At 47.1% G+C, this 205,087-nt stretch overlaps 3 protein-coding genes across 9 annotated transcripts; 2 read left to right on the top strand and 1 right to left on the bottom strand.

Moving 5' to 3' along the window:
• Nucleotides 1–13,799: 13,799 nt before the first annotated feature.
• On the top strand, nucleotides 13,800–98,428 carry RHPN2 (rhophilin Rho GTPase binding protein 2). The gene is made up of 15 exons (XM_031003940.2): nucleotides 13,800–13,940; nucleotides 34,745–34,860; nucleotides 52,319–52,447; nucleotides 57,301–57,376; nucleotides 66,222–66,299; nucleotides 67,138–67,262; nucleotides 70,760–70,926; nucleotides 76,096–76,283; nucleotides 76,693–76,849; nucleotides 79,399–79,518; nucleotides 82,876–83,070; nucleotides 85,044–85,120; nucleotides 87,133–87,279; nucleotides 88,434–88,589; nucleotides 96,760–98,428. The coding sequence occupies exons 1-15, from the start codon at nucleotides 13,872–13,874 to the stop codon at nucleotides 97,018–97,020; spliced, it is 2,061 nt and encodes a 686-aa protein (XP_030859800.1). The 5' UTR covers nucleotides 13,800–13,871; the 3' UTR covers nucleotides 97,021–98,428.
• Nucleotides 98,429–99,537: 1,109 nt separating this feature from the next.
• Nucleotides 99,538–104,841, bottom strand: FAAP24 (FA core complex associated protein 24). 3 transcript variants are annotated; one of them, XM_031003943.2, is made up of 5 exons: nucleotides 104,684–104,841; nucleotides 103,724–103,842; nucleotides 103,464–103,542; nucleotides 102,815–102,967; nucleotides 99,538–100,596 (listed from the first exon to the last, which is right to left on the bottom strand). In XM_031003943.2, exons 2-5 carry the CDS (start codon nucleotides 103,756–103,758, stop codon nucleotides 100,345–100,347), a joined length of 519 nt encoding a protein of 172 aa, XP_030859803.1. In that variant the 5' UTR covers nucleotides 103,759–103,842; nucleotides 104,684–104,841; the 3' UTR covers nucleotides 99,538–100,344. The 3 variants fall into 3 exon arrangements, with proteins under 3 accessions (XP_030859803.1, XP_030859802.1, XP_030859804.1); XM_031003942.3 differs by having other exon boundaries at nucleotides 103,464–103,600; nucleotides 104,684–104,838; XM_031003944.3 differs by lacking the exons at nucleotides 103,464–103,542; nucleotides 103,724–103,842 and having other exon boundaries at nucleotides 104,684–104,814.
• Nucleotides 104,842–104,955: 114 nt separating this feature from the next.
• On the top strand, nucleotides 104,956–202,108 carry CEP89 (centrosomal protein 89). 5 transcript variants are annotated; one of them, XR_008673709.2, is made up of 20 exons: nucleotides 105,034–105,195; nucleotides 110,572–110,678; nucleotides 117,721–117,879; nucleotides 123,667–123,853; nucleotides 129,087–129,189; nucleotides 137,560–137,588; nucleotides 139,779–139,821; nucleotides 143,778–143,996; nucleotides 145,878–146,020; nucleotides 150,532–150,582; nucleotides 151,243–151,326; nucleotides 154,205–154,308; nucleotides 159,742–159,857; nucleotides 162,566–162,746; nucleotides 176,729–176,896; nucleotides 178,141–178,282; nucleotides 190,197–190,286; nucleotides 196,027–196,196; nucleotides 198,663–198,973; nucleotides 199,804–202,108. XR_008673709.2 is itself a non-coding variant. In XM_055368898.2 (19 exons), exons 1-19 carry the CDS (start codon nucleotides 105,157–105,159, stop codon nucleotides 198,901–198,903), a joined length of 2,376 nt encoding a protein of 791 aa, XP_055224873.1. In that variant the 5' UTR covers nucleotides 104,956–105,156; the 3' UTR covers nucleotides 198,904–202,108. The 5 variants fall into 5 exon arrangements, 4 of the variants coding, with proteins under 4 accessions (XP_055224873.1, XP_055224876.1, XP_055224874.1 ...); XM_055368898.2 differs by having other exon boundaries at nucleotides 104,956–105,195; nucleotides 198,663–202,108; XM_055368899.2 differs by lacking the exon at nucleotides 154,205–154,308 and adding an exon at nucleotides 160,271–160,302 and having other exon boundaries at nucleotides 105,032–105,195; nucleotides 198,663–202,108.
• Nucleotides 202,109–205,087: the final 2,979 nt, after the last annotated feature.

The following is a 205,087-nucleotide window of genomic DNA, read 5'->3' as shown; positions in this document are numbered from 1 at the left end:
ATTAACAGCAATAGGTAATCAGAAAAACCTATAACCTGTGACAATACTATGAGTATTTCAAACTCCCCATGAGTTATCTGCAACATATGTTGATAAATGAGTTGTGGAATTAAATAATTCAAACTTAAAGCTGTTGGAACTTTATTGTTGATATTATTATTTTTTAGAGGCAGGGTTGGTGTGCAGTGATGCAATCACAGCTCACTGCAGCCTCAAACTACTGGGCTGAGGCAATCCTCCAGCCTCAACATCCCTGGTACTGGGACTACAGGCACCAGCCACCACGCCCAGCTGCTGTTGGAATTGTAAATGATCCTGAAACTTGAGAGGAATGTGGTTATGCAGCATGAATCACATGGCAAGCAGCTGTACCTTCTGCCCCTTTTACCCTAGAAATAACTAAGACCAAACAGGGCAGAGATAAGACTTCCTCAGACGGGTACACCCCTCACAGAGTAATAAAGCAATCTTCCTTGGAATGTAGCATCCTATAGCTAGTCAAGTCACCGTAAGGATTGTATGTCTCTGCCTATATAAGTGAAACCGTAACTTCTCCACTTTGGAATGCTTTTTTTGTGTGTTTTTGCTTTCGTTTTTGAGACAATATCTCATTTTGACACCCAGGCTGGAGTGCAGTGGCAGGATCATGGCTCGCTGCAGCCTTCCTCTCACCTCAGCCTCCCAAGTAGCTGGGACTACTAGTTGACAACGCTCAACTAATTATTTTATTTTTTGTGGAGACCAGGTCTCACTATGTTGCTAAGGCTGGTCTCAAACTCCTGGGCTCAAGTGATCCTCCCACCTCAGCCTCCCACAGTGTTGGGATTATAGGCGTGAGCCATCGAGCCTGGGCTGCACTTTGGAATGTTGACCCTATACATTTGGAATTGGTGTTTGTGGGTGGCTATCCTCAAGCTTTGGAATATTTGAGGATAAATAAACATAGTAAACTATACTTAATCAGGGTGGGTGCAGTGGCGCACGCCTGTAATCCCAGCACTTTGGGAGGCCAAGGCAAGTGGATCGTCTGAGATCAGGAGTTTGAGACCAGCCTGGCCAACACGGTGAGACCCTGTCTCTACCAAATGTACAAAAATTGGCCAGGTGTGGTGCCTCATGCCTGTAGTCCCAGCTACTTGGGAGGCTGAGGCATGAGAATCAGTTGAACCTGAGAGAATTTGCAGTGAGTCAAGATTGTGCCACTGCACTCCAGTCTGGGCGACAAAGACTCTGTCTCAAAAAAAAAAAAAAAAAGAAAAGAAAAGAAAGTAAAGAAAGTTGGGCGAAGTGGCTCAAGTCCATAATCCCAGCACTTTGGGAGGCCATGTCAGGAGGATCACTTGAGCCCAGGAGTTCAAGACCAGCCTGGGCAACATGCCAAAACTACCTCTACAAAAAATACAAAGATTAGCCAGGCATAGTGGTGCATGTCTGTAGTCCCAGCTACTCCAGAGGCTGATATGGGAGAATCAATTGAGCCCCGGAGGCAGAGGTTGCAGTGAGCAGAATTTGCGCTACTGCACTGCAGCCTGGGTGACAGAATGAGACGCTGTCTCAAAGAAAAAGTAAAAGAAGCCGGGTGCAGTGGCTCACGCCTATAACCCCAGCACTCAGGCAGATAACCTGAGGTCAGGAGTTCGAGACCAGCCTGACAAACATGGAGAAACCCTGTCTCTACTAAAAATGCAAAATTAGCTGGGCATGGTGGCGCATGCCTGTAATCCCAGCTACTCGGGAGGCTGAGGCAGAAGAATCACTTGAACCCAGGAGGCAGAAGTTGCAGTGAGCCAAGGTCATGCCATTGCACTCCAGCCTGGGCAACAAGAGCGAAACTCCATCTCAAGAAAAAAAAAAAAAATAAAAGAAAAAGTAAAAGAAAGTAAAAAAGATTGGGGACAAATTCATGTATTCAGACAAAACACCAAAGTCCATGATTTTATTTCTATATTACTCGTAATTTTCTTACAGCTTGTAGCTTCAAAATAGGCAAAGAACACCCAATAACTTTTTTATTTTAGTTTAGTTTATCTTATCTTATTTTATTTTATTTTATTTTTGAGACTGAGTCTTGTTCTAGCACCCAGTCTGGAGTGGCAGCATCGTGGCTCACTGCAGCCTCCGCTGCCCGGGTTCAAGTGATTCTCCTGCCTCAGCCTCCCGAGTAGCTGAGATTACAGGTGCCACCACGCCTGGCTAATTTTTGTTTTTTCAGTGGAGACAGGGTTTCACCATGTTGTCCAGGCTGGTCTCAAACTCCTGACCTCAAGTGATCTGCCCTCCTTGGCCTCCCATAGTGCTGGGATTACAGGCATGAGCCGCCGCACCTGGCCACCACATAGCTTTGCTTTTCTTTTTTTTTGAGACAGGGTCTCATTCTGTCGCTGGAGTGCAGTGGCACGATCATGGCTCACTGCAGCCTCAACTTCTCCAGGTTCAGGAGTCCTCCCATCCCAGCCTCCCAAGTAGCTGGGACTGCAGACATGTACAACCATGCCCGGCTAATACTTGTATTTTTTGTAAAGAAGCAATTTTGCAGTGTTGCCCAGGCTGGTCTCAAACTCCTGGGTGTCAGTGATCCTCCCACCTCAGCCTCTCAAAGTGCTGGGATTACAAGCATAAGCCACCACACCCAGCCCACATACCGTTCCTTTCTTTCTGTTCTATTTATTTATTTTTTAGAGACAGGGTCTCAGTCTGTCACCCAGGCTGGAGTGCAATGCAGCCTGGAACTCCTGGGCTCAAACAATCCTACTACCCTAGCCTTCTGAATAGCTGGGAATACAGGTATGTGCCACCAAGCCTGGCTAATTTTTCTATTTTTTGTAGAGACGGGGTCTTGCTGTGTTGCCCAGGCTGGTCTTGAACACCAAGGCTCAAGTGATACTCCTGCCTTGGCCTCCCAAAGCACTGGGATTACAGGTATGAGCCATGGTGCCTGGCCTCTTATTTATGTATTTATATTTATAGCAGGGTATAATCCAATATAGGCTTGCTTTCTTTCTTATTCAGACATGCAAGAAAGTGCAAATCTCAGGACCTTATGAGGAAACTGCAGATAGGAAGATGGGCTGAATCACCTGGGCCCAGTGTCATTCCTTCCTCTGGGTCCATGCATGGGTGCTGGCAGTGTGATGGTCACTCATAACATGCACAGAAACCCACCCAATGTGCTTTGAAAACAGTTATCACTCTTTTTTTTTTGTTTTTTGTTGTTGTTGTTGTTTTTGAGACCGAGTCTTATTCTATTGCACAGGCTACAGTGCAGTGGTGCGATCTCAGCTCACTGCAACCTCTGCCTCCTGGGTTGAAGTGATTCTCCTGCCTCAGCCTCCCGAGTAGCTGGGATTACAGGCACCTGCCATCACACCTGGCTAGTTTCTTCGCATTTTTAGTAGAGACGGGGTTTCATCATGTTGGTCAGGCTGGTCTTGAACTGACCTCAAATGATCTGCCCTCCTTGGCCTCCTAAAGTGCTGGGATTACAGGCGTGAGCCACCGCACCTGGCCAGTATCACTCATTTTTATCATTGTTTTCCTTTTTTTTTAGATGGAGTCTTGCACTGTCACCCAGGCTGGAGCGTAGTGGCACGATCTTGGCTCACTGCAACCTCCGCTTCCCAGGTTCAAGCGATTCTCCTGCCTCAGCCTCCCGAGTAGCTGGGATTACAGGCGCCTGCCACCACACCCAGCTAATTTTTTGTATATTTAGTAGAGACGGTGTTTCACCATGTTGGCCAGGCTGGTCTCAAACTCCTGACCTTGTGATTCACCCCCCTCAGCCTCCCAAAGTGCTGGGATTACAGGCTTGAGCCACTGCGCCCAGCCCATTATTTTCCTTTTTAAAATATAACATGTATGTTCGGCAGGACATGGACTAAAATTTAAGAAACTAAAAAAAAAAAAATAACGTGCATAAATCATGAGCACATGGTTCTATGCATTTTTGTTGTTTATTTTATTTATTTATTTATTTTTTGAGATGGAGCCTTGCTCTGTCACCCAGGCTGGAGTGCAGTGGCACCATCTCAGCCTACTGCAACCTCCCCACCTCCCAGGTTCAAGCGATTCTCCTGCCTCAGCCTCCTGGGTTGCTGGGACTACAGGCATGTGCCACCATGCCTGGCTAATGTTTTGTATTTTTAGTAGAGATGGGGTTTCACCGTGTTAGCCAGGATGGTCTCCATCTCCTGACCTCGTGATCCGCCTGCTCAGCCTCCCAAAGTGCTGGGATTACAGGCGTGAGCCACCGTGCCTGGCCCTAAAGAGATAGGGCTACTCGGGAGGCTGAGGCAGGAGAATCGCTTGAACCTAGGAGGCAGAAGTTGCAGTGAGCTGAGATGGTGCTACTGCACTCCAGCCTGGGCGACAGAGTGAGACTCCATCTCAAAAAAAAAAAGAGATAGGGTCTTGCACTCTCGCCCAGGCTGTAGTATAGTAGCACCATTGCAGCTCACTGCAGCTTTGACCTCCTGGCCTCAAGTGATCCTCTCACTCTGCCTCACAAGTAGCTAAGACTACAGGTGGGCACCATCATGTCCAGCTAATTTGTTTATTAATTGTAGAGAAAAGATCTCTTTATGTTGCCCAGGCTGATCTTCAGCTCCTGAGCTCAAGCCAATCTCCCGTCTCAGCCTCCTGAGTAGCTGGGATTACAGGCATAAACCACCACACTGGCCTGGTTCTGCGTATTTTCACAAAGTAAACATATCTGTGTAACAAGTAGATCAAGAAATAGAAAATTTCCAGAATCCCAGAAGCAATAACCCCATAATGGGTTAGTTTTGTCTATTTTGTACTTTATATAAAATGGAGGCTGGGCGTGGTGGTGGCTCATGCTTGTAATCCTAACACTTTGGGAGACCAAAGCAGGTGGATCACCTGAGGTCAAGAGTTCAGGACCAGCCTGGCCAACATGGTGAAACCCCATCTCTACTAAAATTACAAAAAATTAGCCAGGCATGGTGGCACGCGCCTGTAATCCCAGCTACTCAGAAGGCTGAGGCAGGGGAATCACTTGAATCCGATGAGTGGAGGTTGCAGTGAGCAGAGATCTTGCCACTTCACTCCAGCCTAGGCGAAAGAGCAAAACACAGTCGCAGAAAAAAAATAAATAAATACAAATAAAATGGAATGATACAGTATTTGTGTCTAGTTTTCTTTGCTCAATAATATTTTTGTGACATTTATCCATGATGTTGCACATAATTGCAATGCGTTAATTTTCATTGTGTGCAATTTTCTATTGTGTGAATATACCACCATTTACACTCATTTGTTCTATAGTGGATTGGCATTTGGGTACTTTCTAGTTAGAGGCTTTATGTTTTTTTTTTTTGGTTTTTAGAGATGGGGTCTCACTATGTTGCACAGGCTGGTCTCAACACCTGGGCTCAAACGATCCTCCTACCTCTGCCTCCCTAAGTGTTGGGATTACTGGCGTGAGCCACCGCACTTGGCCACGCTATTTTGAATAGTGCAGCTGTGAATATTCTGATTCCTGTTTTATAGTAAATAGATGTATGCATTTCTGTTGTGTATCCACCTAGAGTTGGAATTTCTGGATCATAAGTTGCATGCATATATTCTTTTTTTTTTTGAGATGGAGTTACACTTTTGTTGCCTAGGCTGGAGTGCAATGGCATGATCTTGGTTCACTGCAATCTCTGCCTGCCGGGTTCAAGTGATTCTCCTGCCTCAGCCCCCCCAGTACCTGGGCTTACAGGTGTCCACCACCATGCTCAGCTAATTTTTGTATTTTTAGTAGAGACAGGGTTTCACCATGTTGGCCAGGCTGGTCTTAACTCCTGACCTCAAGTGATCCACCCACCTCGGCCACCCAAAGTGTTGGGATTACAGGCATGGGCCACGGCACCTGGCCCACATATATTCTTTAGTAGCAAATGTCAAACAATTTTCCAGTGTGGTCATCCCAATTTACACTCCCATAAGCAATATATGAGATTCCACAGTCTCACCAGTACTTGGTATTGTTTGCCATCCTGTAATTCATTTATTCTTTATTTTTATTTTATTTTTTATTTTTTTTGAGACAGAGTCTCACTTTGTCCCCCAGGCTAGAGTGCAGTGGCACCATCTGGGCTCACTGCAGCCTCGACCTCCCAGGTTCAAGCAATCCTCCTGCCTCAGCCTCCCAAGTAGCTGGGACTACAGGCACGTGCCACCACACCTGGCTAATTTTTGTATCATTTGTAAAGATACAGTTTCACCATGTTGCCCAGGCTTGTAATTCATTTATTTTTAATCCACAATCACTTCCTCCCTATATGTCAAAACACTTTTCCTTTTAAGTACTAGGGAATAGTGTAATACAGTATAGTGTATAGCATAGCATCAGACAGCCCTGACTCTGTCACTTAGGAGGCTGGTGACCTCTGAGGCTCAGCTTCCTTCTCTGTAAAAAGGGGATGATAAAGTACCTACCTCATAGGGTTGTGGGAGAACTGAGCTAATGTATGCAGTGTACTTAGGACAGCACCTGGCATGGAATAAGTATGCAGGAAATGACAGCTATGTGTAAGAATTTATTGTAGACTGGGCGCGGTGGCTCACGCCTGTAATCCCAGCATGTTGGGAGGCTGAGACGGGCGGATCACTTGAGATCAGGAGTTCAAGGCTAGCCTGATCAATATAATTTAGCCTGACTAAAAATACAAAAATTAGCCAGGCATGGTGGTACACGCCTAAGATCTCAGCTACTCGGGAGGCTGAGGCAGGAGAATAGCTTGAACTCAGGAGGCAGAGGTTGCAGTGAGCTGAGATCACACCACTGCACTGCACTCCAGCCTGGGGGACAGACCAAGACTCCATCTCGAAAAAAAAAAAAAAAAAAAATATATATATATATATATATATATATATATATATATATATATATATGTAGTAAAGTGGGGAAAACTGAGACTGTGAGGGCCAAAAGGGTGTGGCTAAGGGGACTTTGAGCCTGCTGAACTTGATGTGGTCCTCTCTAGTTGGTGTTCCTCCATGGCACCAAATGGCTTCAATTTCTGAGAATTTTAATTTTTTTTTTTTTTTTTTTTTTTGAGACGAAGTCTCACTCTGTCGCTCAGGCTGGCGTGCAGTGGCGCCATCTCAGCTCACTGCAACCTCCACCTCCCGGGTTCACGCCATCCTCCTGCCTCAGCATCCTGGGTAGCTGGGACCTTACAGGCGCATGCCACCACGCCCGGCTAATTTTTTGTATTTTTAGTAGAGACGGGGTTTCACCGTATTAGCCAGGATGGTCTCGATCTCCTGACCTCGTGATCCACCCACCTCAGGCTCCCAAAGTGCCGGGATTACAGGTGTGAGCCATCGCGCCTGGCCAATTTTTTTTTTTCTTTTTTTTTTTTCTTTTTTTTTTTTTTTTTTTGAGACGGAGTCTCGCTCTGTCGCCCAGGCTGGAGTACGGTGGTGTAATCTTGGCTCACTGCAGTCTTGAACTCTTCTGCTCAAGAAATCCCCCTGCCTCGACTTCCTGAGTATCTGGAACTGCAGGCATGTGCTACCACTCCTGCTTTTTGTGTGTGTGTGTGTGATGGAGTCTCACTCTATTGCCCAGGCTGGAGTGCAGTAGCGTGATCTTGGCTCACTGCAACCTTCATTTCCTGAGTTTAAGAGATTCTCTTGCCTCAGCCTCCTGAATAGCTGGGATCACAGGTGCCCACCACTACATCCAGCTAATTTTTTGCATTTTTAGTAGAGACAGGGTTTCACCATGTTGGCCAGGCAGGTCTCGAACTTCTGACCACAAGTGATCCCTCCGCCTCAGCCTCCCAAAGTGCTGGGATTACAGGCATGAACCACTGCGCCCGGCCACTCCTGGCTAATTAATTAAATTTTTTTGTAGAGATGGATGTTTCAGTATGTTGCCCAGGATGGTCTTGAACTCTGGGCTCAAGTGATCCTCCTGCCTTGGCCTCCTAATGTGCTGGGATTACAGGTGAGAGCCACTGGGCCTGGTAATTTCTAAGAATTATTTTTACAAAAATTGCAAAATGGGCCAAGCACGGTGGCTCATGCATGTAATCCCAGCACTTTGGGAGGCCGAGGCAGGTGGATCACCTGAGATCACGAGTTCAAGACCACCCTGGCCAACATGCTGAAACCCCGTCTCTACTAAAAATACAAAAAATTAGCAGGGCATGGTGGTGCGCACCTGTAATCCCAGCTATTAGGGAGGCTGAGGCAGGAGAATCACTTGAACCTGGGAGGCGGAGGTTGCGGTAAGCTGAGATCGTGCCACTGCCCTCCAGCCTAGGCAACAGAGGGAGACTCTGTCTCAAAAAAAAAAAAAAAAAAATTGCAAAGTTGAGTTTACTATTTGCAGTGAATTTTATTCATTCAAGGATTATTTTATAATTTCTGCATTTAATTTGGCAAACTTCATCAGATTCCCCAAGAGAGGATGTTATGTCAGGCTGCCCTCAAAAACCAACATTCCTTTGTCAACAAGAAGGTCTTAGGACGTGACACTTGAATTTTACTTGGAGGAACTGGGTCCCTGGACAGGCACCCAACTGGGTCCCTGGACAGGCACCTGCTGACCTAAACCAGATGGTAAAATGAGATTTAACAAAACAGTTGTTTGCAGTTGAGATTTTAATCTTTTGCATAGCTCAGAAGTTCCCACCCAGCTCTTTTGTTAGTAGCACAGGGGCTCATGGGTGGTTCTTGTTGCACAGACCACCAATGGGGTTGACAAATAGGAGGTGAGATGCTGCTGTCCTGTTGGGTCAGCGGCGGCAGTTCTAATTTCCTGGTCAAAGTGGGATCAGAGATAAAAGAACAGACCTGTGGGTACCAGTGCAATGAGTCATGAGAATGTCTAAAGATGTCTGGTTCTGCGCAGCTGTAGCCCCAAGCACTGACACTCAGATGGCTCACATGGCCAGGAAATGCCCCGCTGGGACTTACACAGAGAGGAGCCCGTTTTCCTCTGAAGATGCTCAGGAGGTAGTCTTTGGGTGGGCTGGTGTGTGTTTAACACCACGCGTCCTTTTCTTACTCTTCATCCTTTTTATTTTTTTACATTATTTATTTATTTATTTACTTACTTATTTGAGACAGAGTCTTGCTCTGTTGCCCAGGCTGGAGTGCAGTGGCGCGTTCTGGGCTCACTGCAACCTCTGCCTCCCGGGTTCAAGTGATTCTCCTGCCTCAGCCTCCTGAACAGCTGGGATTACAGGCACATGCCACCATGCCCGGCTAATTTTTGTATTTTTAGTAGAGACAGGGTTTCACCATGTTGGTTAGGCTGGTCTCAAACTCCTGAGCTCCTGATCCTCCTGCCTCGGCCTCCCAAAGTGCTGGGATTATAGGCGTGAGCTACCACACCTGGCCTATTTATTTATTTATTTTATTATTATTATTTTCTTGAGACGGAGTTTCGCTCTTGTTGCCCAGGCTGGAGTGCAATGGCGCGATGTTGGCTCACTGCAACCTCCGCCTCCCAGGTTAAAGCAATTCTCCTGTCTCAGCCTCCTGAGTAGCTGGGATCACAGGCCTGTGCCATCAGGCCCAGCTAATGTTTTGATTTTTTTAGTAGAGACGGCGTTTCACCATGTTGGTCAGGCTGGTCTCATACCCCTGACTTCAGATTATTCATCTGCCTCGGCCTCCCAAAGTGCTGGGATTACAGGCGTGAGCCACCGTGCCCGGCATATTTATTTATTTTTAAACAGAGTCTTGGTCTGTTGCCCAGGCTGGAGTGCAGTGGCAACGATCATAGCTCACTGCAGCCTCCACCTCCTGGGCTCAAGGAATCCTCCTGCCTCAGTCTCCTGAGTAGCTGAGACTACAGGCATGCGCCACCATGCCTGGCTGTTATTTTTATTTACTTATTTATTTGAAACAGGGTCTCACTCCTGTCACCCAGGCTGGAGTGCAGTGGTGTGATCTCGGCACTCCAGCCTGTGCCTGGTCTCTTCTTCCTTTTTAACAAAAGGAACAACTCAAAAAGGCAATGATATCTGGCTAGATTTAATAATATACTTTGCCCTTTATTGTATTCACTTTTATGTTTCTCCTCTAACAGGGAAAGTATCACTGGTTTTCCCCTTATGGTTGTGATATAGTTGCCTTTTAAAATAAAATTCGGGCCAGGCACAGTGACTCATGCCTGTAATCTCAGCACTTTAGGAGGCCAAGGCAGGAGGATCACTTGAGCCCAGGAGTTTGAGACCAGCCTGGGCAATAGAGTGAGACCCCATCTCTACAAAAATTTAAAAATTAGCCAAGTTAGTGGTGCACACCTGTTGTCCCAACTACTTGGGAGGCTGAGGCAGAAGAATCCTTCAAGTCCAGGAATTGGAGGCTGCAGTGAGCTTTAATCATACCAAGGCACTCCAGCCTGGGCAACACGGCGAGACACTGTCTCAAAAACTAACTAAATAAATTTAATTAATTTGTTTAAATAAAGTAATTTAAAAAAAAGATTATTGGCCAGGTGTGGTGGCTCATGCCTGTAATCCCACCACTTTGGGAGGCTGAGGTGGGAGGATCACTTGAACTCAGGAGTTCCAGACCAGCTTGGGCAACATGGAGAAACCCCGTCTCTACAAAAAATAAAAAAAAAATTATTTGAGTGTGGTGGGGCATGCCTGTGGTTCCAGCTACTTGGGAAGCTGAGGTGGGAGGATCATCTGAGCCCGGGAAGCAGAGGTTGCAGTGAGCCAAGATTGCACCACTGCACTCCAGCCTGGATGACAGAACAAGACTCTGTCTTAAAAAAAAAAAAAAAAAAGATTATTAAGTTAACAGTAGTACAGATGGCATTATGTGCGACAAATTGTAAAGGCAATTTGAGCTTTAAGTTGGCAGAAAAAGATGGCAAAAATCCAAAGGTGGTAGGGAATGACCTCAGCCAGCAAGGGGAGTGCTGGTGGCCACTTCATTGCTCTGAGCCTTGCTCTTCTCATCTGTGAAATGAAGGTTATTGCTTTTATTTGCAGAAGGGTCTCAAGAACGAAACATAGTATCTGTAAACTCCCTGGCTAGAGTAGAGGCTCTATTATTGATACGTTTATTAGTATTATGAAGGTAAGAGAGTGGCCCACAACTTCCTGATCCTTGAAACAGTAGTAGCTGTTTACAAGTAATAATGTGACCTGTGAGTGCTGAAATTAGATTGATAGTTGCTTCTTCTTCTTCTTCTTTTTTTTTTAATGTAGTTTTTTTTTCCCCGGAGGAGTTTTTCTTCAATCCTCAAGGACTTAGATCCTAAGGGGCTTTGGTGGAGGTCCTGGGGCAGCACCTGCCCCAGGATGGGGGTGTTCTGTCCTTTCAGGCTACAGGAGCTGAATTCCTGATTACATTTCTGTGACTGGCACAACTCACCCAGTAATTGCAATTACCTTTGGACCAACCCAGTAGCTTCACATGCAGTTTAGGAAGCACATAGGCTCGAAGACACTGGCTTCAGAAACGTCCCTGACAGCTGCAACCTCTACTATGTTTCCAATGACTAACTTTTTTTGTTGTTTTGAAACAAGGTCCCACTCTGTCGCCCAGGCTGGAGTGCAGTGGGCAGTCTCAAGGTCTCGGTTTGGCTCACTGCAACCTCCGCCTCCCGAGTTTGAGTGATTTTCCTGCCTCAGCCTCCCCAGTAGCTGAGATTACAGGTGCCCACCACCACGCCTGGCTAATTTTTGTATTTTTAGTAGAGACGGGGTTTCACCATGTTGGCCAGGCCGCCCTCAAACTCCTGACCTCAGGTGATCCACCAGCTTCAGCCTCAGCCTCAGCCTTAGCCTCAGCCTCAGCCTCAGCCTCAGCCTCAGCCTCGACCTGCCAAAGTGCTGGGATTACAGGTGTGAGCCTCCGCGCCCGGACTTTTTTTTTTTTTTTTTTTTAAGATATGTTAACGCTGGGCTGGTTTTACAGCACATTGCATTCTGTTCCACCTGTGGCATCTATCGCGACCGCTGAGGGCGGTCCCTTTGCTGGGGGAGAAGCAGTTGTAACAGTAAGCAGCGGCCGAGAGGAGCATGGCCCGCGGGCTGGGTGTCCCTGCTTAGGTGGCAAGGTCCTGGCTTCACGTGCTGCCAGGCGTCTGCCCACAGAGTCTAGCAGCCAGCAGGAGGTTGGTGGCAGACTGATACAAACCCTGTCCCCATGGGTCACCCTTTCCCTCCTAAACTAAGTTCATCCCTACTTTCCAACACTCACTTTTGTCCTACTACCCTCCATCAGCCCGAGAAAAAAAGAATCCAAGAATAATAAAAGAGCCCCATTTTGCAGCCTAGAAAACGGAGGTCTGTACTGGTGGTTAAGAACCGTGCTCCACGGCCGGGTGCGGTGGCTCACGCCTGTAATCCCAGCACTTTGGGAGGCTGAGGCGGGCAGATCACGAGGTCAGGAGATGGAGACCATCCTGGAAAACACTGTGAAACCCCGTCTCTACTAAAAATACAAAAAAATTAGCCGGGCGTGGTAGCGGGCGCCTGTAGTCCCAGCTGCTGGGGAGGCTGAGGCAGGAGAATGGCATGAACCCGGGGGGCGGAGCTTGCAGTAAGCCGAGATCGCGCCATTGCACTCCAGCCTGGGCGACAGAGCGAGACGAGTGAGGATCACTTAAGGTCGGGAGTTCGAGGCCAGCCTTGATATCATGGTGAGACCCCGCATCTATTTAAAAACAAAACAAAACAAAACAAAAGCCGGGCGCGGTGGCTCACGCCTGTAATCCCAGCACTTTGGGAGGCAGGCCGAGGTGGGCAGATCACAAGGTCAGGAGTTCAAGACAAGCCTAGCCAACAAGGTGAAACTGTCTCTACTGAAGATTAGCTGGGTGTGGTGGTGGACGCCTGTAGTCTCAGCTACTCGGGAGGCTGAGGCAGGAGAATCGCTTCAACCCGGGAGGCAGAGGTTGCAGTGAGCCGAGATCGCGCCATTGCACTCCAGCCTGGGCGACAGGGCGAGACTCCGTCTCAAATTAAAAAAAAAAAAAAAAAAAAAAAAAAGGCCGGGCGCGTTGGCCCGCGCCTGCAGCCCCTGCTACTTGGGAGGCTGAGGCTGGAGCATCGCTTGATCCTGGGAGGTCGAGGCTGCAAAGAGTCGAGATCGCAACACTGCTCTTCAGCCTGGGCGACAGAGCGAGGTCCCATCTCTTAAAAAAAAGAACTGTGCTCAAGGACATCTGCCGTGTCTGGGGCACAAAACCCCTCCTGGTCCCCTCTCTCAGGGCAGTCCGCGAGCCCAGCGGATCCCACTCGTCTTTGCAGCGGGGACAGGGGATCGGCTGAGTTGATCCCATGCCAACAAGCCCGAGTAGTCCGGGCAAGGCGCTCGGCGGCGCAGTCAACGCTCCCTCCGCCATGGGCTCCCCTCTTGGGAAAAGCTTTTCCAAACCGCCGGGCCCAGGGCCCAGAGCTCCCGCCGCGCCCTCGACGTGGCGTCGAGTCTGGCCCCTTCCCCCGCGGCGCGGGGGCTTCACCCAGGAGGGACGCGCCTGGATCCACGCCCTCCTCACTGACTCCCCGGGCTCCAGGGCAGGGTGCAGGTCCACAGCCAGGGCTTCGCTGCGGCCCCTGAGACCCCAGTGCCTTCCCTGCGCTCTCGCGGCACTCGCAAAGTTGAGCCAGCCACGACGCCCAGAGACAACCCCGAGGGGCCGCGCCCAGGGCGCAGCTCTCCGGGTGACGAGCGCCTCAAGGGGCGCGGGTTCGGGGCCCGCGACGGGGCGGGGCGCGTCTCCAGGGCTCCAGTGCTCGGCCCCAGGCGGGGCTAGAAGGGCCGCGGGACGGGGTGGGAGTGGAGGAGCGGGGAAGGGCGGGGACAGGGGCGGGGCCGCACGTCCTCTCTGGCCAGCCTCAGCCGCCGCGCCTCAGTCCGCCCTCCGCGCCCGCTCCGCTAGCATGACCGACGCGCTGTTGCCCGCGGCCCCCCAGCCGCTGGAGAAGGAGAACGACGGCTACTTTCGGAAGGTGGGCGGCTTCGGGCGGGCGGGGACCTGCGGGCTCCAGACCTCTTTTCCCCCGGGCCCTGCAGGGGCCGTGGGAGCGCGCAGTCGGGGTCCACTAGGCCGGGAGGGGGAGGGGGCGCACTGGGCCGGCGCTGGCCGGACGGAGGCCAGCGGGGAGGAGGGGGGGCGGCGATGTCCCGGGCGTCTCGGGCAGGTGGCATCCGGGACTGGGCGGGGAGTAGGGGAGGCGCATGTGGCCGCTCCGCGCAGGTGCGGGCGGAGGACCTGGAGGGGTGCTTGGGTCTCCCCCCTCCCACCCCCCGCCACCCCTCGCTTGCGATCCCTGGTGCCTGGGGAAAGGACCCGTTCCTGGCTGCGCTGGCGCCCTTGGCCTCTGGGCGCGTTGCAGGAGCGCTTGGCGGGAGCGCGGGTGGAGACAGACCATCCCAGGCGGGTTGGCGGTCTCATATTTATTTTAGGCGCTCTGTCGTCCAGGCTGGACTAGAGTGGCGCGATTATAGCTCACTGCAGCGTCGACTTCCTGGCCTCCAGCGATCCTCCCGTCCCAGCCTCCCGAGTAACTGGGACTGTAGGCGCGCCACCTCGCCACGCTAATTTTTTGTAGAACTTGGGTATCGCTGTGTTGCCCAGACTGGTCGCGAACTCTTGGGCTCAAGGGATCCTCCTGCCCCGGTCTCTCAAAGTGCTGGGATTACAGGCGTGAGCCACTGCGCCCGGCCGGCGGTCTCTTTTTGCCTCCAAAATGCTTCCAAAGTCTGCCTGTGGGACTTTTCAGGGAGCAGGGGAGAGCTGCTGGTGGGAGGGAGCCTCCGGCGTTGCACCCTCCTCCGCTCCGGGTCGTCCAGGAGGGCGTGAGCACCGCAGGTGAGGCCCACGGTCTTGTGCGTCTCACTGTGTGCCAAAGCGGATTTGTCTTGTTGTCCGGGAGACTTGGCGGGGGCTGGCGGCGGGCGGCGGGCGGCGGGCGGCGGGCGGCGGGCGGCGGGCGGCGGGCGGCGGGCGGCGGGCGGCGGGTGCGGGCCTCGCGGGCTCTTGGCATGTCCAGGAGCTCTTGGGCTCACACTACGGACTTCTGCCCAGAAGATAACAGTCAGGGAGCTCAGTCCCTCAAAAGCGACCCCAGCCTGTTGAGCAGGGGCCCTGGGATACCCGAAGGCGGCAGGGCCTGGGCTACAAAGATGCTTTGGAGCCGGGAGTCATGGTGATGCCTTCCACGCCTTCCTCCCTCTAGGTCTTGAGCAAGTCTAAAAATAGCTTTTGGCCCTTGGCCAGGGATCACTGAGAGGGTGGAGAGATTGTTGTTGATTTTCGTTTTTATAATAGATACGACAGTGCATAATTATAAATAGGGAAGTGAAACTTTCCCATAAACGAGTCAATTCTTAATTGTTCAAAGCCTTAGGATCCAGTTCTTAAAATGGTCTTGGCATCTTCCTCCTTCTCCCAGGTGACACAGAGAGACTGTGGGCTTTGCTCACTGGTGAGGAGCCCTGGGCAGGACAGTGTGGGGCAGAGTGGGAAAACTTCTTTTTTGTGAAGTTGCTTTTAGCATTAAAAAAAAAAAGTAGTTTTGAGGTATATTTAAGTTCAAAGATGTCATCATGGAATTACAGGATTATAACTTCTAATTATGTGTGGCGTTTGGGACAGAGGATCACAGGCCATGGAATTGCAGGAGGAGGCCTGGCCTGGGAATTCCTATGTCTGTACTCGGGCCCCGGGGCCTGACTGCCACTCCCACGAAATTGCTGTGTGGCCTCCCGCAAGTTGCTGCCACTTTCTGGGACATTTCCTCCCCAGATTGTTCTCTGAGCAGGTGTAGCTCTGGAACTCCAGCAGCACCTGGGGGAAAATGGCAGCAAGAGGAGCACACCTGTGAGGGGTGGTCCCAAGCCTCCCAGAACACATTTCCCTGTGGGAGCCCTCCGTGTCTGTGAGCCCAGGGGAGGATTTCTTGCTCCACACTGGGAAAGAGTGGATGGCAAGAGAGCTAGGAAAGGTGCACAGTTGGGTGTTTTTCATTTATTAATTATTATTATCATTATTATTATGAAACAGAGTCTCACTCTGTCGCTCAGGCTGGAGTGCAGTGGTGTGATCTCGGCTCACTGCAACCTCTACCTCCGGGGTTCAAGCAGTTCTGCCTCAGCCTCCGAAGTAGCTGGGATTACAGGCGCCTGCCACCACACCTGGCTAATTTTTTGTATTTTTAGTAGAAACGGGGTTTCACTGTGTTGGCCAGGCTAGTCTTGAACTCCTGACCTTAAGTGATCCACCTGCCATGGCTTTCCAAAGTGCTGGGATTACAGGTGTGAGCCACTGCGCCCGGCTACAGGTGTTTTGTTTTGTTTTTTCCCCTGAGATGGAGCCTCGCTCTGTCGCCCAGGCTGGAGTGCAGTGGCACGATCTCGGCTCACTGCAACCTCCATCTACCAGTTTCAAGTGATTCTCCCGCCTCAGCCTTCCCAGTAGCTGAGACTACAGGCGCATATCAACTATGCCTGGCTAACTTTTGTATTTTTAGTAGAGGCAAGGTTTTGCCATGTTGGCCAGGCTGGTCTTGAACTCCTGACCTCAGGTGATCCACCCACCTCAGCCTCCTAAAGTGGGGTGTTTTTTAGATGCAGTTTCTCTGGTGTTGGATGAGAGAATCAGGGGTGCAAAATAAGAGGAATCATTGCTTTACAATTAAAATCATCAATTTTGAAAATGAGACCTTGTAACAATTGTTATGCTACTCCATGTTAAGTCATACCAGTTCGAAGAGTCTATTTATCCTAGGAAAATAAAAGGTGTTGATGCTGAATCTTTCCTGATCTATGACCTGAGCCAGTTTGACCTAAAGCAAATGAGGGTCGGGTGTGGTGGCTCATACCTGTAATCCCAGTAGTTTGGGAGGCCGAGGCAGGCGGATCTCTTGAAGCCAGGAGTTCCAGACCAGCCTGGGCAACATAGCAAGACCTTGGCTCTATAAAAAATTTTAAAAATAAAAATGAAAACAAAACAAAACCAAATGGCCGAATGAAAGGCAGGTGCTGACCAGGCGTGGTGGCTCACACCTGTAATCCCAGTATTTTGAGATGCTGAGGCAGGTGGATCACTTGAGATCAGGAGTTCGAGACCAGCCTGACCTACATGGTGAAACCCTGTCTCTACGAAAAATTTAAAAATTAGCCGGGTGTAGCGGCAGGCGCCTGTAATCCCAGCTACTCGGGAGACTGAGGCAGGAGACTCGCTTGAACCCAGGAGGCGGAGGTTGCAGTGAGCTGAGATTGTGCCACTGCACTCCAGCCTGGGCAACAGAGTGAGACTCCGTACCCCCGCAACCCAAAAAAAAAAAACATCCCAGCACTTTGGGAGGCCGAGTCTAGTGGATCACGAGGTCAGGAGATCCAGACCTTCCTGGCTAACACGGTGAAACCCCGTCTCTACTAAAAATACAAAAAATTAGCCGGGCGTGGTGGCGGGCGCCTGTAGTCTCAGCTACTCGGGAGGCTGAGGCAGGAGAATGGCGGAGCTTGCAGTGAGCCGAGATTGCGCCACTGCCTGGGTGACAGAGCGAGACTCTGTCTCAAAAAAAAGAAAAGAAAGGCAGGTGCTGTCCAGGTGAAAGGAGAGAAAGAGCCCTTCAGGAAGAGGGAACAGCTTGGACAGAGCTGTGGACTTGTGAGTGCTTTGTAGGACTCCCCAGGGTGTGGAGGTGTTTGTGGGAGCCAGGCAGTTCAGGGTCATGCATCTTGCTTGACCTGGGAACTGTGGAATCCATCAAAGTATTTAAAGCAGGACCAGACCTGTGAGATTTGTGTAAGAAAAAGACCACTTTGACACGTGAATGGTGAATGGGTGGCGGATGGGAAAGAAGCTATGGTGGAGCCAGGCAGGGAGGCATTGGGAGGATTTAGCCCCTTGTAATACCTATCATCTTTGCCCTTCCTTCTCTTTTACGGACTACTGATGATGCAGTCAGTGACAGTGCTGTGAGTGGGGTGCAGTGCCTCACACCTGTAATCTCAGCATTTTGGGAGGCCAAGGTGGGAGGATTGCTTGAGGCCAGGAATTCAAGCCCACTCTGGGCAATAAGCAAGACCCCATCTCTATAAGAAGTTTAAAAATCAGCCTGGCATAGTGTTGTGTTCCTGTAATCCCATATACTCAGGAGGCCTACGTGGGAGGATATCCGGAGCCCACGAGGTTGAGGCTGCAGTGAGCTGTTATCATGTCACTGCACTCCAGCCTGGATGACAGAGTGAGACCTTGTCTCACAAAAAAACAAACAAACAAAAAAAATGGCCGTGTAAACACAGCCTCAATCACCCATTCTTTCCACCAGCTTGCACCCTTAGCTCAGACCAGCGGTCCACACAGAAGGCAGGGATTCTAGTGATGAGGAGGTTGGAATGATAGAGCTGGAGAAAGGGCAATATCTGGCAGAGAGGGAAAGAACTGATGTGACAGGTTATGGCAGGGAAGGAGCTGCCAATGAGAATCCAAAATGCTTGCTTATTAGCCAGGTGTGGTGGCACCCAGCTATGGTCCCACCTACTCAGGAGGCTGAGGCAGCAGGATCACTGAGCCTTGGAGGTGGAGGCTGCAGTGAGCCGAGATCACGCCACTGCATTCCAACCTGGACAGCAGAATGAGACCCTGTCTCAAAAAAAAAGTCACAATGCCTGCCTGAGGCGTCTGGTCATGCGCCTCCTCGAGATCCATGAATGCGGGTGAACGCGGAGGCTAGTGTGTAGACTTGATGGCCCTCATGGGATATCCATGTAGCGGTCCCAGCAGAGAGCCCACTCCATGGGCCCAGCAGCCATGCAGGTGCCCTGGCTGGAGATGCAGTTTTGGGTGGCACCAATTGGGAGGCAGTTGGGGTATTGAGTGAAAGGATCTGGGCTAGAAAGGATCCTCCGCTTAAGAGGTGGGTAGAGAGGTGGGAGGAAAGCCAGAAGGGTGGCCAGGTCTAGGAAGCTGAGAGGTCAGTCTTATTAGTGGAGCAAGGCTTGGCAAGTCAGAAGAATGCTGGAAGGTCCTAGATTTAGTTCTTTAGGAGTCGTTAGGAAATGCATGGTTGGAGAATTGGGGACAAAAGTCAGTGTGACAGGGTACAGGGGGAGAAGGGCAGGGAAGATATTGCTGGAGAAAGAGGGGAGTTGAGAAGAGAGAAGGCAGCTTTGTTTTAGAATGTAGAAGTCCAGAGCCGGTTAAAGACAAAGGTGTGGCAGGGCACAGTGGCTCACACTGTAATCCCAGCACTTTGGGAGGCCGAGGCAGGTGGATCACCTGAGGTCAGAAGTTTGAGAGCAGCCTGGCCAACACGGTGAAACCCTGTCTCTACTAAAAATACAAAAAATGAGCAAGGCGTGGTGGTGGGCACCTGTGATCCCAGTTACTCGGGAGGCTGAGGCAGGAGAATCGCCTGAACCTGTGAGGTGGAGGTTGCAGTGAGCCGAGATTGTGCCACTGCACTCTAGCCTGAGCAGCAGAGCGAGACTCCGTCTCAAAAAAAAAAAAAAAAAATGATAAAAGAAAAAAACAAAAGTGAAGAAGTTGGGTGGGGAATGGCTGGAGATTCAGGGAGAAGGTGAGCTGGGGATGGGGCCCAGGAGTCGAGGAGGGGGGTGAAGATTGCCAACAGCTGCTGCATTGATTGGGTGGCTGAGCCATCCGGGGGCAGTGAGTGAGAACCCATGAGGCTTCCCATCTTGTATTATTATTATTTTTTTTTCGAGACAGAGTCTTGCTCTGTCCCCCAGGCTGGAGTGCAGTGGCACAATCTCAGCTCCCCGCAACCTTCACCTCCTGGGTTCAAGCGATTCTCATGCCTCAGCCACCTGAGTGGCTGAGACTACAGATGTGCGCCACCATGCCCGGCTAATTGTATTTTTTAGTAGAGACAGGGTTTCACCATGTTGGTCAGGCTGGTCTTGAACTCCTGACCTCAAGTGATCCACCCACCTTGGCCTCCCAAAGTGCTGGGATTATAGGTGTGAGTCCCTGCACCTGGACCTGTATTTTGACTATTGGGATTTCTTTGTTGTTGTTGAGACTGAGTCTCTCTCTGTCGCCAGGCTGGAATGGAATGGCGCGATCTTGGCTCACTGCAACCTCCGCCTCCCGAGTTCAAGTGATTCTCCTGTCTCAGCTTCCTGAGTAGCTGGGACTACAGGCGCGTGCCACCACGCCCAGCTAATTTTTGTATTTTTAGTAGAGTTGGGGTTTCACCATGTTGTCCAGGATGGTCTCAACCTCTTGACTGCGTGATCTGCCTGCCTCAGCCTCCCAAAGTGCTGGGATTACAGGCATGAGCCACTGCGCCTGGTGACTATTGGGATTTTGTGCACACTTAAGGATCAAATGAATTTCCACTGAAGTCAGGCTTCTCTTTCATCCTGTCATGCCTTCCCTCCCCTTTTCTTTAAAATGACATTATGCTCCATTCATCCAAAAAGGATTTATGGAGCGACAGCTCAGTGCCTGACCCCTCCTCAGGTTCTGGGGCATTCCAGACTCTGACTTGATACGGTTTCTTTGGCAGCAGTTCCCAGCAGGTCTCGTTTCCTGGAGTGCTGAGCAGTGCTGGGAATTGGTGCTTTGTTGGGATGGCTGCGGCCATGCTTAAAAAGGAATCAGCGTCTTGGCTTTTTTTGTTTCTGAAATGGAGTCTCGCTCTGTTGCCCAGGCTGGAGTGCAGTGGTGCACTCTCGGCTCACTGCATCCTCCGCTTCCGGGGTTCAAGCAATACTCCTGCCTCAGCCTCCCAAGTAGCTGGGATTATAGGCACCCGCCACCATGCCCAGCTAATTTTTGTATTTTTAGTAGAGATGGTGTTTCACTATGTTGTCCAGGCTGGTCCTGAACTCCTGACCTCAAGTGATTTGCCCGCCTTGGCCTCCCAAAGTTCTGGGATTACAGGTGTGAGCCACGGTGCCTGGCCTGGAATCAGCCTCTTGGCTTTAGTTTAGAGAGCAAAAAGTGGGGTGGTCCACGGGCCTTAATCAGAGCTTCAACTGTGTTTTGTGCACCTAATTGCTCAAAAGTCCCTTATGTGGGCTGGGTGTGGATCCTGAATGGTAAGACAGTCACTGGTGGGAGATGGAGGGAGTCCCCTTGTTTTTTTTTTTTTTTTGAGACAGAGTTTCCCTCTCGTTGCCCAGGCTGGAGTGCAATAGCGCAGTGTTGGCTCACCACAACCTCCACCTCCCGGGTTCAAGCAATTCTCCTGCCTCAGCCTCCCCAGTAGCCGGGATTACAGGCGTGCACCGCCACGCCCAGCTAATTTTTGTATTTTTAGTATAGATGGGGTTTCTCCATGTTGGTCAGGCTAGTCTCAAACTCCCGACCTCAGGTGATCCACCCTCCTTGGCCTCCCAAAGTGCTGGGATTACAGGGGTGAGCCACTGCGCCGAGCCCAGGAGTCCCCTTGTTAATTGGTCTTTTTGGAATCAGGTAGGATGACTTGGCTGTACAGAGCCTCAAGACATAACTTAGCCTTAGGTTGGAAATGGACACCCGCAGTACAGATCTCCTGGTCTGGGCTGGTACCTTGGGAGGTCTCTGAAAAAAGAAACCTTTCAGGTCTATCTTTTTTTTTTCTATCTTTTTTTTGAGACGGAGTTTCGCTCTGTCACCTAGGCAGGAGTGCAGTGGCACGGTCTTGGCTCACCACAGCCTCTGCCTCCTGGGTTCAAGTGATGTGCCTCAGGCTCCTGAGTAGCTGGGATTACAGGCATGTGCCACCATGCCTGGCTAATTTTGTATTTTTAGTAGAGACAAGGTTTCTCCATGTTGGTCTCGAACTCCAGACCTCAGGTGATCTGCCTGCCTTGACCTCCCAAAGTGCTGGGATTACAGGCGTGAGCCATCATGCCCAGCCTCAGGTCTATTATAAAATCATGTCTCTCACTTTTTTCTTTTCTTTTCTTTTCTTTCTTTTTTGACAGGGTGTTGCTGTGTCATCCAGGCTGGAGTGCAGTGGCATGATCATAGCTCACTGCAGCCTCAACCTCCCTGGCTCCAGTGATCCTCCTGTCTCAGCCTCCTGAGTAGCTGGGACAACAGGCATGAGCCACAAAGCCTGGCTAATTTTTAAATTTTTTGTAGAGACGGGGTCTCACTGTGTTGCCTGGGCTGGCCTCGAACTCTCTTTTTTTTTTTTTTTTTTAAGACAGAGTCTGGCTCTGTCGCCCAGGCTGGAGTGCAGTGGCACCATCTCGGCTCACTGCAAGCTCCACCTCCCGGGTCCTACCATTCTCCTACCTCAGCCTCCTGAGTAGCTGGGAGTACAGGTGACTGCCACCATGTCTGGCTAATTTTTTTTTTTTTTTTGTATTTTTAGTAAAGACGGGGTTTCACCATGTTAGCCAGGATGGTCTCAATCTCCTGACCTTGTGATCTGCCCGCCTCGGCCTCCCAAAGTGCTGGGATTACAGGCGTGAGCCACCGCGCCCAGCTTTCCCTGGCTTCTCACTATATTTTTTCTTTCTCATTATGTTACTGTGTTTAAACAGAGGTACAGCTCTATAAGATTATTATAAATTACTTTCTCAACTTATATTACTATAATTTCTCAAGAAGTGGAAATGCAACTTCTTTTCCCCAGATTTTTATGCTCTTCCTACTGAAAATCTTGGAAGAATTATTGTTCTCTGGCCTGTAGTTAAATGCAGAGTAATGTAATTTTCTAGAATGCTGCATCCTGATAGAGATTCCTTTTCTGCAACTGCCCCTGTACCCCACAGTACTAAAACTCACAAGAAAATCTGTTGTGGCCATGAAGAAAAGCAGCTGGAAGGCCGGAGGTGGTGGCTCATGCCTGTAATCCCAGCACTTTGGGAAGCTGAGGTGGGTGGATCACCTGAGGTTGGGAGTTCGAGACCAGCCTGACCAACATGGAGAAACCCCGTCTCTACTAAAAATACAAAATTAGCTGGGTGTGGTGGTGCATGCCTGTAATCCCAGCTACTCGGGAGGCTGAGGCAAGAGAATGGCTTGAACCTGAGAGGCAGAGGTTGCAGTGAGCTGAGATCACTCCATTGCACTCCAGCCAGGGCAACAAGAGCAAAAAACTCTGTCTCAAGAAAAAAAAAAGAAAAGCAGATGGAAACAAACTAGAGAAAGCCTTTCCCCAGGGCCATTGAAAGGCCTGAAATGAAAGGTCTTGGCACTATGTGGAAGAGGAGAGTGAGTACACAGTGAGGCATTGTCACTTCTTATCTCTGCCTCTTCATCCTTTGGGAATGCTAATGCCCCAAAATGAATTTAGCTCCATTGTTTTTACTCAAGAGCTGTAGGAGAAGTTGTTTCTTGTTCACAGAAACCTCCAGCCTGGACAGGGCCTCCGGGTTCATTGTGTCCTGGTTTATGGTCCCTGTTGACTCTGGGCTTCCTGGAGGCTCCGGCAGAGAAGGAAGGAGAATTTTTGTTTGTTGTTGTTTTTTCTTAACCCAGAAGCTCCTTGCAGTCTTCTCTCTGCAAGGAGCAGGGATCTACTCTTTGATGAATGAGCAGCATTCATCTTAGTGAGGGCTAATTTCGTGTTAGACACTGGTGTGCATCTTTTATGAGCGCATGTGTGGATGAGGAAGCCTTCTGATGGGCTGAGTCCACCAGGCACAGAGTGGGTCATGTGGGATCAGCAGCTCCAGCTGTATTGGTACTGATACTACCCCTCCGGCTGTTTAGATCCATCCCCTTGGACCCTTGAGTCAATTCCCAGGTGGAGAGGGAGGGAGGCAGAGGAGAGTAAAGGTTGGTGATGCTGACCCCACTCCTGATTCCCCATGATGGTCTAAAACAGTTTTTTTTTTTTTTTTTTTTTTTTTTTAAAGATAACAGAATCTGGCTGTGTCACCCAGGCTGGATGCAGTGGCACCATTACAGCTCACTGTAGCCTTGACCTCCTGGGCTCAAGTGATCCTCCTGCCTCAGCCTCCCAACTAGCTGGGACTAGAGACGTGATTAAAAATTGCCACACCTGGCTGATTTTTATTTTTATTTTTTGTAGAGATGGGGTCTTACTGTGTTGCCTAGGCTGGTCTTCAACTCCTGGCCTCAAGCAATCCTCCCATCTCAGTGGTGGGCTATTACAGGTGTGAATCACTGCATCGAGCCCTAAGCCAGATCTTAAAGGCCAGGCTGGATCCAGGCTGACTGTGGCCTTGGAGAGGGGAGGGTCTGCCCAGCTGCATGGTATCCGCCATCAGCCCCGAGGGTCTGCCTGACCAACAGTCTTCAACTGTGGGATCCTGGCTGGGAGGTATCCCCTGGCAGAAACAGAATTTTCAGGGTGACTCAGAGGAGAGACAACGTGATGACCTGTAACACTGTAAATGTCCCTTGTTTCCTGGGGCCATTTGGATGGTTGCCACGACACCACCTGATGCTACTGGGCATTGGCTTTAGCCTGATCAACACTTCCTCCTTTGGCTCAGGTACCAGCGTCCCGTGACACAAAGGCTGCATTGGAGGTAGCCATACGTCACAGTCGAACTGCAGGTACCGCTCAGCCAGAGGCTGGGTGTCTGGCAGAGCAGCAGTAATGGGTGCCAAGTGAGGACAAGGTTCCCCACTTGGGGCACCAGGGACGGAGACACCGCGGTGAATGATGTGAGTCCCTCAGGGCTGCCCATTCAGACCCTCGGAGTTCCCTATGGCCAGGTTTCCATTTGATTGTAACAAGAGAAAAGGGGACCAGCACAGTGGCTCACACCTGTGATCCCAGCACTTTGGGAGTCCGAGGCAGGAGGATCATTTGAGGTCAGGAGTTCGAGACCAGCCTGGACAACATGGTGAAACCCTGTTTCTACTAAAAATGCAAAATTAGTCGGGCGTGGTGCTGCATGCCTGTAATCCCAGCTACTCGGGAGGCTGAGGCAGGAGAATCGCTTGAACCTTGGAGGTGGGGGTTGCAGTCAGCTGAGATTGTGCCACTGCACTCCGGCCTGCTGGGTGACAGAGCAAGATTCTGTCTCAAAAAAAAAAAAAAAAGAAGAAAAAAGGGCAGGTGGTAAAAAACAAGGCTGGATGTAGGGCTCACACCTATAATCCCAGCACTTTAGGAGGCCACGGTGGACAGATCACATGAGCTCAGGAGTTCAAGACCAGCCTGGGCTGCATCGAGAAAACTCTGTCTCTACAAAAAATACAATAAAATTAGCCAAGTGTGGTGGTGTGGACCCGTAGTCCCAGCTTCTTGGGAGGCTGAGGTGGGAGAATTGCTTGAGCCCCAGGATGTTGAGGCTGCAGTGAATGGAGATTGTGCCACTGCAGTCCAGCCTGGGCAAGAGAGTGAGATCCTGTCTCAAAAACAAGAGGCTGGGCACGGTGGCTCACACCTGTAATCCCAGCACTTTGGGAGGCTGAGGCAGGTGGATCACCTGAGGTCTTAGGAGTTCAAGACCAGCCTGGCCAACATGGTGAAACCACGTCTCTAGTAAAAAATACAAAAATTAGCTGGGTGTCTGGGTGCAGTGGCTCACACCTGTAATCCCAGCACTTTGGAGGCCAAGGCAGGTGGATTACGAGGTCAGGAGTTCAAGACTAGCCTGACCAACATGGTGGAACCCCATCTCTACTAAAAATACAAAAATTAGCCAGGCATGGTGGCGTGCGCCTGTAATCCCAGCTACTCTGGAGGCTGAGGCAGGAGAATCGCTTGAACCTAAGAGGCAGAGGTTGTAGTGAGCCAAGATCGCACCACTGCACTCCAGCCTGGGCAACAGAGCGAGACTCCATCTCAAAAAAAAAAAAAAAAAAGCAAAACTGTTAAAACTGTTGTTGAGTGTGTCCTACCAGTTGAAATAAGCAGATCATTGGTCTGGAAATACAGTTGATTCATGGAAATGTTCACGATTTGATGTGGTGGGAGGCACAGTAAAAGCCTAGTTATTCAAGGCTGGGCGCAGTGGCTCACACCTGTAATCCTAACACTTTGGGAGGCTGAGGTGGGTGGATCACTTGAGGCCAGGAGTTCGAGAGCAGCCTGGCCAACATGGTGAAACCTCGTCTCTACTAAAAAAAAAAACAAAAACAAAAATTAGCCAGGTGTGTTGGCACATTCCTGTAATCCCAGCTACTCAGGAGGCTGAAACAGGAGAATCGCTTGAACCTGGGAGGTGGAGGTTGCAGTGAGCCGAGATCACACCACTGCACTCCAGCCTGGGCGACAGAGCAAGACTTCGTCTCAAAAAAAAAAAAAGTTATTCAGCATATTGAAAAATAACTGTGATTGGCACACAGTAGGGGTTTATAGAGATTTCTGGAAGAGACTGAAGGGAGCTCGTAACTAAAGATTATGGCTGTGTTGATTCATATCGAGCCCCCCGCCACCCCTGTGTGAATGGATTGGGATTCCCGGGGGAGGCGGCTGGGCCCTAACCTCCAGCCCTGACACCTGGCAGCGATCCTGGAAGGGCAGGAGGGCTGTTGACAAGTACTGAATTCATGTTTTTATTTTTATGGACATGGACAAGCTTGATTCTTTCCACCCAGCCTGCCCTGAATCTCCAGTGTGGTGAAAAGTTAAATTAGATGTATGTGTGTATTGCAGGGTACTGCATGCTATTTTCTGTGCTTTCTCATTGATTGCTCTGGCTGACTTATAAACAAGCAATTCTGTTTTCCAGAGTTTAGTGGTTGAGTGAGGGATTGCGTAACCAGGAAGGAGTGAGAAAGGCAGAGAAAATAATCTTTGCTGGAGAAGCAGCTAAAAACACCTGCCTTCCTGTATCCCGTGGGAAGGTCTCTCTGGCTGGGAGCTGGCCCAGCCCTACCGTGTCATCTCTCAGTTTTACGCCTGAACCTTTAGATCCCAAGCTTGCACATTGCCCTAAATTTGCTGGAAACACCTCTGCATGTGTGAGCTTTATCTTTGGCTGTGCAGAAGAAGGGCCCATACTGTTGCCTGTAGTGGAGGGGAAGCAGGTGCCAGGCACTGCCCAGAATGGAGCAGGGCCCCCATAGGGGAAGAAAAACTGCCCTGTTCTAGGAGTAGCTTGACCACCCTGTCCTTTCTTCCTAATTAAGTGCCTGCCTCCAGTTTTATATATATATTTTTAACTTAACATAAATTTATTTTTCACAGTTCTAGAGGCTAGAAATCCAAGATCAAGGTGCCAGCATGGTCAGTTTTTGGTAAGGGCTCTCTTTCTGACTTTAATTCTTTTTTTTTTTTTTTTTTTGAGACAGGGTCTCACTCTGTCACCCAGGCAGGAGGGCAGTGGCAAGTTCTCGGCTCACTGCAACCTCCGACTCCCGAGTAGCTGGGACTATAGACACACGCCACCACGCCTGGGCTAAGTTTTGTATTTTTTGCTTGAGACAGGGTTGCACCATGTTGGCCAGTCTGGTCTCAAACTACTGACCTCAAGTGATCCACCCACCTCAGCCTCCCAAAGTGCCATGATTATACACGTGAGCCGCCACGCCAGGCCTTTGTCTGATTTTAGACAGCCACTTTCTCACTTTGTAAGAAACTTGTAACAGTGGCAGAAATGTCACTGTAGCTGTGATCTGTCTGTTCACTGAACAGATTTCACCTAGGATAACATTCTGAGGCTTTTCTCTGGGCACACATTTAGTTGTTACACCACATTATTTAGCTGTTTTATGAGCTCAAGAACAGTAGTTACAAGCAAGGTGAATCTGCATTTCTGCACTCAAAGCTTTCAGATAGGTGTGTGCCACACTAATATAAACGGTTGCTGTACACGTACAGAGAAACTTCTCTAGTAACGAACTGTAGAAATGATCCCTGGAGGTACAGTCTTCCTGCCTGTGGGCTTTGTCTAGGTGCTGCTCTTAAATACTTGTCTTACAGGTGAACAATCTGACTGTACATTAAGGGCATGTAAGTGACCTGTAAAGAGAGTTTTCACTCTAGGCCAGTGCGATGGCTCGCACCTGTAGTCCCAGCACTTTGGGAGGGCGAGGTGGGCAGATCACTTAAGTCCAGGAGTTGGAGACCAGCTTGGCCAACATGGCAAAACCCTGTGTCTACTAAAAATACAAAAATTAGCTGGGCATGGTGGTGCGCACCTGTAATCCCAGCTACTCAGGAGGCTGAGACAGGAGAATCGCTTGAGTCCAGGAGGCGGAGGTTGCAGTGAGTTGAGATCATGCCACTGCACTCCAGCTTGGGTGACAGAGTGAGACTCTGTCTCAAAGGAAAGAAAAGAGTTTTCACTCTAGGTAAACTTATTTGAGTTAGTACTTTTTTAGTTGCAGGTGCTAGAAAATTTAATCCAAAATAGCTTTGGAAGATAAACACACCTTAGTATGTTCCTCCAATAGAATTCTATCCCACAATAAAAAAGGAACACACAAATTAGCCGGGTGTGGTGGCGGGTGCCTGCAATTCTAGCTACTCAGGAGGCTGAGGCAGGAGAATCGCTTGAGCCCGGGAGGCAGAGTTTGCAGTGAGCCGAGATCACACCACTGTGCTCCAGCCTGGGCGACAAGAGCGAAACTCTGTCTAAAAAAAAAAAAAAAGGAACAAACTACTGGTAAATGAAACAGCATGGGTGAATCTGAAAACATGGTATTGAGCAAAATAAACCAGACACAAAAGTCTACATCCTATCTGATTACATTTACATAGTTCAAAAGCAGACAAAAATATGTGGTGATAGAAATCAGAGTATTGGTTGCCTGGGAATGATGGAAATATTCTGTGTTCTGTATTTTGATAGGAGTGATGGTTACGCAGGTTTATGTTTGTTCAAACTCACTGAACTATATACCTAAAATATGTGTATTTTATTATATGTAAATTGTACCTCAATTCAGAAAATGGCTAAGGCAAAGAAGGGAATGAATTGGTTGCTGTAAATGAAAAGTACAGAGGGATGGCTTCAGGCCTAGCTTGATCCAGGGCTCAGATGACATCGCCAAATCTGTTTCTCAGCTCACCCCACCTGGGGTTGGTTCCCTGTCTAGGGAGACACTCTTCTGCTGGTGGTAAGGTGGCTGCAACTGCTCAGTGTCACAGCCTCCCAGGTTCAAGGCCAATGAGGGCCTCTTCCTGATGGGTTTCAATTGACTCTGATCTTCAGGCTTTGGTTTTCCAATGGGCCAGGCAGAAGTCAGATGTTCTTCCCTTTGGAAAGGATGTTGGGGGAGCATGGATTTACCCACACACCCCTGGCCCCCACCAGGCCATCATGGGCTATGAGGCGGGAGAGTGGGCTGGCATCACTGTTCCCCCAAAAGATGTGGGGTGATGGTGGGCAGCCATCACCCGTGAAGGGGTGTCTGGGGGTTGCATGCATTCCTACCGCTCATACCGCCTCACCGCTCATCCTGGAGCAGCAGGAAGGACAGGGTCTTAAATCCCACCCCAACTTTTACTGCCTGCCTCTAGGATCTCAAGTTGCTCATATAACCTCCTTGCTGCAGAACCATGGGATCCGAGATGCTGTACCAGGGTCCACATAAGCGGGCCGACCCCAGGAGTTGCCTGTAAAGCTGGTGATGACACGGGGGTTCACTCAGTACTTGCTTTTCTTGGGTGTCGGCTGTCTGCCCACTCTTCAAGTTTCGGGACTGACGGAAATGTCTGAACCTTAGTGTGGGAAGGGGATAGACTCTGTGGAGGAGAAAGTCTCACTTCACTGTAGAACTTGTCAACAGCAGACCCCGAGGTCAGAACAGCTCAGTTGGCCCCACAGGTGTGACAGGTTTAGCCCCAGTCCCTGGTGCAAACCCTCACTCCAGTTTCAAAGCGGCTTTGTGTTATGTTGAGAACCAATCCCTGTCTCTGAGTTGCAGAGGCTATTCTGGAAGCTGTTTGTTCAGGGCTAAGGTCTCGTTATTACACAAGATAGGGGGTGGGGTGAGAAATGTATGGGTGCGGATGGTGGACCCGCCACCTTGTCCCCTACAGAGCAGCCCCTGGCAGGGGCTAGTAGATGGCCAATAGTTTCTGGTGATGCCAGGGAGTCTTTCTGACAGTCTTGTCCAGATTTATCTCTCAGGGAAGTTTCCACACACAGCCCCGTGGGTGTTTCTTGTGTTCCCCAGCAAAGCCCAACATTCCTACCTGTCAGGAATAAGTAATGTGGTTTCGGGCCCAATTACTCAGTCAAATCTAACCCTAAGTGTTCCTATGCCTTATCTAGAAACCTGACCACATATCTATGGGCTGGTTAGGGCGTACTGATTCCAGGCCAGCAGAAGTTGGGGAAAGTATACGAACAGAAAAAAAAACATTCTTATCCGTAGGTTGGAATGGCTGCTTATCTGAGCTCTGGGAATGTACGTAAAGGAATTAGTTATTCAAGCTTCCCTGTAAAATGAAACACAGCAGTGGTGATCCAGGTAATTCAGAGTCAAACTGAATCGTCGTCATTTTTGGAAGTGGAAAGGAAAGAGATGAACAGTTATTTTAGTTATTTAATATTTAATTATAATAGCTTAACATTAAAGTTTTTTTTTTTTTTTTTTTTTTTTTTTGAGACTGAGTCTCGCTGTGTCACCCAGGCTGGAGTGCAGTGGTGTTATCTTGGCTCACTGCAACCTCTGCCTCCCGGGTTCAAGTGATTCTCCTGCCTCAGCCTCCAGAGTAGCTGGGATTATAGGCGCATGCCACTATGCCCAGCTAATTTTTATATTTTTAGTAGAGACGGGGTTTCACCATGTTGGCCAGGCTGTTCTTGAACTCCTGTCCTCAGGTGATCTACCCGCCTCGGCCTCCCAAAGTGCTGGGATTACAGGCATGAACTACCACGCCCGGCCAAAGATATTTTAATCTTAAATCTGAAGAAAGACAAAATTGGAAACTGTTTAATGCTTTAAACGATATTAATTTTAAAATCCATTCCAGGGCTGGATGCCATGGCTCATGCCTGTAATCCCAGCACTTTGGGAGGCCGAGGCGGTGGATCACCTGAGGTCAGGAGTTCGAGACCAGCCTGGCCAACACGGTGAAACCCCATCTCTACTAAAAATAGAAAGATTAGCTGGGTGTGGTGGCGGGTGCCTGTAATTCCAGCTACTCAGCAGGCTGCGGCAGGATAATCACTTGAACCCAGTAGGCAGAGGCTGTACTGAGCTGAGATCGTACCACTGCACTCCAGCCTGTCTACAGAAGCCAACTCGAATTCCGAATATCTGTGCAATTTGAACTTGGGGGAAAGTGTCCTTGCGAGACAGGGAAAATTAGGTTGTGGGGCTATGTGGGGGACAGGTGGTGACCTGATGGGAAATGAGAATGAGAAGTCTTTTATTTTTATTATTATTTTAAAATTTTTATTGTTATTTGTAGAGACAGAGTCTCACTCTATTATCCAGGCTGGAGTGCAGTGGCGCAATTGTAGCTCACCGCAGCCTCAAACTCCCGGCCTCAAGCGATCCTCTGGCCTCAGCCTCTCAAAGTGCTTGGGATTACAGTTGTGAGCTACCATGACCATTCTGGCCAAGAATGAGAAATCTCTGTGGAAGGAGAATACTGGGATTCCTGAGGAGGTTTCCACTATAGATAACTCACATCTCCCTCCCTGGGGTCCAGTCCATGGGTGTGGCTTGGGCAGAGGTCGGAGAGGCCAGGTGTGTGCAGGCCTGAGATGTGACTCAGGGAGAGAGAAAGGGCAGTCTCTTCACCACGTAATACTACCCGCCAGACCGCTCCCAGGGAGTAACCGCAGTGGGCAGGACCTAGAGATAAGCGTCAAAGAGGAATGTGGGCCTAACCCAGGTCCTGAGGCTTCTACCTGTCTGGGGTGGGAAGAACACCATTCAGTTAAAATGCAGCTTTTATTCTGATCTTAAACTTTTAGCGTGAAGCATTGTAATCCAAATACCCCAGGGCACAATGGTCAGAGAACACAGACAATTTGTTGAAAAAGAAATTAAAGTGTCAAGATTATATGGAAAAACCTTTACCTTCACTGTTATAATAAACATACAAATTAGAAGAATGAGCTATCTATTTTTGCATGTCAACTTGACAGAAATTAAAAATAATTTTCAACTAGACAGATAAAAAGACAATCCAGTTTAAAACTGGGCAAAGGAGAGCTGGGTGTGGTGGCTCATACCTGTAAGACTAGCACTTTGGGAGGCCAAGGTGGGCAGATCACTTGAGGTCAGGAATTCAAGACCAGCCTGGCAAAAAAATGGTGAAACCTTGTCTCTACCAAAAAATAAAACAATTAGCCGGACGTGGTGGCATGCACCTGTAGTCTCAGCTGCTCAGGAGGCTGAGGCAGGAGAATCACTTGAACCCAGGAGGTGAAGGTTGCAGTGAGCCAAGATCACACCACTGCAGCAGTCCAGTCTGGGTGACAGACTGAGACCCTGTTTCAAAAAAAAAAAAAAATGGGCAAAGGATCTGAATTGATATTTCTTCGAAGAAGATATGCAGTTGGCCAATAAGTTCATGAAAAGATATTCAACATCATTAACTGTCAGGGAGACACAATTCAAAACCACAGTGTGAGACAGCACACACATAAGATAGCTGTAATAAAAAAGATAGACCAGCATCTGTATTGGTGAGATGTAGATGAATTGGAACTCTCATCCTGTTAGTTGGATTGTAAAATTGTATAACCACTTTGAAGAGCCTGATAGTTCCTCAAATCATTAAACATAGAATAAATCATATGATCTAGACTGGGCTCAGTGGCTCACGCCTGTAATCCCAGCACATTGGGAAGCCAAGCCAAGCGGATCACTTGAGGTCAGGAGTTCGAGATCACCCTGGCCAACATCATGAAACCCGCCTCTCTACTAAAAATACAAAAATTATCTGGTCATGGTGGTGCACGCCTGTAATCCCAGCTACCCGGGAGGCTGAAGCAGGAGAATCGCTCGAACCTGGGAGACAGAGGTTGCAATGAGCCGAGATCGAGCCACTGCACTCAAGCCTGGATGACAGAGCAAGCCTCTGTCTCAAAAAAACAGAATCAAAAATAAAAACAAAACAAACCACCTGATCTAGAAATTTTATTTCTATATTTATAGCCAAGAGAAACAAAAGCATATATCCATATAAAACCTTGTACGCACATAAACAGCCTTATTCGTGATAGTCAAAAAGTGAAAACACTCCCCATGCCCATTGTGTGATGAATGATGAATGGATAAGGTACACAAGTGTGGTGTATCTATATAATGAAATCTTATTCAGGGACAAAAACGGACAAAGTTCTGATACATGCTACAACCTGGATAAACCTTGAGAACATCATGGCAAATGAAAGAAGCCAGATGCAAAGGCCACATATTATATGATTCCATTTATATGAAATAATCTTGAATAAGCAAACCTGTAAATACAGAAAGTAGATTTGTGGTTGCCTAGGGCTGGGGTTAAGGGGAAAAGGAAATGGGGAGTGATGCTAATGGCTACTTGCTTTTTTTTTAGGGTGATGAAAATGTTCTAAAATCAGATAGTGGTTGATGGGCGTGGTGGCTCGCGCCTGTAATCCCAGCACTTTGGGAGGCTGAGGTAGGCAGATCACTTGAGGTTAGGAGTTCAGGACCAGCCTGGCCAACATGGCGAAACCCTGTCTCTACTAAAAATACAAAAATTAGCCAGGCGTGGTGGTGGGCACCTGTAATTCCAGCTACTCGGGAGGCTGAGGCAGGAGAATCACTTGAACCTGGGAGGCAGAGGTTGCAGTGAGCTGAGATTGTGCCACTGCACTGCAGCCTGGATGACACAGCAAGACTCCATCTAAAAAAAAAAATCAGATAGCATTGATGGTTCTGTAACTCCTGAATATACTAAAAACCAATGAATTGTTTATTTTAAAAGGGCAAAATGTATGGTATATGGATTATATCTCCATAAAGCTGTTACTAAATAAAAAAGTAGGCCAGGCGCAGTGGCTCACACCTGCCATCCCAGCCCTTTGGGGAGGCCGAGGCAGGTGGATCACTTGAAGTCAAGAGTTGAAGACGAGCCTGGGCAACATGGCGAAACCCTGTGTCTACTAAAAATACAAAAATTACCTGGACATGGTGACATGCACCTGTAGTCCCAGCTACTTGGAAAGCTGAGGCATGAGAATCACTTGAACCCAGGAGTCGGAGATTGCAGTGAGCCGAGATCACGCCACTGCACTGCATCCTAGGCACGCAGCGAGACTCCGTCTCCAAAAAAAAAAAAGAAAAAAAAGTAGATACTCAGTAACAGTGAGGGGGAAAGCGGTCACAAGAGTGTGGGTGCCTTTCTGTCCTGGAGGATGATTGGGCTGGCCCATGGGTAGCCCTAAAAGGTTTGATCTTATAACTCTGCCCTAGAGATATGTCTTTAATTAATTAACTTATTTTTGAGACAGCGTCTCACTTTGGTTGCCGAGGCTGGAGTGCAGTGGCATAATCTCGGCTCACTGCAACCTTCACCACCCAGGTTCAAGCGATTCTCGTGCCTCAGCCTCCTGAGTAGCTGGGATTATAGGCGCCCACCACCACACCTGGTTAATTTTTTGTATTTTTAGTAGAAACAGGGTTTCACCATGTTGGCCAGGCTGGTCTTGAACTCCTGACTTCAGGTGATCCACCCAACTTGGTATTCCAAAGTTCTGGGATTACAGGCATGAACCACAGTGCCTAGCTCAGACCTTGTCTCTAAAATAAATTACATAAATAAAATAGATGAGAAGGAAAGACCAATTCACAGTGGCTGTTTTGCAATTGTGTTGTTATGAGCGACTTTTCTTTATACTTTTCAATATTTTCTATGTAGATGCTTTGTTTTCAGAAAAGATTATTTTTAAAGTTAAACATTTTCCATTATATTAAACCCTGTCATCATTTTTAGAGTGGCCGACCTCTGAAGGGGCATCTCTTATTTTTCCTCAGGGCTGTAATCCCCTTGCACAAACCGGCCGGAGTAAATTGCAGAATCAAAGAGCTGCTTTGAATCAGCAGATCCTGAAAGCCGTGCGGATGAGGACCGGAGCGGAAAACCTTCTGAAGTAGGTGTCTTCTGGCTTCCCTGCCTCTCCCGAGTCCTAGTCATCTGTTCCCTAAACTCCCAGGCCAGGCTCTTGGTCTCAGCTTTGGGTTTCCTCCTCATTTCTGGCATGTGGAGTCGTCCCTTTCTTGCCTATAGCTTGGTTATGTTGAAAACAGATATTTTACCCTGCCTGTTTGTGTGTTTGGGGATTGGGTGGGTGGGAGATAGATGCAGACGGTGTGGCGTTTGGCTTCAATTCAGTCAGCCATCTTGATGGGAAGCCCAATTTTTGTCTCGAGGTTTGTTTTCTAGCTTTCTCTGGGACTTGTCTATTTTCTCCACTGCCTGACACTATGCCTGGTGCAGAATTTGCTTGGTAAATGTTTATTGAATATATAAAGGAAAGAAAAGCAGAAAGGAAGGAGAGGGGATATTTCTATTGCCAGTGTCCACCTTGCTAATGAGAGGGCTCAGTACACCCCCGTGATCTAGGGCACTCATTAGTATGCTCTGGTGGTAAAACAGTTACTTATCCAGCATAGAACTCAGAGAAGCCTTACCTGTGTCTACACCTCTATAAACCCTCTCCAGGCAACGAAATGCAACAAAAGACAATGTGCCAGCTTCCTTCTGTTTACAAAGAGTGCAGAGTTTCTTCTTCCTTCAGAGTTCTACCGGAGACCATGGTTAGCCCCGTGCCGTCTTGTTTTTTGTTTGTTTGGAGACAGTCTTGCTCTGTCGCCCAGGCTAGAGTACAGTGGCGTGATCTCGGCTCACTGCAACCTGTGCCTCCTGGGTTCAAGCGATTCTCCTGCCTCAGCCTCCCCAGTAGCTGGGACCACAGGCATGCACCACCATGCCTGGCTAATTTTTTGTCTTTTTAGTAGAGACGGGGTTTCACCATGTTGGCCAGCCTGGTCTTGAACTCCTGGCCTCAAGTGATCCATCTGCCTCCACCTCGCAAAGTGCTGGAATTACAGGCGCGAGCTACCACGTCTGGTGCCATGCCACCTTTTTTCTTTTTTTTCAGATGGAGTTTCGCTCTTGTTGCCCAGGCTGGAGTGCAATGTGCAATCACAGATCACTGTAGCCCCCAACCTCCTGGGCTCTTCAAGCAATCCTCCTAACAGCCTACTGAGTAGCTGGGACCACAGGCATGCACCACCATGCCCGACTACTTTTTTTTTTTTTTTTGAGACGGAGTCTTGCTGTGTCACCCAGGCTAGAGTGCAGTGGCATGATCTTGGCTCACTGCAACTTCCGCTTCCCAGGTTCAAGTGATTCTCCTGCCTCAGCCTCCTCAGTAGCTGGGATCACAGGTGCCCGCCACCGTGCCCGGCTCATTTTTGTATTTTTAGTAGAGACGAGGTTTCACCATCTTGGCCAGGCTGATCTCGAACTCCTGACCTCGTGATCCACCCGCCTCAGCCCCCCAAAGTGCTGGGATTACAGGCGTGAGCCACTGTGCCTGGCCAATGCCCGACTGATTTTTAAAAAATTATTTGTAGAGACAGGGTCTTGCTGTGTTGCCCAGGTTGTTCTCGAACTGTTATCCTCAAGTGATCCTCCTGCCTTGGTCTCCCAGAGTGCTGGGATTACAAACATGAGCCACTGTGCCTGGCCTGTGTTGCTTTTGTTACTCATGGAATACGTGATGACTTGAGGTCCTGGGTGGGAAGTTTGTCTGGGAATCTCTTCTCCAGCTCCTTTTGCAACTGGGTGCAAAGCACGTTGTTACTGGAGGAGGCTGGGAAAAATACTGTAGCGTTTTGGCTTTTAAAAAGTCAAGCAGTGTCCCTGTCCCAAGACAAGTCTGGACATGGGAATTGTCCACTCCCATAGCAGAGAGCAACTCATGTCGTCTGTGTAACGTGAGAGAGGCCCCCGATTTTGGGACTCCCTGTCATGTGCTGGGAAGGCTGTGGATGTTTTGTGGCCTAGGGTTCTGGTTGATCCTTGGACAGGCCTGCTGTGTGGCCAAGGGGGCAGGTGGGCAGCCTTGATGCTGTATGGCTTTCCTAGGAGTGGACAACAATTGATTTACCTTTTCATGGATTCATTGAGCACCTTTTTTTTTTTTTTGAGACGGAGTTTCACTCTTGTTGCCCAGGCTGGAATGCAATGGCGCAATCTTGGCTCACTGCAACCTCTGCCTTCCATGTTCAAGTGGTTCTCCTGCCTCAGCCTCCCAAATAGCTGGGACTACAGGCATGTGCCAGCACACCCGGCTAATTGAATTTTTTAAAGTTTTAGTAGAGACAGGGTTTCACCGTGTTGCACAGGCTGGTCTCAAACTCTTGGCCTCAAGTGTGATCCTCCTGCCTCAGCCTCCCAGAGTGCTGGGATTTCAGGAGTGAGCCCCTGTGCCTGGCTATTGAGCACCTGTTAAGTGGCAGGCACAGTTGAGGTGCCTGAAGATCAGGCGAGGCTCTGCTTTTGTGATTTCTCTTGTTGGGGGATGGGAGGAGACTTTTACAGACAAGTAAACAAATCAGATCACCTAGGGAAGTGATGTTTTCTAGGGAATAACGAACTCTGAATATCACAGAGGTTGGCCCAGGGTGGCCAGCCTTAGAGACAGAGGGTGGTCAGAGGGGCCCCTGTGAGCAGGGAACTTGGAGTTTCTCAGGCAGGAACTAGGGCAGTTTTGTGTGCCTTGTTCTCTTAACGACACCAGCAGTCACCCTTTCTGAGGCCCGAGCCTGACTCAAGCTCACTGTTAAACTGGCAGTGGTTGGGTTGGCAGGGGCAGGAGTGGGGGGTTGTTAATGATTCTCACAGTGGCCTAAAGGTTCAAAGTACCCCTTGTTGGAGAATGTTGTCAGAGGAAACCCTGAAGGTATTTATTAATCTGACTCAACAAGCACCAACGGTTTCCCGAAAACAAATAGGGCATTTTGCCAAGCTCCGCTCTGGCCCCTCAGTGTCCCTGGGCGACCCATTATGTGGCTGTCTCTGCAGGCCATGGGTGGTTTCAGTTGTAAATTAGGCCCTGCTTTCCTTCTGTTTGTCTTCTGGTTCCCAGGTTTCCTACCGCAGCCCCCAAAGGAAGGTAGATCTGTTGGAATAGGGGTGGGGGATGTTTGGAGGTGTCCCCAGAAATGCAGGAGTGGAAATAGGGGTGCTAAGCCCTTATCTGAGGACTGTCAGAGGGTATCGTGGCTAGGCAGGCACTTGAAAAACCAGATTTTATGATCCTTCAAAGTCTTCCCCTTCTCTGATCCATTCCAGCTGGGAGTCCATGTGCTTCCTGGAGTTTTTTTAGGAAGGCATCAAATATTTCAAATGCACTTTTTTCAGGTTTTTTTGTTTTTTTTGAGACAGAGTCTCATTCTGTCTCCCAGGATGGAGTGCAGTGTCGAGATACCAGCTCACCTGCGCAACCTCCACCTCCTGGATTCAAGTGATTCTTGTGCCTCAGCCTCCCGAGTAGCTGGGATTATAGGCATGTGCCACCATGCCTGGCTAAATTTTATACTTTTAGTAAGATGGGGTTTCACGGTGTTGGCCAGGCTGGTCTGGAACTCCTGACTTCAGGTGATCTGCCTGCCTCAGCCTCCCAAAGTGCTGGAATTACAGGCGTAAGCCACCATGCCTGACCGTACTTTTTCATTTAGGCCAACCAGAGACAATATTCTGTCTTCTCCCAGCTTCCCTCCCTTGAGAAAAGCTAGGGTAGAAATGTGATGAAGTTTATCTGAAATTGAGGCAGTCCTTGTGAAATTTAAAGCAGGGCCGGTGAGCACGGTGGCTCACTTCTGTAATTCCAGCATTTTGGGAGGCCGAGGCGGGCGGATCACAAGGTCAAGAGATCGAGACCATCCTGGCCAACATGGTGAAACCCCATCTCTAAAACTAAAAATAAAAAAATTAGCCGGGTGTGGTGGCACGTGCCCGTAATCCCAGCTACTCGGGAGGCTGAGGCAGGAGAATGGCGTGAACCCGGGAGGCGGTGCTTGCAGTGAGCTGAGATTGCGCTACTGCACTCCAGCCAGGGCCACAGAGCAAGACTCTGTCTCAAAAAAAAAAAAAAAAAAGGCAGGTTGCCTAGTTTTAACTAGTTTTAGCTAACTAGTTCTTTGATTCTTTGAACAAGAGCAGGTCATTTAACCTCTCTGGGCTTCAGGTTCCCCTGTTGTGCTGAGAGTTGTTGGGCTAGATCAGAAGTGACCTGCTCCGAGGTTTACAGGGATCAGGTGGGCTTTAAATGAGTGAATGGGGCTGGATTCTGTGCTGTGAGACAATAGGGAGTGGTGGGGACTGCGGTGAAGTGCACAGCATATGCCCTCTCTGGATGAGGCAACTGCAGTTTGCCTCATGGAGGGTAGGGCCAGAGTTGCTGTATCTTCTAATTTTTTTTTTTCCAGAAGTTAGGAATTTTTTTTTGTTTTTAATTTGATTGATGGATTTTTTTTTTTTTTCTTTTTGAGACAGAGTCTTGCTCTGTCACCCAGGCTGGAGTGCAGTGGCGTGATCTTGGCTCACTGCAACCTCTGCCTCCCGGGTTCATGTGATTCTCCTGCCTCAGCCTCCCGAGTAGCTGGGACTACAAGCATGCGCCATCATGTCCCGCTAATTTTTGTATTTTTAGTAGAGATGAGGTTTCGCCATGTTGGCCAGGCTGATCTCAAACTCCTGACCTCAAGTGATCTGCCTGCCTCAGCCTCCCAAAGTGCTGGGATTACAGGCATGACCCACTGTGCCTGGCTGATTGTGGAATTTTTAAGTTTTGGGGACTCATTTCAGAGGGGGGATAGTAACATCCTGAGAGCCAGGTGAACAAGTCCCTCAGGCCTTCAGTTTAGTTTGTGACCTCTGGACGAGGGTGATGAAATTCTGGGTCAGGAGTGACGTGAGGTGGCCTTGGCTGTCATGAGAGTGACTTGAGGCTGATGACAGCTCACACCGTCAGTTGTGGGAGGGCTGGTGTGTGTCTGTGGTGGCGTTTGCAGGCCCTCCATAGCCTTTGGGGCTGACATCAACATCAAGGCCCACCTTCCTCCATCGAGAGCCAGGCTGGGAGCAGATGTCCTGCCGGTCTGGCTGATCAGCCACCTCAGCAGGGGATGGGACAGTCCTCGCTCCAGCCTCCTGAAACCCTGACAGAGTGGGATTTGGGATCAGATGGACTAAGGCTAAGCTGCTCTAATAAGGTCGCTGAAGCTGCGGCAAGTCACTATGTCAATGTGGTGCTTATTCCTGGAAGGATAGTTTTATTAAAAGACTTGGGAGAAAAATAATTACACTAAAACAAATGGGGACAGAATGCAAAATACACATGTATTACTTTAAAAAAAAAACCTTTTAGACCAGGCGTGGTGGCTCAAGTCTGTAATCACAGCACTTTGGGAGGCTGAAGCAGGCAAATCATTTGAGGTCAGGAGTTTGAGGCCAGCCTGGCCAACATGGTTAAACCTTGTCTCTACTAAAAATACAAAAATTAGCCACGCGTGGTGGCACACATCTGTAATCCCAGCTACTCGGGAGGCTGAGGCTGGAGAATCCCCTGAGCCCAGGAGTTTGAGGTTGCAGTGAGCCGAGATCGCGCCGTTGCACTCCAGCCTGGGTGACAGAGTGAGACCCTGTCTCTTAACAAAAAGAAAAGAAAATTAGCTGGGTGTGGTGGTGTGTGCCTGTAATCCCAGCTACTTGGGAGGCTGAGGCAGGAGAATTGCTTGAACCAGGGGGACGGACGTTGCAGTGAGCCGCAATCATGCCATTGCACTCCAGCCTGGGTGACAGAGCGAGACTCTGTCTCAAAATAAATAAATACATAAAAAATAAAATTTTCATATTTATTCATTTTGAGGCAGGGTCTTGCTGTGTTGCCCAACCTGGAGTTCAGTGGTATGATCACAGCTCACTGCAGCCTCAACCTTCTGGGCTCAAGCTGTCCTCCCGCCTCAGCCTCCACAGGTGTGTACCACCATACTAGGCTAATTTTTTTTTTTTTTTTGAGATGGAGTCTCGCTCTGTTGCCTCCTGGGTTCAAGCAATTCTCCTGCCTCAGCCTCCCTAGTAGCTGAGATTACAGGCACGCACCACCATGCCCAGCTAATTTTTGTATTTTTAATAGAGAGGGGGTTCACCATGTTGTCCAGGCTGTTCTCAAACTCCTGACCTCAAGTGATCTGCCCACTCGGCCTCCGAAAGTGCTGGGATTACAGACATGAGCCACCACACCTGACTGGCATTCGGCTAATTTTTAAAATTTTTTTGTAGAGACTGGGTCTCCCTATGATGCTTAGGCTGGTCTCAAACTCCGGGGCTCAAGCAATCCTCGTGCCTAGGCCTCCCAGAGTGCTGCGATGACAGGTTTAAGCCACCATGCCTATTTATTTATTTTTTGAGAGGAGGTCTCACTCTGTTGCCCACACTGGAGTGTAGCAGTGCAATCCTAGTGTGTCCGGAATTGGTGGGTTCTTGGTCTCACTGACTTCAAGAATGAAGCCACGGACCCTCGCAGTGAGTGTTACAGTGCTTAAATGCGGCGTGTCCGGAGTTTATTCCCTCTGATGTTCGGATGTGTTTGGAGTTTCTTCCTTCTGGTGGGTTTGTGGTCTCGCTGGCTCAGGAGTGAAGCTGCAGACCTCTGCGGTGAGTGTTACAGCTCTTAAGGCGGCACGTCTGGAGTTGTTCCTTCCTCCCGGTGGGTTTGTGGTCTCGCTGGCTTCAGGAGTGAAGCTGCAGACCTTCGCAGTGAGTGTTACAGCTCATAAAGGCAGTGTGGACCCAAAGAGTGAGCAGCAGCAAGATTTATTGCAGAGTGAAAGAACAAAGCTTCCACAATGTGAAAGGGGACCAGAGCAGGTTGCTACTGCTGGCTCAGGCAGCCTGCTTTTTATTCTCTTATCTGGCCCCACCCACATCCTGCTGATTGGTAGAGCCCAGTGGTCTGTTTTGACAGGGTGCTGATTGGTGCATTTACAATCCCTGAGCTAGACACAAAGGTTCTCCATGTCCCCACCAGATGAGCTAGATACAGATTGTCAACACAAAGGTTCTCCAAGTCACCACCAGAGTAGCTAGATACAGTGTTGATTGGTGCATTCACAAACCCTGAGCTAGACACAGGGTGCTGATTGGTGTGTTTACAAACCTTGAGCTAGATACAGAGTGCCGATCGGTGTATTTACAATCCCTTAGCTAGACATAAAGGTTCTCCACGTCCCCACCAGACTCAGGAGCCCAGCTGGCTTCACCCAGTGGATCCCGCACCAGGGCCGCAGGTGGAGCTGCCTGCCAGTCTGGTGCCCTGCGCCCACACTCGTCAGCCCTTGGGTGGTCGGTCGATAGGACTGGGTGCCCTGGAGCAGGGGGCTGCGCTCGTCGGGGAGGCTCGGGCTACACAGGAGCCCACAGAGGGTGAGGGGGGAGGCTCAGGCATGGTGGGCTACAGGTGCTGAGCCCTGCCCCACGGGAAGGCAGCTAAGGCCAGGCGAGAAATTGAGCACAGCAGCTGCTGGCCCAGGTGCTAAGCCCCTCACTGCCCGGGGCCAGCGGGCCGGACGTCGGCTCCTAGTGCGGGGCCCGCCCAGCCCACGCCCACCCGGAACAAGCACCGCGGACAGCCCTGGTTCCCGCCCGCGCCTCTCCCTCCACACCTCCCCAGAAGCTGAGGGAGCCGGCTCGGGCCTTGGCCAGCCCAGAAAGGGGCTCCCACAGTGCAGCGGCGGGCTGAAGGGCTCCTCAAGTGTCGCCAAAGTGGGAGCCCAGGCAGAGGAGGCACCAAGAGCAAGCGAGGGCTGTGAGGACTGCCAGCAAGCTGTCACCTCTCACTAGCCCACTGCAGACCCAAACTCCTGGGCTCAAGTGATCCTCCTGCCTTAGCCTCCTAAGCAGCTGGGACTATACACGTATACCACCATTCCCAGCTAATTTTCATTTTCAAATTTTCTGTAGAGATGGGGGTCTCCCTATATTGCCCAGGCTGGTGTTGAACTCCTGGCCTCAAGTAATCCTCCTGCCTCAGCCTCCCAAGATTGTGCCACTGCACTCCAGCCTGGGCAACACAGCAAGACTCCGTCACCAAAAAAAAAAAAAATTTAATTTTCTTACTTACTATATTTTGCAGGAATCGATATTATTATTATTTTTTAATTTTTTTTTTTGAGACAGAGTCTGGCTCTTTCACCCAGGCTAGAGTGCAGTGGCCTGATCTCCGCTCACTGCAAGCTCTGCCTCCCTGGTTCATGCCATTCTCCTGCCTCAGCTTGCCGAGTAGCTGGGACTACAGGCGCCCGCCACCACACACAGCTAATTTTTTTGTATTTTTAGTAGAGATAGGTTTTCACCGTGTTAGCCAGGATGGTCTATATCTCCTGTCCTCGTGGTCTGCCCACCTCGGCCTCCCAAAGTGCTGGGATTATAGGCGTGAGCCACGGCGCCCGGCCCGATATTATTATCTTTAAAGCAAAATTGAGGAATGCCTTTGTTCTCCAGATATCGGGATATCTGGACACTCCCAGGTCTGGGTCTGTTTTAGAAAACATTATTAATTTGTTCCCTTTACTGTAAACATTTAGAGGCTAGGAATGGCTAATTTTCTGAGAATGCAGCCCAGCAAGTCTCAGCCTCTTTTTCCAGCCCTCAGTCAAAATGGAGTCGCTCTCCTTCGAATGTCTCTGACCTACACCTGTGCTAGCAACGAAGCTCAGACGCCAGGGTTGATTTCTGAATCATGGTTGCACCAAAGGTCAGCATTACAGAAACCAACCCTGAGACCCCACCTGGCTGCCAACAGTTTCAAAGTGACTGACCTAAAGAAGTCTACATCTTAAGGGCAGCTCATTGATTTGTTGGAAATGTATTTAAAAGAAATTTTTAGGCCAGGTGTGGTGGCTCAAGCCTGTAATCCCAGCACTTTGGGAGGCCGATCCTCAAGAATCACTTGAGGCCAGAAGTTTAAAACCAGCCTGGCAACATGGTGACACCCTGTCTTTACTAAAAATACAAAAATTGGCTGGGTGTGGTGGCTCACGCCTGTAATCCCAGCACTTTGGGAGGCAGAGGCAGGTGGATCACTTGAGGTCAGGAGTTCAAGACTAGCCTGGCCTACAGGGTGAAACCCCATCTCTACTAAAAATACAAAAAATTAGCTGGATGTGGTGGCACACGCTGTAACTCCAGCTACTCAGGAGGCTGAGGCAGGAGAATCTCTTGAACCTGAAGGTGGAGGTTGCAGTGAGCCAAGATCGTACCACTGCACTCCAGCGTGGGTGACAGAGCAAGACTCCATCTCAAAAATACTCCATCTCAAAAATAAAAACTAAAATAAAAAACATAGTTGTTTTAGAGACAAGGTCTCACTATGTTGCTTCGGCTGGTCTTGAACTAGCCTCAAGCAATCCTCCTGCCTCAGCCTCTCAAAGCACTAGGATCATAGGAATGACCCACTTCACCTGGCTTTCTTGTAAATCTTTTTTTTTTTTTTTTTTGAGATGGAGTCTCACTCTATTGCCCAAGCTGGAGTGCAGTGGTGTGATGATCTTGGCTCACCACAGCCTCCGCCTCCCAGGTTCAAGCGATTCTCCTGCCTCAGCCTCCTGAGTAGCTGGGACTACAGGGGTGTGCCACCATGCCCAGCTAACTTTTGTTTTTTTTTTTTTGAGACGGAGTCTCGCTCTGTCACCCAGGCTGGAGTGCAGTAGCACGATCTCTGTTCACTGCAAGCTCTGCCTCCCAGGTTCACGCCACTCTTCTGCCTCAGCCTCCCGAGTAGTTGGGACTACAGGCGCCCACCACCACACACAGCTAATTTTTTTGTATTTTTAGTAGAGACAGGGTTTCACTGTGTTAGCCAGGATGGTCTTGATCTCCTGACCTCGTGATCCGCCCGCCTTGGCCTCCCAAAGTGTTGGGGTTACAGGCGTGAGCCACCACACCTGGCCTTGTGGCAAATCTTAAATCAAAAATTGTTGCCAGGCCGGGCGCGATGGCTCCCACCTATAATCCTAGCACTTTGGGAGGATGAAGCAATAGGATTGCTTTGTCTTAGCAGTTTGAGACCAGCCTGGGCAATATGTTTAGACCCCTGACTCTATTAAAAAAAAAAAACTAAAATTAAAAAAAAAAATGTTTTGCCAAGCTGGGAGGGGGGAGACATGGCAAATTTATATAAAAGGTGGAAAAATAAAGAGTTGGCATTACGTGGAAGCTCTCTAGGGATTTTGGTGGGGTTCTTAGGGTCTCAGTTTTTATTTATTTTTATTTTATTTTATTTTTTCTTTTTTGAGATGGAGTTTCGCTCTTGTTGCCCAGGCTGGAGTGCAATGGCGCGATCTCGGCTCACCGCAACCTGGGCCTCCCGGGTTCAAGCGAGTCTCCTGCCTCAGCCTTCCAAGTAGCTGGGATTACAAGTGCCTGCCACCACGCCTGGCTAATTTTGTATTTTCAGTAGAGACGAGATTTCTCCACGTTGGTCAGGCTGGTCTCCAACTCCTGACCTCAGGTGATTTGCCCACCTCGGCCTCCCAAAGTGCTAGTATTATAGGTGTGAGCCACTGTGCCCAGCCTATTTTAATTTTTATTTTTTTTGAGATGGAGACTCGCTCTGTCGCTAGGCTGGAATGCAGTGGCGTGATCACTGCTCACTGCAACCTCCGCTTCCCAGGTTCAAGTGATTCTCCTGCCTCAGCCTCCCGAGTAGCTGAGAGTACAGGCGTGTGCCCCCATGCCCAGATAATTTTTGTATTTTTAGTAGAGATGGGGTTTCACCGTGTTGGCCGGGCTGATCTTGAATTCCTGACCTCAGGTGATCTGTCCACCTTGGCCTCCCAGAGTGCTGGGATTACAGGTGTGAACCTCTGTGCCCAGCCTTAGTTTTTATATTTAAGTTGAACCTACTGTGGTGCCAAGCACCAATCAGCTCCCTCGCTGCCTAGAGGGAGTAGTCTTCACTCTGTCATTTGTTCTTCCATGAACTAAAATTTGTTCAGCGCCCCCATGATGTGGAAAGGGCTATGCTAGATTCTAGGAAAAAAATACCAAGAGAAAGAAGGCTTGTCCTCTAGGAATTATAATTGAATTATAATTGTTTATCTTCCCTCATTTTAAAGTAGATTTGAAGTACCTTAACATATTCATACAACATGTAAGATTAAATCAGGAGTGAATGAAGATATGAAGGCAAGAGAAAGAAGAATAAAGGAGAGATTTAGCTGGAGGTAAGGCTAGTGCATGCCACAAAGTCCTGTATACTTTGTGAAATGTGAGCCATGGTTTGTCTCTGAGCTTCCTGGCAGGCAATAGGAGGAAGGGAATATATTTGGAACACATTTTATATTCACTAGCCAAAAGGAATCCCATTTGTAAGAAGAAATGAACCCATTCCTGATACTGAGGGATGGGAGGATTCCGCCCCCACCCCAATCCTTGTGAACATTATCAGCTACAGGATCAGTCGTTTTCTCAATAAGCTCTTTGTAGCACAGGTTTTACAAGCTGCAGATTGTGACCTGTGGTGTGTAATGACATCAATTCAGTGCGTTGCTGTGGCATAATAAAAGATAAATATTTGGTCTTTGTCCTGTTCCTGTGTTCCTGGCACAGAGCTCCTGAGTGATAAAAGTTATCTTTTGTATGCTAATGAGATCACTCTTGGTGGGAGGCTTTAGAATGGATGCTGATCCCCAGAAAGCACAAGCCTTGGTGAGAGGGCTGGAAATTTCAGCTCCTCCCTACACCACCTCTGGAGAAGGGAGAGAGGCTGGAGATCGAGCTCAGTCACCAGTGGCCAATGATTTAATCATCTGTGCGTAATGAAGCCTCCATAAACCCTGCATTAGGCCGGTCATGGTGGCTCACGCCTATAATCCCAGCACTTCAGGAGGCCGAGGTGGGTGGATCACCTGAGGTCAGGAGGTGGCGACCAGGCCAACATGGTGAAACCCCGTCTCTACTAAAAATACAAAAATTAGCTGGGTATGGTGACAGGCGCCTGTAATCCCAGCTACTCGGGAGCCTGAGGCAGGAGAATTGCTTGAACCTGGGAGGTGGAGGTTGCAGTGAGCTGAGATCACACCACTGCATTCCAGCCCGGGGGAAAGAGCGAGACTCTGCCTCAAAAAAAAAAAAAAAAAAAAGACCGGGCCCGGTGGCTCACGCCTGTAATCCCAGCACTTTGGGAGGCTGAGACAGGCGGATCACGAGGTCAGGAGATCAAGACCATCCTGGCTAACATGGTGAAACCCCTCTCTACTAAAAATCCAATAAATTAGCTGGGCGTGATGGCGGGTGCCTGTAGTCCCAGCTACTCAGGAGGCTGAGGCAGGAGAATCACTGTCCCAGCTACTCGGGAGGCTGAGGCAGGAGAATCACTGTCCCAGCTACTCGGGAGGCTGAGGCAGGAGAATCACTGGAACCCGGGAGGCGGAGCATGCAGTGAGCCAAGATCACGCCACTGCACTCCAGCCTGGGCGACTCCATCTCACACACACACACACACAAAACCTACATTAGCCAGGCGCAATGGTGCATATCTGTAGTTCCAGCTACTCAGGAGGGTGAGGGAGGATCACTCAAGCCCAGGAGCCCAGGAGTTGGAGACCAGCCTAGGGAATATAGCAAGACACCATCTATACAAAAAATAAAATAAGGCTGGGCGTCGTGGCTCACGCCTATAATCCCAGCACTTTGGAACCTGAGGCGGGTGGATTGCTTGAGCCCAGGAGTTGGAGACTGGACTGGGCAACATGGTGAAAAAATACAAAAATTAGCCAGGTGTGGTGGTGCATGCCTGTAGTCCCAGCTACTTGGGAGGCTGAGGTGGGAGGATCATTTGAGCCCTGGAGGGCGAGGCTGCAGTAAGCCATGATCATGCCACTGCACTCCAGCCTGGGTGACAAAACAAGACCCTCTCCCAAAAATAGAATAGAATATAGAATAGAACAGAAGAGAAGAGAACAGAACAGAACAGAACAGAGTAGAATACTAAACGATGAGGTTCAGGGAGCTTCTGGGTTGGTGAACGCATTGAGGTGTCTGGAGTGAGCATGGAAGCCCTGCCCCCCTCCCACCATAACTTGCCGTGTGCACCTCTTCCAATTGGCTGTTCCTGAATTGAATAACATAAACCAGTACTGGTCCATCAGGTGCTTTCCTATGTTCTGGGAGTCTTTCTGGTGAATTACCAAACCTGAGGAGGTGGCAGTGGGAACCCTTGATTGACAGCTCATCAGTCAGAAGCACAAGTATCCCCCTCTCTCCCAGGATGTGTGACTGGTCCCTAAAATGGGGGCAGCCTTGTGGGACCGAGCCCCTACTCTGTGGGGTATGTGCTTACCCCGGGAGCTGGGGTCAGAATCGAATTGAATTGTTGGATACCCAGTTGGTGTCAGATAATCAGAGAGTTGGAGGGTTGCAAACATAATTGTGTTTTAAAAAGAAGTTATTAAAGTAGACTAGACTATGCTGGAGTGGATCACGCCTATGACTTCTGTGAGACTTTTGTTGCAGGGGCATGTGTCTGTGTGTGTGTGCATGCATGTACTGAGTTGTAAAATAAAATGTATTTCTTTTTTCTTTTTTTCGTGACGGAGTCTTGCTCTGTAACCCAGGCTGGAGTGCAGTGGTGCGATCTCAGCTCACGGCAACCTCCACCTCCCGGGTTCAAGTGATTCTCATACCTCAGCCTCCTGAGTAGCTGGGACTACAGGCATGTGCCACTATGCCTGGCTAATTTTTGTCTTTTTAATAGAGATGGGGTTTTACCATGTGGCCCAGACTGATCTCGAATTCTTGGCCTCAAGTGATCCACATGCCTCGGCCTCCCAAAGTGCTGGGATTACAGATGTGAGCCACTGCACCTGGCCTAAAATGTATTTCTTACTGGTGCCATAGCCATACGCACACAAAAATCTCTAAATTGATGAAATTCACCAAGCTGAGCCTCCAGTATCTTATTTTCTGGGGGAGTCCAAATGTGCATGTGTGTGGACTTCCAGGGCCACAAGAGGAAGAGTGTTGTCACACGTGGCGAGGGCGGAGACTTCGATTTTACGAGTGTTCTCACCATTCCCAGACTGATAAGATTGACTCACTGTGCCTGAACTGTTTGTACAAATGGTATGGTTTATGTGGAACCACTTGCCTTCCTTCTGGGAATCCAGAATTTTGGAGCATGCTAGGCAGAGGTGCCTATGCTATCAGCCCCCAGTAAAAACCCTGGACACGGAGTCTCTGAGCTTCCCTGGTAGATGGCATTTTATGTGTGTTGTCACAACTCCTTGCTGGGGGAGTCAAGCACAGTCTGTGGGATTCCACTGGGAGAGGACCCCTAGAAACCTGGGCCGGGCCTCCTCCCAATTTCACCCCGTGTGCCTTTCCTTTTGCTCATTATGCTTTGTGTCTTTTGCTGTCGTAAACCATAGCCATGGCTTTTGCAAGTCCTCCTAGATTAACACTGAACTTGGGGGTGGTTTTAAGGACCCTGACGTACCTATGGATGTCAACCTGCTTTAGCACTATTTGTTGAAACAATAATCTTTTCCACATTGAATTGATTTGGCACTTTTGTTCAAAATCAATTGTAAAGATTTACTACATAAATGTAAACATTTATTCCTGGACTCTTCTTTTTTTTTTTTCTTTTTTTCTGAGATGGAGTCTTGCTCTGTCGCCCAGGCTGGAGTGCAGTGGTGCGATCTCAGCTCACTGCAAGCTCTGCCTCCTGGATTCACGCCATTCTCCTGCCTCAGCCCCCCGAGTAGCTGGGACTACAGGTGCCCGCCACCACGCCCGGCTAATTTTTTGCATTTTTAGTAGAGACAGGGTTTCACTGTGTCAGCCAGGATGGTCTCGATCTCCTGACCTTGTGATCCATCCGTCTCGGCCTCCCAAAGTGCTGGGATTACCCGCGTGAGCTACCACACCCGGCCTATTCCTGGACTTTTATTCTGTTTCATTGCCTATCTTTATGTCAGTACCACGCTATCTTGATGACTATGGCTTCTTAGTAAGTTTATTTTTTATTTTTTTTGGGGGGGATGGAGTTTCGCTCTTGTTGCCCAGGCTGGAGTGCGGTGGCGCGATCTTGGCTTACTGCAACCTCTGCCTTCTGGGTTCAAGTGATTCTCCTGCGTCAGGCTCCCGAGTAGCTGGGATTATAGGTGTCCGCCACCACTCCCAGCTAATTTTTTGTATTTTTAGTAGAGATGGGGTTTCACCGTGTTGACCAGGCTGGTCTCGAACTCCTGACCTCAGGTGATCTACCCACCTCAACCTCCCAAAGTGCTAGGATTACAGACGTGAGCCACCATGCCCAGCCCAGCTTTTTAGTAAATTTTAAAATCAATTTGTCTTCCAACTCTGTTCTTATTTTTCAAAATTATTTTGCCTATTGTAGGTTTTTTTTGCATTTCCATATGAATTTTAGGATCAGCTATTAAAAAGGTTAGTGGGATTTTGATTGAGGTTGCATTGAATGAATGTACCAACTAAGGAGGCTTGATATCTTGACAATAATGAGCCTTCCCATCCATAAACATAGAATAGCTCTTCTTGTAATATATCTCAGCATTGTTTTATAGTTTTGAGTTTACATGTCTTGTGATTCTTTTGTTTATTCCTGAGTATTTTATTCTTTTTGATGCTATTGTGAATGGAATGGTTTTCTCAATTTCAAGATTGTTCATTGCTAGTATATAGAAATAGAACTGGCCAGGCACAGTGGCTCATGCCTGTAATCTCAGCACTTTGGGAGGCTGAGGCAGGAAGATTGCTTGAGCCCAGGATTTCTGGGCCAGCCTGGGCAACATAGTGAGACTCCATCTCTACAAAGAAACACAAAAATTAGCCAGCGTGGTGGTGTGCACCTGTAGTCCCAGCTCCTTGGGTGGCTGAGGCTGGAGGATGGCTTCAGCCTGGGAGGTTGAGGCTGTAGTAAGCCATAATGGTGACATTGCACTCCAGCCTAGGTGACAGAGTGATACCCTGTCTAGAGAAAAAAAAAAAAAAGAATTGATTTTTGTATATTGATTATACCCTGTGACCTTGCTAAATTTATTAGTACTAATATTTGTTTTATGGATGCCTTAGGATTTTCTATATATAAGATAGTGCCATCTGTAAACAAAGACAGTTTTATTTCTTCCTTTCTAATCTGGATGCCTTTAATTTCTTTATTTGCCTCAATGATTAGAAATAGCAAAAGTGGGCATCTTTGCCTTGTTCCTGGTGAGAAGAGGAAAGCAGTCATTCACCACTAAGTGTGATATTAACTGTGGGTTTTTGTAGGTGTCTTTTATCAGATTTCATAAATTCTCTTTTATTCCTACTTTGTTAAGAATTTTTATTATGAATCTGTGATGGATTTTGTCACAGTGTTTTCAATATCTGTTGAAGTCACCATGTGTTTTTTTGTCCTTTATTCTGTTAATATATTACATTATATTATATTGATTTTCAGATGTTAAACCAACCTTGCCTTCCTGGGATAAATCCCACTTAGTTATGGTGTATAATCCTATTTATATGTTGCTAGGCTTGGGTTGCTAATACTAGTCTTACAGAATGAATTGGGAAGCATTACCTCTCCCTTCATTTTCTCATTCATTTATTTTATTTTAGTTTCTATCTTATATATTTTTATATTTTATTTCATTTTATCTTATTTTAGTTTTTAGAGACAGTGTCTTGCTCTGTCACCCAGGCTGGATTGCGGTGGTGTGATCATAGCTCACTGCAGTATCAACCTCCTGGACTCAAGCGATCCTCCTGCCTGGGACTATAGGCATGCACCACCATGCCCAGCTATAATCATCCATTTCTTTCTTTTTTTAAAACAAATTTTATGTTTATTTATTTATGTATTGTGATTTCTCCCACCGAAGAGGAATCATTCATTTCTTTTTTTTTTTTTTTGAGAGGGAGCCTTGCTCTATTGTCCAGGCTGGAGTGCAGTGGCACAATCTCAGCTCACTGCAACCCCTATCTCCCAGGTTCAAGCCTCAGCCTTCTGCATAGCTGGGACTACAGGCGTGCACCACCACACCCAGCTAGTTTTTGTTATTTTTTAGTAGAGACAGAGTTTCACTATATGTTGGCCAGGCTGGTCTCGAACTCCTGACCTCAGCTGATCCACCTGCCTCGGCCTCCCAAAGTGCTGGGATTACAGACGTGAGCCACCATGCCTGGCTGGAATCATTCATTTCTTTTCAAGTGGGTATCTTACGGTATTTTAGGGCATGGCTGGGAGCAGTTTTGTTTTCTCTTCTCAAGGCTGAGTGTTTGCAGGATGTCATAGAGTTCATGTCTGCAGCTCACAGTGTCATTGCCTGTGTCCCCAGCTCCACGTACTGGCAGGTGTGCTGCAAGCTGGGCAGGTGCCCTGTGTCCCTGGGATACCTTACCCGACACTCCTGGCCCTCCTCTGCAAGCCGTGCCCTGATCCTCCCTGCAGGGACTGGGGATTGGGCCTGCTCACCTAGAAGCCAGGATACCTGGCTGAGGGCACTTCTCTCCCTCTTCTCTTTGAACAGAGTGGCCACGAACTCAAAGGTGCGGGAGCAAGTGCGGCTGGAGCTGAGCTTCGTCAACTCAGACCTGCAGATGCTCAAGGAAGAGCTGGAGGGGCTGAACATCTCGGTGGGCGTCTATCAGAACACAGAGTAAGTGGGAGCAGCACACCTTCCAGAAGCCTCTGAGCCAGAGATCCTTCGTACATCCAGGGTGCTGCACAAAGAGGTCAGATACCATTCTAGACTGGGGTGTGGCAGCCCCCACTTTCGGAAGTGAGAGAACCATCAGGTTTGGGGTTGAGTGAGGTGCTAGACTGGAAGGGATGAGCCCATTTGTTGGGAAATACCTGCAGTGTTGGACAAAAGCATTTGTGAGGCCGGGCACGGTGGCTCACTCCCGTAATCCCAACACTTTGGGAGGCTGAGGCGGGTGGATCACTTGAGGTCAGGAGTTCGAAACCAGTCTGGCCAACATGGTGAAACCCCGTCTCTACTAAAAATAAAAAAAAATAGCCGGGCATGGTGGTGCACACTTGTAATCCTGGCTTCTCAGAGGCTGAGGCAGAATTGCTTGAACCCGGGAGTTGGACGTTTCAGTGAGCCGAGATCACACTACTGTACTCCAGCCCGGCTGACAGAGCAAGACTCTGTCTTGAAACAAACAAACAGACAAAAAAAACCAAATGAAGACAGTATAAAATCTAGTGTAAATATATGTGATGAGCCAAGATAAGTTTAAAAGTTAGATGCCTTGGATTTTATAGTTAATTTTCATTAATTCCGTGTAGTCACGTTTCATAGACACGCAAACATTAGCAAGATATGCTATTAAATTCAACTGAACAGACATTGAGCAAGGATATTTTAGTGGGTCACCATAACTTTCCTAGGAAATATTAAAGGGACATTGTTAGGACAATACCTTTCCAATGTTGGCTAATTATTTCCTCATTTATTTGCCAAGGAACAAAAAGCATACACAAATACTTTGGGATTAAGGCCAAAGGCCAAAATTGACCCTGTAAGGGGAGGCCACTATGCACACACAGAGATTCTGTGCACTGTACTTACGTTGGACTGCAGTCTGTTTCCTAGCTGGAGGTGACAAACTAAAACAGAAAAATCCAAATTAAAGTAACACACCAGTCTCCTTTTAAGGTTGTATTTCCTTTTTTTTTTTTTTTTTTTTTTTTTTTGACACAGAGTCTCCCTCTCTTACCCAGGTTGGAGTGCAGTGGCGCGATCTCAGCTCGCTGCAATCTCCACCTCCTGGGTTCAAGCGATTCTTGTGCCTCAGCCACCTGAGTAGCTGGGATTACAGGCACGCACCATCACACTTGGCTAATTGTTTTTTTTTAGTAGAGACAGGGTTTCATCATGTTGGCCAGGTTGGTCTTGAACTCCTGGTCTCAAGTAATCTGCCCACCTTGGCCTCCCAAAGTGCTGGGATTACAGATGTGAGCCACTGTGCCTGGCCCCTAGGTCAATTTTGAAGGCACTCTATCGTATCATTCTCCATAACTCAATTTTGGAATCGATTTCTTCAAGGTGAAAGCCAACAACACCATCCCTCAGAATTGCAATACATCTCCAAAAATGGAGATCTAACTATGAAAGAAATGCCCCTCTTGCCTTATGCCTGTAATCCCGGCTCTTCAGGAGGCTGAGGTGGGGGGTTGCTTGAGCCCAGGAGTTCAAGGCCAGCCTGGGCAACATAGTGAAACCCCATCTCTACAAAAAATAGGAAAATTAGCCGGGCATGGTGGTGCCCACCTGTAGTCTCAGCTACTCAGAAGGCTGAAGTGGGAAGATCACTTGAGCCAGGGAGGTCGAGACTGCAGTAATGGCAACAGAAAAAAGTCCTGTCTCAAAAAACACAAAAACAAAACAAAACCCTAAGCGAAATGCTTCTTTTTAAGGAGAAATAACTTTGAGACAGTTCAGAGAAGGGTTTACGTGCTTTTTCAGTGTGGGCATGAGACTTCTCAAAAAGTAGGTGGGCCCCAGGGGAAACTCAGTCGGAAAATAGCTCCCGGGATTTGGGAACCTTGAGTCACCTATGGAATGTGTGTTTCCCGGTGCTGGTCCTCCGCAGGGCACCGGGGTGGTTTCAGAGCTGGAGGGGAGGTGTCAGTGTGTGAAACCTCGCTGGCTCTTCCCTTTGTGACACCCCATGCCTGGCTTACCTGTGGGCTCCTGTACGGTTTTTATTGTTTGTTTGTTTTATTTTTTTTTGAGATGGAGTCTCTCTCTGTCACCCAGGCTGGAGTGTAGTGGCACGACCTCGGCTCACCGCAACCTCCGCCTCCCAGGTTCAAGCAATCCTCCTGCCTCAGCCTCCTGAGTAGCTGGGACTACAGGCACATGCCACCATGCCCAGCTAATTTTTTGTATTTTTAGTAGAGACAGGGTTTCACCATGTTGGCCAGGCTGGTCTCGAATTCCTGACCTCGTGATCCACCCACCTCAGCCTCCCAAAGTGCTGGGATTAGTCATGAGCCACCACACCCGGCCTCCTGTGCAGTTTTGAACGCCCAGTCAGTGCGACAGCTAATGGAAGGTTCTCCCAGCCTATGCTCTGGTGTTCAATTCCAGTGTTTGTCCAAAAGGTTCAGGTTCTGGAGGAGGCGAGATGGGGCCAAGGTTTGGGAATAAATGTCGGCTGTTCCACACTCGCATTTGCTATGCCGAAGAGCAGGGACGTGCAACACAGGGCTTCCCACAGAGTGAACCGAAGGTCTCTGGAGTGGTCCCTGGGCTCTAGAGTGGCCAGTCACTGCCCTGTGTCATTGGGAAGAGGGAGAGCTGTGCAGATTCAACACGGCACCATGCATTTGGATCCTGCGCTCTTCTGTTTTCTTTTCTTTTTTTTTTTTTTTGAGACGGAGTCTCTCGCTGTCACCCAGGCTGGAGTGCAGTGGCACGATCTCGGCTCCCTGCAAGCTCTGCCTCCCGGGTTCACACCATTCTCCTGCCTCAGCCTCCCGAGTAGCTGGGACTAAAGGCGCCCGCCACCTTGCCTGGCTAATTTTTTGTATTTTTAGTAGAGACGGGGTTTCACCGTTAGCCAGGATGGTCTCGATCTCCTGACCTCGTGATCCGCCCGCCTCGGCCTCCCAAAGAGCTGGGATTACAGGCGTGAGCCACCATGCCTGGCCCTGTTTTCAGAGTAGATTGTTTCTTTCTTAGCATGGTTGATCTTTTTTTTTTTTTCCTGAGATGGAGTCTCGCTCTGTTGCCCAGGCCTGGAGTGCAGTGGCGTGATCTTGGCTCACTGCTACCTCCACCTCCCGGTTGAAGTGATTCTCCTGCCTCAGCCTCCTGAGTAGCTGGGATTACAGGCACACACCACCATGCCCAGGTAGTTTTTGTATTTTTAGTAGAGACGGGGTTTTACCATGTTGGCCAGGCTGGTCTTGAACTCCTGACCTCAGGTGATCTACCCGTTTCAGCCTCCTAAAGTGATGGGATTATAGGCGTGAGCCACTGCACCTGGCCTGCACTACTGTGTTTTCAAAGTAGACTGTTTCTTTCTTAGCATGGTTGATCTTTACAGTCTTCTAGGAGGTAGGCGGGAAAGAAATAACCTCATGGTGCAGATGGGAAAACTCAGGGAGGCCAGAGGGCACCTAGAGGGTGCTGTCAGTGCCACATTGGGGCTGGGGTACCCTGGAGCTGGGACTCAGGACACTCGCTCCTCCTCTTCTCGTTGCCTGGACAGCTGCAAACCTGGCTTCCTGCCCTGCGTAGCCTGGAGGAGCCTTCAGCAGGATCCGGCTTTCCATGCCCCCGGATGGGACTCACCTGGCCGTAGCACAGCTGCGCTGCAGAGCCAGGTTCAGCTTACAGCTGCATTGTCCCCTTGCCCTGCCCAGCCTTCCTGGCCTTCTTGTGGGGCTGGGCTGAGCAGCCCAAGGAGGTCTCCTGTTACAGGTCAGGGAGCTAAATCCCTGTTTGCAAAACACAGCCTGAGCTTCGTTCACTTCCTGCTGGCCCTGCCCCTAGGAATGTAGGCTCAGGGAGCACTCCCCAGGCGACCTGTGGTTACGGAGTGGTCAGCTAGGGGAGAGGAGGTGGAGGGTGTCTGACCCTGGGCTGGGAGGCAGGTGCACTTCAGTGTCAGATGGGGCTCCTGCCCTGACGGCATCTCCTGTGCCGGTGGTGGGACGCCTAGACACTTCCCAAAGAAGAGGCCCCTACGAACCCAGAGTTGCGAATGTGAGGGTATTGGAGAGCTTCCACAGCTGTGGGACCCGCTGACGGGGGCAGAGGAGGTGGGGGTGAGGAGCTGACAAAGGAGGCAGCAGGGTGGTGCACCCAGGTGGGAGCAGCAAGTGCACCAGGCACAGACCCTGGCACACAATAGACTCTCAGCGCAGCTGCCGAAAGAAGCATTGAGACTGAGCTGGGCGCAGAGGCTCACGCCCGTCATCCCAGCACATTGGGAGGCCAAGGTGGGCGGATCGCTTGAGGTCAGAAGACCAGCCTGGCCAACGTGGTCAACATGGCGAAACCCCATTGCTACTAAAAAAATATACAAAAATTAGCCGGGTGTGGTGTCATGTGCCCGTAATCCCAGTTACTCGGGGGGCTGAGGCAGGAGAATTGCTTGAACCCGAGAGGCGGAGGCTACAGTGAGCTGAGATTGCGCCATTGCACTCCAGCCTGGGCGACAGAACAAGAGTCTCTAAAAATAATAACAATAAAATAAAAAAGGAACCATTGAGGCATTGAAACTGGAAGATAAATCAGTGTCAAGATGCCAGGGGCCTGATGTGTTAGGAGGGGTGGTCCAGCAGTCTTAGGGAGCGGGGTCAGTTTTAGAGCAGAGGGTGGGGCATGACCAGAGTCATCCTTATGGAAAATGAGCCTGTCAGCCAGGTGAGTACTGGATGGGGCAAGGAGGGGGCACACACCTGAGCTGGGCTGCTGAGGGCAAGGCCGTGGGGTGCACAGGGGTCCGGATGGGGGTGTTCATACATACCTTGTTGTGTTCCTCATAGGGAGGCATTTACGATTCCCCTGATTCCTCTTGGCCTGAAGGAAACGAAAGACGTCGACTTTTCAGTCGTCCTCAAGGTAAATCTCAAAGCCATGGGCACCAGACTCAGTGTTTAAGATGGAAATAGGCCATTTGCAGTGGCGCATGCCTGTAGTCCCAGTTACTTGGGAGGCTGAGGCAAGAGGATTGCTTGAGCCCAGGAACTGGAGGCTGCAGTGAGTTATGATCATACAACTGCACTCCAGCCTGGGCAACAGAATGAGACCCTGTCTCCAAAAAAAAGAAAAAAAATGGAGATAGAGAAAATATGTATCCCTTGCAATGGCCTTAGGCTCAGCAGGCAGAGTCAGTTGATATCTACAGAGTGACCCTGAGGCCCTTCTCAGCCAGCTACATGCATAATTTATATGTTTATTCCTGCCATATTTTTGTTGTTTCCTTTGATGGCTTCTGAAGCTCCTCCTGGGTCTTGGACAAGGCAGGTTGGAAACCCAGGAGGGCCATTCCCAAGAGGCCAAGTCAAAGAGGGTCTGTAGTGGACATGCTTTGAAATTTAAAACTTATATCCTCTTTTATTAATAGTGTATTTTTTTCTTAAATCAGGTAACCAGTTTAGGTTATGTCTTTAGAAGAATAGCTAAAGTTTTTTCTCTAACATTTTATTATGAAAATTTCCAAACTTTACAAAAAATTTTAAGAATTTTATAGCAAACCCCTGTGTACTCAATTCTTCCAAGAACATACTGCCAGCATTGCTTCCTGACATATTTGTCCATCTGCGCATTCTTGTGTCTGTTAGGTTGGTTTGAAGGTAATTGCAGTTTTTCCATTGAAAGTAATGGCTAAAGGCCGGGCACAGTGGCTCACGCCTGTAATCCCAGCACTTTGGGAGGCTGAAGCAGGCGGATCACTTGAGCTCAGGAGTTGAAGACCAGCCTGGCTAAAATGGTAAAACCCCTGTCTCTACTAAATGTACAGAAATTAGCTGGACGTGGTGGTGCACACCTGTAATCCCAGTTACTTGGGAGGCTGAGGCAGGTGAGTCGTTCGAACCTGGAAGGCGGAGGTGGAGGTTGCAGGGAGCCGAGATCACACCACTGCCCTCCAGCCTGGGCGACAGAGTGAGATCCCATCTCAAAAAAAAAAAAAAAAATTAGCTGGGCATAGTGGCATATGCCTGTAATCCCAGTTACTCGAGAGGCTGAGGCACGAGAGAGTCGCTTGAACCCAGGAGGCAGAGGATGCAGTGAGCTGAGATTGTGCCGCTGCACTCCAGCCTGGGCAACAGTGAAACTGTGTCTCAAAAAAAAAAAAAAAAAAAAAGAGAATGAAAGTAATGGCAATTATCAGTCTGTCTTATTTGTAATGCAATTTCAAAGGAAATCAAAGATGTCAATTCACTCTCCTTAAATATTTGAATAACCAGAGTCTTTGCTTGTGTGTCCCCCTGCCACATTCCTGGGTATCTGGACTCCTCTCCCATTTGCAGATCCTCATAAGCCCATCTGTGCCTGGCACTGTGCTGGGTGCCAGAGATGCCACAAGCCCTGCCTGCGGGGCCTTTGGGTCAGTGGGGGTTTCAAGTGGGAAGTGGAAGAGATGCTTCAATGGAGAACACAGGAGAGACCATGCACCGATGCTGGGGCTGGGAGACCGTCCTGTGCCTGGAATACCCTCCTCTTCCTTCCCTCTTCAACTCCATCAGTTTGAGTTTTTAACCAGTCACCTCCAAATTCCATCAAGGAGGGGAAAGGGGATGAGGTGCAGGGTGGCCCAAGTTTGTGCCATGCAGCCCAGGCATTGGTTATAGGAATTAATCCTAGTATCATGAAAATTGCTTCGAAGAAATATTTTACGTTCTTTTTTTTTTTTTTCTTTTTCTTTATTATTTTGAGACAGAGTCTCACTTTTTCACCCAGGCTGGCATGCAGTGGCATGATCTCGGCTCACTGCAACCCCTGCCTCCTGGGCCCAGGTGATCCTCCCACTTCAGCCTCCTGAGTAGCTGGTACTACAGGCGTGTGCCACTGTGCCTGGCTAATTGTTGCATTTTTCTTTCTTTCTTTCTTTTTTATTGAGATGGAGTTTAGCTCTCGTTGCCCAGGCTAGAGTGCAATGGCGTGATCTTGGCTCACCGCAACCTTCACCTCCCAGGTTCAAGCGATTCTCCTGCCTCAGCCTTACGAGTAGCTGGGATTACAGGCGTGTGCCACCATGCCTGGCTAATTATGTATTTTTAGCAGAGACGGGGTTTCTCCATGTTGGTCAGGTGGGTCTCGAACTCCTGACCACAGGTGATCCACCTGCCTTGGCCTTCCAAAGTGCTGGGATTACAGGTGTGAGCCACCATGCCTGGCTAATTTTTGTATTTTTCGTAGAGACAGAATTTCCCACTGTTGCCCAGGCTGGTCTCAAACTCCTGGGTTCAAGCAGTCCTCCTGCCTTGGCCTCCCAAAGTGCTGGGATTACAGGCATGAGCCACTGTGCCTGGCTTATTTTACTTTCCATGATAATCCTCTTAATTGGCTCATCTTGGACTACTTTTAGTTTAGAAAAGGAAACGTCTTATGACATTTTGACTATTACTATTTTTTCTTTCTTTCTTTTTTTTTTTTTTTGAGCTGGAGTTTCGCTCTTGTTGCCCAGGCTGGAGGGCAATGACGGCATCTCGGCTCACTGCAACCTCTGCCTCCCAGGTTCAAGCGATTCTCCTGCCTCAGCCTCCTGAGTAGGTGGGATTACAGGCACCCGCCATCATGCCTGGCTAATTTGTATTTTTAGTAGAGATGGGGTTTCACTATGTTGGCCACGCTGGTCTCAAACTTGATCCACCCGCCTCGGCCTCCCAGAGTGCTGGGATTACAGGTGTGAGCCACCGCTCCCAGCCAACTACTACTTTTAAAAGCAATTGGTTAATACTTTGGAAGCACTTGACATTCATTCTCAGAGACAGTGAGTTGTTTGACATAAATAGAGGCCTTTTTGACTGCTGCCTTGTTTAAATCTTGTGAGTTTGGGGTTTATTTTGGAATTGGAGAAGGGAAGTTGGTATTCTGAGTGTTTCAGGACTCAAGTTTACCGGAAAGTTTGTATTCTGGGTAGAAAGCAATGAAAACAATTCGGGAATTGCAGCTTTATGCCACACTGCCACAGCCTGCCTGAACTTTTACCTGAGACTTATGCCCAGATGCAATGGCTCATGCCTATAATCTTAGCACTTTGGGAGGCTGAGGCAGGAGGACAGCTTGAGGCCAGGAGTTCGAGACCAGCCTGGGCAACAGAATGAGACCTTGTCTCTCTCTCTCTTTTTTTTTTTTTGAGACACAGTCTCACTCTGTTGCCCAGGCTGGAGTGCAATGGTGCAATCTCAGCTCACTGCAACCTCCACCTTCTGGGTTCAAGCGATTCTCCTTCCTCAGCCTCCTGAGTAGCTGGGACTACAGGCATGCACCACTACGGCCAACTAATTTTTGTGTGTATATATATATATTTTTGAGACGAAGCCTCGCTCTATTGCCCAGGCTAGAGTGCAGTGGCGTGATCTCGGCTCACTGCAACCTCCACCTCCTGGGTTCAAGCAATTCTCTGCCTCAGCCTCCTGAGTAGCTGGGGTTTCAGGCACCCACTACCACGCCCGGCTAATTTTTGTATTTTTAGTAGAGACGGGGTTTCACCATCCTGGCCAGGCTGATCTTGAACTCCTGACCTCATGATCCACCTGCCTCAGGCTCTCAAAGTGCTGGGATTAGAGGCATGAGCCACCGCGCCAGGCTAATTTTTGTATTTTTAGTAGAGACAGGGTTTCACCATGTTGGCCAGGCTGATCTCGAACTCCTGACCTCAGGTGATCCGCCCACCTCAGCCTTCCAAAGTGCTGGGATTACAGGCATCAACCACCATGGCCAGTCATCTCTCTCTCTCTCTCTCTCTCTCTCTTTTTTTTTTTTTAAGAGATGGGGTCTCCTCACTATGATGCCCAGGCTGGTCTTGAACTCTCCTGGCCCCAAGCGATCTTCCTGCTTCCACCTCCAGTAAAAGTGCTGAGATTATAGATGTGAGCCACCACACCCAGCCCCATCTCTATTTTTATTTAAAATATATGTGTAATGTGTATATATATATAAATGCAAAAATAGATGTGACTTGCCACTGGTCTGTGGGACTCAAAGCAATCCACATGTCTAGAAATGTCTGTTGCTGCTGTTGTAGAAGTTTCTTTACGATAATTTGTCTGTTGCTTGGTGCTGTGCTACAAGAATGTAAGCATTTTTTTTTTGAGATGGAGTTTCACTCTTGTTGCCCAGGCTGGAGTCCAATGGCATGATCTCAGTTCACTGCAACCTCTGCCTCCTGGGTTCAAGCGGTTCTCCTGCTTCATTCTCCCAAGTAGTTGGGATTACAGGCATGTGCCACCACACCTGGCTAATTTTTATTAGTAGAGACATGGTTTCACCATGTTGGCCAGGCTGGTCTTGAACTCATGACCTCAGATGATCCACCCGCCTCAGCCTCCCAAAGTGCTGGGATTACAGGTGTGAGCCACTGCATCTGGCCAAGAATGCAAGCATTTTAAAGGAAGAGTCTCTTGGAGAAACTTAGGAATTTTATAGGCATTTTTAAGGAGTCAACTGGGTCATGTTCTGAATTCCACATTAAAGCAAATGAAAAGATTCACATGTTGTGGACATGGCCAACTGCCATTCGGCACAGGCTTCCAACCATGTCATTTTAGCCTAAAAGAGACTCTACAAATGTCAGTCATATGAAAATGAGAATGTTTGACGGACTTTCTGTTGTATTTTTTCCCTTCCATATTTGATAGAAACGCAGGTACTGCAGAAGTGGTTCAGCAGACTGAATTAGGGCAGTTCCATTTGAAATCTGACTTGTGTGTCCGTGTGATGTTTTATAATCAGTGAAGCTTCACAGTGTGATTTTGTTTTATTTTATTTTATGTATCTATTTATTTAGATAGGGAGTCTCACTCTGTTGCCCAGGCTGGAGTGCAGTGGTGCAATCTTGGCTCACTGCAACCTCTGCCTCCCAGGTTCAAGTGATTCTCCTGCTTCAGCGTCCTGAGTACCTAGGATTACAGGCACCCACCACCACACCCAGCTAATTTTTATATTTTTAGTAGAGACAGGGTTTCACCATGTTGGCCAGGCTGTTCTCGAACTCCTGACCTCAAGTGATCCACCCGCCTCGGCTTCCCAAAGTGTTGGGATTACAGGCGTGAGCCACCGCAGCTGGCCGATTTTGTTTTATTTTAAAGAAATAGGGCCAGGCACAGTGGCTCACACCTTTAGTCCCAGCTACTTGGGAGGTTGAGGTGGATTGCTTGAGCCCAAGAGGTCGAGGCTGCCGTCAGCTATGATTGAGCCCCTGCACTCCATCCTGGAAAACGGAATGATAACTTGTCTCATTTAAAAAAAAAAAAAAATTCGAATCAATGAAAGAAAATGAAATAACATCTGTTCTTCAGTAAAGTTTAACAGTTTTCTGCTTAATTATATTAATTTTATCCCTAGAAATGTACTTTTGTTGCTATTGTGAAAGGTATTATTTCTCTGTTAGGTTTTGTTTGTTTGTTTGTTTGTTTGTTTTTGAGACAGAGTCTCACTATGTTGCCCAGGCTGGAGTACAGTGGTACAATCTTGGCTCACTGCAACCTCTGCCCCCCAGGTCCAAGTGATTCTCCTGCCTCAGCCTCCTGGGTAGCTGGGATTACAGGCACCTGCCACCATACCCAGCTAATTTTTTGTATTTTTAGTAGAGACAGGGTTTCACCTTGTTGGCCAGGCTGGTCTCAAACTCCTGACCTCAAATGATCCGCCCACCTCAGCCTTGAAAACTGCTGGGATTACAGATGTGAGCCACCACACCTGGCTGTCTGTTAAGTTTTTCTAATTGGTTATTGCTTGTATAAGAAAGGAAGAATATTGACTTTTCTTTTTTACTGTTGACTTTCATGTGTTAACTTCTTTGCCACTTTATTGAATTCTTATTAATTTAGTAATGTTTCAGTTGATGCTATTGGGTTTTATAAACATGCTGTTATGTTGCAAAAAATTATTTTGATTGTTTCTTTCTAATATTTTATGTCTCTTATTTTTCTTAATGTGTGGGCTACAGAATGTTTGGAATTAGGCTAAGTAATAACAGTGATGGTAGAAATTCTCATTTTGTCCCTAATGTTCACAGTGGGTTTCAGTTAGGATATCTTTTTTTTTTTTTGAGACGAAGTCTCGCTCTGTCATCCAAGCTGGAGTGCAATGGCTCAATCTCAGCTCACTGCAACCTCTGCCTCCTGGGCTCAAGCTATTCTCCTGCCTCAGCCTCCTGAGTAGCTGGGATTACAGGCACCTGCCAGCATGCCTGGCTAATTTTTGTATTTTTAGTAGAGACGGGGTTTCACCACGCTGGCCAGGCTGGTCTCGAACTCTTGGCCTCAAGTGATCCACCTGCCTTGGCCTCCCAAAGTGCTGAGATTACAGGTGTGAGCCACCGTGCCTGGCCAGTTAGATAATTGTTTTATCCCACTAAGTACATTAATCTACCCTAGTTTACTAAGTTTCAAATTCAGGATCACATATAAAATTTAATCAAAATCCTCTTTGACTTTCATAAGATTGGAGTGCAGTGATGTGATCATGGTTCACTGCAGCCTCAACCTCCTGGGCTCAAGTGATCCTCCTCCTGCCTCAGCACGCCTGGCTAATTTTTCATTATTTGTAGAGATGGGGTTTCACTGTGTTGTCCATGCTGGTCTCAAACTCCTGGTCTCAAGTGATTCTCCCACCTTGGCCTCCCAAAGTGCTGGGATCACAGGCATGAGTTACTACACCTGACCCCTTTTAACCACCATGCCCAGCTATTTTATTTTTTTATTTTTTAAATTTTTAATAGAGTCGGGGTTTCACCATGTTGGCCAGGCTGGTCTGGAACACCTGACCTCAAGTGATCTACCTACCTCAGCCTCCCAAAGCACTGGGATTACAGATGTGAGCCACCATACCCAGCCCATGGCCTAGTTTAAAGAAAAGAGGCATAGTCAGCTGGGTGCAGTGGCTCATGCCTGTAATCCCAACACTTTGGGAAGCTGAGGTGGGAGGATCACCTGAGGCCAGGAGTCCGAGACCAGCCTAGGCAACATAGGAAGACTCTGTCTTTATGAAAAATAACAATATTAGCTGAGTGTGGTGGTGCACACCTATAGTCCCCTCTACTGGAGAGGCTGAAGTGGGAGGATGACTTGAGCCCGGGAGTTCAAGGCTGCAGTGAGCTATGATTGCACCATTGCACTCCACCCTGGACGACAGAGCGAGACCCTCATCTCTTAAAAAAAGAAAAAGAAGGCACAGCAAAGTTGTGTATTTAGTACAAATCCATTTTTGTAAGACAAGTGTTTGTTTGTGTGTCTGTATGTTGAACACACAAAAACAGGAGGAGCTTTAATGTAGAAGCTGTGTAAAGAGGTTACTCACAGTCACTTGGGAAGACATAATTGAGCAATCTATGTGATCACCTTTCTTGCAGCTTGGGGGAGCCAGCACTTATGGGGCGGGGGTGGGGCGACAGGGCAAAACCCCACCTCTATTAAAAAATACAAAAATGAAATTAGCTTGTGGCACGTGCCTGTGGTCCCAGCTACTTGGGAGGCTGAAGTAGGAGGATTGCTTGAGCCCAGAGAAGTTGAGGCTGCAGTGAGCCGCGATCGCACCACTGCACTCCAGCCGAGGCAACAAAGTGAGACCCTGCCTCAAAGATAAAATAAAATAAAATAAAATAAAATAAAATAAAATAAAATGCCTTTATAACCTGGTTAAGGGTCTTCTTGGCAAAGGAAACCTGTATCTGGAGACTGTTATTGACAGTCCTACCCTCAGGGTCTGTGCTGGGAAACTTGTCCGGGTCCTGAGGGAGGCCCAGAATTGCAAGTCTGAGCCCCTGAATATCTGCAGTGTTTGCAGTATAGTTGAATGTATAGGCCATAGACTGGTCTCGAACTCCTGGGCTCAAGTGATTTACCTGCCTGGTCTTCACAAAGTGCTGGGATTACAGACGTGAGCCACGATGCGCAGACACAAAGACATTTTTAAGCAAAAAATTAACTTCAACTCTCACTTTTACTGAAGCAGCACAACATTTAAAAACATAGGCGTGTGGTGCAGTGGCTCACACCTGTAATCCCAGCACTTTGGGAGGCTGAGGCAGATGGATTGCTTGAGCCCAGGAGTTTGAGACCAGCCTGGGCAATGTGGTGAAACCCCGTCTCTACTAAAAATACAAAAATTAGCTGCGCATGGTGGCACATGCCTGTAATCCCAGCTACTTGGGAGGCTGAGGCACGAGAATCACTTGAGCCTGGGAGGTGGAGGTTGCAGTGAGCCGAGATCGCAAGATTGCACTCTAGCCTGGGCAACAGGAGTGAAACTCTGTTTTTTGTTTTTTGTTTTTTTTTAAAAAACTATGGCCGGGCACGGTGGCTGACATCTGTAATCCCAGCACTTTGGGAGGGCGAGGTGGGGGGATCACCTGAGGTCAGAAGTTTGAGACCAGCCTGACCAACATGGTGAAACTCTGTCTCTACTAAAAATACAACAATTAGCCAGACATTGTGGTGGGCGCCTGTAATCCCAGCTCCTTGAGAGGCTGAGGAAGGAGAATTGTGTGAACCCGGGAGGCAGAGGTTGCAGTGAGCAGAGATTGTGCCACTGCACTCCAGCCTGGGCTACAAAGAGAGACTCCGTATTAAAAAAAACTACATAAATTAAGAAAATAAATTCCCCCACTTTGAAAATCACTATAAGTTTTTCTTTATTCTGCCTTTTTAAAAATGGGTTCACAATTGACATGTTACTATTATGCACACATATGGTTTTCAACCACACTTTATAACATCTGACCTCATTTTTCTTTAAGGATTTTATCCTGGAACATTACAGTGAAGATGGCTATTTATATGAAGATGAAATTGCAGATCTTATGGATCTGAGACAAGTACGTTTTTGTGTGCAGCAGAGAGGGGAGGGTGGCTTTTCCGAGTCTTCAGAGAACCCCATTATTGCATGCTTGTGGTCTTAACAGAATCGCAGGTGGATAGAGGTGATGGTTGGGGGGTGCTGGAATCATCCATTCCACTTGCTGCATAAGAAAACCGTAGAAGGAGGCCAGGCGCGGTGGTTCATGCCTGTGTAATCCCAGCACTTTGGGGTGTGGAGGTGGGCGGATCACCTGAGGTCAGGAGTCCCAGACCATCCTGGCCAACATGGTGAAACCCTGTCTCTACTAAAAATACAAAAATTAGCTGGGCATGGTGGTGCATGCTTGTAATTCCAGCACTTTGGGAGGCTGAAGCGGGTGGATCACCTGAGGTCAGAAGTTTGAGACCAGGCTGGCCAACATGGCAAAACTCTGTTTCTACTAAAAATACAAAAACAAGCCAGGCATGGTGCTACACGCCTGTAATCCCAGCTACTCAGGAGGCTGAGGCAGGAGAATCACTTGAACCTGGTAGGTGGAAGTTACAGTGAGCCAAGATCACACCACTGCACTCTAGCTTGGGTGAGTGACAGAGCAAGACTCCGTCTCAAAAAAAAAAAAGAAGGAAAACCATAGAAGGGGAGAGCCCTGCCTCAAGGCTGGGACTGGATTCCAGGATTTCTGACTTCCTCCCAGGTTCTTTCCACCCCTCCCAGAGTTTACGATGCCAGCAGCGAGGTCATCATACTGCAGAAATAGTTACAGGCACCTGCTGGTATGTGCAGGGCACCTTCTGGGAAGGGCCGTCAGCTCTGTCCTCCTCTGCTCATGCCCTCTTGGGTTCTTTTCCTCGCAGGCTTGTCGGACGCCTAGCCGGGATGAGGCCGGGGTGGAACTGCTGATGACTTACTTCATCCAGCTGGGCTTTGTCGAGAGTCGCTTCTTCCCGCCCACACGGCAGATGGGACTCCTGTTCACCTGGTAGGTGCTTGAGGTCTGCGCTGGTGCTTCACGTGTTATGGCAGCCACAGTTTTGGAGCCTCAGCATCACAGACGCCCCTCTGCGGGCGCCCCTGTGCACCTCAGCCCCCTTTCCTATCTTGCATTTATCCGGGGAAGTCTCGAAAGATGTCAATACATTGGTATTTATTTATGAAGGTGATCCGAGGGGAGATGGCTCCAACAGACTGTGGCCTCTTGCTTCTCAGAACAAGTGAGCCAAGGAGAAGAGACATTTTTCTTGCTCGTTGTATCACTGGGGAAGCACAGGGGCTCTGAAGTGGAATTAGCCAGAAGCGAGATTCTTATCTCAGATTGGACAGGGGCATGCATGTGTATGTGTGAGTGAGAGAGAGAGAAAATCAGGTCTTGTCCAGTGAGACAAAAGCACCAAACAGAAATAGATCAGGTTTCTTTTGAAACGGGGTCTCACTGTGTTGCCCAGGCTAGTCTTGAATTCCTAGGCTCAGGTGATAATTCTGCCTCAGCCTCCTGAGTAGCTGGGACTATAGGCATGAGCTACTCACTCAGCTTAGATCAGATTTAAAAAAAGGAAGTAGAGCATTTGATTCTTCTCCACAATTGGTATTTTCAGACAAGATCAGGCACGTCAGGGTGGTATGGCCATAGACCCAATTGGTATTTTCAAAGGTTAGTATAGTTTAAATACTGGGGAGCCCGGGTACAGTGGCTCACACCTGTAATGCCAACACTTTGGGAGGCCGAGGCAGGCAGATCACTTGAGCCCAGGAGTTTGAGACCAGCCTGGACAATGTGGCAAAACCCCATATCTACAAACAATACAAAAATTTGCTGGGTATGATGGTATGCACCTGTTAGTCCCAGCTACTTGTGAGGCTGAGGCAGGAGAATCACTTGAGCCCGGGAGGCGGAGGTTGCAGTGAACCGAGATCACACCACCGCCCTCCAGCCTGGGTGATAGGAGTGAAACCCTGTTTCAAACACGAAAAAAAAAAGGCTGGGCGTGGTGGTTCACACCTGTAATCCCAGCACTTTGGGAGGCTGAGGCAGGCGGCTCACGAGGTCAGGAGTTCGAGACCAGCCTGTCCAATATGGTGAAACCCTGCTTCTAGTAAAAAGTACAAAAATTAGCAAGGCATGGTTGGGTGTGCCTTGTAGTGCCAGCTACTTGGGAGGCTGAGACAGGAGAATCGCTTGAACCCGGGAGGCAGAGGTTGCAATGAGCCAAGATCACACCACTGCACTCCAGCCTGGGCGACAGAGTGAGACTCTGTGTCAAAAAAAAAAAAACAAACCTAAAAAAAAGTACTTTGGAGATGCTGCACCCCTTCTCTGAGTGTCGTTAGGAGTGTCAGTGAAAGGAGAACACATCCTAGAAGGTCAGGGGCATATCAGAATTCAATGTTTCTACAGCCGATGGGTGGCTACTAATGCCTTCCTCATGGAAAGCAAAGGAAAGGGGGTTGACTTTTCCTAACAATGCACCAGGCTGTCTGCATGGCCGAAAAGGCGAAAGGTGGTTTCTCCTTAGTCATGAATTAGGGAGAAGCTGTCTGCACACCCCCTGGTTCATGAGTAAACTTTAAAACAAGTCCTAGGGCCAGGTGCGGTGGCTCACGCCTGTAATCCTAGCACTCTGGGAGGCCGAGGTGGGTGGATCACCTGAGGTCAGGAGTTCGAGACCAGCCTGACCAACACGGCGAAACCCTGTCTCTACTAAAAATACAAAAATTAGCTGGGCATGGTGGTGGGTACCTGTAATCCCAGCTACTTGGGAGGTTGAGGCAGGAGAATTACTTGAATCCGGGAAGTGGAGGCTGCAGTGAGCTCAGATGGCGCCACTGCAGTCTAGCCTGGGCGAAAGAGCAAAACTCTGTCTCAAAAAATAAAAAATAAAAAAAATAAAAATAAAACAAGTCCTAGGCTGGGTGTGGTGGCTCATATCTGTAATCCCAGCAGGTTGGGAGGCCAAGGTGGGTGGATCGCTTGAGCCCAGGAGTTTGAGACCAGTCTAGGCAACACAGTGAGACCCTATCTCTACAAAACAATTAGAGAAAATTTGCTGGTCATGGGTGGTGCATGCCTGTAGTCCCAGCTACTTGGGAGGCTCAGATGGGAGGATCTCTTAAGCCCAGGAGGTTGAGGCTGCAGTGAGTCATGATCATGCCACCGCACTCCAGCCTAGGCAACAGAGTGAGACTTTGTCTGAAAAAATAAAAAGTAAAACAAATTAAAACAAATCCTGAGTTTTTAGATTTCAGAAAGAATTATGAGGGGTTAGTAATTGCCATATTTCATTTAGGAGAAGCCATACCGCCTTGGCCTCCCAAAGTGCTGGGATTACTGGCATGAGCCACCGCTCCCAGCCCATTTTTTTTTTTTATAATTGAGGAACTTACCTGACACATCGTTATCACCCAGAGTCCATAGTTTCCATTAGGGTTCATTCTTGCACTTGTGCATTCTGTGGCTTTTGGCCAACATAGAATGACAGTGATCCACCTTTGCAGTGTCATACAGAAGAGTTTCACTACTGGAAAAATCCTCTGTGCTCCCCCTCCCTCCCTACCCCTAAGTCCTGGCAACCGCTGATCTTTCTTCTGTCTCCAGCGTTTTGGCTTTTCAGAATGTTGGAATCACACAGCGTGCTATACAGTAGGTAGCAATGTTCAGGTTGGCTCTTTCACTTAGTAATGTTTCCTCTGCATCTTTTCATGGCTTGCTGGTTCATTTCTCCATTTTTAGTGCTGAGTAATATTCCATTGTCTGGATGTCCCATGGTGTGTTTATCCAGTTACCCCGTCAGATATTTTTGTGTGTGGCTGTGGCGGTCAGTGTGATTAGTCCTGTCATCTTGCTTGGAAACAAAAGCCTCAGTGCATGTGCATTCTTGACTTTTATTGAAGAAATGAGTTTGTTGTTGTCGCCCAGGCTGGAGCACAATGGTGCGATCTCAGCTCACTGCAACCTCCGCCTCTCGGGTTCAAGTGATTCTTCCGCCTCAGCCTCCTGAGTAGCTGAGATTACAGGCGCCCGCCACCATGCCTGGCTAATTTTTGTATTTTTGGTGGAGACTGGGTTTCACCATGTTGGCCATGCTGGTCTCAAACTCCTGACCTCAGGTGATCCACCTGCCTCGGTCTCCCAAAGTGCTGGCATTACAGGCGTGAGCCACCATACCCAGCCAACCCAGGAGTTTGACAGCAGTTTGGGTAACATAGACCCCATCTCTACAAAAATTAAAAAAAAAAAAAAAGGCAGGTATGGTGGCATGCACCAGTAATGCCAGCTATTCTCATGAGGCTGAGGTGGGAGGATCAACTGAGCCCTAAAGTTGAAGGCTGCAGTAAGCTATGATCACACCACTGCACTCCAGCCTGGGCAACAGAGTGAGATATTGACTCTTAAAAAAAAAAAAAAAAAAAAAGAATTTTTTCCACTTGTAGCATTAACTAGCCAAGTAATCTGTATTCTCGGAATGCATTTCTTTCACATAGGTATGACTCTCTCACCGGGGTTCCGGTCAGCCAGCAGAACCTGCTGCTGGAGAAGGCCAGTGTCCTGTTCAACGCTGGGGCCCTCTACACCCAGATCGGGACCCGGTGCGATCGGCAGACGCAGGCTGGGCTGGAGAGTGCCATAGATGCCTTTCAGAGAGCTGCAGGTATGTCTCCTCCAGGGCTGACCAGACGGAGCCTTGGCCCCACCCGGTGGCACCAGGGGACCCCCCCACTGAAGAGGGTCTACAGGTCATCCCTCGCAAGGGCCAGACCAGTCTCCAGCTCTGGTGTAACTTCCCATTAAGAAACTTGCTCCGGCCGGGCGTGGTGGCTCACGCCTGTAATCCCAGCACTTTGGGAGGCCAAGGCGGGTGGATCACAAGGTCAGGAGATCGAGACCATCCTGGCTAACACGGTGACACCCCATCTCTACTAAAAATACAAAAAATTAGCTGGGCCTGGTGGCGGGCACCTGTAGTCCCAGCTACGCGGGAGGCTGAGGCAGGAGAATGGCATGAACCCGGGAGGCGGAGCTTGCAGTGAGCTGAGATTGCGCCACTGCACTCCAGCCTGGGCGACAGAGCCAGACTCAATCTCAAAAAAAAAAAAAAGAAACTTGCTCGGTGGTTCAGACCTCAGTCTGGGATGGCTGATGTACATGGTGAATCCTGTGGCTGACAATTGATCTTTTCCAGACAAGTGGCCCCTGGGATGGCAGTGCATAACTGTTTCTTTCAACACTGTCATGAAGAGCAGAATAACTTTTCCCAAATAGTGAAGCTGTAGGCTTCTTTTTCTTGTATTAGGTGTACCTTATCAGTGCGTATTACTCTCCATGCCTTTATTTATTTATTTATTTATTTATGAGATGGAGTTTCGCTCTTGTTGCCCAGGCTGGAGTGCAGTGGCAGGGTCTCGGCTCACTGCAACCTCCACCTCCCGGTTTCAAGCAATTCTTGTGCCTCAGCCTCCTGAGTAGCTGGGATTACAGGCACCCGCCACCACTCCTGGCTAATTTTTCTATTTTTAGTAGAAATGGGGTTTTGCCATGCTGGCCAGGCTGGTCTCGAACTCCCGACCTCAGGTGTTCCGGCTGCCTCAGCCTCCCAAAATGCTGGGATTACAGGCATGAGCCACCGCACCCTGCTCCTCCATGCCTTTATATCACCTGCATTCTGCCAACTTCTCCAGCATGAGGTGGGTGTTCTCAACCCTTTGTCAAGTGATGCATTCAAAGGATGTCTCATAGCTCAGTTCCCTTCTTCTGGGAACTGTCTTTTGTTATCTTATTTTATTTATTTGTTTATTTTGAGATAGAGTCTTGTCGCCCAGGCTGGAGTGCAGTGGCACAATCTCTGCTCACTACGACCTCTGCCTACTGGGTTCAAGTAATTCTTCTGCCTCAGCCTCCCAAGTAGCTGGGATTACAGGAGCCTGCCACCATGCCTGGCTAATTTTTGTATTTTTAGTAGAGATGAGGTTTTACCATGTTGGCCAGGCTGGTCTCAAACTCCTGACCTCAGGTAATCTTAGTATGAGAACGAGGTGCGGGGTCGAGGAGAAAAGCAGCCTAGTGCTAACACCTATAGAGGACTGGGGTCACCAGACCCAGCGCTGTGGGTGAGCCTGGCTTGGCTCACCCGTGCCTGTGGGTTCTGCCTTGCTCCCCCATAGCAGGGCCTGCGTCTGGGTCAGACTCCACGTGGGGATGGATGCAAGAGCAGGGCACAGTGTAGACCACAGTGTGTTCCCCACGCTAGCTCTATTGCGTGTTGCCTTCTGGGCTGATCATCGACATTCTGCTTTGGGGTGTGATCCCCTTCCACCCGTGTGGATCATTGTTTGATATCACTTTGCCCTGCAAGCTTGTGAAGAACCATAGCTTTGCCACTTTGACTCATCGTGAAATTTCTGATGTTATAATGATTGGTCCTACCAGCCTGGGCCACACAGGAGGACCCCATCTCTACAAAATATTTAAAAATTAGCCAGGCGTGGTGGTGTATGCCCGTAGTTCCAGCTACTCCAGTGGCTAAGACGGGAAGATCACTTAAGCCCAGGAGTTTGAGGCTGCAGTGAGCTATGATTGCACCACTGTACTCTACCCTGGGTGACAGAGTAAGACTCCGTCCCTAAAAAGAATTTTTTTTTTTTAATTAATGAAATAGGCCGGGCATGGTGGCTCATGCCTGTAATCCCAGCACTTTAGGAGGCTGAGGTGGGTGGATTGCTGGAGCCCAGGAATTTGAGATCAGCCTGGGCAACAAGGCGAAACTCCATCTCTACAAAAAGTACGAAAGTTAGCTGGGCCTGGTGGTGCATGCCTGTAGTCTCAGCTACTTGGGAGGCTGAGATAGAAGGATCAGCCGAGGTTGTGGTAAGCCAAGATCGCGCCATTGCACTCCAGCCTGGGTGACAGAGCAAGACCCTGTCTCAAAAAATAATTAATTAATTAAAAAAATAAAAGATTGGTCTATCGGGATGAAGCGATATGCTAAGATTCCAAGTATGAGTTGATTTCTTTTGCTGTAAATCTTTTTCCTGGACTCATCTTTCTGAGGAATCTTAGGCAGGCACTCTGTGTCCTGTCTCTGAGGTTATATCAATGGAGACAAACTATAGACGAAATGAAGCAAGTAGGAGAACAGTGGGGAGTGTGAGGGAACCCCCATGGAGCTCGCAGCTCAAAACAGCAGGTGCCATCCCTCCGCAGGGCAGGGCTTTTTTTTTTTTTTTTTTTTTGCTCAGCAACAAAACCAGAGGAACCAGTTGGATGGGATTCATATGAGAGATTCTATTTCAGTTCCAGATTGATTGTCAGTTAGCGCTTTGGACAGTTAATTTTCTAAACTATAAAGAAGTCAGAGGAAGGCTGCAGCATGAAAATTTCCATTGGAGCAGACGGATTGAGGTTTTTTTTTTTTTGTTTTGTTTTTGAGACAGAATCTCACTCTGTCGCCCAGGCTGGAGTGCAGTGGCGAGATCTCGGCTCACTGCAGCCTCTGCTTCCCGGGTTCAAGTGATTCTCCTGCCTCAGCCTCTGGAGTAGCTGGGATTATAGGCATGCACCACCACACCCAGCTAATTTTGTATTTTTGGTAGAGATGGGCTTTTGCCATGTTGGCCAGGCTGGTCTTGAACTCCTGACCTCAGGTGATCCGCCCACCTCGGCCTCCCAAAGTGCTGGGATTAGAGGCATGAGCCACCGCGCCTGGCCAGAATAGATCTTTCTTGAGGTCCAGGGGAAAAGCCCTGGACTGCTGAATGACTCAGATCTTATGTGTGAGCCTGGCCCCCTGTGAGCCCCTTAGTCCTTCTGCCTGCTCTCTGCTTGCATCTCCATACCTGTCGTGATGGAATTTTGTCCCAGGTGACACAGGAGTTGTGGGGAGCAGGCTGGTTTCTCTACTCAATAGAGATGTGTTTTGGAAGATAATCCAATTTTTAAAAATTGGGTTAAAAGGCTGGGTGGGGTGGCTCACGCCTGTTATCCCAGCACTTTCGGTGGCCGAGGCAGGCAGATCACCTGAGGTCAGGAGTTCGAGACCAGCCTGGCCAACATGGTGAAACCCCGTCTGTACTAAAAATACAAAAATTAGCTGGGTGTGGTGGTGGACACCTGTAATCCCTGCTACTTGGGAGGCTGAGGCAGGAGGATCGCTTGAACCTGGGAGGCAGAGGTTGCAGTGAGCTGAAATCATGCCACTGCACTCCAGCCTGGGTGTTTATTTATAAATAAATAGTGTTAAAATACACATATATAACTTAAAATATACTATTTTAACCAGTTTTTTTATTATAGTAAAATAACACAGAACATAAAATTACCATTTTAATGATTATCTTCAATTTAAAAAATTTTAAAATTATCCTGCCAACCAGAAGCACATTTTAACCATTTTTAAGTGTGCAGTTCAATGGCATTAAGTGCATTTGTACATTCATAGTGTTGCGCAGCCATTACCACTAAACATCTCCAGAAGTTAAAAACTTTTTTTGTTGGTTAGGCAAGGTGGCTCACACCTGTAATCTCAGCACTTTGGGAGGCTGAGTCAGGAGGATCACTTGAATCCAAGAGTGGAGACCAGTCTGAGCAACACAGGGACACCCCATCTGTACAAAAAATTTTTAAATTAGCTTGATGTAGGGTGGCTCATGGCTGTAGTCCCAGCTCTTCAGGAGACTGAGGTGGGAGGACTGCTTGAGCCCAGGAGTTTGAGGCTGCAGCGAGCCATGATTGTGCCACTGCACTCCAGTCTGGGCAACAGAGAGTGATCTTGTCTCAAAAATAAATAAAATAAATACATTTTTAAAAAGTATATATTTTTAAGAGACAGGGGTCTCAGTACGTTGCCCAGGCTGGTCTTGAACTCTTAATGTCAAGCAACCCTCCCACCTCAGCCTCCCTTGTAGCTGGGATTACAGGCAGCAGCCCCTGTGCCCAGCTATCTCCGGAACTTTTTCATCATCCAAAGCAAAGCTCTGTACTCAGTTAAGCAATAACTTCCCATTGCCACCTTTTCCAGCCCCAGCTAACCTCTATTCTCCTGTCTATTTCTGTGAATTTGACTATTCTGGGTACCTTATCTAAACGGAATCCTACAATATTGGTCCTTTTGTGACTGGCTTGTTTCACTTAGCATAATGTCCTTATTTACACTGTACCATGTGTCAGAATTTCATTCCTTTTTAAGGCTGAAAAATATTCCATTGTATGGATAGGCCACATTGTGTTTAATCATTCATCTGCTCATGGATATCTGGGTGGTTTCCACTTTTCAGCTCTTGTGAATAATGTTGCTATTAACACGGGTGTTCAAGTGTCATTTAAGCCCCCACTTTCAGTTGTTTGGGGATATATATCATAGGAGTGGAATTGCTGGACCATATAATTGAGAATCAAATTTTTTAATATGTTGTAGGACACTGGTTCTTTTTTTTTCTCCTATCTTTCCTTTTTTTTTTTTTTTTTTTTTGAGACAGAGTCTTGCTCTGTCACCCAGGCTGGAGTGCAGTAGTGAGATCTCAGCTCACTGCAACCTCTGCCTCCTGGGCTTAAGCAATCCTCCTGCCTCAGCCTCCAGAGGAGCTGAGACTATAGTCGCACGCCATCACACCCGGCTAATTTTTGTATTTTTTGTAGAGACAGGGTTTCACCATGTTGCCCACGCTGGTCTTGAATTCCTGACACAAGTGATCTGCTCGCTTCGGCCTCCCAAAGTGTTGGGATTATGGGCATGAGCCACCGCACCCGGCCTCCTATCTTTCTCTACAGCAACGTGATGAAGTGAATATGAACCCGAACTAATGGGCAAAACATTTTCCACTTTTAGGGGTTTTAAATTACCTGAAAGACACATTTACCCATACTCCAAGTTACGACATGAGCCCTGCCATGCTCAGCGTGCTCGTCAAAATGATGCTTGCGCAAGCCCAAGAAAGCGTGTTTGAGAAAATCAGCCTTCCTGGGATCCGGAATGAATTCTTCATGCTGGTGAAGGTGGCTCAGGAGGCTGCCAAGGTAGGACTCCCTGGTCCCTGTGACTTTGGGGAGTGGGCAGGAGATGCTGGCACAGGAGCACTGGAAGTAGCGGGGCCTTCCCATGGGAGCTTGCCTGTGACCTGGGCATTGTGCCAGCTCCGGCCAGTACTGCTGGCTTGAGTTTTCTTGGCAAGTGTTGGTGTTTCAGATACGGATCACTGATTCCATCTGCAGCTTAACCTAAAAACCAGCATAATGACAGCAACCTGATCCCCCTGTTAACTGTGACAATGACAGAATGAGGGGTCTCTTGGAGTTGCTCCCAGATTCTGAAGCAGCCCCTGGCAGGGGCTGTTGCATGGGAAGAAGAAAGGGCTCTTTCTCTGCAAATGGGTTCATGAGGGCCCTTGTGCCGGGCTGCCCCTTCCCAGTGTCCCTTCTATTTCAGGTGGGAGAGGTCTACCAACAGCTGCACGCAGCCATGAGCCAGGCGCCAGTGAAAGAGAACATCCCCTACTCCTGGACCAGCTTAGCCTGCGTGAAGGCCCACCACTACGCGGCCCTGGCCCACTACTTCACTGCCATCCTCCTCATCGACCACCAGGGTAAGGCCTGGGGGGTTCGGGAGTTTGGTGAGGGCTGTCGTCCAGCAGCCCCAGGGGCGATTCTGAGCTGAGTGAGAACTAACTGCCTTCCCTGGAGATGCTCACAGGCTGAAGGCAGAGGATGGGAGTGACCCATGACTGAGGCAGCTGCCGCACAGGCCATGGTGGGGTTAGGGGTTATAAGCTTCTTTAGAGAGAGGAAGAAGAGGCACCTTTAATTCTGCCTGGGTGCAAGAGGATGAATTTTCACCTGGAATCTAGAATCTAAGGGAAGGCCAAAAATGCTGGCATCAAGATAAGTAACATTTTAAGGTAATATTTTAAAAGAATCAAAATTAATGCAGGCCAGGTGCTGTGTCTCATGCCTGTAATCCCAGCACTTTGGGAGGCCAAGGCAGGCAGATCATTTGAGGTCAGGAGTTTGAGACCAGCCTGGCCAACATGGTGAAACCCTGTCTCTACTAAAAATACAAAAATTAGCAGGGCATGGCGCGTGCCTCTAATCCTAGCCACTCGGGTGACTGAGGCAGGAGAATGGCTTGAGCCAGGGAGGTGGAGGTTGCAGTGAGCCGAGATTGTGCCACGGCACTCCAGCCTGGGTGACAGAGCAAGACTCCATCTCAAAAAAACTAATAATAATAAAATAAAAATTAATGCAAAAAAAAATCTGTGATGATCGGAATTTTATTTTATTTTATTATTTTATTTATTTTATTTTATTGTTAGAGATGGGGCTGGAGTGCAGTGGTATGATCATGGCTCACTGCCTTCTTGAACTCCTGGGCTCAAGCGATCCTCCCAGTTCAGCCTCCCAAATAGCTGGGACTACAGGCACATGCCACTACACCAGTTAATTTAAAAAAAATTTTTTTTTGTAGAGATGGAGTCTCACTATGTTGCCTAAGTTGGTTTCAAACTCCTGGCCTCAAGCAATTGTCCTGCCTTGGCCTCCCCAAAGTGTTGGGATTACAGGCATGAGCCATGGTGCCTGGCCAGGGATTTTTGATCTAATGAGTACTAATCCAGGCAGCCTCCCAAGGAATTAAAAAGACAGCCTCTGGAGCCAGACTTCCTGGGTTCATATCTCAGCTCTGCCATGAATGAGCTGTTTTACCTTGGGCAAGTTACTTAGCTGTCCTCTGCCTCGATTTTCTCATCTGCAAAATGGGTATATGGAGAGAACCTGCCTCACAGGCTGTCATGAAAACGAAAACGAAGGGCCTGTACACAAAGCTCAATAATGCTTTATATACTGTAGGTTCTCTGAAAGTGTGAGCCGCCACTCCTAGTACTATATAGTCTATTAGGTGAGACAAGATATGGAAACAAATAGAAATACCATATAGTGCCTCGGTGATTGCTGTAGAGACACAAATGCAGCAGCAGGTGGACTCCATGGTGCAGTCATGGATGGCTTCTTAGAGGCAGTGACATTTGAGTTCAGCTTTTCCATCTGCACAGGAGGGAAGGGTCAGCCTAGAGGGAGTAAAGTGTCTGAGCACAGAACAGAGGCGGAGGGTGCTGGGGAAGTGGAGAGTGGTTTTGTGAGGTTTGAGAGCAGGATACGCTCCACGAAGGGTGTGGTTGAAGCAGGAAGGGGCTCTGCTGCAGGTGTGCAGGCCCGCAGAGGGGTGCAGGCCGGGCATGACAGGGTCTGGGCTCTGCCAGGAGGTTCTGTGTGGTGGGTGAGTTGGAGGAGGTAGCATGTGGGGGCTTAGGGTCAAATTATGAACCTTGCCGGGTGTGGTGGCCCACGCCTATAATCCCAGCAGTTTGGGAGGCCGAAATGGGTGGATCACGAGGTCAGGACCAGCCTGGCCAAGATGCTGAAACCCTATCTCTACTAAAAATACAAAAATTAGCCGGGCATGGTGGCATGTGCCTGTAATCCCAGCTACTCGGGAGGCTGAGGCAGGAGAATCGCTTGAACCCGGGAGGTGGAGGTTGCAGTGAGCCAAGATCACACCACTGCACCCAAGCCTGGGTGACAGAGCAAAACTCCATCTCACAAAAAAAAAAAAAAAAAAATTTTGAACCTCTGGAGTGTGACTGGTCCCAGTGAGCAAGAGCTTTGGGGTAGCCAGGCATAGTGGCTCACACATTTGATCCCAGCACTTTGGGAGGCTAAGGCAGGAGGATCGTTTGAACCCAGGGGTTTGAGACCAGCCTGGGCAATGTAGCAAGACCTTGTCTTTACAAAAAAATTTAAAAATTAGCCTGGCGTGTGGTGGTGCATGTCTGTAGTCCTAACTACTCAGGAGGCTGAGGTGGGAGGATCACTTGAGCCCAGGAGTTCAAGGCGGCAGTGAACTATGATTGTGCCATTGTACTCCAGCCTGGTGACAGAGTGAGACCGTCTCAAAGAAAAAAAAAGCTTGAGGGTCAGACTGCCTGGGGTGTGTCTGGGGGCAGAAAGGAGACCCATGATCCCAAATGCCTTGTGAAACTACAGAAAAAAGGAAGCTGGAGACGTGGTAGAAAGAGAAATCTCTACGTGGGTCTGTGGCCAGGTCCATGAGAGGGGATTTTACCTGTGGTTCTCTTTGCAGTGAAGCCAGGCACGGATCTGGACCACCAGGAGAAGTGCCTGTCCCAGCTCTACGACCACATGCCAGAGGGGCTGACACCCTTGGCCACACTGAAGAATGATCAGCAGCGCCGACAGCTGGGTGCGTGTCCCCCTGCACCCAGATGTGGGCCCCACTTGGTGCCCAGCTGGTCCTGCTCACAGACAGCCACAGAGAGGTCCCTGAAGAGGGCCCGGGAGAGGGGGGTGTTCCGAGTCTTCGTGGCCACTTTGGGTTCAGAAGTCATGAGGCGCAGTCCGGAGCCTCAGAGGGCTTCCCAGGCTGTGTTCTCATGGATTCCATAGCACCCAGGCCTCCCACTGTGGAGCCAGGACTTTAACCATCTCCCTTCGGGTCCACAGGGTGGCATGTATCATGCTAACAGGGAAGGAGACGTTTGTTGATTTCCTTATGCATGGCTGAATTACCAAGAACACCTAATGACTGGTAATGCAGTGTCCTGGTTTGGTCTCTGCCATGTCTCAGTGTGAATATCTCTTCCCATGTGCAGACCTCACCTCCACCACCCTAACCTGCCCCTCTGCGCACCACCCATGCACACATACGCAGCTTCTCCGTCTCAGTGATGGCAACTCCCACCCCTCTAGGTGCTCAGGCCAGAAACCTTGGACTCACTCTCCACTCTTCTTTTCTTTCCTCCTCTTTCCCCTCCCCTCCCCTCTTCTCTCCTCCCCTCTCCTCCCCTCTGCTCCCCTCCCTTCCCCTCCTCTCCCGTTCTCTCCTCTCCTCTTCCCTCCCATTATCCTCTGCTCCCCTTCTGTCCCCTCCTCTCTTCTCCCCTCATCTCCTCTGATCCTCCCTTTCCTCCCCTCCCCTCCTTCCTCTCCTCCTCTCACCCTTCCCCTCGCCCCTCCTCCCCTCCCCTCTCCTCTCCTTTCCTTGTTCCTTGTTGCTTTCCTTTTCTCTCCCTTTCCTCTCCTCTCTCCTTTATTCTTTCCTTCTTTCCTTTCTCTCTCTCTCTCCTCCCCATCTACCCGTCCTCCCTCCTTTCCTCTTTCCTTTTCTTTCATTTGCTTTCTTTGACAGCATCTTGCTGTCCCCCAGGCTTCAGTGCAGTAGTGCAATCACAGCTCAGTGCAGGCTCGAACTCCTGGCTTCAAGTGATCTTCCTGCCTCAGCCTCCTGAGTAGCTGGGACTACAGGCATGCACCACCACGCCCGGCTAATATTGTAAAAAGGTTTTTGTAGAGATGCGGTCTCACTATGTTGCCCAGGCTGGTTTTGAACTCCTGGCCTCCAGCGATCCTCCTGCCTCTGTCTCCCAAAGTGCTGGGTTTACAGGCATGAGCCACCACACCTAACCTCTTGTCTTACTTTCTCACCCTACATTTGATTAGCAAATCCCTTTGGCTGTACTTAGAAAACACATCTCAAATCTGGCCACTTTAATCCTGCTGCCCTGGTGGAAGCCACATGTGTACAGTGCTTATTTAACAAACATTCACTCACTTAAACCCCACACAACACTATGAGGTGCGTCTCGTGGCATCCCCATTTTACAGCTGAGGAAACTGAGACCCAGAGAGGTCACGTGGCTTGCCCTGCTCATAGCTGGTTTTCCTGCTGCCCCTTCAGAGCCTGGTCATGCAGGTCAGATCACATCAGTCCCCTGCTCTCACTCCAGTGGGCTCCTGTCTCACGCAGAACAGGAGCGAGAGCCCTCATCTCACACGCGTGAGGTCCGCCATGATCTGGCCTGGCTCCTTCTTCCCTGCACTCGTTCTCTCCCACCCTCCCTGCCTCCAGGCACACCCTAGCTCCTCCTTGCCCTAGAACACCTGCACGTGCCCCTGTCCCAGGGCCCTCGCACCTGCTGCTCTTTCACATCAATCAGGGCTCTGCTCAAAAAGGACCATATCACAAAGCTTTCCTTGGCCGGGTGTGGTGGCTCACACCTGCAATCCCAGCACTTTGGGAGGCAGAGGTGGGAGAATGGCTTGAAGTCAGGAGTTTGAGACCAGCCTGGGCAACATGGAGAAACCCCGTCTCTACCAAAAATACAAAAACTTAGCCAGATGTGGTGGTGTATGCCTGTAGTTCCAGCTACTTGGGAGGCTGAGGTGGGAGAATTGCTTGAACCTGGGAGGTGGAGGTTGCAGTGAGCCGAGGTCGTGCCACTGCATTCCAGCCTGGGTGACAGAGCAAGACTCTGTCTCAAGAAAGAAAAAAAAAAAAGCCTTTCTCGGTCACCCATCATAGGACAACCCCATTCCCAGTCTTCTCTTACCATCTCTGCTTACCCTGCTTTATTTTTCCCTATAACCTCATCACCACCCCATCCATTACATATTTCTTGTCTTGTTAGTTATCTGTCTTCAACCACTACATGTAAACTCTATGAATGTGGGGGCAGTTTGTTTACTCGTTGCTTTATCTCTAGTGCCCAGCACATTTGGTAAATATTTGTTGAGTGAACATCTTATGGACACAAGTGAGCTTATTACATACGCATTGAAGGGAGGCTTGGGCTGGGCGCGGTGACTCACGCCTGTCATCCCAGCAGTCTGGGAGGCTAAGGCAGGCGGATTGCCTGAGGCCAGGAGTTTGAGACCAGCCTGGGCAACATAGCAATGATAATGAAATGATGATGATAATGAAAACATTATCCAAGTGTGGTGGTGCATGCCTGTGGTCCCAGCTGCTCAAGAGTCAGAAGAGGGAGGTTCAGTTGAGCCCAGGAGTTTGAGGCTGCAGTAAGCCATGATTGCACCACTGTACTCCAGCATGCGAAACAAAGTGAGACCCTGTCTCTAAATATAAAATATAAAATGAAAAAAATAATATTTTAATAAAAGGCTTGTTGTAACCAAGCGAGTTATAGAGAAATGCCACACTTTGAGACTAATTCAGGAGTCCTTTATTAGCTGGTGACCGAGAGACGGCTAACGCTCGAAATTCTCTCGGGCCCGAAGAAGGGGCTAGATTTTCTTTTATACTATGGTCTAAATAGGGGAGGGGGGTTTAACTGAAGCAATTTTACAGAAGCAGAATAGGCAAAAAGTTAAAGTAATTGGTTATAGAAGCAGTTACAAAAAATACACAGTTCCAGGTGCAGGGGCTTAAACTATCACTAAGAGATAAATGCAGGGGCTTTAGGTACCTGCCACTCAGCACATCCCCAGGAGCTGCTGGTACAGCCTGCCTCAATATCTTATCAGCAGTTTGCATTCCTGGATGTGCTTGGAGTCAGCTTACACTAGTTATTCCCTTAAGGGGGATAAAGGGGGCTGCAAGTGAAGAAACTAAAATGGAGTCTGTCCGGCTCTCTCTGCTAGGAGAGAGTCACTCAGGTTAAAACAAGGTAGGGTATCACAGTCTCTAGCTATCCAGGCAGATCCTTTAGAAAAGAGAACGTCCAACCTCTTGGGCTGCCCCTTGGGCCCTTATGCTCTGCTTGGTGGATCTGCAAATCACGTGGGTGCTGGCTTCCGTCTGCAGGGAAGTCCCACCTGCGCAGAGCCATGGCTCATCACGAGGAGTCGGTGCGGGAGGCCAGCCTCTGCAAGAAGCTGCGGAGCATTGAGGTGCTACAGAAGGTGCTGTGTGCCGCACAGGAACGCTCCCGGCTCACGTACGCCCAGCACCAGGAGGATGATGACCTGCTGAACCTGATCGACGTCCCCAGTGTTGTTAGTGAGTAACCTAGACTGTGTTCCCTCTGTGGGGGTGCCTGTGCCGCGGAAAGAGTACGCTTGGCCTGTGGGGGTTGAGCAAGCCCTTGCTGTGTGCTTGGCACAGGGAGGGCTGCACAGGGCAGGGACCGAGGTGCTGCTTTTGTCCTGGAGTTCTCTTTTCTTTTTGAGATGGAGTCTCGCTCTGTTGCCCAGGCTGGAGTGCAGTGGCGTGATCTTGGCTCACTGCAACCTCTGCTTCCCAGGTTCAAGTGATTCTTCTGCCTCAGCCTCCCGAGTAGCTGGGATTACAAGCACCCACCACCACACCCAGCTAATTTTTGGATTTTTAGTAGAGATGGGGTTTCACCATGTTGGCCAGGCTGGTCTCGAACTCCTGACCTCAAGTGATCCACCTGCCTTGGCCTCCCAAAGTGCTGGGATTACCAGGGTAAGCCACCACACCTGGCCTAGATACACTTTTTATGCTGTTTGTTCTCATGTAGAATCACCCTGCCCTGGGATCCTTTGTTAGAAATTGACTAGCCTTATGTTAAGGGTAGTCCGAGCCGGCTGTGAAGATGCTGGTGGGGGTATGTAGCTGTCAGTGGTCATGATTTGCCAAACCTCCTTTTCACTGGGAAATCCTCATACCACATTAATAATGAAAAGGTCAAGCACGGTGGCTCAAACCTGTAATCTCAGCACTTTGGGAGGCCGAGGCAGGAGGATTACTTGAGCTCAGGAGTTTGAGACCAGCCTGGGCAACATAGTGAGACCCCATCTCTACAAAAAATTTAAAAAAAAATTCATCAGGTGTGGTGGTGCATACCTATACTTCCAGCTACTTGGGAGGCTGAGGCAGGAGAATCATTTGAGTCCAGGAGGTCAAGCTGCAAGCGAGCTGTGGTCGCACCACTGCACTCCAGCTTGGGTGACAGAGCGACACCCTGTCTCAAAATAGTAATAAAGATGAAAACAGAAAGCACAGTATCCCAGGACTGTGTCCAGTGAGGCATGGAACTTCCATAACAACAACACTTGAAACATAGATGACTTCTCAATAGGTTTTTTTGTTTGTTTGTTTGTTTTTGAGAGGTCATTTCGCTCTTGTCTCACCCAGGCTGGAGTGCAGTGGCATGATCTCAGTTCACTGCAACCTCTGCCTCCCTGGTTCAAGCCTCAGCCTCCCAAGTAGCTGGGACTATAGGCGCGTGCCACCACGCCTGGCTAATTTTTTGTATTTTTAGTAGAGATGGGGTTTCATCATGTTGGCCAGGCTGGTCTTGAACTCTTGACCTCAGATGATCCTCCCACCGTGGCCTCCCAAAGTGCTGGGATTACAAGCATTAGCCACCGTGCCTGGCCTCCTCATTAGGGTTTTATGAGTGCCAGAGAAGCCCACTAAGCCCCTTAAGTATCAGGAAACCCCATGGGAGTGTGTCTGGTTATCACTCCTTGGTCCCAGCTCGGGAAGGAGTTATACCTCCCATGGCTCACTGGAGGCACCCAAATGGAAGGTACAGTTCACCCTAGGTCGGGGGTTGAGCTGTGTTCCATCTTCTTCTGCTACTTGTCTAAACCGAGGGGAAGGATGTGTGACTAAGAGAAAGTTCTGTACTGTCTCCTTCCCAAGGATCACTTTTCCCCCCCCCCCCGGAGTCTGACTCTGTCACCCAGGCTGGAGTGCAGTGGCATGACTTCAACTCACTGCAGCCTCTGCCTCCTAGGTTCAAGTGATTCTCCTGCCTCAGCCTCCCAAGTAACTCGGACTACAGTCGCCTGCCACCATACCTGGCTAATTTTTGTATTTTTAATAGAGATGGGGTTTCACCATGCTGGCTAGACTGGTCTTGAACTTCTGGCCTCAAGTGATCCACCTGCCTCAGCCTCCCAAAGTGCTGGAATTACAGGCATGAGCCACAACACTGGCCTATTAGGATCACTTTCAATTACAGAAACGTTTATCCTCCCATTTCTCATCCTCTATTCTAGCTAAAACTGAGCAAGAGGTTGACATTATATTGCCCCAGTTCTCCAAGCTGACAGTCACGGACTTCTTCCAGAAGCTGGTATGTTGAATGCTCTCTACATTCAAATGACCTAAGGGGACAGCTCTTCACTTTGGCGAGTATGGTGTCTTAGTCCATGTGGGCTGCTATAACAAAATGCCTCAAACTGGGGGGCTTATGAACAGCAGAAATATATTTCTTAGTTCCGGAGGCTGGGAAGTCCAAGACCAAGGTATGGGCAGATTCGGTATCTGCTGAAGGCCCATGTTCTGGTTTGTAGGTGGGGCCTTCTACCTGTGTCCTCATGACAGAAAAGGTGATGAGCTCCCTTGGGCCTGTTTTAAAAGCATGTATCCCATTCTTGAGGGTTCCACCCCAAGACTGAATCACCTCTCAAGAGGCCCCACTTCCTAATAATTACATTGATGATTTTAATATACATTTTAAATTTTAATAAATATTAATAAAATTTTAATATTTTAATATACAAACTTTGGGAGGGTACAAACATTCAGACCATAGCATATTTTATTTTATTCATTTATTTTTATTTATTTGTTTTTTGACACAGAGTCTCGCTCTGTTGCCCAGGCTGGAGTGCAGTGATGCGATCTCAGCTCACTGCAGCCTCCGCCTCCCAGGTTCAAGTGATTCTCCAGCTTCAGCCTCCCGAGTAGTTGGGATTACAGGCCTGTGCCACTATGCTTAGCTAATTTTGTATTTTTAGTAGAGACGGGGTTTCACCATGTTGGCCAGGCTGATCTTGAACTCCTGGGCTCCAGTGATCTGCTCACCTCAGCCTCCCAAAGTGCTGGGATTACAGGCCTGAGCCACTGTGCCTGGCCCCATAGCATATTTTAAAGGTAGTTTTTAGGTATTGTCTATTTAAAATTTTTTAAAAATATTTTTTAGTTTTTTTTAGAGACATGGTCTCACTGTGTCACCTAGGCTGGATTACAGTGGCATGATCATAGCTCACTGCAGCCTGAACCTTCTGGGCTCAAGCGATCCTCCTGCCTTAGCTACCCTAGTAGATGGGACCGCAGGTACACACCACCATGTCCAACTAATTTTCATTTCTTGTAGAGATGGGGTCTTGCCTAGGCTGGTCTCAAACTCCTGGGCTCAAACCATCCTCCTGCCTAGGCATCCCAGAGGGCTGGGATTACAGGTATGAGCCACTGTACCTGGCCTGAAATTTTTTTTCCTTTTTTTTTTTTTTTTTTTTTAAGACAGGGTCTAACTCTGTTTTCACCCAGGCTGGAGTGCAGTGGCACAATCATAGTTCACTGCAGCCTCGAACTCCTGGGCTCAAGAAGTCCTCCTGCCTCAGCAGCCTGAGTAGATGGGAGCATAGGCGTGCACCACCATGCCTGGCTAATTCTTTTATGTTTTTAGTAGAGAATGGTTCCCACTATGTTGCCCAGGCTGGTCTCAAACCCCTGGCCTCAAGCGATCCTTCTGCCTTGGTCACACAAAGTGCTCAGGATTACAGGCATGACATGCCTGGTCTTACATTTTTTATATTAGAGATTTTATTTATGATAATTTTGGCTGGGTGCGGTGGCTCACGCCTTTAATCCCAGCACTTTGGGAGGCTAAGGCGGGTGGATCACCTGAGGTCAGGAGTTTGAGACCAGCCTGGCCAACATGGTGAAACCCCATCTCTGCTAAAAATACAAAAATTAGCCGGGCATGGTGGTTCGCACCTGTAATTCCAGCTACTCAGGAGAATTACTTGAACCCGGGAGGCGGAGGCTGCAGTGAGCCGAGATCACACCACCACACTCTAGCCTGGGCGACAGAGTGAGACAATGTCTCAAAAAAAAGAGAAAAAGATAATTAATACAATGCCTAAAAGATAATTTTATTGAAAATATATTGGGTATGTTTGAGAAGATGGCTTTCCAGGTTCTCGCATGACTGCTGTAGCATGTATGCCCCCAGATGTGTCATTTGTCCCTGAACAAGGCCAAGTGAGATCTTCAAGGACAGCAGGCAAAATTCCCTTTAGCTTTCAAGCGTCTGATCCAGCCTTCAAATCCTACACCTAACGATGCTCTCTTCCAAAGGGCCCCTTATCTGTGTTTTCGGCTAACAAGCGGTGGACGCCTCCTCGAAGCATCCGCTTCACTGCAGAAGAAGGGGACTTGGGGTTCACCTTGAGAGGGAACGCCCCCGTTCAGGTTCACTTCCTGGATCCTTACTGCTCTGCCTCGGTAAGCACATGCTTTTCTTGGTTGGCAGCAAACACAGATATCTGGGTGATTGAATTTAGGGTGGGTTCACCCATGTCAAAGGCCTGACTTGATGTGAAAGGCCTCATGGGTGCTACATTCCCTAAAAGAAAAGGATTAATTTTTACTGTCTTTTTTTCGTTTGTTTTATGTTTTTAGTTTTTTTTAGACGTTGGGAGGTGGAGGCTGCAGTGAGTCGCGATCGTGCAGTGGCGCAGTCTCAGGGCTCACTGCAGCTTCTGCTTCCTGGGTTCAAGTGATTCTCTTGTCTCAGCTTCCTGAGTAGCTGGGATTACAGGCACGTGCCACCACACTCGGCTGATTTTAATTTTTGTTTTTGTTTTTTGAGACGCAGTCTCACTCTGTCGCCCAGGCTGGAGTGCAGTGGCGCGATCTTGGTTCACTGCAACCTCCACCTCCTGGGTTCAAGTAATTCTCCTGCCTCAGGCTGCTGAGTAGCTGGGATTACAGGTGCGTGCCACCATGCCTGGCTAATTTTTTGTGTGTTTTTAGTAGAGACGGGGTTTCACCATGTTAGCCAGGATGGTTTTGATCTCCTGATCTTGTGATCCGCCTACCTCGGCCTCCCAAAGTGCTGGGATTACAAGTGTGAGCCACCTGGCCCGGCCTAATTTTTGTATTTTTAGTAGAAACGGGGTTTTGCCATGTTGGCCAGGCTGGTCTCGAACTCCTGGCCTCAAATATTCTGTCTGCCTTGGCCTCCCAGAGTGCTAGGATTACAGGCGTGAGCCACTGTGCCTGGCCAATTTTGGCTTTTTTTTTTTTTTTTTAAATTGCACCCAGGCTGGAGGGCGGTGGCACGATCTCGGCTCACTGCAATGTCTGCCTCCTGGGTTCAAGCAATTCTCCTGCCTCAGCCTCCCAAGTAGCTAGGACTACAGGTGCCCACCACCACACCTGGCTGATTTTTGTATTTTTAGTAGAGATGGGTTTCACCGTGTTGTACAGGCTGGTCTTGAACTACTGACCTCAAGTGATCTACCCGTCTCAGCCACCCAAAGTGAATTTTTGCTTTCTTGATGCGAACTTACGCAAATACCTGTTTTGTTAATGGGGACTGATTCAAGGATTTGAGTGAACAAAACGTTGACTTATTTTCAACAATACTTTTTCAGGTGGCAGGAGCCCGGGAAGGAGATTATATTGTCTCCATTCAGCTTGTGGATTGTAAGTGGCTGACGCTGAGTGAGGTTATGAAGCTACTGAAGAGCTTTGGCGAGGACGAGATCGAGATGAAAGTCGTGAGCCTCCTGGACTCCACATCATCCATGGTGAGCGCTGACACCTCCCTGGGCAGTCAGTAGTGGCGTGGAGTGAAATCTGCATGAGTTCAGCCCCAGAGGTGTTTACCAGACCCTCTGTCTCCTGCCTGTGTAACATGGTACAAATGACTGGACTCCTAGGCTTGTAATCACTGTAATGTGCTCACCTTGGGTCAAAGAGAAAATTGGCAAACTTTTTCTTTTTAAAGACAGGGTCTTGCCCTATTGCCCAGGCTGGTTTGCAGTGGTATGATCATGGCTTACTGCAGCCTCTATCTCCTGGGTTTAAGTGATCCTCCCACCTCAGCCACACGAGCAGCCAGAATTATAGGCACCCACTACCACCCCTGGCTCATTGTTTCTTTCTTTATTTATTTATTCATTTTGTTTTTTTATTTTATTATTTTTTTTGAGACGGAGTCTCGCTCTGTCACCCAGGCTGGAGTGCAGTGGTGCAATCTCTGCTCACTGCAAGCTCTGCCTCCCGGGTTCACGCCATTCTCCTGCCTCAGCCTCCCGAGTAGCTGGGACTACAGACGCCTGCCAACATGCCTGGCTAGTTTTTTGTATTTTTAATAGAGACGGGGTCTCACCGTGTTAGCCAGGATGGTCTCGATCTCCTGACCTTGTGATCTGCGCGCCTCGGCCTCCCAGAGTGCTGGGATTACAGGCGTGAGCCACCATGCCCGGCCTATTCTTTATTTTTTTGTAGAGACAGGTTCTTGCTATGTTGCCAAGGCTGGTCTTGAACTCCTGGGCTCAAGCCATCCTCTCACCTTGGCCTCCCAAAGTGCTGGGATTACAGGCGTGAGCCACTGCACCCTGCTAGCAAACTTTTTAAAATATCCTGTAGATAAAATAATCAACTGATCTATTTTTCTGATCAAATTGTTTAATTACAAAAGTAATACATACTCATAGTGAAAAAACAAAAAACAAAATTCTAATGGTACAGAAGAGCTTAAGACAACCTGTGAAAGTTAAGACAATCCCTCTGTACGCCCTAGAGGCAGTGTCAGCCATGTCCTGGGAGATTTGGGAAGCATTTGAGTGTCTTCAAGTTCACCTGCACAGTTACCGCCTTTAATTTTCCCCACGTGAGGCCAGGCACGGTGCTCATGCCTGTAATCAGTACTTTTGGAGGCTGAGGTGGGCGGATTGCTTGAAGTCAGGAGTTGAAGACCAGCCTGACCAACAAGGCAAACACTGTCTCTACTGAAAATATAAAAATTAGCTGGGCATGGTGGTGCACGCCTGTAACCCCAGCTACTCAGGAGGCTGAGGCAGGAGAACAGTTTGAACCTGGGAGGTGGAGGTTGCAGTGAGTGGAGATCGCACCATTGCACTCCAGCCTGGGCAACAGAGTGAGACTCTGTCTGCAAAAAAACCTAAAATTTTCCCCAAGTGCTAGGATTCATGCCACACTTAATGACGTTCTCCTCTGCACTTTGCCACACTTAATGATGTACCCTCGACCTTCCCTCTGTAACAACACTCATTTATTCATTCAACAAATATTGATTGAGGATCAGTTGGGTGCCAGACACTCTCTTAGGTGTCAGAGCTCCAGTTTACATTACACAGATAAGGTCCCTGCCCCCCAGCGAAGCTGGCATTAAGTCAGCAAATAAATGTTCAGGATTTTGATAAGTGCTGTAAAGGAAAAAAGACCTGTAAAAAAGACCTGGAGTGTTTTTTGAGACAGAGTCTTGCACTATCACCCAGGCTGGAGTGCAGTGACGTGATCTCGGCTCACTGCAACCTCCGCCTCCTGGATTAAAGTGATTCTCCTGCCTCAGCTTCCCGAGTGACTGGGATTATAGGTGGGCACCACTATGCCTGGCTAATTTTTGTATTTTTAGTGGAGACAGGGTTTCTCCGTGTTGGTCAGGCTGGTCTCGAACTCCTGACCTCGTGATCCATCTACCTTAGCCTCCCAAAGTACTGGGATTACAGGCGTGAGCCACCTCACCCGACATACTTCAAATTTTAAAAGAAGATAAAGTCAAGGGACTCAGAGCATCTTGGGAGAAGGGATCATAAGAAATCATATTTTTAGGGACAAAATCCATGGAGCTTCTGGACAAGTGATTAAGGTCCCCAGCAGAAACAGAAAAGACATTTGTCCAAAAGGAGGTTAGAGAAAAGAGCCAAGCCACACACTGAAGGTTGGAGTAGGGACCCCATCAGCAGAGGCCTGAGTTTCTGGGGCATGCCCTGCCCCCTGTGAGAGGTGCAAAGGCTTGACTTTCAAGCCTGTGACATCTTTACACCAGGCCAAGGAAGGGGCTGCTGTAGTAGCTGAAAGCAAGGGTTCTGCACTCAGACAGTCTAGATGTGTATCCTGGCTTTCCACCACCAGTTGTGTGGCCTTCAGCAAGTCAGGGAATAGCTGTGAGCCTCAGGATAAACTGAGTTTACATAAAGCCCTTACAAGAGGGCCAAACAGGAGCTACATTTCAATCCACAATAGGCATTATAATGATGATAACCATGATCATGATGTTTATTCTTTTCACCTAGCAGGACCTCTTTAATTTTTTTAAAAATAATGTTTTTAGGCTGGGCACAGTGGCTCACTCCTATAATCCTAGCACTTTGGGAGGCCAAGGCAGGCGGATCACTTGAAGCCAGGAGTTCGAGACCATCCTGGCGACCGTGGCAAAACCCTGTCTCTACTAAAAATACAAAAATTAGCAGGATATAGTGGTGCATGCCTGCAATCCCAGCTATATGGGAGGCTGAGGCATGAGAATCACTTGAGCCTGGGAGGCAGAGGTTGCAGTGAGCCGAGATTGAGCCACTGTACTCCAGCCTGCGTGACAGAGTGAGACCCTGTCTAGAAAAAAAAAAAGGTTTGTTTTTTGTTTTGAGACAAGGTCTCGCTCTCATTGCCCTGGCGCAATCTCGGCTCACTGTGGCCTTGACTCTTGGGCTTACGTGATCCTCCCATCTCCGCTTCCTGAGTAGCTAGGACTACAGGCATGCAACACCATACCCAGCTAATTTTTCGTATTTTTTGTAGAGACGGGGCTTCACCGTGTTGCCCTAGCTGTTCTCTAACTTCTAAGCTCAAGCAATCCGCCTACCTTGCCTCCCAAAGTGCTGGGATTACAGGCATGAGCCAGCATGCCTGGCCAAATAATTTCTTTTGTTGTTGTTTTTTGTTTTGTTTGTTCTGAGACAGGGTCTAACTCAGTTGCCCAGGCTGGAGTGCAATAGTGCAATCATAGCTCACTACAGCCTCGAGTTCTAGGACTCAAAAGATCCTCCCTTCTCATCACCTGAGGTCAGGAGTTGGAGACCAGCCTGGTCAACATGGTGAAACCCTGGGCGTGGTGGTGGCGGGCGCCTGTAATCCCAGCTACTTGGGAGGCCAAGGCACGAGAATTGCTTGAACCCAGGAGGCAGAGGTTGCAGTGAGCCGAGATTGTGCCACTGCACTCCAGCCTGTGCAAGAGAGGGAGACTCCATCTCAAAAAAAAAAAAAAAAAAAAAAAAGATCCTACCAAGTAGCTGGGACTATAGGCGTGCACCACTATACCCAGCTAATTTTTAATTTTTTTGTAGTGACAGTCTCATTTTGTTGCCCAGGCTTGTCCCAAACTCCTGGGCTTAAGCAATCTGCCTGCCTCCGCCTCCCAAAGTGTTAGGATTACAGGAATGAGCCACTGCACCAGGCCAAAAGTAATTTCCTTTTGTCTTTTATTTAATTAATTTTGTAGTGACCGGGTCTAACTAAGTTATCCAAGCTGATCTTGAATTCCTAGCCTCAAGAGACCCTCTTGAATCAGCCTCCCGAATAGTTGGGATTACAGGCATGAGCCACTGTACCTGGCTCTTTTTTTTTTGGAGACAGAGTCTTGCTCTTGTCATCCAGGCTGGAGTGCAGTGGTGCAGTCTTGGCTCACTGCAACCTCACCTCCCGGGTTCAAGCGATTCTCCTGCCTCAGCCTCCCGAGTAGCTGGGATTACATGCACCCACCACGATGCCTGGCTAATTTTTGTATTTTTAGTAGAGACGGGGTTTCACCATATTGGCCAGGCTGATCTTGAACTCCTGGCCTCCGGTGATTGGCCCGCCTTGGCCTCCCAAAAGTGCTGGGATTACAGGAGTGAGCCACCATGCCCAGCCCCTGGCTTTTTAAAAATAATTAAAAAAAATTATTTTTGTCTATTAATTTTTATGATAAGGATTTTAGATAATGACAGCCAAGCACTGTTTTTAGTGACTGAGCCTTTCAAACAAAATCAAATAAAGAGAACATTTAGCCTAGCACTCTGGCTGAACTGATGACCTGCTGCCCTTGGCTACCCTCTTGACTACAGTGGGGATCCCTAGTTGAACAAATCTAAGCTTGGAATCAAGCTCTGGAATTAGGCCCTGACTGCTGTTCACAAGCTGTGTAACTTCAGCACGTTCATACCCTCCTTGGGCCTCGGTTTTCTCATCCAGAGGTTGGAAGAGTTAGGCCTACACAGTGGTTTTAAACTGTGCTCTGTAAAGCCCTAAGAGTTCTAGAGGGGTACCCCAGGTGGATTTGAGTGAGGAGTGGGTGGCAGGGAAAGAAATAGTAAATGGAGCTGGGCACAGTGGCTCACGCCTGTAATCCCAGCACTTTGGGAGGCTGAGGCAGGTGGATCACTTGAGGCCAGAAGTTCAAGACCAACCTGGCCAACATGGTGAAACCCTGTCTCTACTAAAAATACAAAAATTATCTGGGTGTGGTGGCATTTGCCTGTAATCCCAGCTACTTGGGAGGCTGAGGCAGGAGAATCACTTGAACCTGGACGTGGAGGTTGCAGTGAGCCAAGATTGGGCCACTGCACTCCAGCCTGGTGACAGTAAGACTCCGTCTCAAAAAAAAAAAGGCTTTTAAAAGAAAGTAGTGGTACATATTGCAGGAGTGAGAGAGTGTGTGTGGGTATGATACTGGGGTGGACCTGGCGGGGAATAGGGTCAAGAAAGGCTTTACTTTTTTTTGTGAGACAGAGTCTCGTTCTGTCACCCAGGCTGGAATGCAGTAAGTGGCGCTATCTCAGCTCACTGCAAGCTCCACCTCCTGGTTCATGCCATTCTCCGGCCTCAGCCTCCCGAGTAGCTGGGACTACAGGTGCCCGCCACCACGCCCAGCTAATTTTTTGTATTTTTAGTAGAGACGGGGTTTCACCATGTTAGCCCCGATAGTCTCAATCTCCTGACCTTGTGATCTGCCCGCCTTGGCCTCCCAAAGTGCTGGGATTACAGGTGTGAGCCACCACGCCCCGCCAAGAAAGGCTTTTCAAAGAATGTGATGGTACGCATTGCAGGAGTGTGTGTGTGTGTGTGTGTGTGTGTGTGTGTGTGTGTGTGTAGAGATCTGGGAGGCAAGGGTGCCTGGACGAGAGAGGGAATGGGATCCAGGCACACAGAAGGGCTTGGTCTTGGGGGACGGATGCCATGAAGTATACGGCAGGGATGTCAGGAGGGTGTGTGAGTGGCTTCAGGAGGAGAGCGAAGATAAGAAACAAGTATACAGGAGGAAAGGAAATGAAATTACTAGGGACACACAGAAGTGCCAGGAAATGGGTGCCTATTAGAGGTTTGGGGTCAGGTTAGAATTCCAAGGGAAGCCTTGGTGAGTGTCCTCCAGCAACGCACAACCTTTCAGATACAGGCCCTAGGGGAGGCAGAGGGTGGAGATGAGCGAGTTAGCATTGCTGGGGGCAGATGGAAGAGAAATGAGGGTATTTATAAGGCAGTGGTTTTGATACACAATGGACTTTGAGCAGCTGAGGGTTGGGAAATGCTTTCAGGCCTCACATCTGTCTCCAGGATTATTCGTTTTATTATTGTTTTAAATGACATTGTGTGTGCTCCGTAAAACATGGTGGAGTTAGTGGTCAGTTTTCCAGAAAAGGAAGAGGCATCTCCATCCTTAGGGGCTTGAAGTACCCCCTACTTTATTGCTGCATAACTCAGATTCCTCTGAGGGTTTATTTTATTTATTTATTTATTATTTATTTATTTTTTGCAATAGAGTCTCACTCCATCGCCCAGGCTGGAGTGCAGTGGCGTGATCTTGGCTCACTGCAACCTCCGCCTCCTGGGTTCAAGTGATTCTTCTGCCTCAGCTCCTGAGTAGCTGGGATTACAGGTGTGCACCACCACACCCGGCTGATTTTTGTATTTTTAGTAGAGATGGGGTTTCACCATGTTGGCCACGATGGTCTTGAACTCCTGGCCTCAAGTGATCCACCCACCTCAGCCTCCCAAAGTGTTGGGATTACAGGTGTGAGACACTGTGCCCGGCCCCTCTTAGGGTGTATATTAGGAACAATGTCCTCAACTATTGCAGCGATATATTGTATGCCTAATTTTAGTGCCAGAACATAGTAGACCATCAATAAACATGTGGCGAACTAAACAATCTCAATGTTAGGCAAACCTTAGAAGCTGGTGATAGCCCATGTGGAAAGTCTTCAGAAAGCAAGCTTCCTTAGATTTCCAGTTGGAATCCTACATGATTCTTTGAAAGTTAATAGTAGAGAGTGTTTAATGGTACAAAGTTTCAGCTGAGGAAGATGCAAAAGTTTTAGAGATGGATGGTGGCAGTGGAGCATAATGATGTGAATGTAGTTAATGCCACCGAACTCTACACTTGAAAATGATGAAAATGGCACTCCAGCCTGGGCGACAGAGCGCGACTCCGCCTTAAAAAAAAAAAAAAAAAAAGGAAAAGGAAAAAAAAGAAAAAAGAAAATCGGGTGTAGAATAGTGTAGTATATTCCTTTTAAGAAAATGAATGGTAATATACTTATGTACATATAGAAATACTTGTGCATGCATATCATCTCTAGAAGTATAACATGGAGGGCCTTAGAAGCCCAGGTGACAGGGAGACCTATTGCTCACTGCATATTCTTTTTTTTTTTTCCTTCCCTTCCCTTCTTCCCTTCCCTTCTCCTCTTCCCTTTCCTTCCCCTCTTCCCTTCCTTTCCCCTCTTTCCTTCTCCCCGCCCCCCCCCCCTTTTTTTTTTTTATTTTGAGACAGAGGTCTCACTCTGCCACCCAGGCTGGAGTACAGTGGCACAGTCACAGCTCACTATAACCTCAACCTCCTGGGCTCAAGCAATCCTCCCCTCTAAGCCTCCCAGGTAGCTGGGACTGTAGTTGTGAGCCACCGCGCCCCACCCTGTACTTTCATATTCGTGACCATTAGTATTATTACTTTCTGAAATAGAAGAAGAACCTTAAAATGTGAGTTGTGGCTCCTAAGCTTAAATTGTTACTATTGAGTACATTCCTTAAAAATTATCCTTGTTGGGCCAGGCGTGGTGGCTCACGCTTGTTAATTCCAACACTTTGGGAGGCCAAGATGGGCGGATCACGAGGTCAGGAGATCGAGACGGGGTGAAACCCTGTCTCTACTAAAAATACAAAAAATTAGCCAGGTGTGGTGGCGGGTGTCTGTAGTCCCAGCTACTCGGAGAGGCTGAGGCAGGAGAATGGCATGAACCTGGGAGGCGGAGCTTTCAGTGAGCCGAGATCGTACCACTGCACTCCAGCCTGGGCGACAGAGTGAGACTCTGTCTTAAAAAAAAAACAAAAACAAAAAACAAACAAAAAATTATCCTTGTTGGACCTGGTGGCGCACACCTAGAGCCCCAGCTACTCAGGAGGCCAAGGCAGGAAGATCACTTGAGCACAGGAGTTCAAGACCAGCCTGGGCGACATAGCAAGACCCTGTCTCAAAAAAGAAAAAAAGTTTGTCCTTGTTTTAAGAACCTAATTCTATATAAGCATTGGTCATCTGAGTTTCTGAATTATGTCTGTTTAATTTATTTTTTGGAGACAGAGTCCTGCTCTGTCGCCCAGGTTGGGGTGCAGTGGTGCGATCTCAGCTCACTGCAACCTCCACCTCCTGGGTTCAAGTGATTCTCATGCCCAGCCTCCAAGCAGCTGGGACTACAGACATCCACCACCATACCTCGTTAATTTTTGTATTTTAGTAGAGATGGGGTTTCACCATGTTGGCCAGGCTGGTCTTGAACTCCTGACCTCAAGTGATCCGCCTTCCTCGGCCTCCCAAAGTGTTGGGATTACAGGTGTGAGCCACCGCACCTGGCCAAACTTCGTAGTTTTTATCATCTATCTTGATAATGCCTGACGCCCTTTTTCTTACTTTTCTATGTGCAGCATAATAAGAGTGCCACATACTCCGTGGGAATGCAGAAAACGTACTCCATGATCTGCTTAGCCATTGATGATGACGACAAAACTGATAAAACCAAGAAAATCTCCAAGAAGCTTTCCTTCCTGAGTTGGGGCACCAACAAGAACAGACAGAAGTCAGCCAGCACCTTGTGCCTCCCATCGGTCGGGGCTGCACGGCCTCAGGTCAAGAAGAAGCTGCCCTCCCCTTTCAGCCTTCTCAACTCAGACAGTTCTTGGTACTAATGTGAGGAAACAAACACGTTCAGGCCCCGAACATTTCCGGTGCTGACTCGGCCTTAAACGTTTGTGCCATAATGGAAAATATCTATCTATCTGTTCTCAAATCCTGTTTTTCTCATAGTGTAAACTCACATTTGATGTGTTTTTATGAAGGAAAGTAACCAAGAAACCTCTAGGAATTAGTGAAAAAAGAACTTTTTTGAAGTGTGTTACTATACTGCTGTAAGTTATTTATTGTATAAAGTATTGTAAATAGAATAGTGTTGAAGATATGAAATACGGCTATTTTTAATGGTGACAATTATGACTTTTAGTCACTATTAAATTGGGGTTACCTATATTAGTACAATTTGTAGTTGTTTCCAGGTTTGGCTAATAATCATTCCTTAACCTAGAATTCAGATGATCCTGGAATTAAGGCAGCTCAGAGGACTATAATGATAGAATTAAATTAGTGTCACTAAAAACTGTTCCAAAGTGCTGCTTCCTAACAGGAATTCATTAACCTAAAACAAGATGTTACTATTATATCGATAGACTATGAATGCTATTTCTAGAAAAAGTCTAGTGCCAAATTTGTCTTATTAAATAAAAACAATGTAGGAGCAGCTTTTCTTCTAGTTTGATGTCATTTAAGAATTGCTAACACAGTGGCAGTGTTAGATGAAGATGCTGTCTACAAGGTAGATAATATACTGTTTGATACTCAAAACATTTTTCATTTTGTTTAAAGTAGAAGTTACATAATTCTATATTTTAAGTCTTGGGTAAAAAAGTAGTTTTACATTTTATAAAGTAAAGATGTAAATGATTCAGGTTTAAAGCTCTATTTGACTTTTTTGTTGTTGTTGTTTGAGATAGAGTCTTGCTCTGTTGCCCAGGCCGGAGTGCAGTGGTGTGATCTCAGCTCAGTGCAACCTCCGCCCCCTGGGATCAAGCGATTCTCCTACCTCAGCCTCCCAAGTAGCTGGGACTACAAGGTGCCCTCCAGCATGCCTGGCTGATTTTTGTATTTTTAGTTGAGGTGAGGTTTCACCATGTTGGCCAGGTGGGTTTCGAAATCCTGACCTCAAATGATCCACCCACCTCAGCCTCCCAAAGTGCTGGGATTACAGGCATGAGCCACCACACCCGTCCCACTATTTTACTTTTTAAAATGACATTCTTACTGATTGATTTTTATCTTGCTATAAGTTGGATGACACCGTGAATCTAATAAGGTTCACTGTTGACACGGTACAAGTTACATAGCTAAAATACATAGCATTGAAGACTAATTTTAAGGATTAACAAGAGTTTATTTTCTATTGTGCAATATCTTAAAGAAAGCAACCACCTTTGGGAAAGTGTATCTGCTGCTCCTAGGGCCATGTTTGTATAAATATTTTAATAAACATATTCATTTACCCGAGTTAATATTTCTTTTTACTTTTATTTCATTTTCATTCCCTCCTCTTTCAAATTGTTTCTCCCCAATGCACACAGTTTCTACTGTTTTGATTTTTTTTAGTTACTAACATTTCATAAAGCAGAACTTAAAAAGCTGTCAAGTTATCTTAGTATTTTCTAAGACAGATGGCATCTTTGTGCTTATTTTTTGTTTTTGTCTTTTTTTCGAGACAGGGTCTCGCTTTGTTGCCCAGGCAGGAGGACAGTGGCGCAATTGTGGCTCACGGCAGCCTCAACCTTCCGGGCTCAAGCAATCCTCCCACCTCACCCTCCTGAGTAGCTGGGACTACAGGCATGAGCCACCACGCCTGGCTAATTTTTTAATTTTTTTGTAGAGATGGGGTCTTGCCATGTTGCCCAGGCTGATCTCGAAATCCTGGACTCAAGCAATCCTCCCACCTCAGCCTCCCAAAGTGCGGGGACTACAGGTGTGAGCCACTGTGCCTGGCCTGTGTCTATTTTTTGAATGGGCAATTTGTACCTTTTGATCCCCAGCCCCTGCTTCCCTCACTAGATGCAGCTGCTGCCATCATTTTCTTGTATCCTCCCATTGTTGGGCCTTCCATATACAAACACAGCCTGTTCTGCCTCATGCATGTTGAGTTTTCAACTTTAAATTTTTTTTTTTTTTTTTTTTTTTTTTTTTTTGAGATGGAGTCTCACTCTGTCATCCAGGCTGGAGTGCAGTGGTGCAATCTCGGCCCATTGTAACCTCCACCTCCTGGGTTCAAGCGATTCTCGTGCCTCAGCCTCCCGAGTAGCTGGGATTACAGGTGTGTGCCACCACACCCAGCTAATTTTTGTATTTTTAGTAGAGACAGGGCTTCACCATGTCGGCCAGGATGGTCTGGATCTCCTGACCTTGTGATTCACCCCCCTTGGCCTCCCAAAGTGCTGGGATTACAGGTGTGAGCCACTGTGCCCGGCCGTCGAGTTTTCAACTTTAAGTGGGAACTTCAGACTTCATACTTTCTGTGTGCAGAAGACATACGCAGTGATTATAAACAAACTGTACATCTGCCAAAAAAAAAGGCGGGGGGGAGGGAGGAACAAAGGAAAGGAGGAAGGAACTGTTGCGCAGTTATTTATTTACATTGGAAGCAGCCCTCGCAGTACAGGTATATGAAGGCCAGACCTGATGAACAGCAGGTGAAACTCCGGGAACCCAGGGCTTAGGATACACAGTGCTTCCTTGTACATTTGTTTCCTTCAGATGGTCACATCCACCACTGAAGCTTTTTAGAAGGCACTTTCCATGACGGAGGTCAAGGTCGCACATTAAAATCGGCCCTAATGCTTTTTGCTGAGTGTGAGTCCCTGACTCTCTTGCGAAGATCCCACCAGCCCTTTTCATCTTAGCAGAATGAAGGCAGTGCCCTCTGCGGCCCACTAACTTCGTAAGCTGAACTCAGACGCTAAGGCAGGACGACCCACGGGCTCCATTCAAGCCTCACCTCATCTTTCACTGGTTGCTGCTAGAGGAAATCCTTTTTCTTTTCTTTTTTTTTTTTGTTGTTTTCTTTGAGACGGAGTCTCGCTCTGGCGCCCAGGCTGGAGTGCAGTGGCACGATCTCGGCTCACTGCAACCTCCGCCTCCCAGGTTCAAGTGATTCTCATGCCTCGGCCTCCCAAGTAGCTGGGATTACAGGCACCTGTCACCATGCCTGGCTAATTGTTTCTATTTTTAGGGGTTTCTCCATGTTGGCCAGGCTGGTCTTGAACTCCTGACCTCAGATCCGCTGTCTTCGGCCTCCCAAAGTGCTGAGATTACAGGCGTGAACCAGTGCACCCGGCCCATTCTCTTGGTTTTTAAAGCTGAAAACAAGATCCTGGTGTTTGTGGTCTCGGGAGAAGATGCCGTGGCCCTGAGGCCAGCCCTCACCTGGGCTGTGTGAAGAAGGCATGGATCTGCTGTGCCACTGCTTGTCCGACCACCTGCTCCAGTTCCCCAATGGAAGCATTACTCAGTTGCTGGATGCTTGGAAACTTCTGGAGGAGAAGGGGAGCTTTAACTTTTCCAACTCCTGGGATCTGCTGCACGGTTCGAAGGAGCGAAGGCTCAGACAGCAGCAGGGCCCGTTTCTTCCCGAGAAGAGGGTTCTTACTGGGCTCTTTGGTTTGCTCTTGAACCTGAACCGCAATGAAAGCAACAGCATGTGAGCGCCCTCTGGAGGACTGGCCGTTTTCTTAAAATATGTTTTGTAGAAATTGCGTTTTTCTATTTGGCTCAGCTTGACTTATGGGAACAAATGTTTTCATATATCATGAATATAATTTCTCAGACATCAGTAAAATTATTGAAAGGTGAACCACACAAAGGAGTTAAGACATTAATTTACAAAAACGTGCGTTTTCAGAATGTTTAGAAAAACACACTGAGGAATTCAAACACTTTCTGTTGGTCCATTAAGATACATTTCAGTTGTGCAGGATTAAATGATGGCTACACCTAAACTAGGCCTACTTCACGCAGGAGCTGCAGGAAGCCTGCCTCAAAGGAGAAACCTGGTCTAGTTAGTGGTGGTTATACTAAGGCGGACAACAGCGTTATATCAAGGAAAGTTAGGAACGGTGACGCAAGGGATATGGTAGAGAGGGATCTGTGAACCATTCATGGCTGCTTGCATCTTCAATGTGGCTCTCAACTCTAGCTCCACATCAGAGGGGGTGATTTAAAAACAACACACACATAACAAAACAAAAGTGAAAAAAACAACACACACACACAATTGACGTTCCCCATGCTGGGATCAGAGGCGTAAGCTACTAAACTGATTTTAAAAATAAGTGTTGGCGGCCGGGCGCGATGGCTCACGACTGTAATCCCAGCACTTTGGGAGGCTGAGGCGGGCACAACACCTGAGGTCGGGAGTTCGAGACCAGCCTGACCAACATGGAGAAACCCCGTCTTTACTAAAAATACAAATTAGCTGGGTGTGGTGGCGGGCACCTGTAATTCCAGCTACTCGGGAGGCTGAGGCAGGAGAATCACTTGAACTCAGCAGGAGGAGGCTGCAGTGAGCTGAGACTGCGTCATTGCACTCCAACCTGAGCAACAAGAGCGAAACTCCATCTCAAAAAAAAAAAAAAAAAAAGTGTTGGTTGGTGTGGTGGCCCAGAACTTTGGGAGGCCGAGGCAGGCAGATCACCTGAGGTCAGGAGTTTGAGAGTAGCCTGGCCAACATGGTGAAACTCTTATCTCTACTAAAAATACAAAAATACAAAAATTAGCTGGGCATGGTGGTGGGTGCCTGTAATCCCAGCTACTAGGGAGGCTGAGGCAGGAGAATCGCTTGAACCCAGGAGGCAAAGGTTGCAGTAAGCTAAGACTGCACCACTGCACTCCAGCCGGAATGACAGAGCAAGACCCTATCTAAAAAAAAAAAAAACTGGCCAGGCGTGGTGGCTCACACCTGTAATCCCAGCACTTTGGGAGGCCAAGGTGGGCGGATCATGAGGTCAGGAGTTTGAAACCAGCCTGGCCAATATGGTGAAACCCTGTCTACTAAAAATACAAAAATTAGCCGGGTGTGGTGGCGCGTGCCTGTAGTCCCAGCTACTCGGGAGGCTGAGGCAGAAGAATGGCTTGAACCTGGGAGGTGGAGATGGCAGTGAACCAAGATTGTGCCACTGCACTCTGGCCTGTAGGACAGAGCGAGACTCCGCCTCAAAAAAAAGGGAAAAAAAAACTTGCACAAGGTGCTGATGCTTAACAAAAATATGGGATGAGACAAAGCAGCTTCTAGTTGACATTTTCTTTCTTTCTTTTTTTTTTTTGAGACAAAGTTTCGCTCCTGTTGCTCAGGCTGGAGTGCAATGGAGCATCTCCACTCACTGCAACCTCCGCCTCCTCGGTTCAGGTGATTCTCCTGCCTCAGCCTCCCCAGTAGCTGGGATTACACGCACCCGCCACCACGCCCAGCTAATCTTTGTATTTTTAGTAGAGACAGGGTTTTGCCATGTTGGCCAGGCTGGTCTTGAACTCCTGGCCTCAAGTGATCCTCCCACCTCCGCCTCCCAAAGTGCTGGGATTACAAGCGTGAGCCATCACGCCTGGCCTCTAGGTTGACATTTTCACCAGCGAAAGGGCAGGATGATGACTGATGGAGCCATCACACCCTGAGAATCTAAAATCAGGTCTCCAACTTGTATACTTTGTGATACACTTGCCTAGAGTGGGTGACAAGCTGAGCTGGCTGCAGAGGCAGCTTCCACATTTAAATTCCTCGAAGAGATTTTATAAACCAACTCAGAGAATGACATAGATTGGATTGATGGTTGCTTCTGGAGGGCAGCTGAGTGTCCATGAGGACAGGACTACCATGAAGGTGTAGGAATCGGTACTCACCAACTGGATGACGAGGCAGGATGCTTCCATCTGGCTGGCCACTGGAAGCAGCACCATTCCAAGGTCCAGCACAGTAAACTTCTGTAGGGCTGGGAAGTATTGTTCACTCATCCGGGTTTTTTCAACGACTACAATTCCTTTAAGATTATTGGACTTGAAAGGAAAAAAGACAGTAAGTCATTTTGCAACCAAATTGCTTTTCAGGTTAAGAATGCGATCACTTCATGCCTGACCTGGCCAATGATTTTAAATAAATGATACCAAGGGACGGAGGGAAGGGTGGGGTGAGACAAATCAATGTTCGAGTTTCTTTAATCCAATACTTACATTTCTTTTTTGTTTTTGTTTTTTGTTTTTTGAGTTGGAATCTCACTCTGTCACCAGGCTGGAGTGCAGTGGCGTGATCTTGGCTCACTACAGCCTCTGCCTCCCAGGCTCAAGCAATTCTCCCATCTCAGCCTCCCTAGTAGCTGGGATTACAGGCGTGTGCCACCATACTCAGCTAATTTTTGTATTTTTAGCAGAGACAGGATTTCACCATGTTGGCCAGGCTGGTCTCCAACTACTGACCTCAGGTGATCCACCCGCCCTGGCCTCCCAAAGTGCTGGGATTACTGGCGTGAGCCACGGCACCCAGCCTAATACTTACATTTCTAACCCGAACAAGCCTCTTTCTGTAGCCATTTCCTGCCACCAAATCAGCTTCGGTGACATAAAGAATGCAGCATCTGTTCGACAGATAAAAGTCTGGTGTCAAGCCATCCTCGAAAATGAGCTTAATTTTCCCTTAAAATACAGAGAAGAAAATGAGTTCCATAAGCTTTGGATGAAAAGATGGCAATAATAGGCAGATTTTTTTTTTTTAATATGTCAGGGGAGGAAAGGGCTGGCAGAGGGCAGGCCACCGACCTTGCATCTCCTGCGCTAGCTGTGACCCGCGCCATTTCTCATTGGCCACAATATGCCCCAAAGGCACGTGCACGGGGCCCGTATCATCAGGGGGGTTCTTTTCCATGGATGGTCTCCACCTAAGGAGGGAAAAGCCAGGCGGCACTTGAGCAGGCTCTCCCGCACACCGCCCTGCATTCCACTCCAAGCCAGGGCCTCTGGAGCAGGATCCCCTCTGCAGACTGAATTATTTGTCAAAGAACTGTCAAATAAGATTCCCTTTATAATTACTAATAAGAAAACACGGGCTGGGCGCGGTGGCTCACACCTGTAATCCCAGCACTTTGGGAGGCTGAGCGAGGCGGGTGGATCACAAGGTCAGGAGTTCAAGACCAGCCTGGCCAAGATGGTGAAACCGCGTCTCTACTAAAAATACAAAAAAATTAGCCGGGCTTGGTGGTGGGCACCTGTAATCCCAGCCACTTGGGAGGCTGAGGCAGAGAATTGCTTGAATCCGGGAGGCGGAGGTTGCAGTGAGCCGAGATCGTGCCACTGCACTCCAGCCTGGGCGACAGAGCGAGACTTGTCTCAAAAAAAAAAAAAGAAAAAGAAAAAGAAAAAGAAAAAAAAAACACAAAGGCCTGAATGAAGGCCAGGCTGGAGAGGGGATGTGTGGTGGTGGAGGTGGTAATGGCATTGGATTCCAATAATGCCAGAGGCACGATCAGATTGAAGTTTTAAAAGAATCCTGGGCTGGGCATGGTAGCTCACGTCTGTAATCCCAACATCGGGCAAGGCTGAGGCGTGAAGATCGCTTGCGCCCAGGAGTTCGAGACCAGCCTGAGCAATACAGCGAGATCCCGTTTGCCAATTATTTGTGGCGAAACAAATTCTCTAAGAACCAGGAGATTCCTGTCCTGGTGTCCGCGTCCTTCATTTTCATCACGTGCCTAGCCCCTAATACCCCAGCTGGATCCGCACCGTGGCTCCTCAGTCCAGTCCAAGGCCCGAATACAGCCGGCAGGAACACCACCGTCCCAGTCTAGAGATCATGTTACTAGCGGCCGCGCCACCTTCCGGGTTCAAGCCCTGGGTGCTCGCCCAGTCCTTCATCCAGCCCGCCCTCCGCCTCCCGCAGCGCCGGATAGGCTGTGGCGTCAGAAATGGACGTCTAACCTGACCAATAAGAGAACGGATAAGGGCGGACGTTTCCCCCCTGACGGGGATTTGAACGGTACCCGCTGGTTGCCGAGAACGACCGGTGTGGAAGTAACCTTAGCTCTGATTGGTCGAGGGCCGAGCTGAGCCAATGGCCGACGTGGTTGCTGCAAAGTCCATTGCGAAGAGAAAGCGTGAGGGGCTGGGCCTGCGGCGGGCTTTAGGGAGTGGTCCCTGGCTGTGGATAGATCTGCTGATGAGTACAGCCCCCGGTCCATTTTCCTCGCTCTGCAAGGATGCTCCTGGGATTTCGGAGAGGCCGCAGGAGCCATTTCGTAAGTAGATGCTCGCCCGCCGCGCGCGGGGCTCTATGGGGCCGGGAATTAGGGGTAAAGGATTGGGGCGGGTTGGGGTTTGCCCTGAGATCCAGTCAAGGGGGCGTCACAAGAGAAAGTGGTTTTCAGTTGAGGAAGCCTTGATTTTTCGTGTTCTAAACTTTTTTTTTTTTTTTAAGAAAGAGGGTCTCGCTCTGTCGCCCAGGCTGGAGTGCAGTGGTGCGATCATAGCTCACTGCATCCTCGAACTCCTGGGCTCAAGCGATCTTCCCACCTCAGCCTCCCGAGTAGCTGAGACTACAGGCGCGCGCCACTACTCCTGGCTAATTGTTCAATATTTTTGTGGAAACAGGGATCTTGCTATGTTCCTATGGTGGTTTTGAGCTCCTTAGCCTCCTACAGTGTTGGTATCACAGGCGTGAGCCACTGTGCCCGGCCTTAACCATCTTCTGCCCCAGGGTCGGCCACAGTTGGACAGGAGCACCCTGCCTCCCCTGCAGCATTCGTCCCCGTGCCCGGAGTTAACTCCTGGACGACGTACACCTGCTGCACTGCTGGATATAGTGATCTTTCATTTTTCCCTCCACCACCCACCATGTATACACCCCATCAGGAAGTCCCATCCGATCTACCCACTACATACATCTGCCAGCTGTTCCCATCTCCACCCACACCCCGGCCTCCAGCATCTACCCGGACTGCTACGGCAGATCCTCACTGGTTTCTCTGCTTCCACTCTCGCCCTTCCCCTGGGTCCATTCTCCACGTAGCAGCCAAGGGGATTCTTATATTTATTTATTATTTAATTTAGTTTTAGAGACAGGGTCTTGTCCTGATGCCTAGGCTGGAGTACAGTGGCATGATCATAGCTCACTGTGGCTTCAACCTCTTGGGCTCAAGTGATCCTCCTGCCTCAGCCTCCTGAGTAGCTGGGACTACAGGTGTGCACCACCACACCTAGGTATTTTTTATTTATTTTATTTTTTGCCTCACACTCTGCAAAGTCTCAATGCCTGGCTAATTTTAAAAATTATTTTGTAGAGGCCACGCGAGGTGGCTCTCACCTGTAATCCAGCACTTTGGGAGGCTGAGGCGGGCGGATCATTTGAGGTCAGGAGTTCAAGATTAGCCTGGCCAACATGGTGAAACCCCATCTCTACTAAAAATACAAAAATTAGCAGGTGTGGTGGTGGGCACCTGTAATCCCAGCTACACGGGAGGTTGAGGTGGGATAATCGCTTAAACCCGAGAGGCAGAGGTTGCAGTGAGCCAAGATTGTGCCACTGCACTCCAGCCTGGGTGACAAAGCTAGACTCTGCCTCAAAAAAACATAATTTTTTTTTTTTTTTTGGTAGAGATGGGGTCTGGGTATGCTGCCCAGGCTGGTCTTAAACCTTGGCTCAGGCAATCCTCTCACCTTGGCCTCCAGAGTGTTGGGATTACAGGTGTGAGCCACTGCATCTGGCCTGAGTTTTTATTTAAAGCCCCAAACATTAATGAGTTCCTGCTGTGTGCTGATACCCACAACTGACAGCTTATGGCCACACGGTCTGTAGGATAGACAAGCCCATAAATAATTCTGTACACAATGGTAAAACAAGAACTGCTGTTGACGTGTGTACCAGAAGGGCAGCGACGTCAGCCTGGAGAGTTGGCCTGGGCCTGGCAGGGAGTAAGGAAAGAATTCTGGGTGCAGAAGACAGCAAATACCAAGGCCTAAAAAAGAATGAATTATTTGCTGTTTGGGAAATGGAAGCCCACGCTGAGTGCTGAAGCACAGGGACTCTGCCCAGGAAGAGGAGGGGAAGCAAGAAATGAATTTGGGTCCTTGTGATGGCAGTGGCTGCTGCCATCACGCTGTGTGGCTAGGGCTGCACACTTCATAGAGCCGGTGGAAGCCCCGCCCCTCGTGAGTTGGGACCGGAGCCGCAAACCGCTGCTGCAGACCCAGGCCTTCTGCTCTACAGAGCAGGCAGGAGCCCCACCCTCTTGGGCAGGGCTACAGCCACCCAAACTGCAGCTGTGGATCCGGGCCTCTCTGTGCTCTCGGGGGAGCCGGGAACAGGCAGAATTTGCCCTTCCAGATGCAGCTGCAGCCGCGCAGGCAGGAGCCGGGGACAAGCGGGAGCCCTGCCTCTTCCAAGTTGGCGGGGTGGGAGCTCCCAGGTGCAGCTGTGGCTGCCCTCCCAGGCACAGTACCAGGGCGTCTCTGCAGCCTGCACCATCGGCCACCCCAGGAAGGACAGCCCCCTTCACCCTCCATCCCTACAGGCTCAGGGGTGTCTGCTTCCACTGCCTGGCCTCTCTCCACTCCAGCAACTGCTCTGATCTTGGAGGGGGGTTGGAGCCAAGCCCTGGGGCCATGAATGGCGGCAGGAGGAAGGGGGTGGGGTCGCCAGTAAGGCCCCACCCTCAGGCCAGGGAGGGCCTGAAGGCTGGGGGCTGGGCTGCCAGTCCCTCTGACCAGAGTGGAAACTCGTGGAGCCTCTTCTGGGTCTGCCAATGGCCCAATCAGCACGCACTTCTTCCCTTCTGAGGTCCATAAAAACCCTGGGCTCAGCCAGAGCAGCGCAGAGAATAGCCAGAGGACAAAGAGGGTAGAGACGAGGGGACAGGATGACCAGCTGCAGAGAGCAGTACCCTCTCTGCTTATAGCTGGAGACGGTGGGGTGACCGGCTGCAGAGAGGAGTACCTTCTCCACTGAAAGCTACAGAGACCACCTGCCAGCAGAGAGGAGCTACATTCTGCTGCGAGCTTCAGAGACCTGCAGAGACATTGGAATGACTTGCCTGCGGAGAGGAGCCACTCTCTCCAGGGCCTCCTCTCTGCTGAGAGCTGAACGCTTGAGCTCATGGGACAATCTGTCTCCAGAGAGGAGCTACCCACTCCTCTGAGCTATTCTAACACTAAATAAAACTCTTCTTCACCCTTCACTTGTCTGCGTACCTCATTCTTCCTGGATGCAGGACAAGAACTCAGGCAAAGGCACTGTGGCCACAGAGGTTCCAGCCAGAAAAATCGACACCCCAAAAATCCCATAACACTTGGTAGGAACCAACCTATATCAGCTGATATGCCATGCTGGACATTTGCCTGCCGTTGAGAGAGTGGTGCTGCCCGTGAGGGTTTTTATGCCCGGTAGAGACAGGATTGACGAGGGGACCATAGTTAGGAATGATTGTGATGGTATGAGGGGGGGATTCACTCTTTAAAAAAAAAAAAATCTTATGCAGCCTTTTTGGAGGACCTGCTGGACGCCAGCCCTTGGGATTCAAAGGTTAAGAAAACCTTTTCTGGCCAGGTGCAGTGGTTCACACATGTAATCCCAGTACTTTGGGAGGCCAAGGCAGGCGCATTGCCTGAGGTCAGGAGTTTGAGACCACCCTGACCAACATGGTAAAACCCCATCTCTACCAAAATACAAAAATTAGCTAGGCATGGTGGCACATGCCTGTGGTCCTAGCTACTTGGGAGGCTGAGGCATGAGAATAGCTTGAACCCAGGAGGTGGAGGTTGCAGTGAGCCAAGATCGTGCCACCGCACTCCAGCCTGGGTGACAGACAAGACTGTCTCCAAAACAAGCAAACAAACAAAAACCCTTTCTTGTCGTGTAGCAGGTGGTGGAGGGGGGCAGGGAGGAAACATGGAAACTGTGGAATCACTTGACAAATACAAGGTGGCAGGCGCCACACAGAGGTAAACAGAGTGGGGGTATTGGGTAGAGACTGCTTGGAGCTTCTGCTCCTGTGGGTGGCCGTGCAAGTCGGTGGTGGGGGCTGTAGGAGATGACTGGAAGGTGTGCCCATCCCTCACTCCTGAAAGATGCCCCCACTCTGTGCCACCCTTCCCAGCCTTGTGTCTCGTGCTGACCACTACCTAACATTCCTGGGGCCACTGTCAGTGGGTGCTCCTCACTAGGCCTTGGGATTTCCTCCATCTGCTCTGGAAGCCCTTCCCATGGGAATTGTCCCCACCATGCCCCCAAGCCCCACCCTCGAAGATGCCTCTATTCTAGCAAAACGGAGAATCGTGCTTATGATTTCCGAGCACTGCAACCAATGTCTTGCTCCATTCCTTTGTTCATGCCATTCCCTCTTCCTAGAATGCTGTTCCGTCACATTTCCAAATGTGGGACCAGTGGGCATCTCTGAAAGCCAAGTCTAAACACCTGTGTGATTTTCTCGAAGGAAAGCATTTGAAATTCCCAGGCTGGCCCCAGACCTGGAGGAATCTTCCCTCCCTGCCCACCCCAGCACTTTGTGCTAATTACTGGCTTCGAATAGAAAACAATAGTGTTTTTATCCCACATCTCATTGATGCTCTTTTTTTTTTTGTCATTTTTAGTGAGAGCCTTTCTCCTGGCTCATTCCATAATTCTATGTTCTGTAATAATTATTTGGGTGTTTTTCCTCCCTTCTCACCACTTTGGGGATGAAGACAAGGTTTCTTCATTGCTGTCATGGTGTTTTGCCTCTAGTAGGTGTGAATTAATGGCTCGTGCCAAGAAAATGATTGGACTAGACCCAGAAACGTCTCAGAGACTCCCAGTTACAATTACCTAAAGCGGGGCTCTCTGACTTTCATTGTGTATAGAAGCTAGTTTTCATTACTCTCATCTTGGAGATAAGCCACCTAAAAGCTTATATTAAGCCCCTATGAGGTGTGAGGCAATGTGCTTAATGCTAGAGTTCCAGGATTGATAAAGATAAGAGAGTGGGCCAGGTGCAGCACTCGCACCTATAATCCCAACGCTTTGGGAGGCTGAGGTGGGAGGATCACTTGAAGCTAGAAGTTCGAGACCAGTCTGGGCAATGTAGTGAGATCCTGTCTCTACAAAAAAATACAAAAATTACCTAGGCATGGTGGTGAACATCTGTAGTCCCGTCTACTCCTGTGGCTGAAGCGGGAGTTTGAGGCTGTGGTGAGCTATGATTGTACCACTGCACTCCACTCTGGGCAACAGATCAAGACCCCATCTCAAAAACAAAACAAAGCAAAAAACAATAAGGATATCACTTGCTTCTCAGGAAGTCGCCCTGCTCTGCAGGGGGAGCCACATGAGACATCACTGGGGGGAGTGCTGTGGGACACGTGGAAGAGCTAGAGGGTGACTCTTGGGGACAGCCAGGGAAGCTCTGAGGAGGGAAGGACAAGAGGGCCACACAATGAGCAGCTATCATGATGCTCCTTGGCTGTGTGCACTTGTCTGGCCTGATGGGGACTGGGGATGGCAGGGGAGGAGTGAGCTTCTGATGGGTTTGGATCCATGGGTGGCCAGTGCAGGTGTCCCCTTGCAGGCCCAGGGAGAGTGATGACAAGACTCAGGTGATCCAGTGACCCAACCCAGTGACTTCTGTTGGATTTCATTTGTGCAGAAACACATCATCCATGGCCTTTTACCTGCAGCCAGCGTTGCTCCGAAGGCAGCTGTGCCACGCACACCTCCTCCCCGCAGCCCCAACCCGTCTCCAGAGAGACCAAGGTGAGTATCAGATGAGCAGGCACTGAGGTCACCCCTGTGCTCAGCCTCCAAGTACTGGATCCTGGAACTGCTCAAACTGCCCAGAAAAGTATAAGTAGGGTGGTTAGAATCATGTCCTTCAAAATGTTTACCACGATTCCATAATGATGCAATTAATATGGTGTCTCTGAGGATAATGGACTGACTTGAGGTCTCTCCTTTTCAGGTGCATGAACTTCTCACATTTCATGATTGAATGCGATGAGTATTTAAAAAAAATGTAAAGCATTAAAGCCCAAGTATTCAGGTTAACAGGGAATTTTGAATTATACACATAATTTTCTTTCTTTTTTTCTTCCTTCGAGACGGAGTCTTGTTCTGTTGCCCAGGCTGGAGTGCAGTGGCGCAATCTTGGCTCACTGCAGCCTCCACCTCCCAGGTTCAAGCAATTCTCCTGCCTCAGCCTCCGGAGTAGCTGGGATTACAGGCACATGCCACCACGCCTAGCTAATTTTTGTATTTTTAGTAGAGATGGGGCTTCACCATGTTGGCCAGACTGGTCTCAAACTCCTGACCTCTTTCTTAATCCACCTGCCTTGGCCTCTGAAAGTGCTGGGATTACAGACATCAACCACCACGCCCAGCCCATTTTCTTTTTTTTTTTTAATTATTAATTTTTTTTTCAAGGCAAGATCTTGCTCTGTTGCCCAGGCTGGAGTGCAGTGGTGCAATCATGGCTCACTGCAGCCTCCACCTCCCAGGCTCAATCAGTTCTCCCATCTCAGCCCCCCGGGTAGCTGGGACTACAGGCATGTACCACCATGCCCAACTAATTTTTCTATTTTTTATAGAGATAGGGTTTTGCCATGTTTCCCAGGCTGAAATCCTGGGCTCAAGCAATCCACCTGCCTCTGCCTCCCAAAGTGCCTGGGATTACAGATGTGAGCCACTGTGCCTGGCCAAAACAAAAAGTTTTTTTTGAGATATGGTCTCATTCTGTTGCCCAGGCTGGAGTGCATTGGTGCCAACGTGACTCACTGCAGCCTCAACCCCCTAGCATCAAGCGATCCTCCTGTCTCAGCCTCCTGAGTAGCTGGGACTACAGGTGCACACCACCATGCCTGGCTAATTTTTTAAATTTTCTGCAGAGATGGAGGTCTCACTATGTTGCCCAAGTTGGTCTTGAACTCCTAGGGTAAACTGATCCTGGGAGGCAGAGGCAGGAGAATTGCTTGTGCCCAGGAGTTTAAGATCAGCCTGGGCAACATAGCAAATCCTTATCTATAGCAAAAATCAAAAGAAAATAAATTATCTGAGCATGATGGTGCATGTCTGCAATCCCAGATACTCGGGAGGCTAAGGCTGGAGGATCACTTGAGCCCAAGAGGTCAAGGCTGCGGTGAGCTATGATCATATCACTGCACTGCAGCCTGAGCAACAGTGAAGCTGTTGTGAGTGAGGCCCTGCCTCTAAAAAAGTTTATTTTAAAAAGATAATTAATAGGGTAGCTCCTGAAAAAGAAAAAAAGATAATAAATATATCTATCATTCTGACAAGGGTCCTCATGCTCCTTTGTAATTCCTTCCCCCTGCCCCTCTCTGCCACCTTTCATGCTCCTGTTCATCCCCAGGCAACCTCTCATCTCCTTTCTCACACTATGGATTAGCTTGTATTTTCTAGAATTTTATATGAGTGGAATTACATAAAATACACTGCCTTCCTTCACTCAGCATGATTATTCTGATTCACGCATGTTCCGAAAGTCAATAATTCATCCTTTTCCTTACTGAGTAGTATTTCATTATATGAATATGCCACAGTTTGTTTATCCATTCTCCTGTTGATGGATATTTAGTTTGTTTCTAATTTTTGGTTACTAGAATAAGGCTGCTGTAAACATTTACACACTGGCTGAGTGTGGTGGCTCACGCCTATAATCCCAGCAATTTGGGAGGCTAAGGCGGGCAGATCACCTGAGCTTAGTAGTTTGAGACCAGCCTGGTCAACACGGTGAAAACCTATCTCCACTAAAAATACAAAAATTAGCTGGGTGTGGTGGTGCACTCCTGTAGTCCCAGCTACTGGGGAGGCTGAGGCACGAGAATCGCCTGAACCCGGAGGCAGAGGTTGCAGTGAGCCAAGATCACACCACTGTACTCCAGCCTGGGCAACAAAGCGAGACTTATATCTCAAAAAAAAAAAAAATGTATACACAAATGTTCGGATATATACTTTCATTTCTCGGGTAAATATCTATAACTCGGCCTTATACTTGGCAGGTATTTAATTTATTAAGGAACTGTCAAACTATTTTCCAAGGTCATTGTCCCATTTATGTTCCCACCAACAGTATATGAGTCCAGTTGCTTCATATTCTCACCAACACTTGGTTTGGTCAGTGTGTGTGTGTGTGTGTTCATGTGCATGCATGTGAGAGTGTGTGTGTGTGTGTGTGTGTGTGTGTGGTCTTCTATAACTTGGACAGTCAGTGGTTAGTTTTCATCCACATTGACTGTAGGTTTTTGAAAGTGGTGACAGTTGCATAGCTAACCAATGTACAGAGCTTGTTTGATCAATCTTCATCTTCATTACGCTTTCTGGACAGTGGTACACAGATAGGGTGAGGGATATTCCTTACTCCTTTGTCTGAGACAGCTTTGTTGAGCCTGGCATCAATGCACACATCTGGAGTTCCTAGCTCTTTCATGGGAAATTTCCAGATCTCTTTGTGTATGCCAGGGGCAGTGTCTTAAAGCACACTCCATAGGTGTGCTCATGAGTGCTGATAGTGTGCTTTCTGGTCACAACCTTGTTGACGACAGAACAACCCTTCTTATTGCCCTCCTTTGTGGAATCCATTCTCATAGGCCCAGTTTAGAATAAAAGAGCACAAGGGGTTGTCTTGGTCAGTTTTTAAAATTTTGGACATTTCATGAGCGTGTACTAGTATTTCATTGTGGTTATTTTTGTTTTTTTGTTTTTGAGATGGAGTCTGTTATTTTTGATCAGAGTCTCATTCTGTCACCCAGGCTGGAGTGCAGTGGAACGATTTCAGCTCACTGCAACCTCCGCCTCCTGGATTCAAGTGATTGTCATGCTTCAGCCTCCTAAGTAGCTGGGATTACAGGCATGCACCACCACACCCGGCTAATTTTTGTCTTTTTAGTAGAGATGGGGTTTCGCCATGTTGGCCAGGCTGATCTCAAACTCCTGACCTTAAGTGATCCACCCACCTCGGCCTCCCAAAGTGCTGGGATTACAGGCGTGAGCTACCGCGCCTGGCCTTATTTTGCATTTCTCTAATGGCTAATGGTATTGAGCGTTTTTTTCATGTGCTTATTTGTCATCTTTGTATCTTTTTTAGTAAAGCATCTGTTCACATCTTTTGCCCATTTATAAAAATTGGGCATTCCTTGTTGGTCACAAGTTCTGTTGCAGATCTAAGAACCATCTTGGGAAGGCCGTTGGACTCAGGATCATGTTCAGTTGGAGGCAATGACATTTTTCATCCAGGAGACGTAAACAGAGACCTGGGTGAAGACTGTGGGTTTCCTGGAGACATCACAGCCCTGGCTTGTTTTCCATTATTGCATCCTGAGGGTTCGTTATATAGTATCAATACAAGTCTTTTATCAAATATGTGATTTGCAAGTCTTTTCTCTCTATCTATGGCTTGTCTTTTCATTCTCTTAAACAGTGCCTTTCAAAGAGCAGAAGTTATTAATTTTTATGAAGTCCAGCTTACAATTTTTTCTTTTATGGATCATGCTTTCAGTATCTCATATTGAAGAAATATTTACCTAACCTAAGGTCACAAAGGTTTTCTCTTATATTTTCTTCTAGAAGTGTTATGGTTTTAGGCTTTACAGTTAGGTCTGTAATCCGTTTAGAGTTAATGTTTGTAAATGGTGTGTGTATTAGTCTGTTCTCACACTGCTGTAAAGATACTACCTCAGATGTGGTAATTTATAAGCAAAGGAGATTTAATTGACTCACAGTTCTGCATGGCTGGGGAATCCTCAGGAAGCTAACAATCATGGCAGAAGGGGAAGCAGGCACGTCTTACATGGCGGCAGATGAGAGAGAGCGAGCATGTGAGAGCTCAGAAGAAACTACCATTTGTAAAACCATCTGCTCTTGTGAGAGCTCACTATCACAAGAACAGGATGGGGGAAACCACCCCCATAATCCAATCACTTTCCTCCTTCGACACATGGGGATTACAATTTGAGAGGAGATTTGGGTAATGGCACAGAGCCAAACCATATCAGTGTGTAAGGTATAGATCCATGATTTTTTTTTTTTTTTGCATATGGAAATTTGATTTTTCCAGCACTATTTGATGATAAGGCTGTGTAACAATTGCACCAAAATGTAGTAATTTAAAACAAAACAGCAGCTGGGCGTGGTGGCTCATGCCTGTAATCCCAACATTTTGGGAGCCTGAGGCAGGAGGATTACTTGAGCCCAGGAGTTCCAGACCAGCCTGGAGAACATATCGAGACCCCATCTCTACAAAAAATACAAAAATTAGCCAGGTGTGGTGGCGTGTGCCTATAGTCCCAGCTATTCAAGAGACTGAGGTGGGAGGATCACTTGAGCCCAGGAGGTTGAGGCTATACTGAGCTGTGATTGCGCCACTGTACTCCAGCCTGGGCAACAGAGTGAGATCGTCTCAAAAAAAAGCCCCAAAACCAAAATATAAAAAATGGTGGTTTTTATCCCACATCTGATTGATGCTCTTTTTTTTTTTTTTTTTTTTTGAGACGGAGTCTTGCTCTGTCGCCCAGGCTGGAGTGCAGTGGCGCGATCTCGGTTCACTGCAAGCTCCGCCTCCTGGGTTCCCGCCATTCTCCTGCCTCAGCCTCCCAAGTAGCTGGGACTACAGGTGCCTGCCACCACGCCCACCTAATTTTTTTTTTTTTGTATTTTTAGTAGAGACGGGGTTTCACCATTTTAGCCAGGATGGTCTCGATCTCCTGACCTCGTGATCTGCCCGCCTCGGCCTCCCAAAGTGCTGGGATTACAGGCGTGAGCCACCGTGCCCGGCCTGATTGATGCTCTTTAAAAAAATTTTTTTTCCATCTCCATTTCATTTTGGTTGTTTTCGGTTGTTTTTGCCTTTAATTTTACTGATCTTCTGCACCATATAATCTGTTAATCCCATCCAGTATACTTTCTATCTCTGATGTTGTCATTTTTATCTCATGAAGTTCAGATCTTTTTGTAATTGTCCATGTCTCTACTTGGCTTTTTGATTATATGAAATACAGCTGTAATAACTATCTGAATGTGCTTTTCTGCCAATTCTAACATATGTGTTCTGTTCTTAGTGGGTTTCAGTTGATGGTTGTCTTCATTATAGGTCATGGTTTGCTGTCTCTTTGCATGCCTACTTATCTAAGTGGATATAAGATCTTGTTGTGAATTTTACCTTGAGTGCTGGATAGTTTTGTATTCCTTAAAATATCTTGACCTTTGTTCTGGGATGCAGAACAAATATCTTGACCTTTGTTCTGGAAACAGATCTTTTGGGTCTTTTTTTTTTTTTTTTTGAGACAGAGTCTTGCCTTGTCACCAGGCTGGAGTATAGTGGCGTGATCTCGGCTCACTGCAACATCCACCTCCTGGGTTCAAGCAATTCTCCTGCCTCAGCCTCCCAAGTAGCTGGGACTACAGGCGCGTGCCACCACACCCAGCTAATTTTTGTATTTTTAGTAGAAACGGGGTTTCACCATGTTGGCCAGGATGGTCTCCATCTCTTGACCTCGTGATCCGCCCTCCTCAGCCTCCCAAAGTGCTGGGATTACAGTTGTGAGCCACTGTGCCTGGCCGGGTCTTTCTTATATGATTTGTTAGGTGGGGTGTGGAGCAGTGCCCAGCCAGGGCTAATTATTCCCCAGTACCCAGGCCAGACCTTTCTGAGTGCTGCACCCAGCATCTTGTGAATGATAGGTTTCTCCAGTCTTCCTGGTGGGAGCAGCTGCCGTCTTGGGCTGTGTGTAAGCACCTGGCACTGCTCCTCTGATCCTGGTGAATGGTTCTTCCTCCACTGTCCAGTAATTTCCTCACACTTGTGTGCTGCACTGTATCCCACTGAAACTGGGGGACCTTCTGCAGATCTCCTCGTTCTTTCTGTGCAGTTCTCTCCTTTCCGGCACTCTATCCTACACATTCTCTCAGCTCCATCTCTACAACTCAGGGAGTCTGCCTGGCTCCACCCATTCCTCCTCCTTGTGCTGTGACCTGGAAATTTTCCTAGGCAGCAAGCTGGGATGGTGGTCTTTTGTTTTGTTTTACTATTTTTTTTTTTGAAATGGAGTCTTGCTCTGTTGCCCAGGTTGGAGTGCAGTAGTGCAATGTAGGCTCATAGTAACCTCCACCTCCCGGGTTCAACGGATTCTCCTGCCTCAGCCTCCTGAGTAGCTGGGATTACAGGTGCACGCCACCACACCTGGCTAATTTTTTTGTATTTTTAGTAGAGATGAGGTTTCACCGTGTTAGCCAGGCTGGTCTCGATCTCCTGACCTTGTGATCCACCCACCTCGGCCTCCCAAAGTGCTGGGATTACAGGCATGAGCCACCGCGCCTGGCCTTGTTTTACTTTTTTAGGCAGAGGGTAAATCTGTTTACTCTAACTTTCCTGTAAAATATTCCTGAGTAATTCGCAAGTATTTTTAAAGTCCCCTTTTAAATCTTTTAGTCTTTCTATATCTCATTTTCTTTTTCCATTCTGATCTTCCATTCTAATAAGAAAACTACTTGAATGTAGGCTTTTGTGTCTGCCTGGATTAGAGGCCCTGTTCTACCTCCTATTGGCTAGGTAATCTTTACAAGTCATTTAATTTCTATGGAAAATGGGATGACAATAATATGTAGTCATACAGTTGTGTGAGAATCAAATGAGATTGTCTGATGGCCTGCGGTAGATGATGGGTGCAGAGTAAATGCTCAGTCGACACTGTCCAGCAGAAGGTAAGCCTTGATGAGTTTGTGTACCTTGTTCAGCATTCACCTGGAATGTTCATGTCTCACTGTCTCCATGGGATGTTTTTGTCCGCAGATCTGCTCTGGCAGCAGCCATTCTGGCGACAACATTGACTGGGCGGACGGTTGCTATTCCTCAGCCTCGTCAGAGATCCCGGTCTGAGAGTGATGTGAGCAGTGTTGAACAGGACAGCTTCATCGAACCCTATGCCACCACCTCACAGCTAAGGCCTCGGTAGGTACCAGATCGCCGCCTCTGCTTCCTCTGAGAGTGGAAGAGGGGCAGGCTCAGCCTGGTCTCTACGTGTATGTGTGCATGCATACATGTGTGTGCATGTGTACCTGTGTGGGTGCGTGGGTGCTCGTGCATGTATTTATGACTAGAGCCTTAGTCACTGGGTTTTCATCACCAATGTCAAACGGACACTGTCCAGCGACCTAATTGCTCTGCGATCTGGATTTCCTCCATAGTGGATCTTGTTAGATTTTGACTTGTATGGGTCCTGGCCATTTTCACAGCGGCACAGAGCTAATGAATTCAGCGCTGCTTCCAGCCCTTAGTAAGTTTCTTTGTGCAGCAACCTGAACAGTGAGAGTGGTCCCTCCTTACCTCTCACGTGTATCTCTGGACATTCACATTAATTTGATCTTCTTGGCAGCTGCAGTTTAGCCTTTTTTCTTCATCATCTTTTCCTTTGTTGCTTGTCCTGGGTTTGAGCTGACACAGGGCTAGGGGGTCAGGAAGGTTTCCTCCCAAGGAAGAGAGGGTCAAGGGGAGAGCTTAGGATGTACAGGAATCATCTAGGAACAGCTCAAGGGCTAGGCATGATCTTTGTGGGGCTGGGATGAGCTTTCCAGACAGAGACGAGGGAGTGTGACACAGGCGGCAGTGGAAAGAGGATGTTTGGGATGCGAGATGGGGCTGGAGGAGTGGGCAGGGGCCAGGCTGGGGGTGCCTTTGGTGTCCTGTTTAGAGGGTTGGTGTCTGCCTTTGGAATGGTGGGAAGACACTGGAGGTCTCTAAGGGTGCATGGGGCAGGGATGGGAGTAGGGATCCACGATCACATTTGTCTGTTTTTTTTTGTTTGTTTTTTTTGTTTTGTTTTGTTTTGTTTTGAGACAGAATTTCACTCTTGTTGCCCAGACTAGAGCACAATGGCACAATCTTGGCTCACTGCCTCCTGGGTTCAAGCCATTCTCCTGCCTCAGCCTCCTGAGTAGCTGAGACTACAGGCACACGCCACCACACCTGGCTAATTTTTGTATTTTTAGTAGAGATGAGATTTCGCCATGTTGGCCGGTCTGTAACTCCTGACATCTGGTGATCCGCCCACCTTGGCCTCCCAAAGTGCTGGGATTACAAGTGTGAGCCACTATGCCTGGCCTGTGTAGGCTTTTTTGATATACTAAATATTCTGTATTTTATATTTAGTAAAATCTATCCTTTTTTTCTTTACATTTTCTGTAATAATTGTAAATTTAGTAAGACCCTTCCTACTATTAGTATTATATAAATACTTAATGTATTTCCTTCTAGGGCTTGTTTTTATTTTTGTTTTGGCCAAAAATATTGCTACCATTTTGAGATATTTGAATTTAACCTTTTTTTTTTCCTGGTAAGCATTATACTTTGGCTGAATAAAAACTAAAAATGAGTAAATGGTTCTAAAATTCAGTGGAAAAAATAAGCACGTAAGACCATCAGAGGAGATGGTCTGACCCACAGGAGTGCTGGACTATCCCCATTGTATTTTATTTTTTGGCGGGGGGGATTTTTTTGTTTTGTTTTGACACAGGATCTCATTCTGTTGCACAGGCTGGAGTGCAATGGCACAATCATGGCTCACTGCAACCTCCTCTTCCTGGGGTCAAGTGATTCTCCTGCCTTAGCCTCCCAAGAAGCTGGTACCACAGATGCTTGCTACCGTGCTTGGCTAATTTATTTATCTGTTTTTATATTTATTTATTTATTTGTTTATTTGTTTATTTATTTATTTATTTTTGAGCCAGAGTCTTGCTCTGTCACTCAGGGTGGAGTGCAGTGGCATGATCTCAGCTCACTGCAACCTTTGCCTCCTCAGTTCTAGCAATTCTCCTGCCTCAGCCTCCAGAGTAGCTGGGACTACAGTTGTGCGCCACTACACCTGGCTAATTTTTGTATTTTTAGTAGAGACAGGGTTTCACCATGTTGGCCAGGCTGGTCTCAAACTCCTGGCCTCAAGCGATCTGCCCACCTTGACCTCCCAAAGTGCTGGGATGACAGGCGTGAACCACTGTGCCCAGCCCAGGCTAATTTTTATTTTTATTTTGTAGATACAGGGTTTCCTGATGTTACCCAGGCTGGGCTTGAACTTCTAGCTTCAAGAGATCCTCTCTCCTTGACCTCCCAAAGTGCTGGGATTATAGGTGTGAGCCATGCTCATGCACGCACGTACACTCAATTTCAAGAACTATTTCCGATTAAATCCGCAACCACCCCATCTCCTTTTCCATCAACCTAGGTAAACCTACCCTTGCCAAACCCTAAAAACAAGAGACTAAAAAGCAATCCAGTCAGAGCCCAGAAATTATATTTTAACCACGAACATCCCAACAGCTACCCCTCAATTGATGCAATAAAAAGCCATTGTGCCCAGCCCTGTTGTATTTTAAAACGTATAGATAAAGTAGCAAGAACAGTGTAGGACTAGTTGAGTGATACAGAGGTGCCCAGGAATGCCCTGAGGTGAACGTAGTGTTTCTACAAGCATACTGAATCTTTAATAAAGTCTGTCCCACAGCTCAAAGGGGAAGGAAAGGATTCAGTGCTATATTGATTAGCAGTACTAGAAATCAGCTTTGAGCCTTGCCTAAGTCATACACTAAAATAAATTCCTACTGAATGAAGGACTATACTCTATAGACACACAAATAAGACTATGAAATCCAATATCCAGTCTTATCACACCTCTTCAGGGATATGACTGCTATTTGCTTTTACACCAAAAATTTAGAAAGTAAAAAAACCTTTTTAATCGCTTCTATGTTTAAGAAATTTATATAAGCAAAATAATATTAATAGAACAGAAAAAACATTTATAGTAAAAGCAAAGTCAGGATTTTAATTTTAATAGATTAATTTTAGTAATTTCAAATTGGAATGGAAGTCAAGTGTGGTGGTTCACACCTCTAATCCCAGCACTTTGAGAGGCTGAGGTGGGAGGACTGCTTGAGATCAGGAGTTTGAGACCAGCCTGGGCAACAAAGTGAGACCCCCATCTCTACAAAAAAATACAAAAATCATCCTGGCATGGTGTTGCTCACCTGTAGTCCCAGCTGCTTGGCAGGCTGAGGCAGGAGGATCACTTCAGCCCAGGAGGTCAAAGTTGCAGTAAGCTATGATCTTGTCACTTCACTCCACCCTGGATGACAGAGTGAGACCCTGTCTCAAAAAAAAAAACAAAAAGAAAAATGAAAAAACAGGCTGGGTGCGGTGACTCACGCCTGTAATCCCAGAACTTTAGGAGGCTGAGATGGACGGATCACGAGGTCAGCAGATCGAGACCATCCTGGCCAACATGGTGAAACCCCGTCTCTACTAAAAATACAAAAAATTAGCTGGCGTGGTGGCAGGCGCCTGTAGTCCCAGCTACTCGGGAGGCTGAGGCAGGAGAATGGCATGAACCCGGGAGGTGGAGCTTGCAGTGAGCCGAGATGGAGCCACTGCACTCCAGCCTGGGGGACAGAGCGAGACTCCATCTCAAAAAAAAAAAAAAAAAAAGAACCAAATTGGAATGGAATGGACATACCAGAAGTAAAACAGACAAAGGACCTGAACACAAGTATATGGAAAAACATTCAGTCTCAGTAACAAATGCAAATTTAGACAGTGGGTTTTAAGTTGTTTTGGCAAGTTTTAGAAAATTATTACCAGTGTATTTATAGCTTGGAGAAATGATTTTGTGCAGTATATATGTAGACACAAAATGTTCACACCATTTGACTCAAGAATTTACTGTATGGGCCGGACACAGTGGCTCACTCCTGTAATCCCAGCAGTTTTTGAGGCTGAGGCGGGCGTATCACTTGAGGTCAGGAGTTCAAGACCAGCCTGGCCAATGTGGTGAAACCCCATGTCTACTAAAAATACAAAAATTAGCCAGGCATGGTGGCAGGCGCCTGTAGTCCCAGCTACTCGGGAGGCTGAGGCAGGAGAATCACTTGAACGCGGGAAGCGGAGGTGGCAGTGCACTCAGATCGCGCCACCACACTCCAGCCTGGGTGACAGAGCGAGACTCCATCTCAAATAAAAAAGATAAAGAAAAAAAGAATTTACTCTATGGCAGTTTGTTTTATGTGAGTAACCTTAAATACAGTAGGGGTTATCTGCACACAGATGTTTATTACAGGGTTATCTGCAACAATGGAAAGTGAAGGAAAAAAACCCCACCTAAGCAAGGAAAATGGCTGGTTAAGCTGGTATATCTAGTGGATTCCTACCTTTTAAAATGTTGACTATAAAAACTTATTAATAGGCTGGGGACAGTGGATCATACCTGTAATCCCAACACTTTGGGAGGTTGAGGTGGGTGGATCACTTCAGCTCTGGAGTTTGAGACCAGCCTGGGCAACATGGCGAAACCCCTTCTCTACTAAAAATACAAATAAACAAACAAACAAAAAATTAGCTGGGTATGGTGGAGTGCATCTGTAGTCCCAGCTACTCGGGAGGCTGAGGTAGGAGGATCACTTGAGCTGGGGAGGTGGATGCTGCAGTGAGCCAAGATTGCACCTCTGCATTCCAGCCTGTGTGGCAGAATGAGACCCTGTCTCAATTTAAAAAATAAAAATACTTATTAATAGCAGGCTGGGGCCAGGCACGGTGGCTCAGGCCTGTAATCCCAGCACTTTGGGAGGCCGAGGTGGGCAGATCATTTGAGGTCAGGAGTTCGAGACCATCCTGGCCAACATGGTGAAACCCCATCTCTACTAAAAATAGAAAAATTAGCCAGGTGTGGTGGCGAGTGCCTGTAATCCCAGCTACTCAGGAGGCTGAGGCAGGAGAATCACTTGAACCCGGGAGGCAGAGGTTGCAGTAAGCCAAGATTGCGCTACTATACTCCATCCTGGGTGACAGAGTGAGACTCTGTCTCAAAATAATAATAATAATAACAACAGGCTGGGCTCAGTGGCTCATGCCTGTAATCCTAGCACTTTAGGAGGCTGAGGCAGGCGGATCCCTTGAGCCAAGGAGTTCGAGACCAGCCTGGACAACATGGTGAAACCCCGTCTCTACAAAAAATACAAAAACTAGCTGGGCTTGGTTAGTCCCAGCTATTGGGAGGCTGAGATTGGAGGATCACCTGAGCCCAGAGAGATTGAGGCTACAGTGAACCATGATTGCACCACTTCACTCCAGCCTGGGAGACAGAGTGAGACCCTGTCTCAAAAAAAAAAAAAAAAAAAAAAAAAAACCCTTATTCATAACAAGACAAATTGTATATGTATGCAGTAACTCTAAAAACAGAAACTAGAAGGATATGCCAAGTGTACAAAGAGATGGGACGGTGGAAAATTTAATCTTTCAGCTTCTGTGTACTTTGTAGTATCACACATTTATGGTAAGGACTTGGAGGCAGTGCGTTTAATAGTTTAATACATGATATTGGCCAGGCGCGGTGGCTCACGCCTGTAATCCCAGCACTTTGGGAGGCCGAGGCGGGCGGATCACGAGGTCAGGAGATCGAGACCACCGTGGCTAACATGGTGAAACCCCATCTGTACTAAAAATACAAAAAAAAAAAATTAGCCAGGCGTGGTGGCGGGCGCCTGTAGTCCCAGCTACTCACGAGGCTGAGGCAGGAGAATGGCGTGAACCCAGGAGGCGGAGCTTGCAGTGAGCCGAGATTGCACCACTGCACTCCAGCCTGGGCGACAGAGCGAGACTCTGTCTCAAAAAAAAAAAAAAAAAAAAAAATGATATTTATCAGTGTCAAGTGTTAAGTGACTTTTGTTTGTTTTCCCCATGAATGTTCTAATACAGACCAAATTGGCAGAGTGAGATGGGAAGAAGATCTTCTTTGCCATCCTTTGAAACACTGGACTATGGGGACGAAGAGGACATTGAAACTCAGCTGTCATCCAGCGGCAAGGAACTGGGGGATGTCAGTGCCCGGGAGGACAGAGGAGGCCACAGTGATGACCTGTACGCTGTGCCACACAGAAATCAGGTGTTTTCTATGTTCCCAGTTTTCTTCTTGACATTCACCCTGATGTTAACTTTTGGTAAATTAGTGCATTGCTAAGGATTTCTTCTCTCTATTCTGCATTTGATAGCATTTGCTTTGGGGCTTATGTTTTTAAACGTGTCCAGCCTCATTTCTGTCTGGTTAGATTAAAACATAAACTTCTTTCTTTTATCTTGCAAAAACAAAGATTAACATCTTCATATTGTTAATGTGGACTTCCATTCACAGCTTAGCAATCTTGTTCTTTTCTTTGACCTTGGAAGCTAAATTTCCTATCACTTTTATGGTATCATTTTGCACACTGCAGCCTTTCTTTAAATTCATGCCTGACGGGGGAGATCGTCATGCATGTCTCAATGGGAGCTGACGTGCTTTGAGTGCTTACTATGAGCGCTCCCGTTTCTAACTCCTGTGTGCATTTATCTTAGCTGACCCCCACTTACTCGTTGAGGAATTCCGTTCATTGCCCTGTCACACATCAGGGAACTGCACACAGAGAGATTCAAGGAAACATACTTCTCCACTGCCAGCTGCTCTGTGAATCCCGAGTTTTAAACTGCTCCCAGGGTTTTGGAAACTAGATAATGACATTTGTTTAATGGCAAAATATAGCACCATATCCCTTTTTCCTTTTCTTTCTTTTCATTTCTTTTCTTTTTCTTTTTCTTTTCTTTTTTTTTTTTTTTTTTTTGAGACAGAGTCTTGCTCTGTCCTCCAGGCTGGAGTGCAGTGGCACCATTATAGCTCACTGTAGCCTCAACCTCCTGGACTCAAGTGATCCTCCCACCTCAGCCTCCCAAGTAGCTGGGACTACAGACACACACCACCATACGTGGCTATTTTTTGTGCTTTTTGTAGAGACAGCGTTTCTCCATGTTGCCTAGGCTGGTCTTGAACTCCTGACCTCAAGCGATCCGCCTGCCTCAGCCTTTCAAAGTACCTGGATTACAGGTGTGAGCCACTGTGCCTAGCCCCTTTTTCTTTTTTTCACCATCATTATAATGTGTTATTCATAGTGTCTGTACATATAGACCAGTAGCATTAAGCTACACCGGTATTGATTATATGTATATTAATTAGCCCCTACTATATTAAAACACTTTTTTTTTTTTTAATTGAGATGGGGTCTCACTCTCCCCAGGCTGGAGTGCAGTGGCATGATCATAGTTCATTATAGCCACCTCCTCCTGGGCTCAAGTGATCCTCCCACCTCAGCCTCCCGAGTAGCTGGGGCTTTAGGCACGCGGCACCACAACTGGCTTTTTTTTTTTTTTTTTTTCTATAGGGCCAGGGTCTTGTTATGTTAGCCAGACTGGCCTTGAACTCCTGGGCTTAAGCAATCCTCTTGCTTTGGGCTCCCAAAGTGTTGGGATTACAGGCATAAGCCAACGCCCTTGGCCCTAAAATACATTTTAAATGGTCTTCAGGAGCTTATTTTGAGGGATCCTTATGTGGCTGTTTCATGAACTCACCATCATTTTCCCACATATACAGACTTTCACACATAGAATTAGGCTTCTCACAGCAAGCAGCTCTGGAATAGGCAGACACTGCCCAGAGCTCAATATGGACAACGGTGCTCCTGTCAAGCTCTGCAGGGATCAGAATCAGTCCCACTGCTCCTCATCCGCACACTTGCCGGCTGGTTATTTTGTACTGATGTTACACATAGAGTCATATCTCTCCACTGTTCTGAGGGAAAGCTTGCTACAATATTTCCCTTGGAAGAAAGAGGTACAGTGACCTACAGAGACTCTTTCCTTGCTAGAAGGACAGATATTTTGTTTTTTTAGGCAAGTCTGTTAGGGTGGCTTTAGGAGCCATGTGTAGTAGGAAAATTTTTAAATTTTAACATGTGAAAAGTAGAAAATAATAAATAATAAAATGTTACCATTAGGGTTGATGTTGCCTTGTCCCCTAACCACACTCCCTCCTTGGAAACTCATCTTTTCTTGGATTTGGAGTGCATCCTGGAAGTTTGTGTTTTTATTCTTTTACTACAAGTTTAAACAACTGTAGTAGTGCGCGTGTGTGTGTGTGTATATATATATGTGTATATATATATATAATTTTTTGTTGTTGTTTATTTCTTTTGAGACAGAGTCTTGCTCTGTCGCCCAGGCTGGAATGTAGTGGTGCAATCTTGGTTCACTGCAACCTCCGCCTTCTGGGTTCAAGTGATTCTCCTGCCTGAGCCTCCCAAGTAGCTGGGACTACAGGTGCCCGCCACCATGCCCAGCAAATTTTTGTATTTTTAGTAGAGATTGGGTTTCATCATGTTGGCCAGGATGGTCTCAAACTCCTGACCTCAGGTGATCCTCCCAAAGTGTTGGGATTACTGGCGTGAGCCATTGCGCCCAGCCAAGCCTTTTAAAGTATGTTTATATAAAGTATCACAAATTCTTTATGAAGGTATGTTTTTAGTAGACTTATTTATTGATATATAAAATATACATAAGAAGTGAGTAAATCATAAGTGTAGATTTCGATACATTTTCAAAAAGTAGCCACCACTCAGATTAAAAAAAAAAATTACTTGTACCCTAGAAATCCCCCTTCTTAGTCACTACTTCCCACAGAGTTAACCATTGCCAAGATTAGCTTTAATCTTTAAAAATAACCTGAGATTAGCTTTGCCTGTTCTGAAAATTTACATGCATTTAATTGGACGATATGCATTATTTGGAGTTTGGGAGTCTTCAGTTGTTGTGTATAGCAGGGGCGGGTTTGTTCTCATTGCTGTATATTTTACTGTACAACCGTGCCACTCAGTTATTCATTTTACTGATGACAGAGACTTGATTGGTTCCAGTTTGGGACTCTTAGGAATAGGGATGCTGTGAACATTTGGCGATGTGTCCCTTGATGTACATATTTGTGTATTTCTGGTGGGTATATACTGAGGAATGGTATGTGTATGGTCATAGGGCATATGTACCATCAGCTTTACTACCGGTAGATACTGCCAAACGGTTGTCCATATTGAGCATCTTCTTAATGCTTTTTTTGTGGGGGTGAGGGGGGCAGAGTTTCACTCTTATTGCCCAGGCTGGAGTGCAATGGCACGATTTCTGCTCACTGCAATCTCCGCCTCCTGGGTTCAAGCAATTCTCCTGCCTCAGCCTCCTGAGTAGCTGGGATTACAGGCATGTGCCACCACACCTGGCTAATTTTATATTTTTAGTAGAGACAAGGTTTCTCCATGTTGATCAAGCTGGTCTTGAACTCCCGACTCCAGGTGATCCGCCTGCCTTGGCCTCCTAAAGTGCTGGGATTATAGATGTGAGCCACCGCACCTGGCCCCTAATGCTTTTTAAGTCGTCTTACCTATTTCACATTTCCTTGAGAATAGCGAGTCACTTAATATATTTTTGACAGGTTGAACAAGGAAGTTTGTTCCTGGGAGATAAAAAAAGCTTGAGGTCGGCCGTGCGTGGTGGCTCACACCTATAATCCCACCACTTTGGGAGGTGGAGGTGGGAGGATCATTTGAGGACAGGAGTTCAAGACTGGCCTGGACACCATAGTGAGATCCTGTCTGTATTAAAAAAAAAAAAAGTATGGGGCCATTTACTTTTTCTTTCTTCAAATGATGAGTATCTTGGGAGACCTGTTTGCTTCTCTTGAGCCAGGTCATCTTGGAACCATGTCCACAGAGACAGGTGGACGTAGCAGCCTTAGCTCTTACTCTGAAATGCCCCTTCTCATGGGCGTCTTGCTAGTCCCTGCCACCACCTCCTTGTCAGCCCCAGGGACAGCCTTTCCATTGCCTGCAGTGCAGCCCAGCTAAGCCAAACTGATCACAAAAGCAAGATTTTACTGAAGAATCAGGAGAGCCAAAGGGCAGCCCACCCAGACAGCGCCAGTCACAGTTTACCATGTAACACCTGGTTCAGGTCGAGTGCAGTGGCTCATGCCTGTAATCCCAGCCCTTTGGGAGGCCGAGGCAGGAGGATCACTTGAGGCCAGAAGTTCAAGACCAGCCTGGACAACATACTGAGACCCCATCTCTACAAAAAATTTAAAAATTAGCTGGGCATGGTGGCATACACTTGTAGTCCTAGCTACTGGGAGGCTGAGGTGGAGGATTGCTTGAGCCCAGGAGGTAAAGGCTGCTGCAAGCCATGATTGCGCCACTGCACTGCAGCCTGGGTGACAGAGTGAGACCATGTCTTAAAAAAAGAAAAGAAAAAAAAAAGACCTGCTTCACTGTACTTTCTCTTCCTCTTAGGCAGCCTCTGTCCCTACCCTCAGGCTCTTGCCAATGGAAATGTCTCCTCCTCATCAGCGGCAGGTCCCATTCCTGGCCCATGGGCGTCTCTAAAGGACAACTCTGTGTCCCTGCCATGTTGGGATGAAACAAAATTTCAGCAGCTCCTATATAGCTAACATGAATGGTTACCTATATAGGAGCTACTCTCAGTCAGTAGAGGGGAGTCCCTCAGTAAATGAAATTTACAGTGGACTTACATAATTGGTGAATATAGGAGGCTTCAATGAGAGTCCTCCCAGGGGAGATCAGCACTGCTTGTCCCACATAGAAATGATTAACACAGGCTGGGTGCAGTGGCTGTCATCTGTAATCCCTGCATTTTGGGAGGCTGAGGCAGGAGGATCGCATGGGCCCGGGAGTTTGAGACGAACCTGGGGAACATAAGGAGACCTTGTCTCTACAAAAAATAAAAAAAAAAATTACCTGGTTGTGGTGGTGCACGCCTGTGGTCCCAGCTACTCCAGAGGCTGAAGTGAGAGGATCGCTTGCACGTGGGAAGTCAAGGCTGCAGTGAGCTGTGATCACACCAATGTGCTCCAGCTTGGGTGACAGAGGAGACCCTGTCTCAAAAAAAAGGGGTGGGGGGAAACTAGTAACATGGTGTCAGTACCAGGGTGGAGTGGCATTGGGTGGTCCCTGGCAGGGATGAGGAAGGGAAGCTGCCCTGGCAACCTGGCTGGGATGTGGAGCTCTCAGTGGCCTTAGCATAACTTTAATGGTGTTGCCTTTGCCCCCTAAGCTTTTCCTGAGGGCCTGGAAGTGTCATCCAGCCCCACCTGATATACCCCTTTTGTGTGTCACTGAGGAAAGCAGCTGAAGTGCCCATGGAGGAAGCTCCCAGTGGGGAAGGTTTGAAAGATGTTGGCATTTGTTAGGAGAACATGCTGTATATAAAGGTTACCTTTCTCACTTTTTTGCTCCTTTGTCTTTTATAACAAAAAGGTGCCATTGTTACATGAGGTGGACAGTGAAGACGATGAAAATATTTCTCATCAAGATGGGTTTCCAGGCTCCCCTCCTACACCACAGTGGACACAACAAAAAGGTAGAAAAAAAAAAGCCACAATTTTTATAAAATGTAAGAACATTTTTTCATAATGAATATTGCTTATTTTTAGGAAAACATACCCATTGCCCCTTCATGCTGTAGCTCTGTGATTTTAACTAGGAATATAATTGAAATTTATTTTTTATTGAAAATGAGGGTCCAGGTGTGGTGGCTCACGCCTGTAATCCTAGCACTTTGGAAGGCCAAGGCTGGAGGATCCCTTGAGCTCAAGAATTTGAAAGCAGCCTGGGCAACACAGGGAGACATCGTCTCTACAAAAAGTAAAAATAAAAACACTAGCCAGGCAAGGTGGTGCACGCCTACAGTCCCAGCTACTCAGAAGGGCGAGGTGGGAGGATCACTTGAGCTCAGAAGGTCAGGGCTGCAGTGAGCCATGATTGCACCATTGCACTTCAGCCTGGGTGACAGAATGAGACCCTGTCTCAAGAAAATAAGGCTGGGTGTGGTGGCTCGCTCCTGTAATCCCAGTACTTTGGGAGGCCAAGGTGGGTAGATCTCTTGAGCTTAGGAGTTTGAGACCAGCTTGGGCAACATAGACTCTCTCTACAAAAAATGGACATCCCATCTCTACCAGAATACAAAAAAGTAGCCAGGTATGGTGGCATGTGCCTGTGGTCCTAGCTAGTCAGGAGGCTGAGGTGGGAGGATTGCTTGAGCCCTGGAGGCAGAGGCTGCAGTGAGCTGAGATCGCACCATTGTACCCCAGCCTGAGTGACAGAGTGAAACCCCATCTCAAAAAAAAAAAAAAAAAAAAAAGGAAAAGTTATTCCGCAGTCAATTGCTTCTGGATATTAGGTTGTTTTTAAAGTACAAGGTGCTGTTTTTTTTGCTATGTTAGCTAGGCTGGTCTTGAACTCCTGGGTTTAAGCAATAGAGGTAGGGATAGGATAGGGTCTCCCTAGTCCCAGTGCTTGGGGAAAGACCTGGCCCACAGTGGCCCACTAGGAAAGATCTGTTGGGTGAATGAGTACGTGGACATATATCTATTTGATTATCCCAATGAGAGAATTCAGCAAGTTATAACAAAGGTAGGGAAAAGTTTTCAGTTTCCTAAGAGGTGGCTCACATTTGAGAAGTGACAAGGAGAGCCAGGCATCAAGTGGACAACCAATAACTGCTTTATCAGCAGCCCTAGAGTTGCTTGGGCTCAGGGAAACGTTTCTGTAAATCATTTCTCAGGGAACACAGAATGCCAGCCTCATAATCCTGGGGCCAGAAAACACCTGTTGGTCAGTTGGCGTATTTTTTAAATATTAGATTTATGTAAAAGGTGCATCTCTTTTTAAATTACAAAAGTAATACTGTCTCATTGTAAAAAAAAAAATACATAAATATATAAAGTGCATTAGTCCGTTTTCACGCTGCTGATAAAGACATACCCAAGACTGGGTAACTTATCAAGAAAAAGAAGTTTAATGGACTCATAGTTCCCCGTGGCTGGGGAGGCCTCACAGTCATGGCAGAAGGTGAAAGGCACATCTTACATGGAGGCAGACAAGAGAGAATGAGAACCAAGAGAAAGGGGTTTCCCCTTATAAAACCATCAGATTTCATGAGACTTATTCACTACCACGAGAACAGTATGGGGGAAACCGTCCCATGATTCAATTATCTCCCACTGGGTCCCTCCGACAATATGAGGGAATTATGGGAGCTACAATTCAAGATGAGATGTGAGTGGGGACACAGCCAGACCATATCATAAAGCTAAACACACTTAATTGTGCTCCCACAGATAAGATTTTTAACAATTTAGAGAGTATATGTATATAAAGTGCATGCTGTTTTGTTACCTTTCTTTCATCTCACAACACATGCCAAATGTCTTTCTATGTCCCCAGATTTGGTTCTCTCCTGCCTTGTGTAACATCTGCATTGCGTGGCCTGATGTAGCATATATCAGTCAAGGTCCAATCAGGAGTCAGAACACACACAATGACTTGAAGAGGGAAAATTTACTATAAAGAATGCTTAATAATAACAGGTTTGGGAGCTGCGCATGGTGGCTCACACCTGTAGTTCCAGCTATGCAGGAGGCTGAGATGGGAGGATCACTTGAGCCCAGGAAGGAGGTCAGGGCTGCAGTGAGATGTGATAGTGCCATTGCACTCCAACCTAGGTGACAGAGTGAGACCCTGTCTCTAAAAATAATAATAATAATAACAACAGGATTGCCTACTAAGGAGTAAAGAGAATACTCAAGAATTCAGGAGTAGCAGCTCAAGGGAGCAGCCACTGCCCCTAGGGCTGATGCTTCAGGAGGAAGCAGCTCTGGAGGAGCCTCAGCCAGAACTCAAGATCCACACCTTCCTGGAGAGGATGTAGCTTTGGCCTGCCGGGTGGCCAAGAAGTTTGCTGAGGGGCTGCCCTAATGAAACTCACTGGGATAGGGGGCCAGGAGAAGCCACCATGGGGAGGTACTGCATGTTGCTGGCCACCCAAAAAATTAAAGAAAGGATCTGCGCATGAAATCCCACTTGTAATCCCAGCTACTTGGGAGGCCAAGGCGGGAAGATTACTTGAGCCTGGGAGTTCGAATCCAGTCTGGGTAATATAGTGAGACCCTTGGACTCTAAAACCAGAAATTAAAAAAAGAAATTAATGCATGGAAGGAAGAGCCAGAGGAAGCTGGAATCAGAAAGCAAAGCCCCAGCTCCTCCAGCGTCTCTCCAGCACCCTCTACAGAAGAAGCCTTCCATGGTGCCAACTGGCTGGGTGGAAATGCTGCAGTAACATGAGCTGGCCATGAAGGTGGATTTGGAGATGAGAGGCCGTGGCCACCCACATACTTGGGAACGTGCACCTGGCACACAGGTGGTGGTTGGGAGGGATTGCAGCTCCTGCAGTGATGCCTGGTTTGTGGTGGGCATTAAAAGCCCCTGCATACTTCTGAAAAACCCCAAACCCCAAACTGTAATTTAGTGGCTCAGGGCTGGGCCCAGAGGTCTGTACTTTTTTTTTTTTGAAACATAGTTTCACTCTTGTTGCCCAGGCTGGAGTGCAGTGGCGCAATCTCGGCTCACTGCAACCTCCGCCTCCTGGGTTCAAGCCATTCTCTTGCCTCAGCCTCCTGAGTAGCTGGGATTACAGGCATGCACCACCACACCTGGCTAATTTTGTATTTTTAGTAGAGACGGGGTTTCTCTGTGTTGGTCAGACTGGTCTCGAAGGGTCTGTACTTTTCACAAGTACACAGAGGAGTCTGTTGTGGGTGATCCTTGGACAACACGTGAGGAACCCTGGCTTTTGGTGGTTTGGTCCTTGACTCTGTCGTTTCTAGGCATGGCTAACTTACTTACCTCATTTTCTCTTCAATCTAGAGTGTCTGTCTCATAAATGAAGTGACAATGTAAAGTGCAGTGGCTTCCGTCAGTGCTAGTGATGATTAGTGTCTAAAGCCTGAAGCTTTCATCACCTGGTGCATCCCTCTGCACTCTAGCGAGACCTCTGCCAAGAAGACCAAACACACTTTGGGCAAGGCCCTTGTACCCTTGGTCAGAGCTGCCAAATTCATGCTCATGGACGCTGTTCCCCTTTCCTAGATTCTCTGCAGACCCTTCTTTGATCCCACAGTCCCCTCTTGCTAGTACTTCCTCCTTCTCCTCCTTAACAGCCTGCTTTGTCAAGTGATACACCTCTCCAGGCCTTCTCCCTCTCCATGTCTCCTCATACCTCTCCAGCTTGGCTTCCCTCCCCATCGCACCACTGGGCCAGAGACCTTCATGTAGTTAAGTGCACTGGATGGTTTTCTGGCTTCATCTGATGATGTCTCAGGAGCATACCACGTGGTTAACATACCTTCTCCCTGGGCTCAGGACATCTCGTTTCCTCCTGCCTTCCTGGGCATCCACCTGTCATCTCCTCAGTCTAGGCCCTTTACTCTTCGAAGCACTCACAGCCTGCCCCCCAGTTTGCTATCATTCGTTGTGTGCTGCGCCCAGGTTTCCTTTCGCAGCTTCTATGCCATGTAACCATTTGACTTCATTCATTCATCCCCTCAGTCAGAAGAGTCTTTTTTTTTTTTTTTTTTTAACAGGGTCTCACTCTGTTGCCCAGGCTGGAGTACAGTGGTGTGATCATGGCTTACTGCAACCTCAACCTGGGTTCAGTTGATCCTCCCACCTCAGCCTCCTGAATAGCTGGGACTACAGGTGTGCATCATCATGCCTGGCTAATTTTTGTATTTTGTTAGACACAGGGTTTCACTATGTTGCCCAGGCTGGTCTTGAACTCCTGGGCTCAAACATTTGACCTGCCTTGGCCTCCCAAAGTGCTGGGATTACAGGCATGAGACACCTCATCTGGCCCAGAGCCATCTTTTCAAAGCACAAAGCTGGTAGTGTCCCCTTGCACGTCCACGGACCCCCACATGCGTCCCCTCACACCCCCACATACCTCAGACCCTTTTAAATTGGATCTCTTCCATGGTTTCCCACCATCTGCTTGGCCTGCCAGCCCCTGCTGACTGCTTTCCAGCTACTCTGCTGTTCTTTTATTTCCTCAACTCTGTGGTGTTCCTTCCTGCCACTGGACCTGTGTACATGCTACTCTCCCTCCCCACTACCTAATGTCTCTTATATGTAGGCATGTGAAACGTGGTGAGTTGTGGGGTTTGACTTTTTTTTTTGAGACAGGATCTTGCTCTGCCACCTAGGCTGGAATACAGTGGTGTGATCATAGCTCACTGCAGCCTCTACCTCCTGGGCTTAAACCATCCTCCCATCTCGGCTTCCCGCAGTGTTGGGATTACAGGCATGAGCCACTACATCCTTATATGCTCAAATATATCTGAAAAGAACCATACCCAGTTGTTAACCATGGTTACCTCTGGAGAGGGGAAGGTTTCGAGGGATTATGGTCATGGGTGAATTTTGATTTATCTGTGTCATTAAAATTTTTGACAGCAAGAATGTGTTCATATCACGTGAATTTTCTTTCCATAAAGATTGGAATAGGGCCAGGCACAGTGGCTCAGGCCTATGATCCCAGGACTTTAGGAGGCTAAAGCAGGAGGATTGCTCGAGCCCAGGAATTTGAGACCAGGCTGGGCAACATAGGGAGGCCCCGTTTCTACAAAAATGTAAAAAATTAGCTGGCATAATGGCACACACCTGTAGTCCCAGCTACTCTGGAGGCTGAGGCAGGAAGATCACTTGAGCCCGGCAGCTGGAGGCTGAGACAGGAAGATAACTTGAGCCCAGCAGCTGGAGGCTGAGGCAGGAAGATCATCTGAGCCTGGCAGCTGGAGGCTGAGGCAGGAAGATCGCTTGAGCCCGGCAGGTTGAGGCTGCAGTGCAGTTTCCACCACTGCACTTCAGCCTGGGTGACAGAGTGAGACCCTGTCTCAAAAAAAAAAAAAAAAAAAAAAAAAAAGACTGGGATAGACCCAGCATGACACCTTGTATGCAGCAGGAGTACGCCCAGTATTGAAGCCTTTTGCTGTTATTTTATGTCTATCCCCCTCACCCATATAGGTAATAGAAATGAGGAGGGTGAGGACTCTGGAAATCTTTTTGAGAAATGATAAATAAGAACACAGGACACAAAGTAGATTCACAGAACCAAGTGAACTGCATGCACATTAAATGTACATTAAATACAACATGAATTTGGGATGCTGTAAATTGTAAGTTTAATCTTTATGAGACTCTTTTTCTGAAAAGTTCATGACTAAGATAAAATAGCATGATTTCCTTTGGGAAAATTGAATTGCCCTTTAAAAACTTTTTATTGTGATCATTTTTAATGTGTACAAAAGTAGAGAGACTAGTAAAATGAACTCCCACTTATCCACCTATGCATCTCCCCACTTCTATAGCTGTCAACAATTTTCTTACTTTTTTTGAGGCAGGGTCGCTCTTGTTGTCCAGGCTGGAGTGTGGTGGCATGATCTCAGCTCACTGCAACCTCTGCCTCCCAGGCTTGAGTGATTCTTCTGCCTCAGCCTCCCGAGTAGCTGGGACTGCAGGTGTGTTCCACCGCACCCGACTAATTTGGTATTTTTTATAGAGACGGGGTTTTGCTCTGTTGCCCAGGCTGGTCTCAAACTCCCGGGCTCAACCGATCTACCTGCCTCGGCCTCCCAAAGTGCTGGGGTTACAGGCATGTGCCAGTGTGCCCGACCAGCTGTCAACCTTTTGCCATTCTATTTCATGTAACTCCCTGCTCCCCCAATTTTATTTTGTGAAGAATTTAAGGGGGACATAGAAGACTCCATTAAATATGAAAGCAGTCAGATCTGAGGTAGCATTGTGTGATACCAAATCAAGACTATTGTAAAGGTGTTATTAAAAATATATATTTTTTCTTATCGTATCACTTTAAACATTTGCCCATTGGAAATTTGTTCAGTGCCAGCCGTGTGTCAGAGATGATAGAGCCACAGGCCTTTCCCCTCGCATCCCAGCTGCAGAGGAGGAGGTGCAGATTGCAAACCGTAGTCTGGGGTGCTAAGGTGGGCAGTAGAGGTGGTTGTCTCTCAGTTAGGGAAGGTGGTAGGGGGAGGAGGGTTCATCAGGCTGAACTCAGAAGGACAGGGCAGGATTTCACCTGGTGTCCAACGCAGGAGAGCAGTCCAGGCTGCCCCTGGACGTTTGACTGAAAGCAGTTTGGTTAAAAACAGTTGATCAAGATGACTTTGGCCAAAAATGAGCTCTTCAGTGATGAGTTGCTCAAGTACTGGTATTTTCAATACATCAGGGAGTAGATTTATTATTTATTTACTTATTTCTTTTTTTGAGATGGAGTCTTGCTCTGTTGCGCAGGCTGGAGTGTCATGTTACAGTCTTGGCTCACTGCAACCTCTGCCTCCCAAACTCAAGCAATTCTCCTGCCTCAGCCACCCAAGTAGCTGGGATTACAGGCAAGTGCCACCATGCCCGGCTAATTTTTGTGTTTTTAGTAGAGATGGGGTTTCACTATGTTGGCCAGGCTAGTCTTGAACTCCTGACCTCAAGTGGTCCATCCACCTCAGCCTCCCAAAGTGCTGGGATTACAGGCATGAGCCACCGTGCCCAACCAGGAAGTAGATTTAGAATCTTGTATGTATCTCTAGCATTTTCTTCTGTTGTCTGAATTTTGTAGGGTTTTTTCACCTATTTTTTGCATGTGTTTCCAGTTTATTTTCAGCCGGTTATTTCTGCTCTGCAAATTAATAGTAGAAAGTTAAAAGCAACTCAGGGCCAGGCACAGTGGCTCATGCCTGTAATCCCTGCACCTTGGGAGGCCGAGGCGGGTGGATTAGCTGAGGTCAGGAGTTCAAGACCAGCCTGGCCAACGTGGGGGAACCCTGTCTCTACTAAAAATACAAAAATTAGCTGGGTGTCGTGGCGCATGCCTGTAATCCCAGCTACTTGGGAGGCTGAGGCAGGAGAATCATTTGAACCTGGGAGGCGGAGGGTGCAGTGAGCCAAGATTGCACCATTGTACTCCACCTGAGGGACAGAGTGAGACTCTGTCTCAAAAAAAAAAAAAGCAACTCGATGTCCAACTTTTCACAACATGAATGTGTACAGGCAAACTGGGGTGTAAGATCACCTGCTTCCTAGGGTACCTGGATTACAGATGTGTGGAAGATGAGTAACTGGGTGAGATTTGTTTTCCTCTCTGTTGAGACAGTTTGCTTCAAGGAACAACTATTTTTCTGACCAGGTTGGATGCTGCATCTAGGGAGGGTAGGCCAATAGGAGTATGCGTTGGCCCATCCAGGGAGTGGTGGGCAAGATGTGTGGAGCGTGATGGGGAGGAGTATTGGAAGGAGAGGAGGAGCCCGGCGTGGGAAGATGTGTGGAGCGTGATGGGGAGGAGTGTTGGAAGGAGAGGAGGAGCCCGGCGTGGGAAGATGTGTGGAGCGTGATGGGGAGGAGTGTTGGAAGGAGAGGAGGAGCCCGGCGTGGGAAGATGTGTGGAGAGTGATGGGGAGGAGTGTCGGAAGGAGAGGAGGAGCCCGGCGTGGGAAGATGTGTGGAGAGTGATGGGGAGGAGTGTCGGAAGGAGAGGAGGAGCCCGGTGTGGGAAGATGTGTGGAGCGTGATGGGGAGGAGTGTTGGAAGGAGAGGAGGAGCCTGGCATGGGAAGGGCTTGGAGACACTGAAGAGTTTGGCTTTGGTTCTGCAGCCACGTGAGCCACGGATGGTGGTCAGGCATGGGTATGGGAGAGAGATGACAATTTAGAGTCAGGCCCCAGCCTGGCTCTGGGACCCACTTGCCCTGTGACCCTGTGAATTTTATCCCTGTTCTGGGCCTTGTCGAGCTCCTCTGTAGAAGGTGAATTTCTATGATTGTACTTTCTGAGTTGTCATATTTCATTATCTACTTTAAAAGTTTCTCTCTCTCTTTCTTCATCAGATGGTAAACACCCTGTTCTGAATTTAAAGGTAAGATCATTTTTTTAAAAAACTGATTTTCTCAATAAATAGAGTTTTCATCATAATTTTTCATAAATTTTCAACAACTTTGGTGTTGAAACTTTGGCGGTGATTTTGGGGCAAAAATAAATCTTCCCTTAAGACTTCTTTCCTGTTGAATATTTCTTTTAAATGCTTTTTTTTTTTTTGAGAAGGGGGTCTCACTGTCGCCCAGACTGGAGTGCAGTGGCGCAATCTCAGCTCACTGTGGTCTCCGTCTTCCGGGCTCAAGCAATCCTCCCACCTCAGCCTCCCGAGTAGCTGGGATCGCAGATGCATGCCACCACACCCAGCTAATTTGTTGTATTTTTGGTAAAGACGGGGTTTCACCATATTACCCAGGCTGGTCTCAAACTCCTGAGCTCAAGTGGTCTGCCCATCTCGACCTCCCAAAATGCTGGGATTGCAGGCATGAGCCACTGTCCCTGGCCTTAAATACTTTTAAAACGTGAGGAAATTGATATTTTCCATAGTTTAATGATGAAAGTAATGTATTAAAGGGTTAGAAACTACTTTATAATTAAAATGAATGTGGAATGAATAGACAATTTTATCTTTTGTTAAAATTATTTTTTGAGACGGGATCTCCCTCTGTGACCCGGGCTGCAGTGCAGTGGTGTGATCATAGCTCACTGTAGCCTCAATCTCCTGGGATCAAGTGATTCTTTTGCCTCAGTCTCCTGAGTAGCTGGGACTACAGGCACATGCCACCACTCCTGGCTAATTAAAAAAAAAATTTTTTTAGAGATCAGGTCTTGTTATGTTGCCCAGGATGGTCTCAAGCTCCTGAGCTCAAGCGATCCTCCTGCCTTGGTCTCCCAAGGGCATTGGGATTGCAGGCATGATGTGACGTGCCTAGCCTGAGATATTTTTTTGAGATGGAGTCTCGCTCTGTCACCCAGACTGGAGTGCAGTGGCGCAGTCTCGGCTCACTGCAACCTCCGCCTCCTGGATTCAAGTGATTCTCCTGCCTCATCCTCCGGAGTAGCTAGGACAACAGGTACATGCCATCATGCCCAGCTAATTTTTGTATTTTTAATGGAGATGAGATTTCACCATGTTGGCCAGTCTGGTCTCAGACTCCTGACCTCAGGCGATCCCACCTGCCTCGGGCTCCTAAAGTGCTGGGATTACGGGTGTGAGCCCCCACACCTGGCCTGGCCTGAGAATTTTAATAACTAATTTGCAAACATGGAAATAGTTCTAACTTAAGTTTTTCATTGTGCGATGTCATAGGAACTTAAAAATTAAACATCTCTCTGCAGAGTTAATTTATAACCTTGTCTGCTTTGTCAGCAGAAATTAGAAACTTAATATCACACCACCATGTAAGGAAAAATTAACAAAAGTTCACAGCCTTCCCTTTCCTCTAGGTTTGGGGTTGAGAAGCAATATCTTACTGTTCCTTTCTCAGCATTTTGCAAATGTGCTTCCCTGCAGTTGATGGGGTCCTTTTTGCCCATCCCAGTGAGAAGAGGCCTGGCTGGAGTTTGCTGAGGGCATCTCTGCTCAGCACTTGCAGCCCTACCTAGCACATGCTTTTCAACGTGAGTCCACAGCCCGCTACTCATGGGATCTACCTGTAAGGACAGTCACTGAACTCAGTGCAGAAAGGCAGGAAGAAAGCTCAGGCAGGACTTCCTTTATAGCCTCAGAGAGCCCACCAGAGGGGAAGACACTTAAGGTCTCAGATTCAGGTATAAGAAACAGTGTAATCCCAGCATGTTGGGAGACCAAGGTAGGAGGATCCCTTGAGCCCAGGAGCTCAAGGCTAGCCTGGACAACAGGAGACCCCATCTCTACAAAAAAAAAAAAAAAAAAAAAAAAAAAATTAGGTGTGATGGCCCATGTGTAATCCCAGATACTTGGGAGGCTGAGGTAGGAGGATTTCATGAGCCCAGGAGTTGGAGGCTGCAGTGAGCTGCGATCACAGCACTGCACCCTAGCCTGGGTGACAGAGTAAGACCCTGTCTTAAAAAAGGAAAAAAAGAAATAGTACATATTAAAGTTTTGAAAGCTAAAACAAACAAAGAACAAGAGTCAAAATGAAGGAAATAAAGCATGCTTATATACCTGCTGTCTAATGACCTAGCTGCGTGTGTCCACTTTATAAAACACTAATGCTCTGCACTTATTCCTCTTATGTTCTTTCTTTCCTAGGATGAAAAACCTCCATTATGTGAGAAACCTCCACCCTCCCCAGGTATTTGCCTTTTGAATTATATTATGATTGAAAAGCTTGTTTTGGAGAATATCCAGATTAATTTTATCTGAAAATAAAGATTACATTTTCTTTGTCTTGTATTAGTTGTTGAACTTTCACCCTTGCCTCAAAAGAGAGGATCCAAACACTAGGTAGTGCACGTATGTCCATACAGGATGTGCTTGGATCCTGGGAGGGTGGGGGTTGGACCTGGGGAGACGTGGACCTGTGGGATATGCTGGGATCCTGGGGGAAGGGAGGTGGACCTGTGGGATGTGCTGGGATCCCAGTGGGAGGAGTGGACCCATGATGTACTGGGATCCGTGCTGGGCAGGCAGGTGCAGTTATGCGCTCTGCTCTGAGGCTGAAGGCAGAGGGAGAGGTCTAGAGATGCTTTATGGGTTATGCCCCCTGAACAGTTTGGGGAGCTTCAGTGGCTTCCAAAATGGAGGTTATAATTTTTGCTGTTAGGTCCCACATTGTTACAAGATCTTTGGGGTGTCGCTTTTCTGGTCGGAAATGTCTGTGGTGCCAGTGTGCCTTTGCCTGAGTTCTTGTCCTGCGTCCAGGAAGAATGAGGTAAGCAGACAAGTGGAGGGTGAGCAAGACAAAGAGGAGCTTTACTGCGTGTTAGGACAGTTCAGAGGAGACCCACAGTGGGTAGCTCCTCTCTGTAGGCAGGTCGTCCCGTTAAGTGTTCAGCTCTCAGCAGAGAGGAGGCCCCCTGGAGTCGATGGCTCCTCTCTGAAGGCAGGTCATCCAACTGTCTCTGCAGCTCTCAGCAAAGAGGAAGCCCTGGAGAGGGTTGTTCTTCTCTGCAGCTGGTTATTCTGACCAGCTCCTAGTAGAGAGGAGGCCCTGGAGTGGGTTGCTCCTCTCTGCTGCTGGTCCTCTGACATCTCCAGCTATCAGCAGAGAGGGGAACTCCTCTCTGCAGCTGGTCATCTCATCTGCTCTGCTCCAACTAAGCCCAGGGCTTTTATGGGCCTCAGAAGGGAGGAAGTGCGCACCGATTGGTCCAGGGTGGCCATGGGTGGGCCTGGAAAAGGCACCATAAGTTCCTACTGCAGTCCCACGGGACAGGCAACCCGGTCCCCAGCCTTCAGGCCCTCTCCGACCTGAAGGTGGGGCCTCACCGGGGACCTGCCTGCTTCTGCCCAGGAACCTGTCTGCCTCCTGCTGCCCAGTCCATGGCACCCAGGCTGCTCACACCAAGGGACAACTGCAGGCCAGTGCAGAGCCATCCTCAGCACCCCCTTGTCTTTCCCTCCTGTGTTCATGGGTGCCCAAAGTCTGGAGGGGGCTGAGGCGGCAGGGCGCTGTCGTGTCCGTACTGCCCTGAGTATGCACACTCCCGGCCAGGCTGTGACAGTGCCCAGGCTTGGCCTCAACCCCGCTCCAACCCTGCTGCGAGACTGGAGCAGGCACCAGGAGCAGGGAGAGGCCAGGCAGCTAGAGCAAACACCCATAAGCCTGCGGGGACACGGGAGCCTTCCCAGGCCCCCGAGGGTGCAGACTGCAGAGACACCCAGGTCCTACACCTGGGAGGGCAACTGTAGCAGCACCCCATGAGCTCCTGCCCCACCAACTCAGAAGGGGCGGGGCTCCCGCTTGTCCCCGGCTCCTGCTTGTCCCCGGCTCCCGCTTGTCCCCGGCTCCCGATAGCTGTGTGGAGCATGCAGCCCTGACCATACCTCTGGAGCAGGTGCCCACAGTGGGGTGAAGCCAGGCAGTGGAATCAGGCACTTCGGAGCCTATGGTGGGTGGTGGGGGCCTTCTTGGGCCCCCAAGAACACAGAGATTCTCGGGTCTGCAGCCGGGCTTGGGCAGCTGCAGCAGCACCCAGGGAGGGCCGGGGCTCCTGCCTGCTCCATGGAGCAAGAGGCTTGGGCCACACCTCCCTGCTCTAGAGTCTGTGCGGTGGCCACTCTAGATGGGCCGCTGCTGCCGTCAGTGTCACTGCTCTGAAAATCCTGTTTTAAGTCTCCTCCACGTCAGATTAACTTTATTTGCACCCTTTCAATCTCAGCATTTTCAATGCTGTATTCTGGGTGATTGCTGGGGCTCCAACTTCTGCGCCATGCATTCATTTTTCATGATGTGTATCCTGCGGCTCAGCCCATCCTTTCAGTTTATGGTGTTAATCAAACGTTAACTTCCATGATTTCTGTGACACTGACTACGTCTCTCTGGAAGTTGTAACCATGCGCATCCAGTCTTAGGGTTTGTGTTGCAGCCCCTTCTCTTCTCTTACTTGCCATTGGTGTTCTCTGGCTGTGCTGTTTGATGCCTCTTGGGGTCTCTGAGATTCCCTGTGGCCCACATGGGGATGCTACCACTGTTTACTGCACCCTGCCTGAAGAGGGAGAGCCAGCAGGCTGCCAGGCTGTACTGACTGCTGCCTCCAGCAACTGATGGGGATGGACAGGATGTGAGGCCCACCGGGATCCGTGGGGACCCCTCTTCCTCCTGGCTTTCTCCAGACCCCTGCCATGCCTTTCTGCCCTCAGGGCCTGTGTGTTCTGCCTGAGGAGGGTCACACATTTCTGCTGTTGCTGCCTGGGTCAGGTGGGTTAACCCCTTGCTATTCCCACTCTGGTTATCTAACTCAACAGCTCATCAGCTGCTTCAAGCTGCTTCTTTTTAAATATAATTTTATTTATTGATTGATTTTTGTAGAGATGGGCTCTTGCTATGTTGCTCAGGCCGGTCTCGAACTCCTGGCCTCAAGCAATCTTCCTGCCTCAGCTTCCCAAAGTGCTGGGATTGCAGGTGCGAGCCACCAGGCCCAGCCTCATCAGCTCTTTCTAGGCCACTTTGTGTCTCCACTCCTACCAGGGCAAGGTGTATCCCTGGAGCCACCCCTCCCCATTTTCTAGCTGCCCTCTCTTGGCACATTTCAGGCTGTGGCACCCATCTTCATTCTCATCTCAACTGTTTTATCTCTGGGATTTCTCAGGGTTCCCTTGTTTCTGTGTAGCTGTGGAGTTTCCCATTTCTGAGCCTCACCTTTTGCATGTTACGGATTGGATGTGTGTGTGTCAGAGGTCGGGCCAGGCTCTCTGGAGCCACCAGCCATCCTGCCCTCGTCTGTATGGAAGCTCTGCTTCCGCCTCTCCCTCCCCTGGGAGGTGCGCTGGCCAGGGGTCATGGGCGCCTCACCTCCTGTGACCTTTCGGAGCACATCTCCCCATGGAACCGCGCTGGTTTCCACCCCACTTTCTTGCTCTTCCTTCTTAAGGTCCTATGTGACCTCGGTTTTCTCCTCACCCTGGTGCCTTCAGGTGCTGCCCACAGGCCAGTGGCTCATCAGTCTCCCCAGCAGAGACTGCCCTGGGACTCTGGGCCTCTGTACCAACCCAAGCCTGCCTCCCCTCATCTTCCATCCCCACCTGCTCTTCACAGTGTGCTCCTCATCTGGGGGAGCATCTGCCAGACACAGACCTGGGTGGTCATCCTGGGTCTGCTTCTCTCTCACTGCCCGCACCCAGCCAGCCACCAGCCCCTGAGTCCTGCTCTCATGTGTCCTTTTCTCTGTGTCCCCACTCTAGTGCTGCCCCTCGGCTGTTGGGCTAGGCCTCATTCTAACCTGCCTTCTTCCCTGCTGGCCTGAGGGATTCACCCGAGAGCAGAGCCTCCTCCTTCTCATGCCTCTGCTTGAAAGCCCTTCTGGCTCCTGCTGCCCTGCAAGATGAACTTTCCATGCCACATCACAATAGGCACGGCCTCCTGCAGCTCTGGCCTCCCTTTCTGGCCTCCCCTCAGTACCTCTCTTCCTGCCACCCGCTGTGACTTCATCAGGCCACTTACTGTTTCCTGTACAAGCCATTCCCTTCCCAGGGACCAAAGAACATGGCACCAGGCCTGATGTGGTTTTTGGAACAAAGTCAGTTGATTTTGATGTAACATTGTCAACATCAATTAACATTGTAAAATTTTCCCCTGAACCCTTTCAGATATAACTGGTAGAGCACGTCAAAGATATACAGAAATAACCAGAGAAAAGTTTGAGGCATTAAAAGAAGAAAATATGGACCTAAACAATATGAATCAAAGCCTTACCCTTGAACTAAACACAATGAAACAAACAATGAAAGAACTACAGTTAAAACTTAAGGGAATGGAAAAAGAGAAGAGAAAGCTCAAAGAGGCTGAGAAGGTGTCGTCACAGGAAGGTGGGGACGGACAGCGCCTTCATTAGAGGAATGAGCAGGACTTCACTCAATTATTTTGAGAGTTAATATTTTATGTTGTGATATTTGTGTTGGTAATTTATGTTGTAATATTTCAGGTTTTTTTGTTAATATCCTTATGTTTGTTGAGATTTGATTTCATCTGCTATATCATTATTACACTAAAGAAATTCCTCAGGTTGGAAAGAAGCTGAATTTACAAAAACAAAACAGAGATTCCAATACTTCTTTTGGAACTGGATGCTTAGCTTACATATATTTCACTTCAGTTTTTATCCCTAAGAGAAGCATAAAAAAGCTCCTTCTTTACCGTAGACTTACCAATGATTATATTTTCCTTGCTACTTTTATAGGTTAAAAAAAGAAATAGTAGTTTAATTTGTATTTCTGTTCTTATTGAACTTGAATATTTTTTCATATCTTTGCAGGTCATTTTCTTTTTCTTTCATAAAGCTGCCCACTTTATTTATTTATTTTTTAGAGACAGCATCCCACTCTTGTCACCTAGGTTGGACTACAGTGGGGTGGTCAGAGCTCACTATAACCTTGAACTCCTGGGCTCCAGTGATCCTTCCACCTCAGCCTCCTGAGTAGCTGGGACTAAAGGCAAACACCATCATGCCTGGCTAAGTTTTTTTTTTTTCATTTTTTTTTTATAGCAATGAGGCCTCGTTGTGTTGCCCAGGCTGGTCTCAAACTCCTGGCCTCAAGGATTTTTCCTCCTTGGCCACTTAAAGCACTGGGATTTTAGATATGAGCCACTATCATGGCCAAGTTGCCCACTTTACAATGAGACACTTGACTTCTTTTTATTGATTTGCAGGAACTCCTTACGTATGAAAGATTTTATCCCTTTGTCATAGGTGTAATATTTTCTTAGTTTGTTGATAATTGGGCTAAATCAATAAAATGTTTTTCTTTTATGACTTACACTCTTGGTATTAAGTCATTTTTAACTCTAAGGTTATATAAATATTCACCAATATTTTCTCTATACCTTTTTCTATTTATGTAAAACTAATATAGCTTTAAGTAAGGTGGTGTCAGTTTTTTTCACATAGACCCTGCATAATTCTTATCTTAGGCACATTTATTTTTGGATACTATATATTATTTGTGCTGTTACCTTGTGGGATCTATTTTCTGTTTTGTTTTCTAATAGGACATTGCTATTATATGGGAAGGTTATTAGCTCTAATACATTTTCCATATATTCTATATGATTTTTCTCTTTCTTTTTTTTTTTTTTTTGAGATGGAGTCTCCCTCTGTTGCCCAGGCTGGAGTGCAGTGGTGTGATTTCGGCTCACTGCAAGCTCCACCCCCTGGGTTCACGCCATTCTCCTGCCTCAGCCTCCCAAGTAGCTGGGAATATAGGCGCCCGCCATTATGCCCGGCTAATTTTTTGTATATTTAGTAGAGACGGGGTTTCACCGTGTTAGCCAGGATGGTCTCGATCTCCTGACCTCTTGATCCACCCGCCTCGGCCTCCCAAAGTGCTGGGATTACAGGCGTGAGCCACCGCACCCGGCCTCTATATGATTTTTCAAAGCACATATTCTTATGTCATCTGAAACAATGACTATTCCTTTCCAACTTGAAATTTTTATTTTACTTTATTGTACATGCAAAAACTTCCACAAACTTCCAATATAACGTTAACTATTCAGTGTTAAAAAACGTTGTAACTTTTATTCATTCACACACACATAGACACACATACACACACAGACACACACGCACACACAGTTCATTACCTCTGAGCGTGAAAGAGGGGAGAAAAGCAAACGATTTGCAATTTAATAAAATCTGGATAAATTGGACGTTATTTCTTATAGTATAATATTAAATTTTTTTTCTCTAGTTGCTGCACCTGAATTACTTTATCTGCGAAAACAAGCTCAAGAACTGGTGGATGAAAATGATGGATTGAAAATGACTGTCCATCGTTTGAATGTAGAACTCAGTCGATATCAGACAAAATTCAGGCATTTGTCCAAGGAAGAGGTAACGTTTCCGATTGTGAAAATCAGCTTTTCAGATTTTTTAGCCTTTACTGTTGAATTGATTTCCAATCTTGAGAGGTTCTTATTTATTATAATTTGATGTGAGAAAAGCTCTGTCCAAGGCACAGTGTTTCTAAGGACCATTCTGTTTCTTGCCTCCTTCCCTTCCTTCTTCCCCGTAATAAAGGCAATAAAGACTGTAAAACATTGGGACAATACAGAAGTGTACAAAGCAAAAGAGGCTGGATGAGGTGGCTCGTGCCTATAATCCCAGCACTTTCAGAGGCTGGGGCGGGAGAATTGCTTGAGCTCTGGAGTTTGAGACCATCCTGGGGGACATGGCGAGACAGTCTCTACAAATAAAAAATTTAAAAAAATTAGCTAAGCATGGTGGCGCACGCCTGTAGCCCCAGCTACTCAGGAGGCTGAGGCAAGAGGATCTCTTGAGCATGGGAGGTCGAGGGTGCAGTGAGCTGAGATTGCGCCACTACACTCCAGCCTGGGTGACAGAGCAAGACCCTGTCTCAAAAATTAAAAAAAAAATAACAAAAGTAAAAGAATGAAAGTGTATGTCGGCTGCTCCCTTCTCAGTCACGTTCCTGAAAGTTGCAGCTGTTGTCAGTGCATTAACTTCGAAAGGAAAGCAGAGTTTTCAGTTCTAAGAACAGTTGCAGAGTCCAACTCCACACACTCTCACTGAGCAGGTCACTGCATGAGATGCCAGGAGGAGTGCCAGATGAACCGATGCTCAGGTCCTTACTCTTACAGAACTTGGGGCTGTGAAGATGTGAGTGACACTGTGGACACAGGAGAGGGAGGCACCGCTGGCTGGGCTCTTGCTCGGGTAGAGGGTGGGAAGGCACACGGTGTTCTCCCATGGCTCCTGGGAGTTCAGGCCTCATGGGCTTCTGAGTTGCTTTTTGAAGGAGGGCTTACGTTTCACTTTTTTTTTTTTAATAACAGCTTTGAAATATAATTCACATACCATCCAATTCATACCCATTTTAAAAGTATACCATTTAGTGGTTTTTATTGTAGTCACAGAATTATGCAACCATCACCACAATCAATTTTAGAGCACTTTTGTTAAATCAAGAAATGTTGGCTGGGCATGGTGGCTCACACCTGTAATCCCAGCACTTTGGGAGGCTGAGGTGGGCAGATCAGTTGAAGTCAGGCGTTTGAGACCAGCCTGACCAACATGGTGAATTCCCATCTATGCTAAAAATACAAAAAAATTAGCCAGGCGTGGTCGTGCGCACCTGTAATCCCAGCTACTTGGGAGGCTGAGGCAGGAGAATCGCTTGAACCTGGGAGGCAGAGGTTGCAGTGAGCCAAGATCATGCCACTGCACTCCAGCCTGGGTGACAGAGAGAGTGAGACTCTGTCTCAAAAAAAAAAAAAAAAAGGAAAAAAAAGGAAGTGTCATACCTGTTGGGAATCACTCCCTACGTTCCCCTGCTGCCTACTTCCTCCAGCTCAGCCCCTGGTAACCACTAATCTATTTTATGTCTCTATGAACTTGTCTGTTCTGAACATTTCATAGAAATGAAATCATACAAGACATGACTTTGTGTGACTGACTTCTTTCACTTAACATAATACTAACTTTTAAACAAAAACAAATAAAGTTCTTAGGGTCCTATAATTCAAAACCTGCTTTCTAGGTCAGGGCCTTCTGCAGGACCATGGGGCGGGCAGACAGGCCCAGGGACAGCCTCCTCCCATGTTGTCTTCTGCCCTGCGCAAATGCCACGTTCTCCATGACAGTCTTCCCTGATCACCCCAGCCGGAAGTGATTGATCTCTCTCTCTCTTTTTTTTTTTTAGACACAGTCTGTCTATGTCGCCCAGGCTGGAGTGCAGCATGCACAATCTCAGCTCACTGCAATCTCTACCTCCCAGGTTCAAGTGATTCTTGTTTCTCAGCCTCCTGAGTGGCTGGGATTACAGGCGTGTTCCACCGCGCCCAGCTAATTTTTGTATTTTTAGTAGAGATGGGGTTTCACCATGTTGGCCAGGTTGGTCTCAAACTCCTCACCTCAAATGATCCACCCTCCTCAGCCTCCCAAAGTGCTGGGATTACAGGCATGAACCGCCATGCCCGGCCGTCTCTCTCTTTTAAACCATTGCAGACTTTTGTTTGTAATCACTCTTAAGGCACTTATAGCATTCTGCCCTATACTGTTTTTGTATATCACATACATTTGTGTTAGTGGATTTTATTTCTGTTACTAGGTCATAGAATCCTTGAAAACAAGGGTTGCGTTGCAGTGTCCATAATGACTTAGTGAGTTGCCAATGTTTGCAGAGTGAGTGAGTAATTACATAGATATTAAGGTGTTCACATTGTAAAGCTTTTGTGAAATAAATAATTATTTTGTCTAGGCCATTGATTCTGTACTAGATTTTCCCTCCTAGTCTAAACAAATAGAAAACCAGACAGAATATGTAATGCAAATGTTTACAGATGTCGAACAGCAGGCAGCACCAGCCTATGACCCTCAAGAGTAGCAGGATAAATAGATGAGCCTGTGATCTGCTTTCTGTCTGGAGGCAGTCTCAGATCACAGAGCAAGGAGGAAGGGCCTGAGCTGAGCCCTTCCCTGAGTTCAACAAAGATGAGAGTCTGGGGAAGCTGAGGAGACTAGAATTTGTAGGGCAAGAATACCAGAAAGAATGGAGTCCTGGAGAGAAAGAGCTACTTATATAAATCTGCATGGGGCTCCTTGGAGTCTTGTGGAATACCACCCTGCACATGTGTAGGATGAGACTCCAAGATACTGGGCAGAAAATAAGAACAGGGAGCTGTGAGCTGCATGGTTCCCAGAGCTCACACAGCACCGGGAACCTTTGAGTTCTGCCCAGCCACAATGGAGAGACCTTGGATTGAGTCAAGAGCCCAGGAGGGCCATGCCTGAGATGTATGGCTAAAAGAGCTTTTTAGGAAAGGTTACTACAGACCTACCATGACCAGGGTGAAAAAACAAGCCTCAGAAGCATGAAGGTGATCCACAAGCAACTTAGGAGCTGAAAGAAAAAGAGAGAGAGAGAGAGGAGGGAGGAAGGAAGGGCGGAAGGAAAAGAAACCAGTACTCTTTAAAGGAAGATAACAAAATCCAGACACTCAACAATGTGACATTAAAAAGTTCGATATCCAGTGAAAACAGTCACTAGATATGTTCCAGATTTTAAAAGACTAAAAAGGGCTGGAGGCCAGGTGCAGTGACTCACACCTATAATCCCAGCACTTTGGGAGGCTGAGGTGGGCAGATCACATGAGGTCAGGAGTTCGAGACCAGCCTGGCCAATATGGTGAAACCCCGCCTCTACTAAAAATACAAAAATTAGCCAGGTGTGGTGGCACACACCTGTAGTCCCAGCTACTCGGGAGGCTGAGGCATGAGAATTGCTTGAACCTAGGCAGACGTTACAGTGAGCTGAGATCATACCACTGTACTCCAGCCTGTGCGACAGAGCGAGACTGTCTCAAAAAAAAAAAAAAGGCCAAGTGTGCTGGCTCACACTTGCAATCCCAGCACTGTGTGAAGCTGAGGCAGGAGGATCACTTCAGCCCAGGAGTTCAAGACCAGCCTGGGCAACATGGTGAAACCCCATTTCTACAAAAAATACAAAAATTAGCCAGGTGTGGTGGCATGCGCTTGTAGTCTGAGCTGCTCAGGAGGCTAAGGTGAGAGGATTGCTCGAGCCCAGAAGGCAGAAGTTGCAGTGAGCCATGATCTCACCACTGCACTCCAGCCCGGGTGATGGAATGAGACCCTGTCTCAGAAGGAAAAAAAAAAAGACATAAAAGACTTGACAGCTAAATGCAACATGTGACCCTGAATTGGATCCTTGATTAGAAAAGAACATTAGTGGGAAAATAGATGAAATTTGAAGATAACATATAGGTTAGGTTAGGTTAAAAAATAGTATTATAGGCTACTCTAGGCACACTGCCTATGGGGTACCCCTGCTCTGCAAGGAGCAGTAATACATATACATATATGTGTGTATATATATATATATATATTTTATATATATATATTATATATATTATATAAATTATATATATTATATATATTTTTTATATAATATATATATGAAAATAGTATTGTTATCAGTGTTGATTTCCTGATTTTCATGACAGTACTGTGGTTAAGTAAATGAATGTTTTTGTTTTTAGGAAATACAAGTATTTAGAGGAAAAGGGGCATTATATCTGCAAATTACTCTCAAACATTTCAGAAAAAATATTTCTCTCATATGTACATATATACATATAGATAGATAGATGGGTAGGTGTATGGGAAAGTGGATGGATGGATGGATGGATGGATGGATGGATGGATGGATGGATGGATGGGTAGGTGGGTAGGTGGGTGGGTAGGCAGACGGATAGACAGATAAATGCATAGATGGGCAATGCCCAGTCTAGATTAAGAATATCTAAGACTTGAAAATTCAGAGGAAGTGTGGTTTAACTTGTCTTCAATACATGTTTTGTTCTTAGAGCTTAAATATTGAAGGCCTCCCATCCAAGGGCCCTATACCACCCTGGTTGGTAAGTGAAAGTTATTTAATTTCAGGCCCATATTTTCAGGCTATATTTGCATAGCTATTAAAAACCATTTCAGGCCAGGCGCGGTGGCTCATATCTGTAATCCCAGCACTTTGGAAGGCTGAGGCGGGTGGATCAGTTGAGGTCAAGGGTTCAAGACCAGCCTGGCCAACATGGTGAAACCCTGTCTCTACTAAAAATACAAAAATTAGCTGGGCGTGATGGTGCATGCCTATAGTCCCAGCTACTTGGGAGGCTGAGGCAGGAGAATCACTTGAACCCGGGAGGTTTAGGTTGCAGTGAGCTGAGATCGTGCCACTGCATGCGAGCCTGGGCGGCAGAGTGGGAATGGCTTCGGGCAACGGAGCTCATTCTGACCGCAGGAGGTCAAGCCTGTGTGGGTGTTGTAGATGCCTCCTGTGCCTCCTGCATGCCTCTGGGTTCCTCATTTAAGTGGCCATATAGATCCCTGAAATTGGAAGGATCCAAGGAGAGAAATGTTGGTTGTTCTGGGATCCTGAGCTGGGAGGGTCCTTAAAAAACAATAACAACTGCAACCAAAGAAACCATTTCAAAAAAGTGTAACTTCTTGCCATTTAAAAATTTGCTGGTTGTGTTTAGATGTAAGAAATATATTAACCTTCCTTTACTCTCTATCTTCAGTTGGATATAAAGTACCTGTCACCATTGTTGCTGGCTTATGAAGATATGATGAAAGAGAAGGACGAGCTCAATGCCACCCTCAAGGTAGGCTGGCAAATGTCCCAGAAGACACAAGATTTATAAAAATATTGGACCGCTTCAAATTTTATAAAAACATTTTGAATGTAGGTATACCCAGCATGTTATAGATAACCAAATGTTTATTAGAGGACAGAAAGGAGGAAGGAAGGAGTGTGGCAGGGTGGGAGGGAGGGAAAGAAGGAAGAGGGGAGGAAGTAAGGGAGTGACTGGCAGAGCAGGAGGGGTGGATAGGGAGCGAGGGGAGAGGTATGGAGGGTCAGAGCAGTGCTGCATGAGAAGCCATGGCTTTCTGGACAGCCAGCCCATATGGGCTGAGATCTTGGGGTGCAGGGAAGACAGCAGGGGAGAAGCGCTTCTTTCCTGTTACTGTGCAGCTGCAAATACCACCATTAGAAGGGACATTTGGGCTGGGTGCGGTGGCTCACGCCTGTAATCTCAGCACTTTGGGAGGCCGAGGTGGGTGGATCACATGACGTCAGGAGTTCAAGACCAGCCTGGTCAACATGGTGAAACCCTGTCTCTACTAAAAATACAAAAATTAGCTGGTGTGGTGGCACGTGCCTGTAATTCCAGCTACTCGGGAGGCTGAGGCAGGAGAATAGCTTGAACCAGGGAGCTGGACGTTGCAGTGAGCCGAGATTGCATCACTGCACTCCAGCCTGGCGATGGGGCCAGACTCCGTCTCGGAAAAAAAAAAAGAAGGGCTATTTGGGCAGACATGGGAAGGAGAGGCTGGAGATGTTTTGGGCAAACTTAGATGCTTCTTAATTCTAGGATGAGCTGACCCCAGGGAAGTCTGATTGCTGAGCTGTTGGAAATGGAGAAGTGAGGTTTTTATCCATTTCTGCCTTGTCCACCGCCGTTTTGTGGGAATGACTTCGCGCAGCGGAGCTCGTTCTAACTTCAGGAGGCCAAGCCTGTGCAGGTGTTGTAGATGCCTCCTGTGCCTCCTGCATTCCTCTGGGTTCCTCATTTAAGTGTCCATATAGATCCCTGAAATTGGAAGGATCCAGCGAAAGAAATGTTGGTTGTTCTGGGATCCTGAGCTGGGAGGGTCCTTTAAGAGGCTCCCAGCTTGTTCCTAATCAGTGATGCTGTCCCGTGTCCATGTCCCATGGAAAGGAATTTTAATCCTTTTCATTTAGACTGAGTGTTGGATGCTTAATTTTCTAAGAGCATGAATGAATCTTGTACTAATTGAATATATAACAATCCTAATAACTAATAATATTTTTTTTTGGTGCTCCTTCTAAATCAGGGTCAGCACAGACTTTCTGTCAAGGACCAGTTAATAAGTACTTTAGGCTTTGGAGGCCATGCAGTTTCTGTTTGCACCTGCTCAGCCCTGCTGTTGCAACATGAAAGCAGCTGAGGATAACATGTAAATAATGGGCGAGGCCCATTATTTTATTTATAAATAAATAAAACTTTATTTATAAATAAATAAAACTTTATTTATAGATAAATAAAACTTTATTTATAGATAAATAAAACTTTATTTATAGATAAATAAAACTTTATTTATAGATAAATAAAACTTTATTTATAGATAAATAAAACTTTATTTATAGATAAATAAAACTTTATTTATAGATAAATAAAACTTTATTTATAGATAAATAAAACTTTATTTATAGATAAAACTTTATTTATAGATAAATAAAACTTTATTTATAAAAACAGGCAGCTGGTTTGCACACTTTAGTTTGCCTGACCCCTGTTCCAAAAAAGAGTCACATGGACTGCCAGCAGTGAGTGAGTGTGTCTGGGTGGAGAGATGAGAGGACAAGTTACTTGGCAGTGCTGCTTTAAGTTAAAAGGGTGTAGGCATAAACATCTGACAGCTGGGAGTAGAATATTTTGGAGGCACACCAGAGTAAATATTGGCACCTCGGATTCTCACCAAAGGACAGCGCAGGACACGGAAGCTGGAAAAGCCCTGATGGAGGAGGCTCAGCTGAAGTGTCACACACACAGACTGTTGGGAGCTGAAACAGACATAGACTGTTAGGCATCAAAACCGGCCCAGCGACAGACCTTGTGTTGCGGCTAATGGCCAGTGAAGCTCTGCAGACTGATGACGCTAGTAAGACACTTTCTCATGGTTGTCATGGACAAAACTAAGAGCCTTGGCTGGACGTGGTGACTCATGACTGTAATCCCAGCATTTTGGGAGTCTGAGGCAGGAAGATTGCTTGAGCCTAGGAGTTCAAGAGCAACCTTGAGTAACATGGCGAAACCTCGTCTATACACAAAATACAAAAATTAGCCAGGCATGGTAGTACAGGTACTTGGGAAGCTGAGGTGGGAGGATCGCTTGAGCCTAGGAGGTTGAGGCTGCAGTGAGCTGTGATTGCACTACTGCACTCTAGCCTGGGTGACAGAGTGAGACCCTGTCTCAAAAAAAAAAAAAAAAAAAAGCTTCCTCCGACTCCCACACTAACTAACCCCTTACCCACCAAATCTAGCTTTAATTAAGGATGAAAAGGTCTTATTTTTTATATTAAAAACCTCCAATTTATTCTCCTGCGTCTTCAAACAAAGGAAAAATGTCAGCGTTGATGGGCATCTCTGCTTTTTCTATCAGTATTCGGCAGTTATAGAACAATGTTAGCAAATTAGGAATCTAATACTCAAAAGCCCAGGTTCTTTGCCTCTTGTACTTGGCCTTGCATTTGGTCCTAGTGCTTTCTCACTAGACCGTAAGCTCCCTGAGAGCAGGCACCACTGGTGCTGGTACCGAGAGTTGAAGGCTGGCCTGTTGTGAGACCTCGCTAAATGGCTGTTACCATTTGATTTTAGCCACAGCAGCAGCACCAGAACTGAGAAATATAGATGCGTGGGTATGTGTGTGTTATAATTTACGTACATTTTATTTCAGGAGGAAATGAGAATGTTTAGGATGCGAGTCCAAGAAGTGGTGAAAGAAAATGAAGAATTGCACCAAGAGTTAAATAAGAGTAGTGCTGTTACCAGTGAGGAATGGCAAGTGGCATTGTGTTTCTGCTCTTTTGCTAATTTAAAACAAATGGTAATAGGAAAATATGTTGTAAAATTATCAAATATATAATTACATTCTTAACTAAAATATTTTATGGGAGAGTTTCTAAGAAATTAATAAGGTACAATAAAACCCTAATAAATTATTCTAAACTTACATTTTCAAGATGACTTTTAAAATTCTAAGTAGGTTCTCAAACCTGAAATACAGTTGCTTTCTGCTTTTTATTTTCTGAGTTGGTATTTTTCTAGGGTGATTTTTCCATCTCAGACCTGGAGAGTCTTGTCCTTTCTTAGGCCCCAGCGATGGCTCCCAGGGTTTGAGAACAGAATGCTCAAAATGGCCTCCCAAAACAGAAAGCTCATGAGGCTTGCACGACCAGCTTCCATCCACCTGCCCTGGCAGATTCCCTGACAACTGAGGTTGCCCCACTTCCAATCTGTCCTTCCTCCGAAAGCCCCTTCTGCACTCCTCATCCTCTAGGGTCCTACTGTAATGGCACTTGTCTATAGCGCTGCCTTCAGGAGAGGCCATTATTGCTCCCTTGTCTCTGTTTCTTTTCTTTTTTTTTTTTGAGACAGAGTCTTGCTGTGTTGCCCAGGCTGGAGTGCAACGGCGTGATCTCGGCTCACTGCAACCTCTGCCTCCTGGATTCAAGTGATTCTCCTGCCTCAGCCTCCCAAGTAGCTGGGATTACAGGCACGTGCCACCACGCCTGGCTAATTTTTGTATTTTTAGTAGAGATGGGGTTTCACCATGTTGGCCAGGCTGGTCTCGAACTTCTGACCTCATGTGATCTGCCCACCTTGGCCTCCCAAAGTGCTGGGATTATAGGCGTGAGCCACTGCGCCTGGCGTCTCTTTTTCTTATGTTTTTTTAGAGTTAGGGTCTCACTCTGTCACCCAGGCTGGAGTGCAGTGGCTCAGTCATAGCTCACTGCAGCCTCAACCTCCTGGGCTCAAGCCATCCTCCCACCTCAACCTCCCAAGTAGCTGGGACTACAGGTGTACGCTACCATGCCCAGCCATTTTTTAAAATTTTTTGTAGATACAGAGTCTCACTGGGTTACCCAAGCTGGTCTCGAACTCTTGGGCTCCAGTGATCCTCCCGTCTTGGCCTCCCAAAGTGCTGGGATTGCAGGCTGGAGCCACTGCACCCGGCCCCTTGTCTCCAGTTCTGATGTAGCCTTAAACACATGCCCTGTCCCGGTACCTGCCACACTGCACCTGCCTATCCTGTCTGCCTCCACATCTGCCTCCACATCTGCCTCCATCTTCTCCTTTGTGAACTCCTCAGGGGCAGGAACCAATGTCCTGCTCATTTTTGTGTGTGGCCCCGCATCTAGCACAGCAACAGCAAATGCCTGTTAACTGAATTAGAGAAAGTACATGTCTCGAAAAGCCTAAAAGCAATATCCAGGCAGGACTAAGAAAACAAAAATTACTCACTTCGAATAGCTATGTTATATTTAGTGTTTTCAAATGTCTTAACATCACTGGAAAAAATGAAGTATTTTCTATATGTGATGTTTAGAAATCTGGAATTGAGGCCGGGCGCGGTGGCTCACGCCTGTAATCCCAGCACTTTGGGAGGCCGAGGCGGGCGGATCACGAGGTCAGGAGATCGAGACCATCCTGGCTAACACGGTGAAATCCCGTCTCTACTAACAATACAAAAAATTAGCCGGGCGTGGTAGTGGGCGCCTGTAGTCCCAGCTACTCGGGAGGCTGAGGCAGGAGAATGGCGTGAACCCGGGAGGTGGAGCTTGCAGTGAGCCGAGATTGCGCCACTGCACTCCAGCCTGGGCGACAAAGCAAGACTCCGTCTCAAAAAAAAAAAAAAAAAAAAAGAAAAGAAATCTGGAATTGAGTCAACAGCATTCTTACCATTGGCTCTCCCTGATTTTGTGGTCACCGATGTGTCGGGTGGGACTGGCTCAGGCAGCTCCTGGGTCTTGGTGCTCTGTGACCTCCCCGGCTGAGCTTGGATTTTCTTCCGTCAGGGTTCCTAGTGTGTCTCCCCTCGCACCCTCCTTGAACAGTGGACTGGAAAGCAGCTTACCCAGGCTGGGGCTCAAGAGACCTTGGCAGATTCTGGAACCCCAGATTCCTTCCCTAGCATTGTATACAGCCACAAATCCAACTTGTCTGCGTTTCCTTAAAATAAAACCAGTGAAACAAAGGAAAGAAAGGCCGGCCCTGCTTTCAAATCCACAGCCCCGCAGTGTTCCCCAATCCTGCGTTTGTTGGGATTTGAAATCTGCCCTTTGCTCTAGTGTGATGGCCCATGCCAGCATGGGGAGAGTGTCAGGCTTGCTCAGGGCCTCCCTGGCCGCCAGCCTCTTACTTTGAATTTACTGCCCTCCAGCTGCAGGAGGGTCTCTGGGCTCTGGAGCATCACACTTGGTGGGCAGACCTCCTTGCCGCTCTCGGTACCTGCACACCTGCACGGCTGCTAAACCTGCACGCAGCACTCGGTACACGGACTTCACACTTCAGCAGACACTTTCTTTCTTTCTTTTTTTTTTTTTTGAGACAGAGTCTTGCTCTGCTGCCCAGGCTGAAGTGCAGTGGCGCGATATCGACTCACTGCAACCTCCACCTCCCGTGTTCAAGTGATTCTCCTGCCTCAGCCTCCTGAGTAGCTGGGATTACAGGCACCCACCACCACGCCTGGCTAATTTTTTTTTTTTTTTTTTTTAGTAGAGATGAGGTTTCACCACGTTGGACAGGCTAGTCTCCAACTCCTGACCTCAGGTGATCTGCCCGCCTCGGCCTCCCAAAGTGCTGGGATTACAGGCGTGAGCCACCGCACCTGGCCCAGCAGACGCTTTCTGCCTGGTTGCCAGTAATTTCTCAATGAAGTTCTGGGGTACAACTAAATTTTGTATATTTCTTTTCCTAACTCCCCCTGAATCACTGGGTGACCTCAGGCTTAATGGGTCTGTTTCTTTCTCTATAAAATAAGAGGGAGGTTGGGCACAGTGGCTCACGCCTATAATCCCAGCACTTTGGGAGACCGAGGCAGGAGGATCAGTTGAGGCCAGGAGTTTGAGACCAGTGTGGCTAACATTGTGAAACCGCATCTCTACTAAAAATATAAAAAATAGCCAGGCGTGGTGGTGCACGCCTGTAATCCCAGCTACTCAGGAGGCTGAGGCAGGAGAATCACTTGAACCCAGGAGGTGGAGGCTGCAGTGAGCCTAGATCGTGCCATTGCACTCCAGCCTGGGCAACAGAGCGAGACCGTGTCTCAAATAATAAAATAAATAAATAAATAAATAAATAAATAAATAAATAAATAAATAAAACAAAATAAGAGGGAGTGTTAAACCAAATCTGAGATTTTGAACTCTTTTTTAGGAATGGGGGGTTGATCCCTTTCATTTTAAAAAGAAATGGCTCAGGCTTAGTGGTTCACCCCTGTAATCCTAATGCTTTGGGAGGCCGAGGTGGGAGGAGCACTTGAGGCCAAGAGTTCGGGGCTGCAGTGAGCTATGATCACACCACTGTGCCTAGGTGACAGAACAAGACCTTGTCTCAAAAAAACAAAAACAAAACAATTAAAAATTAGCTGGGCGTGATGGCATGCACCTGTAGTCCTAGCTATTCAGAAGGCTGAGGCAGGAGGATCGGTTAAGCCCAGGAATTCAAGGCTACAGTGAGCTCTGATGGCGCCACTGTACTCCTGTCCTGCCTGGGTGACAGAACAAGACCCTGTTTCTAAAAAATAAAAAGTAAAATGAATGAAGGGAGGGAGGAAGGAAGGAGTGAACAAATGAATGAATGAACAAATAAAGAAAAAGTCTTATAAATTAGTCCAAAACGCGGCTGGGCATGGTGGCTCACGCCTCTAATCCCAGCACTTTGGGAGGCCGAGGCAGGAGGATCACCTGAGGTCAGGAGTTCGAGACTAGGCTGGCCAACATGGTGAAACCCTGTCTCTACCAAAACATACAAATACAAAAATTAGCTTGGTGTGGTGATGGCATGCCTCTAATCCCAGATACTCAGGAAGCTGAGGTGGAGGTTGCAGTGGGCCAAGATTTCACCACTGCACTCCAGCCTGGGCAACAGAGTGAAACCCTATCTCTAAATAAATAAGTCTAAAACATAAAACAGACCATCATGGAGCTGCCCAGTTTGTGGCGGGAATGAGGAGGCTAGCACAGACCAGTTTTGGGTGAGCCCCCTCCCGACAGCATGGCAGCCCACTCCATGGGTGCTGGTAGCAGGCAAGAGGCACCCCCACAGTGCCCAGGAGCCAGTGCACACCACTGTTGGGGCCACACCATTGTTACAGCCTGACTCCTTTCATCTTGTCTCTCTCCTTCCTCCTCCTCACCTGTAGGGTTTCAAGTGGAAAATCGAGATTATTTACTGCTTTAGTAAGTAAACTTAACACCCAGTGTACTTTGGGTGGTCAGCATTTCACTAGATGATTTCTAAGGTCCCTTCAGCTCATTCTAATCAGAATTTGCAATCTTGAGGGCTGAGCTGGGCTGGGTTTTACATTGCACTGGAAGGAGAGGATTTGTTTGTGCTGAGAGGAAGGCTGGGGCAGATTCATACAGTTTTAAGAAACCATTTCGGCCGGACGCGGTGGCTCATGCCTATAATCCCAGCACTTTGGGAGGCCGAGGCGGGCAGACCACGAGGTCAGGAGATCGAGACCATCCTGGCTAACATGGTGAAACCCTGTTTCTACTAAAAATACAAAAAAATTAGCCAGGCGTCGTGGTGGGCATCTGTAGTCCCAGCTACTTGGGAGGCTGAGGCAGGAGAATGATGTGAACCCGGGAGGCAGAGCTTGCAGTGAGCCGAGATTGCGCCACTGCACTCCAGCCTGGGCAACAGAGCAAGTCTCTGTCTCAAAAAAAAAAAAAAAAAAAGAAAAAAAGAAAAAAGAAACCATTTCAAAGCCTGCTAACAGAGTCAGTTTTTTTTGTTTTTTGTTTTTTTGCAAATATGCTACTGATTACAAAGGAGTATTTTAAAATTGAAATGGGAACTTTCTAAATTCTTTAAACATGTTCCATATGGGCTTCAGAATAATATAGTGGGCAGCAGGACTAGAGGTTTATACAGATGAAACCTCATCAGCCATTTAGTGACTGTTCAAGCTGGGTATTGTGCACATAGGAGTCTCTTACTCTATCCTCTTTACTTCTGTACATGTTTGAAGTTTTACATCTGAAAGCGTTTTCTGAAGCAGTCCGTAATTCAGACTTCACGGCTGTCCTTCCTCACCTGACTGCAAACGGCAGGATTTGCTGCTGTGTTAATATGTTTAACATGAAGACATGGCTTGATATTCATTACCTGTAATGCACCCATTGCTTCCTTTTAGATTCCAGAGTGTTTCTGTAACCATTCAGCACCTGAATCACAGTATTTCATCTTGTAAATCAATTGCAGGCGTCAGCTTCAGACTCAAGCAAAACTGGTTTTAGAGGAAAACAAGTTGTTGCTGGAGCAGTTGGAGATTCAGCAAAGGAAAGCCAAGGACAGCCACCAGGAGCGCCTCCAAGAAGGTGAGGTCCTTCCAAGTGAGGACTGGTCATGCATTGATGTCACTATTGTCATTTTACCCTTCTATCTCTCTCCTGCCGGGGGCCCCAGTTGAAAACGAGAGAAGTCATGTTTTGCATTTTTGACTGGAATGTGGCTGTTTATAACCTTTCCACGTCACTACCCTCAATGCATAGATTGCTTTTTCAGACTCCACAGTGTCTCTCATCATCCCATGGGTTTGTAAATCACTCGTAGGTAATAGTGCTAGACTCAACAGAACTGGTTTTGGGGTAAAATAGTACCTTAGAAATGGGAACGATCACGCGAGGTAAACATCTGAAATAACACAGGGTCTCTTCCCAGATGTTTGTTGGATGCGTAAGCAGAACCGTTCACTTTCTAAACAGTTCCCCTGTGTCCTTCCTTCCTTCAGAGCTGCGGGCCTGGGAGGCGACATCACTGCAGGTTAGATTTCCATCAAACACCTTCCGAGAGTGTCCCTCTTCCCATCTCTTCCCATGCATTCCCCCAACCCCTAGGAGCCTCATAGTCTGTGACAGTGCACAACTGTAAGGGGGCCAGGTTAAGAGTCATCGCTTCTGCTTTAAAACCACAATTCATGAGTACAAAAGATAGTGGCATTTTTTCCCTTTGCTTTACTGATTTTTCTTTCTTAGTGAAGAATGGCATAGACTGGGAAGCTGAAACACAAGCCATCTTGCATGAGGCTGTGGCACCCTGAGAAGCAGATGGAGGTTTTCCCTCTCCACCTGCTTTTGGAATGGCAGCCCCTTCCACAGCATGGCAGGTCCATGAACAGCCCCTGCTGTTGCTGCAGTTGCAGGGCTAGCACTTCCTGTTTCTGAGAACCAGGTCGTGTTTAACGATGAGAGCATCTCCCAGAGACGCGCACAGGAGTTTCCTCCACGTGATTTCTCCTGAGACCTGCATGGCCCAGCAGTATTTGCCTTTACTCTGGCATTGTTAAGAGGAGAGGGGAAACAGAGTTGTGGAGCCTCTTTGTTTTCAGGGTTAGGGATGACATTAGTTTCCTATTTACTGAGCTTAATTTTCTTGAACATACCAGATCTGAACAGAAAGAGGATTTCTGGTCACATGGGGCAGGGAAAACCTTTTGACCTCTATGATTCAGTGAGTTGCCTGTGCTATTTTCCCATTGCCCAGAAACAGCCATTCACTTTGACCAATTAGATATTTTCTTTTTCTTTTTTTGAGACAGTCTCACTCTGTCGCCCAGACTGGAGTGCAGTGGCATGATCTAGGCTCGCTGCAACCTCCGCCTGCCAGGTTCCAGCGATTCTCCTGCCTCAACCTCCCAGGTAGCTGGGATTACAGTCATGCGCCACCACTCCCGGCTAATTTTTGTATTTTCAGTAGAGGGGGTTTCACCATGTTGGCCAGACTGGTCTTGAACTCCTGACCTCAAGTGATCCACCCACCTTGGCCTCCCAAAATGCTAGGATTACAGGCATGAGCCACTGTGCCCAGCCACCAATTAGATATTTTCATAGAGTAGAGAGATGTACAGTTTTATGCTATAATAAATACCTCTAAGTGCTAGTGTCAGCAGACACTTGGGAATTATTACATACAACCATGTAACACAGGATGAAAATATTTATGACTTACTTTAGATACAAGACATAAAATAAAAGTTTAATGAGGAAAGGGAAGGAAAATAATAAATCCAGTTCTTAGTTTGGCCATGTTTGATGTCCTTAAAAATCTTGAAAATTTTGCAGCTTTAGGGACAACGTTATGACATATACTTGCACACCTGTGTGTGATTTAAGGCTTTAGTCTTAGGAAAGACTCCTTCAAGATTCCTTGAAGACTGGAATCATGTTTGGTAAAACATTATAGTGGATTTTATTTTAAAAAGTATATATTTAGTGAGTGCTTAATGTAGAGATAGTAATTTCTTTTGGCTTTTTTGGTTTTTGTTTTTGGAGACAAGGTCTCGCTGTGTCATCCAGGCTGGAGTGCAGTGGCCCAGTCACGGCTCACTATAGTCTTGAACTCCTGGGCTCAAGCAGTCCTTCTGCCTCAGCCTCCCGGATATCTGGGACCACAGACGCATGTCACCATGCCCTGCTAATTTTTAAATTTTTATGTAGAGATGGGGTCTCGCTATGTTACCCAGGCTGGTCTCAAACTCCTGACCCCAAGCAATACTCCCCTCAGCCTCCCAAAGGGCTGGGGTTACAGGTATGAGTCACTGTGCCTAGTATGGACAGTAACTTCTAAGGACAAAGCCTTTGGTGTTAATTTATAACACTCCAAAATATCTTTTTTTTTTTTTTTTTTTCTGAGAGAGTCTCACTCTGTTGCCCAGGCTGGAGTGCAGTGGCGTGATCTCAGCTCACTGAGCTTTCACCTCCTGGGTTCAAGTGATTCTCTGCCTCAGCCTCCTGAGTAGCTGGGATTACAGGCGCCTGCCACCACGCCTGGCTAATTTTTGTATTTTTAGTAGAGACAGGGTTTCACCAACTTGGCCAGGCTGGTCTTGAACTCCTGACCTCGTGATCCACCCGCCTCAGCCTCCCAAAGTGCTGGGATTACAGGTGTGAGCCACCACGTCCAGCTCAAAAGATCTTCAAAAGGTCATTTTTATCAGCTGACTCTCATTAGTATTTCCTAATAGCCAATAATTGTGTTTTGTGAGGTCTTCTGTGCCAAGTTTTTATCCTCCTCTTTTGATTTTCAGTTTCTAAGCTGACTAAACAACTAATGCTCCTGGAGGCGAAAACCCAGGGCCAGGAAAAGGAGCTGGTGGAGAACAGGGAACAGCTGGAGATTTTACGTGCCAAATGCCAAGAACTCAAAACACACTCGGATGGCAAAATCGCAGTGGAAGTTCATAAATCAATTGTGAATGAATTAAAAAGGTAAGGATTTAATGTTTTTTCTTTTTTTTTTTTTTCTTTTTTCGAAACAGGGTCTTGCTATGTTGCTCAGGCTGGTCCCAAACTCCTGGGCTCAAGTGATCTGCCCATCCCAGCCTCTCAAAGTTTTGGGATTACAGGCTTGAGCCACTGCACCCAGCTGATTTAATGACTTTTTGAGTAATGAGTCACTGTGCCTGTGGTTATAGGCAGAATGGAGAGAGGTTGCTCAGTTCTTTCTGGGTTTCTTCACCTGTGGTCATGCACAGCATAGCGGCACAGGTGTCTGAAAGTGAGAATAGGACTTTTTTTTGGGGGGGGACGGACTCTCTGTTGCGCAGGTTAGAATGCAGTGGTGCAATCTCGGCACCTGTAACCTCCACCTCCTGGGTTCAAGTGATTCTCCTGCCTCGGCCTCCTGAGTATCTGGGATTACAGGGGCAGCTCACCACACCTGCCTAATTTTTGTATTTTTGGTAGAGACGGGGTTTCACCATGTTGACCAGGCTGGTCTCAAACTCCTGACCACAAGTGATCTGCCTGCCTTGACCTCCCAAAGTGCTGGAATTACGGGTGTAAGCCATCACGCCCAGCCTGACTTTTTTTTTCTTTGAATAACTTTGGTAATAAATGGTAAATTAAAGTAGAGCCTGGCTCTCCTTGAGGGCTGCAGTCTGCACTTTGGGTGTTTGTGATTTTTTTTTCATACTGTTTTGGCCTTTATTAGTTTTAGAACCAAAGGCAATTTAAAATAGTGGAACTGGGCTGGGGGTAGTGCCTCATGCCTGTAATCCCAACACTTTGAGAGGCCAAGGCAGGCAGGTCACTTGAACCTGGAAATTTGAGACCAGCCTGGGCAACATGGCGAAACTGCATGTCTACCAAAAAAAAAATAATAATACAAAAACTAGCCAGGCGTGGTGGTATGGGCCTGTGGTCCCAGCTACATAGGAGGCTGACGTAGGAGGCACCTGAACCTGGGAGATCGAGGCTGCAGTGAGCTGAGATCACGCCACTGTACTCCAGCCTGGGCAACAGAGTAAGACCCTGTCTCCTATTTCAAAAAATGATAAATAAATAAAATAGTAGAACTGGAAACCTAGATATCCAGTAATAAGGAATTAGTTAAATGAAAGGATATATCCTTGAAATGGAAGGAAATGCAGTCATTAAATATGATGTGACACAAGATCCTTTTTGACATAGGAAAATAGCCACCATATGTCTATTTTTTTACAGTGTTGCTCAGGCTGGTCTGGTCTCAAACTCCTGGACTCAAGCAGTTCTCCTACTACCTCAGCCCCACAAGTAGCTGGGACTACAGGGGCGTGCCTGCCTGGCCACAATATATTTTAAGTAAGGAGTTTAGGTTTTAAAACAGCACATAGAAAATGATTACAATTTTATTTTTTGAGAAGTGTGTGTGGCCGGGCATGGTGGCTCACACTTGCAATCCCAGCACTTTGGGAGGCCGAGGCGGGTGGATCAGCGGATGAGGGGAGTTTGAGACCAGCCTGGCCAACCTGGTGAAACCCTGTCTCTACTGAAAGTATAAAAATTAGCCAGGCATGGTGGCAGGCACCTGTAATCCCAGCTACTAGGGAGGCTGAGGCAGGAGAATTGCTTGAACCCGGGAGGCGGAGGTTGCAGTAAGCTGAAATTGCAATACTGCACTCCAGCCTGGGGGACAAGAGTGAGACTTTGTCTCAAAAAAAAAAAAAAAGTGTGTGTGTATGTGTGTGTGTAACCAACCACAACAGTTTGCCTGGGACTGAGGGGTTTCCCAGGATGTGGGACTTTTAGTGCTAAAATTGGGAATGTCCTAAGCAAAGTGAAATGAGTTGATCATTCTAGTATGTATGTATAAATGTATGTGTTTGTATAATTACATGTGTATGTGCGTATATATATATACCTATGTATGGTATGTATGTAATTGGTAATTGGCCAATTGGTAATAGTCCGGGTAGGAGGATTGCTTGAGCCTAGGAGTTTGAGATCAGCCTGGGCAACATTGTGAAAAACAAAAACAAAAACAAAACAAAACAAACAAACAAACAAACAAAAATATATATATATGGTGGCTATTTTCTCATGTCAAAAAGAATCCTGTATGTGTGTGTATGTAAGAGAGAGACATATGGTATATATACATATGGTATATATGTTAATTATGTATGGGAAACATACATAATTAATATATGTAACTAATATATGTATAATTATATATTTTGTATAATTATATATAAATATTTTATATATTTATATTTATTATATATTTATATATTTTATTTTTAAAATTTTTTTTTATTTTTTTTGAGATGGAGTCTCACTGTCGCCCAGGCTGGAGTGCAGTAGCGCTATCTCAGCTCACTGCAGGCTCCGTCCCCTGGGGTTCACGCCATTCTCCTGCCTCAGCCTCCCGAGTAGCTGGGACTACGGGTGCCCACCACCTCGCCCGGCTAATTTTTTTGTATTTTTAGTAGAGACGGGGTTTCACCGTGTCAGCCAGGATGGTCTCGATCTCCTGACTTCGTGATCCACCTGCCTCAGCCTCCCAAAGTGCTGGGATTACAGGCGTGAGCCACCGCACCCGGCCATATTTTATATAAATTATAAAATTATATATGTGTAGCTATATAAAATTACATATGTACTGTAAGTACATAGAAAAAAGATAGGCAGAATGGGAAAATATTAATAGAACATATCTTTGGCAGATGAGATTGTAAGTGTTTCAACCAGGGTTTTCGAGAGAAGCAACCAATAGGATAGTGAGAAAAAGAGAGAGAGTGAGATTTCTTTTAAAAATTGGCTCACACAGTTGTGGGGGCAGGCAAGCTCAAAATTCATATGGCAGGCCAGCTCATTGGAAACCCAGGCAGGATCTCCATCTTACAGTTTTGAGGCAGACTCCTTCATTGAGAAACCTGTTTTTGCTCTTAAGGCCTTAGATTAGGCTCACCTACATTACTGAGAGTAAATCTCCTTTATTTAAAGTCAACTGATTGTAAATGTTAACGACATCAACAAAATACTTCACAGCAACGTCTAGTGTTTGAGCAAACAACTGAGCACCATAGCCGAGCCAAGGTGACACATACAATTAACCATCACAATGAGTAATTTTAATTTTCTTCTTTTTCCTTTTTTTTTTTGAGACAGAGTCTTACTCTGTCACCCAGGCTGGAGTGCAGTGGCGTGATCTTGGCTCACTGCAGCCTCCACCTCCTGGGTTCAAGCAATTCTCATGCCTCAGCCCCGCTCATAGCTGGGATTACAGGCATGTACCACCACATCCGGCTAGTTTTGTATTTTGTTGGCCAAGCTGGTCCTGAACTCCTGGCCTTAAGTGATCCGCCTGCCTAGGCCTCCCAAAGTGCTGGGATTACAGGCGTGAGCCACCAGCCTGGCCTTTTGTATGTTTTTATATTTCCAAGTGTCCTATTCACTTTTGTAATAAGGGGCAAATAATGTTTTAAACGGTGAGCCTTTCAGCTCAAAATGGTTGACTGAATACCTATTGACTTCTGTTTCTCTCCAACTCCTCCTTCTCCCTCCATAGCGTTGGTGTGGGGCCACAAATGAGCTAGTGCATGTGAAGCTTGGTGCTTAAGTAAATGCTAGTGATTCCAATTACTGGAGCCTGGTTTTGACTCTGCTATTACATGCTGACTAGGCCAGACTCGTGCTTTTCTTTTTCTTTTTTGAGATGAGATCTCCCTCTGTCACCCAGGCTGAAGTTCAGTGGTACGATCTTGGCTCACTGCAACCTCCACCTCCTAGGCTCAAGCTATCCTCCGCTTCAGCCTCCTGAGTAGCTGGGACCACAGGCATGTGCCATAGCGCCCGGCTATTTTTTGTATTTTTATTAGAGACAGGATTTCACCATGTTGCCCAGGCTGATCTTGAGCTGGGCTCAAGCAGTCCACTCACCTTGGCCTTCCAAGTGCTGAGATTCCAGGCGTGAGCCACCATGTGTGGCCAGACATGTGCTTTTCTGTTGTAGCAGAGGAAGGAAACATTTTTGAAATCATGTTCATCTTTATAATTTTATTTTTCTCAAACATCTGCTCCTGCGACCAATGTGTTTTTGTGGCTGTGTCATAACTACAAAAACATATAGCCATGTACCACGTAACAATGCTTCAGTCAACAATGGACCACATATACGACAGTGGTCCCATACAATTATAATGGGGCCAAAAAATTCCTATCACTTAGTGATGTCACAGCCATTGTAACATCGTAGAGCAATGCATTACTCTTGTGTTTGTGGTGATGCTGGTGTAAACAAACCTACTGCACTGCCAGTCCTGTGAAAGCCTAGCACATGCAGTTATGGACAGTACATAATACTTGATAATGATAGTAAATGACTGTGTTACTGGTTTATGTATTTACCCTACTTTTTATTGTTATTTTAGAGTGTACTCCTTCTACTTATAACAAAATAAAGTTAACTGTAAAACAGGCTCAGGCGGGTCCTTCAGGTGTCCAGAAGCAGGCATTGTTATCACAGGAGGTGACAGCTCCATGTACGTTACTGACCCTGAAGAGTTTCCAGTGGGATGAGACATGGAGGTGGTGGACAGTGACATTGATGATCCTGTCCCTCTGCAGGCCTAGGCTCCTGTGGCATTTGTTCTTCATTTTTTAAAAAAATGTCTAGAAAGTTTTAAAAAAAATTTTAATAGAAAAAAGCTTGAGAGTAAGAATATAAAAATAGAAAATATTTGTACAATGTGTGTTTTAAGCTGTGTTATAAAAAAGTCAAAAAGTTAAAAAATTAAAAAGTTTATAAAGTAAAAAGTTACAGTATACTAAAATTAATCTATTATTGAAGAAAGAACAATTTTAAAAATAATTTAAATGTAGCCTAATTGTACAGTATTTAGTCTACGAGAGTGTACAGTAATGTCCTAGGCCTTCACATGCACCCACCACTCACTGACTCACCCAGAGCAACTTCTTTCCAGTCCTGCAAGCTCTATTCATGGTTAAGTGCCCTGTACAGGTGTACCATTTCTCTCTCTCTCTCTCTCTCCCTCTCTCCCTCCCTCCCTCTCTCTCTCTCTCTCGCTCTCTCTCTCTCTCTTTGAGGCAGAGTCTCGCTCTGTCACCCAGGGGCTGGAATAGTGCAGTGGCACGATCTCAGCTCACTACAACCTCTGCCTTCTGGGTTCAAGCAATTCTTGTGCCTCAGCCACCTGAGTAGCTGGGATTATAGGAGTGTGCCACCACGCTTGGCTAATTTTTGTATTTTTAGTAGATACGGGGTTTCACCGTGTTGGCCAGGCTGGTCTTGAACTCCTGGCCTCAAGCATTCTGCCTGCCTCAGCCTCCCAAAGTGCTGGGATTACAGGCATGAGCCACTGCATCTGGCCTATCTCATCAATCTAGGTTGACTGGTATTTCACTAGGATATGTGTAGGTGTGGGGGTCTTTTTTTCGTTCGCTGCAGTGGGTACCTCTGCAGTGAATCCACCAAGGTCTTCAGAGGTCTGCAGATGCCCTTCAGCTGTTCACTTCTTCCTTTCTAGTGTCTCTCGTATCCTTCTGAGGTTCCTGATGACCTAAGGCTGGACCTCCTGGATGGGTCCTCCACTTCTAGTACCTTTTCTCTCCATTTCCCAATCGTTTGTTTCCTTAGTTCTGAGAGACTAGACTTAGTTTGAGAGATTCCTCAAATATATCTTTCAGCCCTTGTGATATTTTTTAAATTTTTAAATTTAAAATTTTTAAATTCTGGTAATCATGTTTAGTCTGGCTCTTATTTAGTGACTGTACGTTCTTTTCTCATGGCATTTTGTTCTTTTAAAACTTCCTTAGTCCTCTGTTATCTCAGTTTCCCTTGAGCTTCTCTGCTTATCTGGATCTCTCTTTCATGTTGCAATTTCTTTCATCATGCCTAATGACCCTTGTTGCTTGTTCACATCTAGTCATCTGTTCTGATTTTAGGAAGAGGAACTACTGGTACTTGGTGTGTACTGTGTCAGTTGAGGGATTTTCTGCCCTGGTGGTTCCCTGTGCAGGCATCTCCCTGGCTGCTGAGCAGGCCTCTGTGTATATAGATAAGGTGCATGCAATGGTCAGCTTTACTTTAGGATACAGGTCTCCCACAAGCCAGGATAAAGGCTTCCCTTTGTAGATACAACCTGTCCCCTTAAATCTTTAGCTCTCCCCAAAAGAGTTTGCTAAATTTCCTTAGAGAAGTGGGTTGACACCTTGCTTTTCTCCCACCTTCATCTTGAGTAAGTCCAATCTTTCTAGAAAATAGTAAAAGCAAAGAGAGCCATCTCTGCTTCCACATGTGACCGTCAGTCCAATCCAAAGCCAACTGACAGCTCACCAGGAACATGAGCTTGTGCCATTTCCCGCATCATTGTTCCTTCCATGCAGGGTTGCCAATGGGCAGAGAAAGCAAGACAAAATACCCATTATTTGCCTTCTTTTCAACCAGGGTAGGTGAAAGAACACATACACACCACACCTCGAGGCTTGCCCCGCACAAGTTCAATGAGCCCTTTTATCCCTACACAAAAATCTTGTCCTTATGACCTCACCTTTGCCTGAGGCATAACCCTTTCCCAAACTCCTCCCCAGACATTCCCCCGGTGTGAGCTCTGGTTCAGCAGCTGCTTTGCTGATAAATCAGTGAGTATTCTGCATGTGGCCTATCTCTATTATGATGCCAACATGGGAAGGGGCTCCCTAGTGGAGGCTGTCGGAGGGCACTTCTGCTCCCTTGCCCTCCGAAGTGCCCTCCAAAGCTCCAAGGTGTCCTCAGCTTCTGTAGCCAAAACAAAAACACTCAGTTTCCTACTCCTCATTTTGTCTATTTTTCACTAGGTCTTCATGGAATTCCACATATTCTAGCTCTGATGAATTCCTGCCCCTCTTCCATGTTATAAATTCTCTCTCCAAACACCGCCCCTTCCGCGGGACAGCCCATTAGGGTCACACTCCCGGCTCCATCCTTCTCATTCCTCTACCCTCGACCCACCTATTGACTCTGAGCCCAAAGCTGTTCAGCCAAAGCTGCCATAAAGGCTTTCCCTCCCCAGCCAGTTCATTCTGAGCCACAAATGTCTTTCTCCAATTTCCACTGAAAAAAGATTTGGTGGCATCTTTGTTATTTTAAAATGGTCATTTCTCCCCCTGCCTTCACCATTAATGACTTCTTTTTAAACTTTTTATACCTTCTTTACTTACATCTAGGGGGCTATCAAAACACAATCGTGTGTCACTTAATGGGGATACATTCTGAGAAACTCATCATTAGGTGATTTCATCATGTGTGAGCATCACAGAGTGTGCTCACACGAAGCCACATGGCATAGCCTCCTGCACACCGAGGCTAGATGGTGGAGCTGTTTGTTCCTAGGCTACAAACCTGCACAGCATGTTACTGTACTGAACACTGCAGGCAACTGTAAACCAATGGTAAGTCTTTGTGTATCTAAACATATCTAAACAGAAAAAGTACAGTCAAAATACAGTAGAAAAGATAAAAATGGGGCCGGGCACAGTGACTCATGCCTGTAATCCCAGCACTTTGGGAGGCCGAGGCAGGTGGATCAGTTGAGGTCAGGAGTTCGAGACCAGCCTGGCCAACATGGCAAAAGCCTGTCTCTACTAAAATTACAAAAATTGGCCAAGTGTGGTGGCATGCGCCTATAATCCTAGCACTTTGGGAGGCTGAGGTGGGCAGATCACTTGAGGTCAGGAGATCGAGACCAGCCTGACCAACATGGTGAAACGCCATCTCTACTAAAAATACAAAAATTAGCCAGGTGTGTTGGCACATGCCTGTAGTCCCAGCTGCTCAGGAGGATGAGGCAGGAGAATGGCTTGAACCCAGGAGGTGGAGGTTGCAGTAAGCCAATATCACGCCATTGCACTCCAGCCTGGGCGACAAAGTGAGAATCCGTCAAAAAAAAAAATAGAGAAACCACAGACATGTTTGGAGGGAAAGCATTTATGGACTGTCCTCAGAATGTTAGACTAAAATGTGTGATCTTTATTCTCTTCTTTTAGTTTAAGATATGATCTCATCTTGTCTCAGGCTGGAGTGAAGTGGCTCAATCATGGCTCACTTGCAGCCTTGAACTCCAGGCTCAAGCGATTCTCCTGCCTCGGTCTCCCCAGTGGCTGGGACTATAGTCACGCGCCATCGTGCGGGGCTAATTATTAAGTATTTCTGCAGCGATGGGGTCTTGCTCTGTTGCCCAGGTTGGTCTTGGACTCCTGTTCTCAAGTGACCCTCCTGCCTTGGCCTACCAAAGTGATGGGATTATAGTCATGAGCCACCATGCCTGGCCCCTGGTCTTTCTTCCTTAAGCCACAGGGAATAAAAGTGTTTCATTTCATCTGGGAGGGTTTTAAGAAAGTCCTGGGTGAGGCCAGGCGCAGTGACTCAAGCCTGTGATCCCAGCACTTTGGGAGGCCAGGGCAGGAGGATCTCTTGGGCCCAGGAGTTTGAGACAGAGAAGCTCTAAAATTTCTTCAGGGAACTACAAAACATGACATAGTGGATTTGAAAAAGAAACAAATAGAATTTTTAGAACTGAAACACGCAATAGCCAAAATTAAGAATTCTTACTCTTAAAGATGTTGTTTATATATATATTATATGTATGTATATATATTTATATATGTAACTATTACTATTTATATATATATCTATATATGAGTATAATAAGATGGAGAGAGACTTGCAGTCAGGAGGACTGCTTTAGATACAATGTTCAAGGGAGGCCCCTGAGGAGGGGATGGTTGATTCAAGGCAGGATGCCTGAGAAGCAAGAAGGAAGTAAAATGAAAGTAAATGATAGTGGTAAATATATAGATAAATGTAATGAACACTGAGTCTATAAAATGATAATATCTTTGGGGATTTAAGAATACATAAAATTAAAAGGCACAACAATAATAGCATATAATCAGGCACAAGGCACATGGAGTTTGTGTTCTAAAGTCTTTATATCATTAGAAGAGGATAAAAGTGTTGACTAATTTTATAATTTGAAAATATGCATGATGAAATTTCTGGAAACAATGTATATAACTTTTAAACTAGTATGGGGGTAAAAAGAATGATTAAAAAACAATCCAAATAAGAGCAGGAAAATGAAAGGTGGGCAAGGGGCGAATAGAAAACAAAAAGTAAAATGTTAGATTTAAAGCCAAACGTACCAGCAGTAGATACGCTAAATGGATAAAATGCTCCAGTTAAAAGACAAAGAATGTCACAGTGTAAACTAAAGCACATCTGTGTTGTCTTTAAGATATATGTCCCAAGCATAAGGATAGAGAAAGGTCAAAAGTAAAAGGGCAGGAAAAGCGGTACTACTCAAGTACAAACCAAAATAGACATGGTAGATCTTAATCTCTAACAAGGTAGATGTTAAGTTAAAAAATACTACTTAGGCCAGGCATGGTGGCTCAGTCCAGAGGTTCAAGACCAGCCTGGGTAACATAGGGAGACCTTGTCTCTGCCAAAAATTTAAAAACTAACTGGGTGTGATGGCTTACCGTCTGTAATCCCAGCTACTCAGGAGGCTGAGGCAGGAGGATGACTTGAGCCCAGGAGTTTGAAACTGCGCTGAGCAGTGATCGCACCACTGTACTCTAGCCTGGGCAACAGAGTGAGACCCTGTCTCAAACAGAACAGACAAAAATACTAAGCAAAGAGGATGATTCACAAAAATAAAAGGCTCAATTTACCAAGTAGAATTCACACAAATTTAAATTTGTGTGCACCTAGAAATAATTTTTGTCAATACATTTGAAAATTTAGATGAAATAGTCAAATTCTTTGAAAAGCTTACCTTAAAACTGACTCAAGAAGAAGAATACCTGAATAGTCCTATAATCATTAAAAGAATTGAATTAAAAAAAAAAAATCTTCCTTTGAAAACTCCAGGCCTGGATACCTTTACTAGAGAGCTCTACAAATATTCAAGGAAGAAATAATTTCAGTCTTACATAAACCTTTCTAGAAACAGAAAAAGAATTAATGCTCCTTAATCTAATGAGGTTAGTATAACCTTGATACCAAAACCCAACAGTGATAGTATAAGAAAGGAAAATTACTTTTCATTTCACTTATGAATGTAGATGTAAAACTTCTATTAAATTCTAACATTCTAAAGTTCTATTAAAAAATACAACTACAATAAAGATCACACCAAATAGGGAAATGTTGAAAGCTTTCCTATTGAGATTGGAAACAATACCAGGTTGCCCTCTGACACCATTTCTGACAACATTAACAGCACTGGCTACCGAGTGGTAACTGACACACGTGGCATGAAAAACTTAGAAGGTTTGGGAAAAGGGAAAACAATAGTGTCATTATTCATAAATGACATAATTCTATCTGTAGAAAACAAATCTACAAATCATTAAAAATAAGAGGTTTTAGCAAAATTGTTCAAAACAGAAAATTTATAAAAATTAATTGTATTTCTTTGTAGAAAAAAATGTGTAGAAAATGGTATTTTGGGCCAGGCCTGGTGGCTTACACCTGTAATCCCAGCACTTTGGGAGGCTGAAGCAGGTTGATCATGAAGTCAAGAGATCGAGACCATCCTGGCTAACAGGGTGAAACCCCATCTCTACTAAAAATACAAAAATTCGCTGGGTGTGATGGCACATGCTGTAGTCCCAGCTACTTGGGAGGCTGAGGCAGGAGAACCGCTTGAACCTGGGAGGCGGAGGTTGCAGTGAGTGGAGATCGCGCCACTGCATTCCAGCCTGGTGACAGAGTGAGACTCCATCTCAAAAAAAAAAAAAAAAAAAAAAAAAAGAAAATGATATTTTGAAAACTAAGGTAATGATGGGCTATCATGATGAGAAAAAATTTTTTTAATTAAAAAGAAGGAAGGAACCATTGACAAAGCTTCACAAATAGATGTGGAAAGATTTACAGTACTTCCGTTGGGAAAATTATGAAACTTTATTGATTACATGATTTCACTGGGTGAAGAATTCCAAGCTGACAGGTTTTTTGGTAGTTTGTGGGTTTTTTTCCATTCAGTTTTAAAGATGCTGGCTGTTGATAGTCTTTTGGCTTGCATCGTTTATGATGAAAATCTGCTGTCACGGTTATCTGTATTCTTCTGAAGATAATGTGTGTTTTCTCTGAGGCTTCTTTTAAGAATTTTTCATTGTCACTGTTTTTCAGCATTTTAATTGGGATATGTCTTAGCATGGTTTCTTTCTTTCTTTCAGACCCTTTTTTGCACAGGGTCTGGCTCTGTTGGACAGGCTGGAGTGCAGTGGTGCAATCACTGCTTGCTCCAGCCTTGACCTCCTGGGCTCAAGTGATCCTCCTGCCTCAGCCTCTCAAGTAGCTGGGACTACAGGCATGTGCCTCTGCTCCCAGCTAATTTTTAAATCTTTTGTAGAGACAGAGTCTTGTTACGTTGCCCAGGCTGGTCTCAAATTCCTGGCCTTGAGGGAGCCTCCTGCCTTGGCCTTCCAAAGTGCTGGGATTACAGTGGGGGACCCCACACCGGCCAGCATGGTTTCTTTACTCTACATGAAGTTCATTAAGCTTCTTGGGGCTATCAGTGTGTATTTTTCATCAAGTTTGGAAATCTTTTGGCTATTATTTCTTGAACGGTCTCTTCTGTTTTTCCCTCTCACCTTTCCTGGACTGCTTGATGTTGTCCTGTTGACCGTTCTGTTCACTTTTAGCCCACACTTGTTTCTCTCTGGGCTTCAATCAGACAGTGTCTATTACTATCTCTTCAACTTCACAAAATCTATCCTTCTACAATCTAATCTGCTGTTAGTCCCATCCAATATATTGTTCACTTTGTGTAATGATTTTTCCCATCTCTGTAAGAAAGATCCATTTGAGTCTTTTTTGTATTCTCCATCTCTGTCCCCAGCATGCTATTTTTCTCTTCTTTCTCAAATGTAGGAGCATGTTTTTCTAAAAACCTCTGTTTGCCAACGCCATCATCTCTCTCACTTCTGAATCTGTTCTGTTGATTTTTTTCCCTCCTGATCATGGATCATATTTTATTGCTTATTCTCATGCTTGATTGGGTGCTGGATGGTGTAGATTTTATGTTACAGGATGTTAGACATATCGCATTGCTTTAAATAGTGTTAGATTTCATTCTGGTGCACACTTAAGCCACTAGAGAATTGTTGGATTCTTTATTTATTTATTTGTTTACTTTCTTTTCTGTTTTCTTTTTTTTTTTCTTTTTGTAGAAACAGGGTCTTGTTATGTTGCCCAGGCTGGTTTTGAGGTCCTGGGCTCGAGGGATCCTCCCACCTCAGCCTCCCAAAGTGCTGGAATTACAGGCGTGAGCCACTGCATGTGGCTAAGCTGGATTCTTTCAAAGCTGATTTTTGTTAGGGTGGGCCCAAAGCAACCTCTAGTCTTAGGGCTAAGTTAGCCCCACTACTAAGACAGTAACACTCTTCTAAGGATTCTATCCAATATCTCTTTTATTATAAGGCCTTTCCGTTCTGACTGGTGGGGTATGAACTATTTCCTGTTCTTTGTGCATGTCAGAAATTGTTCTGCCTACTGTTTGTAGTGTTTCTTTCCTAGGCTTTAGGCAGTTTCCTCTCACACACGGACAGATCAGTACCCAGCCAAAGACCCTTCAAGGTCTCCAGAGGCCTTTCTCCCTCCGTGAAACGCCCTCTGCCCTGCCCTGGAAATTCCAGCTGCCTTGACCTTCCTGCTCTTGGATCTCTGGCTCCTGGGCTCAGCAGGTGTCTGCCAGACAGGAAGGTGGAGGGAGCAGTTGCAGCACTCACCTTGTTTTCCCTTCCCTTTGGGATCACAGTCCTGCCTCGCCTGTTGTCCAAAGTCCGAAAACTGTTGTTTCTTCTGTTTTGCCTGGTTTTCTAGCTGAGGAGTAAATCTGGTCTCTGTAACTCTATCTTGGCTGAAAGCAGAAGTCTTGGTATTTTCAACATTCTTCTTTAACCTTTTATCATGAATCCAGTTCAACAATTTATCCAATAAAATAATAGTTAAATAAGTTTTCAGTGAAATAAATGAATCTTGGATTTTGTATGTTTTACAGTTACAGTTGACAAACCTTAAAATTATATATTGTTGTGTATTCCTGCTGCACTGGTAAAGGATGCAGCCCCTGTCCCAAGTTACTCTCTATGCAAATTCGGTAACACCCAAGCTGGTGTTCAGCAAAATAAGTGCCCCTTTGTTCTTTGTTTCTTTTGTCTTAAAAACATGTATTTATAATTACATTATTATGGAAAAATTGTTTTAGCAGGTTTTTTTAAATAAATCTGGCATTTATAACCATGTAAAAAATAGAGCTATCTTAGATTTTTTGGAAGGAATAGGGTATACACAGACACATACACACACACACACACAGAGAGAGAGAGAGAGAGAGACAGAGAGACAGAGACATAAGCCAAAACTGTGGGAGAAAAAGAGGTTAGATCATCACCATCAAAGAAGTGTGTGGCCAGGTGTGGTGGCTCATGCCTGTAATCCGAGCTCTTTGGAAAGCTAAGGCAGGAGGATCACTTGAGCCCAAGAGCTCGAAACCAGCCTGGGCAACATAGTGAGACTTCATCTTTACAAAAAATACAAAAATTAGCCAGGTATCATGTGTGCCTGTGGTCCCAGCAACTTGGGAGGCTGAGGTAGGAGGATTGCTTGAGTCCAGAAGTTCGAAGCTGCAGTGAGCCATGATTGTGCCACTGCACTCCAGCCTGGGCAACAGAGTGAGACCCTGTCTCACACAGACACACCCGTAGTGTGTGCCCAGCCACACCCTCTCTCCCGTGGTCTAGCAGCTTGGTCCCAGGTCCTCTAGGGCCCAGGATGGGGAGATGTTTCCATAGAGGCATTCCAAGTGACCCACCCAGGGGCTGGAGGGCTGGGCTGTTATCACTCATCTTCCTCGTTATGTGACTGCCCCATTTTAGCTTCATTGTGCTGGATACGAGCATGTAATGTTTTTGTCCTTCAGCCAGTTACAGAAGGAAGAAGAGAAAGAAAGGGCTGAGATGGAGGAGCTGATGGAGAAGCTGACAGTCCTGCAAGCGCAGAAGAAGAGCCTGCTGTTAGAGAAGAACAGTTTGACAGAGCAAAACAAAGCACTGGAAGCTGAACTTGAACGAACACAGAAAATCAATAGGTTTGTGTCTTTTTTTCCTTTAAGTTGCTTTTATTTTCAACAGTTAAAAAAGACAAATGGGCAGGGTGCAGTGGCTCACTCCTGTAATCCCAGCACTTTGGGAGGCTGAGGCAGGCGATCATTTGAGGTCAGAAGTTCAAGACCAGCCTGGCCAACATGGCAAAACCCCGTCTCTACTAAAAATACAAAAATTAGCCAGGTGGTAGTGGCACGCACCTGTAGTCCCAGCTACTCGGGAGGCTGAGGCAGGAGAATCATTTGAGCCTGGGAGGCAGAGGTTGTGGTGAGCCGAGATCACGCCACTGCACTCCAGCCTGGGCAACAGAGTGAGACCCTGTCTCAAAAAAAAAAAAAAAAAGACAAATGAAGAATATTCCATTTCATTTCTTTTAATCTTTTCTTTTTCTAATAGTGGCTATAAAACGGAAAAGGGTAATTGAAATTACTGGATATCAGACTATAATAAGTATTGTTGCTGTTAACCAATGTTAACCAACATTTCTAAAGTCTATAATTGAAATATGGTTGATGGTCATATTGATAACCCTAAGATTCAAAGTTCTAGGAGATCTTTTCTAACCATTTCCTAAAAGTCTACTTTGGAATTTCTGGATCTTTTTTTCGAAAGTGGCTTTTATAACATAAGCCAGAAAGTTAATAGAATAATACTTAATGAGCCCATGGGCCAGGTGTGGTGGCTCACACCTGTAATCCCAGCACTTTGTAAGGCCAAGATGGGCAGGTCACTTGAGGTCAGGAGTTCAAGACCAGCCTGGCCAACATAGAGAAGCCCTGGCTACTTAAAAAAATATATATATGTATATATACAGAAAATTAGCTGCCTGTGGTGGCGCATGCCTCTAATCCCAACTACTCAGGAGGCTGAGGCATGAGAATCACTTGAACCTGAGAGGCGGAGGTTACAGTGAGCCATGATCATGCCACTGCACTCCAGCCTGGGTGACAGAGCAAGACTGTCTCAAAAAAAAAAAAAATGAACCTATTCATTGTTAGACATTTGCAACTCCTCTTATTCACTTGAGTTGGGGTCACTAATTATGCTTGGTTTCAAATTAAATTCAGTTACCTCTTCTCACCTTGAAACTTAATAGAAGATTTAGGTTGCTGAAGAATAGCATTTAAATGCTAACATTCTTGCTGTTTTTGTAATACAGATATTCCCCCGTGCTCTAGCCATGTAAACTAATGGGCTTTTTATTCTACCATTTGGGGTAACTCTCTAGGAAATCTCAAAAGAAAATTGAGGTCCTCAAAAAGCAGGTGGAAAAAGCCATGGGGAACGAAATGTCTGCTCATCAGTACCTGGCAAACCTTGTTGGCCTGGCAGAAAATATAACCCAGGAACGTGACAGTCTTATGTGTTTGGTAAGTTTCCTGAAGGTTACATCAAGTAAACTGAGTTAATATGCAAATGTGATTTTAAGAGTATTTTAAAAAATGATCTATTAAAAGCTTTATCCAGGCACTCCCTGACTTACGATGGATGGTTCCACCTAGGAATTTTCGACTTTATGATGTATTTATTGGGAAGTAATCTTATTATAAATTGAGGAACTCCTTACAACTCATAATGAAGTTACCATTGATACTGAATGCCCATTGCTTTTACACCATTATAAAGCTTAAAAAATGTAGATTGAACCATCATAAGTTGGGAACCATCTGCTGTATTGCCAGGATTAAATGCATTTTTGATATACAGTTTGTTCAATTTATGATGGGTTTATCAGGATGTAGCCCTGTTGTAAGTCGAGAACCATCTGTATTTTAAAATTTCAACTGTATTACCCTGGCATGGTGCTGTGTGCCTGTAGTCCCAGCTACTCAGGAAGCTGAGGCAGGAGGATCATTTGAGCCCAGGAATTCAAGACCAGTCTGGGTAACATAGTGAGAACCCATCTCTACAAAAAAAAATTTTAAAATTAGCCAGGCGTGGTGGCATGCACCTGTAGTCTCAGCTACTCAGGAAGCTCAGGTAGGAGGTTCATTTGAGTGTGGGAGTTGAAGGCTGCAGTGAGCTATGACTGTACTACTGCACTGCAGCCTGGTAGACAGAGAAAGACCCTGTCCCTAAAAAAAAAAAAAAAAAGGAAATGCTAATTAAACCAGTCTTGAGATACCATTCTCAAAAAATGTTACAAAATATTTTTTTCTTTTTAAACAATTGTATCTTTTTATTAATGCATAATATTTTTACATTTTAAAAAATATTTTAAATATATTTACATGCACATGTGGGGGTACATGTGATATTTTGTAATGTGCATAGAATGTGTAACAAGTCAGGTATTTGGGCTATCCATCACCACAAGCATTTATCTTTTTTTTTTTTTTTTAAGACGGAGTCTCACGCTGTCACCCAGGCTGGAGTGCAGTGGCGTGATCTCGGCTCACTGCAACCTCCGCTTCCTGGGTTCAAGACATTTTTGTGCCTCAGCCTCCTGAGTAGCTGGGACTACAGGCGCATGCCACCACACCTGGCTAGGTTTTGTATTTTTACTAGAGACAAGGTTTTGCCACATTGGCCAGGCTGGTCTTGAATTCCTGGCCTCAAGAGATCTGCCCACCTCGGCCTCCCAGAGTGCTGGGATTACAGGTGTGAGCCACCACACCCAGCTGAGCATTTATCATTTCTGGGTGTGGAGAATATTTCAAGTCCTCATTGCTAGCTATACTGAAATATACAATACTTTGTTGTTAACTTTAGTCAACCTACTCTGCTGTTGAACATGATAACTTATTTCGTCTATCTAACTGTATGCTTATACCTATTAAGCAACCTGTCTTCATTCAGCCCCCTGCCCCCCAGCTCCCCACAAACACACCCATACCCACATGCATCCTAGCCTCTGGTAGCTATCATTATAATCTCCACCTCCATGAGGTCAACTTTTTTAGCCCCCACATATGAATGAGTACATGCCATATTTATCTTTCTAGGTCTGGCTTATGTTACTTAACATAATGGCCACCAGTTCCATCCATGTTGCTGTAGATGACATGGTTTTGTTCTTTTATATGGCCAAATAATATTTCATTGTGTAAATAGAGCATATTTTCTTTATCTGTTTGTCCATTGATGGACACTTAGGTTCATTTCATATCTTTGCTACTGTGAATTGTGCAGCAATAAACATGGGGGTGTAGATATCCCTTTGATATACTGATTTCCTTTCCTGTGAATAAATACCCAGCAGTGGATTGCTGGATCATATGGTAATTGTTTTTAGTTTGTTGAGGAACCTCCATACTGTTTTCCATAATGGCTGTACTAATTTACATTCCCACCAACAGTGTATGAAAGTTCCCTTTTCTCCACATCCTCACCAGTGTAATAAAATAGAGTAAAATTTCAGGCCAGGCCTGGTGGCTCACTCCTGTAATTCCAGTACTTTGAGAAACTGAGGTGGGAGGATCACTTGGGTCCAGGAGTTTGAGACCAGCAAGGGCAAGATAGGGAGAATCTGTCTCTACAAATAATGAAAAACTTAGCCAGGCATAGTGGTGCATGCCTGTGGTTTCAGCTACTCAGGAGGCTGAGGAAGGAGGATCACTTAAGCCTAGGAGGTCGATCATTCCACTGTACTCCAGCCTGGGTGATAGAACAAGACCCTGTCTCAATTTTAAAAAAGAAAAGAAAAAAAATTTCAGGACCCTGTAAATGTATTATGCAAAGGGGGAAGTTAAGCCCTGGAGACTGAGCAATGTAGCTTGTTGGCTATTCTGCTTCTTATAGATTAGTTCTCTTCCTCATTGCTGTTGTTTTGTAAATGACTAGGAGAGACCAGAGACCAGACCTTCTCCTCCTTCCAGTCACTCATCTATAAAGATGAACTGCTTGCTTCCTTTATTGTTCTTTTACCTAAGACCAGATGGCACCCATGACCCCATGACTGTTACATCTTCAATGTGGAATGTTAAATATACCTTTCCTGAAAGAAAAAGACTGCCTCAACTAATTAGATTGTTGTAACTATGCATTCAGTCTTACATAGAAAGACACTGAAATTCTGTTAAGCTTTTTCCTACATGTGGTCCTATTAGCGATCCCAAACTTGTGCACTTCAGAACACAGACTTCTGTTCTTTGGAATCTACTTCCTGGGTGGCCTGTCCTCAAACTTTGTGCTTGAATAAACTCTCTTTAAACTAGATTCTCACCCTTTTGATTATTTTAGGTTGACATCAGCATCTGTTATTTTTTGTCTTTTTAATGATAGCCATTCTAACTGGAGTAAGATGATATCTCATTGTGGTTTTGATTTGCATTTCTGTGATGATTTGTGATGTTGAGCATTTTTTTCATATGCCTGTTGCCCATTTGTATGTCTGCTTTTGGGGAATGTCTATTTAGATTCTTTGCCCACTTTTTAATGGGATTGGTTTTGTTTGTTTGTTTGCTATTAAGAGTTGTGTTCCTTAAAAAAAAAAAAGAGAGAGAGAGAGACAGAGAGAATTGAGTTCCTTGTATATCCTGGGTATTAGCCTCTTGTTGAATGAATATTTTGCAAATATTTTGTCTCATTCAACAGGTTGTCTCTTCATTGTATTGATTGTTTCCTTTGCTGTGCAGAAGCTTTTTAGTTTAATATAGTTCCATTTGTCTATTTTTGTTTTTGTTGCCTGTGCTTTTGGGGTCTTAGCCATGAAATTTTTGTCTAAAGTCCTAGAGTACTTCCTCTATGTTTTCTTCTAGTAGTTTTATAGTTTCAGGTCTTAGATTTAAGTCTTTAAACCATTGTGAATGGATTTTTTGCATATGATGAGAAATAGAGATCTAATTTCATTTTTCTGTATATGGATATCCAATTTTCCCAGCACCATGTATTGAAGAGGGTGTCCTTTCCCTAGTGTGTGTTCTTGGTGCCTTTGTTGAAAAGCAGTTGGCAGTAAATATGTGGGTTCGTTTCTGAGTTCTCTATTCTGTTCCACTGGCCAATGTGTCTGATTTTGTACTGATACTGTGCTATTTTGGTTACTATAGCCTTGTAATGTATTTTGAAGTTAGGTAGGGTAATACCTTCAGCTTTGTTCTTTTTGCTCAGGACTGATTTGCCTTTTCAGGCTCCTTTTTGGTTCCATATGTATAAAGTAGGATTGTTTATTCTATTTCTGTGAAAAACGTCATTGATGTTCTGATAGGGATTGCACTGAATCTGCTGATTGCTTTGGGGAGTCTGGTCATTTTAATGATGTTAATTCTTCGAATCTATGATCATGGGATGTCTTTCCATTAGTCTGAGTCAGCTTCATTGTCTTTCATCAGTGTTTGTAGCTTTCCTTGTAGAAATCTTTAACTTCCTTGGTTAAATTTATTTCTAGGTATTTTTTTGTAGCTATTGTAAATGGGATTGCTTTCTTGATTTCTTTTTCAGGGAATTCATTATTGGTGTATAGAAACACTACTGATCTTTATACATTGATTTTGTATTCTGCAACTTTACTAAACTTTTTTTTTATCAGATCTAAGAGTCGTTTGGTGAAGTCTAGTTTTTTCTAAATATAAGATCATGTCATTGGCAAAGAGAAAAAATTTGACTTTCTCTTTTCTAATTTGGATGACTTTTATTTCTTTCTCTTGCCTGACTGCTCTCGCTAGGACTTCCAGTACTGTGCTGAATAAGAGTGGTGAAAGTAGTCATCCTTAACTAGTTTCAGTTCTGAGAGGAAAGGCTTTTTGCTTTTCCCTACTCGGTATGATGTTAGCTGTGGGTTTGTCATATATGGCCTTTATTATGTTAGGTATGTTCCTTCTATGTCTAGTTTATTAAGTGTTTTTATCACGAAGGATGTTGAATTTTTATCCAATTTTTTTCTGTTTCCATTGGTATGCTCATATGGTTTTTATCCTTCATTCTGCTGATGTGATCTATGATGTTTATTGATTTGTGTATGTTGAACCGTCTTTGCATCTCTTGGTCCCACTTGATCATGGCATATTTTTTTTTGATGTACTGTTGAATTTGGTTTGCTAGTATTTTGTTGAGGATTTTGCATCTGTGTTCATTAGGGATATTGGCCTGTAGGTTTCTTTTTTTATTGTGGCCTTGTCTGGTTTTGGTAGCAGGGTATTGCTGGCCTGAAAGAATTAGAGAGAATTCCTTCCTCTTAAATTTTTTTGGAATAGTTTGAGGAGAATTTGTATTAGTTCTTCTTTGTAAGGTTTGTAGAATTTGGCAGAAAAACCATCTGGTCCTGGACTTTTCTTTGTTGGGAAACTTTTTATTAATGATTCAATCTCATTATTTGTTAATGGTCTGTTCAAGTTTTCTATTTCTTCCTAATTCAATCTTGGTAGTGTTGTCGATGGGCCAGTTCAGGTTCTTGACTTCACTGCACAAAAGAATTTGAGAGCTAGTCCAAAGTAAGAGCAGGAGAAGAAGTCTATTGCAAAGCAGAAGTCACTCTGAGAGTCAGAGTAAGAGACAGACCCTAATATTTTAAGGGGATGCAAAATACAGGAGCTGTGCATGCATATTCATAAAGTATTGGTGAGGTCAAGTGTGAAAGGTGGAACTATGGTTGGTGCATGCACTCAGCATGTACATGCTCTAACATGTATCACATGTATAGTTAGCATATAAAACCTCCACCTAGGGTGTGTTTTTTACTATTAAAATGAGGAAAAGGTCACTGTAAGCTAAACCTTGTGCCTAGCTGTATATGCAGGACCCTGGAGATGTCTTTAGCCCTGCCCAGGCAGGAATTGGTAGTTAATAGCTTCTTGGGCTTTTGGTGTTGATTGGCTGGAGACTGGGGAAGCTACATTACAATTAAGGGATTTTTGTTCTTTTTCCTAGGCCATATTGGGTATCAGGAAAGTGTAACCACCTGGTAGTTGGCTGGGATCCTGTGGGACTACTTATCTTGCTAAGATAAGTTAGGTGCTGACATACAAGGGTGCACATGAAAGGAGCCCACTGAGAAAGGAGCATGCGGGGCTTCACTAAAGGGAACAAGTCAGTATGGTCTCATAACTTTACTTATCCTGCCTCTGTAGGTTGTATGTTGTCCAGAAATGTATCCATTTTCTCTAGGTTTTCAGTTTATCAGCAGTGGATTTTCACTATGTTGCCCAGGCTGACCTTGAACATCTGGATTCAAGCAATCCTCCTGCCTCCTGCGTCACTGGGACTATAAGAACGTTTCACCCTGCCTCACTTAGTTCTGCTCTGATCTTTATTTTTTCTTTCTTTCTACTAATTTTGGGTTCTGTTTGTTCTTGTTTATCTAGTTCCTTGAGGTACATCATTAGGTTGTTTATTTGAAATCTTTCCACTTTTGTGATGCAGGCATTTATTGCTATAAACTTCCCTCTTAGCATTGCTTTTGCTGTATCCCATAGGTTTTGGTATGTTGTGTTTGGTATGTTGTGTTTCAGTTTTCATTTGTTTCAAGAAATTTTTGATACCCTTCTTAATTTCTTCATTGACCCAATCATTGTTAAGGAACATGTTGTTTAATTTTCATATGTTTGTACAGTTTCCAAAGTTCCTCTTGTTATTGCTTTCTAGTTTTAGTCTACCATGGTCTGAGAAGATACTTGACATGATGACAGTATTTTTAAATTTGTTGAGCTTGCTTTGTAGCCTAACACACAGTGTATGCTAGACAATGTTCTATATCTGATAAGAATGTGTATTCTGCAGTTATTGGATGAAATGTTTTGTAAATGTCTATTAGGTCATTTTGTCTAAAGTGCAGTTAAATTCAATGTTTCTTTGTTAGTTTTCTGTCTTGATGATCTGATTGCTGAGAGTAGGGTGTTGAAGTCCCCAACTATTATTGTATTGTAGTCTATCTCCCCTTTTAGATCTAATAATATTTGCTTTATATACCTGGATGCTGTGGTGTTGGGTGCATATATGTTTAGAGTATATGTCCTCTTATTGAATTTATCCCTTTATTATTATAATATTACCTTCTTTACACAGTTTTTGACTTAAAGTTTGTTTTATTTCATGCAAGTATAGCTACTCCTGCTTGCTTTTGGTTTCCAGTTGCATGGAATTTTTTTTTATCCCTTTACTTTCAGTCTGTATGGATCTTTACAAGTGAAATGTGTTTCTTGTAGGCAGCACATAGTTGGATTGTGTTTTTTTTTCTGATATCCATTCAGCCAGTCTGTATCTTTTAAGTGGAAAATTTAATTAATTTACATTCAAGGTTACTATTGATATGCGAGGACTTACTCCTATCATTTTGTTGATTGTTTTATGGTTGTTTTGTATATCATTTTTCCTCTTATTTATCGTATTATTCTATAGTGATAACATTTGAGTTCCTTCTCTTCCTCATTTGTGTGCTTGCTCTACTAGTTAGTTTTATCATTTCATGTATTTTCATGATAGTAGATATCGTCCTTTCAATTCCAGGTATAGGATTCCCGTAAGCATTTCATGTAGGATGGGTCTAGTGGTGACAGATTCTCTCAGTGTTTGCTTATCTGTAAGTCTTTACTCCTTCATTTATGAAGGATAACTTTGCTGGGTATAGTATTCTTGGCTGGCTGACAGCTTTTTTTTTTTTTTTCTTTTAGCCCTTTGAATATATCATCTCATTCTCTCCTGGCCTGTAAGGTTTCTTCTGAGAAATACACTATTAGCTGGGCACAGTGGCTCACACCTGTAATCCCAGCACTTTGGGAGGCTGAGGCAGGCAGATCACCTGAGGTCAGGAGTTCAAGACCAGCCCGGCCAACATGGCGAAACCCTATCTCCACTAAAAATGCAAAAATTAGCTGGGTGTGGTGGTGCACATGCCTGTAATCCCAGCTACTTTGGGGGCTAAGGCCAGAGAATTGCTTGAACCCGGGAGGCGGAGGCTACAGTGAGCTGAGATAGTGCCACTGCACTCCAGCCTGGGCAACAGAGTGAGATTCCATCTCAAAAAAAAAAAAAAGGAAAAAGAAAAAAGAAAGAAATACGCTGTTAGTCTTTTGAGAGTTCCTTATATGTAACTAGACATATATATATATGTCTAAATATATATGTCTAAATATATATATGTGTATATATATATATACACATATATATATTTAGAATTCTGTATTTGACTTTTGACAGTTTGACTATAATGTCATGGGGAGAAGACCTTTTTGGGAACCTGAGCTTCCTATATCTGGATTTCGAAATCTCTTGCTAGACTTGGGAAGTTTTCAACTTATTTTGTTGAGTAGGTTTTTTATGCCATTAAACTTCTTTTCACCCCTTGGAACACCAGAAGGCATGCTTCATTTTTTTTTTTTAATTTTTCTCTCTTTCTTTTGCTCCTTCTCTCTCTCTCTGTCTCTCTCTCTCTCTTTCTCTCTCTTTCATCTCACTGAGTATTTCAAAAGCAAAAGAAATTCTTTCTCCTGCTTGATCTAGTCTATCGCTGAAGCTCTCAATTGTATTTTTTATTTTATTCATTGAATTCTTCAGTTCCAGGATTTCTGTTTAGTTCTTTTTTATATCTGTCTTTTCGGTGAATTCCTCATTCATATCCTGAATTGTTTTTCTGATTTCTTTATAGTGTTTATTTGTGTTCTGTTATATTTTACTGAGCTTCTTTAATATCATTATTTTTAATTCTTTTTCAGGCATTTCATAAATTTCTTTTTGTTGTTGTTGGAATCTGCTGTTGGAGAATTATTATGTTCCTTTGGAGGTGTCATATTGCCTTGCTTTGTCATGTTTATTATGTCCTTTCATTGATTTCTGCAAATCAAGTGTAACAGTCACTTCTTCTAATTTTTTGTATTGGTGTATGTGTGTGTGTGTGTGTGTGTGTTTGTGTGTGTGCCTGGGGCAACCAACATGGTGGGACACTCCCCGCAGGCTGTGGTGAAGAGGATGGGGTGATCCCCAGGCCCTGGGAGGTGTGCTTGGGTTGCTTTGGCAATGGAGGCATTGGGCAGGGGAAGCCTGTCTTCAGGGCACATGCACGTGCGCAGGGCTCTGCAGCTGGAGGGGGTGGGGTTGCTGTTAGTGACAGGGGCCCCAGGCAGGCAGGTTTCAGGATTGGGGAGCACTTGCTTCGGCTCCCTTGCTCTCATGGGCAGCCTCTTCAGTGCACTGCACCACACTCTTCTGGGTATGCAGGACACTGTAGGGTAGAGTACTGGGACCTGCTGCTCCACTGGGTCCACCTGGCACCTCGCCGCTGCAGCCTTCCGGGTGCATGTGGGGAGATGTCCGTGGCGCTCCAGGGATGTGGAGATGCAGGGGCTGCTGGGTCCCAGGGCAGGATGTAGTCTGGTGGGGGCTGGACTCTCAAAATGATGCCACTGTGCTGCAGCTTCCTGGAACCTGGGTCAGTGTGGGACCCAGCGTGAGCCCCCGCTCTGGAGCAGTGGGGTCACACAGACTCCAGGGAGCACCCTGCACCAGTCTCAGGGCCTGCAGGGGTTGAGGGGCTCCCCTGGGGCTGGGATCACAGGAGTGTGCGGTGAGAATGTGGACCCCTGGGGATCTCTCACCCTTTCCCGACACAGGGGAGCCTCTCCAGGCTCCCGACCAAGACCCATCCTGTCTGGGCTGTTGTCTCCCTCTCCTTCATTGCGCGGGTGCCGCCCAGCCCTCCCCTGTCGAGTTCCCGTGGTCTCCGTTAGATGTTCTCCGTGCGATGACTGACTCCTGTTTTGGTTCTCCTGTGTGGAGGAGTCTGACATCCTGTGCCTCCAGCCAGCCACCCTGAGCCTTCCTCCTGAAAACAGGTTTTTTTTGTTTTTTTTTTTTTTTTCGAGATGGAGTCTCGCTGTGTCACCCAGGCTGAAGTGCAGTGGCACAATCTTGGCTCACTGCAACCTCCGCCTCCTGGGTTCAAGCGATTCTCCTGCCTCAGCCTCCTGAGTAGCTGGGACTATAGGCGCATGCCACCACACCTGGCTAATTTTTTGTAGTTTAGGTAGAGACGGGATTTCACCATGTTAGCCAGGATGGTCTCGATCTCCTGACCTTGTGCGCCTCAGCCTCCCAAAGTGCCGGGATTACAGGCGTGAACCACCGTGCCCGGCTGAAAACAGTTTTTTAAATTACAATAATTGCTGATAAGAGTGTGGTCAGTCTGGCCATACTTTACTGGTGACTTCTGAGTCCTTTCCAGAGCCTTCCAGAAAGCAATTTGACTTTGACACAGCATGGATGGAGCCTTGAAGGCACTCAAGTGTCTGGCCCAGCGCTGCCCCTCTGAAAGGCAGCTGAACCCTGGCACTCTCTGTGGTAGCATTAAGTGCCCATTTTCCCTTCTGCTGTTGTGTGTGCTGGCCTTCCTCACCGGGACATGGAGAGGGCAAGAGAAAGCTTGCTGAAAAATCTAAAGGGCCGAACAAACCCTTTCATCCACAGATTTCCTGGGAACCTGCCCGACACATGTTGAGGCCACTGTAAACGCAAAGCCGTCTTGTTTGTAGGGCAGGACGTGCAGGGAATCCCGGTCCCTGGGGTGCAGGCCCCATGCCTCTCACATGGGCCAGGGAGTATCACAGGCTTCCACGATGAAGTCAGGATCCTCCCAGACCCTCAGACACTCCCCTCTCGGCCCACCCCCAATATTTGTGGGCCCAGGATGGAAATAGAAATGGAGGCCACTGACTGTCTCCAGATATTTAAAAGTTACTTGTTGAGCCAACAAACTGTTAGTAAAATGTGTTCCCTTCTCCTGCCTTGACCTTTATCATGGCCTGGCTGTCAAGTTTAGAATCCTCAGGCCCCTCAGAGTCAAAGCGGAGATGTAGGGTGTGGGAGAGCTGCTTTCTTCCATCCTGGCTCCACCTGTCACCAGGGACTTTTGTGTCCAAGCAGACACCCGCTGTCCATGCAGGGAGAGGCATGGGAGCTCCCAGGATGTCTGGGCAGGGCTCTTGGTCCTATGTAGCCAGGTCTGGAGTGGACACATCCCTACGGCCTTGCAGGCCCCTTGACCCTGGGAGTGCCTAGGCCAGCCCCTCTAGCCAGGTCCAGGGGTGTTACTGGCTGCTCTGCCAGTCTCTGCCCTGTCCTAGGACTGAGCCACGTACTCCTGCCCTACCCCATCCTGGTCTCCAGGACCTCGTGAGAGCCCTTACCCAACCCTGTACATACATCAACAGTGGGAGGACTCCACTCTGCCTTGGGAAGTTTCTGCTGATGACCTCTGGCTACAAATCACTTTCGGTTTCCCCAAATTAGCTGGGCATGGTGGCGCGTGCCTGTAGTCCTAGCTACCCAGGAGGTTGAGGCAGGAGAATCTCTTGAGCCCAGGAGGTAGAGGTTGCAGTGAGCTGAGATCGCACCACTGCACTCCAGCCTGGGTGACAGAGCGAGACTTTGTCTCAAAAATAAATAAATAAATAAATAAAACAAAAAGAAAAAACAAAAATCACTTTCAGTTTCCGCAAGTATGACTGCTCCATCTTGCATTTATTACATTTTTGTGGGAGACACAATAGTCTTAGGTACTGAGATCTTTTTTTTTTTTTGAGACAGAATCTCGCTATGTTGCCCAGGCTGGAGTGCGGTGGCGCGATCTCAGTTCCCTGCAACCTCCGCCTCCTGGGTTCAAGCCATTCTCGTGCCTCAGTCTCTTGAGTAGCTGAGACTACAGGCACACACCACCAAGCCTGGCCTGAGATCTTTTTAAATCCTGCTTCTAGGGTGGATTTTCCATGTGACCTGGGGCAATTTCTCTGTGACTTAGCTTTCCTTCTGGAAAATCAAACTTGTCACCACTAGCCTGCCTTGGAAAGAATGCTCACCATTACTTATTTTATTTTAACATCTGAAATAGTTAATTTATAGAATGTAGCAGGTCATGTCCAACCTGGATATTAGTTTAAATCATTCGACTTCAAATGATGTCATCTCTCCTGGATGTATTGCCTTTCATGTATGGCTTGGAGAAACGGCATTGTGCATTCATATTATGTTATCCTTAATTTTGAAATTGTTCAAATGAGTCAAGTTATGAGTTGATTGGCCTCTTGGCACTTATTCCTTGGATGCGATTGAAGGAAAGATAGATTCCATAAGAGTAGAGATGCATTCTGGAAACCTTTGCAGCCTCTCCCGTTCCCCTGGTCTGTGGGGCTGGAATTCTTCTCTTTGTGTCGAGCAGGGCACCCCACATGCCCTGTTCCTGCCCATCCTCATCTGTTGGCCTGAGGCCCAGGCCCTTACACAGTGGGTGGGGAAGGGGTTGAGGCAGGACAGGTTGCAGAATGAAGATTGTGAGCAGTAGCAGTAAAACTCTTTGCAAAATAATTGTTTGTTATTTCAATTTTTCTGTAAAACTGAGAGCCCATTTATCACCCTTCTCCTTAGGCAAAATGTTTAGAAAGTGAGAAGGATGGAGTGCTTAATAAAGTCATAAAAAGCAACATTCGCCTGGGAAAGTTAGAGGAAAAAGTCAAGGTAAGTGGTTATTTGGCCTCAGAGATTTCATTTTCAGATGGGAATGCAGGCTCACTGCTGTGGATTTTTGTGCTTAAGAAAATGACACCTTTTGCATATGCATCACTAATAGTCCACAGAGTAAAAGTATTGTAAGGTTTTGCTGGCAGAATAGCACCTCTCACCTCATTCAATAAACTTTGGTTCATTCACACAATAAAATACTGCATAGCTGTTTAAGAAAAAAGGATATGAAGCAAGGCACAGTGGCTCACGCTGTAATCTCAGTGACTCAGGAGGCCCAGCCAGGGGGATCGCTTGAGGTCGAGAGTTTGAGACCAGTCTGGTAACATAGCAAGACCCCAATCTCTACAAATAATTTAAAAAGTTAGCCAGGCATGGTGGTGCTTGCCTGTAGTCTCAGCTTCTCCGGAGGCTGACGGGGGAGGCTCCATTGAGCCCACGAGTTCAAGGCTGTGGTGAGCCGAGGTCACACCACTGTACTCCAGCCTGGGTGACAGAGTGAGACCCTGTCTCAAAAAAAAAACCAAAACCAAAACAAAACAAAACACCAATAAAAGGAGAGACAGGATCTCACTCTGTCATCCAGGCTGGAGTGCAGTGACATGACAATGGCTCACTGCAGCCTCAAACTCCCGGGCTCAGTGGATCCTCCTGCCTCAGCCTCCCAAGTAGCTGGGACTACAGGCAAGCACCATGGTGTCTGGCTATTTTTTTTTTTTTTTGTATTTTTTTTGTTTGTTTAGAGATGAGGTCTTGCTATGTTGCCCAGGGTGGTCTTGAACTTCTGAGCTCAAGTGATCTGCCTGACTCGGCCCTCCCAAAGTGCTGGGATTACAGACATGAGCCACCTCACCTGGCAGGGACCCTGTCTCTTTAAGAAAAAAAAAAAAAAAAAAAGGCTGAAAGGGAAGGGGCTGTGCCATGCTGTTTATGAGGGGACTCGGCATGGAAGTATTGAGTAATCTAAAATCCCCCTGTGGGGTTTTTCTTTTTGTTTCTTTCTTTTTTTCTAATTTTCCTGCTTTTTATTTCCAAAAGAGAAGGAGTGATCCTCGGAGTAGTTGGCCTTGCTTGGGGAATCCATAGCATTACCATTTATCTGAACAGGAATAGTAAAACCGGCTCACCCGGAGGAGACACCTGTGAGCAGGCCCCAAGGTAGACAGGCCAGGGCCTCGGGGGAAATGAAGAGAAAAGGCTTGAGAAATCAGAGGTGACATCTCAGGAAATCCCTGCAAAATATCACTCTTCAAAGGGAGGACATCACCTTGGAAATCCGGGGCTGAGACGAGATCTGGGAACTGAGGGATGCAGGCAGAAGCCCCTCCCAACCAGGCTGAATTCAGAGAGTGGGAGATGGGGCTGCAAGGTGGAGGGTGGTGGGAACATGGGAAGTCTGGAAGGACACTCTGGCCCAGCTGTCGCTCCCACCCTCCCAGGAACCTCCTCTCATTCCAGAGGAATTCAGAGGCCTTCATATAAAAGCAGTTTAAGGAAAAGGAAGAAAAATAGAAGCATAAGTTCCTACTGAAGGAAACTGCTGAAAACTTACCAGGAAAAGTGTTGCCACAAAGGATATCAAAACTATACTCCAAAGTGAACCGCTAGGTAGCTGGCTAGAGAGCTGGAGATAGCTGGAGAGACAGGACTTCAGGAGGCAGTCAGAGCCAGGAAGAAATGTCACAGAGCAGACACAGGACCTCAGGAAGAGGCAGCAAGGCCTAGGAGGGTGTGGGATGGAACTGACATGACCCAGGGAAGAAATAGAAGGGAAAGAGAAGCCGTTTAAGAAATGCAGTCTGAATTCTATGGAGACAGATGTCATAACAGCGCAATAAGGGATATGCAGCTAGAACCGAGAAAGACAGACAGGAAAGTGGAAATGGAGATGTGCAAAGGATTCGGTGGAAAGTGATGGAGATCTAAGAGATTGACTTCTAGAGCCTCCAAAGAAGAAACCAAAACAGGGGCTTATTCTGCTCTAAACTGTAACTCATAAAAACCTTTCTGAAATAAAAGAAGACTTGAATCTATGTCCTGAAAGGGCACATTATGTACCTAGGGAAAACTGACACAGAATGGACCCAGAAAATTGACACCAAGACATACGACTTTAAGATAAAGAAAATGGCCAGGCACAGTGACTCATGGCTGTAATCCAAGCACTTTGGGAGGCCAAGGCAGGCAGATCACTTGAGCCCAGGAGTCTGAGACCAGCCTGGGCAACATAGGGAGACCCCAGTCTCTACAAAAAATACAGCAATTAGCCAGGCTTGGTGGCACATGCCTGTAGTCCCAGCTACTCGGGAGGCTGAGGTGGGAGGATTGATTGAGCCCAGGAGTTTGAGGCTGCAGTGAGCTATGTTCATGCCTCTGCACTCTAGCCTGGGCAACAGAGCAAGACCCTGTCTCAACAATGAGTCCTGCCAACCAAGAATTAATTGGGGAAACTTCGGCAAAATTAACTTGTAGTGAGCGAAGAATATATTTAATTGTAAAATAAGACTTAGAGCGGGGATAAGGCTGATAGAATTGTATGTAAATGTTTTCTGACAATGTAGTAATAATACAGCCAAGGAAACTGATGGGCAAAGGGGGAAGGAAGGTAGAAAGTAGATTGCACTTGCTGATTTCTTCATAGGTAATAAGAGTCAAGGGATATCATTAAAGCTGAAAAACCAAGTGGTACGAGCTTAAGCATACTTAAGCAGGTGAACAGGAGGGGAAAAGTGAAGAAAACGTTGTCATGAGCTAATGTATTGTTACTTTTGTTAGGGAACCAATGGATACGATCTAAAAAGAGGGGACTAAGAACATGTAATATAAAGGCGTAAGAATAAAGCCAACTACAAGAATCGAGCTTTATTCCTAAATAGTGGAATTAGAGCTGGGCAGAGTGGCACATGCCTATAATCCCAGCTCCTCAGGAGGCTGAAGTAGTAGGATCGCTTGAGACCAGGAGTTCAAGATCAGCCTGGGCAACATAGAGACCCCATCTCTAAAAAAAAGTTTAAAATTAGCCGGGCTTGATAGCCAGCGCCTGTAGTCCCAACTCTGCAGGAGGATCTTGAGCCCAGGAGTTTAAAGTTGTAGTGAGCTATGATCACACCACTGCACTCCAGACTGAGGGACAGAGCATGGAGCAGGATCCTGTTTCTAAAAAAAATTGTTTTAATTTTTTTAAATGGTAGAATTATAACAGCAAAAAAGCAAAGAAAAAGACTATATTAGTTTAAAATCTTTTAAAAATATGTAGATAAAACAACCAAACATAAAATAACAAAATTGAGACCAAAGAAATGTGTCCTATAGGTAAATGTAAATTAGCTTAATTCACCTATTAGGGAAAACAATATTTTTTGGATTGGCTCATAAAGCAAAATGCTATTCCACACTAGACCCAAGAGCCAACCTAAAACAAAGTATTCATGAAGGATTTAAATTGAAAGGATGGGTAGAGATAACCCAGATTTCTGCAAACACAAAGAAAGTAAAGGTCGAAATCTTAACATATGCCAAGATAGAATTCAGACCAAAAGCACTAAATGACACCAAAAAAAAAAGGGGGAGATTTTTATAATACTAAAAGACTACAGTTAATAATATATAGTATGAGCTGGGTGTGTGGGTCCCTGTAGAGGAGGCTGAGCAGGAGGATCACTTGAGTTGAGTCTAAGAGTTCGAGGCTGTAGTGCAGCATGATCAGGTCTGTTAGTAGCCACTGCACTCCAGCCTGGGCAACATAGTGAGATCCTGTCTACATCATCATCTATAATAATTGTGAGTATCTATGCGCTAAATAACACAGCAGCAAATTTATGAAGTGTAGACTACAGGAAATACAAAGAAAAATGGAAACTTGGTAATAGGAGTTATAATCCACCTCTCTTAATCCAAGACTGATCAAGATGTTAAACAAAATAAGAAAATAGAAGATTTAACAACATAATCAACAGGGTATATTTACATATATATAAAAGACACAAAAATTGATCATTGCTTGGCTACAAAGAAAGCCTCAATAAATCCCTAAAGTAGAAATAATGTAGGCATTTGTTTTTTGTTTGTTTGTTTTTAGACGGAGTCTCACTTTGTCGCCCAGGTTGGAGTACAGTGGCGTGATCTTGGCTCACTGCAACCTCCGCCTCCCAGGTTCAAGCGATTCTCCTGCCTCAGCCTCCCCAGTAGCTAGAATTACAGATGCGCCACCACACCCAGCTGATTTTTGTATTTTTAGTAGAGACAGGGTTTCACCATGTTGGCCAGGCTGGTCTCGAACTCCTGACCAGGCTGGTCTCGAACTCCTGACCTCAGGTGATCTGCCCGCCTCAACTTTCCAAAGTGCTGGGATTACAGGCGTGAGCCACTGCACCCGGCCAGCATTTGTTGATCACAAATATTAAAAACAGAAATTAATAAGCAAAATCAGAAAACAAAAAGTTATTTCACTTGGAAGTGTAAAAACTGTGCACTAAACAATTCTTGGGTCAGAGAGAATATATAAACTGAGTGTCAGAGTTTCTTATAAAAAAATGAGTCTTTGGAACTACATGTCAGACTCTCTGTGACAATAATTTTAGAAATGCTCGGCTGGGCGCGGTGGCTCACGCCTGTAATCCCAGCACTTTGGGAGGCCGAGGCGGGCGGATCACGAGGTCAGGAGATCGAGACCATCCTGGCTAACATGGTGAAACCCCATCTCTATTAAAAAAATTACAAAAAAATTAACCAGGCGTGGTGGCGGGCACCTGTAATCCCAGCTACTGAGGAGGCTGAGGCAGGAGAATGGCGTGAACCCGGGAGGCGGAGCTTGCAGTGAGCCGATATTGCGCCACTGCACTCCAGCCTGGGCAACAAAGCAAGACTCTGCTGTCTCAAAAAAAAAGAAAAAAATGCTCACAGGACAATTCAGAACCTTCAGTACTACACAGTAAAAACGAAAGAAGGAAAGTAAATGGCGGGCTTTCATCTCAGCTGTCTGTTTGGTGACAAAGAGTGACAGCCCTTGGTGGATTCTTCGATGAGGCTGTCTTGTCAAGGTGAAACAGTGCTGACCAGTGGCAGCATTAGTTCTTAGGTTACCAGTTGATGCAGGGATAAAAGTTGTCCTGGAAAAAATACAGTTGTAGATTAATTTGCAAGAACATCCAGTTTGTTCTGTGATGGTAATTTTTTTTTTTTTTTTTTTTGAGACAGGGTCTCACTGTGTCACCCAGGCTAGAGTGCAGTGGCGTGATCACACTCACTGCAGCCTCCGCCTCCTGGGTTCAAGTTATCCTCCCACCTCTGCCTCACAAGTAGCTGGGACTACAGGCATGCACCACAACGCCTGGCTAATTTTTGTATTTTTAATAGAGACAGGGTTTCACCATGTTGGCCAGGCTGGTCTCGAACTCCTGACCTCAAGTGATCCGCCTGCCTCAGCCTGTAATAGTGCTGAAATTACAAGCATGAACCGCTGTGCCCAATGGTGATATTTTATGTTTTCATTTATTTATAGCATATAAAGAACTAGGCTTTATATACATTAAAATTTGGTTTTATTGTACCTGAAATTCTTTTGTCACTTTTTATGACTTTTATGATCCAGACTTGCAATCCCAGACCAAACTTATCCGGGGTTGCTAGATTTTAAAGGCTCTGACACACAAGGAGTGGGTAGGGAGCACAGCCAGGAGGCACCGTTCACCCTGGCCTGGCAGCGTCCCCTCACTCACAGAGTCCTTCCCCCGACCAGGGCTACAAGAAGCAGGCAGCACTGAAGCTGGGGGACATCAGTCACCGTCTGCTGGAGCAGCAGGAGGACTTCGCTGGCAAGACAGCCCAGTACCGGCAGGAGATGCGGCACCTGCACCAGGTGCTGAAAGACAAGCAGGAGGTGCTGGACCAGGCACTGCAGCAGAACAGGTGGGGCATGCGCCCTGCGCCATGGCCCGCAGGGATGTCTGAATGTCTGATTGAGGGTTCTGCTAAAACCCTCTGGGCCTGTTTTATTTGTTCCATTGTTTAATTTTGTTTCTACATTTTACTCTGATCTGAATGTAATATTAGTCTCGAGTTTTATTTGCTCCTCATCTTCTTTATTCTTTTAAAAATTCCTCTTGTTTGAATTGGACTTCCGGAATCAATGCATACCTCTAATTGCCTTTCTCTTTTTTCTGCTGCCTTCCGTCTCACTGATATTTTTATTTTGTCTCATTTTCTTTTTGTTTTATTTTTTGAGACAGCATCTCACTCTGTCTCCCAGGCTGGAGTGCAGTGGCACGATCTCGGCTCACTGCAACCTCCGCCTCCCGGATTCAAGCGGTTCTCCCACCTCAGCCTCCTGAGTATAGCTGGGATTATAGGCATGAGCCAGTTTTGTTTCATTTTCTTGAGAGATTTTATTAATTTTTGATTAGGTATTTTATTTCTGTTATTTCTATTACTATTATTATTACTACTTATAGACAGGGTCTGGCTATGTTGCCCAGGCTGGAGTGCAGTGGTGTGATCATAGCTTACTGCAGCCTCAAACTCCTGGGCTCAAGCCATCCTCCTGCCTTAGCTTCCCAAGTGGCAGGGATTACAAGCATGAGCCACTGTGCCCAACTTTTTTAAACTCTTCATTCACTGCAGTCAGGGCCTGGGGATCCCCACTCAGGGGAACAGTGTAGACTCACTCCAGATCCATTTGAGAGCAGGCCGGTGGCTCTGGTCCCCAGGTGATGCCTGGCCTTTCAGAACAGGTTTCCTTTGAAGATCTGCAGGTCTCCCACCCACCCCTCCTTTCTTTGAGGGTCCTTCACATCCTCCACTTACCTACCTTCACAGTGCCTCTAGTAGGAAGAGAAACTTGGACAAGAGTGGGTCCTGAGATTTTCTGTCACTCTTGATCTGCACGATCTCTCAGTCTACAAACATCCAGGGTTTGGCATTGACTTTTGTCCTCAAAGCAACTGATACTTTGTCTGCCTCTTTGGTTTCAGTTTAGGCTTCATTTTTTCTGCCCTTAGAGACTGCCTGTTCTTTCGAGTTCAACCATACATTTAAACATGATTGCTATAATTTAACAAATATCTTCAGAAAACCGAAGTCTGGGGAATTTTTTTTTTTTTTTTTTTTTTTTTTTAAATACAAGGTCTTGCTCTGTTGCCTGGGCTAAAGTACAGTGGCACAATCTCAGCTCACTGCAGCCTCAAATTTCTGGGCTCAAGTCATCCTTCTGCCTCAGCCTCCCGAGTAGCTGGGAATACAGGTGCATGCCACCACGTGGGCCCAGCTAATTTTTAAGTTTTTTGTAGAGATGAGGTCTCACATGTTGCCCAGGCTGGGGCTTTTTTAGACATAGTTTAATTAAGTTGTTCTCACCACACAGTGGGCATCAGGGGCCTTGGAAGGAAGGAACGTTCACAAGAAAAGTGACTCCGGCCAAGTGGGCACATCACTGGCCTCCCTGAACTTCAGTGTCCTGCTCTTTAAACCGTGGTGCGAAGTCCACCTGCAAATCCAGTTTCCAACATTTTCCAGAACCATCTGGCAGTGTCCGGGAAGGAGCTGGCCTCTCCAGCCTGGCCATGCTCCCTGATGGGGCTAAGCACCTTGTGAGGTGTGGCTGGTGTCCTGGTCTATTCCCAGTGGACTGTGGCCCTGTGAGGATGTGGCCACCTTCATCTGTCCTGTCTCCCCAGCACACCACAGGGCACTGCATCCTGGTTCTGGAAACGCTGCCCTGTGGCTCTTTCCAACCTCACATGCCTCGGCCCCTCAGGGCCTCCCCATCCCGGCACATGGGCCAGGCCAGTCTTCTCCATCTTGGCAATGAGTCTTATCTCCTCAGGTTCCCCACCTCACCCCCTGACTCGCTCTTAGCTCTGGGCTGTATGGAGCGGAAGACCTGTGGAAGGTCACTGAGTGCTGGCCAGGTCACAGTGGACAAGCAGACGGGACACAGGAGGGGCTGTGTGGGTGCCTGCGGCCAGGCCATTGTGCTAGAGCGTCTGGCTGGCCAAGGCCAGCCCTGCAGTTCCTGCAGTTCCTTATTCGACATGCCCAAGTTCATTCTTGAGAGAAAACAGGGATTGCACTGGCGCCAAAGTCAAGGGCAGAATGTAGAGGGAAGAGAAATGCCTGTGCCGTCCTGCTGCTCCCCATTCCCAGGGCACTGGCCGCTTCATTCCACACTGAGCCCCAGCCTGGGCTGTCCTGCTGCTCCCCATTCCCAGGGCACTTAGCTGCTTCATTCCACACTGAGCGCTTGCTTCAGAACCCAGGCACCGAGGGCTCTGTTCCCTGCCGATAGCGTTCTTCTGTTTTGAGTTCTTGCTACTTTGGGATTCATATGGGCTCTATATTATTTTTAAAATTGTGCCATTTCAAACTCATTTCCCTCAGAGAAATGGAAGGTGAACTTGAAGTTATTTGGGAATCTACCTTCAGGGAAAACCGAAGAATCCGAGAACTTCTCCAGGACACACTCACGAGGACAGGCGTGCAGGACAACCCCAGAGCTCTGGTGGCCCCCAGCCTCAATGGCGTCTCTCAGGCAGACCTGCTGGACGGCTGCGATGTCTGCTCCTATGACCTGAAGACTCTTGCCCCCACCTGCCAGAATCTGCGGGAGCCGGTGGTGTAGGCTCCTCTGGCCTGAAAGGTCTGCCTCACACAGGCCTTCCCTGCAGGGCAGCCCATGGTGGCAGCCGGAGGTGCGTAAGCCCACTGAACGCTGCGGGGCAGGGAAGAAATAAATGGTCTCAGAGTTTAATCCATTGATAACATTTTGCTTTATTTTTAAAATTTTTTTTTTTTTTTAGAGCTAGGGTCTCACTCTGTTGCCCATGCTGGAGTACAGTGGTGCAATCATAGCTCACGGCAGCCTCAAACATGTTTGAGATCCTTCTGCTTCAGCCTCCTGAGTAGCTGGGACCTCAGGTGTGCACCATCAGGCCCAGCTAATTCTTTTCTTTTTTGTTGAGATGAGGTCTTGCTATGTTGCTCAGGCTGGTCTTGAACTCCTGGCCTCAAGCTGTCCTCCTGCCTTGGCCTCCCAAAGTGCGGGAATGACACGTGTGAGCTGCTGTGCCTGGCCCATTGTGCTTTATTTTAATAACGTGCTGCTGAAATATGTTTTAGCCAGGGCATGTTCTCTGGCCACATTGCCACTGAGATGAGCTCTATGACACCCACTGCTCTGGTGAGTAGGTGGCCTGCTGAGCGGGCCTGCCTTCCAGCTCCTAGATCTGCAGCTGGGAAGTGCTGGAAGGGTTGGGCGGGCAGCTGAGCCCTCGTGCCATGTGTCAGATGGGGAAGTGTCACCCGAGGAGCCAGGCCATGGCAGCGGCCCTGATGATAGCTGTGCGTGAGCTCTGGGGGCCTTTTCTTGTTTGGTCAAAAAAACAAGGTGCTGCTGCTGTTCATGCCCTCTAAGTTGTACAAACCTTTTCTGCCCTCTCCCCTAGCCCTTCTCTATCCTCCTGAGCAAGTACTTTATTCTCTTTTGTTTAGTTGTTATTTTTGTTTGTTTGTTTTGAGACAGGGTCCCACTCAGTTACCCAGGCTGGAATGCAGTGGTGCAATCACCACAGCCTTGACCTCCAGGCTCAAGCGATCCTCCCATCCCAGCCTCCTGAGTAGGTGAGATGACAGGTATACACTAACATGCCTGGCTAATTTTGTAAAAAAAAATTTTTATAGACCAGCCATGGTGGCTCACTCCTGTAATCCCAGCACTTTGGGAGGTCGAGGCAGGCGGATCACCTGAGGCCAGGAGTTCGAGACCAGCCTGGCCAACATGGTGAAACCCCATCTCTACTAAAAATACAAAAATTAGCTGGGCATGGTGGTGGGTGCCTGTAATCCCAGCTACTCGGGAGGCTGAGGCAGGAGAATTGCTTGAACCTGGAAGGCGGAGGTTGCAGTGAACCGAGATCACGCCATTATACCCCAGCCTGGGCAGCCTGGGCAACAAGAGCGAGACTTTGTCTCAAAAAAAAATTTTTTTTTTTGTAGAGATGGGGTCTTGCTATGTTGCCCAAGCTGGTCTCAAATGTCTAGCTTCAAGCAATCCTCCTGCCTAGGCCTCCCAAAGTGTTGGGATTATAGGTATGAGCCACCGCGCCTGGTCTGGGAAGGTAATTGATTCTGGAGCCACACAGCTCCCCACCCATGTAATGAGAGCCCTGGCTTTGAGCTAAGATAGAGTCCCTGCCCCACTGCCACCACCAAGAAACATACCAGGGGGCCATGGTTCTGTCCCATGTGTGTTAGATGACGTGCCACCTCCTCAGGAAAATTACCCCAGCCGCTCAGGATCATTCAGTCCCAGGCATGCTGGAGGGACTTGGGGACATTGGGCTACAAAGGACCCTAACTGTGGGACTCAGGGGTGGCACCCTGCAGCATCTCCTTTTCAGAGCCCCTCGCAGTGAAGTCCTGCCTTGTTTCAGGTGGGAAGGAGGCCCCAGTACTGGTCCTTGGTCATGTGTAGAAGTTCTACGTGTGATCTTTGATTGCCAGACGGAAGGGTGAGATAGAAAGTCATAGTTCTTTTATGACTCTATAAGCTTGTCCAACAGTTGAATCATTGTAATTTAATTTTATTTTACAAGCAGTAGAAAGACTCACTGGGATTGAAAACTGTATCATCTCCCTAGGAGATGACCTAACAAATAACTGTGATGCTATTTCAAAGGCATTTACGGCCACTCTGCAGCCTCCTGTAGACAGGCTGACAGGCAGCGGCAGCCCAGCGTGGCTGTGCGGGGCAGGGGTGCTTGTCAGCAGGAACGCTGCTGCCGCCATCGTGACCTAGAGAACCACTGTTGACATCCCTGTCTTTCTGCCTTTTATGCAAACATTTTATTTTGAGAAGTGTCCACTTTTGTTCTTATGTTTCTGCTTTAAGTTTTTCACACAGTGCAAACGTACTTTGCAAGTGTGGGGACTCCTGGATGGCACTGTGACCAGGGCAAGGGCAGGTGTCCCACAGACCCTATCTTCTGCCCAGCCTCCTGCTGGGTGCCATAGGAAATGAGCAGAGAAGCCACGAGTCCAGGATGCCAAGGAGGGTGGGGCAGGCAAGGCAGAGAGGCACCTGGGTGCTTGTGAGGTTCCAGGAAAGGACAGAAACATTGGGGTGCTTCTGGGAGGAACTGGCACGCCCCGGCCCTTGCAGAGTGGAGAAGGTTTCAGGAGCTACAGAAGGGTGGAGAGGGCCCCCAGGAGCACAGCAGGCACTCAGAGCAGCAGGAGGGAGTTTGGCCAGAGCTTGGGTGGGAAATGAGGCCGGACTGCACAGAGGAGAACTGGGTCTGCTGGGAGGGGCTCCTCCTCCCCCATGCTGCAAGTGTCCGGTCTGAGCAGGGAACCCTTCTCTTTCTTGGTCCTGGTGAGGTTTCATACGGCATTGGAAGATTCCTGGTCAAGCAGCTGTAGAACATGACCCAGGCACTCGAGTGAGCCTTGCTGGCTTTGCCATTATTTAAAAGCAGCCCTGGGCATGGTGATGGCGCCTATGGTTTCAGCTACTCAGGAGGCTGAGGTGGGAGGATCACTTGAGCCTGGGAGGTCGAGGCTGCAGTGAGCTATAATCATGCCACTGCACTCCAGCCTGGGCAACCGGGTGAGACCCTGCCTCAAAAATAATACAATAAAAAGTAAAAGCAGCCCTGGGGAAATGGAGACAGTGGACAAAGCAGGCTGGGGCACCAGGTGTGCATGTGGGTGTGAGTCTGTCATGAGAGCTGTCCTGAATGCCCTTAATGCCACTGAACTGTATGCTGGAAAACAGTGACAACAGTGGATTTTGTTATATAGACAATTAAAAAAGAAATAACACCCGGGCCTGCTTCCTGAGTGTTTGTGTCATTTTACTTTCCCACCACCAACCTCTGCACAAGTTCCGGTTGCTCCGCATCCTCATCAATGCTTGGTGGTGTTTGTTGTCAATAACTGTGTTGAGAAGACAGAGATTGAAGGCCAAGGGTGGCCTAGCATTTAGCCTCTGGAGCGCAGCTGTCACTGGCTCCTCACTCCCTCCCCTACCTGTATCGTCGGCGGAAATGAAAGGCACAGTCCCCAGTGTGGGTGGCTCAGGAGAGCCCTCCCTGGGTCCGGGCACCTCTTCCAGCAGGGAGGGCTTGAGCTGGATACAGATCCCACAGCAGGAGGCTGAGCCTCTTGGGATGCGGCTGGGCTGACATCTGAATTCTTGAGTAAGACTGGAAACATCATCCACTCAAAACTTGGCTGGGCGGCATGGGGAGGGCTCAGTGTGCCCAGGTTTGTGGCACCTCTCTGCTGGGTCACAGCTGGGCGGGGGTCCACAGGTAAGGAGTGGCTGCAGCCAGGAGTGGGAGAGGGGATGGGTACAGCTCGTTGGGCCTCTCTTGGTTTTCTCAAGGTGTGAGTCCATGGCCCCAAAGCTGGGCAGGAAACCTGCTGCCCTTCCAGCCTCCCAGGCTCGGCTTTTTTTTTTTTTTTTTTTAATTGAGACAGTCTCGCTCTGTCACCCAGGCTGGAGTGCAGTGGTGCGATCTTGGCTCACTGCAACCTCCACCTCCTAGGTTCAAGCAATTCTCCCACCTTAGCCCCCCGAATAGCTGGGATTACAGGGTGTGTCTCACCACGCCCATCTAATTTTTTTTATTTTTAGCAGAGACAGGGTTTTGCCACGTTGGCCAGGCTAGTCTCAAACTCCTGACCTCAAGTGATCCGCCCACCTCAGCCTCCCAAGGTGCTGGGATTACAGGCATGAGCCACCATCCCCAGCCTCAGGCTCGGCTCTTTTCCTCATTTTTGACTAGGGGTGGACTGGGTAGGAGGGTTTTGGAGAGAAAGAAGAAGGGCGGCTTTTGTAGTTGATATTCACCTGCAGGGCCCTGCTGGGCTGCTTTGCAGGCCCAATGTTTGCAAACAACAGGACAGAGGTAGTGAGGACCCAGGCTGGGCTATGGAGACTTCAAACCTATGGAGCGCATGAGGCTGCTTCCTGGAACTGGGCATGCCACCTGCTACGGAGGACCCAGGCTGGCTCCCCGCATCTGTGCTGGGTGCTCTGGGCCGCCATCCCCTTGTTCCACAGTCCACCCGTGTGTCAGCACTCTACAGAGGGTATAGATGAGACAGGGAGAGTGCACTGAGGTGAGAGCATTGCTGCCTTGGGTCATCAGGAGCCTGGGGCATCTATTTCACCTGGTCAGGAGGGTTCCTGAGTATTTTATTAAAGAATAATTCTTTGAAAGTGAAGGGTCCGTGTGTAGTATATGTAGCATACCAGGGCTGGGTTGCAAGCAACAGAATTATACTGTCCAATGTTAAGGGAAAGAAGGAAATATTTTGGAAATGTACACTCTGTGGCTTCCACCATGTTTTGAGAAGGACAAGCTGGAATAGCCTTGGGGTGGGGGTCTCAGTAGTTGAACACCATCAGCCTACCCTGTGCTTCACTCAGGTAGCCAATCCTGGGAGACAATGGCCTCTTGGCTGACCTGACGTCCTGAGCCCTCCTGTGTGGCCAGAGAAGTGAGGTCTTTTGGTTGGTAGCCCACCAGTGTCCCACAGAAAGGGACAGTTCCCCCAAGTTGTGGATGCTGGGCAGACAGAAACAAGATTACAAAAAATGGTAACTTCCTATGTTAGAGTCTCCATCTGTCACCCAGACTGGAGTCCAGTGGCACGATCGTAGCTCACTGCAGCCTTGAACTCCTGGACTCAAGCAGTCCTCCTGCCCCAGCCTCCCAAGAGTAGCTGGGACTGTAGGTGCACACCATCATGCCTGGATAATATTTTTAAATTCTTTTCGTAAAGACAGGGGCTCGCTATGTTGCCCAGGTTGGTCTCAAACTCCTGGCCTCAAACAGTCTCCCTGCCTCGGCCTCACAAAGTGCTGAGATTACAGGCGCACAGCCACAGCACCCGGCCTCCAAAATAGTAACTCTTTATTAAAGATGTTTGATGACACAGAACCCTCTTTCCCCAAAATCAGCAGCGATCACAACTTTCATCATGTGTGGCCACCGCGGTTGAGAAAAGAGGCAGCGACCATGAATCGTGACGAGGTCGGTGGGGAAGGGAGCAGGATGGGAAGTCGTGTTTTGACAGCATGCTGCAACTGTCTTCCCCACGCATGTTATTTAATGAAAAACCATATTACTTGGAACACATAAAAATGATGGACAAAGTTCGAAAGCAGAATTGTACTATTCCAATAGTTGTTGGATATATATAGATTGTTCCTAGATAACAGTTTTGAAATTATGTTTATGCTTTCCTTGCTAATTGTTTTATGGCTAGACAGCACGTCCCTGACATCGAACGGCTTTGCACATCGCTAACTCATCACAAGTTCTTCTGGTTGGAATTCAGGTAGTAAGGGAACAAACACCTCTTCTATCTGTGGTAGTATGCCAGTTATTTCTGTCTTTTGGGTCCCCCTCCAAATCCCCAAGTGCTACCGTCAGCAGCAGTGGGAAGGAATACAAGACCGAGTGAACTTAATGAATAGGAGAAAGTGAAAACTTGAAGGCAGGTCTGGAACAAGCTTCAGCGGTAAAGGAAGATTCAGCCTCTGCCTGAATGTTTGCCCAAGACCCTGCCTCTGTCACGAGGACAGTGAATTAGAGAACAAGGCACCCAGCTGGGCAGCCCAGAGGCTGTGCAGAAATGGGCTGACACTATGGGATTAAAGACGTCTTTAAAACCGTCACAGGAGGCCAGGTGCAATGGCTTACGCCTGTAATCTCAGCACTTTGAGAGGCTGAAATGGGAGGATCGCTTGAGCCCAAGAGGTCAAGGCTGGAGTGAGCCATGATCACGCCATT

Source organism: Gorilla gorilla, chromosome 20 (assembly GCF_029281585.2).
Source record: "Gorilla gorilla gorilla isolate KB3781 chromosome 20, NHGRI_mGorGor1-v2.1_pri, whole genome shotgun sequence".
Lineage (NCBI taxonomy): Eukaryota > Metazoa > Chordata > Mammalia > Primates > Hominidae > Gorilla > Gorilla gorilla.
This window is presented reverse-complemented; position numbering and strand designations above follow the sequence as displayed.

Coding starts and splice junctions, on each gene's coding strand:
- RHPN2 (XM_031003940.2), top strand. CDS start 13,872: ATGACCGACGCGCTGTTGCCCGCGGCCCCCCAGCCGCTGGAGAAGGAG. Junction 13,941..34,744: donor ACGACGGCTACTTTCGGAAG/GTGGGCGGCTTC, acceptor ATTTTTCCTCAG/GGCTGTAATCCCCTTGCACA. Junction 52,448..57,300: donor GGCGTCTATCAGAACACAGA/GTAAGTGGGAGC, acceptor TGTTCCTCATAG/GGAGGCATTTACGATTCCCC.
- FAAP24 (XM_031003942.3), bottom strand. CDS start 103,829: ATGGAAAAGAACCCCCCTGATGATACGGGCCCCGTGCACGTGCCTTTG. Junction 102,968..103,463: donor GGCTTGTTCGGGTTAGAAAT/GTAAGTATTAGG, acceptor TTTCCTTTCAAG/TCCAATAATCTTAAAGGAAT. Junction 100,597..102,814: donor CCTGCCTCGTCATCCAGTTG/GTGAGTACCGAT, acceptor ATTGCGGTTCAG/GTTCAAGAGCAAACCAAAGA.
- CEP89 (XM_055368898.2), top strand. CDS start 105,157: ATGCTCCTGGGATTTCGGAGAGGCCGCAGGAGCCATTTC. Junction 129,190..137,559: donor ACAGTGGACACAACAAAAAG/GTAGAAAAAAAA, acceptor TTTCTTCATCAG/ATGGTAAACACCCTGTTCTG. Junction 190,287..196,026: donor AGTTAGAGGAAAAAGTCAAG/GTAAGTGGTTAT, acceptor TCCCCCGACCAG/GGCTACAAGAAGCAGGCAGC.